The 227,645-nt window shown below is 51.8% G+C and overlaps 7 protein-coding genes, 1 non-coding gene and 1 pseudogene across 14 annotated transcripts in view; 4 read left to right on the plus strand and 5 right to left on the minus strand.

The window, feature by feature from the left end:
- The first annotated feature begins 4,586 nt into the window (after positions 1 to 4,586).
- On the plus strand, positions 4,587 to 20,172 carry POLR3H (RNA polymerase III subunit H). Its single transcript, XM_003905608.4, has 7 exons — positions 4,587 to 4,710; positions 4,985 to 5,115; positions 8,615 to 8,711; positions 16,452 to 16,538; positions 17,041 to 17,104; positions 18,299 to 18,500; positions 19,857 to 20,172. Exons 2-7 carry the CDS (start codon positions 5,005 to 5,007, stop codon positions 19,908 to 19,910), a joined length of 615 nt encoding a protein of 204 aa, XP_003905657.1. The 5' UTR covers positions 4,587 to 4,710; positions 4,985 to 5,004; the 3' UTR covers positions 19,911 to 20,172.
- Positions 20,173 to 21,194: 1,022 nt separating this feature from the next.
- Positions 21,195 to 81,539, minus strand: ACO2 (aconitase 2). Of its 3 annotated transcripts, none has more exons than XM_003905606.4 (18): positions 81,178 to 81,539; positions 51,893 to 52,029; positions 43,177 to 43,435; positions 38,935 to 39,027; positions 35,141 to 35,299; positions 34,759 to 34,909; positions 32,732 to 32,836; positions 31,799 to 31,890; positions 30,121 to 30,226; positions 27,223 to 27,380; positions 26,932 to 27,005; positions 26,266 to 26,377; positions 25,216 to 25,338; positions 24,831 to 24,986; positions 23,731 to 23,922; positions 22,773 to 22,905; positions 22,171 to 22,292; positions 21,195 to 21,714 (listed from the first exon to the last, which is right to left on the minus strand). In XM_003905606.4, the coding sequence occupies exons 1-18, from the start codon at positions 81,211 to 81,213 to the stop codon at positions 21,580 to 21,582; spliced, it is 2,343 nt and encodes a 780-aa protein (XP_003905655.1). In that variant the 5' UTR covers positions 81,214 to 81,539; the 3' UTR covers positions 21,195 to 21,579. The 3 variants fall into 3 exon arrangements, with proteins under 3 accessions (XP_003905655.1, XP_009215649.1, XP_021777293.1); XM_009217385.4 differs by lacking the exon at positions 81,178 to 81,539 and adding an exon at positions 80,852 to 81,095; XM_021921601.1 differs by lacking the exons at positions 21,195 to 21,714; positions 22,171 to 22,292; positions 22,773 to 22,905 and adding an exon at positions 23,003 to 23,098.
- Positions 81,540 to 81,589: 50 nt separating this feature from the next.
- On the plus strand, positions 81,590 to 91,789 carry PHF5A (PHD finger protein 5A). Its single transcript, XM_003905603.5, has 4 exons — positions 81,590 to 81,759; positions 82,210 to 82,233; positions 82,725 to 82,891; positions 91,085 to 91,789. Exons 1-4 carry the CDS (start codon positions 81,708 to 81,710, stop codon positions 91,172 to 91,174), a joined length of 333 nt encoding a protein of 110 aa, XP_003905652.1. The 5' UTR covers positions 81,590 to 81,707; the 3' UTR covers positions 91,175 to 91,789.
- Positions 91,790 to 103,306: 11,517 nt separating this feature from the next.
- Positions 103,307 to 118,387, plus strand: TOB2 (transducer of ERBB2, 2). The gene is made up of 2 exons (XM_003905602.5): positions 103,307 to 105,779; positions 114,538 to 118,387. Exon 2 carries the CDS (start codon positions 114,600 to 114,602, stop codon positions 115,605 to 115,607), a length of 1,008 nt encoding a protein of 335 aa, XP_003905651.1. The 5' UTR covers positions 103,307 to 105,779; positions 114,538 to 114,599; the 3' UTR covers positions 115,608 to 118,387.
- Positions 118,388 to 119,149: 762 nt separating this feature from the next.
- LOC101000875 lies at positions 119,150 to 137,279 on the minus strand (annotated as a pseudogene). Its single transcript, XR_652882.4, has 2 exons — positions 136,589 to 137,279; positions 119,150 to 119,576 (listed from the first exon to the last, which is right to left on the minus strand). The product of XR_652882.4 is annotated as an ATP synthase subunit f, mitochondrial pseudogene (transcript).
- A 15,850-nt stretch (positions 137,280 to 153,129) lies between these two features.
- On the minus strand, positions 153,130 to 183,643 carry TEF (TEF transcription factor, PAR bZIP family member). 2 transcript variants are annotated; one of them, XM_009217383.2, is made up of 4 exons: positions 183,377 to 183,643; positions 164,421 to 164,738; positions 158,127 to 158,347; positions 153,130 to 156,713 (listed from the first exon to the last, which is right to left on the minus strand). In XM_009217383.2, the coding sequence occupies exons 1-4, from the start codon at positions 183,441 to 183,443 to the stop codon at positions 156,498 to 156,500; spliced, it is 822 nt and encodes a 273-aa protein (XP_009215647.1). In that variant the 5' UTR covers positions 183,444 to 183,643; the 3' UTR covers positions 153,130 to 156,497. The 2 variants fall into 2 exon arrangements, with proteins under 2 accessions (XP_009215647.1, XP_003905650.1); XM_003905601.3 differs by lacking the exon at positions 183,377 to 183,643 and adding an exon at positions 168,799 to 169,074.
- LOC103888390 lies at positions 169,384 to 181,880 on the minus strand. The gene is given in 8 exon segments (XM_009217387.2): positions 169,384 to 169,596; positions 169,794 to 169,928; positions 176,935 to 177,144; positions 180,800 to 180,839; positions 180,841 to 180,904; positions 180,907 to 180,937; positions 180,939 to 181,240; positions 181,856 to 181,880. Coding segments are annotated over 8 exon segments (1,020 nt in total).
- On the plus strand, positions 173,976 to 174,082 carry LOC116270940. Its single transcript, XR_004179235.1, has one exon. It is a non-coding gene; the product is annotated as a U6 spliceosomal RNA (small nuclear RNA).
- Positions 183,644 to 191,908: 8,265 nt separating the features above from the next.
- The window catches only part of ZC3H7B (zinc finger CCCH-type containing 7B), a 64,292-nt gene continuing 28,555 nt past the window's right edge, over positions 191,909 to 227,645 (minus strand). For all 3 annotated transcript variants that reach the window (XM_021921598.2, XM_021921599.2, XM_003905600.5), the window contains 18 exons: positions 222,470 to 222,550; positions 220,951 to 221,007; positions 214,065 to 214,107; positions 213,191 to 213,381; positions 212,252 to 212,573; positions 211,219 to 211,277; positions 209,396 to 209,495; positions 208,452 to 208,613; positions 205,818 to 206,023; positions 203,858 to 203,958; positions 202,746 to 202,927; positions 200,391 to 200,476; positions 196,568 to 196,701; positions 196,308 to 196,413; positions 196,108 to 196,216; positions 195,692 to 195,825; positions 195,233 to 195,396; positions 191,909 to 194,863 (listed from right to left, as the gene is read on the minus strand). In XM_021921598.2, coding sequence (XP_021777290.1) covers positions 194,608 to 194,863; positions 195,233 to 195,396; positions 195,692 to 195,825; positions 196,108 to 196,216; positions 196,308 to 196,413; positions 196,568 to 196,701; positions 200,391 to 200,476; positions 202,746 to 202,927; positions 203,858 to 203,958; positions 205,818 to 206,023; positions 208,452 to 208,613; positions 209,396 to 209,495; positions 211,219 to 211,277; positions 212,252 to 212,573; positions 213,191 to 213,381; positions 214,065 to 214,107; positions 220,951 to 221,007; positions 222,470 to 222,550 — 2,493 coding nt within the window. In that variant the 3' untranslated portion in view covers positions 191,909 to 194,607. The remainder of the gene's footprint in view (positions 194,864 to 195,232; positions 195,397 to 195,691; positions 195,826 to 196,107; positions 196,217 to 196,307; positions 196,414 to 196,567; positions 196,702 to 200,390; positions 200,477 to 202,745; positions 202,928 to 203,857; positions 203,959 to 205,817; positions 206,024 to 208,451; positions 208,614 to 209,395; positions 209,496 to 211,218; positions 211,278 to 212,251; positions 212,574 to 213,190; positions 213,382 to 214,064; positions 214,108 to 220,950; positions 221,008 to 222,469; positions 222,551 to 227,645) is intronic.

Consider the following 227,645-nt stretch of genomic DNA (forward strand, 5'->3'; position numbering starts at 1 on the left):
ATAATCATAAGGCCCTCTGATCTGGATGCTGCTTAGGTCTCTAATCTCTTAGTTTACCAGTTCTCATTTCCCATGTAAATCAGCCCAAATATTATTATTTATTTTAGAGACAGAGTCTTGCTGTGTCACCCAGGCTGGAGGGCGGTGGTATGATCAAAGCTCACTGAAGCCTTGAATTCTTGGGCTCAAGCAATCCTCCTATCTCAGCCTCCCAAGTAGCTAGGACTACAGGCAAGTGCCATCACACCCAGCTAATTATTTTATTTTTTTTTAGTACAGACAGTATCCCACTTTGTTGCCCAGGCTGGTCTCAAACTGACCTTAAGCAATCCTCCTGCCTCGGCCTCCCAAAATGTTGGGATTATAGGCATGAGCCACTGTGCCTGGCTCCAAATACTTTTAATTACCTGAGAGTACAAGCGCTCTCTTTCTCTCAATGCCCGCCCCACTGCCCCCCAACTCCAGTACCAAGTGCTCTGAGCTGAAGCTGGGTTTGAGGCCCAGTTTTCTTCTCCATTGCATCTCCAACAACTGGGCACAACGGTATGTTGAATGAATGCATGAATGAATGAGAACAGCATCACATGTGGGTTGTTTTAGGCCGTTCTCACATTGCTATAAAGACATACCTGGGCCAGGCGCGGTGGCTCATGCCTGTAATCCTAGCACTTTGGGAGGTCGAGGCAGGAGGATCAATCTGAGGCTGTGAGTCTGAGACCAGCCTGGCTCAATATGGTGAAACTCCCCTGCTTACTAAACTACAAAAATTCAGCTAGAGCAGTGGCATGTGCCTGCAGTCTCAGAGCTACCTCAGGAGGCTGAGGCAGGAGAATCAGCTGAACTCAGGGGAGGCCGCAGGCTGCAGTGAGCTGAGATGGCACCTCTGCACTCCAACTCAGCATGAGAGAGACTCCGCCTCAAAAAAAAAAAAAAAAAGAAAAGAAAAAGAAATACCTGGCTAACGTGGCTCACTTTGGAATCCCAGCACTTTGGGAGGCCCAGGCGGGTGGATCACTTGATGTCAAGACTTTGAGACTAGCCTGGCCAACATGGCAAAACCTTGTCTCTACTAAAAATACAAAAACTATCCGGGCGTGGTGGCGCACGCTTGTAGTCCCAGCCAGCTACTCTGGAGGCTGAGACAGAAGAATCACTTGAATCGGGGAGGTGGAGGTTGCAGTGAGCCCTGATGGCGCCACTGCATTCCAGCCTGGGCGACAGAGCTGGTTAATTTATAAAGAAAATAGGTTGGCCGGTTGCAGTGGCTCCTGCCTGTAATCCCAGCACGTTGGGAGGCCAAGGCGGGCGGATCACGAGGTCAGGAGATCGAGGCCATCCTGGCTAACACGGTGAAACCCCATCTCTACTAAAAATACAAAAAATTAGCCAGGTGTGGTAGTGGGCGCCTGTAGTCCCAGCTACTTGGGAGGCTGAGGCAGGAGAATGGCGTGAACCCGGGAAGTGGAGTTATTCAGTGAGCCGAGATCGCACCACCGCACTCCAGCCTGGGCGACAGAGCCAGACTCCGTCTCAAAAAAAAAATTAAGAAAATAGGTTTAGTTGGCTCGTGGTTCTACAGGCTTTACAGCAAGCACGGTGCTGGCATAGGCTCAGCTTCCAGGGATGCCTCAGGAAGCTTCCCATCATGGCGGAAATCAAAGGGGGAGCGGGCACGTCACATGGGGAAAAGAGGAGCGAGAGAGAGTGGGGGGAGGGAGGTGCGACACACTTTTTTTTTTTCAAGATGGAGTTTCGCTATTGTTGCCCAGGCTGGAGTGCAATGGCGCGATCTCCGCTCACCGGAACCTCCGCCTCCCAGGTTCAAGCAATTCTCCTGCCTCAGCCTTCCCGAGTAGCTGGGATTACAGGAATGCGCCACCACGCCCGGGTAATTTTGTATTTTTAGTAGAGATGGGGTTTCTCCATGTTGGTCAGGCTGGTCTTGAACTCCGACCTCAGGTGATCCTCTCACCTTGGCCTCCCAAAGTGCTGGGATTACAGGCGTGAGCCACACGCCTGGCCACGACACACTCTTTTTTTTTTTTTTTTTTGAAACGGAGTCTCACTTTGTTGCCAGGCTGGAGTGCAGTGGCGCAATCTCGGCTCACTGCAACCTCTGCCTCCAGGGTTCAAATGATCCTCCTGCCTCAGTCTCCCAAGTAGCTGGGACCACAGGTGTGTGCCACCATGCCCAGCTACTTTTTTTTTTTTTTTTTTCGGTATTTTTAGTAGAGACATGGTTTCACCGTGTTAGCCAGGATAGTCTCAATCTCCTGACCTCGTGATCCGCCTGCCTCGGCCTCCCAAAGTGGCAGGATTACAGGCGTTAGCCACCTCGCCTGGCCCCACCACATACTTTTAAATGACCAGATATTGGCTAGGCACGGTGGCTCATGCCTGTAATCTCAGCACTTTGAGAGGCCGAGGTGGGAGGATCATCTGAGGTCAGGAGTTGGAGACCAGCCTGGCCAACATGGTGAAACCTTACATCTACTAAAAATACCGGGTGTGGTGGTGGGAGCCTGTAATCCCAGCTACTTGGGAGGCTGAGGCAGGAGACTCGTTTGAACCCAGTAAGTGGAGGTTGCATTGAGCTAAGATCACGCCACTGCACTCCAGTCTGGGAGGCAGAGCAAGATTCCATCTCAAAAGAAAAAAAAAAAAGGCCGGGCGCGGTGGCTCAAGCCTGTAATCCCAGCACTTTGGGAGGCCGAGACGGGCGGATCACGAGGTCAGGAGATCGAGACCATCCTGGCTAACACGGTGAAACCCCGTCTCTACTAAAAAATACAAAAAACTAGCCGGGCGAGGTGGCGGGCGCCTGTAGTCCCAGCTACTCGGGAGGCTGAGGCAGGAGAATGGCGTGAACCCGGGAGGCGGAGCTTGCAGTGAGCTGAGGTCGGGCCACTGCACTCCAGCCTGGGCGGCAGAGCGAGACTCCGTCTCAAAAAAAAAAAAAAAAAAAAAAAAAGGCCTGAACCAAAGCAATAGTAGTGGGAGTGGAATAAAGAGGAAGCATTTGAGAGGAAGAATTAATGTTAATCTCCTAAACACCTTTACTCAATGCTTCCTAGGAATGTGTTAGGGGATTGTGGGAATAAAGAGCTGAAGTAGCATTTGCTCCTGTCCTCAAGTACCTCAAATCCTATAGAAGCAGACCTAAAAATAAAAACATACATGCAGGGAAGGCCACATTTAGCATCACTGCAGCCAGTGTCACTGAGAGATCACTATGCTTGTGAAATCAGCAAATTAAGGCACCGTACATTTCCAAGTGCCTCTGTCATTTACCCCAAGGATCTTTTTTAAGTACCTAAATTGTTATTTTGGTTAAAACACACTACAGTATACATGTACACCTCACCAGTTTTTTTTTTTTTTTTTTTTTTTTGAGACGGAGTCTCGCTCTGTCGCCCAGGCTGGAGTGCAGTGGCCGGATCTCAGCTCACTGCAAGCTCCGCCTCCCGGGTTCACGCCATTCTCCTGCCTCAGCCTCCCGAGTAGCTGGGACTACAGGCGCCCGCCACCTCGCCCGGCTAGTTTTTTGTATTTTTTTTAGTAGAGATGGGGTTTCACCGTGTCAGCCAGGATGGTCTCGATCTCCTGACCTCGTGATCCACCCGTCTCGGCCTCCCAAAGTGCTGGGATTACAGGCTTGAGCCACCGCGCCCGGCCCACCTCACCAGTTTTTAAAGGCAGGGTAGTGAGGTTCAGACTGGGCCCATCTCTACCACTTGTCAACACATGATCTTGGGCAAGTTACCAAATTCTTTTAGCCCATGCTAAGTATCACGTGAAGACGAATGAGACTGCAATGTTGGGGAGAGAGAGCATGATGGGGCTATAGGAGGGGGTATGATCAGATCCTGCAAGGCCATGTGAACTACCATAAAGGTTTTGGACTTTTCTTCTTTCTTTCTGCTTTTCTCTTTCTTCTTTCTCTTCTTTTCCTTCTTCTCCTTCTCCTTCTTCTCTTTCGTTTAGAGATGGGGTGTCACTGTCACCATGCCAGAGTGCAGTGGCATGATTGTAGATCACTGGACTACAGGTGTGCACTGCCACCCCTGGCTTGGATTTAGTATTCTAAGTTCAATGGGTTGTAGTTTTTGTTCCAATTTATTATCACTTTTCAATTGGGATATAATGTCTACAAATAAATGCAAAAATCTTGCCCTGAGTTCAATTAGTTTGGACACTTGTATACGTCAATGTTATACCACCGAAAAGAAGATACAGAACATTTCCATCATCCCAGAAAAGTCCCAACTGTTCCTTTCCTGTCAATTCTCCTTGTCTCCGGAACACTTAAGGGTGCTAAGCATATTATGTTTGCGGTGTTTTTTTTTTTTTTTTTTTTTTTTAACTTAGAAGATGTGGTAATATATGTTTGCGTTCCCAAAGGATCACTCTGGCTGCTGTGCGGAGGACAGCAAGGCGGGTAAAGCACAGGCCAGGCGAGGGATAATCAGGCAGTATTGCACGGAGGTCGCCTAGCAACCAGAAAGCGCCGTCGGGAGCTGGGAAAACGCTCTCTCCGGTGAAAGGAGGAGGCCCCGCCCCCTCCCCGCCCCACGCAGTGCGCGGGTACACGCTCTGTCCGCCTCGGACGGACAGAGGCTTCTTATTGGTGGGTTTTCCGGAAGCGATGGATTCGGAATCTCGCCCGCAGCCACGCAAAACCGAGCGGCTGTGTGCGGTGCGTGGTGCGTGGTACGTGCGGCGGCACGTGGCGCGGGTGCGGGGCGTGGCGTGGCGGGGTCGCGCGGCGCGGGCGCGCACCCGGAGCTCTGAACAGAGAGCGCCTCCTTCTGGCCTCGGTTTCCTCCCGTTGTAGTAGCGGAGCATGGCCCGGACCGGGCACCCGAGACCGCCCCGTGCAGCCTCACTGCCAGCCTGGGGGCCTCAGCGACCGCGACGGGACCAAGGGGCTCGGGGATCCTCCCCGCCCCCGGCCCTGGTGCTTGACTGACCCTCCCGTTCCTAGAGCCCCCAGCGCAGACCGGGATGTTTGTCCTGGTGGAGATGGTGGACACGGTGCGGATCCCCCCTTGGCAGTTTGAGAGGAAGCTCAACGACTCCATTGCCGAGGAGCTGAACAAGAAGTTGGCCAACAAGGTACTGGGCCCACGGCTCGCGGGCAGGCCTTGGCGCGGGAGAGCCAGCGCCGCCCACCGGCCGCAGGCCTGGCCTCCCGTGGGCAAGCGGCTTAATGTCTCAGAACTTCTGTTCACCGTGAAACAGGATGTTGAAGGGGATCAAAAGAAAATGGGCTTAAAAAAGGGAGTTGTAACTGGAAGTGTCAGACTCTACAATTCTAAATTACTTTGCAATTGCAGGCAAGTTACCCCCTCTGGGCCTAAGTTTCCATTTGTAAAATGGGGATAAAATGTTGCTGTCCTTCCAGCCATGCATTAGTTTTTTGTTGTTTTTGTTTTGTTTCGTTTCTTTTTTTTTTTTTTTCTTTCCCCGAGACGGAGTCTTGCTCTGTCGCCCAGGCTGGAGTGCAGTGGCGCAATCTCGGCTCACTGCAAACCTCCGCCTCCTGGGTTCAAGCAATTCTCCTGCCTCAGCCTCCCGAGTAGCTAGGACGACTACAGGCACGCGCCTCCATGCCCAGCTAATTTTTGTATTTGTATTTGTATTTAGTTTTATTTTTATTATTTACTTATTTATTTGAGATGGAGTCTCGCTCTGTCGCCCAGGCTGGAGTGCAGTGGCGCGATCTCGGCTCACTACAAGCTCTGCCTCACGGATTCACGCCATTCTCCTGCCTCAGCCTCCCAAGCAGCTGGGACTACAGGGGCCCGCCACCACGTCCGGCTAATTTTTTTTGGATTTTTAGTAGAGACGGGGTTTCACCATGTTAGCCTGGTTGGTCTCGATCTCCTGACCTCGTGATCCGCCGCCTCGGCCTCCCAAAGTGCTGAGATTACAGGCGTGAGCCACCGTGCCCGGCCAATTTTTGTATTTTTAGTAGAGACGGGGTTTCTCCATGTGGCCAGGATGGTTTCGATCTCTTGATCTCCCCACCTTGGCCTCCCAAAGTGCTGGGATTACAAGCGTGAGCCACCGCTCTGGGCCAGTGCATTGTTTTTGTGAAGATGAACAGTTCTGGTAGTACAGAGTTAACTAACTGTCAGGAGGTTCATCCCTTCATTCTAGCAGCCAATATTTGTGCGCCATCTCTGCGCCGTGCCTATGTGCCTTAGTGCCAGCTGAGAGGTCCTCCCACTGCCATTTCTCTGGCAGTCCTCCCTTTCCAGGTATCGCATCACTCTTTCCATCTTAGACTTTTTCCTTTCCCTCTCTTTGAGAGCAGGGACTTATCTGTCTTCTTCCCTGAAGTATCCCCTCACTTAGCCAGAGCCTGGCACCAGTAGGTGTTCCATAATTTTATGTTTTTGTTTTTTGTTTTTGTTTTAAACAGAGTCCCGCTCTTGTCGCCCAGGCTGGGGTGCAGTGGTGCAATCTTGGCTCACTGCAACCTCCACCTCCTTGGTTCAAGCTATTCTTCTGCCTCAGCCTCTTGAGTAGCTGGGATTACAGGTGCCTGCCACCACGCCCAGCTAATTTTTGTACTTTTAGTAGAGACAGGGTTTCGCCATGTTGGCCAGGCTGGTCTCAAACTCCTGACCTCAGGTGATCTGCCTGCCTCAGCCTCCCATAATGCTGAGATTACAGGCGTGAGCCACTGCGCCCAGCCATTTGTCTGTTGAATGAAACAGAGGCAAGGCTCTGAGCTATAGTGTGCTGGGAAAAGCAGATATGAATGAGAGGGGTCCATAGTTGAGGGTGTGGTGACAAATTGAGGTAAATGCTATGAGGGACAGGTGTTCACACACCTGTGGGAACAAAGGACCATCCCCTGGAATGAGGGAACCTGCGGCTTTGGTGAGGAGGTGGGGTTGGAACTGAGATCTGATGGTGAAGTAGAGCCAACCAGAGGATTCCTTTCTGGGGTGGGAGGGGACTGGGTGGAGAGAGGAGCCCTGAAGGCAGGAACTGGCATGTGCACAGGCCCTGTGAAGAAGGAATACAGACAGGGCGCGGTGGCTCACACCTGTAATCCCAGCACTTTGAGAGGTTGAGGCTGGTGGATCACCCGAGGTCAGGAGTTCGAGACCAGCTTGTCCAACATGGTGAAACCCCATCTCTACTAAAAATACAAAAAGTAGCTGTAGCTGGGCATGGTGGAGGGCGCCTGTAATCCCAGCTACTTGAGAGGCAGAGGGAGGAGAATCACTTGAACCCAGGAGGCGGAGGTTGCAGTGAACTGAAATCGTGCCATTGCCCTCCAGCCTGGGTGAAAAGAGTGGAACTTTGCCTCAAAAAAAAAAAAAAAAAAAAAAAAGAAGGGGTACAATACCCACCATGGTGTGGAAGAGGCTGGTGTGGCTTGGGCAGAGGGAAGGGTAGGCTGGAAAGGTGGGTGGGGGCCAGGCCACACAGCCCTGTAGGATGAGGTACTGGTCTTTATCCGTGGAGCATCAGGAGGTGATGGACTGAGAAGGAGCCAGAAAGAGGAAGCTCAGCTTCCTGAGGCAGTCCCTTCAGAAGAGGTGAGGTTGATTTGAAGGTTGTTAGGTGGTGAAGGGAACTCATGGAGTCTTTAAGTGGATGGCTGCTAGTTACTTTGTGAGGTTGAAGGTGAGGGTCTGTTGGGGGATGAGGTACGGACCTTGTGGAGAGAGAAGGGGTAGAAAGTCCAAGAAGGGAATGGAGTCCCTTTGGAGTACAGGTCCTGTTGGGACAAGTCTTATAGTAGTCAATTAGATGAATCATTTGAGAGGAGACCCAAACAGAAATCCATGGTCTGACAAAGGGCATGGATCTTGTGGCCTTATCTTGGTGAGGTTTGGCCACAACTCTGAGTTCTCTGAGCTTCTTGCTAATTCTTGGACAGTTCCTGCAAGGGTTCTAAGTGGGGGTGATGACATGGTGGCAGATAAGCAGACACTGAGTAGCCAGTTGTTTGAACCACCATGGTGTGGGGTGGGGGCATGGGATTTCTGCACATTCTTGGGGCCTAGGTCATGTGTCCCTCTGCCAGCTGCAGTCCCTGTGGCTGCATCTGTGTGTCTAAGATGTTGTGAGCACAATGGTTCTGACGCTTACTAAACTGTGAGCTCTGGCATTGGCTTTGGGATGTCGGAGACTGCACGTTTAGCTAGCATTCCTGTCACTGGTCCTCACTAGTAATAACAAAGATCCTCAATGATGATTGTTTTCAGCATACGAGCCAGGCACTAGGCTAGGGGCTTCACATCTGTTATCTCTCTTTATTTTATAACCCTGCCGCCTGGTATTTCCCATTCTCTGATGGGGAGACTGAGGCTCAGAGAGGTGAAGTGACCCTCTTGGCAGTCACACAGTGGGTGGTAGAGCTGGCCTTGGAACCTGGACCTGTTTTGTCACCCGAGGCCCTGCTCCTTCCAGATCTCTGCATCGTTCTGAGGTTCCTTACCCTGGTTTCCTCCACAAACTCATTTTCACCTTAAGAAGGAAATAATCATGGCTTGCTTGCGGTTGTGAGGGGTTCAGACTGCCTGGGAGCTGGGCCTGTGGTCACTCTGTGTCCATGTGTACTTGTGTGTCTATGTTTGTATGCATGCAGGTCGTGTACAACGTGGGACTCTGCATATGTCTGTTTGATATCACCAAACTGGAGGATGCCTATGTATTCCCTGGGGATGGCGCATCACACACCAAAGGTGGGTATCTTCTGTCCCTGGGGCATTGGGTTTCTTGGGGCTCAGTTTTCTGTAGCAAAAGTTCAAACCAAAGCCAGGTTCAGTGGTATGTGCCTGTAAGGCTGAGGGTGGAAGGATCTCTTGAGCCACAGAGTTCAAGGCCGGTCTGGGCAACATAGTAAGACACTGTCTTTAAATAAATAAATAAATAAATAAAATATTTAAAAATTTTAAAAGGTTAAAGCCAAAGAGATGGCCAGAGGGTGCTGGGAGTCCTGGAGGTTGAGAGACCTGGGGCCTCATCCTGAATTGGCCAGGAATTGACCCGGTGACAGCAGCAGACTTATCTGTTCTGGGCCTCTGTTTCCTCATCTGTGAGGCCTGGGATGTGGACTAGGTGGTTCTCAAGGCCTCTTCAGCTCTGACATCATAGCTCTATGTCTGTGCCCTTTTGGTCTCATTGCTACTGAGCCCTGCACCTTGTCCATTCCTCGGACTGCCCACTGCCTGTGGAGAGCAGACGGAAGGGGGATCAGCAGGCTGGCTGTGGGAGGGGACTTCGATAGTAGGACATAGTAAGTAAGAGTGTGGTCTCGAGATTCAAAGCTGAACTCTGCCTCTTAATAGCTGTGTGTCCTGGCAGAATATGTCATGGCTCTGTGCCTCTGCTTCCTCATCTGTCACGTGCAGTTCAGGATAGATTTTATATTCCAAGACTGTTGTGAGGATTAAGGAGTTAATACATGAACGCTCTTAGGACCGAGCCTTAGCACCTAGCGAGCACTCAGTGACTTATCAGCTTGGATTGTTTCTCCCTATTCTGTGGGTCAGTTGGGTGGTTTTCCTCTGGGCTGGCTGGCCTGGGGCTGGACGATCTAGGATGGTCTCACATTCTGAAGGTTGGCAGATTGGTTGGTTACTGGGAGCCTGGGCTGGGCTGGCCCATCTCTGCCCCACATGGTCTCATCTTTCAGTAGGCCAGGCTGGGCTTGGCGGTTTTAAGGTTCCAAAGTTCAGTGCATAAGTACTTCTCAAGCCTCTGCTTCCATCCCATTGGCTAGGGTGAGGGTATGGAGAAATCGACTTCACCTCTGAGTGGGAGAAAGTGCAGTTACATTGCAAAGGGGTGTGCATCCAAGGATGGGAGGGTGATTACCAGATCCTGGAAAGAGGGAGGAGTAGAGAGAGGACCACGCCGAGAGGAGTGGGGACCAGCAGTCAAGGGAGGTGCTGAGCCCCGGGAGAGGGGCATTCTTCATTCTCATGTCTGGACCAAGCCAGTGTAGAAGACAGTGAGAGGCCCATTGAGAGGGTTCAGGCTCCCAGAGCGCAGGCACCGAGCCTGCCATTCCTTGGACACTCAGAAGCACAGTTCTCAGCCTGCCCCAAGCCTCCTGAGTCAGAATCTTGGGGGTGGGCCCAAATACTTTTTTTCAGAGACGGAGTCTTGCACTGTTGCCCAGGCTGGAGTGCAGTGGTGCGATCTCGGCTCACTGCAAGCTCTGCCTCCTGGGTTCACGCCGTTCTCCCGACTCAGCCTCTTGAGTAGCTGGGATTACAGGCACCCACCACCACGCCTGGCTAAGTTTTTGTAATTTTAGTAGAGACGGGGTTTCACCGTGTTAGCCAGGATGGTCTTGATCTCCTGACCTTGTGATCCACCCACCTTGGCCTCCTTAAGTGCTGGGATTACAGGTGTGAGCCACCGCACCCAGCCAATTTTTTTTTTTTTTTTTTTTTTTAAAGACGGAGTCTCACTCTGTCGCCCAGGCTGGAGTGTGCAGTGGCGCGATCTTGACTTACTGCAACCTCCACCTCCTGGCATCAAGTGATTCTCCTGCCTCAGCCTCCTGAGTAGCTGGGATTGCAGGCATGCACCATCATACCTGGCTAATTTTTGTATTTTTAGTAGAGACGGGGTTTCACAATGTTGATCAGGCTGGTCTCGAACTCCTGACCTCGTGATCCGCCCACCTCGGCCTCCCAGAGTGCTGGGATTATAGGCATGAGCCACTGCCCCCGGCCCCAAAGGCTGTTTTACAACAAGGTGCCAGGTGGTTGTCACATGAGCCTGTGATGGATAAGCCCTGTGGTAGTCCATACTGGTCAGCCTCTCGGCACAGAGATGCCAGAACATTCCAGAGTATGCTGTGAGACTGCCTGGTGTCTGTGTCCAGCCATTCAGCGAATTAATTAGTTCACATAGATGTTACCATGCTACGCTGAGAGGCCGAAGAGACGGGCTGTCTTTGTATGGACTAGGAGCATTTTCATTAGCAGAGAAATAAGACTGTGATGTGAAAACAACCACAAGGGCCTCTGTTTACAGAGAAGGAGGCCGAGCTCAGCCCAGTCTCCGCATTTGGACAGGGGCCTTGGTTGTCCAGGAGACAAGTGGTAATAGGTACTAGAAATTGCAGAAAAACTTGGAGAAAAAAGTCACACTGGGGCCGGGTGTGGCGGCTCATGCCTGTAATCCCAGCACTTCAGGAAGCCAAGGTGGGTGTTTCACCTGAGGTCAGGAATTCAAGACCAGCCTGGCCAACATGGCAAAATCTCGTCTCTACTAAAAATTAAAAAAAAAAAAAGCCGGACATGGTGGCTCACGCCTGTAATCCCAGCATTTTGGGAGGCTGAGGTGGGCGGATCATGAGGTCAGGAGTTCGAGACCAACCTGACCAACATGGTGAAACCCATCTTTACTAAAAATACAAAAATTGGGCCAGGCACGGTGGCTCAGGCCTGTAATCCCAGCACGATGGGAGGCGAGGCGGGCAGATCACGAGGTCAAGAGATCGAGACCATCCTGGCTTAACATGGTAAAATCCCGTCTCTACTAAAAATACAAAAAATTAACCGGGTGTGGCGATAGGTGCCTGTAGTCCCAGCTACTCGGGAGGCTGAGGCAGGAGAATGGCGTGAACCCGGGAGGCAGAGGTTGCAGTGAACCGAGATTGTGCCGCTGCACTCCAGGCTAGGCGACAGGGCAAGACTGTGTCTCAAAAAAAAAACCAAATTAGCCAGGTATGGTGGTGTGCGTGCTGGTAATCTCAGCTCCCTGGGAGGTGGAGGTGGAGGCAGGAGAATCGCTTGAACCCATGAGGCCAAGAACACGCCACTGCACTCCAGTTTGGGTGACAGAGAGAGACTCTGTCTCAAAAAAAAAAAAAAAAATGTTGGAGGAAATTCTGTCTATTCATTTGGAAGATTTCTACTGCTGACTTTTATTAGCCCCCACCCTCATCTCTCCTGGGTCTCTGTTTTCTTGGGAATCAGGTGGGAGGCATGGAGTGATCACAGGGACCTAGATTTGAATTAATTCTGGCTCTGGCCTCCTGGATGGGGACCTTGGGTGGGTACCTCTGCCTCTCTCAGCCTGAGTTTCCTCCTCTGTACAATGGGGTTAACCCTGCAGCTATAAAACTCCCGCTGAGCACCATGCAGGGTGAGCTGTGATTTTTGTTGTGGGAACCAATTGCCATGCTTTGAGGCTGACGCCTGACCCCAGGCCCTGTTCCCACTGCTCCCACTCCTGCAACCCTGCCGCCTCACTCAGGGCTGTCACCAAGCCAGTGCTGGAAGGGCTCAGCACCAGGTCATGCTGTGCCTTCACCTTTGTTCAGAGAAATATTTATTTGCTTGGGCCTTGGGAGCGGTTGCTCTACCTCTCTGAGACTCGGTTTCCCTATCTGTGCACACAGTATAATGACAGTAATAGAACCTTCCTCCCTCATTAAATATCTGTGAGGAGTCAATGAGCAAATCTGATCGAAGCTTTGGTCTAGTGCCGGGCACGTAGGGCGTGCTCACAGATGATGGCCTTTGTGGCATGGGACCCTGACCCCCATTGGCTAAGTCTACCCCTCGTTATTTGGTGCCAGCCCCTGTTCTCCACACCCTCCTGGGACCTGCTGTACCCTGCCCCCACCTGCCCCATTCTGATCGGGGGCCCTGCTCTCAGCTCCAGAGCAGTGCTCCTTTGTGGCCACCTTTAGTTATTTATTTTTTAACTTTTTTTTTTTTTTTTTTTTTTTTTTTTGAGGCCGGGTCTCGCTCTGTCACCCAGGCTGGAGTGCAGTGGCGGATCAAGCTCACTGCAAGCTCCGCCTCCGGGTTCACAGCCATTCTCACCTCAGCCTCCCGAGTAGCTACCAGGACTACAGAAGCCATGCCTCGCCCGGCTAAGTTTTGTATTTTTAATAGAGGCGGGGTTTCACTGTGTAGCCAGAATGGTCTCGATCTCCTGACCTCGTGATCCGCCCGTCTCGGCCTCCCAAAGTGCTGGGATTACAGGCTTGAGCCACCCAGCGCCCGGCCTTTTTTTTTTTGAGGCGAGTCTCACTCTGTCTCCTGGGCTGGAGGCGGTAAAGCCATCTCTGCTCACTGCAAGCTCCGCCTCCCGGGTTCCGCGCCATTCTTCTGCCTCAGCCTCCTAGAAGCTGAGACTATAAGAAGCCACCACCATGCCTGGTTTAATGTTTTGTATTTTCAGTAGAGGCGAGGGTTTCACCGTGTAAGCCAGGATGGTCGATCTCCTGACCTCGTGATCTTGCCTGCCTGCGGCTTCCCAAAATGCTGGGATTACAGGCGTGAACTGGCGCTGGCTATTTTTTAACATTTTAAAATATTTTATTGATTTGCAAATGAGGCAGCTTCCTCAGCCAGAGTCGGTGCAGAGACACCCCCACCTTTTTTTCTTTTTCTTTTTTTGAGACGGAGTCTTCTCTATTGCCCAGGCTGGGTGCGGTGGCCCGCGATCTTGGCTCCACTGCAACCTCTCGCCTCCGGGTTCCGGCCGTCTCCTGCCTCAGCCTCGGTAGCTGAGATTACAGGTTGCCCACCACCACACCTATTAAATTTATTTGTAGTGAAATGAGGTTCATGTTAAATGGGATAGTCAGACTCTGACCTCAGGCAATCAACCTGTAGCCTCCCAAAGTGTTGGGATTAGGTGTGAAACCACCATGCCTGGCCTTTTTTTTTTTTTTTTTTTTTTTTTTTTTTGCCTTTTTTAACGGGTTTATCCCATTTGTTTCATTTTTCTTTTTCCTTTTTTGTTTCATTTTTTCTATTGTAAAATATACACTTATGAAATTACAATTTTTTTTTTTTTTTTTTGAGGCGGGTCTCACTGTGTCTCAGGCTGGGTGCGGTGGTGATCTCGGCTCACTGCAAGCTCCGCCTCCCAGGTTCCGCCATTCTCCGCCTCAGCCTCCCAAATAGCCTGGGACTACAGGCGCCACGCTCCCGTGCCGGCTAATTTTTTCAATATTTTAGTAGAGGCGGGGTTTCTCATGTTAGCCAGGTTGGTCTTGATCTCCTGACCTCGTGATCCACCGCCTCGGCCTCCCAAAGTGCTGGGATTACAGGCTTGAGCCACCGCGCCCGGCCGAAATTTATCAATTTAAACATTTTAAGTGTACAAGTCAGTGGCATTAGGCACATTCATATTCTTGTTTTATTTTTTTTGAGACGGAGTCTTGCTCTGTCGCCCAGGCTAGAGTGCAGTGGTGCCATCTCGGCTCACTGCCAGCTCCGCTACTCCCGGGTTCAGCCATTCTCCTGCCTCAGCCTCCCAAGTAGCTGGGACTACAGGCATGACCTGCAGCCCAGCTAATTATTTTTTGTATTTTTAGTAGAGATGGGGTTTCATTGTGTTAGCCAGGATGGTCTCAATCTCCTGACCTTGTGATCCTCCTGCCTCAGCCTACCAGAGTGCTGGGATTACAGGCGTGAACCACTGCACTCGGCCCACCTCCAGAACTTTTTCATAGGGCAGATGTGGCGGCTCGTGCCTGTAATCCCAGCACTTTGGGAGTCTGATCACTTGAACCCAGGAGTTTGAGACTAGCCTGGGCAATATGGTAAAACCTTGTCTCTAAAAAAATGCAAAAATCAGCTGAGCATGGTGGCGGGCACCTGTAATCGCAGCTACTCAGGAGGCTGAGGCAGAGAATCGCTTGAACCCGGGAGGCGGAGGTTGCAGTGAGCCAGGATCGCGCCATTGCACTCCAGCCTGGAAAAAAAGAGCGCAACTCCATCTCACATAAATAAATAAATAAATAATTACAAAAAATGAGTTGGGCATGATGACATGTTCCTGTAGGCTCAGCTACTTGAGAGGTTGAGACGGGAGGATCACTTGAGCCTGGGAGTTTGAAGCTACAGTGAGCCATGATGGTGCCACTGCACTCCAACCTGGGCGACAGTGAAACTCTGTCTCAACAAAAAAACACAACAACAAAAAAACTTTTTCATCATCCCAGACTGGAGCTCCTTAGCCATTTAACACTAATTCCCCATTGCCCACCCCGCCAGCACCTGGAAACCACTGTGCTACTTTTTAAAATAAATTTTTTGAAGGCAGTGACAGGGTCACTCACTGCAACCTCTGCCTCCTAGGTTCAAATAATTCTGGTACCTCAGCCTTCTGAGTAGCTGGGATTACAGGTGCCTGCCACCATGCCCAGCTTTTTTTTTTTTTTTTGAGATGCAGTCTCGCTTTGTCACCCAAGTGGAGTACAGTGGTTCGATCTCAGCTCACTGCAACCTCGGCCTCCCGGGTTCAAGTGATTCTCCTGCCTCAGCCTCCCCAGTAGCTGGGATTACAGGCATGCACCACCATGCCCAGCTAATTTTGTATTTTTAGTAGAGACGGGGTTTCTCCATGTTGGTCAAGCTGGTGCTGAACTCCTCACCTCAGGTGGTCCGCCTGCCTTGGCCTCCGAAAGTACTGGGATTACAGGCATGAGCCACCATGCCAGGCCTGCCTAGCTAATAATTTTTGGGTTTTTTTTTTTTTTTTTTTGAGATAGAGTCTCGCTCAGTCACCCAGGCTGGAGTTCAGTGGCGCGATCTCGGCTCACTGCAAGCTCCACCTCCCGCGTTCATGCCATTCTCCTGCCTCAGCCTCCCAAGCAGCTGGGACTACAGGCACCTGCTGCCACGCCCGGCTAATTTTTTGCATTTTTAGTAGAGACGAGGTTTCACCGTGTTAGCCAGGATGGTCTCAATCTCCTGACCTCATGATCCGCCCGCCTCGGCCTCCCAAAGTGCTGGGATTACAGGCATGAACCACCACCCCAGCTTCCTTCCTCTTGATGGTTCTTTAGACTCATCCTTTTTTTTTTTTGAGATGGAGTCTCGCTCTGTCGCCTGGGCTGGAGTGCAGTGGCGTGATCTCGGCTCACTGCAAGCTCCACCTGCCAGGTTCACACCATTCTCCTGCCTCAGCCTCCCGAGTAGCGGGGACTCTACAGGCGCGCGCCACCGCGCCCGGCTTATTTTTTTGTATTTTTAGTTCAGATGGGGTTTCACTGTGTTAGCCAGGATGGTCTTGATCTCCTGACCTCGTGATCTGCCCACCTCAGCCTCCCAAAGTGCAGGGATTACAGGCGTGAGCCACTGTGCCCAGCTTCAAACCCTGCTTTCTTTACCAGTTGCTTCTGCCCTTTTTAGGAGCTGAAGGAGAGCCTGAAGGGAGGTTGAAATTGACTTTGGAGCCACTGATGGCTCAGAGTCTGGGCTCAGGTGTGAGTAACCTGGCAGTTTTGGGAGTGCCCAATTCTAGGACAGCTGCTGCTGGCACCTTGTGGGGGCCATGCTGTGAACTTGCAGGAGACAAGGGGAGGGTCTGGGGCCTGCAGGGGGATGTGGCATGGAGCAGCCACACAGGCCCCCGGGTGTGCTGGCACCTGAGGGTGACATGGGAGTGTGCTGGGGCCCCAGTCAGCGTCACTGACGGGCTTTCTTCATTTCCAGTCCATTTTCGCTACGTGGTGTTTCATCCATTCCTAGACGAGATTCTAATTGGGAAGATCAAAGGCTGCAGCCCAGAAGGAGTACACGGTAACAGTGGCCCTGATGCCTCAGACAAGACTTGGGAACACTGTAGGGGCAGAAGGTCTGTGCCCATCCACATGGTGAGGGGAGGGCTCAGGTGTTGAGGCTGAACCTTCCCCGTGGTGTCTGAGAAGCTTGCCCACCCTCCCTCTCATGTGTTGTGTAAGGACCTCCGTCAGCAGTGAGGTTTCACTGTCAGGCCATCACTCTGGGCTTCAGGGTAGGCACTGAAGCTGGTGGAAGTGACTGGGAGTCTTCAGCGCCCACTGGTCACTGTTGTGTGCAGAGGTTTTGGGGACTAGGTGCTCCGGGCTTTGCCCAGGGCTGCTCGGCTGTGTGGGTGGTGTAGGCAGAGGCATTAGGTGGGGAAGGGGCCTAGTGTTCCATAATGACATCCACCTCGTGAGCAGCCCAGGGCAGGGCTTGCCTGTCAAGCATCAGACCCTGCAATGTTTGGTGTCTACTGGGAACCCTCATCTCAGGCCGTCACCTGCTTCCTTCCTTCCAGTCTCTCTAGGCTTCTTCGATGACATTCTCATCCCCCCAGAGTCACTGCAGCAGCCAGCCAAGTTGTATCCTCCCAAGGTTAAAGTGGTTTGTCACAGAGGAGCTCAGGCCTCTCCAAAGGAAGGTCCCCACTCTTTAGGGTGGCCTTTGGGTCCTGTAACCTGATGCCACTGGCCTCCGTGCCTGCCCCCAGCCTGTGCTTTTGCTCCAGAGGCACCAGCCTGTCTGTGCCTCCCATTCAGGGAGTGAAGTGATGCCCACGTGCCTGTCTTTGTCGGGGCTGTCAGGCTTGGCTGTCTGGGTTGTACACTGCACACCATTAGAGCTGTGGTGTCCCGGGGGACACCATTCATTTCTGGTTCACTTTGCTTAGGTTTTCCCTGCAGCAATCATCTTAAAGATCACTTGCCCTGGAGGCTTACGCTGGTCCCTGGGACGTGAGGCCTTGCCTGTGTGCTGGGTCATGGGCTGAGATGTGTTCCTTCTGGGCCTCCGTTGTCCCTGTCCCACCCCTCACCTTGCTGTACTGGGGTTGTCTGTTTCTGTGGGGCTGTCCATGAATCTGAGACTCCTCACTAGGAAGGACTCTGATGTGTCACAGCTGTACTCATGGTGCACAGCACGGGACCTGGCACAGAGGCAGGACCCAACAGTGGGACTGCCACCAGAGAACCCATGGCTCCCCTGTGTGGGCTTTGCTGGGGGCGATGGAGGGCCAAGGGGGGCTGCCCTGGCTGGGTGGCCGCACGGCTCTGGGTCTGTGTGTGACTCCAGGATGTGTTAGAAAACCTGGCGCAGCGCGGCTGGTTCTCTCACCAGCTGTCATCCAACTGGGTAGGTGACCTCCCATCCCACTACATCCTCTTGGAAACGGCAAGTCCTTGGGTGCCCATCAGCCTGTTGCAAGGCTTTGATGAAAAGGGTATGTGGGGCCCCGTGGCAGGAGGCCCAGGTTGCTCTTAAGAGGTGGGACTTGGACCATGTCTCGTCCCCTCCTGCTCTGGTGCTCTGAGATCCATGTGCGTCTGGCCGTGGTGTCTGACTGGGGGCCCTGTGTTCCCCATCCTCGGTCCTGGCATCCAAGAGCGCTTGCTCTTCGCTGTTTGGCCCAGGCCTTGCACATGGGGCTGGGACCTGCTTTTGCTGTGACTTCCCAGCCACAGTGATCTCACCCTGGGATTGGTTTCTCCTGGGGTGGGGGGTGCTGAGGGAAGCCCCTCCCACGATCTGGTTGCTGTCTTGACCCTGGACCCTCTCAGCGACGAAGCGGAGCAGGTGTGGGTGTGGGAGTATGAGACGGAGGAAGGAGCGCACGACCTCTACATGGACACCGGCGAGGAGATCCGCTTCCGGGTGGTGGACGAGAGCTTTGTTGACACGTCCCCCACGGGGCCCAGCTCAGCAGATGCCACCACTTCCAGTGAGGAGCTGCCAAAGAAGGAGGCTCCATACACGCTTGTGGTGAGTGGCCCTGATGGCACTGAAACCACCATGGAGGCGGGAGAGCCGGAGTGCAGGGCTGGAGGCTGTGTCCTTTGGGTTCTGCTCTGGGATCTCCCCCAGCAGGTCAGGGATCCTGTTGGGGGGGCCTTGGCTGGTCACTTCTCCCTGGAGAGCCTGGGTTTCTGTAGGCCAGGGCTGTGAGGCAATAAAGGTACATGGCTGCTGGTGGGGTGGGCAAGTCAGCTTGCAAGGGGGACAGAGCTCATGCTGGACACGACCAATGATAAAGAGGCTTTGAGGCCAGGTGCAGTGGCTCATATCTGTAACCCCAGCACTTTGGGAGGCCAAAGTGGGAGGATTGTTTGAGGCCAGGAGTTTGAGACCAGCCTGGCTGACAAAGTGAGAGCTTGTCTCTACAAAAATCAATTAGCAGGGCATGGTGGTGTGCCCTGTGGTCCCAGCTACTTGGGAGGCTGAGGTGGGAGGATCCCTTGAGCCCAGGAGTTCAAGGTTGTGCCACTGCATTACAGCTTGGGCAACAGAATGAGACGCTGTCTTTAAAAAACTGGGGGTAGGGAGGCGTTTGAGGGAGAAAGAAATCAAGGAAGGGGTTTGGGAGAGATCAAAGCCCTGAGATTAAAGGTAGGACTGCTGAGCGCAGTGGCTCATGCCTGTAATCCCAGCACTTTGGGAGGCCGAGGCTTGCGGATCACAAGGTCAGGAGATCAAGACCATCCTGGCTAACATGGTGAAACCCCATCTCTACTAAAAATACAAAAGATTAGCTGGGTGTGAGTGGCAGGCACCTGTAGTCCCACCTTCTGGGGAGGCTGAGGCAGGAGAATGGCATGAACCCGGGAGGCAGAGGTTGCAGTGAGCCGGGATCGCGCCATTGCACTCCAGCTCAGGTGACAGTGCGAGACTCCGTTTCAAAAAATACAAATAAATAAATAAATAGGTAGGGCTCCCTGTAGGAGCAGCATTAAAACAGTGAAATAAAAGGGAGGGCTCCAGGGAAGAGTGGCCCTCAAGGCTGCTCCCTGTTGGATGTGTCAGGAGCATGGGCCTCATGTTTGCTCAGCCTTCCTGCCAGTTAGAACCTGGGTGGCCCTGGAGGGCAGGCCTGAGGGTGAGGAAGGGTCCCTGACCCTGTCAGGGCCTGGGGTCCCTGGAGAGGGGTCTGCGCCCTGCATGCTGCGTGCCCATCAGGAGCACTACTGTGGCTCCCACGTCTCTCCAGAGCCTCTGGGCTGCCGTGTGCTGATCCTCCACTTTGCCTGTGCTGGGCCTGCTGGGCTCCCCTCACCTCCCGTCCAGGTTGGTTCAAGCCAGCGTGTCAGTGAAATGTGCGTGTTCTTTCTCTATCCCTGGCAGGGATCCATCAGTGAGCCAGGCCTGGGCCTTCTCTCCTGGTGGACCAGCAACTAGCCCTGGGGCTGGACAGTGGACCCTACCAGCCTGCAGGAAGGTGCTACGGCAGTCTGTGAAGACAAGAGCAGCTAAGGCTGATGCTAACAGCAGCTGAGGCTAATGTGTCTCGAGCTGGACAGTGGGGCAGGGCCAGGAGTGCCCACCAGCTTGCCCCCCTCCTCCACGATCTAGGCCCTGCTCCTCCCCCCGGAGCTTCTCAAGTCGCTGCTTTCAGTGACAGCAAAGCCATTTAATAAACAATGGCAGCATCAGAAGGGAAGGGGCCACCCTTGTCTCAATGGCCAGTGTTATGATCTGAGGTCACTCAGTTCCTGTCGCTGGGACAGCATGGCCTCTCTTACCGCAGAGATGGGCTCCCCCAACCCCCACCAGGTGGCAGCACGTGGGGGCTGTGAGCTCTGGGCTGCCCCAGGCTGGCCGAGCCTGGTGGAGCCATAAAGTACATAGGGAGTAAGGCTGGCTTCCCTGGGGTGGCTGCTTTGGGCACTGGAAGCTGCCAGTTGGAATTGAGTGGGCATGAAGGGGAGGCACCTTCCCACCAGCTTGTGGAAAAAGGTGGGGTAGCCCCTGAGCTCTAGGAGACCAGTTCCTGATCAAAACAGTGGAGGCTCTGGGCTTTGCTGGTACCCCCTACCCAAAATTCATGACACAAGACAGCAGCAAACCTGGGACCACCTGTCCCTCGGATCTCAGCTATTGCCATGAGCACCTTGTGGGACTGCTGGTAACACCCCAGCTCTGGGCCCACAGCGTTTCTTCAGCAGCATGGCCTCGCAGGGTTCCTCCTGCCCCTCTGCCGACACCAGGACGCTTGCCTTACAGTAAGTTTTGTCCTCCATGGAACCTGCCTCCTGCCCTGGCCTCTTCGGCTCTCACAGGACCCCCCAAGTGTGGAGGTGCTGGCTGGTGGTGTCAGCTGATGCCACTCCCTTTCCAGATGGCCTCATCTGCTATTGTGCCCACCCTCAGTGTTTAGAGGGCTACATGAGGCCATGCCTGGCATATCAGTGCCCAGGGAAGATGGAGAGTGAAGGCCACTCTCTGGGAGACTCAATTCTGGCCCAGCAGGGAAGCTACAGGAACATGGGGGGCAGGGCTGCTCTGCAGGTGGGGTGGGGTGGGAGGTGACAGGAGAACATTTCTGCCACACCTCAGGTCTCCTTCACCGCAGTGATGGATCCAACTGTGGCTGTGGCTGTCGGGCCTCCACTGATCTTGACTGAAAAGACCCTTCCTGGACCCTGAAGCTGATAACAAACGGCACAGACACCAATCACTCACTCATAGAACAGTCACTGGTTTTGGATTCTTGTTTTCCTTGCAAGAACAAAAGGTTCTCTAGAATCCTTCAGCCAACAAAATGATCAGGCAGGAGAAAAACTTTAGATGGGAGTGTTGTCATCAAAAATAAATACAGTTGCATGGATCTGCTTAAGATCTGAACCAAACTAAAAATAGGAAGACAGGGGCTAAAAAGTTATTTTAAGAACCCCCCCACCACAACCACAGTCACTCCGTGGGCTGAGCAGGGAGCAGGAAGCATGTCTGGTCACACCATCTTGGAATAAGAAGCCATGACTGGATGCATCGGATCCGCTGATGGCGCACGTGGGGCTGAACTTGACGCCAGCGCTGGGGCGGGGCGGGGGGCGGGGAGGCATTGCCCTCACTGCTGCAGCTCCTTCATTCTGTTGAGGGCACTGCCGGCGCGGAACCACTCGATCTGCGTCTCGTTGAAGGTGTGGTTCAGGAGGATGGTCTCCTGGGTCCCGTTGGGGTGCTTGATGATGCACTTCAGGGGCTGTAAGGAGAAGGTGGGTGTGGGTGGAAGTGGTGGGTACTACGTGCCCTTGGTCCTGCAGGGGGGTCAGGGAGGCCGGGCACTGCCTGGGGACCTAGGAGGTCAGCAGGCAAACCAAATCCTAGGCCAGTCTGTGCCTCATGGCCCAGGTTAGACCCAGATGGCACCTACAGGGGATTCCTGGGGCCCAGAGGGTCCTGCAGTGGGTGGGCTGTCCCCTGAGTGTCAAGTCCTGGTGAGTAAAGGGAGGTTGAGGAGGTGGGAGGGCCCTGGGCTGACCCCAACCCCCAACTCTGGGAAGGCGCTTCCCTTTCTCTGTGGGGCCACCTGCAGAACTGGGGGTCTTTCCGGCTGGAATGAAGCCTCCTGGGAGAAGCTACCCTGGGGCCAGTGCAGGAGGGGAAACAAGGTGGCTGCCCCTCACCCCACCCCCTCAGGGGGATCCGGCCTCCTAACCTTGCCAGGGGTGAAGTCCTTTAGGCCTTGAATGGTCAGCTTGTCCACAGGGTGAATCTTGTTGTAGTCGGCTGGGTCCGCGAAGGTCAGGGGCAGCAGGCCCTGTTTCTTCAGGTTGGTCTCTGGAAGGCAGGTGGCATTCGGTCATCAGGGGGCCTGACCAGCCTGGAGAGCTTCATTTTCTGAACCCATCTGGGGCTCTGGGAGTTGCCCCAATCCTGCTGCCTGGGACAATGCCCGGGCATTGACTACAGGGCCCTGGTCTGCTCCCTTTCATTAGGGGCGCCCCAAGCAAGTGTGCGCTGGTGCTGAGGTCTGCGAGGCCTTCCTGCTGCACATTCATGATCAAAAAGAACCCTCTGGCATGTGCCCTGGATCTCAGCGGCTCAGATCTACAAGCCTGGAAGCAGGGCCTGCGGGAAGCCAGGAAGCTGAGCATCAGATGTGCATTGTATGAGCCTAAGAAGGGGCGAGAGGCTGACGGGCCTGTGGGCTGCAGTGGAGATAGCCTAGAATCAGGCCCAACTCAGCCACGGGCAGGGCGAGTGACCTTGGTCACTAGGGATGGGATGAAGATGGCCTGGGTGCAGACTCCAGCTCACCGTGGATCCTGGCAAAGCTCTTGGTGATGATGGCCCGGGCCCCAAGGTGGCGGGGCTCCAGAGCTGCATGCTCCCGGCTCGAGCCCTCGCCGTAGTTCTCGTCTCCGATCACCACCCACCTGATGCCATGTTTCTGTCAGGCAAGCGGGGGTGAGGTTACAAGGCACTCCCCACCTGCCTGGCCTCACCCACCTGGCGCCTGGGCATCTTGAGGCTCCCGGTAAAGGGGCTGGAGGGGCCCTTCCTCACCTGCTGCCTAAGGGCAAGTGAAGCCTGGGTGAATGAGACCCAAACGAGGCCCCGAGGGGACGGAGGCGCCTGGCTGTCTGCAGTGGCACAGAAGACAGAACCCACCCATTGGTGCTTGGCAGGGAGGCAAGTGTGTGGGGAGGGAGGTGGGGGTGAGACAGGGATGGCCTCCGGGGCCCCACCCAAGATGCATCTGTGAAGCTCAAGGTGCCCCCTTCCTGGGAGCACCCTCTGCTCCATCCAGCCACCAGGGGGTGCCAGAGTCCCCTCACCCAGCTGGGCCAGGACTTGTTCCGTCCGTTTCTCAAAGCAGAACAAGTCCAGTCACCTCAGACCCTGGCACTGGCCTCAGACCTCTCTGCCTGCTCACTGGGAGGCCCCATGTAGCCCCCTCTCTGAGCCTGTTGGCCTCTGACTTCCCGAGCCGGCCCCCTTCCTCGTCTTGGTCTAGGGCCAGATATCTCCTGAGCGCTGCTCTCACTAACTCCTCCTGGTGCAGGGACCCGGCTGTACCACCGGACCTGGGCCTCATGCCCTCTCAGCCACAGGGAGGGGCCGCAGGCCTCTCCTTCCTTCCACAGCAGTCCCCTCTGGGCTCAGCCGGCCTCCTTCCTAGTTTCCATTCCCCTAATGTCCTCCCTGCACCTGCCTTCCGGGCCCCTTCAGGAGTGGCGACTGGCACTGCCCACCCCCATCAACTCTGACCCACCTTGTAGTAGCGGGCAGTGTCAGGGACGGGGCCAAACTCCTGAGTGACGGCATTGCGCACGGAGTTGGCCTTGCCATTTTCAATGTTGATGGCACCAATGAGCAGGTTGTTGGAGATGTTGTCCAAGTGCCCACGGAACTTCAGCCAGGGGCCAGCAGCCGAGATGTGGTCAGTGGTACACTTCCCTTTGACCTTGGGTGGTGAGTAGAGAGGACAGAGGTCAAGGCATGGCCCTGGAGGGGTGGATGACAAGCCCTCCAGAGGCAGGCAGCAGGCTCTGGGGCCCAGGACGGGTGACAGAGGAGTGAGAGGCAGGCAAGGTTTTAGATACGTGTTCTGTGGTCCTGGTGCTTCCACCCTCAGGCCACATGGGCTCCGGCCAGCCCATCACTCATCCTCTCAAAGGCCTCTGGCTGCTCAGTCTCCCTTATGGGGCAGGTCACCCAAAGTGGGGACAGGTCAATGTTCGCTCACCCTTCAGGCCTTGGCTGCAAGATCAGCCACCGACCTCATGCCGGACACAGGAGCCTGGGACATGCCTGGGTCCTGGCTGATGACTGATTAGTCTTTTCTGTCATAGGGGTGCCTGGAGACCCCTTAATAAACAGCATAAATTAATATCTGACACAGATTGGAGGCCTCTGGCCACACCAAAAAGGCTTGTTTTTGGTTGGTGCCAAACACAGGCCATCCCATATCCACGGGTGTGCAACTGTGGGGGCAGGAGTCATCCATAGCTTCCAGAGCCTGTGTGGACATGCCAGGTGTGGAGCCTGCTGTGCAATCACACACACCGTCCCAGCCCAGCCTAAGCTGTACTTACCTGTCCACACCCGCTGGAGGTGGCTCTGATCAGCGGCTGCCGGATGGCTGAGGGCCCCAGATGGAGGCTGGTCAGATCTAGCTCTGCCCAGTTCAGGGCCACAGAGAAGGGGAACGCTGGACTGCGACACCCTCTCTGCTCTGCAGCCAAACCTCCCTTTCATCTCCCACCTGCGACTTGACTGCTCACTTCCTCCAGGTTCATGGCCCTTCCTGATGCTCAGGGGACGGGGGGCCCTGGCAGCATGGGGCTGTCATGCCATCCCCGTGCTGCTGACCTTGATGAGGATCTGCAGGTCCTCCAGGTCCTTGCCATCCCACTTGTCAAAAGGCTCCAGGAGCTGCAGGCGCTGGCTGGTGGGGCTCACGTCCACGTGCTGCCCGCTGCTGTCCTTGGGGGGGTGCTGGTAGGTGTCCTGCCCTGGGTCAAACTCCTGCAGCAGGGGATGGGGATGTGTGGGGTGGTGAGTCCTCAGTTCCCACAAGGACGGACTCTCAGAAGGCAAGTTTCCCCGGGCCCCACCTCCCTTCCCAGGGAACAGAGCTGCTCCCTTCTCACTAGCAGCGCCCTCCCTGCCTGCACAGGAGGTGCTGTGAGGTTGAGAAGGAAGTGCTGTGGCCACACAGCAACCAGCAGAGCCCCCAGGGGGCACGGGCGCTCACCGCTTTGGGAAGCTCATCTGCATCCGGAGCCTCCAGCTTGAACTTCTTGCCATCCGTGCCTGTCAGGTAGTCGGTCTCGGGGTTGAACTTGAGGGTTCCCGCAATGGCCAGGGCTGTGACAATCTGAAATGGAGGTGGCCAGTATGTTGGTCAGCAACAGTCGACACTCCTGTCTCCTGCACCCACCAGAAGCCTAGACCAAAACTGAAACAGGAACCCAGGAAATTTCCATGTTCTCCCCAGACCCCTGTGTTCCTCAGAGGCCAGAGCTGCAGGACGATCTTTGGGACCACAGGGCCTTGGGACTGCAGAGGACTCAGGAAGCCAAGGGCAGTGCGGCCTCGCCCATCCCGGCAGGGCCAGGCCGGCAGTGCTGTCCTCTGTCCTCACAGCTGTCCTGGAGGGAGCAGGCGCCTGGCGCAGAAGTGCCGCTGTGATGCAAAGCCCCTCAGTGCGGAGGACGCTAAAAACATGGAAGGGGCCATTCTTCCATCCATTTAGCAAGAAGTATTTGTAGAACACGCAGGTAAACAACCAAGTCAAGAGAGCCTGGCCATGTGCCAGTCACGGCCAGGGCCGAATACCGCCAAGAGCAAGGCTGGTTCTGGCCACGGGAACAATGGCAAGGCCTCGAGTTTGTGGAACTCCCACCTGGAGTCGGAAACTGCATGTGTCCCACACACTTTCCCAGGTAATCCCAAGGATTATGGGGACACAGAGAAGGTAGGTGACTTGGCCAGGCTCATACAGCGAGTTAGAGGCAGGGCTGGGATGTGTCCTAGGCAGTGAGTGAGATTCCAAATTCCATGCTCATAAGCACAAACCACTAAATAAATATCTCATAATCCCACGACCCAGGGAGCCCCAGGCAGGAAGCACCAAGCATGCGCCTGGGGCTGGGAAGACCTGTGGCTCCTGGCTCCACCTGGATGACCCCTGCCCTGCGATGTCAACCCTGGCCCCAGTCCCCATCTCCTCCTGCCTCCTCCTCTGACCCGCCAGGAGCCCCCAGAGGCCGTCCCAGGCTCATGCGCAGCTGGGCGATCTCACCTCTGGGGATGTGACGAAGGCATGGGTCTCGGGGTTCGCGTCATTGCGACCCGTGAAGTTCCTGTTGTAGGAGGTGACGATTGTGTTCTTCTCCCCCTTCTTGATGTCCTTCCTGCCAGGTCAGAGGGAACAGGGTTAGGGATATCTGGCCTTGTCACCTGGCCTGTGCCGAGAACAGGTAAGCTGGGTTCCTGCAGCGCAGCCCAGCCTAGCTCCTACCGAGGGAAAATGGAGATGCCCTGCCAGGGCTGCCTCCTCCCTGGGCCACACGCAGAGCAGAAAGGAACCTCAGGATCGCTGGGCCCAGCCTGCAACCACACGTAAGGCAGAGGCAAGGCTTCGGTCAAGGCCTGAGTTTCCTGACCTGGAGCCACTGCCTCCTCTCAAACGGCTCCATCAGAGTTTCTGCTGTGTCCGTTAGGGTAAGGCCGCGCTGGCTTCCTCCTGCCAGCCCAGGCTTTAGCCAAGTGGCCCCCCAGTGCCTCTGCAAGGCTCTTCCTCACCCAGCCCCACTTTCCAGGCATGTCTGCCACAGGTTTCTAATGGGCTGGAGCTATAGATCTTGGCTGGAATCTCTTCTCTCAATCCCAATAATTCCTCCTCCAACTTCTGGGGCTCCATACCCTGTGCACAAGGGGCTGTCCTGTCAAAAGATGTGCCTCTTACCTGTCCCACTGGCCAATGCAGGGGCCACAAGCATTGGCCAGGACAATGCCGCCCAGATCCCTCAAGATCTGTGCCTGCCAGGGAAAGAGGAAGACAGAATGTCAAGGGCAGGTAAGAGTCTGATGGGAAGGGGTGATTTGGTGGCTGCAGGATGAAGTGCTATACTGGAACCCCAGGGCAGCCACTGGGACCTGCACCAGCCCCGGCCCAACACGCCTGTGGGCTTGTGCCACCTGGAGGCATTACTCAGCATGGAGTCAGGGAGATAGGCAGGGGGATATGGGCACTCACATAGCCGTCCCGCTCAATGGTGGCGCGGATCTGCTCGGAACCTGGAGTGATGGTGAACTGGGACTTGCACTTGAGGCCATGGGCCAGTGCCTGCTTGGCCACAGCTGCTGAGCGCCCCATATCTTCATAGCTTGAATTGGTGCAGCTACCAATTAGACCTGGTGCATTGTGGGTGGTGGGGTTAAGGGTCAGGAGGAGACTGTGAGCAGAGGTCTCCACCTGACCTCAAATTATCCAGATTTGGCCAAAAGAGTTCACCATCTGGGCTGGGCCAGAGACTTTTTAACAGAGACCAGTTGGAAGCAACCGAAATACCCAGCAATAAAGGACAGGCTACTCATTACTTGGCATGATTTGAAGAAAGACACTGCAGTCATTGGCCATGACACTGAACACATTAGTACTATGACCCCTTTTACAGCAATATCATGTACATGTGTAGGCGCGTCAGAGGGCTCATATGAACATATGAACAGCCATCCTTGATGGGCTGGTGCTGATAGGAGATGCTAATTTTCTTCTTTTATACTTTCTAGTATTTTCTGGGTTTTAAAGATTGTTTTATAATTAGGGCGATAAGAGTTCTTTTTAAAGTCTATAAAAACTGAGTAACATCGCATTGTGTGTACAGTTTCTTTCTTTTTTTTTTTTTGGAGACAGGGTCTTGCTCTGTCACCCAGGCTGGAGTGCAAGGGCGCAGTCACGGCTTACTTACTGCAGTCTCTAACTCCTGGGGCTCAAGCAACTCCTCCTGCCTCAATCTCCTGAGTAGCTGGGACCCACAGGTGAGTAACACCACACCTGGCTAATTAAAATATTTTTTTTTGTAGAGACGAAGTCTCAACCATGTTGCCACGGCTCGTCTTGAACTCCTGGGATCAAATGATCCTCCTGCCTCAGCCTCTCAAAATGTTGGGATTGGCCAGGTGCAATGGCTCATGCCTGTAATCCCAGAACTTTGAGAGGCCAAGGCAGGTGGATCACTTCAGGTCAGGAGTTCCAGACTAGCCTGGCCAACATGGTGAAACCCCATCTCTACTAAAAATACAAAAATTAGCCAGGAGTGGTGGCAGGCACCTGTAATCTCAGCTACACGAAAGGCTGAGGCAGGAGGATTGCTTAAACCTGGGAGGCAGAGGCTGCAGTGAGCCGAGATCACACCACCTGTACTCCAGCCTGGGTGACAGAGCAAGACTCTGTCTCAAAAAAAAAAAAAACCACCACCACCAAAAAGTGTTGGGATTACAGGGGAAAGCCAATGCAACCAGCCAGGATAGTTTCTTTTATTAACTCAGTAATTTACTTTCCCTTTTTTTTTTTTTTCCTTGAGACGGGAGTCTCGCTCTGTCGCCCAGGCTGGAGTGCAGTGGCGCGATGTTGGCTCACTGCAAGCTCCACCTCCTGGGTTCACGCCATTCTCCTGCCTCAGCCTCCCCAGCAGCTGGGACTACAGGCACCCGCCAACATGCCCGGCTAATTTTTTGTATTTTTAGTAGAGATGGGGTTTCACCGTGTTAGCCAGGATGGTCTTGATTTCCTGACGTCATGATCCACCTGCCTCGGCCTCCCAAAGTGGTGGGATTACAGGCATGAGCCACCGCGCCCAGCGACAACTGTATTTTTTATTTATTTTTTTCACTGGTGATAGCAGCAATAGGCCCAACACCACCTTCAAGGTGTCAGTACGATCACGACTCCTGTTTTACACATGGGGACCCACACACTGACAGTGAAGAAGTTTGCTCAGGGTCACTCAGCTATTAGGTGGCAGAGCCAGGATTCAAGCCCAGGCCATCTGGCTCCAGGCTCCATGCGCTTCACAGCCACACTGTACCCAGCAGCAGCAGATGCCAGTGACTGGCATGCCAGGGTGTCTGCATGTGTAAAGCATGAAAAGTCACATGAAGCAGCAAGGGTGATGTAAAATGTAAAACAGAGAAATCTATGCACATAATACACAGAAACACAGCACACCTCTCCAAGAGCTCCTAAGAGCTTGCTCCTGGCTGGGGGTTGAGATTAGGAGTTTTAAAAATTCCTCTTGATTGTGAATATTCTCTACAATAAACATATTTTTCTTTTCTGCCAAAAAAAGTAACTTTTCTTTTCTTTTCTTTTTTTTTTGGAGACAGGCTCTGTTGCCTGAGTCTGGAGTTTTGAGTCTGGCTCTATTGCCCAGGCTGGAATGCAGTGGTACCATCTCGGCTCACTACAGCCTGGACCTTCAGTACTCAAGTGATCCTCCCACCTTTGCCTCCTGAGTACCTTGGACTATAGGCATGCGACTCCACACTGGGCCAATTTTCTTTCTTTCTTTCTTTTTTTTTTTTTTATACGGAGTTTCGCTCTGTTGCCCAGGCTGGAATGCAGTGGTACGATCTCGGCTCATTGCAAATTCTGCCTCCCGGGTTCAAGCGATTCTCCTGCTTCAGCCTCCCGAGTGGCTGGGACTACAGGCATGTGCCACCACCCCCAGCTAATTTTTTGCATTTTTAGTAGAGATGGGGTTTCACTGTGTTTTAGCCAGGATGCTCTCAATCTCCTGACCTCTTGCTCCACCCGCCTCGGCCTCCCAAAGTGCTGGGATTACAGGTGTGAGCCACCGTGCCCGGCCAATTTTTGCATTTTCTTTTAAGAGACAGGGTTTTTCCATGTTGCCCAGGCTGGTCTTGAACTCCTAGACTCAAGTAATCCACCTGCCTTGGCCTCCCGAAATGCTGGGATTTCAAGCATGAGCCACTACCCCTGGCTGAAAAAATAATTTCTCAATACTAAACCCATCTCAGAAACTGCCCACCTTAGCAAGTGCCACACAGTAGGCATAGGTGATTGTCTACAGCTCTGGGCAGAGCCACTGGCCCTGAGACCTGCTAAACAGATGGGGTGGAAGGTGCTCACCCACTCGGATGTCCAGAGGCCATCCTTCCTTCTCTGCCACCTTGCCCACTTCTGCCACAGGGTGAGCCAGGTCAGGGGTGAAGGGCCCATTGATGTGTGGCTTCAGCTGAAGAAACAAACATGCAAGGAAAAGAGAGGAGGGAAGAAAGCTTGAAGCAGGGCCAGCCTCTTTCACTGCTTCACCACGTCCCCACAGAGAGGCCAACGACTTTCTCTTGACTGAAACCTCATCACAGGGAAGACCTGAGCAGTTGGGTCTGCACACACTCGTTCCTGGGCTCCCTCCAGCCCTGCAAGGCTGGGCTCAGCTCTGCTCTGCAGATAAAGGACCTGAAGCTCAGAAGTGACATGCTGTGCTCGAGGTCACACAGCTAGGAGACAGCAGAGGAATGGAATGAATCAAGGCTGTCGTCTTCCTAAGTTCATTATCTCCCATTCAATGTTGCTTTTGGAATCTTTTTTTTTTTGAGACGGAGTCTCACTCTGTCGCCCAGGCTGGAGTGCAGTGGCGCGATCTCGGCTCACTGCAGCCTCTACCTCCTGGGTTTACACCATTCTCCTGCCTCAGCGTCCCGAGTAGCTGGGATTACAGGTGCCTCCCAGCACACCTGGCTAATTTTTTTTGTATTTTTTTCAGTAGAGACAGGGTTTCATCGTGTTTGCCAGGAGGGTCTCAATCTCCTGACCTCGTGATCCACACACCTCGGCCTCCCAAAGTGCTGGGATTACAGGCGTGAGTCACCTTGCCTGGCCGCTTTTGAAATCTTATGACAAAAACGGACTTAAGGCCAGATGCTTTACATGTCATAATCATCAGTAAATGCGAGGCACTCAGCTGTGTGCCCAGCATGCAGTAAACCTCCATCAGTGTTAGTTACGTGAATTCATTCAATCCTCACGACTGTTGCAGGTTCCACATGTGATGGGGCAAGGGGCCCACAGAGGCCACATGTGTGACCAAGGCCACGAAACTTAAGTGGCAGAGCCGAGGTGTGAACTCCTGCAGACGGGATCCTCCGGCCTGCCCTTCCTCTGGCTCTGCAAACACGTGCTCTGATCTGTGGGCCTCAGGGTGCCTCTGAACTCAGATAACAAAAACCCTTCAGGGTGAAACCTTGGCTTCTGCTAAAGCTGAGCTGGTGGCCAACTGACATTCGCTTCTGGTTCAGCAGCCAGAACTAGCTCTGCTCTCCCCGTGGCTGTGTCTCCCCCTCCCCACCCCTCACCCCAGCCTGCTTCAGGAAGCAGTTTGGAGGAACACTGGGCACCCAGGGACCCACGAGTCACTGAGGTGACTTGCTTTTTTTTTTTTTTTTGAGACAGTGTCGCTCTGTCACCCAGGCTGGAGTGCAGTGGTGCGATCTCAGCTGACTGCAACCTCTGTGTCCCAGGTTCAAGTGATTCTCCTGCCTCAGCCTCCTGAATAGCTGGGATTACAGGCACATGGCACTACGCCCAGCTAATTTTTGTATTTTTTTTTTTTTTTTAGTAGAGACAGGGTTTCACCATGTTGGACAGGCTGTTCTGGAACTGCTGACCTCAACTGACCCACGTGCCTTGGCCTCCCAAAGTGCTGGGATTACAGGTGTGAACCACCGCCCGGCCCTCAGTATTTAGGCAGGACCCGCCCTGCTCCCCCCTACTCTAAGAAACTTCTTGAACCCAATTGTCTCCTCACCTCACTGAGGTTAACTTCAATTAGTTGGTCATAATGGCAGCCAGGGTCAGGCACCAGGTGATCCTTGAATTCATCAGCTAGATTGGCAATGTCTGAAATCAACAAGGGACGGGGATGGAGCACGTGAAACAGAAACTGTTCTTGAGCGTTCACTCACCACCCACCTGAACACCTGCCACACACCAGGCCCTGGGCGCTGACTAGGCCAATGAAGAAAGCAAGGCTGCTGTCCCTGCCCTTACAGAGCTCACACCCTAGTGCAGGAGCTGTCAGGGACACGGTGACACAGAGGAGGAGCACCAGCGAAGGTTCAGAGCCGGGGAGGGTGTCCTAGAAGTGAAGAGCTGGATTTTGAAGAAGCAGTCACTCATTAAGGAAAGGGAAGGGCCTTCCAAGGATTCCACGTGCTTACGGCTCTCCCCATGGGCCCTGGTCTCTGGCTCCTCGTTCACTCCCCCCACGCACCACCCTTCACAGGTGCCAGTGCCCTCTGAGCTCCAAAGAAGCCAAGCTAGAGCCTCAGGAAGTTGTCAGGGGAGGCTGGGAAGGTGGTTCTCCTTCCAGATGTTCCCGTTAGGTCAGGAATTATCAACAGAAGAGATCCCTGTCATTTCCGGAGCTTCCTGTAGTGGACAGCAGAGACCAGCCCGAGAAGGGCGGGCATTCAGCCACCTTCCAGGGAAAATGAAATTCCCATCCTGAGGTGGGGCTATCTTGAACTCAACTCAGACACCAGGCCCTTTAGAAGCTGGAGAGAGCTCCAGACACTCAGAAACATATTGCACCTCTTCAGGGCTTTCTCAGAGCCTCAGACGCCTGTCTGGAGACACTGGGTTAAGGGCCCCTGCCCTACAGGGAAAGGCATAGCTCTGTCTTGGGGAGGAGCAGGCATATGACTGTCCCACCCACACGGGCCTGCCCCCGCCAGCTCACCTGCCCGGCCAGTCTTGCTCAGGTACTTCTTCATCCGGTGGTTGTAAGGGAACACGGAAGTGGTGGCCCCAATTTCTGCGCCCATGTTACAGATTGTCGCCATGCCTGTGGAGCAAAAGAGCTCTGGGCATTGGCTGGTGGTCAGGCCACGGTCCCATGCACCTGCTACACGGCCACCTGCATCTTCACACCAGGGAGCTGCATCACTTCTCCCCACTGAGAGAGATGTGGTGATAGCGGGCCGACTCATTCCTTGAGGCCCTGGGTAAAAACCTGGGCCAGTGAGGGGAGGCCATGGGGACCAGAGCTCAGGGCCCCAGCTCAGGACGGCTGCTGGGCAGAGTGAAGAGGACTCAGGTGAAGATTCAGCCCCCACACACTGAGCTACAAGTTTGGGGCCTGTCGCTCAAGAGACCAAACAGACACCACGTACTGAAGGCTGACCTGGCCAGACACTGCCCAGTTGCTATTCTTTTTGGCAGGGGAGGAACTGGCTCAGAGAGATTCAAGGTCATGCCATAAAGCACATAAAGGAAGATGCTGGCATTCGGGTCTCGGTCTGTCTGCCTGGTGGCCCGCCCTCCTTCAGCCACACCATGCTGGAGACATTTTTCTGTGTCTCAAGTTTTCCAGTGATGGAGGCCGAGGCGGACGGATCACCTGAGGTCAGGAGTTTGAGACCAGCCTGGCCAACATGGTGAAACCCCGTCTCTTCTAAAAACAAAAAACAAAAAACAACAACAACAACAAAAAAAAACAGGCTGGGCGCGGTGGCTCACATCTGTAATCCCAGCACTTTGGGAGGCCAAGGTGGGCAGATCACGAGGTCAAGAGATCGAGACCATCCTAGCCAACATGGTGAAACCCCGTCTCTACTAAAAATACAAAAATTAGCAGGGTGTGGCGGCATGCACCTGTAGTCCCAGCTACTTCGGAGGCTGAGGCAGGAGAATCGCTTGAACCTGGGAGGCGGAGGTTGCAGTGAGCCGAGATCGCGCCACTGCACTCCAGCCTGGTGACACAGCAAGACTCCGGCTCAAAACAAAACAAAACAATACAAAAAAATTAGCTGAGCATCATGGTACACGCCTGTAATCCCAGCTACTCAGGAGGCTGAGACTAGAGAATCGCTTGAACCCGGGAGGTAGAGATTGCAGTGAGCCGAGATTGTACCACTGCATTCCAGCCTGGGCGACAGAGTGAGACTCCGTCCCAAAAAACAAAAACAAAAACAAAACTGAAATGATACACACTGTCTGGACCACAAAGCGTCACAGAACTGGTGGGGCTCACAGGTACCCCAGCTGCTACCAGGCCCCCTGCCTCAGGAGCCATTAGGACGGAGGTAGGGGCCTGTTACCAACTTCCCGGCTGAGCAGTCCCGTGGCGGGAGCGAGCCCATCACTGCAGGGGAACCAGAGTTCTGCAGGGCTGCCAGGGAGCCCAGGCAGGCAGCTGGGAAGTCTGGACTGTTGCAAGTCTCCCCGGATTTCTGAGGGCCAGGCATCGAGGCCAGGTCACCAGGACTGACAGGCAGGGAGCAGCCGGCTCCCACCTGGACTTGGAGGCTGACAGGCACCAATCTCTAATCCAAGGGAGGTGTGTGAGGCTCAAACTTCAGCCAAGGGAGAATGTGGGCCTGCAGCTGCTTCATGAATGAAGCCCTGGCTCTGCCCATTCCCACCACTGCCTCTGTCCTCTCTGGATTCGTCTAGATCACCCAAGGTGGCCTAGTGCTATGGCCTGGGCCCAGTCGCAGAAGCTGACTTGGTTCCTAACTGTGTGTGGCCACAGGAAGTTACTGGCAGCCTTGACGGGGTCTCAGTCTCTTCATCTGTTTAATGAGGGTGTGGACTAGACAATCTCTAATGCTGTCTCCAATTTTCCTTCTACCTCTGTCTATTCCAAGTCCCCAGACGGAAGAGACAGATTCTCAAGGGAAAGCCATTCATTGCTTCTACTCCCAACTGGGGACCCATGAGGCCCAGCACAGGGTAGGGGCCACGTCGCCTGGCCGCCTTCCTCACCAGTGCAGGAGATGGAGTCTACACCAGGCCCGTGGTATTCCACGATTGCACCTGTGCCACCTTTCACCGTGAGGATGCCTGCCACCTTCAGGATCACATCTTTGGGTGAGGTCCAACCAGAGAGGGAGCCTGTCAGCTTCACGCCAATCACCTGGACAGGAGGGGGTGAGGCGGCTGTCAGAGGCCCTGTGTGCCTGTGCCAGCCACAAAGTCAGGATGGGCCCGATGCCATTCCCATTGCTGCTTACTGGTCTCTGCCTTCCTCCCAGAAGATTCGAGTTTGACTTGTTCCCTTTTTCCTCCTGGGTCCCATCGTCTCCTGTTCATCCCCACCAACCACCGCCCCGAATCCAGCCCAGAATGAGTCCCTCCCCACCCTCACCTTGGGACACTTCAGCTCCCAGGGGATCCCAGCCATGACATCCACAGCATCGGCACCCCCAACTCCAATGCAGATGCCCCCCAGGCCGCCACCATTGGGGGTGTGGGAGTCAGTGCCAATCAGAAGAACCCCAGGGTATGCATAGTTTTCCAGAATAATCTGAAAAATAATCCAAGATGTTAATATTTAGAAGCCCTCAGCCGAGAATGGAGATGGGGCCCAAAAGGGGTCTACAAAACGGCCCCATTGACCCTGGGCCTCCCGACCACGCCCAGCCACTCTCCCAGGATAGACTGGTGGAAGCAGCCCCGTTTAATCCAGATGGTCTCCAGGGTGGCCAAGAAGAGTCAGAGCCTTGGGAGACAGGTGGCCTGGGCTCTTGAGTAGCTCCGATAGTTCCTGCTATATGGCCTGGGCCTTTGAATGCTGCCCCATGCCTCAGTTTCCTCATTTGTAGCATAGTAACCAAACACCCACACCACCATGACCCCAGGATGTGACAAGAACCAGAGAAACTGTTCTGTGATGGGCCCAGGCCCGGCCTCATCCTGGGTGTGGAGAGTCCCCACCTGGCTTCTCATCGGGGTGAGCGATTCTTCCAGGAGCTGACTCCAGCCTCACAAGATCCCTGAGGAAGAAGTCCTGGGGCCCCAGTGGGTGCACAAAGCTATTAATTTTTCCTCAACTGCAAAGAATAGGTGATGCCTCGTCCACTTCAGCATCTGGAGGTGGCTCTGAGAACCTCTGTGACTTGCTCAAGGGACAACGCCACCCTGCCTCACCACCTGTCCCATATCACAGTACTCCCTTCACTGAGGCGCTCCTCCCAGCTGGGGGGAGCACTTCCCCCAAAACATTTGATAAGAAAGGCAGCAGAGGTACAGGGTCAACAAATGAGTGTGGCCCAGGCACCCAGGCACCTCTGAGGCACCAGCCCCCTGAAGCTGCAGGACACTGCCGGGCAAGCCCTGAGCCAGGCATCCTGTGCGGGGGTCTGAGGTCTGGCCCTACCATGTACTAGTTGTTGTGGGACCTTGGACAAGTCACTTCACCTCTCCGAGCTCAGCTTCCCTATCAAAAACTAGCTAACAATCGTGCTCACATCATTGCATCACTAATGACTGGATGAGATCCTGTCCATGAGGCATGGAATAGTGCCTGGGCAAGGCGACATTTTTATTTATTGTTTTGCAGCAAAAGCCTTCACCTGAGGTTCTGCCGCTCATCTGTCAGATGGAGTTAGTGCCCCACCCACGGATGTGGGGAAGAACACGTAAGATGAGAGGTCTGAGAGGCTCTGTGAACTCTCAGGACCCACCAGTGCTCCCAGACATCTTACAGAAACCCCAGGGCCTCTGCCTCAGGCCAAGATCTGCCCAGCAGACTCTAAGGTGCAAAGGGTCTTGTCTCGGCCGGGCGCGGTGGCTCAAGCCTGTAATCCCAGCACTTTGGGAGGCCGAGACGGGTGGATCACGAGGTCAGGAGATCGAGACCATCCTGGCTAACACGGTGAAACGCCGTCTCTACTAAAAATACAAAAAAATAAGCCGGGCGAGGTGGCGGGCGCCTGCAGTCCCAGCTGCTCGGGAGGCTGAGGCAGGAGAATTGCGCGAACCCGGGAGGCGGAGCTTGCAGTGAGCGGAGATCTGGCCACTGCACTCCAGCCTGGGCGACAGAGCGAGACTCCGTCTCAAAAAAAAAAAAAAAAAAAAAAAAAAGGGTCTTGTCTCTTGGGGATGCAGAGGGAAGACCTGGCTGCGAAGAACTGCTGCTGCCATGTACAAAGATTTAAGACTAGTACATCCCTAAAGAGCCTCAAGGTTGTAAAAGCTGGATCCATGAAGGCTGGGCACACAGAATTCAGGGTGTCTACACGGTGTAGACACATGTGGTCCACATCCGAGGAGAGGTCAGGCAGACATGAGGACTGCAGAAAGTGTCACAATGACGCTGGCCGTGACAGTGAGCTCCCCAGTCTGTGGCTGGGAAGAAGGACTAATGCCTAGAACTACACCTGGAAATTCAGCCGTGCATCCACACAACACACATGTACATTAAGGACCTATTCTGTACTGACCTGGTCCCAAACCCAGAGCTAGAGAGGAATAAGTAAGCCACAGTCCCTGTCCCCACAGAGCACAAGATCCAGTGCAGAAAGCACTTGGCACATGCTGGGAACATAACGTGAAGAGATCCCACAGAGGATCCCACTGGAAGCCACTGTGCCAGGCACGGGAAGGGCCGGGGAGGCTCCACAGAGGAACCAGAAAGCTGTGATGTGGAGGAAGGTCTGCGGGCCAAGCAGGGCCAGAGCACTCCTCGGAGGGAAAGGGGTTCAGGTTTGGGTTGGACCTAGTGGACTGAGGCTGCTGATGACGTGACATCAAGGCGGGAAGAAAAGTAAAGCTGCAAAGTACTCCCATGGCCCCTGGGCATTTTCTTTTTAAAGAAACAAACACATGAGGCTGTACACTTAGCCAGCCGGTGGCAGGTGTGAACTGCCATCACTCACGGTTCCAAACTTTGGCCCAGGAGCTGCCATAAAGGTCTGGCATTTGTACTGAGGTAGAAAGGGAGACACCTGCATTGCAGCGCCCTTCCTAACAGAAAGCCAAGGCTGGGTCCGCCTGACTCCCTAACCCTGCTGCAGAGAAGGGCTTTCTAGTCCCCACAGGCCGCTGCGAATGGCCATTCCCAGGTAGCCCCTTCCTGGCAAGAGTGACGGTTGGGTAGGGCAGAGGAGTGATCCCCTGCTGGCTCTGGTTTCAGAGCAGGGCAGTGCTGGGGGCCCATGCGGGGTCAGATTACAGCCTGCTCAGCACACCCTGAGGAGGCCCGGACAGTGAGGTCTGCGATGAGGTGGGGGGAAGGGTCACTTTGCAAAGGTGCGAAGAGGCAGGTTTCATACATACAGGGTGGATGTAAATGAACACAAACCAGGTCAGTGGTCTTTAACAGTGCCCTTGGAAGAAAGGGAAGCACCTACCTCCCCAGGATATACATGTTCACACTTGCACTTCCAGAGATGAAACTGTCCACCAAAAGAAGACCCATCCTTGGGACACCTCAGAAGAGTCCCTGGCTGACATGGCCACATGACCTATGGTACCTCCACTCTACAGAACACCATGAGGGAGCCAAAACGAATCCGAGGAGAGCACCACGTGCAGAAGCAGAAAGGGCTCTGGGGGTGAGGAAGGTGGCAGAGCAGCACGGTGGCACGGGGCACTTGCTCCAGGCCAGCCCTCCTGCCCACAGGTCCTGGCTCCACAGTTGGCCAGCTAGCTGTCCCTCTGTGCCTCAGCTGCCTCCTCTGTAGGGTGTGGATAGTAAAAGCACCTACCTCACAGGGCATGGCGAATATCTTTCTTTCAAGTGCTCAGCCTAGTACCTGACACACAGTATGGGTTCATCAAATGTCAGCGATGCATGCCACAAGGGGTGACACTTGTGAAAAAAAACAAAATAATACCATGTTCTGTATGAGAGTTTACGGGAATAGAAATGCTTGAATACACGCCCAGAAGACAATGTGGAAAGAAACATGTCGCACTTAACATGCTGGTTACCTGGGTGGTTAGGAGGGATTATTTTAACTTCTCACCCAGAAAATGAGAACGTATAATGACATAATGAAAATCAGTTTCAAAACAAAGGAGGAAGACCATAAGAGCTGATGGAGATGTCATCCAGTTCCCCTCAGCCCCGCTGGGCCTCGAGCCCCCTGCCCCCATAGGCCTGGAACATACTCTCTGGCTTGGGCTCTTGGGACGGCAGGCTGAGCCCAGCTTTACCTGGTGAATGATTCCAGATCCAGGCTTCCAGAAGCCCACGCCATATTTGGCACCTGCAGTTGCCAGGAAATTATAAACTTCCTGGTTGATGTCCTATTGAGACAAATCAATAATCAGGTGTTAGCAATATGATTTGTGTCCACGTGACCCTCACCAAGCCCTCCCCACCCCACTAGCCTCCCCCTTCTGACTGAAATGCTGGCACTGGAGACAGGCCCTCTCTTAGAGACCTTCTAAAAATAATTTCAAAGAGCTTGCATGTTGGCCCAGTCTCCACTAGCAGTGCCAGAGAGAAAGACAGGGGAGCAGAGATGGAACCCCAGTTCTGTGACACCTGGCCAGGGTGGTGGGTCTGGAACAAGTCCCTGCCCTAGTCTGGGTCTCAGTTTCCTTATCTGGAGAAGGGACTGGTCTAAATAATTGCCAAGAGTCCCTGTGGCACTCAAGTCCCCAGCCGAGGCCAACAGTGCAGAGGCAGGCCCTGGCCTAGGCGCAGTGGCCGGGCATGGTGGCTCACGCCTGTAATCCCAACACTTTGGGAGGCTGGAGGCAGGTAGATCATTTGAGGTCAGGAGTTCATGACCAGCCTGGGCAACATGGCAAAACCCTCTCTCTACTAAAAATACAAAAATTAGCCAGGCGTGATAGCGCACACCTGTAATTCCAATTACTCGGGAGGCTGAGGCATGAGAATTGGTTGAACCTGGGAGACAAAGGGTGCAGTAAGCCAAGATCGTGCCATTGCATTCCAGCCTAGGAGACAGCGAGACTCTGTCTCAAAAAATAAAAATAAAAATAAAATAAATAAAAATTAGCTGTGCACCTGTGGTCCCAGCTACCTGGGGGCCGAGGCAGGAGGATCATTTGAGCCCAGGAGTTCAAGGCTGCAATGAGCTGAGATTGCACCATTATACTCCCGCCTGAGTGACAGGGCAAAACCTTGTCTCAAAAAAACAAAACAGGCCTGGTGCGGTGGCTCATGCCTGTAATCCCAGCACTCTGGGAGGCCGAGGCGGGCAGATCACGAGGTTAGGAGATCGAGACCATCCTGGCTAACACAGTGAAACCCCGTCTCTACTAAAAAATACAAAAAATTAGCTGGGCGTAGTGGCGGGTGCCTGTAGTCCCAGCTACTCGGGAGGCTGAGGCAGCAGAATAACATCAACCTGGGAGGCGGAGCTTGTAGTGAGCCGGGATCTCGCCACTGCACTCCAGCCTGGGGCGACAGAGTGAGACTCGTCTCACAAACAAAACAAACCAAAACAAACCCCCCCGAGGCTTTTTTTTGAAATAACTTGCTGGAGATCCCAGACTTAGGCAACACCTGAGCGAGCCCCCTGGACTGGGGTCCGGCTGTCAGAAGTGCTGAATTCTTGCTAATGTGTTTGATGGGCCCAAATGGAAGGCTGTCGAATGGACCACTGTTGTGAAAAGGAGGTTTCAGCAAAAGGAAATGATGACACGGGCTGTAGCCATCCCGCCTGTAATCCGAAGGAAGCTTCCTTGGGGGACAGGGAAGGGCCCACTGCACGGTAGATGTGAGGCCAGGATTTATCTGGAAGACATGGGAGGTCCCTGGACAAGTGAGACTGACCCCAGTGACAAAAGGGTGGGACTCTAGTGGACTCTACTGAGCCTCAAAGGGGGAACTAGGAAATGGGACCTGCCAGCCTCTGGCATGGGAGAGCCATGCTTCTGAGAATGGACCCCAGACAGCGCCCTCAGACCCTTGACAAGATACACTCAAACCACACACCCCTTCACTGAAACTCCAGACCAGTGTGCGTCCTCTGAAAGCCCACTGGGCTCCCCCAGATAAGAGAATGGCAAAGAACGTGGGTTTCCAGAGCAGTCTCTTTCCAATTAATAATTAATACACCGGCTTTTTCATTTACAAATCAGTCACTTACGAAACTGGTATCCAGGACAGAAGGCTGTGGTTGTGTCTGGGCACATGTGCCTATACGTCTGTGTTGAGTGTGAGGAAGGGGTGTGGGAGGACCCCAGACTGGTGCCAGAGTCTCGGCCTGGACTCAGCCTGGATCCCTCTCTGATTCTGTTACCTTAAACAGGTCACTGCCTCTCTGAGCCCTAGCCAGAGGAACACTTTACAAATACATGTAAAGATGACCATATTCTAGGCCAGGCGTGGTGGCTCACACCTGTAATCCCAGCACTCTGGGAGGCCGAGGTGGGTGGATCACCTGATGTCAGGAGTTTGAAACCAGCCTGGCCAACATGGTGAAACCCTGTCTCTACTAAAAATATGAAAATTAGCTGGGTATGGTGGTGGGTGCCTGTAATTCCAGCTACTCGGGAAGCTAAGGCATGAGAATCGCTTGAACCCAGGAGGCAGAGGTTATAGTGAGCTGAGACTGCAGTGAGCCGAGATTGCGTCACTGCACTCCAGCCTGGGGGTAGAGCAAGAAGACTCTGTTTCAAAAAAAAGAGACCATACTCTTTCCCTGCTTAAACCGTTCTAGGACTCTGAGGATGGTGACCACAGCCCTTCTCAGAGCCCTCAAGTCCCTGGCTGCCCCTGCCCACCTCACACCACCCGCTCTTCCAAACGCAGAGAGCTCCAGCACTACAGTCCCCCTCTCACTGCCACAAAAGCATCAAGTTCCTTCCTGCCCCAGGGCCTTTGCAAATGCTGTTCTTTCTAGCATGTTCTTGCTCCAGTCAATGCAACTCATATGTTCAGTCCTCAGGTTATCTGTCACATCCTCAAAGAAGCTATCTCTTTCCCCCAACATCTAAATTAGACCTCTTTTTTACACTGACCAAGTCCTGCACTTTCTCTTCCTAACACACACCCAGATCTGCAGTTACCTACCTCGGCCACTGTTTAGCATCCACCCCTCCAAGCAGATCCCTGAAGGCAGGGCCCCTGCCTGACTTGAACACACTGAACCTCAGTACCTAGCCCAGTGCCTGGCACACATGAAGAATGTTCAATTTGTTGAATGCATGAGGGAATGAGCTCTGAATCCTATGACCGTGAATCTCATCTCCAGAAGGTTGACTCTGAGCCCATAAAGCAAGCAGAGGGCCAGCCCCTGAAGGCAGTGGCCCTTCTGTGGGCAGCTGTCCCCAGGGCTGAAGAGGACCCACGTTCCTGGCCATGTGCAGCTCCCGGCACTGTGGGAGCTCCTGTAACATTACCCCCACCAGTGTTGCTGCTAATGTGGAAACCGCCAGCCGGCAGGCAGGACTGTCCTTTCAGCTGAGTGGAAAGAGCCACTGTGGAGCCAGGACACACACCAGGGGGCCAGGGTAGAAGAGAGGGCCTGAGTGAGAGCGCCGCCCTGAGTGTTTCCCATGGGTCTGGGAGGCTCCGAGCCATGCTGACCCCGGGAGCCAGAGCACTTTCAATCGCATGCCCACAGGCCGCAGCTCTGCCAGCATTCAGCTCCTGCCAACGCCCCTCCCCGTGAGGGGGTTCACTCCCACTGCAGGGACTGGAGAGTGCAGAGGCCCAGAGCTGGGAGAGGGTGGCCCGCTGTTGCCAAGAGTAGGCTGCCACAAAGAGTAGACTCCCACAAGCTGAGCCTGGGAGAAGGAGCAGGAACTCGATTTCATAGAAGGGTGGGGAAAAGCTTCGGCGTGGCATACAGCCACCCCCATGTAGTTAAGCGAAACTCACAGAAGAATGGTCCCCAAAGGAGGTTCCTCAGTGAGAGAGCACCAGAGTGGGAGCCAAGATCAGCGCTGAGCCCTAATCGTGCCCTCATGTAGTTACAGAACTCAAGTATGGTGCCCCTGCTGCCTCAAATGTACAAATAGTGACCCTAGCAGGCCTACCTCCCGGACAGGGTCCTCGGAAGGTCAGAGGAGAGCGGGAGTGGGTGCAGATGGGATGCTGGCAAACTGTGCTAAGATGCGCCCCTCACTGCTCAGGCAGACAGGGACGCCTTCCAGAGCCCCTTCCAGGGCTCTGCAGGGCCCCTTCCAGAGCACCTGGCAGGATTCAATCATCTTCCAACAGGACAGAAAAAGGACCTGTAGTGTGGGAAAGTCAAGGATGACTTTTACTTTCTTTGGGCTTCTTCTGTATTTTTTAACACAATGAGCAAGTGGTAGTTTTAGAAAGAGTAAAAAGTAAACTCAAGTTTTAAAAGCAGACCAATCCAAAGAACTGTGAGAATTTGCAGGCAATGCCCTGGTTTGCTCCAGTGTGAGAGTGAGGCCTCTCGCCCAGTCTTGCCCACTTGCCCGCCCCCAAGGCCACCTTCCACTCACCTTGGCCCGGCGCAGGTCTTTCTCGCCCCCAAGCTGGGCCTCAATCAGATGGTCACAGTGGATGGTGGACGGCACGGCCACCTTGGGCAGCCCGCTGCTGATGAACTGCAGCATGGCCATCTGGGCCGTCGCATCCTGCATGGCCACACGGTCCGGCCGCAGCCGCAGGTACGACTTGCCCCGCTCGATTTCCTGGCCGGCAGGGTCATCCAGGTGTCCATACACGATCTTCTCCGAGAGGGTCAGCGGCCGGTTCAACCTGGTGGGAGAAGAGCAAAAGGGTGACCTGGTGCCAGCTGCACGGCCTCCTCCCACCCTGCCTCTCCCTCTCAGTCCACATGGCAACCTCAACAGTGGCCAGGGTCAGGGAGCCTGAACTCAGGACCTCACGTTCCACTTGGGTGGGGACTGCTGGGTCCTGCTCAGTGTGCCACCTCCTCACCTCCCGCAGCACCTGGCACTTGTTAGGTGCTCCACAATTACTTGGTGAGTAAGTGAAGGACATCACAGGAGGGCAGCGCTAGTTCTTTTTAAAGGATCCTGGCTTTCCCAGCATAGTAACTGCTATGATCTACTAAGTCCCCGTAACATGCATATCTCATCACTCGCCATTTAACAAAACCACCAAGAAGAAATAGGCTCAGCAGAGTGACCAAGTTCACAGATAGATTTCGCTACTTCCCTCTGTGCCCTCAGCCCCACTAAGGCACAGGGAATCAGGACCAGCATCCCCTTTACTTGTCCCCCCTGTCCACCATCTCCAGCCCTCCACACCTCAGGCCTGGGATGCCTGGCTACCCAACTATGACACTAAAGCTTTGCCCATTAGCTCTGGACATAGACAGGAGTATCTGTCAGTTTTCAAGAACAGAGACCCGGTCACTGCCACCGGCCTCTCACTGCTCCTCCTCTTCCTAGACCCCATTTCCCCAGAGACTCTACCCCTCCCTTCCTCTTCAGAGCCCAAATGGCAATCCAAACCTGCCCTGGGGTCCAGTCCTGTCAGGACTCAACCGTCTTCTCCCGCCAAGCCTCCCACCCATCTAGACCGAGCTCTGTGCGGGTCCACTCTCCCTACCAGGCTCAACGTTACCGCTGACTCCTGGCTGCACCCACACAACAGCTCGGCCGCCCTGCCTGCCACAACAGCCCCTGTCGGACCTCACCCTCTGCCCCCGAGAATTCTCAAAGCCTAGGCCAAGCTTGAAACTTCCTTCCTAGGGAGGAGCAGAGTTTGACCCACACCCAGCAGTCTCTGTCCTATTGTTTGAGGCCCAGAAAAAAGTTTCAGACTGGGAATCAGAAGCTCTGAGTTAAACCCTGACCTGGGGCCTGGTATGGTGGCTCACGCCTGTAATCTTAGCACTTTGGGAGACCAAAGCAGGAGGATCACTTGAGGCCAGTTCAAGATCAGCCTGGGCAACAGAGTGACACTACGTCTCTATAAAAAATAGAATGAGGCCGGGCGCAGTGGCTCACGCCTGTAATCCCAGCACTTTGGGAGGCCGAGGTGGGTGGATCACGAGGTCAGGAGATCAAGACCATCCTGGCTAACACAGTAAAACCCCGTCTCTACTAAAAATACAAAAAAATAGCCAGGTGGGGTGGCAGGCGCCTGTAGTCCCAGCTACTTGGGAGGCTGAGGCAGGAGAATGGGGTGAACCCGGGAGGCGGAGCTTGCAGTGAGCCAAGATCACGCCACTGCACTCCAGCCTGGGCAACAGAGCGAGACTCCGTCTCAAAAAAAAAGCCAGGCAGGGTGATGCGTGCCTGTAGTCCCAGCTATGCAGGAGGCTGAGCGGGGAGGATCACTTAAGCCCAGGAGATCAAGGCAGCAGTGAGCCATGATCACACCACTGCACTCCAGCTTGAGCAACAGAGCGAGATGCTGTCTCTAATAAAAACAAACAAAAAAGCCCAAACCTGACCTATTACTGAAGCCACTATTTAACAAGATAAGCAACTGCTGTCATCAGTGAGCTCAGCCAGCCCATCTCTAAAGTCCAGGGCTTGCGCTGGGATGAGATAACAGCTTGCACTTCTATAGCGCTCCATTTTTAAACCGCTTGATTGAGGTATAATTGGCATATAATAAACTGCATATTTAAGGTACACAATTTGCTAAGTTTTGACACTGTATACACCTGTAAAAACCAGCACCACAATCAAGATATGGACCATATCCATCTCTCCTTCAAGTTTCCCCAACCCTTGGTAACTCCCTCCCACCCCTTTGCCACCACTGGTGGGCTTTCTGTCACTAGAGACCAGCGTTATCGTAGAATTTACTTTCAGCTCAGCATTATCCTAAGCATTTTCATGTATAAAACTCATTTTATCCTCACAGCACAGATGAGGAAGCTGCAGCACAGACAGACAGAGTAGCTTTGCTCCAGACCGCGAAGTCATCGAGGGGCACAGCTGGACCACGAGGAGGCAGCAGTGTGGCCCTACAGCTGTGCTCCTGACGCTAATCTACACAGTCTCTCCACACCTGGAACCTGGAATGGGGCCGGCACATGGTGAAATGTTCCATTTTCATTATTATTATTATTTTGAGACAGGGTCTTGCTCTGTCACCCAGGCTGGAGTGCAGTGGCACAATTGTAGCTCACTGCAGCCTAACCTTTCAGGCTCAAGTGATTCTCCCACCTCAGCCTCTGAGTAATTGAGATTACAGGCACGTACCACCACACTGGCTAATTTCATTTATTTATTTATTTTGTTTTAGTAGAAATGGGTTCTCATTATATTGACCAGGCTGGTCTTGAACTCCTGGGCTCAAGTGATCTTCCCGAAGAGCTGGAATTACAGGTGTGAGCCACCTCGTCCTTTCTCATTTATCGTTATTGTTATCATCAATATGCATGCTGAGAAGGCAGAGAAACTTCCTTCTGCAAGCTGGGTTCCAGTCCCTCACCCCTAAGTTTACCCAACCTCTTCAAAGTAAGAGTTCCCGGCTGGGTGTGGTGGCTTACGACCAGCATCGTAGCACTTTGGGAGGCCGAGGCGGACGGATCACTTGAGTCCAGGAGTTCGAGACTAGCCTGGGCAACATGGCAAAACTCCACCTCTATAAAAAATATAAAAAGAAGCCAGGCATGGATGGTGGCATGTGCCTATAGTCCCAGATACTTGGAAGGCTGAGGTGGTGAATGGATTGACCCCAGAAGGTCAAGGCTGCAGTGAGCCATATCGAACCACTGTACTGCACTCCAGCCTGGGTAACACAGCAAGACCCTACCTCAAAAAAAAAAACACAAAAATCCCTAAGGTGCTGGATCTGCTGGCAACAGCAGACTGGTGATTCTGAGCATCTCTACGAATAAAAATAGCACTAGCATGAGGTACGGCCTGCGCCGAATGCGGCAGCACTGCCAAAACTGGTGTACGGGCAATGACTCACTGCAGGCAGCACAGCCCCTCCTTCTGGGCCCCGAGGGAGACAACAAATGGGCTTAAAAACCCAAGACCTTGGAAGCAAATGATTGAAGCTATATAAAAAAGCTCAATGATGCTGAAGTTTTAGGATGAGTTCATCACTGAATGTCCCTGAGGATTAACTAAAGATGACAAAATGGGTCTTCATGTCCATCTGTCCCTCTGCTCTCCAGATGACACAGATCCAGTTCTCAAGAACACACTTAGACTCCTTCTGTCAGCGACCCAAGGTGGAAGAAGAGTCCCCCAGCAAGTCCCTTGGCCTTCTAAAAAATTCTTAGAATTTTTTTTTTCTATTTTTATTTTTTGAGCCAGAGTCTCTTCCTCTGTCACCAGAGACACCACTCTGGCTGGAGTGCTGTGGCGTGGTCTCAGCTCACTGCAACATCCACCTCCTGGGTTCAAGCAATTCTCCTGCCTCAGCCTGCCGAGTAGCTGGGATTACAGGTGCTCGCCACCATGCCCGACTAATTTTTTTGTATTTTTAGTAGACACAGGGTTTCACCATGTTGGCAAGGCTGGTCTCAAACTCCTGGCCTCAAATGATCCACCTGCCTCATCTTCCCAAAGTGCTGGGATTACAGGCATGGGCCACCACGCCCAGCTAGAACATAATTCTTTTTAGCATAGCTTCACCTCTGCCCTCTTTCTCTGAGGGTTTCACAGCCAGGGCACCGTGAACCTGTCTGGGCCGGAGGATTCTTTTGTCGTGGGGCTGCCCTGTGCGCTGCAGGATGCTTGGTAGTATTCCTGGTTACCCATTGGGTAACAGTAAGCCCCAACCCCAGCCAAGTTATGACAACCAAAAATATCTCTAGACATCACCAAATGGGCCCTAGGGGACAAAATTGACCACCCCCCACCTTGTTGAGACCTGCTCTGCGGCAACAATGAAAACAGAGAACAGGCCGGGCGTGGTGGCTCACACCTGTCATCCCAGCACTTTGGGAGGCTGAGGCAGGTGGATCACAAGGTCAGGAGATTGAAACCATCCTGGCTAACATGGTGAAACCCCGTTTCTACTAAAAATACAAAAATCAGCTGGACATGGTGGCAGGCGCCTGTAATCCCAGCTACTCGTGAGGCTGAAGCAGGAGAATCACTTGAACCCGGGAGGCAGAAGTTGCACTGAGCCGAGATCGCACCACTGCAGTCCAGCCTGGGCAATACAGCAAGAATCCGTTTCAAACAAACAAAAAAGAGAAAACAGAGAACAATCCTCATCTGTACTAATCTGGAAAATGTTAAAAGTTATTGGACTTAAAAAAAAAAAAGAAAATGAAAATGAAAAAAAAGTTATTGGACTTTTCTGGTTAAGCAAGTTTGGAAAAAAAATAAGCAAAGGAAAAATATTGTTGTCGTTGTCAATTTTAATGATAAAATTAAAACCTAAAAAACTCCCAGTGCCTTAAAGAGTATTTTGTTGTTGTTATTAATTGTTTAATGCAAAAACTAAATGGTGAATAATATTCTTCTGTCAATTATCTCAAAGCGAACCTCTTGCTGGGCACAGTGGCTCAGGCCTGTAATCCCAACACTTTGGGAGGCCAAAGGCAGGAGTATCACTTGCGCCCAGGAGTTCAAGACCAGCTTGGGCAACCCCATCTTTTAAATTTTTTTTTTTTTTAATAAATTAAAAAAACAAAAAAGGGCCAGGCGCGGTGGCTCACGCCTGTAATCCCAGCACTTTGGGCGGCCGAGGTGGACGGATCACGAGGTCAGGAGATCAAGACCATCTTGGCTAACACAGTGAAACCCCATCTCTACTAAATTGGCCAGGCGCGGTGGCTCAAGCCTGTAATCCCAGCACTTTGGGAGGCCGAGACGGGCGGATCACGAGGTCAGAAGATCGAGACCATCCTGGCTGACACGGTGAAACCCCGTCTCTACTAAAAAATACAAAAAACCTTGAGGCTGAGGTGGTGTAGGCCTGTAGTCCCAGCTACTCGGAGGCTGAGGCAGAATGGCGTGAACCGGGGCCGAGGAGCTTGCAGTGAGCCAAGATCCATGCACTGCCTCTAACCTCGGCAGCAGAGGCCGAGACTCTGTCTCAAAAAAATAAATAAATAAATAAATAAATAAATAAATAAATAAAAAATAAAAATACAAAACTTAGCTGGGCATGGGAACGCACACCTGTCAGCCCAGCTACTTAGGAGGCTGAGGCAGGACAATCGCTTGAGTCCAGGAGGTGGAGGCTGCAGTGAGCCGAGATTATGCGACTGCACTCCAGCATGGGTGACAGAGTGACACTCAGTCTAAAACAAAAACAAACAAAAACAACAACTAAGCAAATCTCTATGACAGTTCTCCTTCACACCTGATGAAAGCAAGGTGGAAGTGTTTTACAGACTAAAGAAAAATCTATCACTTTTCCACCGAGCAGCGGTCTGAAAGCTCCAAGAATAAATACAAGGTCCTATATTGACGGGGACCGTGGTTCTTCGTCCTGACTGCACTCTGGGACCTGCTGGGGAACCGGCCAGTATTTCTCACATTTTGACGGGCACACAAGCCCCCTGGTGATCCTGTTAAATGGCTGGTTCTGACTCAGTGGGTCTGAAGTGGGGTCTAAGATGCTGGAATTCTAACAAGCTCCTAGGTGATGCCAATGCTGCTGGCCCACGGACCACATTTTGAATAGCAATGCCTAGACCGCTTGAATCAGAATTGCTGGGAGTCGGGCTCAGGTGTCCATCATTTTTAAAGCTTCCTAGGTGATTCTAACATGAAGCCCAGAAGAAACCCACAAGAACAAGCCCTGGGAGGCACTGGAGTGAGAGAGACACGGGCTTGAGTGTGGGGTCAGTCATTCAATACATGTATGGCCTTAGGGTATTTCCCCAATCTGACCTTCAATTTTGTTACCTGCAAAATGGTAGGGGGCAGAGATGGAGAGTAACAACTCACAGGGGTTGTTGAGAACAGAAATAATGTGTGTCAAGTACCTAGGCCAGACTGGACAACGAAGTGGGTTCTTCTGTCACAGCCGTCCTTGACAAACAATTAATAGGTCTTTTACCATAATTAGATGATGCTGTGTTGGAGGCTATTGGAGATCCAGATTAAGGAAGTCCCTACCCTTAAAACTGAAGTGGGGATACCAGTAGATAGAAAGCAAAGTGGCATGAGAAAGGAAGTATGAGGCAGTGGTTAGAGCACTGGGGGATACAAAGACAAGACACCACCACTCATGCACCGCGTGGCTGTGGGCAGGTTCCTTCTCCAGCTGAGCCTCAGCTGCCCAATGGGTAGACTCAGATTTGTTCTCTCCCAGGATCACCATTGTCAGTATCAAAGAAGCCACCAGGCAGGCAAGGGCACAGCCCTGTCTGCAGTTGTTCAAGTTCCAATCAATCAAAGCAAACCTCTATGACAGCTCTCCTTCATGCCTGATGAAGAGCAAGGTGCAAGTGTGGGAGTGTGGGCTGGTGTGCATTGCCAGCCCCAACTCCTCATCCTTTGTGGTACCTTATTCATCCTTTTGGTGGCAGCATCTAGCCCAGGACCTGGCACACAGGACTGCAGCGCAGAGCTGACTGCCATTTTACCAAGTGAGAAAAATGAGGCCCAGAAAAAAGACATGCTCAAGATCCCACCTTAGGCCAGGCACCGTGGCTCACGCCTGTAATCCCAGCACTTTGGGAGGCCACAGTGAGAGAACAGTTTGAGCCCAGGAATTCGAGATCAGTGGCAATATGGCGATACTCCATCTTGACAAAAAAATAAAAAAACTAGGCGAGCATGGTGGCTCACACCTGTGGTCCCGGGTACTCAGGAGGCCGAGGTGGGAGGATCACTCAAAACCAGGAGGTTGAGGTTGCAGTGAGCTGTGATCATGCCACTACACTCCAGTGTGGGCAAGAGAGTGAGACCCTATCTCAAAAAAAAAAAAAAATAGTCCCAGCTGGGTGCAGTGGCTTACACTTGTAATCCCACCACTTTGGGAAGCTGAGGCAGGTGGATCACCTGAGGTCAGGAGTTTGAGACCAGCCTGGCCAACATGATGAAACCCTATCTCTACAAAAGTACAAAAAATTAGCCAGGCATGGTGGTGCGTCCCTGTAGTCCCAGCTACTCGGGAGGCTGAGGCATGAAAATTGCTGGAACCTGGGAGGCAGAGGTTGCAGTGAGCCAAGATTGCACCACTATACTCTAGCCTGGACCAGAGTGAGACTCTGTCTCAAAAAATAAAATAACATAATATAAAACATAAAATAGGCCGGGCGCGGTGGCTCACGCCTGTAATCCCAGCACTTTGGGAGGCCGAGGCGGGCGGATCACAAGGTCAGGAGATCGAGACCACAGTGAAACCCCGTCTCTACTAAAAATACAAAAAATTAGCCGGGCGCGGTGGTGGGCGCCTGTAGTCCCAGCTACTCAGGAGGCTGAGGCAGGAGAATGGCGTGAACCCGGGAGGCGGAGCTTGCAGTGAGCCGAGATCGCGCCACTGCACTCCAGCCTGGGCAACAGCGCGAGACTCCGTCTCAACAAAAATAAAAAATAAAAAATAAAAAAAATAAAACATAAAATAATAAAATAAAATAAAATACACCAGGTGCAGTGGCTTACGTCTATAATCCCAGGACTTTGGGAGGCCAAGGCAGGCAGATTGCTTGAGCTCAAGAATTTGAGACCAGCCTGGGCAACATGGCAAAACCCTATCTCTACTAAAAATACAAAAATTAGCCGGGCGTGGTGGCATGCCTATAATTGCAGCTACTCAGGAAGCTGAGGCATAAGAATCGTTCCAACCTGGGAGGCAGAGGTTGCAGTGAGCCAAGATCACACCACTGCACTCCAGTCTGGGCAACAGGGAGAGACTCTGCCTCAAAAAAATAAAAAAGGTCCCATCTTAATTTATCTTCTGGGTCCCAGACCTCAGCTCTCCTCTGTGCCTGTGTACTGAAGAGGAAATAGAAGATGATTCTCCAGGCACTGGGCCTGGTGGCTTCCAGAGGGCAGGCTGAGGGTCAGCAGCCTGCCCTGAAAAGGTTGGGAGGTTCAGGTTATAGCACCAAAGTGTCCCTGAGACCTGGCTATGGTTCACATCTAGAGGGTTCTTGATAACACAGATTATCCCTTGGCAGAGAGGGCAGAAATTACAACACTGATCTGGAATGCCTTTCCTCAGCAGAAACCTTTGCACCCTGAATACCTTGACCCTGCCACCATCGCCAACCATCCTTCATGAAACACCTCTTCGCTGCCTGACAGGGGCAGGCAGCAGACACAGTGCGCTTGAGTAGTCACCGCCTCCCATCTGCAGCCTTACCGTTTGCGAACAATGTTAATATTCTTCTCTAGCAGGTCATAGTGGATGTACTCGTTGGGCTCAAAGTGGCTCATCGCCACCTTGGCTCGTTGGCACAGGACTGAGGCCACATGGTACTGCCGCACACCCAGAGCTTTCTGCAAGAATAAACATGACAGCCATTGTCAATGGAGCACTTAGGAGAGTCCATCCCCGAGGGCAGCTCAGTATGGTGAAAAAAATCCAGGAATTAAAGTGTCAAGAGCTGTTCAGTAACTGCAGCCTCAGCTTCCTCATCTGCAGCACAGGGGATGACAAAGCAGCCACAAGGAACACAGCCTGGGGTAGGAACAAAGTGCAAGGGATTTACAGGCAAAAATCGCTGAGATCAAAGTCAACTTCTATCATGTAAGGTATATCAACATAAGAAAAGCCCTCATTGTCTAAAACCCAGAGGAGATAGAAAATAGGGATATACCCAGCTCTGGTGATCACACAGGGGTCTGGGAAGGTTAATTGAGACCGTGAAGTGAAAGTGCTCATTAAGCTGGAAAACACTACCCAAACCGGAGCTATTAGTCTATCTGCACTATAAGCTTCTTGAGAGCTGAGATCAAGCCTTATTTATCTTACTCATCTCTATGTCTGGACTACCTGGCACATACTGGAGATTCAACAAACATCTGTGGGTCAGAGGGAGGAATGAATGAGGAAAATCCCGCACTTGGGCTTTGGATGTTTCCTCATCCTTTCAAAAGGTGGTGCCTAATTCCCCTCCCACCTTTTTTTCTGAGACAGAGTCTCGCTCTGTGGCACAGGTGGGAGTGCAGTGGTGGGGTCTCAGCTCACTGAAACCGCTGCCTCCTGGGTTCAAGCTTCAGCTTCTCCTGCCTCAGCTTCCCAGTAGCTGGGATTACAGGCACGTGCCACCATGCCCAGGGCTAATTTTTGTATTTGTAGTAGAAACAGGGTTTCACCATGTTGGCCAGGCTGGTCTTGAACTCCTGATCTCAAGTGATCCATCCGCCTCGGCCTCCCAAAGTGCTGGGATTACAGGCATGAGCCACCATGCCCAGCCATTACCCTGCCTTTGAATATGTGGCAGACTTAATTCTACTTTATAGAATGTGACAAGTGATACTATGGGACTTTGAGACTAGGTCATAAAAAGAACAGCTTCTGCCTGGCTTGCTCTCTCTCTTGGATTGCTCTAGGGCAAGACAGTCCCCATGTTGTTAAGCAATCTTGGGAGAGGCCCACCAAGACAGCAACAGAGGCCTCTTGCCGATAACCAGCACCACCTTGCCAGATGTCAGTAAGCCACCTTGCAAGCGAATGCTCCAGCCCCGGTTCAACCTGTCAGATGGCTAGCCCCAGCTGACATCTTCACTGCAACTTCTGGAGAGTCCTCAAGCCACCAGAACCACCCAGCCAAGCCACTCCCAAATTCCTGGCCCACAGAAATATGAGATAAATGCTTGTTGTTTTAAGCTTTTAAGTTTGGGGGCAATTTGTTACACAGCAATAAATGAATGATTGTTATGGTGGGATCTGTATTAGTTAATTTTTTTTTTTTTTTAAGAGACAGTGTCTTGTTCAGTTGCCCAGCCTGGAGTGCAGGGGCAAGATCATACTTCCCTGCAGTCTGAAACTCCTGAGCTCAAATGATCCTCCCACCTTAGCTTCCTCGGTAGCTGGGACTACAGGCACACACTACTACACCCAATTATTTAATTAATTTATTTATTTACTTATTTTTGAGACAGAGCCTTGCTCTGTCGCCAGGCTGGAATGCAGTGGTGCAATCTCGGCTCACTGCAACCTCCACCTCCTGGGTTCAAGCACTTCTCCTGTCTCAGCATCCTGAGTAGCTGGGACTACAGGTGTCCACCACCACGCCCAGATAATTTTTGTATTTTTAGTAGAGACAGGGTTTTATCATGTTGGTTAGGATGGTCTCGATCTCTTAAACTCATGATCTGCCCGCCTCGACATCCCAATATGTTTTTCTTTCCTTTTTTTTTTTTTTTTTTTTTTTAAGGGAGTCTTACTCTGTTGCCCAGGTTGAAGTGCAATGGCATGATCTTGGCTCACTGCAACCTCTGCCTACCGGGTTCAAGCAATTCTCCTGTCTCAGCCTCCCAAGTAACTGGGACTACAGGTGCACGCCACCATACTTTGCTAATTTTTGTATTTTTAGTAGAGATAGGGTTTCTACATATTGGTCAGGGTGGTATTGAACTCCTGACCTCATGTGATAAACCTGACTCAGCCTCCCAAAGTGCTAGAATTACAGGCGTGAGACGCCGCACCCACCCTAATTCTTTTAATTTTATTTTTTTGTAGCAACAGGGTCTTACTACATTGCCCAGGTTGATCTCAAACTCCTGGCCTTAAGCGATCCTCCTCCCTCAGCCTCCCAAAGCAGAGATTACAGGCATGAGCCACTGTACCCGACCTGTATTAGTTAATTTTAAACTATGAATAATAACCTTCAAGGGTACCTTGTTACCAGAGAAGAATAAATGAATCCAAAGAAATGATAGCAAGAGGCCGGGTGCAGTGGCTCACACCTGTAATCCCAGCCCTTTGGGAGGCCAAGGTAGGTGGATTGCCTGAGGTCAGGAATTTGAAAGCAGCCTGTCCAACGTGGTGAAACCCCATCTCTACTAAAAACACAAAAATTAGCCGGGCATGGTGGCGGGCACCTATAATCCCAGCTACTTAGGAGGCTGAGGCAGGAGAATCATTTGAACCCGGGGGCAGAGGTTGCAGTGAGCCAAGATCACCCCACTTCACTCCAGCCTAGGTGACAGAGGGAAACTCCGTCTCAAAAAAGAAAAAAAAGAAAAGAAAAGAAAAAAAAGGAAGGAAGGAAGGAAGGAAGGAAGAAAGAAAGAAAGAGAGAGAGAGAAAGAAATGACAGCAAGAAGGAAAGAGCTGCTTGCTTTCTAGGTGGCTGGTGTTCCTCGTCATACCCTGGGTAGGGGAAGAGGCAAAGCTGAAACCACTGCCCCAGGCTCCCTTCTTTACATCACCCGGATATATAATCCAAACGCTGTCAACCTCAGCACCTGAACCCAGTACGTACTCAGAGCAGCCATTCCCTGTTTGAGTCACCCAGCAGTGAGAATAGGCCACATTCTGAAACAGTACCCCCGACCATCACCCATTCTAACCTGTCTGTGGCAGGGGCGACATCCCCAGTCCAGACTTCACATCCATTTGCCCCCAAGCTCAAACCTGACTGATGGCTCCTCACTGCCTGCCTCACTGGGTAGGTGCAAAGAACCCACCAATGACATGACATCAAAGGACCTTCCACAGTGCACGTGCATAGGAAGAAGGTAGTATATTTCTGCTGCAGTGATAAACACTATCCCTGTGACACGGGGAGGAGCCCAGTGCATGGGGTGGATGGAGGAGCAGAGCCCTGGGTTTCAGGATGGCCCCACAACTTACCGATCCTGGACAATTTAACCTCTCCAAGCAATCGTTTCTTCACAGAGCTATTGTGAGGATCTGGAGACATTATATAGAGTACTGAGTACGTTTCCATGATTATTACCCTGTGCATTCCTAAGTGTACACACTACCATGTTCTTCACACAAATGAGAAACCATACAAGTTGTTCTGCAACTCATCTTTTTCTTTTACTTTTTTTTTTGAGATGGGGTTTCGCTCTCATCACCCAGGCTGGAGTGTAGTGGCATGATCTCAGCTCACGGCAACCTCTGCCTCCCAGGTTCAAGCAATTCTCCTGCCTCAGCCTCCCAAGTAGTGGGCACTACAGGCATGCACTACCGTGCCCGGTTAATTTTTGTACTTTTTTGGCGGAAATGGGGTTTCACCACATTGCCCAGGCTGGTCTCAAACTCCTGACCTCAAATGATCCACCCACCTTGGCATCCCAGAGTGCTGGGATTACAGGTGTGAGCCACCACGCCTGGCCTGCAACTCATCTTTTTCATTTACTAACAAATCTCAGACATCTTTCCAATGTGAAATTACCAATCTGTTTCTTTATTTTTACAAATTAATTGCCCTAAGTTTCAGTTTCCTTAGAAATAAAAACAACTGTAACAATACCTATTGCCTGGTGCAGCAGGCAAGACAATGCATTGTAATCTTATCTACGGTACTGGGACAAGGCAAAGCTCCAATTCCCACAGCCAGGGCACAGTTAAGCCACCTACAGACTACATCTCAATACCTACAAATAGGCTTCAGAAATAATGCTGGGCCAGGAGCAGTGGCTGATGCCTGTAATCCTAGCACTTTAGGACACAGGAAGGTTGCTTGAGACCAGGAATTCAAGACCAACCTTGCCAACATAGTAAGAGCTGTCAAGGACAAAATAGGCCAGGCACAGTGGCTCACACCTGTAATCCCAACACTTTGGGAGGCTGAGGCAGGAGGATCAATTGAGCCCAGGAGTTCAAGACCAGCCTGGGCAAGACAGCAAGACCTTGTCTCTACAAAATAAAATAAAACATAGATTAGCTGAGCGTGGTGGCATATACCTATAGTCCCAGCTGCTCAAGAGGCAGGAGATCACTTGAGCCCATGAGTTCCAGACTACAGTGAGCTATGATCTTGCCACTGCACTCCAGCCTGGGCAACAGAGCAAGACCTTGTCTCAAAACAAAACAAAACAAGCTGGGCACGGTGACTCACGCCTATAATTCCAGCACTTTAAGAGGTTGAGGTGGGTGGATCACCTGAGGTCAGGGGTTTGAGACCAGCCTGGCCAACACTGTAAAACCCCATCTCTATTAAAAATACAAAAATTAGCAGGGTGTGGTGGCAGGCACCTGTAATTCCAGCTACTCAGGAGGCTGAGGCAGGAAAATCGCTTGAATCCAGGAGGCAGAGGTTGCAGTGAGCCGAGATCCCGTCATTGCACTCCAGCCTGGGAGACAGAGTGAGACTCCATTTCAAAAAACAAAAAGGACAAAATCATATGTTGATACAGAATATAGCCTGGCACGGTGGCTCACGCCTGTAATCCCAGCACTTTGGGAGGCCGAGACAGGCGGATCACTTGAGGTCAGGAGTTCGAGACCAGCCTGACCAACGTGGTGAAACCCCGTGTCTACTAAAAATATATTAGCTGGACGTGGTGGTGTACAACCGTAATCCCAGCTACTCAGGAGGCTGAGGCAGAAGAATCGCTTGAACCCGGGAGGTGGAGGTTGCGGTGAGCCGAGATTGCGCCATTACACTCCAGCCTAGGCAACAAGAGTGAAACTCTGTCTAAAAAAAAAAAAGATACAAAATACAACTTATGGGTAAAGAAAGACTATGATGTGTCTAATATGAGACAAGCATGGTGTGACGCACCTGGAATATATTACATGGTCTAATCTTCACAGCCACCCAGTGAAGTGGCTCCCATGATTATCCTATTTTCCCAGTCGGGAAACAGAGGCATGGAGGATGAATGACAAGACCACACTGTAGGAAGTGGGATCCAAATGCAGCCTGACTGACCCATGTGCTTGCTGCTGCCCCAGGCAAGTCATTTAACTCCTTAAACCTCGGTGCTTAATGGAGATACACTTCACAGTGTTAAATACAGATGAAATCAGCTACACATTTCACCCTTAATCACCCTGCCGTTCTGCTTTCCAACTATGTTAAAGTGTCTGTTCTCAAATCCAGTGCTGTCCCAGAGGACTTCCTGCCCCGATGAACAAGTTCTAGATCTGTGCTGTCTGGCATGATCTCAGCTCACTGCAACCTGTGTCTCCAGGGTTCAAGCAATTCTCCTGTCTCCACCTCCTGAGTAGCTAATTTTGTATTTTTAGTAGAGACAAGGTTTTGCCATGTTGGTCAGACTGGTCTTGAACTCCTGACCTCATATGATCCGCCTTCCTCGGCCTCCCAAAGTGCTGGGATTACAGGCGTGAGCCACCGCACCTGGCCTTATTTTTTTAGAACATGTTGCCCAGGATGGCCTCAAACTCCTAGACTCAAGTGATCCTCCCACCTCGGCCTCCCAAAGTGCTAGGATTACAGGGATGAGTCGCCGCACCCAGCCATGGAACGGAATTTTTTATGCCACTGAATTTTAACTTGCCAGATTGAACAGCTTAGGTTTATAAATTAATAAGGATGAAACACTCATTCTCACTAGTGTATCTGCTCATCGCAACAAAAAAGTAAAAGACAGCTAGACTTTCAGTCTTTGCCAGTTCACCTATCTTCTCCAGGCCTCAGGGGAAATCTCAGCTTGACTCCTGGCTTCAGAGCAGTGAAAGGCTGCGGTGCATGAAATGTCACATGGAAACTGTTAAAAGGGGGGCCACGTCAACATGCTCACCCTGTATTTTTTTTTTTTTATTTCATTCTCTATACATGGGCAAGAAATATGCTTACCCTGTAGACTGACTTCAAGGGCAAGGCCACCATGTGTTATGGTTTGAATGTGTCCCCCAAAGTTTGTGTTGGCAACTCAATGCCCAATGTCAGTGTTGAGAGATGGGGCCTTTAAGAGGTGATAAGGGGCCGGGTGCAGTGGCTCAAGCCTGTAATCCCAGCACTTTGGGAGGCCGAGACGGGCGGATCACAAGGTCAGGAGATCGAGACCATCCTGGCTAACCCCGTGAAACCCCGTCTCTACTAAAAAATACAAAAAACTAGCCGGGTGAGGTGGCGGGCGCCTGCAGTCCCAGCTACTCGGGAGGCTGAGGCAGGAGAATGGTGTAAACCTGGGAGGCGGAGCTTGCAGTGAGCTGAGATCCGGCCACTGCACTCCAGCCTGGGTGACAGAGCGAGACTCCGTCTCAAAAAAAAAAAAAAAAAAAACGAGGTAATAAGGTCAGAAGGGCGCTACCCTCACAATGAATTAATGCTGTTATTACAGAAGTGGGTTAGTTGTCATGTGAGTCGGTTCCTGATAAAGGGATAAGTCTGGCCCCCTTCCTCCCCTCTCTCTTATCCTTATACCTTCTACCATGTGGTGACACAGCATGATGGCCCTCACCAGATGCAGCCCCTCAATCTTCGACTTCCCATCCTCCAGAACTGTAAGAAATAAATTCGTTTTCTTTCTTTCTTTCTCTTTCTTTCTCCTCCCTCCCTCCCTTTCTTCTTTTTTGACAGAGTTTCATACTTGTTGTCCAGGTTGGAGTAGTGGCGCTATCTCAGCTCACTGCAACCTCCACCTCCCAGGTTCAAGATATTCTTCCACCTCAGCCTCCTGAGTAGCTGGGATTACAGCTGCCTGCCATGATGCCTGGCTAATTTTCTTTTTTCTTTTGAGATGAAGTTTTGCTCTTGTTGCCCAGGCTAGAGTGTAATGGCATAATCTCTGCTCACTGTAACCTCTGCCTCCCAGGTTCAAGCAAGTCTCCTGCCTCAGCCTCCCGAGAGCTGGGATTACAGGCATGTGCCACCACGCCCAGCTAATTTTGTATTTTTAGTAGAGATGGGGTTTCACCACGTTGGTCAGGCTGCTATTTAACTCCCAACCTCAGGTGATCTGCCCGCCTCAGCCTCTCAAAGCGTTGGGATTACAGGTGTAAGCAACTGTGACTGGCCTAATTTTTTGTATTTTTAGTAGAGACGGGGTTTCATCATGTTGCCCAGGCTGGTCTCAAACTCCTGACCTCAGGTGATCCGCCTGCCTCAGCCTCCCAAAGTGCAGGGATTATAAGCATGAGTCACTGTGCCCAGCCTAAATTCCTTTTCTTTATAAATTACTCAGTATGTAGTATTCTGTTATGGCAACACAAAATGGACTAAGACACCACGTATCATTCATTCATGGACCACATATCTCATATGTTAAAAAACAAAACAAAACAAAACAAAACTAGCTTTGGGTCTTTACCCTACTCTTAGAATAAAAATAAAAACAATTACTAATTAAGCATCTGTTCCATGCCAAGCACTTTCTGTGCCTATTCTGAATTCCAGTATAATAGTGCAGATAAGTGTTATTCCCATCTTACAGATGTGGAAACTGGAGATCAGAGAGGTAAGTCAGAATTTACTAGCTGGTATGCAGTGACTCCAGGATGCCAGCTCAGGTCTCTCTCTCTGTGATGGATCACTTCTAGATTCCACTGCCTCTAGAATCTGGGCCAGTCCCTCTCACCTCATATGGCCCATCCTTTCCCAGCGCAGTGTGATAGTTCGGATTGAAGAACTATAGTCAGATTGCCCAACCCAGCTCCACCACTTAACTGCTGTGACCCTGGGGAAGTTATTTAAGTTCCCCATGTCTTAGTTTTGTCATAAAGAAAATGAAGATAAACTTCATAGCATTGATATAAAATGAAATCATTTATATAAAGTGCTTGGCACATGGCCTATTCATAATAAAAGCATTCCACATGTGTTATACTGTATCGTTTCTTTCATAAAGGAGATGAATGTAAAACTAGAAGTGGCGACATTGTGTTCCTCCTCTGGATATTGCCAGAAGCAGCGTGACTCTTCCTATTTTTCTTACTGCAGACAGCTTTAAAGGTCCTTGTGGCTGATTAGCATTTTCCAGAAGCCTTAGCTCATCAGGTCCTTTGGCATTCCTGACCCCCTTCTGATGTATTCCAGCTGCTCTGTACTGTTCCTCCTTGGTTACCTACTCCTTCCAACTTTGGTCAAGTCATTCTAAAACTCTAAACTTATTTATTTAGGTGCCTCTCTTCCTCCTCTCCAGATTATTTGTAATTTGTTAGAATTTGCCTTGGAAAGCCTTCCATCCCTCTCAAACCCCTTCTGCTCATGGGGCCTTGGCAGTGGGATCTCATCTATCTGGTTCTGGGAAATTCAGAACCGGCCTTCCTCAAGGGCACTGAACATGATGAACTTCCTTGGCCAGAACACATTCTAAAGGGACCTGCCAGAGGCCTTTACAGATGTAGTTTTTCTTCTGCTTGGAATGTTTGCTGTCCACCTCCATTCCCAATCTGCCCTTTGCCTAGGGAACATCCAATTGATCCTTCAAACTCCAAATACATTTAACTTTCTCAGGGAATCCTTCCCCGAATCCCCGGCTCTACCAGAGCCTCCTATTATATATGCCCTTTACTTCTTGAGTTCATTCATGAGATGATGTCTGTCTCCAAATATTTCAGTCTGTAAGCTCCACTAGGGAGAGATTGTGTCTGTTCAGAACTAAATTCCCCCGGCCTGAACAGCAAGCCTGATACACAGGAGGTGTTACATAAATACCAATTAGTTAAAAAAAAGGGATGTTGCTTCTACCTTCCCAACCAGCTCTTCCTTACCAAGCAGGGTTAAATACAGAGCAGGCTGAGTTAGTCTTGTGAGAGAAAACAGTTACCAAGGCAAATCAATGCTTTATCAGTCTGAGATGCTTTTAGTTAGACTGTAAAGAGGTTCAACATTTTGAAAGACAATTAGGTAATACATATTACAATGTAAAATGTTTGCCCTCTTTGACTAGCTTTCCCTCTTCCAGGAAACGATCTAATTAAAATACATAAAAGAGCAGAGAGACAGGCAAAGACACTGTCTGCAGCACTATTTTTAAGAGAACAACCCAATTGTCCATACACAGGGCACTGATTGAATACGTTCTGGCTCAGGCACCATGGAATGCCACTCTACAGCTGTTTACAAAGAAGATAATCGTGGTGGTTGCACAACATTATGAATGTAATTAATACTAATGAATTGAACACTGAAAGTGGTTAAAATGTCAAATTTTATGTTAGATTTGACCACAAGTTTTTTTCTTTCTTTTTTTTTTTTTTTGAGACGGAGTCTTGCTCTGTCGCCCAGGCCGGAGTACAGTGGCGCAATCTCAGCTCACTGCAACCTCTGCCTCCCGGGTTTAAGCGATTCTCCTCCCTTAGCCTTCTGAGTAGCTGAGACAACAGGCATGTGCTACCACACCCAGCTAATTTTTGTATTTTTTGTAAAGACAGAGTTTCACCATGTTGGCCAGGCTGGTCTTGAACTCCTCACCTCAGGTGATCCATCCACCTCAGCCTCCCAAAGTGCTAAGATTACAGGCGTGAGGCACCGTGCCCGGCCTGTAACTTTTAAATGTTGCATGATATACACATTTCTTTTGTAATCAGAAAAAGAAAAAATAAACCAGGCAAATAGGTGAAGAAAAGCATACTCCTTAAAGTGCAGAGTAGCATAATTGTTCAGTGGCAATTTGACAAGAATCAAAAGCGTTTTGGTTTTTGGAAATGTGCAAACCCTTTGTTTCAGCAAGTTTACTTACAGGAAGTTATCATTATGAAGGAAAAGGAAAAAAAATGTACCTTTACAATAGCAGAATCTGATTACCACCATTTTAACCCAGAGATCAAACGCGGCACCACCAACAGCAGGACCACCCGACACCAGGGCCTCCTGGTGACCCGGCCTCACCTACGAAGAATTCTTGTCCAGAATGTTTAACCTGCATGTAAGAAAGCTTTGGAAACTTACCTCCAGAGTAAGGGAAATGCAAGGGGACAAAAGAACAATGAAACCCAGAAAGTGGACATTCTACAGGAAAACTGGCCTGGTCTCTTCAAAGAGTCAATGTCCTGGGGAAGAAAGGGCTGGGGCAGGGAGTGGCGGTGCTGCTGTAGATTAAGAGAGACATAAATGGAAAAACCAATGCAATGTATGTTTTTTATCAGATCTTGATTTGGAAAAAGATAGCTATCAAAGACATTTTGGAAGTAATTAAGAATGTGGTCTGGGTATTAGTATTAAGAGCATTACTATTTGGCTAGTGCAGGGCTCGCAAAACCTGTAATCCCAGCACTTTGGGAGGCTGAGGCGGAAGGATGGTTTGACCCCAGGAGTTTGAGACCAGCCTGGACAATATAGTAAGACCCTGTCTCCACAAAGAAGAAACAAAATTAGCCAAGCATGGTGGCACACACCTGTAGTCCCAGTTCCTTGAGATGCTGAGGTGGGAGGACAGCTTTAGCCCAGAAGGTCAAGGATGCAGTGGGCTGTGTTCATGTGTACCACTGCACTCCAGCCTGGACCACAGAGCAAGATCTTATCTCAAAAAAAGGGGGAAGAGGGGGAACTGGATTATTCCAGCTATATCAAAATCACTTGGGAGGTTTTGTAAAAACTCAGCTTCTAGGTCCTATCACTCCCAGAGCTCTGAATCAGATCACCTGCAGTAGGGCCTAAGCATCAGTAAAAGATTACCCGGTTACTCTGAGATAGCCACATCTGGTCATCACTGGACCTGATGTTCTCCAAAGTTCCTTCCAGCCCACAGTCTATAAATATTCCTCCCCAGCAAGCAGGCTCACCAATAAACCCCCTTAATCCCCAAAGGCCTGGGGGAAAGCACAGTAATGTCAGAATGGATTTATCTGAATCAAGAAAGAAACCCCCAGAATCCAGGCCCTTCTGGCTTAGCCACAGCCTTCACCTTCATGTACAAGCAGGGAAGGAAGCAACGAGCTACACATGTGCACATGTGAAATGCAACCCAGTGTTTTGCCCCAGAATGCACATGAGACTCAGAACCGCACTCGATTATGATCAGGCCCCGGGCTGGTCACACAGCTTACTCTTTCTTCTATAAAACAGGGAGAATGGTCGGGCACAGCGGTTCCTGCCTGTAATCTCAGCAGTTTGGGAGGCCAAGGTGGGCCGATCACCTGAGGTCGGGAGTTCGAGACCAGCCTGACACACACGGAGAAACCCCATCTCTACTAAAAATACAAAATTAGCCGGGCTTGGTGGCACATGTCTATAATCCCAGCTACTTGGGAAGGCTGAGGCAGGAGAATCGCTTGAACCTGGGAGGTGGAGGTTGCGGTGAGCCGAGATCACGTCATTGCACTCCAGCCTGGGCAACAAAAGTAAAACCCCATCTCAAAAAAAAAAAAAAAAAAAAAAAAAAAATCAGGGAGAATGATCCCTCTAGTCTACCTCACTTAACAAAGAATTCATTTAACAATGAATACCTTCCTAGGTGCCAAATGCTGTTACCATGAGGCTTCCAAGCTTTTCCAAGTTAAGGCACATGAACAAAATAATACATTTGGACACCGCAGAGCAGTAAGCAGACTAACCTGCTACCAGGAGGCAACCGGCAGGTTCAGCATGTCACCCTGCTAGGGTGGGGTAAGGCCAGGGCTATCTTGGCACACCCATGTCCCATCTGCTATACTGCACCTGAGGGATGCTTAGTTGTACCACACTGGACACTGGGAACACCACCATGGGGTCCCTACCATCAGGATTACCATCTGGTAGAATAAGAAAGACTGTAGTATTATAGTTATAGTTGCTATTGTGCACATTAGGTGCAAGATTCAGTGAGGCCACAGAAATATGAGCAATCAAGCACAAAAGAAGCCAAGATTTTATCAGATCATGAACTCAAACCAGATCATGTTTGAGTTCAAGTTTAAAAAAACTGGCTAGAGATGTCTATATTTTGAAAGTGATAACAGTAGGATTTGCTGAAAAGTTGGCCAAGGGGTGTGAGAGAAGGAGTCAAGAATATCACTTAGGTTTTGGACCTAAGTAACTGGAAGAATGGGTTGCTATAAACGAAATGGGGAAGGCAACCGGAAAAGCCGACATGCAGGGTGACACCAGGAGTTTGGTTCTGGACATTGGACTATCTGATACCCAAGTGGAGAGGCCAAAGAGGCAGGTAGCTTCTCATCCTAGATAAGCAGCCCTCTAGAGCTCTGTTAATTTGATGATTCATCTAGAAGTATAGATTATCACAACCCAAGATGACCCCAGATCACCAGGAATTTTTTCGTTTGACAGATGAGGATATGAAAGCCAAGGTCACATACCTAGTTAACAGTAGTTAGGGGCAGAATTCAAGCCCTCCAATTCTCAAGTCAATGCTTTCCCTCCCATACTACCTCCCCAATTTAAACTAACGTCTTCCTGATTCATTAAGTATTTCTCCAGTCCCAGACTATGTGTTGTGGTGCCTGAATTTTAGATGAGAAAACATGTCAAGTAATCACTTATGGGACTGTGTAAGTGACTGTAAGAGAAGTGCTATGACAGAAAAGTTAAGCTGCTATAACAGCATAAAACTGGACAGCCTAATCTAGAATTGGGGAAGGGTTTCTCCAATAAAGTGATGTTTGATCTGAGGCTAAACAAATAGGCTTTAGGGGAACGAGTCCAGGGAATCTGGCACAGAGAGAATAGCATATGCAAGAAAGCACTTGCAACTGAAAGAAAAGAAAACCAGCCAAGCATGGTGGCTCATGCCTGTAATCTCAGCACTCTGGGAGGCCAAGGTGGGTGAATCACCTGAGGACAGGAGTTCGAGACCAGCCTGGCCAACATGGTGGAACCCTGTGTCTATTAAAAACACAAAAATTAGCCAGATGTAGTGGTGGGAGCATGTAATCCCAGCTACTTGGGAGGCTGAGGCAGGAGAATCGCTGGAACCTGGGAGACGGAGACTGCAGTGAGCTGAGACCGCGCCACTGCACTCCTGCTGAGGCAGGAGGATCGCTTGAGCTCAGGAGTTCAAGATCAGCCTGGGCAACATAGTGAGACCTAGTCGCTATTAAAAAAAAAAAAATTACCGGCCGGGCGCGGTGGCTCACGCCTGTAATCCCAGCACTTTGGGAGGCCAAGGCGGGCAGATCACGAGGTCAAGAGTTCGAGACCAGCCTGGCCGACATGGCAAAACCCTGTCTCTACTAAAAACAAAAATTAGCTGGGTGTGGCGGCAGGTGCCTGTAATCCCAGCTACTCGGGAGGCTGAGGCAAGAGAATCTCTTGAACCCGGGACGTGGAGGTTGCAGTGAGCCGAGATTGCGCCATTGCACTCCAGCCTGGCAACAGAGCGAGACTCTGTCTCAAAAAAAAAAAAAAAAATTACCAGAATTTTTCCTCTGTTATAAAAAGCAAGATATATTTCATGGAGAAAATATAGAAAAGTGATAAAACACACAATTTTACAGACTCCCTGAAGCCCATCCAGGGACATCTACCATCATCACCCTTCCACCAGCCTCCCTGGCCTGGTATCTTGTGGGTCCCTAATACTCAGCGACTCCAAGCAAGGCACCAAACACTAGTCTATGCTGCATCTCTCCCTCCCCACAATCCCTGGCACCAAGGAATCCATTGTACTCACAATGAACAGGTGTCAGGGCTGACATTTCTGAGGAAATACAACCATGATAATACTAATCCTTATTAGTGATATTTGATATTTTTGTTTTTTAATTTTTTTTTGATCAGAGTAACATCTTTATGCATTATTAAAATTTAAAAACTATCATTATAAAGGAAACCAGGACTCAAGTCCCAACCCCCCATTTATCTGCCCCAAAGACAACAAACTTCAACACTTGGTGAACTTATCACAAATTCATCCTCGAACTCTCCATCAGCTACGACACTCAATATTATGAATGCGTCAGGAGATCCACCTGTGATCTCCTGGAGCCTCTGTCTCCTTCCCCATAAGGTCTCATACCTCTCTGGAACTCACATCCATTAGTATCCTTAGAATATCCTGTCCTTCGGGCGGATCACGAGGTCAGGAGATCGAGACCATCCTGGCTAACACGGTGAAACCCCATCTCTACTAAAAATACAAAAAATTAGCCGGGCGAGGTGGCGGCGCCTGTAGTCCCAGCTACTCGGGAGACTGAGGCAGGAGAATGGCGTAAACCCGGGAGGCGGAGCTTGCAGTGAGCCGAGATCGCGCCACTGCACTCCAGCCTGGGCGACAGAGCGAGACTCCGCCTCAAAAAAAACATCCATTAGTATCCTTAGAACATCCTGTCCTTCTCTTGAGTTGGATTCTTGTTTCCTGGATTCAATGGCTTTTTCTTAGATTACTCTTGTTTTGAGAGAACACATCCTCAAGTATCTGCCATCCTTCCACCTCAGCCTCCTAAAGTGCTGGGATTAGAGGCGTAAACCACCACACCCAGCACAGTATTATTTAAGGAAGGATAATTATGATGCCTTGGGCTTTTTTTTTTTTTTTTTTTTTTTTTTTCCTGAGACGAAGTCTCACCTTGTTGCCCAGGCTGGAATGCAGTGGTGCAATCTCCGCTCACTGCAACCTCCGCCTCCCAGGTTCAAGCGATTCTCCTGCCCCAGCCTCCTAAGTAGCTGGGATTACAGGCGCGCACCACAACGCTCAGCTAATTTTTGTATTTTAGTAGAGATGGGGTTTCACTATATTGGTCAGGCTGGTCTCGAACTCTTGACCTCGTGATCCACCCGCCTCGGCCTCCCAAAGTGCTGGGATTACAGGCATGAGCCACCCAGCTGGGCATATATTAAACATTTTTTTTTTTTTTTTTGAGACGGAGTCTCACTCTGTCGCCCCATGCTGGAGTACAGTGGCACAATCTTGGCTCACTGCAACCTCTGCCTCCTGAGTAGCTGGGATTACAGGCATGCACCACCACGCCCAGCTATTTTTTGTATTTTTAGTAGAGACAGGGCTTTGCCATGTTGGCCAAGCTGGTCTCGAACTCTTGACCTCAAGTGATCCGCCCGCCTTGGCCTCCCAAAGTGCTGGGACTACAGGCATAAGTCACTGAACCCAGTCATATTTTTTAAAAATAACTTTACAGAGTTCTGTTTTTATTTCCTGATTCCAAAAGTAAAACATACTCAATGCTCAGTTCAACCTCAGGCCACAGAGATATTCCTGAGATCACCCATAAGGCCATCCAACACAGTTTTCCCAAAACTGGGAAATGGGAAAATTTTTTCCCATACTTAGAGCCTACGTCTCAGGCCTGGTAAATCCCAGGCCCTCATCTAGAAGAAATACTTTCACTGTGCCCTTGCCCTCCACTTTCCCCCACTTTCTGGGGAACAGAGGGGCCGAGGCAGAAAATCTCCCCTCATAACTCCCATAAGCCCCCTGGTTCAACATGACTACGTCAGGAAGCTCACTCTCTTCCAGAAAGCCTATTCTACTGGTCAGTTCTAAGATTTTAAACCAATGCTTCTTAAATCAAATGAAAATGTGCCCCCATTACATGGTTCCAGCTTTGGAGATCTGAGCTTAAATCCCAGCTCTGCCCCTTACAAGCTGTATAACCTTTATCTTATTTAATCCCTCTAAACATCACTTTTTCCCATCTGTAAATGGGGATAATGCCTTCAGAGGCTGCAGTGAGGATGAAAGGAGAGAATCTAGATCAGTGCCTGGCACATGACAGGCCTAACTTCCTAGTCCTACCCTTTGGAACCAGATTAAATGAGGCTAGTCAGTCTTCCACAATCAACCCTTCAAATCACTGAAAACCACAATTGTGTCTTCTCCATCCCAAGCATCCCTATAGCACTTCCTCAGCCACAAAACAACTTCCTAATTTTACACCTAAGTGGGAGTCTCCCATCAGGGTGACCAGTAGCCAGACGCCCACAGATCTGTTTTGGAGTAAATATCACCTCCCGCACATCTCTGTGCCAGTGACTCTTGTGAACCTTGCTGTGCATAGCTCAGCCTCCCTGCCTGAACTTGCAGAGGCTCAGAGATGGGAAGGGTCCTGCCTAAGGTCAAAAAGCTGGCAACTTGCAGAGGTCAAGATTTTCCCCCAACCTCTGCTTCAGGCCCAGCGGCCAGATGGGCTGAGTCCTCCACGTGGGTTGTCGGTACCAACCGCTGACCCTGAGTGCCTCTGTTGGAGTCTAGCTGGAGAAGCCACAAATCTCCAGGGCTTCCAGGGAGTAAGGGAGGCTCTGCTGATCCTGCATCTACCAACACAGGACAGTGGGCAAATGCTGAGGGAAGGGGCATCCCCACAGGAGACCCCACATGGGAGCCAGGCACCACACAGCTAGGCAAAACAAAGGAAGAAAGGACGCTGCGGGCGAGATGACAACGGCTCTCTTACCCTAACAATTGTGCCAAGTGGGACTACTACAGGTCATTCTGTCCCTTGTTCAGATGAGAAGACAGAGACTTGGACCAGATGGGAAAGTAAAGTCCACTAAAATATAAGCTCCATGGGGACAAAAAACGGTCTATTCTGGTCACAATATATTCAGAACCTAGGATAATGTCTAACACATAGAAGTTCAAAAAAGACTTACTGATGAAATGGATGAAGGCAGAGCCGTGGCACGAACACCAGCTTTCTGGATTGTGCCTTCATACTCAAGTTAAGTGCCTCTGGCAGAGGCCGTGGTGAGCAACAGCACCAGTTCAGAGCCGTGGCAGATGGGAAAAGGGCCCACCCCACGGCACATCAATGTACACCCACTCAGAACTCCCTGCAACCCCACTCGGCCAAGATCAGACATGCTGCCCTCTTCCCAAGATCAGACATGCTGCCCTCTTCCCAAAGGATGGAGGTCTTCCCTTGGGACCACTTGTATTCAGAGAATACTACAATCCAAATGGACTGACTTATTCTCTGGCAGGCTTCTGCCCACCTCGTCAAGCATGGTGCACACAGCAGTGCTTGTTGGGGAGCCATGTACCCGTGAGCCCCAGCACACAGAGCAAGCTACAGAGCTGAGGGGGCTGATCCACCCAAACACGCCAGCGTCCAGGAGAGGCCAGGTCTCTTGAGACAGTTGCTTTAACAAGTGACAGGAAGTCACCAAGCACCTGTCAGAGTGCCACCATGGAAACACGCCAAGACAAGTGCCGAGTCACAGAAACAGCATCCACTCTAGGGCTGGAGGGATCTGGCTTGGAATCTCAGCTTCCCTAGCTGTGGGACCTCAGATAAGATTCTTTACCTCTCTGAGCCTTAACTTCCTCTTCTGTAACACGGGGGTAAAAGAGCAGAGATTTTGGCCAAGGGTAATGGCTCATGCCTGTAATCCCAGCACTTTAGGAAGCCGAGACAGGTGGATCACCACCCCTCCTGAGCCCAGGAGTTCAAGACCAGCTTAGGCAACAAAGTGAGACCCCGTCTCTACAAAAAAAATACAAAAGTTAGCCAGGCATGGTGGTGTGTGTCTATAGTCTGAGCTACTCAGGAGGCTGAGGCGGGAGAATTGCTTGAACCCAGAAGTCTGAGGCTGCTGTGAGCCAAGATCGAGCCTCTGTACTGCAGCCTGGGTGACAGAGCAAGACTCCATCTCGGAAGAACAACAACAACAAAAAAAAAGGCAGAGATTTTGTGAGGATTAGAAAGACTTGTAAATACAGAGGAAAAAAGTCTAGAATGATAAACACAAAATTCCCCTGGGGACTGGGACGGGGAGAAGAAAGGTTTTCTGAATATACTGCATCCTGTAACAAAAAAATATACGAAAGGCATAGAGCTTGGTAGCTGGGTTTCTGGCAGCCATTCAATAAACATAAGCTGCTATTACTCAGTTCTCCGGGGAGAATGAGAGGCTGCTACTAAAACGTGGCCTGCCTGCGTACTGGGGAGAGGATTATAGGCAGATGTTTTTCCACTATGCCCCCTTATTCTCCCTCCCAGTCACCAAAGATCAGAGCCCCAGGGCAGGTCCCAAGCACCAGGACAGCACATCTTGGAACTGAAATGGAACTGAAAAGGCCTCATCTATCCACTCTTTCTGCATTTGAATGCCTAACACACTCACCCAACCTAGCCAAGTTGTCTCCAGCAGTGGGGAACTCATACATTATAAGGCAGCCCATTTCACAGAAGGATGACTTCAGGCTCACATCTCTTAGCAACTAACTGCCTAGCCCTTCCTGGCAGAGAAGTCTCAGGTGGACTCTAAGCGGGCAACACAGAAATGCCCATCAGTCCACACCCTCCTAAGAAGCATCTTCCCACACCTCCACTGCAGGGCTTCTAACGATTTTCTCCCCCTCCTGGTAGGCGACGCCTGGCTCCTCTCCTAAGAAACCAAAGCTAAACAATTCCCTCCTGCCAGCAGGCAGTCAGCTAGCTTGGTTGCTATGCAACTGGCAGGCACAAAAGTGATGCAGTCCTTTTCAGAGGCTTGGAAAGGGAGCAAGGCGCCGTGTCTCTCCAAGTCAGAGCCTCTAAATGGGTACCAGAGGCAGCAGGGGGTTCCTTTAAGGAATAGGCTGATGACAGATTAGCTCATGTGACTAATTCTCTTTTGCTGCCCACATCAGTCGTACACTGTGAACTGCATACAAATCCCAAGCCCTGCTCTGGCCCCACAGGCAGCAGCTCTGCACCTACACACTTGAGATGGGCACCCTCTGCAAGCTCAACAGGCAGCCCGTGAGGCTGAGCCGAAGCTCAGTCAAGGAATAAAGCTGCCTCTGTGCAACCCACCCCTCTAGCCTCTCCCCCGCCAGCCTCGCTAGTATTTAGGGCAGGACACAATCACAGTCCCAAAGACATACACCCAAACGGGCACAGAGCCGACTGAACTGTGTCCCCTATATCCAGCCCACTCGACAGAGATCAGTTTCTACTCCCTCTGGGGAATCGGTTTGGCTGACTGATAAAAAGCCTGGGTTCTGCAGTCAAATCTGCATTCATGTGCTAGCTGTGACCTCAGATGAGCTATTTAACCTCTCTGGGACTCAGTTTCATCATTGTGAAACAGGCTACTCATATGTACTTCTTAGTGTTGTTGTGAAGGACAAATGAGGCAATATTTGTAAAACAAGACCTAGTTCTGTGACTGGCGCAGAGGGCCTGATTACTCAGCAGATGGTTGGTAATGCATTTCTCTGCTCCTCCAGGCCTGGATGGGCATCTGCCATTGTCAGTGGGCGGACCAAACACACCACCACTACATCCATCTTCCAGGATGGGTGGCTGAGGCTGTATTTAGCCCCATCCAGCAAATCCCCCCACCTACTCCTTGCTTCAGCGCCATGTATTATAGTTATTTAGATGACTTCTCCCTCACCACCCTAAAAGCTCTTCACAGACAGGGCCCTTGTCTTAGATCAGCTCTGTGAACACACTCATGACACGGTGAGTGCTTATAAATACCACAACCACAGATACCCTGCAGAAGGTGAAGGAGCCCGGCTACAAGGAACTAAAGAAGTGTGGCATACAAAAAAATTAACCGGGTGTGGTGGTGCATGCCTCTGGTCCCAGCTACTTGGGAGGTTGAGGCAGGAGAATCGCTTGAGCCCCAGAGGCGAAGGTTGCAGTGAGCAGAGATCGTGCCACTGCACTCCCACTTGGGCTACAGAGTGAGACTCCTTCTCAAAACAAACAAACAAACAAACAAAAAAACAGAAGTGTGGCAGGGACAGGGTGGGGGTTTTAAAGGAACTCCAGATACCTCTTTGGTAAGTCCCACAAATGCCCACAGAATTAAAGCTCCCAATCAGAAACCATCTCAATCTCTCCAGGGGGAAAGCAGAAATACTCGCCAGGCCTCAATTCACCAAGGGCCTAGACTTGAATATTTCATGATAAAAATAAATACTGCAAATATAACTCTAAAGCTCACTTCCCCAATGTTGTCCTTAGATAATTAAAAAACTAAACCAAAAGATTCATTTCTACCTCTTCCCCTAACTCTTTTAAAACAGTATTGAAAGGGTTTTCTTGGCCAGGCGCAGTGGCTCACGCCTGTAATCTCAATATTTTGGGAGGCTGGGACGGGTGGACCACTTGAGGTCAGGAGTTAGAGACCAGCCTTGTCAACAGGGTGAGACCCCGTCTCTACTAAAATAAAAATGCAAAAATTAGCTGGGCGTGGTGGTGCATGCCTGTGATCCCAGCTAAGTGGGAGACTGGGGCAGGAGAATCGCTTGAACCCAGTAAGTGGAGGTTGCAGTAAGATCGGGCCACTGCATCCAGACTGAGTAACAGAGTGAGACTCTGTCTTGGGGGTAAAAAAAAAAAAAAAAAAAAGGTTTCCTTCAACAACTACCACCTATCTGTTATCTAGGGAGATGATGGGAGGAACAAGCAATTCTCACAACTGGTTTTTTTTTTTTGAGACAGAGTCTCGCTCTGTTGCCCAGGCTGGAGTGCAGCAGCATGATCTCGGCTCACTGCATCCTCTGCTTCCCGAGTTCAAGTGATTCTTCTGCCTCAGCCTCCCAAGTAGCTGGTACTACAAGCGCGTGCCACCTTGCCTGGCTCATTTTTGTATTTTTAGTAGAGACGGGGTTTCACTACATTGGCCAGACTGGTCTCAAACTCCTGACCTCGTGATCCACCCATCTCGGTCTCCCAAAGTGCTGGGACTACAGGCATGAGCCACTGCGCCTGGCCACAAGTGGTCTTTTTTAAACGTATGAGCTGAGGATAAAGGCTGGGGTGATGGATGACATGGGCCATCTGCAGGGGCTGGAGACAGAAACAAATATTCACCAACTGCCTCTATCCTGCACCGGATTTGCCCCAAGTACTTTATCCACACAATCCCATGACTACCCTGTAAGGCAGAAGGCATTGTGCCCATTTTACGGATAAGGAAACTCAAGCTCTGGAATGCTAACTATTTTGCCCAGGGTCACGCAGCAAGGTGGAATTCCAGGCCTGGCTCCAAAGCTAGTACCCTTTCTTCTGGCCCAGGTTCTGCAAAATAAAACTAAGGAAACCATTCTCCCTACCTTTAATTTACTTGGGAGGCTGAGACAGGAGAATCAGGTTCAAGTGATTCTCCTGCCTCAGCCTCCCAAGTAAATGGGATTACAGGCACATGCTACCATGCCCAGCTAATTTTTTGTGTTTTAGTAGAGACAGGGTTTCACCATGTTGGCCAGGCTGGTATTGAACTCCTGACCCCAAGTGATCCACCCACCTCGGCCTCTCAAAGTCCTGGGATTACAGGCATGAGTCACCATGCCCAGCCTGTTCTCCCTACCTTTCAAGACTTCCAAATGAAGATATTCCACAAGGGGAAAATCTGTCCCTACTCTCAATCTTAGAAATGTCCTATTCCTTTTTTTTTTTTTTTTTTTTTTTTTGAGACAGTCTCACTCTGTTGCCCAGGCTTGAGTTCACTGGCACAGTCTCGGCTCACTGCACGCTCTGCCTACCAGGTTCAAGCGATTCTCGTACCTCAGCCTCCTGAGTAGCTGGGTCTACAGGCGACCACCAACACACCTGGCTAATTTTTTTTCTATTTTTAGTAGTGATGGGGTTTCACCATGTTGGCCAGGCTGGTCTCGAACTCCTGACCTCAGGTGATCCGCCTGCCTCAGCCTCCCAAAGTGCTGGGATTACAGGTGTGAGCCACCACGTCTGGCCTTTTTTTTTTTTTTTTTTTTTTAAGACAGAGTTTCAATCTTGTTGCCCATGCTGGAGTGCAACTGCACAATCTTGACTCACTACAACCTCCACCTCCCAGGTTCAAACGATTCTCCTGTCTTAGCCTCCCAAGTAGCTGAGATTACAGGCATGCGCCACCACACCTAATTTTGTATTTTAAGTACAGACGCGGTTTCACCACGTTGGTCAGGCTGGTCTTGAACTCCTGACCTCAAATGATCCACCTGCCTTGGGCTCCCAAAGTGCTGGGATTATAGGCATGAGGCACCACACCCGGCTCACAGTGCTTTATAGCACATCAAACAGAGTCAAAACAACTTTTTAAATATTAGGCCTTCAGAACCTTTCTTAACTGAAGGGTAGTTATTAATTACACCGTTTTGCAGATGTTTAACTAACTGCAGGACCACAGAGTTGAGACTTTGCCCGAAGCTACACAGTAAGCCAGTGGCAGAAGTCTTCCTAAGGCTCCCGATGGTCTATCTGCCGCCTTTTTTTTTTTTGAAACAGAGTTTCACTCCTGTTGCCCAGGCTGGAGTGCAGTGGCGTGATCTCAGCTCACCACAATCTCCGCGTCCTGGGTTCAAGTGGTTCTCCTGCCTCAGCCTCCCCAGTAGCTGGGATCACAGGCATGCACGCCACGCCCAGTTAATTTTTTTTTTGTATTTTTAGTAGATAGAGACGGGGTTTCATCATATTGGCCAGGCTGGTCTCAAACTCCTGACCTTGTGATCCGCCCACCTCAGCCTCCCGAAGTGCTGGGATTACAGGCATGAGCCACCGCACCTGGCCCATTTGTTGCTTTTTAAAGGCTACAAGAAGCCTCTCTGCAATACCTTCCCTCCTTCACGCTGAGAGGCCTAGAACCCACCACTGCCATCCAAACCAGGTGCTGGGAAAACCAGGCCCATCAAAGAAAACTGGAGCCAGGAAAGACTTAACACTGACTTTAAATACTTCCCACTGGCCGGGCGCAGTGGCTCATGCCTATAATTCCAGCACTTTGGGAGCCCAGGAGTTCAAGACCAGCTTGGGTGACATGGCAACATCCCCATCTCTACAAAAAATAAAAAATTAGTTGGGCACGGTGCCACACACCTCTATTCCCAGCTACTGGGGAGGCTGAGGTGGGAGGATTACTTAGGCCCAGGAGGTGGAGGCTGCAGTGAGCTATCATTACACCACTGCACTGCAGCCTGGGTGACAGAATGAGGCCCTATCTCAAAAAAAAAAATTTCTTTTTTTTTTTTTTTTAAATAAAAAAGGTAAGCATTTACAAGATGGCCCTCTTGGATACACACCAGGTTTCCCAATAAAACCAGATAGGACAGAGTCCACATGAAACGCGATGCTCATACTCTACTCAAGTGAGGGCCCCTGGGTAAGACACCTGACGTCATCTGGCTTTCTCACCTGTGAAATAAAGTACTTGAGAATTGATGAAAGAATCAAGAATTTATCAATGAGATTCTGCCCTTAGGTAATTTTTATAAGTACTGAGGAGGCTGGGTGCGGTGGCTCACGCCTGTAATCCCAGCACTTCGGGAGGCCGAGGCAGGCGGATCACGAGATCAGGAGATCGAGACCATCCTGGCTAACACAGTGAAACCCCGTCTATACTGAAAATACAAAAAAATTAGCCAGACGTGGTGGCAGGCACCTGTAGTCCCAGCTACTTGGGAGGCTGAGGCAGGAGAATGGCGTGAACATGGGAGGCGGAGCTTGCAGTGAGCCGAGATCACGCCACTGCACTCCAGCCTGGGCAACAAAGCGAGACTCTGTCTCAAAAAAAAAAAAAAAAAAAAAAAGAAAAGAAAAAGAAAAGAAAAAAGGCCTGGCTGGGCACGGTGGCTCACGCCTGGAATCCCAGCACTTTGGGAGGTCGAGACGGGCGGATCACGAGGTCAGGAGATGGAGACCATCCTGGCTAACACGTGAAATCCTGACTCTACTAAAAATATTAAAAAAATTAGCTGGGTGTGGTGGCGGGCGCCTGTAGTCCCAGCTACTTGGGAGGCTGAGGCAGGAGAATAGCATGAACCCAGGAAGCAGAGCTTGCAGTGAGCCGAGATCGCGCCACTGCACTCCAGCCTGGGCGACAGAGCAAGACTCTGTCTCAAAAAAAAAAAAAAAAAAATTACTGTGCAAACACACGACCACTGAATTCAAGCTCACCCATCCCTCAGTTACTAAGACCCCAAACCAAGGAGTCACCCTTATTCTCTATCCCTCCCATGTGCCAACCCATCTGCCTCTGAATATATCCCAATTTAGAATACATCTCATTATCTCCACCCCCAGACCCTAGTCCCAGACACCTCTGCCATTCCTGGGATGACTCCAACAGTCCCACACTGTTCTCCCTGCCTCCTCCTTTTGACCCTCTATGGTCCATCATGCACGCAGCAGCCCGGATGATCAGATCATGTCACTCCCTGGCTTAAAATCTTTCAGTGGATTTTCACTACACTTGGATTTCCTTACCGAAGCCTGCCTGACCCTAGCCCCAGCCTCTTGGTCAGACCTTTTGCTCCTCAGTACACTGTAGCAACACTAGCCTTAGCTCTTATCCTCAACACACTCAGCTCACACCTAGATGGGTGCTCTGCACACGCTCCTTCTATTTGAAGTCTCCTCCAAAAACGCTGAACAGCTGCATTCGTATCATCTAAGTCTCGGTTCAGATGTCACCTCTTCTACGAGGTCTTCCCCAAATATCCCAGTTAAAAATGTCATGTTCCCACCCCATTCTCTCTACCTTATCTTTCCCACAACACTCAGTAATACAATATTCTTATTTTTCTACTTATTTTCCCCAGGACTACAATTTAAGCCCCACTATTCTTGTTAACTACTGCATCCCCAGTGTCTAGAACACTAGGCAGTGTTAGACATTAAGCTTTTTCTTTTTTCTTCTTGAGACATTAACCTTTTCTTTTTTTTTCTTGAGACAGAGTTTCATTCTTGTTGCCCAGGCTGCAGTGTAATGGCGCGATCTCGGTTCACTGCCACCTCCGCCTCCTGGGTTCAAGTGATTCTTCTGCCTCAGCCTTCTGAGTGGCTGGGATTACAGGTATGTGCCACCACACCCAGCTTATTTTGTGTTTTTATTAGCGATTGGGTTTCACCATGTTGGCCAGGCTGGTCTTGAATTTCTGATCTCAGGTGATGCACCCGCCTCGGCCTCCCAATGTGCTGGGAATACAGGCGTAAGCCACCCAGCCCGGCCAAAGCGTTCAAAGAACATTGTGAAGCAATTGGTTTGAAAGGCAATGATGTGCTCCCTTAATCCTCAGGATGGTGTCCCTGTTCCCTCTGTCCATATCTAAGATGGAAGCTTATTTAACAATTCATTCATTCACTCAATTCTAGTAACAACTGATATCTGGGAAGGTTATCACAGTGACCATACAACCAGAATCATCTATTTCACAATTCAAACCAAGATTTGATTTTAAGACGGCACAGAGAATTTCTGCCAAATATTTTTGTAGGTAACTGCCATCACAAATTTACATGCAAGAGGTTACATGACTTCCCCCAAGGTCACATGAAACCTCAAAACCCCAGTTATCTCAAGGCAAAACCAAACACCTAATAAACATATTTTCAACTGTTCAACCCCTCTTGTGTACTACTCAGTCATATGCACAAAAATAAATGCTAAAAAACAGAGAGTAAATGTGGTTTTTCAAAAATCTCACCTCCCTGGCTGGTTGCAGTTGGCTCACACTTGTAATCTCAGCACTTTGGGAAGCCAAGCCAGGAGGATTGCTTGAGCACAGGAATTTGAGACCAGCCTGGGCAACATAGTGAGACCCCCATTTCTTTAAAAAACAAAACAAAACAAAAACCCACATCCTATTTTCTTGTTTCTAATCTTACTATCTGGTAGCAGGTACTGTCAAACAAGAGTACACATTCAGCTTAGCACTGTTCTGAGGTTATGGTGCATCTGTGGATCCACAGGTTGAGCTCGATGCCAAAGGGAAGCAATATAGTGCCAGTTGCTAAGCCCCTAGGCTTCGGAATCAGACATGTCCAGATTCAAATCATACCTACTAACAACTACTGATAAGGGCCTAGGCCTTATTTTGTTTTGAGACGGAGTCTCGCTCTGTCACCCAGGCTGGAGTGCAGTGGCGTGATTGCAGCTTACTGCAACCTCCGCCTCCTGGGTTCAAGGGATTCTTCTGCCTCAGCCTCCTGAGTAGCTTGGACTACAGGCACGAGCCACCATGCCCGGCTAATTTTTGTATTTTTAGTAGAGATGGAGTTTCACCATATTGGCCAGGCTGGTCTTGAGCTCCTGACCTTGTGATACACCTGCCTCAGTCTCCCAAAGTGCTGGGATTACAGGTGTGAGCCACCGTGCCTGGCCACGTATTTATTTAGCAATTATATAGCCCTTACTAAGTACCAGGAAGGGTTCTAAATACTTTGCAACTATTACATGATTGAAACAGATATATTCTTTTTATTGTATCTAAAGGCAAGGAAACAGGTGCGGAGACGTTGAGTAACTTATCCAAAACCACAGCTATATGAGTATTAGAGTTATTACAGAATTCAAATCTAGGTTGTCTGATGCCAGAGTCCATGCTCTCAACTATAACACTACGTTTGCTCTCTAATTCTGTTTCTTCATCTATAAATCAGGCTAATAAACCTGACTCATCTCACAGAGTCATGTGAAATTAAGTCATACACAGTAAGATAAATGCTAGGTACTCTTAGTGCTGGGAGTAACACCCATCATTCTATTATCTACCTTCACCTTTGGTCCAGCCAAGGAAAGAAAAATACCGTATTTGGCTGAGAAAGATCTCCAAGGCCCTCTGCAGTCAGGTACATTAGAATACAGTGGAAGTTCCACAAGAACAGGGACTGTCTTTGCTTACCACGGTATTCAGAACAAGCAGTGGGCGCTCAGTAAATATATGGTGAATGAAGTAGGAATGAATTGACTACAGCCATAGGGTTCTGCATACATGACTATTAAGGTGGTAACCATCATTTCACAAATGTATCTAAGCACAAAAGAGGTAAATGTACAAGCTTCTCAGAGAAACTGTGTTAGTTGGTTACTTGAGACAGCCTGGTTATTGGGAGGCAGTGTGCAAACCGCATAATATTGTTCATTCATCTTAGCTGAAGGAACAAATAAGGAGACCAGGATTTTAATCCTGACTCTGCTACTGGAAGTCACCCAGGCTCTCAAGGTCTTAAATTTTCCACCTGCAAAAGAGGTTAGTCGACATGATGGTCGTAAACTCATTCTACTTACTCATCACTTTCTAACATCCAGTTGCTGAATATACATTTGTTCAATGAAGATCATCCTCAATTCACAATGGATTCAGGAAGTAACTTACTCAAGGTCACAGGATCAGGAAAGAGTATGAACTACAGCCCAGATCTCCTTTTACACCAGTCTGATACTCATACTTTCCAAGATCCTTTTCAGTTCAACATGGTGTGATATTATTCTTCTCTTCCAAGTTCAAGAACTCTATAATCATTTATCTTACCAAATAATCTTGACTGACTCCCTTAACTCATGAGACAGGAAGAAACAACTGTTTCCACATCATTAACCTAGAGAATCAAAAGACTTGAAGAGGCCAGATGGGGTGGCTCACACCTGTAATCCCAGGACTTTGGGAGGCTGAGGCAGGCCGATTACTTGAGGTCAGTAGTTTGTGACCAGCCTGGTCAACATAGTGAAACCCTGTCTCTACTAAAAATACAAAAATTAGTCAAGCATGGTGGCACACGCCTGTAACCCAGCTACTCGGGAAGCTGAGGCAGGAGAGTCACTTGAACCTGGGAGGCAGAGTTGCAGCCAGCCAAGATTGCACCATTGCACTCCAGCCTGGGTGAGAGAGCAAGACTGTCTCAAAGGAAAAAAAAAAGACGTGAAGAGATAATCAGGTGCAATAGTTTGCCTTTGCCCAGAATTGAGATCAGAAATATTTTCTTTCAGATAAAAGATTTTATTTTAAACCACATGGTTTAAATTTAAGCAATGTGATTAAAAATAACTTCAAGTACCACAATGCTTCCTGAGAGTACAATGCATAACAACTTGTAAAATTCTATTATCAAAGCTGCGCCACTGGATCCAAAAAAAGATTCACAAAGTTAACTGTGAAAGGTTGACAGAGAATGTCTACAGATGCTTGCTTGCTTTATTTTTATTAATGAAAGACACATTTGACATTGAACCTTTGAGTATAACACCTTCCCAGGGCTGTCAAGTTAGAAGTGAAAAAATCATCTGGCAGTCGGTCAGCTTTCTAGACAGCTCCTAACGGGGGAGTCAAGGTCAAACTGGAGTCTCCTTATCCTCCCATATTTGACAAGCAACTTACTGTGAGCTCAAAATATTCGTAGTGCATTCTGACAAACAGAAATAATCGCACCCTGGTTCAGAAAGTTCTGTGAGGGCAGGCTGACATAAACAAGAACTCAGTGGTGGTAGGGCCCATGCTTCTGCCACAGCACTTCGGTGACACTCTAAGAACCAGAACTTCCACCTACTTTCTACCAGTTTTATCACCTATCAAATGAGAAAAATCATCTCATTCCTATGATTACATGAATCAAATAATATTATGAAGAATTAAAAAACAGTCCTCAAATCTTGTGCAAACGTGAGAGACTATTATTATTATTTACTACGTAGGGGCCCAGAAGACCACCTCCCCGCCTCGGGCATTCCATGTTCCGCAGGGTCCTCAAAAGGTAGTACAGGGTCCTAGTTTCTTCTCCAGACTCCAGGCCTGGCAACCGTAGATGCTGTCATGTCTCTGTTGCTAAGAGATGGGAAGTGAGGCCTCAGGAACTGGGCCTAGAAGGCTCAACAACGACCGCGCCCCCTAGTCACCTTGTCCTCACCTTGAGGAACGGAAAGACACCCCACGGGAGCAGGGAATGCTGTCCTCAAAAAGAAGGAAGAGGTGCCTCCGCTCTTCACCCGGCCGCCGCTGCTTGGGCCCACGCTTCTTGCGAGGCGGGGACAGGGCCAGGAAAGCTGACTGTGCCGGGGACGCCTTGACCTAGGGCACCAGAGGAGCGGACACGGGTGCCGGGCCCACAACCGGAACAGGTACACGAGAAGTTGGCCCCAGGTCGGGCCCGCCTCGCCCTGCCTCGCCCATAGCCGCCGGCACAGTAGGAGGCACCCCGCCCCCGTGAACCCAGAAGTCCCTGAGCTCGCTCACCTGCAGCCGAGTCACCAGTAGGCTGTAGGGCGCCATTTTGTGCACTGACAAAGATGAGGTCGCATGCAAGTGACGTCCCAAACGGCGCCTTTTAAAGCCTTTGGGCAGGGGCGTGCCCGGAAGAGTGGGGCGTCACGGTGAAGGCGAGGCCTCCCTAGGGGCACCAGAACCCTGGGAACGCAATGAGCGGAGCTCAAGAGTAATGAACAGACACGCAAGAGGAAATAGAACTGCCTAAAGACACTTGCAGAAGTAGATACCAAGCACAAATATGTTTTATCCAAGAACAAATTTTAGTTATCTCTGCCATCCAAATCTGGGAGTGTTTTTAAGACTTTCATGCACCTGCCAGGACCTGGCCACCCAGCAGCGACAGAAACTCGCGCGAGAGCAAGAGGGGCCTGGTGCAAGGATCGTAAACTGACGGAAGCTTAGAGGACCAATCACAGCGACGTGGAGGCAGGAACAATGGGAAATAAAGGTCGGACGGAAGTTCCCGAAGCTTCCGGTGGCCGGCTTAATTGGGAGCTATGGCTAAACATCATCCTGATTTGATCTTTTGCCGCAAGCAGGCTGGTGTTGGTGAGACTGCGCCCTGCCCCTGTCTGTCTGGGTAGGGGTGGTATTAGGAGCTGGGGGGTCGGGGGTTCCCATCACTTCCTTAGTGGCTTGCCCAGCTGGCGCCACGTTTCCCGCCTTTCGGGCGCGGGGTGTTGTAGGAACGCGCAGGTTTGTGGCCGCTGATGAGAAGAGGGCGGGGGTGCGCGTGCTGGGAGCCCCAGGCAGGTATCGGGGGTGGGGTCTGGGCCAGGTCCACAGAAACTCAGAGCTTGCCCCAGGACGTTGGAGGAGATTCAGAAGGGTGGTTGGGCTGTGGGTTTGGTTCATTTGGAAATTTGTAATGATAAAATGGCTATCCGCAGGTATCACTGCAGTCCGTACTCATGTCCCTACCCCCAGCTCGAGGATGTACTTCCTGTTTGTCAAAACCTTTATTCTAATTGTACTTTTTAACCATCTTTCATCTTGCAGCCATCGGAAGACTGTGTGAAAAATGTGAGTGGAACCTACCGTCCCAACAGCCCACCCTTCCCACTCCCAGTTTCTGTGGAACCAGCAACAGTGCCACAAAGAGGGCTTTGAGTAGATGTGCCTGGAAGTATGTGAACACTGAATGCTGGGCTTCAACCAAAGGCCCCTCTGTCTCCCCACTGCCACTTGCACATTTAACGCTGTATCTCTCTAGTTTTCCACAGGAAAAATCGCCAGAGTAGCATGACCCCTCCCTAACACACAGCACTTTGCCGGCAATTATATAGGCTTATCATCTCTGAGGTGATTTTCTAGGCTCTTTACATATGTTAATTGATAAACCTTTGTATATGTTGAGGGACTTGAGATGGATACTGGGTAAACCAAGTTTCGTGATGCCAAGAGGAGGGTCCTAAAGTCACTGTCAAAAGGAGACTAGTGTATTTCCCCATGGCAGGAGATAGCAGAGGACTGAAGAACTTGTTGTGAGTATGACTCCATTCTCTTCCTTACAGGTGATGGCAAGTGTGTGATTTGTGACTCCTATGTGCGTCCCTGCACTCTGGTGCGCATATGTGATGAGTGTAACTATGGATCTTACCAGGGACGCTGTGTGATCTGTGGAGGCCCTGGGGTCTCTGATGCGTATTATTGTAAGGAGTGCACCATCCAGGAGAAGGATGTAAGTGTACAGCTTTCCATCTGACCTTTCCTGCTTTTGTTTAGTAATACTTTGCCATCCACTGCAATCTTCTATGGTCTATGGAGATTACTGTGTTCATCTAGTCATCTAGGTTATAATTTTTTCAAGTTCTGTGAGTCAAACTGGGTGTAGTTCAATAAAAGGCAGTTATTTTGCATCAAGGGGAAAAATGCAAGGGAAGCAAATCTTTGTCAAGACTAGCAATTTGAAGAGCTCTCTCTCTATTCATGTTTCTCTGTGATTATTTTTATTCAGAAATGACATCCGGCTGGGCGTGGTGGCTCACACCTGTAATCTCAGCACTTTGGGAGTCCAAGTTATGAGGATCACTTTAGTCCAGGAGTTCAAGACCAGCCTGGGTCACAGAGCAAGATCCCATCTCAACAACAACAAAAAAAAACAATTTGTTTTTTTGGTTTTGTTTTGTTTTTTTGGTTTTCTTTTTTTTGAGACAGGGTCTCTTGCTCTGTGGCCCAGGCTGGGGTGCAGTGGCATGATCACGTGCAAGGCTCACTGCAGCCTTGACCCCCCAGGGCTCAAACGATCCTCCCACCTCATCCTCCCAAGTAGCTGGGACTGCAGGCATGCGCCACCACACCTGGCTAATTTTTTTTTGTAGAGACAGGGTCTTGTCTTGTTGCCTAGGTTGGTCTCAAACTCCTGGGCTCAAGTGATCCTCCTGCCTTAGCCTCACCAGGTGCTGGGATTACAGGCATGAGCCATCACTCCTGGCCAGAAAAACATATTTTTCATTAGTCGGGTGTGCTGGTGTGTACCTGGGTCCCAGCTACTTGGGAAACTGAGGCGGGTGGAGGATCACTTGGGCCCAGGAGGTCAAGGCTACAGTGAGCCATTTTCATGCCACTGCACTCCAGCCTGGGTGACAGGGACCCTGTCTGTTTATAAGGCCTGTACAGCCCATGTTGTGTCATAGCCACTCATTAATGTCTCAGATCTATCATTAAGCACTATTCGGGTGTATGTCGTGACAAAGTTGAATTTGGGACGATTCAAGTTGACTTCAGCTTTAAGCAGGTAACAAGTACCTTTGGTTTAATATTGCAGAAGTGATTGTGGCCCTGCATCATGACTTTTTTTTTGTCCCTTGACACTGCATAGTGGCAGTGGTTACTTACTATTCAACTCTCTGAGCCAAATGCCAGGAGAGAGAGCTTATAGACCAGTGCTACAGGCAAGGTTTACCCCATTTCTTTCGTTTAGTATTGGCAGCAGGGTTTTTGTGGGGGAAAACTATGAATCAGCTTGTTTTCTTCAAAAAACAAAACAAAAGGAAGTATGATACAGTCTCACTAGGTTAATGATAGTACCCAGTTATCTAATTTATTTATTTATTTGTTTTTTATTTTTTGAGACGGAGTTCACTCTTGTTGCCCAGGCTGGAGTGCAGTGGCACAATCTCGGCTCACCGCAACCTCCGCCTCCCGGGTTCAAGCAATTCTCCTGCCTCAGCCTCCCGGGTAGCTGGGATTACAGGAATGCGCCACCACGCCCAGCCCATTTTGTATTTTTAGTAGAGATGGGGTTTCTCCATGTTGGTCAGGCTGGCCTCAACTCCCAACCTCAAGTGATCCGCCCACCTTGCGTCTCTCAAAGTGCTGGGATTACAGGCCTAAGCCACTGCGCCTGGCCCAGTTACCTAATTTAATTCTAATTTAGAGTAAGGCAAAAGATACATAATTCTTCATATTTCCATGAGCAAAGAATAGGTCTTTTATAGATGTTATCACACCTTGTTCCTCATAATAAGTTTGAGAAATAGGGATGATTATTATGATGCCCATTTTATAGTTCCTCTGACAAGCCCAGGCTATTCAACGAAACCTTGTAGTGTCCCCATTTCACTATGTTGTACTTTCATTTATATATTTATTTTATTTTATTTTATTTTTTGAGACAGAGTTTCGTTCTTGTTGCCCAGGCTGGAGTGCAGTGGCGCCATCTCGGCTCACCACAACCTCCGCCTCCCGGGTTCAAGTGATTCTCCTGCCTCAGCCTCCCGGGTAGCTGGGATTACAGGCGCCTGCCACCACCCCCGGCTAATTTTTGTATTTTTAGTAGAGACAGGGTTTCATTGTGTTGGCCAGGTTGGACTCAAACTCCTGACCTTGTGATCCGCCCGCCTGGGCCTCCCAAAGTGCTGGGATTACAGGTGTGAGCCACCACGCCTGGCCTTATGTTACCCTTTAATGTGTGCTTTTGGGATGTTTCCATGGTGAAGGCAACAACGCCAGTACCTCATTTCATGCACTTGGATCCTGCCTACCCCCAGTAATTGGGAGAGATTGGGCCAGATAAGACTACACCATTGGGCCAGGCACAGTGGCTCATGCCTGCAATCCTAGCACTTTGGGAGGCCAAGGTAGGTGGATCACCTAAGGTCAGGAGTTTGAGACCAGCCTGGCCAACATGGTGAAACCCCGTCTCTACTAAAAATACAAAAATTGGCCGGGCGTGGTGGCTCACGCCTGTAATCCCAGCACTTTGGGAGGCCAAGGCAGGCGGATCATGAGGTCAGGAGATCGAGACCATCCTCGCTAACACGGTGAAACCCTGTCTCTACTAAAAAAATTAAAAAATTAGCCGGGTGTGATAGCGGGCGCCTGTAGTCCCAGCTACTTGGGAGGCTGAGGCAGGAGAATGGCATGAACCCAGGAGGTGGAGCTTGCAGTGAGCGGAGATCACGCCACTGCACTCCAGCCTGGGCGACAGAGTGAGACTCCGTCTCAAAAAAATAATAATAACAAAAATAAATAAAAAGGGCCGGGCGCGGTGGCTCAAGCCTGTAATCCCAGCACTTTGGGAGGCCGAGACGGGCGGATCACGAGGTCAGGAGATCGAGACCATCCTGGCTAACACGGTGAAACCCCGTCTCTATTAAGAAATACAAAAAACTAGCCGGGCGAGGTGGCGGGTGCCTGTAGTCCCAGCTACTCGGGAGGCTGAGGCCGGAGAATGGCGTGAACCCGGGAGGCGGAGCTTGCAGTGAGCTGAGATCCAGCCACTGCACTCCAGCCTGGGCGACAGAGCGAGACTCCGTCTCAAAAAAATAAATAAATAAATAAATAAATAAAAAGAAAATACAAAAATTAACCGGCGTGGTGGCACACATCTGTGATCCCAGCTACTTGGGAGGCTAAGGCAGGAGAATTGCTTGAACCCAGGAGGCAGAGGTTGCAGTCAGCTGAGCCGAGATCAGAACATTGCACTCCAATCTGGCAACTAAGAGCAAAATTCCTTCTCAAAAAAAAAAAAAAAAACCGTACACCATTGAATCTTCTATTGTTTAGGGAGATGAGAAAGGTCCTGAAGTAACAAAAACATAATTTCCGTTAGTGATTTGGACCTTTCTCTTGTCCGCAACTCCGATTTGCATTTACCTTCAACTATTAAGTCATATCCTGCTGTCCGGAAATCCGAATCTAGTCTACTAGCTAGATTACACTTCATTAGAGGCAGGACTTTGGTTTGTCTATTCGCTTCTCCTTTTCCTTAGGCCGTGGTATGGTGCCTGACATGCGGTGCAAGCATGGTACATGTGTTTTGGTGCTGTCCCTGTAAGTCATCCAGAGGTATCCCCTTTAGGGTGTCTAATACATAGTAGGTGTTTGTTAACTTCTGGTCTATAAGCAGTGAAAGCATAATAAGGTAACAGCAGTGAAGAAAAGTTACAAACAGTTCCTAAACTAGCTACAGGGTAGCTATTTAAGCCATTTAAGACAGCATTTTCTTGAATTTTTGTATGGTTCTAGCTAGAGTTCTTATCTAGCATAAGCTTGCAACCAGAGAATGCTTAATAAATGTTAATTGCTGTCTGACTCCTCTGAATGTGGTGTGTGAACTGATACCTTTGGATCCTCATGCCTCATTCTGTCCCTGAGACTTATTCTAGACGTCACTTCCCCGCCTTCACATTATACACGAATGTTCTGAGGACATTTGAGATGGAATCTAGCTCACATTTTCAGCGCTAGTTTCCAAGGAACACAAAGTCTAGTGACATGATCCAGGCTCTCAGCCTTACAGATCATCACGTAGATTAAGTGGCCAAGGCTCTTTCCTATGCAGAAACCTTCCTACAACCAAGGCAACCCTTGTTATTGTTCTCTTCCTGCAACTTTCATAATTGATAAGGGAATTAGACAGGTAAGCTAAGCCAGGTATTCTCATTTATAATTTTTCAAAGCCACAAGAATAACCAGGAGACAGGGATGATGTCTATGGACATTGCTACTAGAGGACTAATTGGTAGGTTCTTATGGTGCCGCATCGTGTAATCCCCTTAATCTTGATTCCTTTTGCTTACCATTTTCCTCAGTTCTCCCAACCAGAACATAAGAAAAATAGCACTAACATTTATGAAGCTCTTAATATATGCCAGGTGCTTAGCTGAACATTGTTATCCAAAAGTTCCATGTGATACAGATGAGGATGCTAAGGCTTAGAGACGTTAAGCAACCTGGTTAGTCCAAGGTCAAGTGGCTAATGAGTGACAGATCAGGACTAGAACCTAGGAGGTCTGACTCTTTTTTAATTAATTAATTAATTAATTTTTTTTTTTTTTTTTTTTTTTTTTAGTTTTTTGAGATGCAGTTTTGTTCTTGTCGCCCAGGCTGGAGTGCAATGGCATGATCTTGGCTCACTACAACCTCCACCTCCCAGGTTCAAGCGATTCTCCTGCCTCAGCTTCCCAAGTAGCTCGGATTACAGGCACACACCACCATGCCCAGCTCTTTTTTTTTTTGAGACAGTCTCACTATGTCGCCCAAGCTGGAGTGCAGTAGTGTGATCTTGGCTCACTGCAACCTACACCTCCTGGATTCAAGCAGTTCTTCTGTCTCAGCCCCCTGAGTAGCTGGGATTACAGGTGTGCACCATCACGCCCGGCTAATTTGTGTATTTTTAGTAGAGACAGGGTTTCACCATGTTGGTCAGGCAGCCACCGTGCCCAGCCTAATTTTTTTTTTTTTTTTTTGAGACAGAGTCTCTCTCTCTCTCTGTCGCCCAGGCTGGAGTGCAGTGGCCGGATCTCAGCTCACTGGAAGCTCCACCTCCTGGGTTTACGCCATTCTCCTGCCTCTCAGCCTCTCGAGTAGCTGGGACTACAGGCGCCCGCCACCTCGCCCGGCTAAGTTTTTTTTTTTTGTATTTTTTAGTAGAGACGGGGTTTCACCGTGTCAGCCAGGATGGTCTCGATCTCCTGACCTCGTGATCTGCCCGTCTCGGCCTCCCAAAGTGCTGGGATTACAGGCTTGAGCCACCGCGCCCGGCCAACCCAGCCTAATTTTTCTTTCTTTAGTAGAGATGGGGTTTCACCATGTTGGTCAGCCTAGTCTCAAGCTCCTGGCCTCAGGTGATCCACCCACCTCAGCCTTCCAAAGTGCTGGGATTACAGGCATGAGCCACCGCGCCCAGCCTGACTCAGTGTTTCTTAACCTTTTATTTATTCATTCTCATCATTGCACCTCTAAGGAGAAAAGTTAAAAGTTAATGTAAATTAATTAAATTTTCGGGCTAGCTAAGCTGTAAGTAGGCTGGGGGCAGTGGCTCATGCCTGTAATCCCAGCACTTTGGGAGGCCCAGGCAGGCAAATCACGAGGTCAGGAGTTTGAGACCAGCCTGACAAACATGATGAAACCCCATCTCTACTAAAACTACAAAAATTCGCTGGGCGTGGTGGCGGGCGCCTGTAATCCCAGCTACTCAGGAATCTGAGGCAAGAGAATCACTTGAACCCAGGAGGCAGAGGTTGCAGAGCGCCGAGATAGCGCCACTGTACTCCAGCCTGAGCAACAGGGTGAGACTTCGTCTCAAAAAAAAAAAAAAAAGCTAACCTGTAAGTAAAGAACGGAGCTGTACAAATTGGAGGATTGGGTGATACCATCACTTGGTACCTTCCAGGAATATTTAGGTATCTATAAGGATAGTTTGTAAACCTTGACCTGATCTAGTCTTCTTCTTTCACAGCTGAGGAATAATATAAGTCCCAAGAGAAGCAACTTGCCCACATTTGCGTCAGTAAGGCACAGTTTAAGCTGTCATCATACCATGAGTTTCATAGCCTCTCTAAAGGGTTTAGAGTGCTGTTATTATGTTTAATATCAGGCCTTTGTCCAGGAGAGGCAGCTAATGCCTTATTTTTACAAGGACATTAAATATAGATTACATTGCTTACTTGGGTTCACCTAGCAAGCTATTGGTGGGTGGCTTCCTTGGTACACCAGGCTTCAGAGATGGAAGCTGTCAATGTAATGACTTGATACATGTTTTCTAGGAGATCCTAAAATGTTAGTGTTAGCTTTGTGTGTTTTCGGAGATTTTTGTAGTTGTTAACATCTGCCCCCAAAGAAAGATGCTAGTTGAGTTAGAAATGAGTTGGCTGAGGACTTGATTAATTCATACTATTGCCTAGTATCACAGGACTTAAACTCTGACATGGGTGTTTAATAAAATCAACAGACCTGTAGGGCTTTTCCAGTTACAGCTTCCCCGGTTTTTCTTCCATCATCCCTAACATCCCTAATCAACTGGTGGAGTCATCATTTCTGTAGAACACAGCTTCCCAGGGGCTTCACTGAAAGCACTCAAGCTCATCAAATGGCCAGGGCAGCCTGTCATGACAAATCAGTGCATGGTCTGTCAACAGCCACCTATCACCAGCACAGTAGTGCTCTGTACCCCCAAGACCATGTGTTAAATTAAGTGAATTAATGAAGACACATAAAACCCATTATTCTCCTATGGTATTTAAAATGTAAGGGCTGGGCGTGGTGGCTCACGCCTGAAATCCCAGCACTATCAGGAGGCCAAGGCGGGTGGATCAGAAGGTCAAGAGATTGAGACCATCCTGGCCCACATGGTGAAACCCCATCTCTACTAAAAATACAAAAATTAGCTGGGCGTGCTGGCGCGCCTCTGTAGTCCCCACTACTCGGGAGGCTGAGGCAGGAGAATTGCTTGAACCCCGGAGGCGGAGGTTGCAGTGATCCGAGATCACGCCACTTCACTCTAGCCTGGCAACAGAGTGAGACTCCGTCTCAAAAAACATAAAAGTAAGGTATGGCCGGCCACAGTGGCTCACGCCTGTAATCCTAGCACTTTGGGAGGCTGAGGCGGGCAGATTGCCTGAGCTCAGGAGTTCGAGACCAGCCTGAGCAGCATGGTGAAACCCTGTCTCTACTAAAATACAAAAGACATAAGCCGGGCGTGGCGGCATGCACCTGTAGTCCCAGCTACTCAGGAGGCTGAGGCAGGAGAATTGCTTGAACTCATGATGCGGAGGTTGCAGTGAGCCAAGATCGTGCCACTGCATTCCAGCCTGGCGACAGTGAGATTTTTTCTCAAAAAAAAAAAAAAAAAGAGTTTCATAGTCTACCTCAACTGTATCACATTAGCAGCAGATATGGCTAAGATAAATGGCTAAACTGTTAATCCAAAAGTTATAAAATGGTCTTTTTTTTTTTTCTTGAGACGGAATTTCTCTCTTGTTACCCAGGCTGGAGTGGAGTGCTATGGCGTGATCTCGGGTCACTGCTACCTCCGCCTCCTGGGTTCAAACGATTCTCCTGCCTCAGCCTCCTGAGTAGCTGGGACTACGGGCACGCACTACCACATCTGCCTAATTTTTGTATTTTTAGTAGAGACAGGGTTTCACCACGTTGGCCAGGCTGGTCTTGAACTCCTGACCTCAGGTGATCCACCTGCCTTGGCCTCCCAAAGTGCTGAGATTACAGGCATGAGCCACCGTGCCCGGCCTACAAATGATCTTTCGTAAGTGCTAAGAGATAGGGAAGAAACTGATCTTGGCCTCCCAATGAAGGAGATACTGATGTTTGGACACATTTACAAACCCATTTATCGGGTTTTTCAAATACTAAAATGAGAATTTGAACTCTGACCAATTTTTTTTTTTTTCAAGAGATGGGGTTCTCGCTGTGTTGCCTACAGTAGGGTACAGTAGCTGGCTATTCACAGGCATGATCATAGCTCACTACAGCCTCGAACTCCTGGGCTCCAGCAATCCTCCTGCCTTGGCCTTCTGAGGAGTAGCTGGGACTAAAGGCACATGCTACCACACTGGGCTTAAATTTTTTATCTTAAGTCACTCTTGGTTCAGGCTCAAAGACTTAACAACTTCTCTGTTCTGTTTTCCAGAGAGATGGCTGCCCAAAGATTGTCAATCTGGGGAGCTCTAAAACAGACCTCTTCTATGAACGCAAAAAATACGGCTTCAAGAAGAGGTGATTGGTGGGTGGCCCCTTCCTCCCCCCAACATCAAGCTGCTGCAGCTGCGAGAAAACATGCCTACTACTACCAGCAGAAAGGGAGCAGAGACCATAGCATCACCAGGAGTGCCTGCTAGTGTACTGGCAGCTTGCCACCCCCTCCTCTCCCTTCACCCAGACGTGGTAGGGATGGAAAAGGATTCTTCACAGAGCACTCTGGCACACCGTATCAGAGAAAAGTTGATAGATTAGTTAATGATTTTTCTTGAATTCGAGAAGCAGAGATCTGTTCTCCATATTGATATGTTCTTCCTCAACCAAGATCTTCTAAAAAGAAGTAATATTTTAGTCTTCTGCTTGAGGAGTTGGCTGTGAAGCTACAGCCGGTGAAAACCACGTTCTTGCAGCAGCTCTGGTGGCAGCTGTCCTTGAGGAACTTTTGGTGTGTGGTGGGAAGCTATCAGAACAAGAAATGTAGGCATTTACTGTTTTTGGGGGAGAGGGAGGGGTGCTCCACCATCTTGAAAGGCATTTATTCATTTAACACTTGTGCTGTTGTCATGTTATTTTCCTTTTGAGAAATTGGAAACTCTGTTGCTATTATGTTAATAAAGTTGGTGTTTATTTTCTGGTAGTTACCTTCCCCATTTAACTTTAGGAATTTATTTTAGTCATCCAGGAATTTGTGATTCAAAACAAGAGGTAGTTGCCGGGTGTGGTGGCTCACGCCTATAATCCTAGCACTTTGGGAGGCCGAGACGGGCGGATCACGAGGTCAGGAGATCGAGACCATCCTGGCTAACACTGTGAAACCCCATCTCTCCTAAAAAATACAAAAAGTCAGCCATACGTGGTGGTGGGTACCTGTAGTCCCAGCTACTCGGGGGGCTGAGGCAGGAGAATGGTGTGAACCCGGGAGGCAGAGCTTGCAGTGAGCCCAGATCGCACCACTGCACCCCAGCCTGGACGACAGAACGAGACTCCATCTCAAAAAAAAAAAAAAAACCAGAAGTAGTGGGATTGGTTAAGTACTCTGTCCTCTTATTACCACTGGAAGGAATTCAAAACCACCCATACCTTTCATTATAGATAAATCAAAGTCATTTTTAGAAACGTACTATTTTTTCCTTCCTATCCAACTTTAATTTTGAATTGAAGAGATGGCTTCCAGTGATGGTGGAGGCTGGGCACAGTGGCCCATGCCTATAATTCCAGCACTTTGGGAGGCTCAGGCAGGCAGATCTTGAGCTCAGGAGTTCAAGACCAGCCTGGGCAACATGGCAAAAACCCATCTCTATGAAAAATATGAAAACTAGTCAGGTATAGTGGCATGCACCTATAGTTTAGTCCCAGCTACTCAGAAGGCTGAGATGGGAGGATCACTTGAGCCTTGGAGATAGAGGCTGCAGTGAACAGTGATCCTGTCACTGCACACCAGCCTGGGAGACAGAGCAAGACTGTCTCCAAAAAAAAAAAAAAAAAAAACGGGCTGGGCACAGTGGCTCGCACCTGTATTCCTAGCACTTTGGGAGGCCGAGGCAGGCAGATCACTTGAGGCCAGGAGTTCAAGATCAGGGTGGCCAACATGGCGAAACTCTGTTGCTACTAAAAATAGAAAAATTAGCCAGGCATGGTGGCACACACCTGTAGTCCCAGCTACTCGTGAGGCTGAACACAAGAGAATTGCTTGAACCTAGGAGGCAGAGGTTGTGGTGAGCTAAGATGATGCCATTGCACTCCAGCCTGGGCAGCAAGAGCAAAACTCCATCTCAAAAAAAAAAAAGGGTTTCAGTATAACCCAGAGGATGCACAAAGGAAGGATTCTAGGCTTACCTTGGAGGTGCCTCAGGAAGGCAGGGGAAGGCCATAGTCATAGGGCTACAGCACTTTCTGGGCTCTTTGAGCCACCCCTTTGTCTGCACTGCAGCCATAGGCTCCTTTTCAGTTCCACAACTGCTGCTTTTCTTTTTGCTTCTGCTTTGAGTTTATTTTTAACATGTTGTCCCTCCAGAATGCTTGTGCCCCCCTCCCTTTTACTCAGCTAACTCCTACTCCCTTCTGACCTTAGCCAAATATTTCCTCAAAGATGCCTCTCTGGACCCTTAATGTAAGTTCCCCTGGTACTCCCACATAGCATCATACGTCTTTTTTTTTGTTTGGTTGGTTGGTTTTGAGACGGTGTCTCTGTCGCCCAGGCTGGAGTGCTATGGCACGATCTTAACTCACTGCAACCTCTACTTCCCAGACTCAGCACTCCTCCCACCTCAGGCTCTGGAATAGCTGGGACTACAGGCATGCACCACCCTGCCCAGCTAGTTTTTTGTTTTTGAGATGGAATTTTGCACTGTCGCCCAGGCTGGAGTGTAATGGCACGATCTCTGCTCACTGCACTCTCCGCCTCCCAGATTCAAGCGATTCTCCTGCCCCAGCCTCCCTAGTAGCTGGGATTACAGGCACCTGCCACCACGCCCAGCTAATTTTTTGTATTTTTAGTAGAGATGGGGTTACACTATGTTGGTCAGGCTGCTCTTGAACTCCTGGCCTCCCAAAGTACTGGGATTACAGGCATGAGCCACCAAGCCTGGCCTGTTTTTTGTAATTTTTATAGAGACAAGGTCTCGCTGTGTTGCCCAGACTGGTCTCAAACTCCTGGATTCAAGTTACCCTCCTGCCTTGGCCTCCGAAAGTGCTGTGAATACAGGCATGAGCCACCACACCCAACCCTGTGTGTTTTCTTAGCATTTGGTGATCAGTGAAAGTAACCTACGACTGTGTCTACAAGAGCAGGAAGCAAGTTTGTTTTGCCCAGTAGGTAGCAGGTAGGTGTTTAGTATTGAATGACTACTTAAAGTCAAGGAAACTGGGTAATAAACTGGGCTTTGATATGTCAGAACCTACAGGCAAAGGGTGCAGTAGGCAAATAAAGGCATTTGTTGGGGGTGTCAACTTAAGCAAAGACAGTCGTGAACAGGGTGCTATATATTGATTGATTTGGATACGGTCTCACTTTGTCCCCCAACCTGGAGTGCAGTGGCATGAACACGGCTCACTGCAGCCTCAACCCCCAGGGCTCAAACAGTCCTCCCAACTCAGCCTCCTGAGTAGCTAGGAGGTGAGAACCAGCATGCCTGTTTTTTTTTTTTTTTTTTTTTTTTTTGTCTTTTTTATAGAGACAGGGTTTCACCATATTGACCAGACTGGTCTCGAACTCCTAAGGTCAAGCGATCCGCCTGCCTTGGCCTTCCAGTGTGTTAGGATTATAGGCATGAGCCACTACCCCCAGCCTAGGGTGATGTGTTTAGGGAGCTCTGAGCAATTCTAATCAATCAGTGAGGTGATTGCTATGGTTTGAATGTTTGTCCCCTCCAAAACTCATGTTGAAACTTTTGATCCCCAGTGTGGCAGTGTTCAGAAGTGGGACCTTTAGGAAATGATTGGGTCATGAGGGCTCTGCCCGCATGAGGGGATTCATCCTGTCACTGTTTTTGTTTTGTTTTGTTGAGACAGAGTCTGTCACCCACGCTGGAGTGCAGTGGCGTGATCTCGGCTCACTGCAACCTCCACCTCCCAGGTTCAAGCGATTCCCCTGCCTCAGCCTCCTGAGTAGCTGTAGGCACATGCCACCATGCCCAGCTGATTTTTGTATCCACCACCATGCCTGGCTAATTTTTGTAATTTTAGTAGTGACAGGGTTTCACCATATTAGCCAGGCTGGTCTTGAACTCCTGACCTCAAACAATCCACTCACTTCAGTATGTATCCACCATTACAGCATAAGCCAATCTACCTGGCCCATCCTTTCACTGTTAATGGATTAATGGGTTCTCATAGAAATGGAACCAATGGCTTTTATTTACTGATTTATTTTTTGAGACGGACTCTCGCTCCGCCGCCCAGGCTGGAGTGCAGTGGTGCAAACTCGGCTCACTGCAAGCTCCACCTCCCGGGTTCACGCCATTCTCCTGCCTCAGCCTCCCGAGTAGCTGGGACTACAGGCGCCCGCCATCACGCCTGGCTAATTTTTTTGTATTTTTTAGCAGAGACGGGGTTTCACCGTGTTAGCCAGGATGGTTTTGATCTCCTGACCTCATGATCTGCCCACCTCGGCCTCCCAAAGTGCTGGGACTATAGGCGTGAGCCACCGCACCCAGGTGGGACCGATAGCTTTATAAGAGGAGAAACTGAGCCAGCACTCTCAGCCCCTTTGCCATGTGATGCCCTGTGCCACTTTGGGACTCTGCAGAGACGGTCCCAGTGAGAATGCTCTCATTAAATGTACCCCCTCAACCTGGGACTTCCCAGCCTCCAGAACTATATAACTATATAGTTATAGAACCTCTATAACTATATAATTATAAATAAATTTCTCTCTTTATAAATAACATAGTTTCAGGTATTACAAGCAAAAGAAAACTGACTAAGGTGTGGTAGGTCAAAAGAGGTAGAGAGACCAGATCATTTTCAGACTGTAATTAGAATGTGCAAAAAAGCCCTAGTTAAGAATAAAAAATAGGCCAGGCGTGGTGGCTCATGCTTGTAATCCCAGCGCTTTGGGAGGCCGAGGCAGACAGATTACCTGAGGTCGGGGGTTCAAGACGAGCCTGACCAACATGGAGAAACCCCATCTCTACTAAAATTACAAAAATTAGCCGGGCATGGTGGTGCATGCCTGTAATCCCAGTACTTTGGGAGGCCAGGAGTTTATGACTAGTCAAAGCAACATAGTGAGGCCCCCGTCCCCACAAAAAAAAAATCTGGTTTTTTTTTTTTGAGACAGAGTCTCACTGTCACCCAGGCTGGAGTACAGTGGCATGGTCTCAGCTCACTGCAACCTCTGCCTCCTGGGTTCAAGCGGTTCTCCCACCTCAGCCTCCCGAGTAGCTGGGACTACAGGCGTGTGCCACCACACCCAGCTAATTTTTTTTTTTTTTTTTTTTAGACGAAGTCTCACTCTTGTCACCTAGGCTGGAGTGCAATGGTGCGATCTCAACTCGCTGCAACCTCTGCCTCCCAGGTTCAAGCGATTCTCCTTCCTCAGCCTCCCAAGTAGCTGAGATTACAGGCGCCTGCCACCATACCCAGCTAATTTTTGTATTTTTAGTAGAGACGGGCTTTCACCATGTTGGTCAGGCTGGTCTCGAACTCCTGACCTCAGGCAATCCACCTGCCTCGGCCTCCCAAAGTGCTGGGATTACAGGTGTGAGCCACCGTGCCCGGCCTAATTTTTGTATTTTTAGTAGACACGGGGTTTCACTATGTTGGCCAGGCTGGTCTTGAACTCCTGGCCTCGTGATCCACCTGCCTTGGTCTCCCAAAGTGCTGGGATTACAAGCATGAGCCACCGTGCCCAGCCTAAAAAAAATTTTTTTTAATTAGCCAGGTGTGGTGCCATGTGCATATAGCCCTAGCTACTTGGGAAGTTGAGGTGGATCACTTGAGTCCAGGAGATCAAGGTTACAGTGAGCTACGATGGCACCACTACACTCTAGCCTGAGTGACAGAATGAAACCTTGTCTATAACAGGAAAAAAAAAAAATTTAACTTAAAGATTTTTGGTCAGGCACGGTGGCTCACGCCTGTAATCCCAGCACTTTAGGAGGCCGAGGTTGGTGGATCACCTGAGGTCAGGAGACGTTCCAGACCAGCCTGACCAACATGGTGAAACCCCATCTCTACTAAAAATATAAAATTTAGATGGGTGTAGTGGCAAATGCCTGTAATCCCAGCTACTCCGGAGGCTGAGGCAGGCGAATCACTTGAACCCAACCGAGAGGCTGAGGTTGTGGTGAGGCAAGATCATGCCACTGCACTCCAGTCAGGGCAACAGAACAACTCTGTCTCAAAAAAAAAAATTAGCTGTGTGTGGTGGTGAAAGCCTGTAATCCCAGCTATTCTGGAGGCTGAGGCAGGAGAATCACTAGAACATGGGAGTCAGAGGTTGCACTGAGCAGAGATCACGCCACTACACTCCAGCCTGGGCAACAAGAGCGACTCCCTATCAAAAAAAACAATTTAAGTTACTTATTAACCACTTTGGTCCACATGACATCTTGTAACTATAGATGTTTCAAAAACTATTCCTTTGTTTCATCAAAACATCACCTTAACTGCACTCCATCAGCCTCTGTGTGTATAAGATTAATGCCCTGTAGCATCTCAAATAAGCAGTTCAGTCAGTCAAGTGAATTCCACTGAAACCTGCTCCTCTGTCAATTTCATAATCCCATTCTTGGTTTGCTTTTTTTTTTTTTTTTTGGGAGATGAAATATTTCTCCATTGCCCAGGCTGGACTGCAGTGGCGCGATCTCAGCTCACTGCAATTTCTGCCTCCCAGATTCAAGCGATTCTCCTGTCTTGGCCTCCCGAGTAGCTAGAACTACAGGCGTGGGCCACCACGCCCAGCCAATCTTTTGTATTTAGTGGAGACAGGGTTTCACCATGTTGCCCACACTGGTCTCAAACTCCTGAACCACAGCCTCCCAAAGTGCTAGGATTACAGGCTTTTTTGTTTTTGTTTTTTGAGATGGAGTTTTGCTCTGTCGCCCAGGCTGGAGTGCAGTAACAGGATCTTGGCTCACTGTAACCTCCACCTCCTGGATTCAAGCGATTCTTCTGCCTCAACCTACCGAGTAGCTGGAATTACAGGCGTGTGCCACCATGCCCAGCCAATTTTTGTGTTTTTAGTAGAGACAGCACTCGGCCTCCCAAAGTGCTGGGATTGCAGGCGTGAGCCACCTCGCCCAGCCTTTTTTTTTTTTTTTTTTTTTTTTTTTTAATAGAATCTTGCTGTGTCGCCCAGGCTGGAATGCAGTGACTCAATCTCGGCTCACTGCAACCTCCGTCTCTTGAGTTGAAGCAATTCTCCAGCCTCAGCCTCCTGAGTAGCTGGGATTACAGGCATGTGCCACCACACCCAGCTGATTTTTGTATTTTTAGTAGAGACGTGTTTCCCCATGTTGGCAAGGCTAGTCTCAAACCCCTGACCTCAGGTGATTCCCCGGCCTCGGCCTCTCAAAGTGCTGGGATTACAGGCATGAGCCACCACGCCCAGCCTCCTTACTTGACTTCTATCTGTGCTCCTCACTCCATCAGGCAGTCGAAGGGACATCCCTTGAATACTCACTGCCTTTTCCATGGCTGTTTCCTTTGTTTGAAATACCCTTCTACCTTCCCATCTACTGGCCAAATGGATACCTCTTCCTTTCAAGCCCCTGACATCTCATGAAAGGTTCCAGAAGCACCATACCCCACAACAATTTCTGTCATTTGCATTATTTTCATGTCTAGTACCTACATACAACAGCAACAAAAGTTTCATGAAACAATATTACTGTGCGTGCTATAATCTGATACTTTCATTTTCTTCTTTTTTTTTTTTTTTTTTGAGACAGGGTCTCGGTCACCCAGGCTGGAGTGCAGTGGCACGATCTCAGCTCCCTGCAAACTCCACCTCCTGGGTTCAAGCGATTCTCCTGCCTCAGCCTCCTGTGTAGTTGGCACTACAGGCGCCCACCACCACGCTCAGTTAATTTTTGTATTTTTAGTAGAGATGGGGTTTTACCATATTGGCCCAGCTGGTCTTGATCTCCTGACCTTGTGATCCACCTGCCTCGGCTTCCCAAAGTGCTGAAATTATACGCGTGAGCCACTGCACCTGGCCTGATATTTTCATTTTCTTTTATTCTATTCTAAAATTCCTGGCTGAAATCTATTCAACTGGGTTTTGTTTTGTTTTTCTTTTGAGATGGAGTTTCGTTCTTTTGCCCAGGCTGGAGTGCAGTGCCGTGATCTTGGCTCACTGGAACCTCTGCCTTCAGGTTTCAAGTGATTCTCCTGCTTCAGCCTCCCTAGTAGCTGGAATTACAGGTGCCTGCCACCACGCTCAGCTAATTTTTGAGGCCGGGTCTCGGCTCTGTCGCCAGGCTAGAGTGCAGTGGCGGATCTCAGCTCACTGCAAGCTCCGCCTCCCGGGTTTCGCCATTCTCCTGCCTCAGCCTCCCAAGTAGCTGGGTTGGGGTGCCCACCACCTGCGCCCGGCTAGTTTTTGTATTTTTAGTAGAGGCGAGGTTTCACGGGTTAGCCAGGATGGTCTCGATCTCCTGACCTTGATCAGCCCGTCGGCTCAAGATGCTGGGATTACAGGCTTGAACCGCAGCCGGCGCTCAGCTAATTTTTTTTTGAGGCGGAGTCTCACTGTGTCCCAGGCTGGAGTGCAGTGAAGGCAGCCGATCTGGCTCTGCAAGCTCCGCCCGAGGTCCGCCATTCTCCCGCCTCAGCCTCCAAAGTAGCTGGGACTACAGGCCCTTCTGGCCTTGACTAGTTTTTTGTATTTTTTAGTAGAGACGGGGTTTCACCGGGTTAGCCAGGATGGTCTCGATCTCCTGACCTTGTGATCCACCCGCCTCGGCCTCCCAAAGTGCTGGGATTACAGGCTTGAGCCACCGCGCCCGGCCAGCTAATTTTTATATTTTTAGTAGAGATGGTGTTTCACCATGTTGGCCAGGCTGGTCTCCAACTCCTGACCTCGTGATCTGCCCGCCTTGGCCTCCCAAAGTGCTGAGATTACAGGCATGAGCCACCATGCCTGGCCTAAACTGGGTAATTTTATGACCCCCACTAATGGATGACAACCTCAAGTTTTAAAACAATTAACTAGAAGAGGGGCTCGGTGGGGGGGGGGGTGGGGGGGATAAAAATAAAATCAACCAGGCCAGGTGCGGTGGCTTACACCTGTAATCCTAGCAATTTGGGAGGTGGTAGGATTGCTTGAGGCAAGACCAACCTGGCCAATAAACCTAGCAAAACCCTGTCTCTATTAAAAAACAACAGCAACAACTAACTAGATCATGAATAAGATCCTTGAGTTCCCTTTGCCTCTCCTTCCACCCAGGGCATACAATATGCAACCACTCCAACAATTACTTGCTAAATTAAACTGAAAAAGGGGTCACAAACTCAGGAGTCTGGGTGAGTAATATCATTGATTGAAAAGGGAGGGGTAAAAGAATAATAGCCCAAGTGTGATGATAAATGGTATGTGACCCTCAGCCTCTGTGTCTGGGACACAATAGGGGAGTGGTGGGGACCTTAGGCAACCAAAGAACACAAGCCCTGTCTAAAGGAGACAGCTGCTATTCAACTCCAGACAATTGCTGCCAGTTTGAATGCCCAGTATTGCCAGATATTTTGAACTTAGGACAAGTGGCAATTTAAGATATTTTTGTACAACATCCCAAATTTTCAATATTGGCAACTCACTTTTAAAACCGTAATATGTCAGTATATGCCAAGAAAACACATCTGCCAGATGTGGACCTTGGCCTGCCAATTAGCAGCTTCTAAATTAAAATGAACTTCCCAGGGAATCAAACTGAACTGACTAAATTTCAGAGAGACTATGTGTCACTCTATTCTGACCTGTAGCTTTTTTTTTTTTTTGCTTTGAGATGGAGTCTTGCTCTGTCACCAGACTGGAGTGCAGTGATAGGATCTCAGCTCACTGCAACCTCCGCCTCACGGGTTCAAGCAGTTCCCCTGCCTCAGCCTCAGGCGCATACCACCATGCCCGGCTAATTGTTTGTATTTTAGTAGAGAAGGGATTTTTTTTTTTGAGACAGAGTCCCACTTTGTTGCCCAGGCCGGAGTGTAATTGTGCAGTCTCAGCTCACTGCAACCTCTGACTCCCGGGTTCAAGCAATTATCTTGTCTCAGCCTCCTGAGTAGCTGGGATTACAGGCAACCGCCACCACGCTCAGCTATTTTTTTTTGTATTTTTTTTTTTTTTTTTTTTTTTTTGAGGCGGAGTCTCGCTCTGTCACCCAGGCTGGAGTGCAATGGCCGGATCTCAGCTCACTGCAAGCTCCGCCTGCCGGGTTTACGCCATTCTCCTGCCTCAGCCTCCCGAGTAGCTGGGACTACAGGCGCCTGCCACCTCGCCCGGCTAGGTTTTTTTTGTATTTTTTAGTAGAGACGGGGTTTCACCGTGTTAACCAGGATGGTCTCGATCTCCTGACCTCATGATCCGCCCGTCTCGGCCTCCCAAAGTGCTGGGATTACAGGCTTGAGCCACCGCGCCCGGCCTTTTTTGTATTTTTAATAGAGACGGTGTTTCACCATGTTGGCCAGGCTGGTCTCAAACTCGTGACCTCAGGTGATCTGTCTGCCTTGGCCTCCCAAAGTCCTGGGATTACAGGCGTGAGCTACGGTGCCCAGCCTGTAGAGACGGGGTTTCACTACATTGGCCAGGATGTTCTCAATCTCCTGACCTTGTGATCCACCCTCCTTGGCCTCCCAGAGTCCTGGGATTACAGGTGTGAGCCACCAGGCGCCTGTAGCGTTTTTTTGTTTTTTTTTTTGAGACGGAGTTTCGCTCTTGTTGCGCAGGCTGGAATGCAATGGTGTGATCTCAGCTCACTGCAACCTCTGCCTCCCAGGTTCAAGCGATTCTCCTACCTCAGCCTCCCTAGTAGCTGGGATTACAAGCATGTGCCACCATGCCTGGCTAATTTTGTATTTTTAGTAGAGACGGTGTTTCTCCATGTTGGTCAGGCTGGTCTCAAGCTCCCGACCTCAGGTGATCCGCCTGCCTCAGCCTCCCAAAGTACTGGGATTACAGGCGTAAGCCACCGCGCACAGCCAGACCTGTAGCTTTTTTATTGTAGTTTGAAGCAAGGATATAGAAGGAAAAGATTCTTTGCCTTGCCTGGAATTTTCCTGTCTTAAAAGACTGATTATTTCCACCTGTTCCCAGTCACTCAGTTCCTTATCAGCTCTGTCTAGAGGGGCCTGTTGAGACCACCAAAGCTAAAATGTTACTTTCTTTGAACACTGCATTTTAGCATCTTAGCAAGACAGGTTTACTTACCTTGTTTACTAGACTTCACAGTATTGGTGAATACATAAAAAAATCATTTGTCGGCTAGGCATGGTGGCTTATGCCTGTAATCCAAGCACTTCAGGAAGCCAAGGGAGGCAGATCACCTGAGGTTAGAAGTTCGAGACCAGCCTGACCAACATGGTGAAACCCCGACTCTACTAAAAATACAAAAATTAGCCAGGTGTGGTGGTACATGCCTCTAATCCCAGCTACTCAGGAGGCTGAGGCACGACAATCACTTGAAACCAGGAGGTGGAGGTTGCAGTGAGCCAAAATCATGCCACTGCACTCCAGCCTGGGCAACAGAGCAAGACTCTGTCTCAAAATAAATAATAAACAAACAATAAATAAAATTTTTTTAAAAAATCATTTTTCTTAAGTAGGCAACCACACTTCCCCAAAACCAGTTTCTGTCTTTACATCTGCTGAAGAAATCAAATTGAGGAACTATTTTCTTGGATAACTTCAAAGAAACAATACAAAATTCCTTGCCCTGGAGTGTGTATGAAAGGGTGACGCATCTATGCGAGTTAACTGGGGCCAATTATGACCAGCCTGACTTGTCATGGCGCCACATCTTGCTTACTCTCAGACAGGGGATGTGCCCCCACCTTCTCCCTACCTAACTTGCTTGCTCACGGAGCTCACCATTTTGCAAGCACGGTGCATGCCTGTCAACATATGATTATTCAAAATGGGAGGGGAATCTGGAATGCCTGAGTAGGCATTCAGCTCACAGTTAAGCCCTGGCAAGATGTAATCACACACTGGGAAGGAAAAAAAACACTTCTTCCTCACCACATGATAGAGACATCAGCAGTTGAGAAAGGTGGTTACCTTTTTTCCCCTCGATTTTATCTTTTCCTACTTACATGCTAACCTTTTACCCAGAGCTCCCACCAAGGAGTCTGGATTTCTCATTTCATTCTAATGATGCTGCTGCTGCTCAGGGCTGGTATCTTTCCAGCGTTGCAGAAGAGATTCTATTAAACGCACAAACACGTAGAAATTCATGGCCTTCCTTCTAACGGTTCAGTCCGCCCTCCCTCAGCCTGTCCGGAATGGTAGAAGACGTCTACCCTTTAACTGCTTATATATACTCCAGCTGTCCCTCCTAAGATGCCATAGGACAACTCGCTTCAGCTCACCTTCACCTTTACAGTTGTCAGAAGTTCCACATTGGAGAGCGCACACCATACTGAGCACAGGATATGCAGGATATGCAGAGGCAATTTGGCCCAAACACTAAACTTTAAGAATAGCAACGATTTGAGCCAGGCTTTACATACAGCATCATATTTAATCCCCCACACGGGCTCCATTTTATAGATGAGGAAACTGAGGTTTGGTGATGTCAAGCGTTTTGCATTAAATCAAGATCACACAGTAGGTAGCAGAACTGGGGTGTAAACCCACCTAGTTTCATGGCTGCCTTAATGACTACAAATACCAGCATCCCTTGCCTTGCCCGCTGGCGCAAACGCACACTCTCAAGGGCCCAGTCTTAGCGGCTGAATCCTAAACCCAATCAGATACCGCTTCTTCCTTTCCCCCGACCAATGGGAAGACTGTTGCTAACACGCCTGCTATATTTTTAGCTTTCAGTGCTCTGGGAGCGAGTGGGTCGGCTGAGCCTCTCTGCCTGGTGGAAGATCTAGGGGAAAAGAGAGAAGGGGAGGGTAGGAGGAAAGGGAGGGTGCAGCGGGGCTGTGCGGGAGGGGGCGTGTGTGTGACGCTGTCACTCGCTGACGCACAAAGCAAGTAGTCCCTGGAGGTGCCCCCGGGGTTGTGGCGCTCAGAAGTGTGGGGGATGGGGGCGCTCAGGCTCCCTCCCGCCTCCCCGTCCCGGTGGAGTTTGCCCTCCAGCCCGGCTTGTTTCTGTTGCATTCAGGGAAAGCGCATTTAAACCCCCCACGCTACCGGTGCTCTCCGCCCTTGCCAAAAAAAGCGATCAAGAAAAAAAAAAAGCAAACTGGAAACTTTCGGATCTCGCCACCCAACGTGGGGTTGGCGGCTGCTGCTGGGCCAGAACCGTCTGGCGTGACCAAAAAGGTGGGGGCGGGAGGGGAGAACTGGGGAATGGGCGATCTAAGGAGGGACCGGGGAGAAGACCTCACTCATAGTCCCCCGGGGGCTCCAAACTGCATCTTCCGGCACTCCTGTCCGCCTGTGACCGCAGAAGACGACCCTCCCTATCCCTGGTTCTGTGTCCCGCACAGTCACAAAGAGGCAGAGCAGCCCGCGTGGCCAGAGCCGGGGCAGGGGGCCTCAGCGCGCGGGCCTGGCGCGCCCGGTCCCGGGTTCGCGGAGCCTCGCTCCACCGCTCGAGGGGCCGTAGTGGGTGCGAGCCTTGCGCCCGTTGCACGGTCAGGGACCATCCCACGCCGGCGGGACTGACTAGAAGAAATGTGGTTCTCCCGCGTGCCCCACACTGGGGTCGCTGGCCAGAGAGAGCAAACAAGAGTTGGTAGAGGAGCTGCGCCCGCGCGCCCTCGCAGAGCCGGAGCCAGAGTTGGTGAGGGGAAGGTCCATTGTGGCGCTCGGCTCGTTTCACGGCCGTCGGCCTCATCCTCGCCTCCTCTCACTCCCGCACAGCGTGGCCCAGGCCCCAGAGTCCCCCTCGCCTTTCATTCGACGTTGAGTCCCCCAAGGAAGCACAAGGCGCTCGGAAGACTCAGGCCTGCCCGAAACGAGTTCGAAACGTTTCCGGAGCCCGCGTAGTCCCCTCGGCTCCCCCTCCCGCAGAGGCCGTAACTGGGGCGATGGGATCGCCGTGGACACGGCCAGACGCTCGGAGCAGGAGGGAAGGCCCCGGGAAACGGCTCGGGCAAACGTCCGAACCCTGGGCGCCGAGGCAGGTGCAGGGCGGACGACTCAGCAGGGGGTTCCAGAGGGCAAGGCGACGCCCTCCCCTCCCCGCGATACTCGTCCCCCAAACACAACTAAAGGGAGAGTGCACTGTGCTCGGCCCGTGAGCAACGTGGCCCCAGGTCGCCCCCAGCCCTCACGTTGCACCCCTGGAGAACACCTCACACGATGCGCACAAGTTCAGAGAGTGGTATGGGAATGAAGGAAAGGAGTGCGGCGCGGCGCTGTGACGGGGAGGGGACGGAGGGGACCCGCACGCAGGACCTGAGAGCACAGAAGGGCCGGGGAGCTGAGCCGCGCAGCACCAGCGAGCTGAGGCGCGGGGTAGCTGGGAAGTAGTCCCGGCCGGGCCCCGGCCCCTCCTCTGCAGGGCGGAGGGACGCATCACGCAGGGGTGGGGAAGCCGGATCCGTGCGCAGGGTTGCTAAGGGTGAAACTTTTCATTGACTTTGCTCACTTCGGGCCGGGGCGCGGGAAGGTGCGGGTTGTTGGCGGAGGCAAGTCAGTGGCTCGGGCGACGCGGGGCCAGAAGGGCAGGACCGCCCGCCGGCGACAGCCCAGACCGTCTTCCGTTCCGCGACACGAACCACCCTCCGGTCCGCCATCCCCGCGTCGTAGCCGCTGGTCCGCCCGCTCGCCCGCCCTCCGGCCCCCAGCCGCAGAGCCCGACCTCCTAAGAGCTGAAAGAAATTCTTGAGAGTCATAGTCTATAGCCCCCTGCTTCGTCCCCCAACCCTCAACGACGAAAAGGACTTCGGCCCCCCGGCCCGGCGGCGCCCGGGAAGGAAGGGAGAGCGACCTCCGCCCCGTGCTCAGGACCACCCTGGAGGGAGAAGCCGCCCTGCGGCCGGCAGAGCGCCCCGCCGCTGCGGAGACCCGAGTGAGTGAGTTGGGGGGTGTGCGGGCGGGGGGCCCGCCCCGAGACCCAGCCGGCCGAACTGCCTCTCCCACCCCGCCCCACTCCCGCTTTGCTGGATTCTCCACGTTGCTGCCGCTCCCTCCCGCCTGGCCAGCATTTTCTTTCGCCATCCAGCTTCCCTCTAGATCCCACTTTCCCCTGCTCCTCTTCTCACGCCATCTCTGCTCCTGGGGTGCCCAAGAGCTCCCTTTTCTCCCAGTTCCAAGAGTGGCCCTCTCCTGGGTGGGGTGCATTTCCTCCCTTCCCCGCCTCCCCCAGTTCTTTATATCCCAGCTACTCGCTAGATGTTCCTTGTTCTTCAAAGAAACATAACTCCCCCCACCGTTAAATAAATCCGAGGAAGGAAGGGGATCCAGGCCTTGTTTTTCTGCTTCTTTTCCCGTGTGCAGGGAAGGGGGGTGGTAATTGTTAATAGGCTCTATTTCTGGCTCTGTGGAGCCTGAAGGGTGGAGGTTGGACACCCCCTTTGGCGAGGGGACAGGTCAGTGGAGATTGTCCTTGGGCCACTGAGCCAGAGTTCACCATTTCGGCTTGAGCTCTTTATATTCTTCAGTGTTTTAATGGAAAATTGGGCAGAAAAAGTACCCTTAGAGCAGTGCCAGTGAGTGGATTCTGCTTATCTTGGTAGGGTGCCTGCGAGGTGGGGCCCTATCCCCAAACTCCTTCCCCTCCTGTCCAGAGGATGAACTGTGCCCTTGACCACCAGAAATCTGGGAGGGGAAGAAGGGTGCAGAGAGGAGGCATAGCCGGCAGGCCCTCTCCCTCCCCCAGGAGAAACCAGAACCCCGCACAGCAAGCTTCAACTTGGGACCGGTGGAGGCCAGTCTCTGGTGCTACTCCGTATCTAAACGGTCTTTTTCTCCTTCTTACCCACCCTACCCTGGGAATGGGTCCTTCAACTCTGATTTTCCGGCAGAAAAAAATCCTATTTCTTTCTTGGGCTTCTGCCCCCATTCCTCCGTGAAGCATAGGGGAAAGAAGCTTGTGTGGGAGGAAGGATTAAGGAGGTTTAACACCCAGTAGGGGAGCTTGCCGAAGATCTGGTAAGTCTGGTCGTAGAGCAGACCTTGCAATGGGAGGAGACACACAGAATTTTAGTATGAGAAGATGCTCAGGTGTCAGGTGTACAGCTTTTTCTTCTCTGCCTGGGAACCTTTTCCTATTTCCCTCTCCCGGATCTGGTTACTCAGACTTGGATTAGAAATGGGGTGAGGCTTGGGCCCTGCTGGCCTTGGCCTGGCGCCTCCCCACAGCTTGACTGGAAATTTCTTTGGCCGAGAGGACGGGAGACTGGGTTTGATTCCTGCCTTTCCTTTCCTGGCTGTTGGGGCGCTGGAGCCGAGTCCGCTAGGCATTAAGTGAAAAAGACCCGTTTCCCTTTGAACCCACTGTCCATCCAGTAACCCCACACGGACCGCCCAGGCCCTGGAATTCAGATTGAGTGCGGGAAAGGGGGTCGTGACCTTATCTAAGCCAGCCCACCCCTTTCACCCAGAAAAAGCTCATTAGAAGCAGATCCTAGTTTCAACAGTGATGGAAGGCGATGAAGGGAAAGGTGGGAAAGTTAGGCTCTCGTAAAGCCTAGAGGATGTGGTGGGGCCATACAATACGGGGAGTAGGCCTTTGGAGTAGAATCTATATGAAATGTATTAGGCGATGGGAGGGGGGCGCTGGCCCGCCACAGTGCGCATGTGCGTCGGAAACTTTTCCTGGGCTCTTCGACCCTCGGTCGGCTCCCCTTACCGGGCATGCGTATTGCGGCCACTTGGGCCTTCGCAAAGTACTCAGGGAAGTGTAGTGTGCAGAGAAAGTAGGTCACTCGCTACCGCCTGGTCCGGAGGCGTTCGAGGACTACAATTCCCAGAGTGCAGAGCGCGCCCTCACCGCTGGCCTCTCCGCCTACGTTTGGGTTGAGTCGAGTTTTCCTGGCTTCTCAGGAACATGGAGTGCCCTAGAAAGGATCTTCTTAGCCGAAAGGGTCCTTGTAGTCATACCTAGAGTTGACCGGTCTATGTCTGGGGGAGATGATGTGAGACTGGGCGTGGTGGTGGAGTCAGTCGGCACCAGTCCTGGAAGCCTTTCAATCCACACCCGCCCGTCTGGGCCACTGCCTCTGGGACCAGTGAGTTGGGGCGGATCCCGTGTCTCACCAAGGAGAGGAGCTGCCTGCGTTTGGCTCTCACTCCCCGGGCATCCACCCGGTCTGTGACACCTACTGGCCCCTGCACGCTCAGTTGAGTCCTGTAGTCCGTCACTGTAGGACAGTTTGCACGTTTAAGACTTAGAGGTGTCTGAATATTTTTTTAGGTTTGGGGCTCAGTGGATTCCATCACCATTATCCCTCCTTTCCCTCTTTGAAACAGAATTTTCTTTCTAAAAAATCTTCCGGCCGGGTGCGATGGCTCACGCCTGTAATCCCAACACTTTGGGAGGCTGAGGCGGGCAGCGGATCACCTGAGGTCGGGAGTTCGAGACCAGCCTGACCAACATGGAGAAACCCCGTCTCTACTAAAAATACAAAATTAGCTGGGCGTGGTGGCACATTCCTGTAATCCCAGTTACCCAGGAGGCTGAGGCAGGAGAATCGCTTGAACCTGGGAGGCGGAGGTTGCAGTGAGCCGAGATCACGCCACTGCACTCCAGCGTGGGCAACAAGAGTGAAATTCCGTCTCAAAAAAAAAAAAAAAATTCTGGCTAGGCGGTGGCTCACGCCTGTAATCCCAACACTTTGGGAGGCTAAGGCGAGCGTGTCACGAGGTCAGGAGTTCGAGACCAGCCTGGCCAATATGGTGAAGCCCCGTCTCTACTAAAAATACAAAACTTAGCTGGGTGTGGTCCTGAGCGCCTATTATCCCAGCTACTCGGGAGGCTGAGGCAGGAGAGTTGGCTGAACCCGGGAGGCGGAGGTTGCAGTGAGCCAAGATGGCGCCATTGCATTCCAGCTCTGGGCTACAGAGCAAGACTCCGTCTCGGGGGCAGGGAGAGGGGGAAGACAAAAGTCTTCCTTTGCTTCTGACATTAGAGCAGGCAGACACATGCGCGCGCGCGCGCGCGCACACACACACACCTTCCTCACATTTTTGTCAGAAGTTCTCTCTGGAATCACTGAGGCTTCTTTTGAGCTTCACGCCCTACTTTTTCCCTCGTCGTCTTTCTCCTAGGCACCTACTCTTTAAAACACAAGTCAGCACAAGGGATCAGAATCCAGGTTAACTTTGCTGCTGTTAGTAAACAAGTGAGGATAAGATTCTTAGTGAAATTGGACAGAATTTTGCTGTCATATTTGCCCTTTTTAATAGGTTGACAAAAGGGAGATTTTGCTGTTAAACACCTCACCATTTTTATTCTTCTTGCTCCCTTTTTGGCCGTTTGTGCCTACACTGGGGTTGGAAAAGATCTTAGCGTATTCTGCAGCCACTTAAGCGAATCCCTTTACTTGTTCCCTTTATTGACAGGTAGTTATTTCTAAGGTTTCTAATTTCACTATGATAATATAATACGTAAATATTGTGTATTATAAATATTATGTATTTATAATACATAAATATTTTATATATAAGCACTAGAATTTGTTTGTAGCTTTTTTAAAAAATGAACAAACTTCTCTGAATGGCCACTCCAATCTTTAGCTAAAGACAAGCCAGCACCAGTGCTTTAATCCTCTGCTCCATAAGCTTCTTGCAGTCAAAATTAGAGCCTGAGCTGATAGAGCAGAAAATCTCATTCTGGTTGTCCATCATTTTTATAAGGTTCCACCCCACAGCCATCTGGTCCAGCCTGTTCTCTAATTAAAGAGGCAAAGGTGGCATTATATGCTTCCTTATTTGTGCGGCAACATCACTGAGGTATAAATTGGTGTGCAGCTTTAGTTGCTTATGCTGCAGAAAATGGTTAGCTAGGCAGGGCTGATGACAGTGGTTCTATTGTATTTTGGGGTGGGAGGCTTATTTCCCAATGACTTTGGGCTGCATTTAAAATGCTCTCATTTTGAGGCCGAACTGTTCAGGAGTAGTTAACTTGGAAGGCAATTATGCAGCCAGGTTTGAAGAGGCCTAGAAAGGTGTAGAAGCCCTTTGCTCTCAGTCGAATACCAAGACGTGCATTTTAAGAGGCCATGTGGTGCCTTGGGAGAAGTATCATATGTTGACCAGTCTGTTTTAGATTTCAGAAATACTTTGGAAACACTGTCTTTAACATCAGGTTCCATTCTAGGGAACCAGTATCAACTTTCCTCACAACTTTTTTTTTTTTTTTTTTGTGGGGCATAATCTCACTTTGTCGTTCAGACTGGAGTGCAGTGGCATGATCTCGGCTTACCGCAACCTCTGCCTCCCGGGTTCAAGTGATTCTCTTGCCTCAGCCTCCTGAGTAGTGGGATTATAGGCACCCGCCCCCAGGCCCGGCTAATTTTCATGGTTTTTTTTTTTTTTTTGAGACCAATCACTCTGTCGCGCAGGCTGGAGTGCAGTGGTGCGATCTTGGCTCACTGCAACCTCTGCCTCCCGGGTTCAAGCAGTTCTCCTGCCTCAGCCTCCTGAGTAGCTGAGGTTATAGGCGCATGCCACCACACCTGGCTAATTTTTTATTTTTAGTAGAGACAAGGTTTCACCATGTTGGTCAGGCTGGTCTCTAACTCCTGACCTTGTGATCTGCCCACCTCAGCCTCACAAAGTGCTGGGATTACAGGCATGAGCCACCATGCCCGGCTAATACTTGTGTTTTTAGTAGAGACGGGGTTTCGCCATGTTGGCCAGGCTGGTCTTGAATTCCTAACCTCAAGTGATCCACCTGCCTCGGCCTCCTGAAGTGCTGGGATTACAGGTGTGAGCCACCACACCTGGTTCTTCACAAGTTTTTAGTCTGCTCCTTGTTGGACACCTCTATGGACCATGTGGCCCTTCAGACCTCTGTTCCTGAGGAAAGGCTCGTGGTTCTGGTGGGCAGCTTTGTATCTGCTGATGAGCCTGAGCCTTATAAACAGAAAGCCCTTTTTATTCTTTCTACTATTCTTACTTTTTTTTTTTTTTGAGATAGAGTCTTGCTCTGTCACCCAGACTGGAGTGCAATGGCACGATCTCGGCTCACTGCAACCTCCGCCTCCTGGGTTCAAGTGATTCTCCTGCCTCAGCCTCTGGAGTAGCTGGGACTACAGGTGCCCACCACCACGCCTGGCTAATTTTTGTATTTTTATAGAGACGGAGTTTCACCGTGTTAGGCAGAATGGTCTCAATCTTCTGACTCAATGATCCGCCCGCCTCGGCCTCCCAAAGTGCTGGGATTACAGGCATGAGCCACCGCGCCCGGCCTCTAGTATTCTTACTTTTTATACCCAAAAGAACCCTGAATTTGATCTGTATTGATCATTAATAGACATTTGAGACTGAGGCACGTGCATCACTTGAGCCCAGGAGTTCAAGAACAGCCTGGGCAACATGGTGAAACCGCATCTCTACATAAAAATACAAAAAAAAAATGAGGCCATATGCAGTGGCTCATGCCTGTAATCCCACCGGTTTGGGAGGCTGAAGCCAGTGGATCACTTGAGGCCAGGAGTTCAAGAGCAGCCTGACCAATGTGATGAAACCCCGTGTGTACTCAAAATACAAAAATTAGCCAGGTGTGGTGGTGGATGCCTGTAATCCCAGCTACTCAGTAGGCTGAAGGGGGAGAATTGCTTGAACCCAGGAGGCAGAGGTTGCAGTGAGCCGAGATCACGCCACTGCACTCCAGCTTGGGTGACAGAATGAGACTCCATCTCGCAAAAAAAAAAAAAAAAAAGCCGTGTGTGGTGGTGCATGCCTGTAGTCCCAACTACTTGGAGGCTGAAGTGAGAGGATCACCTGAGCCCAGGGAGGTGGAGGCTGCAGTGAGCTGTGATCCTGCCACTGCACCCTAGCCTGGGTGACAGATTGAGACCCTGTCTCAAAAAAAGAAAAAGAAAAACATAGACATATGAAGAAACTTAGAGATGAAGTCTCTAAGGAAAAGGCTGGGAAAAGAGGGAAACCAGGGTATTCTGAGTCCTGAGTGTTCTTGTGGAAGGTTTGGGAGAGGCATAGTTGTGGCACCTCTGCTGAGTCCCATGTGACCGTCTCTGTTCCTCAGACCTGAAATGAGAGTTAACTAGATTTAGCCACTGTCATGCTGCTCCAGATTGACCCAGTGAGTCTTCTCTGATACATTCACCCCAGAAATCTTTTTCTGAGGATTTAGTCCCCAAAATGCCCCTTAAGGCTGTGTGTGTTGGCTCATGCCTGTAATCCCAGCACTTTGGGAGACCAAGGCAGGCGAATCACTTTAGGTTAGGAGTTTGAGACCAGCCTGGCCAATATGGTGAAACCACATCTCCACTAAAAATACAAAAATTAGCCAGACGTGGTGGCAGGTGCCTATAGTCCCAGCCACTCGGGAGGCCGAGGCACGAGAATCACTTGAACCTGGGAGGTGGAGGTTGCAGTAAGCCAAGATCGTGCCACTGCAGTCCAGCCTGGGCAATAGAATGAGACTCAGTCTCAAAATACATACATATATACATACATACATACATACACACACTGCACTCCAGCCTGGGCAATAGAATGAGACCCAGTCTCAAAATATATACATATATACATACATACATACATACAGACTCAGTCTCAAAATATATACATACATACATACATACATAAAGTAAAATTAAATTAAATTAAATGCCCCTTAAGAGCCATGGGCCCAGGCCTGAGAATTACAGGGAAATGTTTTGGGGCAGGTGTTTAGGAAACTCAAAATCCCCAAGCCTGAAATTAGCACCTGGATACTTAAAGCTGGATCCAGAAAGGATTTGAATCAAAATCCAGCTCCGAGTCTTTCACAGGACAGAAGATGCCCTTGACAGTCCATGGAGCAGTCATGTCTCTGTGTTTAGCTCAGCAGCACAGCTTTGCCCAGAGGCCTGGCTTGGAACATGTTCTGGTGCTGCCTCCCCTCAGAGGGCTCTTTCAGTTCAGTTTCTCCCCCAGCATGAGCCCCGGAGCTGCTCTTTTGGAGAAAATGAGATTAGGATCACTGGCTCTCAGGACCTCACAGATCATCTTCCTGAGACATGAGGCTGGCCCAGGCCGAGGGAATAAACCTTTTTGACCTCAGTGGGATCTGGCTGTGAGAGAATCCCAAAATAACAATCTCATGTTTATCTTGGGCTGCCTTCTCTTCAGGGATCTCAAAACACTTGATAAATCTGATCTGCTGCCGAGGACAGGTGGTCAGACAGTCCCTGGGAGACTGAGTGATGATGGGTCCCTGCTGGAGGCTGCAGGGTGATGGAAAATTTCTTTCCTCTGCCACCCTCATCACTTACACTCTCACCAGAAACTTCTCTCTCCTTTTTTCTGCTTTCCTATGGCAGCCCCCAGGTAGCAGTTCCCTTGTTAGTCCACATCTCTGATTGTGACAGGTCTTGCCTTTTTCCTGGGGCTCATGCTCTTGTCTTATTCTTTTTTATTTTTATTTTTTTTTATTTTTTATTTTTGAAACGGAGTTTCGCTCTTGTCGCCCAGGCTGGAGTGCAATGGCGCATCTCGGCTCACCGCAACCTCCGCCTCCCGGGTTCAAGTGATTCTCCTACCTCAGCTTCCCAAGTAGCTGGGATTACAGGCATGCACCACCATGCTTGGCTAATTTTTCGTATTTTTAGTAGAGACAGGATTTCTCCATGTTGGTCAGGCTGGTCTCAAACTCCCGACCTCAGGTGATCCGCCCACCTCGGCCTCCCAAAGTGCTAGGATTACAGGCATGAGCCACTGCACCTGGCCGGAGTTCTTAAATCAGTTCTGCAAACCCAGACTGAGCCAGACAGCATACACACCCATGGGGCCCATGATGACAGATGGATGTGACTGGAGTCCAGGCCCCCAGTGAAAAATTGGCAGTGCTCTTTCCTGTTCAGTGACCTATATCCCTTTTCATTTAAGGAGGACAACCAAAGATTGTAAACTTACATCTTAGTCTGTGACAGTTTGGGGGCACGACTTCACCAAGATATTGCAGAGACAGCAAGAGCCTTCTCTTCTTCACCTGATTTAGGGACTTGATTTTTTTAGTGTCATTCATACAGTGACCTGAATTCTCAAGATGGTGGAAAACACAGCTTCCCTATTTCTTTAGAATTACTTAAAAATAGTAGCTTTTTTTTTTTTTTTTGAGATGGAGTCTCGCTCTGTCGCCAGGCTGGAGTGCAGTGGTGTGATCTCGGCTCACTGCAACCTCTGCCTCCTGGGTTGAAGCGATTCTTCTGTCTCAGCCTCCCGAGTAGCTGGGACTCCAGGCATGCGCCACCATGCCCAGCTAATTTTTGTATTTTTAGTAGAGATGGGGCTTCACTATGTTGGCCAGGATGGTCTCAATCTCTTGACCTTGTGATCTACCTGTCTCGGCCTCCCAAAGTGCTGGGCTTACAGGCGTGAGCCACCATGCCCAGCCAACAGTAGCTAACTTTATCATTTGCCTTTTAATTGCCAGGTACATTGTGAGGCAGTTTATATCCTTGAACTAACAACTTCATGATGGCCTCATGTTACTAATGAGGAGACTAGGGCCCACAGTCAGACATTAGCCACTGGTGGGGCAGAAATGGGCTCCTGGTTCTAGTGTGATCCAAAGTTGATGCTTTTCTGTCTATCCTTAGCTTGGTCACCACCAGCTTTCTGCATATTTTCTCATGATGCCTCTCATTTCCCAGAGCCGTCTGGAGCCCAAGGCTGTACACGTGCCCTGTGCTGATTCTCTGCCTAGGAAAGGACCATGCAGCTAGAGATCAAAGTGGCCCTGAACTTCATCATCTCCTACTTGTACAACAAGCTGCCCCGGCGCCGGGCAGACCTGTTTGGGGAGGAGCTAGAGCGGCTTTTGAAAAATAAATATGAAGGCCACTGGTACCCTGAAAAACCCCTGAAGGGCTCTGGCTTCCGCTGTGTTCACATTGGGGAGATGGTGGACCCCGTGGTGGAGCTGGCCGCCAAGCGGAGTGGCCTGGCGGTGGAAGATGTGCGGGCCAATGTGCCTGAGGAGCTGAGTGTCTGGATTGATCCCTTTGAGGTGTCCTACCAGATTGGTGAGAAGGGAGCTGTGAAAGTGCTGTACCTGGATGATAGTGAGGGCTGTGGTGCCCCAGAGCTGGACAAGGAGATCAAGAGCAGCTTCAACCCTGACGCCCAGGTGTTCGTGCCCATTGGCAGCCAGGACAGCTCCCTGTCTAACTCCCCATCACCATCCTTTGGCCAGTCACCCAGCCCTACCTTCATTCCCCGCTCCGCTCAGCCCATCACCTTCACCACCGCCTCCTTCGCTGCCACCAAATTTGGCTCCACTAAGATGAAGAAGGGTGGCGGGGCAGCAAGTGGTGGGGGTGTAGCCAGCAGTGGGGCAGGTGGCCAGCAGCCACCACAGCAGCCTCGCATGGCCCGTTCACCCACCAACAGCCTGCTGAAGCACAAGAGCCTCTCTCTGTCTATGCATTCACTGAACTTCATCACGGCCAACCCAGCCCCTCAGTCCCAGCTCTCGCCCAATGCCAAGGAGTTCGTGTACAACGGTGGTGGCTCGCCCAGCCTCTTCTTCGATGCGGCCGATGGCCAGGGCAGTGGGGCTGGCACCTGCAACAGCAGCAGCTTTGACATGGCCCAGGTATTTGGAGGTGGTGCCAACAGCCTCTTCCTGGAGAAGACACCCTTTGTGGAAGGCCTCAGCTACAACCTGAACACCATGCAGTATCCCAGCCAGCCGTTCCAGCCCGTGGTGCTGGCCAACTGACCGTCTACCTGCCTGTGGGGCCAGAAGCACCCAAGACCACAGAAAAGAGAAAGAAAAGGCCAAAAAAAAGAGGAAAAGAAAAATGTACAAAAAGATTTTCGATCTTCTCACTCTCACTTCTAGAAAAAAGATCCAGCCCAGGCACGGAATGGGAGGGCCCCGCAAAGCACCCAAGTGTGTTTCACTCACCCCTTACCGCTCACCCACCGGCCTGCGATTTATTTGGTTGGTTTGGGTTTTATATTTCTTTTTCTTTTTTTTTCTTACATGTAGTTTTCTATATAACATCTTTAATGAGTGGCTTCCTGTGCTAAGAATGGTCCAGATGTGAACTGCTGCTCCCTGCTCCTCCCTTCCTCCTTCACACTCCTAGTTTAGGATTGGTGTGTCCAAGCTCACAGGAAGAAAGAGCTGCAGCTGGAGCCTGACCCTCCCTGGAACAGGGAAAGGCTGGCCCGTGTCACTGCCTCTGTCACCCAGCTATCCTCGCACTCAAAGCCATCCAACCTCAGCAGGCCTTCTCGGGCCCTGCCACCTGAATAGGTCTGACCCCATTCCCCACTCCCTTTCAGGCTGGGCCACAGGGAGCTGCTGGCTGGCCACTTGACACCCTCCGCCTAGAGCTGATGTCTGTGACTACAGGGAGATTAGCACTTCGTCTAGTGAAACTCCTTTCATCTCTGTCCTATGGCCCCACCCCACCATTCCCTCCAGGCCCAGACCATCATCATGTGTGTGGCCTTCCTTTCCCTCATGCAGCCCCTTCCCCAGACTGGAGGTTGTGGGAGGGGTGTGTGTGTGTGTGTGTGTGTGTGTGTGTGTGTGTTTGTGTGTTCGGTTTGCTGTCCTTTTTTAAAGGATTCCAAGCCATGTGAAACTTCCCTTCTGGATGTGATTCTGGGTTGCAGCAAATGCTTATTTATATGTGAGGCTGGGGAATGGGCTGGGGGTATTGGCAGTCCTTTTGCAGGGCAGTGTGCGTGGTGGGGTGACACCACTGTGGCTGAGCCCAAGACACTCCCAGAGGAAAACACTGCAGAAGGAACTGGTTTGCAGACTACAGAAGGATCTGCACTTTTGTTTTTGACCAAAAAGATAATAATGTTAGCTCTGAAGGGCAGAGGGAATGCCCAAGCCCCTGATGCCTATGAGAAACCCCCGTACTTCACCCTCCTGTTGTGTGACCTTAGCCCAGCGGGAGCTGCTCACCTGAGCACCCTTGGGGGTGGGCAGGGGTGGGGTTTTAGAGTTAGTGTCTGTGCGGGGGCAGCCCTGAGCCTGGAGTGGAGACTTTGCGTCTCTTAGTTGGAGGTGTTGATTGCATTTGTGCCCCGGCCTGGTTGAGAGCTTCTTGGTACCTCTTGCCACCCCTTCTCACTGCCCTGACCCAACCCCATTGGACTTTGATGCTGCGAAGAGTGGTGTCCTGACAGGGACTCAGTGCTCCCGCCTGATGTATTGGATTATAGGAGAGCGCTTGCTCTCCTGCCTCTGCAGGAGAGGGCTTGTTCCTCCAACCCTAGGAGGCCAGGCAAGCATGAACAGGAGCCAAGGGATCAGGGTCATGAACTTTTTCCTCTTTGCAAAGAGGGGCACTTGGCATCAGGGTCCCATCGCCAGAAAGCACCAAAGCCCCTGGCACCCCACCCACTCCATCCTACCCAGGGACCCCAAGTAGGCAACTGCTATGGCAGTGGGTCCAGCCCAGGCCAGCACTGCCAGCCTCCTCTCCCTGCAGTATGCACCAGCTCTACCTCCCCCGGCAGGCAATGTCCTGGCTTCTCAGCCCAGCACCATCTGTTCCCCTAGACTTCTCAGGGGCCAGCCCAGTCTAGGCCATCCTTCCCCTCATCCTCGGCTCCCACACAGGTGACAGGCCCAACAGATAACTTCTCTCTGGGAAAGGTTGGATGCTGCCTTACGTCCCCTTCTAGCCCTCCTCCCATCGCCACACACAGGCACCCACCCGCACCAGGTCAGCTTGTTTCTCACATGTAGGGAGAGAGGGGAGACCAACCCCTTTGTGTCTTTTGAAATACGAAGAAAAATGTGTGTTCAGGCGCTCTTGGGCCCAGTTCAGTCCGTCTTGTCTCAAATCTAGGCATTTTTGCTTCAATTTTATTTTTTTTAAGAAAACAAAAACAGAAATCTGCACTAATTTACCTGGTTTCGTAGGAAAACTTTTTTTTATTTTTTACATTTTTTGGTGTCCGTTTGTATTGAATAATTTGCTACATTTGTAAAATGTAAGAGGTATATATAATATATGTATATTTCTAACGTAAAAAACATAATTTTTTTCTTTTCAAGATTTTTTCTTAAGATGAGAGAAACATATTTTTTCAGGAAAAACAAACTTTAAAAAAAAGAGGAGAATAAAACCTTTTCTCCCCTTTCCCCATCCTCTATCCCTCTTTCCCAGGAACAAATCAAAAGGTGGATTATCTTGTGAAGAATGGAAACCGTTAGTCCAGAATGATGTCTTTTTCTCAATGCAGTGAGTTATAGATTCTCTAGTTTTCTCCCTAGGGATGGGAAGGGGGCATTGAGGCAAGCCTGGAGAGGAGCCCGGGGAGCAGGGTCATGAACTTTTTTCTTTAGTGAAGGAGGAATACAATCAAGGGTTTTGTATTCAGAATGTTGTGCAATATTTTGGAATGGGACATTGGTGTGTTTAGAGATTTTAGTTTAAAAACAAAACAAAAAGATTGATCAAATCTGTACAGTTTCTATTGTTCCAGATTTTTTAAGTTTGTATTAAAAGCATGATATATAACAGCCTTCTGCCTGCTCCTAGCTTGCTTGGTTTCTGGGGTCCCTTTTCGGATGGAGAGAATGGGAGTGGCCCAGCTCTTACAGACTCCAAGAAATGATTGGTCCTCCTTACAGTGACAGCCTCCGATGGACATAACTGTCCTGGTGCCCCTTCTTGACCACCTATCCATCCCATCAACACAGGATACTTCATTGTGCCTGCTAGATGCTTTTCTACACTGGAAACAGGTTCCACAAAGTTAGGAACCGCTCCAGTTCCCTTAGCTAGTTGGTGGTGGCACCAGGGCTGGGAGCAGAGCCTGGAGAACGGGGTCCTTCTTCATGACTCTTTAGGAATTGCTTATTCCTGTGGGGAGGAGAGAGGGAGCAGCCTCCAGCCTGCTCTAGATCTAGTACTTGATCCTTAGTACTAGATCCTTAGATGTGGGCAAGGATGAGAACAGCTCACCTAAGCCAGATTCCATCCAAAACCCCGGTGCTTGGATTCTCAGCCCTTTTCTGGGGCTGGACAATTCTGGAGCTGCTTTAAGAGTAAGACAGCCCAGCTCAGAGAAGGCCACCCTTCTGGCAGTGGCCGATTTCCTTAGGAGCTCTGCCATCTCCCAGTGCCCCAGGCCATATGTTCCCCTTCCCAGGGCCTGTGCCCATCAATGCTGCCCATCTAGGAGAGAAACAAAATCTCTCTATACCATCTCCCACCAGCGTGTACTTCAAGTCAGAAACTGGCAAGGCCCCTGGGCTGAAGTGACCTCAGAATATTTGTGAAGTTATTATTTTAACAGTCATCTTTTATTTGGAGGTTAATTCCCATCAGGATATGAAAGGATTCAGCAACAATCAAGATTGTGTTCCTCACGGAAGGGCTCGGGCCAAGGTCACGGGGTGGGGGGATGCAGAGCGTGTCCTCTTCAGTAGTATTTGCGTAGCCGCTTGCGCTTAAGATGCTTGTAGGAAAGGCAGTAGCTGAGGAGCACATAGCATACCAGCACCACGGTAACCCCTGAGATGCTCCCTTTCCTCACGTCAATGTACTTGTTGTAGTACCAGTAGTAACCTCTTTGAAACGCTCTGAAAATGCCACTAGGGCTGAAGTCCCGCATCAAGATCCAGCTTGGCAGCTCCCCTAGTTTGACCTCCAGAAGTTTCTTGTCCTTCACTGATACGACTGACGCCATCTTGGAGTCCTGGTGTCCGCTGTGCCGGGCCACGTCGAAGTTAGTTAGTTAGTTATTCCATTTTGTTTTTTAATTGGATGGGGTCTTGAACTCCTGGGCTCAAGCAATCCTCCCACCTCGGCCTCCCTCTCAAAGTGCTGGGATTACGGACGTGAGCCACCATTCCTCATCCTGTTGAATTTTCACAGGGATTGTTCATCCTCACAGGGATTGTCTCCATTTTGCAGTTAAGAAATAGGCTGGGTGCGGTGGTTCACATCTGTAATCCCAGCACTTTGGGGGCCGAGGTAGGTGGATCACTCGAGGTCAGGAGTTTGAGAACAGCCTGGCCAACATGACAAAACCCATCTCTATTTTAAAAATACAAAAATTAGCCGGGTGTGGTGGCGAGCGCCTGTAATCCCAGCTACTTGGGAGGCTGAGGCACTAGAATCTCTTGAAACAGGGAGGCGGAGGTTGCAGTGAGTTGAGATCGCGCCATTGCACTCCAGCCTGGGTGACAGAGCAAGATTCCGTCTCAAAGAAACAAAAAAGAAATAGGCTCCAACTTAGATTACCTTAGATTCACAAAACTAGTAAGTGGTAAAGATTTTGACTTGTGTCTGATTTTTTCATTTGTTGATCCAAGTGCTACTGGGCAGTGTCAGTTTTTGTCCACTGGAGACAGTGTCTGCCCTCCCAGAGTTGATGTCTCACATGCATTTGATACAATTATAACTGCTATAGAAGAGTGATACGGGTTAAGGGTGGCAGGGGATGACCTTGTCACCTCTACTGCCACGCCACCACTGGGCTGGGGTAGGGGGCAAACAGTTCTGGGGTATCAGTGGGGTATGGGGCCTCCTCAGTCCCCTCACTCCCCAAACAGGCAACACTGAACGCTCCCCAACCAAGTTGGTGAACTAGAAGCTCCCAGGACAAACATCCAACCTCTGGACAGGTCGTAGGAGGCCTGACGTCCAGCCCCTCCATGGGCCACTTCCCCTCTGCAGGGCCTATTGAGGGGAGGGAGGTCCCCATCCAGGATAATGAGGCCCTGGCCTGCCAGACACAGGGCCATTTGCAGGGGTTTCACTTTCTTCCATCCTGCCAGGCCAGGGAGAAGCCCACCTTGTCCCTGTATCCCTGTGTATAAGCTGACCACCCAGCCTTGGGCCCCACGGCAGGGGCAGGATGGCCCTCACCTGCTCATTCCTGTTTCATGTAGACACAGGTCCTGACGCGGCAGGTGCCTGCTCCCACCCCTGTCATGCCGTCAGTGGAAGGTCCTGGGGGAGACCCAGCTCAGAAGCCAGACTCACCTTCCTGGCCCGGCCCATCCCTCTGAAGGTATAGATACTACGGATTTGGGGGGGGGAAAAATTCTCCATGGCATAGACAGAAATCACTCATTCAGACATTCATGCCTTTGTATATTCAGCAAACACTCACTGGCTCTGAAGAGGTGGAGGGGGAGACTTGGAGGGGTAAAGGGCTGGGGCAGCAGGGGAAGAAAGAATATTCTAGTAGACTCAGTTCCTCTGAAAAAGGCTAATTTATTCCTTTGACAAACTATCTATGGGCATCCACTCTCTGCCCTGGGAACACAGGTGTGTCACCACACCGGGCTAATTTTTGTACTTTTTTTTTTTTTTTGAGATGATGTCTTGCACTGTTGCCCGGGCTGGAGTGCAGTGATGCAATCTTGGCTCACTGCAACCTCCGCCTCCCGAGTTCAAGCGATTATCTTGCCTCAGCCTCCCCAGTAACTAGGATTACAGGCGCGTGCCATCACGCCCAACTAATGTTTTGTGTTTTTAGTAGAGATGGGTTTTACTGTGTTAGCCAAGATGGTCTTGAACTCCTGACCTCGTGATTCGCCCGCCTCGGCCTCCCAAAGTGCTGGGATTACAAGCATGAGCCACCGCGCCTGGCCAATTTTTGTACTTTTAGTAGAGACAGGGTTTCACCATGTTGGCCAGGCTGGTCTCAAACTCCTGACCTCAGGTGATCCGCCCGCCTCGGCCTCCCAAAGAGCTGGGATTACAAGTGTAAGCCACCATGCCTGGCCAATTCTCTGCATTTTTAATTTGGGGGATTTCACTATCAGGGAGAAGTAGGTTCTAGGTACTTGAAGCTGCCAATTCACTGTGTAACTTTGAACCCTTCTTGACATCTGTCCCATTTGTACAACAAGGGACAGTGGGGCTAGGCCCCTGGCCAGCTAGGCCATTTAGGATGGTCCCTGTGCCTGCACCTCTTCTTGCTCCACTGGCTCCTGAGCCCTAGGGAGGGCCCTAGAAGGACCCTGTATGGTGGCACTTTTCCCAAAGATGTGAGGAAATAATGATGGGTTGAGCCCTGGGCAGAACCATATACCATCAGGTGAGACCCCTCAACCCAAGACACAAGAACCTAGTCAAACTACTGCTGGGCTGTGGCAGGGCTGGGAAATTCAGACAGGAGAAGAGTCTTGGCCCAGAGGCCCAGACATCTGTGTTCTTTTTCTAGCTCTGCCCTGATTCACTATATTCCTTTTTTTTTTTCTTTTTTTTTTTTTTTTTTTGAGACAGGGTCCTCCTCTGTCACTCAGGCTGGAGTGCAGTGACAGGATCATGACTCACTGCAGTCGTGACCTCCCAGGCTCAAGCAATCCTCCTGCCTTTGTCTCCCGAGTAGCTAGGATTACAGGTGTAAGCCATGACACCCAGTTAATTTTTTACTTTTAATTTTTTGTAGAGACAGGGTCTTACTATGTTGCCCAGATTCGTCTCAAATTCCTGGGCTCAAGTGATCCTCATGCCTCCTAAAGTGCTGGGATTACAGGTATGAGCCACCTCGCCCAGCCTGATTCACTACACTATTTTTATTTTTATTTGAGATGGAGTCTTGCTCTGTCACCCAGGCTAGAGTGCAGTGGTGTAATCTTGGCTCATCGCAACCTCCGCCTCCCGAGTAGCTGGGATTATAGGTACATGCGACCATGTCCGGCTAATTTTTGTATTTTCAGTAGGGACAGGGTTTCACCATATTGGCTAGGTTGGTCTAGAACTCCTGACCTCAAGTGATCTGCCTGCCTCAGTCTCCCAAAGTGCTGGGATTACAGTCATGAGCCACCACGCCCGGCCTGATTCATTATATTAAACATTCAATATTCAGCTGAGGCGATGGCTCACGCTTGTAATCCTAGCACTTTGAGAGGTGAAGGCAGAAAGACTGCTTGAGCGCAGGAGTTCGAGACCATCCTGGGGAACATGGTGAGTCTCCCATGTCTCTACAAAAAATAAAAAAATTAGCCAGCCATGGTGGCATATGCCTGCAGTCCCAGCTACTCAGGAGGCTGAGGTGGGAGGATGACTTGAGCCCAAGAGGTCAAGGAAGAAGCGAGATGTGATCATGCCACTGCACTCCAGCCTGGGCAACAGTGTGAAACCCTGTCTCAAAAAACCTCCAAAATTCCACATTCAATATGGGACCCCCATAAACACTGGACACTCTGCTAGGCATGAGGAAATAAGGGGCAACTGCAGACAAAATCCTTGCTCTCCTGAAGCAATGTTCTATTAACTGAAAACAAACAAATAAATGAGAAAATGGCAGACGGTAAGATAATCACGACCGGTGACAGTGGCTAGTGACAAAGTGGACACTTATATTAGGTGGACAAGACAAGGCAGGTCTTCCCGAGGAGGGGGCTCTCAACCCGTGAGCTGAAGCATACGATTCCTTGTCACATGCTTAACAGGGAGAAGAGCAGCAGGACCAGACACTTCCAAGGGCAAGAGGCAGGAACAGGATGGTGGGTTCAGGGAAGAAAAGGCCAGCAGCAACAGGCAAGTGGCGCAGATGAGGTCGAAGGGGGTCCCAGGCCATAGCATGGGCCCTGCCTGAAGCCTGGATGAGAAGCTGGGATTTTCTCTTCAATATGCACTAAGTTTCTTGCCCCGTGGTTGCATTATCTGTAGCTAGGGGCAGAGACAAGAAGACAGCTTTCTTGGCCGGGTGTGGTGGCTCACACCTGTAATCCCAGCACTCTGGGAGGCTCAGGTGGGCGGATCACCTGAGGTCAGGAGTTCGAGACCAGCCTGTCCAACATGATGAAACCTCGTCTCTACTAAAAATACAAAAAATTCGCTGGGTGTGGTGGCACGTCCCTGTAGTCTCAGCTACTTGGGAGGCTGAGGCAGAAGAATCACATGAACCCGGGAGACGGAGGTTGCAGTGAGCTGAGATCACACCATTGCACTCCAGAATGGTGACAGAGACTCCGTCTCAAAAAAAAAAAAAAAAAAAAGAGAAAAAAAGAGAGCACTTTCTCTCACATATTCAACTGCAAACCCTCTTGGAACCCTCCTTTATGGCAGGCCCAGAGCAAGGACCACTGCAGGAGCAGACCCAGGCCCCTCCCTTGGAGGGGCCTTCTACTGGTGGAAGAGCTGGGGGAAGACAAACCCAGGTCTCATGACTTCAACACCACATCAGGTCCACAGCAGGAGGAGGCCCAGAAGCTCTATGCACCCAGAGGAGGCTCCCACGTGGCCCTGGAACGCTTTTCAGAGGGTTGATAGAAGCTAGTAGGTGAAGAATTTGAAGAAAGGGGAACAGCACTTATGCCAAGTGCTTCAGGGTGAGTTGCAGGGTAACATGACCCCTGGACTTGGCATTGAGGGGGCCTTAGGGAGTCCGTGGAGAGGGGAAGGGGAGTGAGACTAAGGGGCACAGGAGTGAAGGGTGAAGCCAAGGGCACAGCAAGTGTAACTGACTCTTTCAACAAACCACAGAGGTTTCCAGAAGGCAGAAACGTAAAACCCCTCACAAAGTGCTGAGATTACAGGCTTGAGCCATCGCACCCCGCCTAAAACCACAATGAACATAACTATTAAAACAGCTAAAATGAAAGAGACTGTCCACAGCAAATGCTGGTGAAGATGTGCAGGAATTAGTAACTTTATATACTGCTCATGGGAATGAAAAATGGTACAACCATTTTGGAAGATAATTTGGAAGGGAAGCTTTTTTTTTTTTTTTTTTAAACACAGAGTGTCGCTCTGTTGCCCAGGTTAGAGTGTAGTGACTTGATATCGGCTCACTGCAACCTCCGCCTCTCGGGTTCAAGCAATTCTCCCTACCTCAGCCTCCCAGGTAGCTGGGATTACAGACACCTGCCACCGGGCCACTTAATTTTTTTCTATTTTTAGTAGAGACGGGGTTTTGCCATGTTGGCTAGGCTGGTCTTAAACTCCTGACCTCAGGTGATCCGCCCACCTCGCCTCCCAAAATGCTGGGGTTACAGGCGTGAGCCACCGCACCTGGCCAGAAGGGAAGTTTCTTTTCTTTTGTTTTTGTTTTCTTTTTGAGACGGAGTCTGGCTCTGTCGCCCAGGCCGGAGTACAGTGGTGCGATCTCAGCTCACTGCAAGCTCTGCCTCCTGGGTTCACACCATTCTCCTGTCTCGGCCTTCCAAGTAGCTGGGACTACAGGCGCCTGCCACCACACCCAGCTAATTTTTTGTATTTTTAGTAGAGACGGGGTTTCACCATGTTAGCCAGGATGGTGTCGATCTCCTGACCTTGTGATCTGCCCACCTCGGCCTCTCAAAGTGCTGGGATTACAGGCATGAGCCACCACACCCGGCCGGGAAGTTTCTTAAAAGTTAAACATACAGCCAGACATGGTGGCTCATGCTGGTAATCCCAGTACTTTGGGAGGTCAAGGCGGGAGGATTGTTTGAGCCCAAGGAGTTCAAGACCAGCCTGTGCAACACAGTGAGGAGACCCTGTCTCTACAAAAAATGGTGAGGTGTGGTGGCTTACACCTGTAATCCTACCTTTGAGAGGCTGAGGTGGGAGGATCACTTAAGCCCAGGAGTTCAAGATCAGCCTGGGCAACATGGCAAGACCCCATCTCTACAAAAACTTAAAACAATAGTGGGCTGGCCGGGCACAGTGGCTCATGCCTGTAATCCCAGCACTTTGGGAGGCCGAGGCGGGCAGATCACGAGGTCAAGAGATCAAGACAATCCTGGCCAACATGGTGAAACCCCGTCTCTACTAAAAATACAAAAAAAAAAAAAAAAATTAGCCAGGCATGGTGGCATGCGCCTGTAATCCCAGCTACTCAGGAGGCTGAGGGAGGAGAATCACTTGAACCCGGGAGGTGGAGGTTGCAGTGAGCCGAGGTCACGCCACTACCCTCCAGCCTGGAGACAGAGCAAGACTCCATCTCAAAAAAAAAAAAAAAAAAAAAAGAGTGGGCTGGGCGTGGTGGCTCACGCTTGTAATCCCAGCACTTTGGGAGGCCAAGGCAGGCAGATCATGAGGTCAGGAGTTTGAGACCAGCCTGGCCAAAATGGTGAAGCCTCGTCTCTACTAAAAATACAAAAATTAGCCGAGCGTGGTGGTGTGTCCCAGCTACTTGGGAGGCTAAGGCAGGAGAATCGCTTGAGCCCGGAAGGAAGTACAGACTAGGCGACAGAACAAGACTCTGTCTCAAAAAAAAAAAAAAACAATAGTGAGGTGTTATGGCTGGCACCTGTGGTCCCAGCTACTCAGGAGGCTGTGAGAGGATTGCTTGAGACTGGGATGTTAAGGCTGCAGTGGGCCACTGCACTCCAGCCTGAGTGACAGAGTAAGACCCGGGCTCAAAAAGCAGTTATACATGTACCATGTGATACAGCCATTCCATTCCTATCTCCTCATAAGAAAAGGAAATAGGCTGGGCACGGTGGCTCAAGCCTGTAATCCCAGCACTTTGGGAGCCCGAAGTGGGTGGATCATGAGGTCAAGAGATCGAGACCATCCTGGCCAACGTGGTGAAACCCTATCTCCACTAAAAATACAAAAATTAGCTGGGTGTGGTAGCACCGCAGCTGTAGTCTCAGCTACTCGGGAGGCTGAGGCAGGAGAATCGCTTGAACCAGGGAGGCGGAGGTTGCAGTGAGCCAATATCAAGCCACTACACTCCAGCCTGGCGACAGAGCGAGACTCCATCTCAAAACAAAACAAAACAAAACAGCCGGACATAGGAGTGCACGCCTGGAGTCCCAGCCACTCAGGAGGCTGAGGCAGGAGAATTGCTTGAACCAAGGAAGTGGAGGTTGCAGTGAGCCGAGAACGTGCCACTGTACTCCAGCCTGAGCGACAGAGCGAGACGCAAAACTCCATCTCAAATTAAAAAAAAAGAAAAAGAAATAAGGCCGAGCGCTGTGGCTCACTCCTGTAATCTCAGCACTTGGGGAGGCCGAGGCGGGCTGATCACCTGAGGTCAGGAGTTCGAGACCAGCTAGCCAACATGGTGAAATCCCGTCTCTACTAAAATACAAAAATTAGCCAGGCGTGGTGGCTGGTGCCTGTAATCCCAGCTACTTGGGAGGCTTAGGCAGAAGAATCACTTGAACCCAGGAGGCAGAGATTGCAGTGAGCCAAGATAGCACCACTACACTCCAGCCTGGGCAACAAAAGAGTGAGACTCCGTCTCAAAAAAAAAAAAAAAAGGGGAAGGAAATAAATGTTATGTCTTTATAAAGACTTGCATGCAAGGCCAGGTGCATGCAAGTCTTTGTGAGGTGCCGTGGCTCATGCCTATAATCCCAAGTATTTGGCAGGCCGAGGTAGGAATATCATTTGGGTCCAGGAGTTTGAGACCAGCCTGGGCAACATAGCAAGACCCTATCTCTACAGAAATTTTTTTTTTTTTTTTTGAGATGGAGTTTCGTTCTGTCGCCTAGGCTGGAGTGCAATGGCGTGATCTCGGCTTACTGCAATCTCTGCCTCCCAGGTTTAAGCGATTCTCCTGCCTCAGCCTCCCGAGTAGCTGGAATTATAGGCACACATCACCAAGCCCAGCTAAACCACAAAAACATTTTAAAAAATTTAGCCAGGTATGGTGCCTACCTGTAGTCCCAGATACTTCAGAGGCTAAGCAGGGAGGATCACTTGAGCCCAGAAGATTAAGGGTGCAGTGAGCCATGATCATACCGCTGCACTCCACCCTGGGGAATCGAGTGAGTCCCTGTCTCAAAGAAAAATAAAATGACTTATATGCAAATGTTCATACCAGTCTTATTTGTTATGGCCCCAAACTGGAAACACCCAAATGTCCTTCAATGGGTGAATGGTTGAACCAATGCTGGCACATCTATACTATGGAATACTACTTGTGGTGAAAAGAAATGAACTACTGACACATACAACATGGCTGGATCTCAAAATAATAATGCTGAGTAAAAGCCACAACTTTAAAAAAATTCTTTTTTGAGATGTAGTCTCACTCTATTACCCAGGCTGGAGTGCAGTGGCATAATCTCAGCTTACTCACTGCAACCTCCACTTCCCAGGTTCAAGTGACTCTCCTGCCTCAGCTTCCTGAGTAGCTGGGACTACAGGCACACGACACCATGCATGGCTAATTTTTGTATTTTTAGTACAGATGGGGTTTCAACACGTTGGCCAGGCTGGTCTCGAACTTGTGACCTCAGGTGAACTGCCTGCCTTGGCCTCCCAAAATGCTGGAATTACAGGCGTGTGTTACCACGTCCTGCCAAAAAAATTTTTTTTTCTTTTTTTTTTGAGATGGAGTCTTGTTCTTGTTGACCAGGCTGGAGTGAAATGGCGTGATCTCAGCTCACTGCAACCTCCGCCTTCCAGGTACAAGTGATTCTCCTGCCTCAACCTCCCAAGTAGCTCAGATTACAGGCATGTGCTACCACGCCCGGCTAATTTTTCTGTATTTAATAGAGACCAGGTTTCACCATGTTAGTCAGGCTGGTCATGAACTCCTGACTTCAGGTGATCCACCTGCCTCATCCCCCCAAAGTGCTGGGATTACAGGTGTGTGCCACCGCACCTGGCCCAAAATTTTTTTTTTTTTTTTTTTTTTTGAGACGAGTCTTTCTGCCTCCCAGGCTGGAGTGCAGGGTCTCGGATCTCAGCTCTGCCACTGTGCAAGCTCCTGGCCCTGGTTCACGCCATTCTCCTGCCTCTCAGCCTCCCGAAAGAAGTTGGGACTACAGGCCGGGCCATCAAGGCCTCGGGCTATTTTTTTTGCTTTTTAAGTAGAGACGGGGTTTCAACTGCAGTTAGCCAGGATGGTCTCGATCTCCTGACCTCGTGATCCACCCGCCTCGCCTCCCAAAGTGCTGGATTACAGGCTTGAGCCACTGCTACCGCCCCAAAAAATTTTTTTTTTTTTTTTTTTTTTTTTTTTTTTTTGAGACGGGTCTCGCTTCTATCACCCAGGCTGGAGTGCAGTGGCCGGATCTCAGCTCACTGCAAGCTCCTCCCGGTTTACGCCATTCTCCTGCCTGGCCTCCCGAGTAGCCACCACAGGCTCGCCACTACCGCTTATTTTTTTTTGTTTTTAGTAGAGACGGGGTTAACGGGTTCGCCATAGGATGGTCTCGATCTCCTGACTTTGGGGATCCGCCTGCCGCCTCCCAAAAAATTTTAAGTAGAGATGAAGTCGGTGTTTCCCAGGCTGGTCTCAAATTCCTGGACTGATGTGATCCTCCCACCACAGCCTCCTAAAGTGTTGGGATCACAGGTGTGAGCTACCACACCTGGCTGAAAGCCACACCTTAAAAGAAAAATAAGTAGGTACTATCTGATTCCATGTATAGAAAATGCAAATTCAATTCCACAGTGAAGGAAAGAGATGAGTAATGCCAGGACACAAGGATGGAGGCGTCAAGCAGGAGGGATTTAAACAGGGGAATGAGAATCCCAGCACCTGTGAAGCCAAAGTGCTCAGGAGTTCAAGACCAGCCTGGGCAAGACAATGAAACACCATCTCTACAAAAATAGAAAATTACTGGGCTGTGAGTAGCACATGCCTGCAGTCCCAGCTACTTGGGGGCTGAGGTGAGAGGATCACCAAGCCTGGAGGTAAAGGCTGCATGATGAGATCGTGCCACTGCACTCCAGCCTGGGCAACAGAGTGAGACCCTGTCTCAAAAAATAATAATAAAAATTTTTTAATGGCAGGGAATAACGAAACTTGGAGGTGAGAGATACAGTCATTACCTTGATTGTAGTGATGGTTTCATGGGTATACAACAGGTCAAAATTTATCAAATTATAGTTTTATTTATTTTATTTTATTTTATTTTTTTTTTGTTTACACGAGTCTCACTGTGTCACCCAGGCTGGAGTGCAGTGGGCCGATCTGGGCTCACTGCAAGCTCCGGCCCCCAGGTTCACGCCCCATTCTTCCTCTGCCTCAGCCTCCCAGGCAGTTGGGACTACAGGCTGCCACCACCTCAAGCTAGTTTTTGTATTTTAGTAGACGGGAGCTTCACTGCAGTTAGCCAGGATGGTCTCGATCTCCTGACCTCGTGATCCACCCGGGCCAAGCTCCCAAAGTGCATCACAGGCTTGAGCCACCGCGCCCGGCATATTTATTTTATTTTTTGAGACTTTCACTCTTATTGTCCAGGCTGAAGTGTAATGGTGCGATCTCGGCTCACTGCAACCTCCGCCTCCCAGGTTCAAGCAATTCTACTGCCTTAACCTCCCAAGTACCTGGGATTACAGGCATGTGCCACCACGTCCGGCTCATTTTGTGTTTTTAGTAGATTTTCAGGGTTTCATCATGTTGGTCAGGCTAGTCTCTAACTCCTGACCTCAGGTGATCCGCCCACCTCAGTCTCCCAAAGTGCTGGCATTACAGCATAAGCCACCGCACCCGGACATTTTACTTAAAAAAAAATATATATGTATATATGTATGTGTATACACACACACACACACGCACATATATATATATATATTTTTTCCAGATGGAGTCTGACATTGTCGCTCAGGCTGGAGTGCAGTGGCACAATCTTGGCTCACTGTAAGCTCCGCCTCCCAGGTTCATGCCATTCTTTCCTGCCTCAGCTGTCCCAAGTCCCTAGCTGGGACTACAGGCGCCCTGCTAATTTTTTGTGTTTTTAGTAGAGATGGGGTTTCACCATGTTAGCCAGGATGGTCTCGATCTCCTGACCTCGTGATTCACCCACCTCAGCCTCCCAAAGTACTGGGATTACAGGTGTGAGCCACTGCGCCCAGCCTATACCTACATATTTTAATTTAAGATAGGGGCCTCGCTCTGTCACCCAGGTTGGAGTGCAGTGGCATAATGATACCTCACTGCAGCCTGGAACTCCTGGGCTCAGGAGATCCTCTCACCTCAGCCTCCCAAGTAACTGGGACTACATACAGGTCAGGTGTGCACCACCACGCCTGGCTCGAATTATAATTTCTTTTTTTTTTTTTTTTTTTTTTTTGCGACAGAGTTTTGCTCCTGTTGCCCAGGCTGGAGTGCAGTGATGCCATCTGGGCTCACCACAACCTCCACCTCCCAGGTTCAAGCGATTCTCCAGCCTTAGCCTCCCGAGTAGCTGGGATTACAGGCATGCGCCACCACGCCTGGCTAATTTTTTTGTATTTTTAGTAGAGATAGGGTTTCATCATGTTGGTCAGGCTGGTCTCCAACTCCTGACCTCAGGTGATCCGCCTACCTCGACCTCCCAAAGTGCTGGGATTACAGGCATGAGCCACTGCACCCAGCCCTGAATGACAGTTTTTGAGTATGTATAGCATACATATATCAATCATTCCTCAATAAAGCTATTAAAAAAGAAAAACAAAGCAGACATGCTGGAATGTATTGACATACTGGAATGACGGAAACGGCCAACCAACATTCATGGTTCACTCAATTAATATTTACTGAGCCCCTACTATGTGCCAGAGTCTGTTCTCAGCACTGGAGTCGCAGCAGAACCAAAAGTCCCTGCCCTTGCCAGCCTTACTAATTCTGGTGGGCAAGATAAACAATAAATATAAGGAAACAAAAAAAATCCATGTGGAGATTTGTCCTCAGGGAAATAAAACAGCTGTCCTCTAAAAGGATGGGGGTCAGGGAGGGTGTCTCTGAGCAGGCAGTAGTTAAACTGAGACCTTTTTTAAAATTTATTATTATTATTTTTTTTTGAGATGGAGTCTCACTCTGTTGCCCAGGCTGGAGTGCAGTGGCGCGATCTCTGCTCACTGCAAGTTCCGCCTCCCGGGTTCACGCCATTCTCCTACCTCAGCCTCCTGAAGAGCTGGGACTATAGGTGCCCGCCACCATGCCCAGCTAATGTTTTGTAGTTTTTAGTAAAGACGGGGTTTCACCGTGTTAGCCAGGATGGTCTTGATCTCCTGACCTCATGATCTTCTGCCTTGACCTCCCAAAGTGCTGGGGTTGCAGGCGTGAGCCACTGTGCCCGGCCTTTTTTTTTTTTTTTTTGAGATGGAGTTTCATTCTTGTTGCCCAGGCTGGAGTGCAATGGCGCGATCTCCGCTCACTGCAACCTCTACCTCCTGGGTTCAAGAGATTCTCCTGCCTCAGCCTCCTGAGTAGCTGGGATTAGAGGCATGCACCACCATGCCCGGCTAATTTTGTATTTTTTAGTAGAGATGTGGTTTCTCCGCATTGGTTAGGCTGGTCTTGAACTCCCGACCTCAGGTGATCCACCTGCCTTGGCCTCCCAAAGTACTGGGATTACAGGTGTGAGCCACTGCGCCTGGCTGAGCCACTCTTTATTTATTTATACAGAGATAGGATCTGGCTCTGTTGCCCAGGCTGGAGTGCAGTGGTGGGATGACCACTCACTGCAGCTTCAACTTCCCAGGCTCAAGTGATCCTTCCACCTCAGCCTTCTGAGTAGCTGGGATTACAGGTATGCACCACCATGCCACCCTAATTTTTGTATTTTTTGTAGAGACAGGGTTTCACCATGTTGCCCAGGCTGGTCTCAAACTCCTGGGTTCAAGGGATCTTGCCACCTTGGTCTCCCAAAGTACTGGGATCACAGGCATGAGCCACCTCCCCTTCCCCTGAGACTGCTCCCCCACCCTTACTTTTCTCCACTCCTCAGCCCCTTCCCGCAGAGTCTCAGCTCATGGCTGTGCAGCTTTGGGTGAATCCCACTCTCTCTATGCAGTTCAGTTTTCTGATCCATAAAGATGGGAGTCAAGTCTGTGTCCAGCTCACCTGGGCACTAGGCTCCCACACAGCTGACTCTCTGTGTAAGGGGGCCTCTCCTCTTGGCTCAGCTGGCATTTTGGGACACGCAGAGCAAACATGCCAAAGGCAGAAAAACAGCATCTCAGCAGCCCAGCTGGCTTGTCCTGAGGAGCATCCTGGGGAGTCTGTCCCCTGGGACTAGGGGTATCTTCTGGAGAGATGGCAGGGCTTGGAGGGGGCACCCCTCCTAACCAGGGCTCAAAGTGAGGCAGGAGGAGCTGAGGCACTGCCCTCAGAGCTGCTTCTATGAGGGCAGCTCTGTCCTGCTCATACCAGGGCTGGGGACAGGCCAAGTTGGCCCGAGGCCCAGAGGGGCAGGGAGGGAGGTCAGCGCCACAGTTGGGGGTGGGCCTGCTTGGCCCTCTCTCTGGACACAATGTCCTGGACTGCTCCACAGCTTGGCTGGCCAACAGGGAACAGTGGCTGGCACAGGGCACGGGCAGCCAGCCGACTGGAGGCAGGCAGCCCAGCCTGAGCAAAGGGCTTGTTCTTACAACCTGTCCTGCCACCTTGGGCAAGGAGAGGGCCAGCTTTCTGGAGGCAGGGAACCTCAGCAGTCACTCGCTTCCTCTTGCCTCAGTTTCCCCAGATCATGAACAACTGCCATCATTTGAGCTAAGTTCTACAAGAATGCCGAATCTTACAAATGCTGCCTTAGCACCTTGCTGGCTGTGTGACCTTGACCAGGGCACCATTCTGAAACCCAGATCTTCACTGGGCGTGAATACATGGGCAGCATTTAGAACAGTAACCCTCACACGGAGAGTGCTTAATGGAGTAAAGTATGCTAGTACTGCCACATTAATAAACAATAACAACATTTATTTATTAAGGGCATCATGTGTGCCCAGAATTTCATCTGTATTGTCCCAAATACTGGCAGCAACTTGGTAGACACGTCTGAACACTCTGACTTTATTTTTATTTATTATTTACTTATTTTGAGACAGGGTCTTGCTCTGTCACCCAGGCTAGAGTGCTCACTGCAGCCTTGGCTTCCTGGTTTCAAGCGATCCTCCTACCTCAGCCTCCCAAGTAGCTGGGACCACAAGACTGCACCACTACGCCCGGCTGATTTTTAAGTTTTTGATAGAGAAGGGGTTTCCCTATGTTGTCCAGGATGGTCTCAAAACTCCTGGGCTCAAGCGATCTGCCTGCCTCGGTCTCCCAAAATGCTGGGATTATAGGCATGAGCCACTGTGCCCGGTCAACACTGTGATTTTTTATTTTTATTATTTATTATTATTTTATTTCATTTTATTCATTTATTTTGAGACAGAGTCTTACTGTGTCACCAGGCTACAGTGCAGTGGCGTGATCTCGGCTCACTGCAACCTCTGCCTCCCAACTTCAAGCAATTCTCTTGCCTCAGCCTCCTGAGTAGCTGGGACTACAGGGAAACACCACCACGCCTGGCTAACTTTTGTATTTTTAGTAGAAATGGAGTTTCACCATGTTGGCCAGGATGGTCTCAATCTCTTGATCTCGTGATCCACCTGCCTCAGCCTTCCAAAGTGCTTGGATTACAGGTGTGAGGTGCCGTGCCCATTTTATTTTTTTGAGATGGAGTCTCACTCTGTCACCCAGGGTGGAGTGCAACGGCGTGATCTCGGCTCACTGCAACCTCCACCTCCCAGGTTCAAGCGATTCTCGTGCCTCAGCCTCCTTGAACTTCCGACCTCAGGTGATCCGCCCACCTCAGCCTCCCAAAGTGCTGGGATTACAGGCATGAGCTACCACGCCCAGCCTAATTTTTGTATTTTTAGTAAAGATGGGGTTTCACCATGTTGGCCAGGCTGGTTTCGAACTCCTGACCTTGGGTGATCCACCCACCTTGACCTCCTAAAGTGCTGGGATTATAGGCATGAGCCACTGCGCCCAACCAACACTGTGATTTTTTTTTTTTTTTTTTGAGTCGGAGTCTCGCTCTGTCACCCAGACTGGAGTGCAGTGGCACGATCTTGGCTCACCACAAGCTCCGCTTCCCGGGTTCACGCCATTCTCCTGCCTCAGCCTCCTGAGTAGCTGGGACTACAGGCGCCCGCCACCACGCCCGGCTAATTTTTCGCATTTTTAGTAGAGACAGGGTTTCACCATGTTAGCTAGGATGGTCTCCATCTCCTGACCTCATGATCTGCCCACCTTGGCCTCCCAAAGTGCTGGGATTACAGGCAGGAGCCCGGCCCCCAACATTGTGATTTTATAGGTGAGGAAACTGAGCTCCAAGAAGAAAAGTGACAAGTCTAAAGCCAAACCACTGAAACTACAGGACTGAGTAGCTCCCCAGGTGGGAACCCAGACTCCCCCATAGGCAGAGGGTAAGAGCATGTTGCGTAGACCCTGGGGGGTTCCTGAAGGCCGAGGCTGAACCAAGCAGGGGCCAAGGGGTTTCTTGGGACTCAGCAGCAGAATCAGCCATCTGGCCTCCCACAGGATGCTGCTGGCATAGTCCAGGCTCAGATCAACGCACATGAGCCAAGGTGCCCAAGGAGGGCTGAGGGGAGTCGTGACAGGGAAGGATTCATTCATTCATTTGCGTTCATTAATTCAGTAAACAAAAAATTGAAGACAATAGTTTGGTGTTGCCACACACAGGCTCTGCAGCCAGACTTGTTTTTGTTTGTTTTTTTGGTTTTTTTGTTTTGTTTTGTTTTTGAGGCGGAGTTTCACTCTTGTTGCCCAGGCTGGAGTGCAATGGCACGATCTCGGCTCACCGCAACCTCCGCTTCCCAGGTTCAAGCGATTCTCCTGCCTCAGCCTCCCTAGTAGCTGGGATTATAGGCATGTGCCACCAGGCCCAGCTAATTTTGTATTTTTAATAGAGACAGGGTTTCTCCATGTTGGTCAGGCTGGTCTCGAACTCCCGACCTCAGGTGATCCACCCACCTTGGCCTCCCAAAGTGCTGGGATTACAGGCGTGAGCCACTGCACCCGGCCTCAGACTTTGAACATGGACACTGTCATTGGCCAGTGGAGATAGGGTAATTCCTAGTTTTCCCACTAAAGCCTGAGTCCCCTCAGTTTCCAGCAAAGCAGGATGACTGGTCACCCTGCCTGGAAGAGCGACTCCACCTCTTGGTTCCCTCAATTGTCAAAGGCGGGGCTGGTGCTATGTGGCCTGGACACTAATTCTCCCTTCATATGTTTGCTCAAAGGTAAAATGAGGCCGGGTGCGGTGCCTCACGCCTATAATCCCAGCACTTTGGGAGGCCGAGGCAGGAGGATCACTTGAGGTCAAGAGTTAAAGACCAGCCTGGCCAACATGGCAAAACCTCACGTCTAATAAAAGTACAAAAATTAGCTGGGCGTGTTGGTGCATACCTATAGTCCCAGCTACTCAAGAGGCTGAGGCAGGAGAATCGCTTGAACCCAGGAGGTGGAGGTTGCACCACTGCACTCCAGCCTGGGCAACGGAACAAGACTCTGTTCTCAAAAAAAAAAAAAAAAAAAGGTAAAATGAGCATAAAGCCAATTTGTGTCCCGGCCAATTTGTGGGAGCAGGGAGAGTGATGTTTCATCTCATGCTGGCAGGGGCCAAGCAGGAGGGAAGGGAAGGAGACATGATATCTATGCCCAAGGAAGAGATGAAGAAACTGAGGTTCCCAGTGTCTGAGGAGCTCAGAGAAGGCCTGGGCAGATACCGTCCTCATCTCACAGCTTGTCCTCCTAGATGCTCAAAACAGGCTCTGGGTGAGCTACCTCAGTAAGACGATGAATGGGACCGCAAGGGACCCTCAGATGCTTCTAGGGTCTTGTAAGGAGGGTGACAGGGAAGCACCCACTCCCCACCACCACCAGGCCACAGAGCACCAGCCCATCTGCAGCTCGTGGGCCACAGGGCAGGCCTACACCGCGTGTTCCCAGGGCAAAGGCCAAGGTCCACAGGGAGCTGACTGGCCCAGCTGGGCACCACCTAACCAGGCCCAGGTCTGGCACTGTGGCAGACCTCTGGCAGGGAGGGTTGGATAAGGAGAGTTCACAGCTACCCGGCTAAGTACTCACCGGATGTCGACATGCTGCTGTTCTTCCCCACCACACTAGAAGGAAGGGGCCATTTTAGACAGGTGGGGACACTGAGGCTCGGAGAGGCGAAATCTGCCCAAGGTCACCCAGAGGAAGGTGGAGAAACCAGCACCTACTGAGCGTCACTGCCCGACTTCATAATTTAAGGCACATGGTGGCCCAGGCACAAATGTTGTGGGTAGAGCGGCCACGGAAGGCTCCAGGGCCCCAGAGTCCAGGCCAGGGAGGAAGAAGGCCGTACACAGGTGGGAGCCGAGTCCCCCAGGCGGACCTGGAGCACCCCCGCAGTCCGGGCTCCCCTAGGGACCCAAGAATCCTAGCGAGGGCGGTCACAGCCACCCCCTGCGGGCACCACCCGCCGTGCTCTGCTGGAGAAGGGCCTCAGTTTCCCTTTGGGCGCAAAGCTGAACGCGGACGAAGCGAGGCAGGCAAGGCGGCGCCGGTGGAGGGCGCCGGGTCCATAAGGAAAGGCGTGAGGGGGGTTACGTAACGGACGGCGCGGGGGCGTCAGCGAGGGTCTGGAAGGGGCAGCGCCGGGGCGCCCGCTCCCCGAATAGCGCGCCTGTTCAGTCCTCGTGACGCCAGCGCGGCCCCCTCCGCGCCCGCCGAGCCAGCCGGGACAGGGGGCGGGGAGGACACCTGCCGGGAGCGAGTCTCGGGCTGACTCCCCATGGCTGCGCGGGGTGTGGAGAGGAGCCTGGGGGGGGGCCTCTCGCCTCCGGCGCCCGCGGGGTGGGCGGCCCCGACCGCTTTGAGGCCTCTTAAGGCCCACACGCCCTTTGCCCTCCCCTGGGGCCTGGCATCTTCACACCTCCCGCCCTGCCCGGGCCGCAGCTTCGAGACCGCTGAACCCTCCTCCTTCTCCTCCTTGTCTTCCTCCTCGGACTTCACCTCCACCAGGGACTTCCGCCCCGGGGCCCGGCCGCAAGCTTTTCCCCATTGAGCGCGTCTTCTGCCCCCGAGGCCCCGCGGCGGTCCCCCCACCCCCCGACCTCAAGGCTGGGTGTTATTTTTATTGTTTTTATTTTTGAGACGGAGTTTCGCTCTTGTTGCCCAGGCTGGAGAGAAATGGCGCGACCTCGGCTCACCGCAACCTCTGCCTCCCGGATTCAAGTGATTCACCTGCCCCAGCCTCCCGAGTAGCTGGGAATTACAGGCATGTGCCACCACGCCGGCTAATTTTGTATTTTTAGTAGAGACAAGGTTTCTCCATGTTGGTCAGGCTGGTCTCGAACTCCTGACTTAAGGTGATCTGCCCACCTCGGCCTCCCAAAGTGCTGGGATTACAGGCGTGAGCCACCGTGCCTGGCCGAGGCTGGGTGTTATTTATGTCCCCCTCTGTGTCTCCGCAGACAGAGCTCGGTGGAGAGATGGCCGCGGGCCAGCTGCACACAGCCGGCGCTCAAGTGCGAGGCCAAGGCAGGAAGACGCCGGCCCAGCCGCCTGCTGCCCAGGACCGAGGAGGCCTGTGGTCCAGGCTGGATTGCCTCACCCTTGGGAAAGCAACAGAGGACAGGAGGTAGCTGCCACCTGAGGTCATGGTCACCCACATCCCACCACACCGCATTTGCTCTCCCTCCTTCCCCAGGTTAGGACATCATCGGGCACTTCCATGTCGCCCCAGGAGGCTCCCCTACAGCAGGGGCATGGCCACGGGGAGGCTGCTGAGCAAAGTTAATTCCGGGGTTCCACACCAGGCCTCTTGGGAATGGGGCCTGGGCCTCTGCATTTGAAATGTGCTCTACCTTCTAAGATTTGAGATGATTTGAGAGCAGGGAGGGTTTTAGGGAAGAGAGCTAGCTGACAGCAGGAGATGGCAGGTGCAGGTGTGGACTGCGGCAGCCTTGATTTGATGGGGCAGGATGGAAAGACAGGGCAGATGAGGATGAACTGGGAGCCTTGGTCAGAGAATGTCCTGATCATGACCCTGGAGCACCACGCCCACCCGTACAGGTATCCTTTACTGCCTGCTAAGGGATATATTGGACCCTGTCCTCCAGCAACCCTGCAAAATGGGCCTTATTGTCCCCATTTTAAAGGCTCAGAGCGTGAGGCCGGGCGCAGTGGCTCACAACTGTAATCCCAGCACTCTGGGAGGTCGAGGCAGGTAGATTGCTTTGAGTCCAGGAGTTTGAGACCAGCCTGGCCAACATAGCAAAACCCCGCCTCTACTAAAAATACAAAAAATTAGCCAGGCATGGTGGCACATGCCTGTAGTCCCAGCTACTCGGGAGGCTGAGGCAGGAGAATCACCTGAACCCGGGTGGTGGAGGCTGCAGTGAGCCAAGATTGCACCACTGCACTCCAGCCTGGGCGACAAGAGTGAGACTCTGCCTCAAAATAACAATAATAAATAAAAATCAAGGCTCAGAGAGGGGATGTGACTTGGACAAAGTCCCTGGTGAGGAGGGTGCAGAAAAATCAGGACTCAGTTTAATTCCTCCATCCAGGCCCTAGCTAAACACTAGACATGAAAAGATGAATAAAATACACTTCCTGCCCTAAAAGAGTTGTTGATACAGGAAGAGGAGCAGGCAGCAAACATACCACAATCACAATCACAATCATGATGGCGGTCTGATGGAGCAGTGAGGGCTCAGAGCTGAATTTTGAAGGATGAAGAGGAGTTACCCCAGAAGATTCGGGAGGGGCATCCCCAGCAGAGGGAACAGCTTGTTCTGCTGCTCAGAGGCCTGAAATAGCAATCGCTGTAGGGATCTGTGAGCTTTTTGGTGAGACTGAGCTTAGAGTATGTTGGTTTGGTGGGAGATGAGGCTTGATGTGCCCAGAGAACCTTGGCTGGGCAAGGAGGCTGGACTTTGTCCACAGTGCAAAAAGAGTGTGAACCCTGTGGAGGAGGGGTGAGGAGTAGGAGGGACCTGAAGGAGGCCAGAAGAGCAGAGGCACAGGGCTCCCTCCCGCCCCGTCCCTGTATCTCCATGGCAACCCCTCTTCCCCCACCCTGACTCTACCTCAGCTGTGGACCTGTTTCTCTATCAGCAGCTAAGCTGGGGACTGTCGGAAGAGACCAGACCCCATTCTAGCTGGGCATGATGTGCTTGCTGTGTGGCCTGGAGCAAGCCACTTTGTCCCCTTGGGTCTTGGTTTTCTTTTCGGTAAAATGGGGGCAGCACTAATCCCTGTCCAGTCCCTCCACGTGGTGAGTGAGGCGCAGAGGCAATGATCAGGTGGGAGGGGCTTGTCTGCTTCACAGCCCCTGTCGGCACCTTGCTAGGCATTGGCTCAATTGGTGCATCCCTCAACCCTCATCCGGTCAAGCCTTCTCCCCAGTGGTCCTCCCGACCATGCCCACCAGACTTCAGGAGAGGCCGGCACTGCTGGCTGGAGTCCTGAAGCTGCCAATTCTCTGAAAGCGGAGGCTCAGGCAAGTCACAGCCTCTCTGGGCCTCAGTTTTCACAGATGCAATGTGGAATGTTCCCAAGTGTCTAGTGGGGAGAGGGCCCTGGCAGCCCCTCTGCTCCAGGACAACCCAGGCCTGGTCTCTCTAAACACAAAGGGGGACAGGCACGGTGGCTCACGCCTGTAATCCCAGCATTTTGGGAGGCCGAGACTTGCAGATCAGTTGAGGCCAGGAGTTTGAGATCAGCCTGGCCAACACAGCGAAACCCCATTTCTACTAAAAATACAAAAATTTAGCCAGGCGTGGTGGTGCGCACCTGTAATCCCAGCTACTCAGAGGCTGAGGCAAGAGAATGGCTTGAACCCAGGAGGCAGAGGTTGCAGTGAGCCTGGACAACAGGGCAAGACTTTGTCACACACACACACACACACACACACACACACACACACACACACACACACTCCCAGAAACAGAACAGGCAGATCAGGACCCTCTCTGCCCTACCCCCTGTTATGTCCCCTCTGCCACTCCCAGCCCCTGCCAGGGACATCCTGTGCTCCAGTGATGTCACCAGGCCTACAGGATTTATTTTTAAACTCCCAGGCCTTGGCCAGCTCCCTACCCGTCACCCATCCTACCCCATCTCACCCTACCTGCCCTGCTTCCCACATCCCAGCTGAGCCCCTGGCTGGTCCTTGAAAGCCTCTCCACACACACTCTGTTGCCCAACCTGCAGCCCTCAGGCTTCTGAGAGGTTGTGGGGAGCCAGGTCACTGGCCAACTGATCTTGGCCATTGGATTTGGACCTGCAGAAGTAAACAGATGGGCCCCTGGAGGTGGACCCCAGCTGCCTTGTGTCCCCAAGGGGGAGTCTGAAGCCCAGGTGGCAGGAGGGCGAGAATCGTCAGATAGGCTGTGCGAACACTTGGAGCCCCTGTCTGGGCCTCGGAGTTGTCACCAAAGTTTGCTTTGAATTCATTTTTTAAAAGCAGCTTTTTGTCTGGAAGCTTCAAGTCTTTCTTGATGATATGCAATACAGACGACTGCAGAGATAGACTGGGTGCTGGGGTAGCTCCCAGCAGTACCCTGGCCCTCACCCACACCCTGGGCAGGGTGTGTGTCCATCACAGATGTTACACACTTACCCTCTAGAGTGACTTTAGACTAATGATCTGTCCCCATCTTCAGCTTAGAAATTTATGCTGATGAAACACCCATTTTATGTGTTTCATATGTGGGCCTTCTGGATAAGATTATGGGTGAAAATGATATTCTACTTCAAAAAACCATTTGAAAATGGCAGCCTTGACTCTTCTATCCTCATAGCTGCCCTGGGAAGCTGGGCAAGGATCAGAGGACCAGAATCCTCTTTTCTTTTTTTTTGAGACGGAGTTGTGCTTTTGTTGCCCAGGCTGGAGTGCAATGGCACGATGGCTCACTGCAACCTCCACTTCCCAGTTCAAGTGATTCTCCTGCCTCAGCCTCCCAAGTAGCTTGGATTAGCCACTATGCCCGGCTAATTTTTGTATTTTTAGTAGATAGAGGGTTTCACCATGTTGGCCAGGCTGGTCTCGAACTCCTGACCTCAGGTGATCTGCCTGACTCGGCTTCCAAAAGTGCTGAGATTACAGGCGTGAGCCACCGCTTCCAGCCCTGAATCCTCTTTTTTTTTTTTTTTTTTTAAATTTCAGACTGTGTCTAACTCTTTATTTCAGACTGTGTCTCACTCTTTATTTCAGACTGTGTCTAACTCTGTTGCCCAGGCTGGAATGCAGTGTCACAATCTCAGCTCACTGCAAGCTCCGCTTCCTGAGTTCATGCCACCATTCTCCTGCCTCAGCCTCCTGAGTAGCTGGGACTACAGGCTCCCACCACCACACCCAGCTTATTTTTTGTATTTTTAGTAGAGACGGGGTTTCACCATGTAGCCAGGATGGTCTCGATCTCCTGACCTCGTGATCTGCCCACCTTGGTCTTCCAAAGTGCTGGGATTACAGGCATGAGCCACGGCGCCTGACCCTGCACTGCACTCCGGATTGGGCGATAGAGTGAGACTCTGTCCCAAAAAACAAAACAAAACAAAAAAATGGGAAACTGAGGCTCAAAGAGGAGAAGTGACCCAGGCAGTGGCAGTGGCTAGAATCCAGGGTGTGTCTATCCTCCAGCCCCATGAGAGGTGAGATTGACTTACGTTGCCCAGCCCAGCCCAGCCAGCCAGAGTTGGCAGTCCTCTTTTATTTTATTTTATTTTTTTTGAGACGGAGTCTCGCTCTGTTGCCCAAGTTGGAGTGCAGTGACACAATCTCAGCTCAGCCCACTGCAACATCCACCTCCCAAGTCCAAGCAATTCTCGTGCCTCAGCCTCCTGAGTAGCTGGGACTACAGGTGCCCGCCACCACACCTGGCTAATTTTTTGTGTTTTAGCAGAGAAGAGATTTCACTATGTTGTCCAGCGTGGTCTCGAACTCCTGAGCTCAGGTGATAATTCGCATGCCTCAGCCTCCCAAAGTGCTAGGATTACGAGCATGAGCCACCGTGCCCGGCTAGAATTTCCATTTCTTGATAATTCAGTGCAGTGCAACACGGAGAACAAAAGCACAGACTCTGGACCCAGATAGATCTCAGTTTGAGTCTGCCTGTAACATTTCTTTCTTTTTTTTTTTTTTTTTTTTTGAGACGGAGTCTCGCTGTGTCGCCCAGGCTGGAGTGCAGTGGCCGGATCTCAGCTCATTGCAAGCTCCGCCTCCCGGGTTTTTACGCCATTCTCCTGCCTCAGCCTCCCAAGTAGCTGGGACTACAGGCGCCGGCCACCTCGCCCGGCTAGTTTTTTTTGTATTTTTTAGTAGAGACAGGGTTTCACCGTGTTAGCCAGGATGGTCTCGAACTCCTAACCTCGTGATCCGCCCGTCTCGGCCTCCCAAAGTGCTGGGATTACAGGCTTGAGCCACCGCGCCCGGCCAACATTTCTTAGCTGTGTCATCTTGGGCTACTCACTTCACCTCTCTGTGCCCCAGTTTTCTCACCTGTAAAATGGGATTTATGATAAGATGTAACTCACAAAGAGTTGTGGGAAAGACTTTGAAAAAAATGCTTGAAAAGCACTTAGCAGACTGGGCGTGGTGGCTCACGCTTGTAATCCCTGTGCTTTGGGAGGCTGAGGCAGGTGGATCACAAGGTCAGGAGTTCAAGACCAGCTTGGCCAATGTGGTGAAACCCTGTCTCTACTAAAAATAAAAAAAAAAAAGTCTGCTACCACCACCATCACTACCACTACTCTTATCTCCCCAGGGAACATAGTGACCCTTGAGTCAAAAGAACAAGAGCCAGGTTTGTTACTCAAGGGCAGGAGCCAAGAAAGAAAGTGCCTAGGCCTGCTTACTATGCCCACACTCCAGCTGTGTCAGCAGAAAGTTCACCAGAGCTGGGTTCAAATCCTGCTTATTGGGTGATCTCAACCAAGTCACTTAATTGCTCTGAACCTCAGTTTTCTTATCTGTAAAATGGGTGTAAAGATACTGTAAAGGGCTGTTGTGAGGATGAAATGAATGTGTATAGAAAGAATCTGCTGTGATGGCCGGGCGCGGTGGCTCCAGCCTGTAATCTCAGCACTTTGGGAGGCCGAGACGGGCGGATCACGAGGTCAGGAGATCGAGACCATCCTAGCTAACACAGTGAAACCCCGTCTCTACTAAAAAATACAAAAAACTAGCCAGGCGACGTGGCAGGTGCCTGTAGTCCCAGCTACTCAGGAGGCTGAGGCAGGAGAATGGTGTAAACCCAGGAGGCAGAGCTTGCAGTGAGCTGAGATCGCACCACTGCACTCCAGCCTGGGCGGCAGAGCAAGACTCTGTGTCAAAAAAAAAAAAAAAAAGCATCTGCTGTCCTGGCACAGTAGCTCATGCCTGTAATCCCAGCACTTTGGGAGGCTGAGGTGGGAGGATTGCTTGAGCCCAGGAGTTTGAGACCAGCCTGGGCAACATAGGGAGACCCTCATCTCAATTGAAAACTATATATCTATATATCTATATCTATATCTATATAGATAGATAGATATAGTGAAACCCTGTCTCTACTAAAAATAAAAAAAAAAAGTCTGCTACCACCACCACCACTACCACTACTCTTATCTCCCCAGGGAACATAGTGACCCTTGAGTCAAAAGAACAAGAGCCAGGTATAGATAGATATAGATAGATATAGATATAGATATAGATATATTTAGCCAGGCGTGGTGGCTCACGCCTGTAAATCCCAGTGCTTTGGGAGGCAGAGGAAGGTGGGTTGCTTTATGTCAGGAGTTCACGACCAGCCTGGCCAACATGATGAAACCCTGTCTCTATTAAAAATACAAAAATTAGCCGGGGGTGATGGCGTGCACCTGTAATCCCAGCTATTGAGGAGGCTGAGAGAAGAGAATCACTTGAACCTGGGAGGCAGAGGTTGCAATGAGCTGAGAGCTGAGATTGTGCCACTGCACTCCAGCCTGGACAACAGAGCAAGACTCTGTCTCAAAAAATAATAACAATAAAAAAAACTGACTCACAGTAAGTGCTCAATAATTACATGACCAGGCGTGGTGGCTCACACCTGTTATCCCAGCACTTTGGGAGGCTGAGGCGGGCAGATCACTTGAGGTCAGGAGTTCGAGACCAGCCTGGCCGACATGGTAAAACCCCATCTCCACTAAAAATACAAAAAGTAGCTGGGTGTGGTGGTGTGCACCTGTAATCCCAGGTACTTGAGAGGCTAAGGCAGGAGAAGCACTTGAACCCAGGAGGCAGAGGTTGCAGGGAGCCAAGATCACACCACTGCACTCCAGCCTGGGTAACAGAATGAAACACTCTCAAAAAATAAATTAATGAATTAATTAATCACATATCTCTAGCAGGAAAAGAAACAGGCTGACTCTGTATGGGGAAGAGGGGAGGCTGGAGATTGGGCCCCTCCAGCTTAATCCCTGGACCCCCTTCCGCTAAGGAAATCCACAGCCTCCTTGACTACTCTGGCAGGAGTGAGAATAATGCTGTACGCTTCAGAGAAGCAGGGATCTAAATCCAAATGTATGTAAATCTCATGCAAATCAGGAAGCACTGGGTCCTTCCAGGGGAGAGATGGAGAGAGAAAATCCAGTTAGCAGGGACTGGGGATGGGGGTAAGGGGACTGGAACAGAAGCAGGTTGCCCCAGAGCCTTCACAGGGCACTGCCTCAGATGCCAACTGAGAAGCTGCCCCAGGCCCTGTGGGCCCCTCCTGGCATGGATATGAAACCTCCTGGTGCCCTGGGATTCCCCGGTCCTCCTCGGTCAAGTTGAGAGGGTCCCTGGTGAGGATACACACAGACCCATTTGTGCACACATACTCTAACCCTGCCAGACACAGTTGGACACACACACATATACCCAGGAACAGTCACAGACACACATAGACACAATTGTACACACACTCAGACACAGGCACTCGGGCAACTCAGGCTCTGGGCCTCAGGGCAGGGGAGGCCCCAGAGATCTTGCCCCACTTGAAAAGGCAGTGCTGAGGCCCCAGGGGCCCCTCGTTTCCTGTCCACCCGCCTTTTCCACAACCCACACACACGGTACCTGGACACCACCCCCACTCGAGGAGGCCCCTGAAAAAGCTCCTTCCTTGGCCTCATCCTGATACGGCAGGCCTGCTCCGTGCACCCCATGGGGTTCCAGTTCTTGCCCACATTTATTCTTTATTTTTATTTACTTTTTTAAAAAATTTAACATTTATTTATTTATTTATTTACCAAGACAGAGTCTCACTCTGTCGCCTAGTATGGAGTGCAGTGGTATAATCTCAGCTCACTGTGAGCTCCACCTCCCGGGTTCATGCCAATCTCCTGCCTCAGCCTCCTGAGTAGCTGGGACTACAGACGCTATTTTTTATTTATTTATTTATTTATTTATTTATTTATTTATTTATTATTTAGTAGAGACGGGGTTTCACCGTGTTCGCCAGGATGGTCTCGATCTCCTGACCTCGTGATCTGCCTGCCTCAGCCTCCCAAAGTGCTGGGATTACAGGCGTGAGCCACCATGCTTGGCCCACTTTTTAAATTTTTATTTTTGAGCCAGAGTCTCACTCTGTTGCCCAGGCTGAAGTGCAGTGGCGCAATTTCGGCTCACTGCAGCCTCTGCCTCCCGGGCTCAGGTGATTCTCCTGCCTCAGCCTCCCAAGTAGCTAGGACTACAGGTGCTTGCCACCACACCTGGCTAATTTTTTTAATTTTTTTTTTCTTTTGTTTTGTTTTGTTTTGTTTTTGAGATGGAGTCTCACTCTGTCGCCCAGGCTGGAGTGCAGTGGTATGATCTTGGCTCACTGAAACCTCTGCCTCCCAGGTTTAAGCAATTCTCTGCCTCCCAAGTAGATGGAATTACAGGTGTGTGCCACCACGCCTGCCTAATTTTTGCATTTTTAGTAGAGATGGGGTTTCACCATCTTGACCAGGCTAGTCTTGAACTCCTAACGTCGTGATCCACCTGCCTCAGCCTCCCAAAGTGCTGGGATTACAGGCATGAACCACCACGCCTGGCCCTAATTTTTTTGCATTTTTAGTAGAGATGGGGTTTCACCATATTGGCCAGGATGGTCTCGAATTCCTGAGCTCAGGTGATCCGCTCACCTTGGCCTCCGAAAGTGCCACTGTGCCCAGTCTATTCTCTCTTTTTGACAGATGGGGAAACTGAGGCTCAGAGCCAGGCTTGTCAAAGGCATATGGAGGACTGGGGGTGGTGGGATACAAATTCAGGCAGCAGATAGACTCCAAGTCCGACGCCTCTGCAGAAGCCCTCATCCCAGATTACTGGCTCTGGCCAAGCTACCGTCCCCACCCAACTCCCTGGACATCACCTCCCTCCCCAGAAAGAGCCTAGAAGCACAGGCTCTGGGCGGCAGCCAGCCCTCCCTTCCTCCCAGGCTTCTGTGCACGCCCTTGGACCACGTACACCAGTGGCCATTGGAGGGCAGGAGGGGCGGTGGCCGAGTCAGCTGGTGCCCACAGCACTGCCTGGCACGGAGGGCCCTGGAGGCTTTGCTGAGAGGACAGATCTGGAGGCTGGACCCGAGGTCACCGCCCAGGGCGTGTCTGCAGCGCCACCTGGTGGTGATACAGCACCCCTGCCACACCCGACTCGTGTTGTCATCCTCTCCACAGCCGGGTCAGCAGATATATTTGGGGACTAGCCACTGCGTGCTGCGCATGGGCAGGCCAGGTACTGAGAACCCAGCGAGGCTGAGGAGATATGGGGGCGTGCACTCCAGGCAGAAGGAACAGCAAGTGCAATGGCTCTGAGACAGGAAGGAGTTAGGGAGACCCAGGAGGAGCAAATGGGTTAAAGAACTAGACTTGAGTGCCAAGGGTAGAGAGGAAGAAAGGCAAGGCTTGGTGGCTCACCTCTGTAATCTCAGCACTTTGGGAGGCCAAGGTAAGAGGATCACTTGAGGCCAAGAGTTTGAGGCCAGCCTGGGCAATATAGTAAGACCCTGTCTCTACAGGAAATAATTTTTTTTTTTTTTTTTTTTGAGATAGAGTTTCACTCTTGTCACTCAGGCTGGAGTGCAATGGCGTGATCTCAGCTCATTGCAACTTCTGCCTCCTGGGATCCAGCGATTCTTCAGTCTCAGCCTCCCCAGTAGCTGGGATTACAGGTGCCCGCCACCACGCCCAGCTAATTTTTGTATTTTTGTAGGGACAGGGTTTCACCATGTTGGCAAGGCTGGTCTTGAACTCCTGACCTCAGATGATCTGCCTGCCTTAGCCTCCCAAAGTGCTGGGATTACAGGCATGAGCCACTGTGCCCAGCCCCATTTTGTGCTGGTGTGACAGAATACTTGAGACTGGACAATTTGTAAGAAAAGAGATTTATTTCTTATAACTCAGGAAGCTGGGAAGCCCAAGATCGAGGGCTGCGTCTGGTGAGGGCTCTCTTGCTGTGTCAGAACGTGGCAGAAGGCATCCCATGGTGAGAGGGAGCGAGAGCTTGAATTTGCAGCTTCAAGCTCTTTTTTTTAAAGATGGAGGTTCAATCTTCTCAGCCAGGCTAAGGTACAATGGCCTGATCTTGGCTCACCACAACCTCTGCCTCAGCCTCCCAAGTAGCTGCCAAGCGATTCTCCTGCCTCAGTCTACCAAGTAGCTGGGGTTACAGACGTGCATCACCATGTCCAGCTAATTTTTATCTTCTTAGTAGAGACGGGCTTTCTCCATGTTGGTCAGGCTGGTCTCGAACTCCCAAACTCAGGTGATCCCCCCCGCCTTAGCCTCCCAAAGTGCTGGGATTACAGGCATGAGCCCCCGCACCTGGCCACCTCAAGCTCTTTTATATCCATTCGTGAGGGTGGAGGCCTTATGACCTAAACACCTTCCATTAAGCCCCACCTCCCAACACTATTGCATTGGGGATTAAGTTTCCAACACATATATTCTGGGGAGACATTCAAACCATAGCGCCGTCCTGCGTGCTGTACGCTGGGAAGACATAAGAACAGTGAGGAATGGTGCACCTGGCCTTGTGCCTTAAGAGGGAGGGCCAGCTGGAGGCAACAGACTGAGGCCCTTGTCCTGTCCCCTCTACCTCTGATCCTTGACCCTTGTGCCATCCCCTCTACCTCCCTGCAGTCTGCACTTCCTGGAGTCAGCCTGGAATCCAGACGTGAGTGGACGCCCACTGCTCTGTTTGGAGAAACCTGCGGGACAGCTAGGCAGTAGCTTACTGTGTGCCCTGATGACAGAGCCTCAGCTTAAATAAAAGCCTCCTGCTCAGCTCTTACTTAATCCTGAGGGGACTGGGCATCAGGACGCATGGTTGGGAGGATTTGCTGAAGTGAGAGGCTGCTGAGAGCTCCCGGAGGGCTGGCTGGGGGGCTGGGGCACCCATCTTAAAGTCTGTTTCTGATTTCCTTTGCTGCTCACCCCTATCTCTGGCTGGCAGCTTGCCCGGATTAGCTGCTGACGTCAGGAGCCACCAGCTGGGCCAGCCTGGCATAGCCACGGGGCAGTGTGTGAAGGGCTGTCTGGGAATAGGGTGCAGTCAAGGAAGGGGCATATGTCCAGCTTTGGAATTTGTCCTCGAGGGAGCTGGGGTGGGGGGAAGGAGAAGGTTTGAGATGTGCTGTCACACACGCACATGTGACCTGTGTAGCGCATCCTCATTGGACAGAGAGAGAAACAGCTCAGGGAAATGGATAAGCTGTCCAAGGCCACAGAGCTGGTCTAACCCTGGCTGCACCCCACACCAGCTGGTAGACATGCCCCGATAGGCAGCAGCTGCTGGGACTGGAGGTGATGGTCTCTGTGTAGGTCTGTACCTTCCTATCGCCATAATGGCAGCTGCCGAGTGGTGAGTGTTCGCCCTGCTCCAGATATCTTCGTGGGACAACTGTCTTATGAAGCTGGTGTTTTTTGTTTTTTTTTTTTTTTGAGACGGAGTTTCGCTCTTGCTGCCCAGGCTGGAGTGCAATGGCACGATCTTGGCTCGCCTCAACCTCTGCCTCCTGAGTTCAAGTAATTCTCCTGCCTCTGCCTCCTGAGTAGCTGGGTCACCATGTGTCACCATGCCTGGCTAATTTTGTATTTTTAGTAGAGACAGGGTTTCTCCATGTTGGTCAGGCTGGTCTCGAACTCCTGACCTCGTGATCCACCTGCCTCGGCCTCCCAAAGTGCTGGGATTGCAGGTGTAAGCCACTGCCCGGCCGCTGGTGTTCCATTCTACAAGTGAGAAACTGGAAGCCCAGAGAAAGGAAGTGACTTGCCTACGATCATACCCCAAATTGGTGATGGAGGCAGGGTTTGATCCTAGGACCGTTGGAGTCTAAAGCCAGTGCTCTGCCATGCATACAGAGATTTCACAGCTTTGACATGTTTCAAGCCCATGCCCCTGTGCCTGCCATGGCTGCACAGATCTCCGCTTTGAGTGAGCGTATTTGCATGCAGAGTAGAAAATACAGAGGAGGCCAGGTGCGGTGGCTCACACCCGTAATCCCAGCACTTTGGGAGGCCGGGGCAGGTGGATCACTTGAGGTCAGAAATTCAAGACCACCCTGGCCAACCTGGTGAAACCCCATCTCCACTGAAAATACAAAACATAGCCAGGCATGGTGGCACACACCTGTAATCCTAGCTACTGGGGAGGCTGAGGGAGGAGAATTGCTTGAACTGGAAAAGTGGAGGTGGCAGTGAGCCAAGATCGTGCCACTGCACTCCAGCCTGGGTAACAGAGCAAGACAGTCTCAAAAAAAAAAAAAAGGCCGGGCGCGGTGGCTCAAACCTGTAATCCCAGCACTTTGGGAGGCCGAGACGGGCGGATCACGAGGTCAGGAGATCGAGACCATCCTGGCTAACACAGTGAAACCCCATCTCTATTAAGAAATACAAAAAACTAGCCGGGCGAGGTGGCGGGTGCCTGTAGTCCCAGCTACTCGGGAGGCTGAGGCCGGAGAATGGCGTGAACCCGGGAGGCGGAGCTTGCAGTGAGCTGAGATCCCGCCACTGCACTCCAGCCTGGGCGGCAGAGCGAGACTCCGTCTCAAAAAAAAAAAAAAGAAAGAAAGAAAGAAAACGCATGGGGTTAGAACAGGTCATCCCTGGAGAGAAACAGAGCTCAGGTTGACCAATCCTAAGAAAGGACATCCTTAGGCCCCATTGGGTCACATGCTCACCCCTAGACCAATCAGCTGTGCCCAGGGCTAGGCTCAGATGGACCACGGGGATGGATATGGGGTGAGCAAGCGCTTGGGTAAAGCCTTTGCCTAAAAATTTGACCTTGGGGCCAAAGGTTTTGCTTTTTCACCTGGCTTCTTGGAGCCCTATTCTCAACCTCAGGGACAAGAGGCCGAGGTGTCAAGAGTTCCATCTTCCTGGATCCTTCCTCCTGGATCCTCTCCAAGCTTTCTCTGTGCCCTCTTTGGCCATCTGGCTGGGCTGTTTCTGCAGTGGGTAGTGAGGTGTGTGATCAGGATCAGAAGCTACCCGCAGGCCTCTTGGCTCTACCCCAACTTGTATGTGAACCTTGGGGACAAGTCACAGCCATTCACTCTCCTGGTCTCCTCTTAAATGCCACCCAGAGAGGCCTTCCCTAACCTCTCCAGTACGGTTAGTCTCTTTCCCAGCTCCCCAGTCTTGTCAGCCACACCCTTTACCTTGGCCCGCCATCCTCCACGTTTTTCCATCTGTTTGTCTTCCCTAGCAGACTGTGAGGGCAGGAGGCAGAGGAGATACAAAATAGACATTTAAGAAATATTTGTACCGCACGGTAGCTCACTGGTAATCCCAAAAGCACCTTTAGGAGGCCGACGGTGGTGGATTGCCGGGAACTCAGAGAGTTCCAGCAGACCAGCCTGGCCAACATGGTGAAACCCTGTCTCTACTGAAAATAAAAAATTAGGCCGCCGTGGCTCAAGCCTGTAATCCCAGCACTTTGGGAGGCTTAGACGGGCGGATCACGAGCAGGTCAGGAGGATCGACCATCCTGGCTAACACGGGAAACCCCGTCTCTATTAAGAAATACAAAAACTAGCCGGGCTGCAGGTGGCAGGCGCCTCAGTCCTAGAAGCAATTCTCGAGGCTGAGGCCGAGAATGGCGTGAACCCGGGAGGCGGAGCTTGCAGTGAGCTGAGATCCGCCACTGCACTCCAGCCTGAGACAGAGCGAGACTCCGCCTCAAAAAAAAGAAAATAAAAAAATTAGCCAGGCATAATGGTACGCCCGCAGTCCCAACTACTTGGAAGGCTGAGGTGGAGAACCGCTTCAACCTGGGAGGCAGAGGTGCAGTGAGCCGAGGTCACGCCACCGCGACTCCAGCCCGGTGACAGAGAGACTGTCTTTAAAGCCGGGCGCTGGTGGGAGCCTGGCCTGAATCCCAGCACTTTGGGAGGCCGAGATCGGGAGATCATGAGTTCAGGAGATCGAGACCATCCTGGCCAACACAAGTGAAACCCGCCCCTACTAAAAATACAAAACTTAGCCGGCGAGGGGAGTGTTTCCTGTAAATCCCAGCCACTGGGAAGCTGAGGCAGAATGCAGAGAACCGAGGCGAGCTGCAGCAGCTGATTCAAGAATGCACTCCAGCCTGGGTGATAAAAGCGAGATCTGCCTCACAAAAAGAATATTTTATAGCCAAAGAACAGGAGAAAAGGAAAACCCTTGGAGTCCCACTAAAAGGATCCAACTCTTCAGTCTTCTTGTTTTTTGTTTTTTTTTTGAGACAGAGTGTCACACTATCGCCCAGGCTGGAGTGCAGTGGCACAATCTCGGCTCATTGCATCCTCCACCTCCCAGGTTCAAGCAATTCTCCAGATTCTGCCTCCCAAGTGGCTGGGATTACAGGCCTGCACCACCATGCCCAGCTAATTTTTGTATTTTTAGTAGAGACAGGGATTCACCATGTTGGCCGCGCTGGACTCAAACTCCTGACCTCAAGTAATCTGCCTTCCTTGGCTTCCCAAAGTGCTTGGATTACCGGCGTGAACTACCGTGCCTGCCTTTCTTTTTTTTTGAGACAGAGTCTCGCTCTGTTGCCCAGGCTGGAGTGCAGTGGCATGGTCTCGGCTCACTGCAACCTCTGCATCCCGGGGTCAAGTGATTCTCCTGCCTCAGCCTCCTGAGTAACTGGGATTACAGGTGTCTGCCACCATGCCTGGCTAATTTTTTTTTGTATTTTTAGTAGAGATGGGGTTTCACCATATTGGCCAGGCTGGTCTTGAACTCTTGACCTTGTGGTTCGCCTGCCTTGGCCTCCCAAAGTGCTGGGATTACAGGCATGAGCCACTGCGCCCGGCCCTTTCTTTTCTTTACAGAGCTGCCATCACGCATTCTCTATTTGAGAACACTTGTCATAAGCAGCTCCCTGTCTGCCTTCTAGTTGTTTAGCACTTTTATCTGTTCCAACTGCTTTTGGTCTGGTATCTGTCCCTCCTCAATATAAGCAGGGCAAGAATCACTTCCATCTGATAGATGAGGAAACTGAGGCAGAGTGGTTGGGGTCAGATGCTAAGAGTGTCTGGACTATGATGAAAGGGGTGTCTGGGGTGGATTCTAATGAGATAGTTTTCCAGCTTGACTCTACAGCTCCTAGGCCAACACTCAAGAGAGGAAATTCGAGATTGGGGGTGCGGGGAAGGACAGAAAAGACAGTCCCAACATTCTCATTTCAAAATATTTAATTTTGTCTGAAAAGGATACATTCCCGGCTTCCCTCCCACCACATCACTCCGGCCCACCAGCAGTGACACACTCGCACGCACACACGCACATAAGGCCAATGGGCTACGGTCTGCTTCTGCCCTCTCTGGCTGGGAAGAAGGGATTTTTCTCTTGCCTCCTTCCCCCAACAAAGGTAAAGAAGAGAGGGGCCCGCTGGAATGCCAGCTCCCAGGGAAGGACACAGAGCCCCACACACTCTATCACATCACATGCACTTAGAAAAATAAAACCAAGTGGTGTTCTGGCATCCCCAACACCGTAAGAGAGCAATATCCACCTGGAAGTCATCTTTGCCATTTTCTAGAAAAATTTATTGCACTTAATTAGCAGATGTTAAAGGAGCTCTGGGGTAGAGCTTTGCCATGAAAACCAGATGCTCCTCGGCCCTTTGCGTTCCAAGGAGCACGGCTCCCGGGGCCCAGGTAGAGGGCTGCCCAGCTTCAGAGGAGTTTTCCCCCACTGGCTTGCATGCCTGCCGCCCTGCCTCAGGCCAGAGGACCGCAGGAGCGGCCTGCACAGCCCCTCTCAGCAGGGTTACATGTACCCAGACTTAAGGTTCACTGCTAAGTGCCCCCTCCAACCTCAGAAGCCAGACAGGCAAACCTCTTCCTTTGACCAAGGGTAAGAGTTACCCAAGTCCTCCACAAAGTTGCCGTAAACCTTGAAAACTCTCCCTCTCTCTAAATGCACATGTTCCTCCATCACATGAGACATTTATAATATGAATATTCCTGCAAAGTTCCAGCTCATTCATGATTTGTCTGTTCTGAGGTTGCGCTGAGGGTGCCACAAAGCTTTAGACAGGATGCTTAGGAATTAGATGGTACTTCCAAGCCCATCGGAACCCACGGAAAGCCAAGGTAAAGTCAGCTTCTCTAGCCTCCAGTGATTTACAGATGTCAAAGATCCAAGCACAGGAGCCTCAGTGTCCAGCGGTCGGCCTCCAAGAAGCAGAAGGCCCAGGAGGGAGCCAAGAGACTCCCATTCCCTCGAGAGAAACTGAGCAGGCACCAACCCTCTCCTGCAAGCACGGATTTTTAGGACAGGAGAGGAGACAGCCTTACCTGAGCACTTCTTTTCCCCCACAGGTCAGCCTCTGTGGACATCCTCCATCTTGTCCCCACCAGGCTCCTGACTCAGAGGGGCATTTCGAAAAGAGTCCAACAGCCGTACTCTTTCCAAGTAAGCACTTTGGGAAAGAACCCGATACCCACTGCCTGGGGGAAAGAAGGGAGGGCACCAAACAGGCAGAGGGCGGGATAAAGAGGAGAGACATCGAGCCACCATCCCAGCCACTGGGCTCGGAACATGGACACCAGAGATTTAGTGTCCATCCTTAAAAAAATAAAACTGCAAAAACACAAACCATATACTTTCCGGCAAAGAAAATGAAGAGCTTTTAAGCTCGAGGCTCTTCCACTAATAACAAAATGAGAACCGCCCTCTTGGTGATCCACCAGGCCAGAGGGAGCGTGCCCGGAAGGGAGAGCTGCCCGGGGCAGGACACTGACATGCTGGATGCGCCTGCCCTGTGTGGTTACAATAGAGTGAAAGTGTGTACATGGTTTTTAGAGAACCACAAAGTAAAAGTCAGGGGCCTGGCGAGAGGAGTGACCTCCCTTGGCCTCAGGGCCCCTTGTCAAGTCCCCCGGAGAGGTGGGTGTGAGGTCCCCGAAGGGCCGTGGCATTCCCCTGGGGTGAGGTCCACGCCTTGGTCTTAACACCTGTTATGAAAAGTCTTTAGAAGTCGGGGCCCGGGACTCTGAACCACCACGGTAAATAAAGCCAGTGTTACGGAGGGCAAAGCATGCCCATCGCCTCTGTCTCCTCTTCACCACAGGCTGCCCACCCTGAGCAAATAAACACACCCATCTCAGGGGTGCCCCAGTGACCCAAATGAGCAGAGGCTTCCATGAATTTCCTCGGTGAATCTTCTGAGCACAGCAAAAGGGCAAGTCCAGCCACACAAGAGAAAGGAGTCGTTGTGAGGCAGGGGAGGCCACAGCTGTGAGAAGCCACAGCATGGCCAGCCTCACGAGTGGCCCCCATCTCCTGGGACCAAGACTGAGGGGACCCTAGGCCTGTGTAAACATCCTAACAGCCTGCTATCCTGTAAAAGTGGCACTGTGACCTTGGTGACTCTAGACTAGATGTCTTGCCCTGCTGACACCCTCCAGGCAGCTCGCATGGGAGGGATCCTGAAGCAAGAATTGCGAGGCCCTCGATGCACCCAGGGAGAGTGCACTCTAGCCCAGGCCACACTGGTGAGCAGAGCAAGAAAAAAAGGGAGCTTCTCAAGAAACACACCACAGTTCTCGTGCCCATGGTGGAAGGGGGCTATGGAGGCATTTTCTAAACACCACTAGGAAGGTGAATCCTGGGGTCCAGGAAGTTAAAGCCTCCTAGATAAGAGGGGTTTTCCTTTTAAATCTATGGTCCAAGACTGGACACTGGGTGGAAAGAAACAGCAGGCCCAGAGGCCTGGTGTAGTGGGACAAACAAGCTTCAGAAGGTGGCCTCTGAGCAGCCTGGAAAGGAAATGAAAAGGCCTCCCTCGGCCCTGGCACTCAGGGCTCAGAGAGCAGTCATCCTGGGAGTCTCTCCTCCACAGCCAATGAAATGCAGAGAGCCAATGGCCTCAGAGCCATAAGGGAAAAGGGGTGCAGGAGCTGAGAAAGGCTGGGTGCACTTCTGCTGCAGGCCCCAGCCTCAAGCCCCATCCCAGGCTGTGCAGAGACCCCACTCCTGCAGCCTGCCACCCATGCAACACTGACGGAGGAGTTGGTGTGTCCTTCTGCCTCCAAGGAAGATGGGAACAGATATTACTCAGACTGTCTGGGGAGGATGAGGTGCGTGACAGACACACCTTGAGTGGAAATGCACCCTGCTACCTGAGAAGACATAGGGTGACAATGATCACAACTCATTCTGCAGAGATAGCCCTCGGCAGCCCAGGCTGGAGACTGAGAGAGAGTCCAGGGACCCTGAGCGCCTGGGAAAGAGAGGTGTGTACTCCAGAGGTCCCCTTCCAATTCAACTGGGACATCCAAGAATAGAAACTAAGGCCGAGTCACCCGTCTATGCATTCTCTTGCGTTCCCCACCAGTGAGGAGACTGGCCCCCCAGGGACGTCGCCACGTGCGCGGGCCGTGGTATAATGAAGCTGAGACGTGGCCGCTCCTGCAGCAGGTGCGCCGCCATGCGCCCACGACGAGTCATAAGTCTCCACGTGTGTGAGGGGTTTCAGGGAGCCCCCAGGCAGAGGTCTGAGGTGCAGGCAGTGCCCTGCCCGGGCGGGGGGCACGGGTTACAAGGGCCCGTATTTGGTCTCATACTTGGACACGATGGTCTTGCACTTGCCCACTTCCTTGCGTAGCTCGGCCACCTCCGTCCGCAGGGCTGTGTTCTCCTTCTCCAGGAAGGCCGCCCGGATGGTGATCTGATTCTCTTTCAGGCGCCGGGCATCCCGCGACCGTTTAGCTGCCACGTTGTTCTTCTTGCGTCTTGTCCAGTACTTTTCATCCTGTGCGGAAGTGCCCTCTGTGAGTCTCTTGTCTTTCCCCACGAAAGAACCCGATTTTTCCACTCCCACCACCTGGATCCCCCTAACTCATCTGGTGTGGCCACAACTAAAGCGGGGATACCAGGGAGGGAGCAGCACAAACCAGGGCACATCGAGGGGACTGCCCTTTCCTCGGGGGCAGGATGAGAAACAAAAGTTATTTGGTAGGTTACATGGTGAAGAGAAGGAGACCCATCTCCTGGAGGCCTGGTACCTGCTGCTCCAGCACAAAGCACTGCACTATCCACACCCTTGCCTCACTTAGGCATTTTGGTTGTGGGTAAGGGCCTAGTTCCCCGAGTTGAGATCTTGGCTCTCCAAGATTACTAGCAGTGAAACTGCAAGTACTTTAACCCCTCAATATCACAGGTCCCTTATCTTTACAATGAGAAATAATAGGCTAGGCGTGGTGGCTCACTCCTGTAATCTCAGCACTTTGGGAGGCCGAGGCAGGTGGATCACTTGAGGTTGGGAGGTCAAGACCAGCCTGGTCAATATGATGAAGCCCCATCTCTACTAAAAATACAAAAATTAGCTGGGCATGGTGGTGCGTGTCTGTAACCTCAGCTACTCAGGAGGGTGAGGCACAAGAATCAGTTGAACCCGGGAGGTGGAAGTTGCAGTGAGCTGAGATCATGCCACTGCACTCCAGCCTGGGTGACAGAGTGAGACTCTGTCTCAAAAACCAAACCAAACCAAACGAAACAAAAATCAGTGCCTGGCCTACAGTGAGTACCATCTAAATATTTACCACGATCATCACATCATTATTAAAGTCTCAGAAACTTCCCCGGGAGGCAGGTTCAGTTGTTCCCATTTTACAGATGAGGAACTTGAGGCACAGCTAGGCCACAGATGGCAACATGGAGTTTGAACCCAGGTCTGCCTGACTCCAAGGATTTGGATGAAAAATCCTTGCTGTAAGTTTTTCATAGGAAAGGATGGAAAACTGCAAAATTCCTTCTTTCCACCAGTTCCTAACAGCACCACCAGCTTGCTCATCCCTGGGGATGGCAACATACAAGCAATCCTTTGTCCTTCAAAGCAAGGACTTTTTCAACCCCAGTTCCTGTGGCCTAGTGAGCTCTTGCCCAGTGGCTGGGCTACAGCCAGGGAGGCAGGAACATCAACACAGCCAATGGCCCGGGGAAGGAGAGAGAAACTACAGGGAGTCACACTGGGGCCAAATGCCACATGACTCCTTTTCTTTCTACCAAACTGCTGCAAGACATGGCTTTAAACACTGAACTTATGTCTTTCCAAATGGTGTCACAAGGAGGGAAGGCTCTCCAGATAAAATCAAATTCGAGAAGCCATAGCCCCTAGGCTCTTGAACCAATGTTGCATCTTTACTTATAAGGAATAACAAGTTACCTTCTGCTCATCAGGGACAAAGACCTTCTTGGCCTTTTTGATCATGGGCTGGGGCTTCAGGTCCTCCTCAGCAAACTTGTGCTTCCGAGGATTGAAGAGCTCCCCGCCTGGCACACTGGAGAGCACCAGGTCAGCGGGGTCTGGATTGAAGTTCACATCCACCTCCACACAGTTGGGGTCAATGGGACTGGGAGTCTCCCTCTCCTTCTCCAGGGAAGATTCTGAAAGACACAGAGACAGGTGCTCGCTCCCGAAGCAGCCCACTGGACAGAGAAGACCCACGCCACACAGCCAGAGACCTGCTTGAACCTCAAGGCTGCATAAGCCACTGCTGCTTGGGGAGAAGAAAACCCCAACAGTACCAACCCCTAAGCCAGACTGGCACATGGTTCAATTCCACAACACAAACATTCAAAGAATTCTTTCCTTCAGGAACAGAACGCTCAAAAGGAAACAGAAGCCCCTGAAAAAAACAGGGTTTTCCAATTGTTTCCACCCCCTCCAGAAATGTTAAGCAAAACGTAAATTTTTTTTCCTTTTTTGAGACTGAGTCTCACTCTGTCGCCCAGGCTGGAGTGCAGTGGTGCGACCTCGGCTCACTGCAAGCTCCGCCTCCCGGGTTCATGCCATTCTCCTGCCTCAGCCTCCCAAGTAGCTGGGACTACAGGCACCTGCCACCACAGGCGCCCACCACCAAGCCTGGCTATCTTTTTTGTATTTTTAGTAGAGACGGCGTTTCAGCGTGTTAGTCAGGATGGTATGGATCTTCTGATCTCCTGATCTGCCCGCCTCAGCCTCCCAAAGTGCTGGGATTATAGGCGTGAGCCACCGCGCCCGGCCTAAAACATTAAATTTTTATATTCCCTTAACTTCTGTGATTTCAAGATCTCCACTAATGAGAAACAGCTGCATCTCTCCAGGGACACAGACTGAAGAACGGAAATGGGTTCCAATTTTTTTTTTTTTTTTTTTTTTTGAGACAGGGTCTCACTCTGTCACCTAGATTGGAGTACCGTGGTGTGAACATGGCTCACTGCAGCCTTGACCTCCTGGGCTGGAGTGATCCTCTTGCCTTAGCCTCCTGATTAGCTGGGACCGCGGGTGCACAACAACATGCCTGGCTAATTTTTTTTTTTATTTTGTAGAGACAGGGTCTCACTATGTTGCCAGGGTTGGTCTCAAACTCCAGGGCTCAAATGATCTTCCTGCCTCTGCCTCTGAAAGTGCTGGGATTACAGGTGTGAGCCACTGCACCTGGCCAGGTTCCACTTTGTTTTTTTTTTGAGACTGAGTCTTGCTCTGTCGCTCAGGATAGAGTGCGGTGATACAATCTTGGCTCACTGCAGCCTCCACTTCCCTGGTTCAAGTGATTCCCCTGACTCAGCCTTGCGAGTAGCAGAGACAACAGGCATGAGCCACCACACTTGCCTAGTTTTTGTATTTTTAGCAGAGACAAGGTTTCGCCATGTTGGCCAGGCTGCTCTTGAACTGCTGAGCTCAAGTGATCCACCCGCCTTGGCCTCCCAAAATGCTGGCACAAGCGTGAGTGACCGCGTAGGCCTGGGTTCCACTTTTGAGTCCCTGAGACATGTCTGTCACTGTGCCATCTAGTCATTTAGTCCTTTTTTTTTTTTTTTAGGAGTCTTACTCTGTCTCCCAGGGTGGAGTGCAGTGGTATGATCTCAGGTAACTGCAACCACAGTCTCCTGGGTTCAAGCTATTCTCCTGCCTCAGCCTCCCAAGTAGATGGGACTACTGGCGCCCACCAGCACGCCTGGCTAATTTTTGTATTTTTAGTAGAGACGGGGTTTCACTATGTTGGCCAGGATGGTCTCGATCTCCTGACCTCAAGATTCACCTGCCTCCACTACTTTGTACACTATTTGGCAGGGTCTACACAAGCTGAACATACGCACATCCAATGACCTAGCCATTCTCCACCACGCCTGGCCGGTCTCAATCTCTTCATTTCATGATGTGCGCCTGCCTCAGCCTCCCAACGTGCTGGGATTACAGGTGTGAGCCACTGTGTCTGGCCCAAAAAAATTTTTTTAAATTAGGTGGTGTGGGCCGGGCTCACGCCTATAATCCCAGGAGTTTGAGAGGCTAAGGTGGGTGAATCACGAGGTCAGGAGATCAAGACCATCCTGGCTAACACAGTGAAACTCCATTTCTAGTAAAAATTCAAAAAATTAGCCGGGCGTGGTGGTGGGCGCCTATAGTCCCAGCTACTCGGGAGGCTGAGGCAGAATGGTGTGAACCCGGGAGGCGGAGCTTGCAGTGAGCCGAAATCCCGCTGCTGCACTCTAGCCTGGGTGACAGAGTGAGATTCTGTCTCAAAAAAAAAAAAAAAAATTAGGTGGTGTGGTGGTGCATGCCTTAGTCTTAGTTACTCAGGAGGCTGAGGTGGGAGGATTGCCTGAGCCCAGGAGTTTGAAATGATAGTGAGCTATGATCACACTACTGCACTGTTGGCCAGTCTGGGCAACAGTGAGACCCTGTCTCTAAATAAAAAATATATTATATATATACTATTGATGTTTTTTTTCTTTTTCTTTTTTTTTTGAGACGGAGTCTTGCTCTGTTGCCCAGGTTGGAGTGCAGTGGTGCGATCTTGGCTCACTGCAAGCTCTGCCTTCCGGGTTCATGCCATTCTCCTGCCTCAGCCTCCCAAATAGCTAGGGATACAGGTCCCTGCCACCACGCCCAGCTAATTTTTTTGTATTTTTAGTAGAGACAGGGTTTCACCGTGTTAGCCAGGACGGTCTTGATCTCGTGACCTTGTGATCCACCTGCCTTGGCCTCCCAAAGTGCTGGGATTACAGGCGTGAGCCACCGCGCGTGGCCTGATGTTTTGTTTCTATAGAGGAATTGAAAAATTAAAAGGAGGAATTCTACTTTCATTTCTTTTTTTTTAAGACAGAGTTTCACTCTGTTGCCCAGGCTGGAACATGGCATGATCTCGGCTCACTGCAACCTCCATCTCCTGGGTTCAAGTGATTCTCCTGCCTCAGCCTCCTAAGTAGCTGGGATTACAGGTGTGTGCCACCACGCCTGGCTAATTTTTTGTATTTGTAGTAGAAACGGGGTTTCACTATATTGGCCAGGCTGGTCTCAAACTCCCGACCTCAGGTGACCTACCCGCCTTGGCCTCCCAAAGTGCTGGGATTACAGGCCTGAGCCACTGTGCCCAGACGTCTCCTTTCATTTCTACCATGTGTACAATTCTTCAATATAAATCTTACTTCATTTGTATTGTGATTTTTGTCTGTCAAGAATATTTCATAAATTTGTTCTATAAAACTATTTTGTCAGTGTAAAGAGATTCTGATGCCTACATAATTTATATTTGTACTATAAAGCTAGCTATAGAAAGTTATAAGTGTAAGTACGTATAAATGTAATTAGCTTATAATAGTTAAAAACAAAAGGGAGGACATATTATGTAACTCTATTTATAGAAAATTCAACTACAGGCCGGGCACAGTGGCTCACACCTGTAATCCCAGCACTTTGGGAGGCCGAAGGGGCAGGTCACTTGAGGTTAGGAGTTCAAGGCCAGCATGGCCAACTTGGTGAAACCTCGTCTCTACTAAAAATACAAAAATTAGCTGGGCATGGTGGTCAGTGTGCAGCTAATTTTCGGGATGCTGAGGCAGGAGAATCACTTGAATCCAGGAGGCGGAGATGGCAGTGAGCTAAGATCGCACCACTGCATTCCAGCCTGGGTGATAGAGCGAGACTCCATTTCCAAAAAAAAAAAAAAAAGGGCGGGGCGCAGTGGCTCATGCCTGTAATCCCAGCACTTTGGGAGGCTGAGGCAGGTGGATTACTTAGATCAGGCGTTGAAGACCAGCCTGGCCAACATGGTGAAACCTCATCTCTACTAAAAAAATACAAAAATTAGCTGGGCATGGTGGTGCGTGCCTGTAATCTCAACTACTCAGGAGGGTAAGGCAGGAGAATTGCTTGAACCTGGGAGGGAGAGGTTGCAGTGAGTTGAGAACACGCCACAGCACTCCAGCCTGGGAGACAGAGCGAGACGCCGTTTCCAAAAAAAAAAAAAAAAAAAATACAGTCAGCAAAAGCCAGCACATGCGAAACTCTACAGGACAAATGATTCGGTTTATTAACAAATTGGGGGAAAAAATAAAAAAAGAAGAGAGCCTATAGATATACTGAAAAGACATATCAACCAAATGCAATGTATAGGCCTTGTCTGGATCCTGACTCAAACAAATAAACTGTAAAATACCATGTTTTTTTGTTTTTGTTTTCTCGAGACGGAGTCTTGCTCTGTCGCCCAGGCTGGAGTACAGTGGCGTGATCTCGGCTTGCTGCAAGCTCCGCCTCCTGGGTTCACACCATTCTCCTGCCTCAGCCTCCCAAATAGCTGGGACTACAAGCACCCGCCACCACTGTTAATTTTTGTATTTTGGCTGGGTTTCACTGCGGTTAGCCAGGATGGTCTCTCGACTCCTGACCCTCTGTGATTCGGCCCATCTTGGCCTCCAAAGAGTTTGACATGGAGCCATCACGCCCAGCCTGTAAAACAAGCGAGACAACTTTGGAAATCTGAATGTTGATGGATTTATTGTCAACTTTAGATGTAGAAATTGAAAATTTTCTTTTGCTTTTTTGTTTTTTTTTTGAGACAGAGTCTTGCCTCTGTTGCCCAGGCTGGAGTGCAGTGGACTTGATCTCAGCTCACTGGGCAGCCCCACCCTGGTTCACGCTTATTCTCCTGCCTCACCTCCCCGAAAGTAGCTGGGAGTACAGGCTCTCACCACCTCGGGCCTGGCTAGGTTTTTTTTTTTTGTATTTTAGTAGAGACGGGTTTCACCGTGGCTAGCCAGGATGGTCTCTCACATCTCCCCTGACCTCGATCTGCCTGCCTCCCAAAGTGCTGTTGGGATTACAGGCTTAAGCTTCGCCACGCCTCGCCAGAACTAGTATTTTTCCCACGCCTTTTAAAAGAACCCTTATATTTTAGATACACATTGAAATACTTATAATTTGATTGCAAATAACTGCTTCTGAGTTGAGAATTGTTGAAGCTGGGTGATGGTTACATAGAGGTTCATTATAGTCATCTCTTTTATATTTTTTTTGAAAAAATTTCCATAATAAAAAGAAAAAAAATACAGTGTGAGAATTTATTGGGTGTGGATTCCTGCGGTGACATACCGGATGGCAGGAGCTATCAGCCTGTATGCCTCGGAGCCTGCAGAAAGCTTTGCAGAGCCCCCAAAACAGGAGTCATGTCTCCTTTGGTACGTTCATGTCCAAGGGGCATGAAAACAAACCCCCAGAGGTAAAATGTAAAAAGGAGGAGGAGTAAGGACAGACTCTGAAGATGATGTTTGTCCTGGCCAGGTGGTAGGAATGCTTTCTTTTTTTTTTTTTTGAGATGGCATCTCACTCTGTTTCCCAGGCTAGTAGGTAATTGTAGGACTTGAATACTGCTTATGCCCTGGCACGAAGAAAGCATTCCCCACTTTGGGAGGCCAAGGTGGTCGATCACCTGAAGTCAAGAGTTTGAGACCAGTCTGACAAATATGGCGAAATCCCGTCTCTACTAAAAATAAAAATCGCTTCAATCCAGGAGGTGGAGGTTGCAGTGAGCCAAGACCAGCCTGACAAATATGGCAAAACCCCATCTCTACTAAAAATACAAAAATTAATGCTAGGCATGATAGCTTATGCCTATAATCCCAGCACTTTGGGAGGCTGAGGCGGGCAGATCACCAGAGGTTAGGAGTTCGAGACCAGACTGGCCAACATGGTGAAACTCCGTCTCTACTAAAAATACAAAAATTAGCCAGGCGTGGTGGCTGGTGCCTATAATCCCAGCTACTTGGGAGGCTGAGGCAGAGAACTGCTTGAACCCAGGAGACGGAGGTGGTAGTGAGCCAAGATTAAGCCACTGCATTCCAGCCTGGGCAACAAAGCGAGACTCCGTCTCAAAAAAAAAAGGGCAGCATTGAGGAAATGCAGAATGAATGGGATTTCTATCCTGTAATGCTTTGGCCTCGAAGGTCCCGTCCTGACTGTTTGCAGCACACCAACCAACAAAAAGGTTCCAACTGCCGAAGACATGACCACTGTTTTTATCTCCAGTCTTAGGGAACCGTGCAGAAGGGTGGGGAGTGAAGAGTTTCTCCACACTGCAGCCCCACCAGGACTTCCCCTCAGAGAAGGGACTCACTGGGTACATGGACACAAGCAGCCCTCAGTGGGAAATGGACTTCCTTGTATGGGACAGGTGGCCCTGCCCGATGGCCTTTCACCAACCTGTGCTGGACACGGTTTCAGAGGGCTGAAAGATGGCAGTGGAAGAGGATGGTGGGGACGCTGTGGAAGAGCTGGCAGACTCCTTCCCTTCTAACTCTGCTACAGGCAGCAGCAGGTTGTGGGCCAGGTGGGTGGGGCTGGCGGGGATGCCATTCTCCAGCAGGAACTCATCCAGGTCCATGTACTCCAGGTGGAAAGATTCGCCGTCATATGGGATGGTCTTGTCCCAGATGGGTGGCATGAGGGAGGCTGAGACGGCCATGGTGCTGGCGGCTGCGGCCTCGTCCTCCTCCAGCTTTTCCTTCCCCTTTTCCTTATCTGCAGAAACAAAATCTGCGATGAAATACCACACAACAGATTAACTCAATCCCAGGAAGCGGGCAGTGAGTCTCACAGACCTGGCCCATCTTTCTCAGAGCCCCGATTCCAATCCATGCATTTCAAGAGCCCACTCTATTCTCCAGTTAAAATCTCGCACTTGAACCAGGCCCGGCTATTTTCCTTTAGACATGGCATCCCATCCTCATCCATGCATGGCCTTCCCAGAAGGCTCACCACATGCTCTGAGACCTTAAGTGGTCATAGGGTTAATTCATTATTTATTTTATTTTATATTTTTTTGAGACAGTGTTTTGCTCGTCACCCAGGCTGGAGTGCAGTGGCCCAATTTCGGCTCACTGCCACCTCCACCTCCCGGTTCAAGCGATTCTCGTGCCTCAGCCTCCCGAGTAGCTGGGATTACAGGCATGTGCCACCATGCCCAGCTATTTTTTGCATTTTAGTAGAGATGGGGTTTCACCATGTTGGCCAGGCTGAGACAGGAGAATCGCTTGAACCCGGGAGGCAGAGGTTGCAGTGAGCCAAGATCACGCCACTGCACCCCCAAGCCTGGGCCACAAAGACCGAAACTCCATCACAAAAAAAACAAAAACAAAAACAGAATAGGCTGTAGGATTAGCATCTGCAGGAGAGAGACTACAAGGAGGGAAATGGAGTCTCTGACCTTTCCGGATACTTTAGCTTACAAAGGGCCGAGATCTTCAGGCCAAGAACTTTTGTGTTCCCCTGTCCTGTTCCCTCCAGTGACGCTTCTCCACAGCAACCCAGCCCAGGGAGGAGTACCAGCTTTGCCACTCGCTGTTTGATGTGTGACCTTAGCCACATTACTTAACCTCTCTGAGTCTTGGTGTCCTCCACTGTACATAAGGATAAAGCTGTTTCTTCGGTGACGATTACAGGTAACTTTTTTTTTTTGAGACAGAGTTTCGTTCTTGTTGTCCAGGCTGGAGCGCAATGGCGCGGTCTCGGCTCACCACAACCTTTGCCGCCCGGGTTCAAGTGATTCTCCTTCCTCAGCCTCCCAAGTAGCTGAGATTACAGGCAAGCGCTACCACGCCTGGCTAATTTTGCTTTAGTAGAGAGATGGGGTTTCTCCATGTTGGTCAGGCTGGTCTCGAACTCCCAACCTCAGGTGATCCGCCCGCCTCGACCTCCCAAACTGCTGGGATTACAGGCGTGAGCCACTGCGCCTAGACAGAGATACCATTGGAATGTGTCTTACAGCCATGCGCGGTGGCTCAAGCTTATAATCCTAGCACTTTGGGAGTTCGATGTGGGCCAACCACCTGAGGTCAGGAGTTTGAGACCAGTGTGAACAACATGGCGAAACCCCGTCTCTACTAAAAATACAAAAAATCAGCCAGGCACAGTAGTGCATGCCTGTAATCCCAGCTACCTGGGAGGCTGAGGCAGGAGAATCGCTTGAACCCGGGAGGCAGAGGTTTGCAGTGAGCCGAAACTGTACCACTACACTCCAGCCTGGACGAGAGCCAAAGTCCACCTCAAAAGACCAAAAAAAAGTGTCTTTACAGTGTTCCTGGCATACTGCAGGCATCATTGTTACTGTGGGCTCATTGAGGGTATGAACTGATTTATTTCTAGATCTCAAGGGTCGGTGGACTATAGAAAAATATATGTAAAATATTGGATTTGCAAACAGATTCAGGTTATTAGAAAGGGCCTGGAGCTGTCTTTTCAGGACCCTTTTCAAAGCAACCATTTCAAGAGACCTTTATCCCTGAATAAGCAGAAAAGACTGAAAGCAGGTTTTCTGGGAGGAAGGAGAGGGGTGGAGCTGAAGAAGAAAGACTGTTCCTATCCAAAGCAAAACTAATCAATTAGTGGGGACTGGATCTGCCTAATTGTCTCAGTCACAAAGTTACATGTATGGATATCCAAGAGGGAGCAATTTTAAAAAGAGAGCAATGTGACAAGGTTGGAAGGAAATCAAAGTGACAGGGAGGCTAATCAGGGAAGTGGGAAATAAAATCATGACAAGCTCATGATGGGTTTTCAAAATTGAGGGAGACAATTTTGAACTCTGGATTTATAAGTGAAAAGGAGAAATCAAATATGATTAAGTTGGAAATAAACCAGTCACGCACAGACTCCCAGACCAAATAGTAGCTTGTTGGTCCAACACAAATGAACACACCCAGTGAGTTAAGAAGGTAGAGGTTTTGACAAACAACTTGGTCATGGCTTTCTAATACAAATTAACCTGAATTCCTGCAACTGCTTTCTATACCAGGCTTTGGTTTAAAGCCAACTGGGAAGTAAGAAAGTCAAGCCTTGGTGGGCTGGGTGGGCCAGATGGCCTTCCTGCTCTCCTCCCCTGAGAGCTGGTCTCCTCACTCTGTTCAGAAATGACTCTGACCCATATCAGGTGGGGTCATTTGGGATCAAAGGAGGCAGGAGAAGGCAGGAGATAGAAAAGCAGCCATACTAAGGACAGGCAACAGTAAGTTCCAGGTTTTGCCTAGCCTAAACAATTAAGGATACTTTAAATCAGTGTTTTTGTAAAGTGGAATTTTAAATTGTAAGAGATAAAAGACTTACTCCATCACTCAGGTCATGCAACAGTGGCTGCCAGCGTGATACAGTAGAAAGAGCACCAAACTGAATGTCAAAGGTCTAGCTGTGTGACCTTGAGGAAGCACCCTCACCTCCCTGAGCCTCAATTTTCTTCATCTGGGAAGTGGGGAGAATACCCTCTAGGACCGTTAATGAAATAAGATGATGTCAGCGTGCTTTGCCAGCAGTCTGTGAATATCGGGCAGAATTCTTGTTATGGATGGTTATTACCTGGTAATCTCAAACAAGAAACTGTCAGATGTGTGCACCTGTCACTGCAGCTTGTCTCAGCCTCAGATTTGGAACAAAGCATGGTCTCAAAAACAAACAAAAGGGTTTGTGCACATGAGGTCCCAAAGCAGGAGGAGAGAGGCTGGCCTCACCTGATGTGCTGAAGCTATTTATAACTCAACAGTGACAGCCACAGGGATGGGAGCCTCAGAACACACCCAGGAAAGGAAGAGAAACGGCATTTTGAAAAGGAAAATCCATTCCCCAGGCCAGATAACTCTCGAAGGCCTATCCCTTTCCCAAATCCTGAATTACTGATGGCTCTTAGAAATGCAAAGGTCTCACACTCAAAGTATACCTCAGTGCACCCACAACCCCACCACAGGCGGCCCTCCTGCTGCTCCCTGTACCCCATCTCCCAGGGTGAAAAACAAGGCCAGACCTGCTTTCCACATATGCCCCAGGGATGTTTGTGGCCTAGGCAAAAAGATGAAGCTCAGTCCTGCCGCCGTGGCCCCAGAGTCTAAGGTCAGCCACAACCAACCAGGCGAAGGGCCTCAGTGGCCTCATTTGACCCTCATCCTTTCCCTGCCTGGCCCAAAACTCCCCTCCCAAGGCGCCCCGCACTCCTCGCCCACACCCCTCCCCCACCCGCTCAGCAGAAGCCCCTCAACAGAATGGCTCCGGCGTGGACCTAGCAGCTGCGGCTACTCACACCCAGGGAGGAAGCCAGGTCCCCCCGGGAGGGGTAAGGTACGATGACAGTCCGCTACCGTAAACCTGCGCTTCCTAAACTTTGGTGTACTTAGAAAATAATAGGGGTGCGGTGGGGTGCTCCTTAAAATGCAAGACCCCTGTCCCGGTGACCGCAGACTGGGTGGGGTGCAGAAACCGGCATTTTAAACAGGCATCCCAAGTGACTCCGATGCAGGTGGCTCCGGGGGAGGGGCCCCGGAGCGTCATTTAAGTGACTGCTCCCGATACCCTTCCGCCTCCTCAAACCGCCCCACCATTCTCTCCCGCCAGACCCACCGTCTCAGCTCGCCCCTGACCCTGTCCCCAGCCCCGTGGCCTCGTCCTCCAAGCTCCTTGTCATCCGGGCCCCATCCCCCTCCGCTGGACCGCTGGACCACTGTTCCCTGACCCCCAGCCTCCCCGGCCCCGCCCTCACGAGGCCCCGCCCCTGTGTAAGCCCCGCCCCCCAGGCCCGCGCGGACCACCCCCCCGCCCTCACCGAGGCGCGCCTCGCGCGGGGGGTTCTCCATCAGCTTCTTCAGGACCAGGGGGAAGGACCCCGACAGGCCCCTTTCCCCAGCTGCGCGCCCCGGCCCCGGACCGGGTCCTGCCTGCGGGTCCACAGGCGGCTTCTTTCCGCCGCCCGCGTCGGACATCGTGCCCGGACTCGGCTCGCGCCCCTCGCCTCCCCCGCCCGCCCCCCGAGATGGGCCGGAGCTGTGCGACCCGCTGCAGCTGCCGACACGGGCAGCTACTGCGCAGGCGCCCAACGGCGCCCCCGCCTCCTTCCATCGCTACCCCGCCTGCGGACCGGCTCTGGCATATTAATTATTCATGAGGCCAGACCAGCTTCCCCGGATCGTGGCTCTGGATTGGCCCAGCCTGCTAGAGGGGCAGGCGCAGTTCCTCGGGTCCTGATTGGTCGGACGGCCGGGATAAGCTAGACACGTGCAGGGCCAGGTGAGGACCCCCGCGGAGGCCCCGCCCCCGCCGCCCCTGTGTCCCCTGATTGGAGCCTGCTAGAGTCTTTGTCGTGGGCCTTCCTCGGCGCGGTCCCTTCCCTCCTACCAGTGTTCCCCGTCTCCTACGAGTGTTCCCCCTTCACCGCCCTCTTCAGAACCCCTGCCCTCCGCAACCACCGCAGCCTCTCCCCCTTGTCCCCGACTTGCAACCTTCCAGACGCGCCACCGAAGAGGGGCGGGGCTCGGAGCAGCCTGGCCGGCCAAGGGGACCTATCCGAGCTACTGCTCGCGCTGCGTGACCGCCCCCCGTGGGTCACGTGGAGCCGCAGCCGAGTCTGGTCGCGTGGGGTGGGGGCAGAGGAGGAAGGCGCGGGAACAGCCAATGGAGGGCGGGGGCGGGGCCCAGGGAGGTGCACGAGGCGCCGCACGTGCGGGGCTGCGGCGGGGCGGGAGGGGAAGGGAGGGACAGGCCTTTCTGTTCTGGGGACTCTGCCCAGGGTCGCGGGGCAGGGACGCAGAGCCCAGCCCGCACTTCGGCTCCCACGCGACCCAGAGGTCGCCTGAGGGCAGGACCGAGGACCGCGACCTGCCGAGCCGTAGGGATGGCCCGAGCAGGGTTGGCCGCCCCAGAGCGGGGTGTCGGGTTGCCCACGCATCCAGATAAACACTAGCGTGGAGGGAGCATCCCTGAGGCTCTGTCCTGAGCCAGAGCCCGGGTACATGCTTCCGCCCTCCCACTTACTAGTTTATGACCTTGGGAAAGTCCGGTTGCTTCACTGGAACTTGTTTCCTCGGCCATAAAATTAAGAGATTGGGCTAGATAATCTCTACAGTCCCAAACAGATGGGAAATTCTTTTCCTTTCTAGGACTCTCCCTTCTTTTACCTAGAAAACAAAAACAACCTTGACACCAGGTACCGATCCCACGTTTTGTGGGAGAACCACCTCCTCTCTTAAAATATAAATCCTCCCCGGGAGTTCTGCAGGAATCTGTAAAAATGTAATATGTCGAGCGGTACATAAATGTAAAGCTGCTCCTAAACAGCGCTCAGAACTTTGTACCCCTTTATAGTACAAATCAGACTCCGCTGCAAACCCAAGCAACATTAGACTCCCCGGTTTACTCCCGGAAGGCAGAGCTTGGCTTGTTTATCCAGCATCCCTGCAGTGGCCCAGCCCATCTAGCAGGAGGGGTTGGGGGGTGGTATAGTGATAGCCCTTGGTTCACGGAGTAGACACATGATCCAAACACCCACAGCCAGCTAAAAGTTGTCAAGCTGATGCAATCAGAATTTTGTTGAGGCTGGGCTTGGTGACTCACGCCTGTAATCCCGGCACTTTGGGAGGCCGAGACGGGCGGATCACCTGAGGTCAGGAGTTCGAGACCAGCCTGGCCCACGGCGAAACCCCGACACTGTTGTAAGTACAGAAATAATTAGACGGGCATGGTGGCTGGCGCCTGTAATCCCAGCTACTGGGGAAGCTGAGGCAGGAGAATCCTGGGAAGTGGGAGGTTGCAGGGAGCCGAGATCGCACCACTGCACTCAAGCCTGGGCGACAGAGGGAGACTTCATCTCAAAAAATAAATAAAATAATTTTGTGGGGGGTTGAGAAGGAAAAAGAAGTTGGGTAGCTGACCAGGCCTGGAAAGCAAGAGATTTGAAGGACTTTCGGTGGTGGTAGGGACAGGATGATGGGTCTGATTCGAAAATTCAAGCTCTCGCTGCCACTCTAACTGAACCTCAGTCATTTTCTGAATCTGATGCCTCGATTGTTTTACCTTTTCAGGCCTCCTTTTCCTTTTATGTCAAATGGAGTTGGGGCGGGCTTTACCTTATGGGGTTGTTTCTTTTTCTTTCTTTCTTTTTTTTTTTTTTGGAGACAGTTTCCTCTTGTTGCCCAGGCTGGAGTGCAGTGGCACGATCTCGGCTCACTGCAACCTCTGCCTCCTGGGTTCAAGCGATTCTCCTGCCTCAGCCTCCTGAGTAGCTGAGATTACAGGCATGCGTCACCACGTCCAGCTAATTTATTTTTTTTCTTTTTTTCTGAGACGGAGTCTCACTCTGTTGCCCAGGCTGGAGTGCAGTGGTGGGATCTCGGCTCACTGCGAGCTCCGCCTCCCGGGTTCCCGCCATTCTCCTGCCTCAGCCTCCCTAGTAGCTGATACTACAGGCGCCTGCCACCGTGCCCGGCTAATTTTTTGTATTTTTAGTAGAGACGGGGGTTTCACCACATTGGCCAGGCTAGTCTCGAACTCCTGACCTCAGGTGATCCACCCGCCTGGGTCTTCCAAAGTGCTGGGATTACAGGCGTGAGCCACAGCGCCTGGCCTACCTTATGGGGTTTCTGTGAGCCAATTTGTGTAGGTGCACAGTTGCAAACCTTCAACAAATGTAGTTTTCATAATTTTACCAAAATTGTTGGCATATCCATTATCCTAGAAGTTAGTAGGTTGCTTGTGTCACTCTCTGTAGTGAAAATAGTTAATCGTGTACAGAAAATTGGTTGCATTGTAGAATTGTTAGTGAGAATTCTGTGTGTGGTTAAACTTAAATATCTTTAGGGGAAGCTAACCTAGACAAAGGGCATTCCAAGGAAATTGATTAAATCAATACAGGGGCCGGGCATGGTGGCTCACCCCTGTAATCCCAGCACTTTGGGAGGCTGAGGCAGGTGGATCACCTGAGGTCAGGAGTTTGAGACCAGCCTGGTCAACATGGTGAAACGCTGTCTCCATTAAGAATACAGAAATAGGCTGGGCACGGTGGCTCACGCCTCTAATCCCAGCACTTTGGGAGGCCGTGGCGGGTGAATCACGAGGTCAGGAGATCGAGACCATGGTGAAACCCCATCTCTACTAAAAATACAAAAAATTAGCTGGGCACGGTGGCGAGCCCCTGTAGTCCCAGCTACTTGGGAGGCTGAGGCAGGAGAATGGCGTGAATCCAGGAGGCGGAGCTTGCAGTGAGCCGAGATCATGCCACTGCCCTCCCTCCAGCCTGGGCAACAAAGGAGAGACTGTCTCAAAAAAAAAAAAAAAAAGGAAATAGGCCAGGTGCGGTGGCTCACGCCTATAATCCCAACACTTTGGGAGGCCAAGGCGGGAGGATCACAAGGTCAGATCAAGACCATCCTGGCTAACATGGTGAAACCCTGTCTCTACTAAAAAATACAAAAAATTAGCTGGGTGTGTGATGGGCACCTGTAGTCCCAGCTACTTGGGAGGTTGAGGCAGGAGAATGGTGTGAACCCGGGAGGTGGAGCTTGCAGTGAGCCAAGATTGTGCCACTGCACTCCAGCCTGGGCAACAGAGTGAGACTCCGTGTTTCAAAAAAAAAAAAAAAATTTAGCTGGGCATGGTGGTGAGCACCTATAATCCCAGCCACTCAGGAGGCGGAGGCGGAGGCAGGAGAATTGCTTGAACCTGGGAGGCGGAGGTTACAGTGAGCCAAGATCTTGCCACTGCACTCTAGTCTGGGCGAGAGAGTGAGACTCTGTCTCAAAAAAAAAAAAAAGAAAGAAAACAATATAGGAAGCTTTTTTAAAAACCTGCTAGTTCAGCCATGAGGAGACTTGATTGACGGCTTAGAGTCATATCCATATAGTCTCATGGCTAATATGACATTATTGCTGGGAAGAAAAACCCATTCTCAAAGTATTAGAGGATGATTAATGATAACAGTGGAAGGTTCTAACACGTGTTTATGAGAAAGATGGGATGTAGTAAGAGGAAGTAAAGATTTAGATTTTCTTTTTTTAGCTGTAGTTATCCAAAATGAATAATGCCTACTCCAGTCATCTCCCAGCCTGGAGCAACTACCCTAACAGGCAAGTGATGCTGGTGAGAAGTGAGACTGGCAGGTTAAGCCTCCAGAACTTGGTGTTCATGTACTGACACTTCCCAAAGAGGGTTTTTTCCCCCTGGATAACCAGAGGATAAATGATGTGTCACAAATGCTGCAGGAGCATTGTAAACACGTTCTCTATCGTGCTTAATTGCAAGCTGTGAGAGGTTAGCTGCACTGCTAGTTTGCAGCATTAAACAGTGCCGTCCTGCAGGTGGGAGCCATTATGTTCTCCTCTTCATTCTCCACCACAGCGGCCTTTCTCTACGTCTGTCTCCTATTACTAAAGTGGGAATAATGGTGTGACCTTGCCCCATCTTAGTGGGGGTATAAATGTTGAGAGAAGTAGTTAGCTAATTTCCATAGTCTGTGAGCCTTACAAAGAAACAAACTCCGGCCGGGCGCGGTGGCTCACGCCTGTAATCCCAGCACTTTGGGAGGCCGAGATGGGCGGATCACTAGGTCAGCAGATTGAGACCATCCTGGCTAACACGGTGAAACCCTGTCTCTACTAAAAATACAAAAAATTAGCCGGGCGTGGTGGCGGGCGCCTGTAGTCCCAGCTACTCAGGAGGCTGAGGCAGGAGAATGGCGTGAACCCGGGAGGAGGAGCTTGCAGTGAGCCGAGATCATGCCACTGCACTCCAGCCTGGGAGACAGAGCGAGACTCTGTCTCAAAAAAAAAAAAAAGAAGAAATAAACCCCTTAAGAAGAACATGTTATTACATGATTAAGACTTTAAAGGCTGAGAGATTAGAGAGGTTTTTCAGGGGGAAAATAGAGAGAAAAAGGTATGATGTGGAACAGCGGCCCAGCCTGGACGACGTAGTGAGACCTCATCTCTACAAACAGTAAACAATTAGCCTGATGTGCTCGCCTCAGCAGCACAAATACTAAAATTGGAACGATACAGAGAAGATTCTCATGGCCCCTGTGCAAGGATGACATGCAAATTCGTGAAGCGTTCCATTTTTTCAAAGAAAAAAATATTAGCTGAGTGTGGTAGTGCACCTGTAGCCCCAGCTATTCAGGAGGCTGAGGTGGGAGGATTGCTGGAGCCCAGGAGATCAAGGCTGCAGTAAGCTGTGATTGTGCCACACTGCGCTCCAGCCTGGGTGACAGAGAGAGACCCTGTCTCCAAATAACAAAAAACAAGAAACAAAACCACACTGGTTTCTTTAGGGAAGCATGGGTCCTGGGACAGCAGTGACTTTGTGGGGAGACCCTCCTCAGTTGCTGACCCCGCCACATGCCCGTGGGCAAGCGACTTCTCCTAAGCCTCAGTTACTTTCCCTTGGAAACAGAGATGGATATGCCCACCTCACAGGGTGGCTGTGAGGATGACCTGTGATGTGTGATGCCAGGTGCCTGCCTGGCACGGTATACAGTGTGGAGTGGGTGGGTACCCACCCTTCCCCTCCAGTTCAAGCTGTGTTGGGTCAGGAGTAGAATTATTCTGGGTATGAGGACAAGGCTGCGGGCCCGAGGGTGGGTTTAGAGTCTAAACCACAGACAAGATTGGATGTGAAATGTCCATTTTCCAGAGCTGGACGACTGGCTGTATATTCTAGTCATTACTGTTCCAGAAACCTGCTAACCAGCCCAAGCTAAAAACTTTGTTCAGGCCTGGCACGGTGGCTTATGCCTGTAACCCCAGCACTTTGGCAGGCTGAGACGGGTGGCTCACTTAAGGCCAGCAGTTCAAGACCAGCCAACATGGCACAACCCCATCTCTACCAAAATTAGCCGGGCATGGTAGCAGGCACCTGTAATCCCAGCTACTCTGGAGGCTGAGACAGGAGAATCACTGTGGAAGTTGCAGTGAGCCGAGATTGCACCACTGCACTTCAGCCTGGCCTACAGAGCGAGACTCCGTCTCAACAAAACAAAACAAAACAAAAACAAAACAAAAACTTTGTCAGTTGAGCATATGTAGAATAAGTGATTTTCATGAAGCCATTTTGCCAGTTTGGATTATTTTTACTGAAACTTGAAGTTTAGAGGAGCTAAAAGTCCAACACAGGAGCCTTTGGCCAGATACCCTATAATGATCTGTTTGGGCATGTATTCAGCGCCTAGTAGAACAGTCCCATTCTGTTTTCTGAGTTACTGAAAATGGGACATGGGCCTGGGATGTGTGAGAGCAGGAGGGTGATAAGGCTTCTTCCATTGAGCTCTAACAAAGCCCGGTTATCTGTGTCTTTTGCCCAAATCAAATGCAGGAGGGCACAGTGCTTTGTTCAGGGTAGTAACTCAGTAAAAATATATTTTTGTTTTTCTTTTTTCTTTTTTCAAAAAATTCCCACCCCATCGGTAAATATTTGTTGGCTTGCGTTGTTCTTGGTGCTAGTAGAACGGTTAACCAAACCTTTCAGAGCTAAGTGATACGCATTTGGAGCATTAATAATGTTAAATAACAGTCACTGTGTTTGATTCACAATTGAACCTGGAACAGCAAACATGAGCCATCCTTCGGCAAGTCTGCCCGCACAAGCCTTGCCAGCAGCTCTCCTTTTTAGCCCACATGCCTGTGGCTGGGCTCTGTGGTTTGTACCTTGGTCTCAGTGTGTTCCAGGGGAGAAGTGGTGGGTGGAGGCTCTTCTCTGATTCTTGCCCTCCTCATCAGTACTCTCAAAAGTGCTAGTTTCCTGTTTGTCTTGCATTCTATCTGCTACCAGGGCTTGGTCTGCAAATGGAGAGCTGCCCGAAGAGTGCCCTTTCCAGAGAGAAGCCCTCACCTCTGCCCTCTGTGATGTCTCAGAAGCCACTACCTGATAGCCATGGTTTCTGCAGTCAAAGCTGTGCTGGGAGGACAGAGGTGGGGCTCTGGAGCCAGACCCCCGGGGGCTGACCTCTGCTTCCACTTTAGTTGGCCCTTGAACAACAGGGGCTTGAACTGCATGAGTCTACTTACATGTGGATTTTTTTCAACAAAAGTTACAATAATTTGCCTGCCTCTCCTGCCTCCCCTTCCACTTCTGCTACCCCTGAAACAACAAGATCAACCCCTCTTCTTCCTCCATCTCCTCCTCTTCTTCAACCTACTCAATATGGAGACAAGGATGAAGACCTTTACAATGATCCACTTCAACTTAGTTAAGAGTAAGTGTATTTTCTGTTATTATTTTCTTTCTTTCTTTCTTTTTTTTGAGACAATTTCGCTCTGTCCCCCAGGCTGGAGTGCAGTGGTGCTGTCTTAGCTCACTGCAGCCTTGAACTGCTGGTCTCAAGCAATCCTCCTGCCCCAGCCTCCAGAGTAGCTCGGATTTCAGGTGTGCACTACCTTGCCTGGTAATTTTTAACTTTTTTGTAGAGACAGGGTCTCACTATGTTGCTCAGGCTGGTCTCAAACTCCTGGGCTCAAGCACTCTACCACTTCAGCCTCCCAAAGTGCTGGGATTACAGGCATGAGCCACTGCTCCCGGCCATGATTTTCTTAATAACATTTTCTTTTCTCTAGCTTACTTTGTTGTAAGGATACAGTATATAGGCCGGGTGTGGTGGCTCATGCCTGCAGTCCAAGCACTTTGGGAGGCTGAGGCAGGCAGATCACGAGGTCAGGAGTTCCAGACCAGCCTGGCCAACATAGTGAAACCCTGTCTGTACTAAAAATACAAAAATTAGCTGGGTGTGGTGGTGCGCACCTGTAGTCTCAGCTACTCAGGAGGCTGAGGCAGGAGAATCGCTCGAACCCCAGAGGCAGAGGTTGCAGTGAGCCGAGACCACGCCATTGCATTCCAGCCTGGGTGACAGAGACTCCGTCTCCCCCCCAAAAAAAAACAAAAAACAAACAAAAAACAGGCTGGGCGTGGTGACTCACGCCTGTAATCCCAGCACTTTGGGAGGCCAAGGCGGGTAGATCACAAGGTCAGGAGTTTGAGACCAGCCTGGCCAAGATGGTGAAACCCCATCTCTACTAAAAATACAAAAATTATCCGGACATGGTGGTGGGTGCCTGTAATCCCAGCTACTCTGGAGGTCGAGGCAGGAGAATCACTTGAACCCAGGAGGCAGAGGTTGCAGTGAGCCTAGATCATGCTACTGCACTCCAACCTGGGCGACAGAGTGAGACTCTGTCAAAAAAAAAAAATACGGGCCGGGCACGGTGGCTCAAGCCTGTAATCCCAGCACTTTGGGAGGCCGAGACGGGCGGATCACGAGGTCAGCAGATCGAGACCATCCTGGCTAACATGGTGAAACCCCGTCTTTACTAAAAAATACAAAAACTAGCCGGGCGAGGTGGCGGGCGCCTGTAGTCCCAGCTACTCCGGAGGCTGAGGCAGGAGAATGACATGAACCCAGGAGGCGGAGCTTGCAGTGAGCTGAGATCGGGCCACTGTACTCCAGCCTGGGCCACAGAGCGAGACTCCGTCTTAAAAAAAAAAAAAAAAAAAAAAAATTACGGTATATAATACATATACAAAATATATGTTCATCGACTGTTGATGTTATCTGTAAGGCTTCCCATCAACAGTAGGCTATTGGTGGTTTAGCTTTTGGGGAGTCAAAAATTATATGCAGATTTTGTACTGCATGCAGTGCAGCATTCCTAATCCCCGTGGTAGTCAAGGGTTAACTGTATTTCTTGGTGATCTTGGGCAAATTATTGAACCTCTCTGTACCTTGGTGTCCAAAGTAAAGGAGTCCATTCAGGCACAGTGCTAGGACACCACCTGGCCTATAGCATGGGCTCAGTTAAGGTTAACTCTACTGTAATTCCTGCGTGGATTGTTCTGGGGATACCTCATTTCTCCCCACCAGCCACTTCCCCAAGAATAGTGAGTGTGGGGGGTCCTTACAGACAGGGAGATGACAGCATGACTCCTCTTTATGACTGTCAAGGCTCTGCAGGCGCTCACCTCGTACTCCTCTTCCCTTTGCTTGCTTTTTGCAGCCATAGTGGCCTTTTATTCCTGAGACCTGTTTTGTCTTTCCCGTCCCAGGAAGGGCCTTTGTGGGTGCTCTTCCCACAGCCTGCAAGTTCCTCGGGTAGCTGGCTCTTCCTCACCCTCTAGGCCTCCAGGCCTCAGTTCAAATGCCTCTGCCTGGGAGAGGCTGGTCCTGACCACCGGCGCCTCCTGCCTAAACACAGCTGATTGTGTCTCCCCTCTAGAATCCAAACACCAGGGGAGCAAGAGTAGAGTTGGTTTCATTCACTCCGGGCTCCCCAAGCATAGCAAATGCTCTGGAAGCACATGATGAGTGGCTGGGCGACCAAGAGCTACCGCCCAAGGCATGCTTTCAGAGCCCAGAGAACCCTATGGGTAGGCACGAGCCTGGTGTCAGGAGGAACTGGGTTTGAATCCTTCAACAACTGTGTGGCCTTCCCTCTCTGAGCGCTGATGTCCTCATTTGCAGAGTGGATGATCATACCTTCCTTACAGAGCCATTGCACAGATAATGACATAGGAGCACGCAATACAGTCCTGGCACATGCTCAGGAGATGGTGGCTGTCAAGTCAGGAGCCCGTCCTGTAGCAGCCTAGCCATCTGGAAGGAGCACGCCTCGACACTGCTGGCAATGCCTGGCACTTGGTGAGAATTTGTTTCTCACATTTCTCTGAAGGGGTGGGGTGGGGGGCAGGTAGAGAAGAAGGCTCTGGGCTCCTAGGGTGGCAAGGAAGAAGAGAGAGACTGGCCCTGAGGGTAGCCAGTGTCTCTGAGTTCATTTTCTCAGAGAAGAACAGGGGAAATATACCATTTAGAAGGAGGTAGTGAGGATTAAACGAGCTAACATGTCCAGCACGTAGAAGGCCCTCTCCCCTATCCTCATCCCTGAAAGCAAACTCCTCGATTTCTCAGTTTTGCTCTGGCTGTGCATGGAGGCAAACACAGGGCCCTTTACTCAGGCCAAGCTCAGGAGAGCCCAGGCTGCACCGAGTCCACCCTCTTGGCTCATTTGTCTCAATCCACCAAGAGGATGACACCAAGGCGCTCTCTTCCTGTACCCCTGCCTCTGCCCCAGCAAGTCCTGCTGAGATCCTGCCTGTTATGAAATGGGGCTGTCCTGTTGCATGCAGGGCAGATGGCACGATGCCTCTAGGAGCCTCAGCACGTGTTTCCAAGGAGACAGCTGTGTGTGTGTGTGTGTGTGTGTGTACGCACCAACTTGTAACATCCAGTTCTTCAAAGGAAGGTGGAAAGAAGGGAATGAGGGTCAGGTTGCAAGTGGGACGTAGGTAGAAGGCGCACGATGCCAGGCCACGCTGCTGTTTGCCTTTCACAGAAAAAATCAGCACGGCACCTCACGGTTTGCAGACACTTTCACATGGGATAGCTCACTTAATCTTGGCAACAAGCTCGTGACACAGATACTCTTTTCTGCTTTTTAAAGTTTGGAGATGGAGAGAGAGGGGGGCAAGTCCCAACCAGTGGGTTATAGAATTAGGATTTGTGTCCTGACTCTGATCATAAGCCCCCTGCTCTCTTCCCAGGGCCATGCTGCCTTGTCCAGAAAGGATTCTAGATCAGGAGTGCCCCTAGATGGGGATGCCACCTGCCCAGCCCAAAGCAAAGGCCTTGTTCAGCCTTCGAGCTGTATGTTCAGGCTCCATAACTCCCTGAAACGGAGGCCTGAGCGACTGGAGATGACAGGAAAACGGGAGGGGTATCTCTAAGCATAGCCAAGGCCCCATGGGAGAGGGAAGGATAGGGTATAAAATGCTAATCATATGATTTAGAGACGTGTGTCTTTCCAGAAGCTGGAAGAGAAAGACGTGAGAGCTGGAGTGAGCAGTCTGGAACAGAATCGACTCTTGGAAAAGGATCCTTGGGAGACAGGGTGGGAGTGAAGACAGGAAGAGTGGTTTTCAGGATTTAGGTCCCAGGGACATAGAGGGGAAACTGAGTCAGGGCTTGGGCTACAGACCCACCCTTTTGCTGGAAATGGATTTCTCTACCAAAAGGGAAATTGTTTGAACTCATGACCTAGAGTGAAGGCTACCAAGCAGCCATTGTCGCTGGAAACCAAGGGAGTCTGGGAGGTGATCAGTTCTGGCGGAGAAAGTCTGTTTATCCAGGGACAGGAAAGAGGGAAGGTCTACATGGACTGGGCTGGGAGGCCCAGGGGCAGCATTAGGGAGAGGGGCTCCAAGTCTGGGTTTCAAGGGGCGTCATCAAACTAGAAAACGAAATGAGGCAGGGTGCAGTGACTCACGCCTGTAATCCCAGCACTTTGGGAGGCCGAGGCAGCTGGATCACTAGAGGTCAGGAGTTTGAGACCAGCCTGGCCAACATGGTGAAACCCGTCTCTACTAAAAATACAAAAATTAGCTGGGCGTGGTGGCAGGTGCCTGTAATCCTAGCTAGTCAGGAGGCTGAGGCAGGAGAATTGCTTGAATATGGGAGGTGGAGGTTGCAGTGAGCTGACATTGCGCCACTGCACTCCAGCCTGGACAACAGAGTGAGACAATGTCTAAAAAAACAAACAACAACAACAAAAAAACAGTGGGCGCGGTGGCTCACGCCTGTAATCCCAGCACTTTGGGAGGCCGAGGCGGGCGGATCACGAGATCAAGAGATCAAGACCATCCTGGCCAACATGGTGAAACCCCGTCTCTACTAAACATACAAAAATTAGCCTGGCATGGTGGCGGCGCCTGTAGTCCCAGGTACTTGGATGGCTGAGGCAGGAGAATTGCTTGAATTCTCTCCACCGGGAGGCGGAGGTTGCAGTGAGCTTAAATTGCACCACTGCATGCACTCCAGCCTGGCGATAGAGCAAGACTCTGTCTCCAAAAAAAAGGAAAGAAAGAAAATAAAAGAAAGTGGAGTGAGAGACTGCATGGAGCAGAGAGCAGAGAGCACACCTGGAGTTTCTCACACTCCGCACGGCTTTCCAGTACACTTCCCTCCCACTGGAGGCGAGATACGCTCTGCACGTGACCTAAATGCGTGCTGAAGCACAGCCATGGGGCAGGGGAAAGAAGAGAAAATGGGGAGTTTGTAAACAGTCCTCCAAAGAGAGAACTGCCCCCTTCCACCGGACGGGAGCAGCAGGAAGTCCACCAAAGCAAGGGCACGCGGACCTGAGGGCATCCCTCTTTTCTGGAGCACCTGGTCTCTGTCGTCTTTCTCCCATTCAAACCCAAAGTCAGAGCAGTGGGAGATGGGAGAGAAGCCGCTTCAACAACAACTTAAGTACGTGGTCCCCAGTGGCAAGTAATTCCGTAATCATTCTGTGTGGCGGATATACCCTCTTTTCAACAAGGTCTATTGCTTTTCAGGTAGACATTTGTGTTTATAAATGGTCTGGAGATTCGGGCGGCTTTGGGAAACTGATCGCAGATTAGGGGGCAAGAATGTGCTGCGGTCGTTGTGACCCCTGTGGCTCTTCAACCCTCTTCCCCCCATTTTATCTAGCAGTTGGCTGCAGGCATCTGTCAGTCCCGTGGGACCTCATGCTTCTCACCCTCAGTGAGACGCCACATGAAGGGACAGGAGGTGACCCAAGACTGGCCCACACCCGTTGGACCTGCCCAGCCACGCTGGACTAATTCTCGGCCACAGCTTGCCAGTGCTCGGCAAAGCTCTGCCTGAAACCTTGGGCGGTCCCCTATGTGCCAGGCCCTGACTTCGCTCATCCACAGTGAGGGAGGGGGACTTTCCGGCTATTGCAGGGCTCTGCAGACCAGCTGGGAGCCAGAGCCTGGCAGCTGCTGCCACACTTCAAAGGCCTTGTTATCCTCATCTGAGGAGCAGTGCCCCGAGTCGCCCCTGAGAATCCTCCCTACCCCACTGGCAGCCTCACCCTTCATGTGCGTGCTGAGGGACATCCTGGGACACCTGAGGGGAGCCAGGAGCGGCTGCACCACCCTTCCTGGGTTCCTGGAACAAGGAGGGGACTGTCCACCTTAGCTTTTGGATAGGTGCTCAGCTCTGCCAACCCTCACAGGCCACTCAGAGATGCCAAAAAAGTCAGCTATGGCTTGTTTGTGGGTGTGGACTCCAAACGGGGGCAGATCCCTCGGGCTGAGTTGCAGAGGGCTTCCCTGAGGAGGTGGCCTTCTCCTGGTGAACAACTGGTGTCCCCAGTGCTAGGAGGCCCGAGGAGCGCCTTCTGTGACACTCATCTTGGAGGGTGGCCTGGAGTGTCCCAGCATTTGGCAGTATGGGGTGTGATTGGAGGGGCCTGAGCCCAGAGCTGCAGGCGAGAGCTCGGGAGCCCCTGCCCTGAGCTCCCAGAACCCCCTTCCCCATTCGGGCAGTGTGTCCTTAGGAACAGAACCTGTTGACCCTCCTTTCCTGGTTTAGCGCAAGCAAACCCACACCCGGTGCCAGAGGGGTGAAGGGAGGCCAGGGGCTGTGGGGTCTGTCTCCTGGCTCTGGTTTGGGAATGGGCTGAGAGCATCCTGTGGAAGGAAGTCCTGCAGGGACCACCAGGGCCACCTGGTGATGCTAGGTAGCAGGTGCTGGCACAGCAGGATGAGAGGGAGGCCTGAGAAAGGTCCCCTGAGAGGACACCCCAGGCACCCAAGTCAGACTCAGGCAGCAGAGGCCAATGGGCCCCTGTAAAGGCAAGGAGGAGTTGGAGCCCTGGGGACCTGGGGGTGACCCCTGAAGTCTGGGAACAGAAGAGATTTGGAGAGAGATTTATCAGGATTCTCTCCCAAACTAATCTGGCCGTGGGGTTCCCAGGCAGGACTCAGGAGACAACTGGTGCTGGCCACCAGGTCTGCCCCGTGGTCCACGCCCTCCTCTCTCCTCCCTCGCGCGTGTTTTGCCTGTGGTATCCTAGGAACGCAGGGCTTCGAGCCTTGTGGTCCTGTTACATAACAGCTTCCATCCCATCCATGAGTTCAGCCCTCCGGCAAGCGGGAGCTGCAGCAGGCGCACCAAGGAAAGCCTCTGCTTCAGACCCAGGCTTCTGCTCCCCAAATCCACAGTCCCTGCCACTCTGCCACCCCCAGCGTACAGCGGGAGGGAGCTTCATAAGCAGTCAGCGTCCAGCCAGATTCTTTCAACGGGACCCCCGTCCTGTCCTGTCTTGTCCTGTCCTGTCCTGGTCCCACATGAGCACAGCACCTGTCAGTGGCCACACACTGGCCATGGCTTCCCAAAATCCGGCAGGCCTAGGAAACAGTCCCCGAGCCGGTGTGACATATGCCTCTTCGAACCCCTCTCCGCACTCTGCACCCTGAGACCAAGGGCACACCACTACCGGGACCCTCCCTGGCTTGGAGATGCCTGTCCTGCCACTGTGCTTGTGGCTGCCCCCTCACACCCTCGAGTACCTGGGCAGCCAGCCATTGCCGGTCACCTGCGCTCCTACCTGTTCTCTTCTCTGGCCAAGGCAGAGAGTGCTCCAGCAGGGACTTGAGGACCTCAGGCATGTCCATGGCAGGGGCCACTGGGAACCGGTCGCAGCTCACACAGCCCAGCAGGAGGTGCTTGCTCCAGGGAGTTCAGAAGCAGCTGGAGAGGCAGGGGCCGGCCAAAGCCGCAGGCTAAGGGGAGGCAGGCGGGGTGGGAGCCTTGAGGCAGCCAATGGCCAGCACCAGTCCCGGCCCGCCCGTCCACCCCCGGCTTGGCCACCTGCCAGCTCCGGCTGCAGCCAGGCCTTCCCTTCCCGCTGCTTGGCAGGGCGGGCCTGGCCCTGCGCCAGCTGCAGCACGTGGAGCTGTCGCGCCAATCCTCTGACAGAGAGCTCAGCCTGTTATCTAACTTTGGAAAGGGAAGTTCTCCCCCAGGCTGGGAGCCATAACTGGGGCTGCCAGGTGAGAATGGTAAGCTCCACGCCCACAGCAAGCATGCATCGGCACGGAGGAGCCCTGGAGGCCCAGGCACGCAGTGGAAACCATCCCGGGCTGGGACCTGAGGCTGCAAGAGAAAAGGAGGATGACAGGCAAGGACAGCACCTCAGGCAGCCCAGCACAAGATACCCTGTGTTGGCAGATGCAGGGACGCGGGTGGGCATCATGCCTTCTCCTATGAGCTCGTGAGCCTCAAGGGCTTGTGGCATGTTTTGATGCTGTGTTTATGCCCTGCACGTTTACCCTACAAGGCACGCCAGTGTATATGTGGCATACATAACTGGGGCTTTATACCCTCTACACAGCCTGAAGCCTGTTCCCCAAAAGGAAGTGACAAAACCTACTGCCTGAGGTTCTTTGGTCTTCAGGGGAGAGGGGAAAAGGGGCAGGTGCCAGGAGACCAGGCACCACTGAAAGGGGGGCAGCTCTGCCAGCCTGCTTCAGGCTTGTCGTGGATAAGGAATCCCTGCTTCCCAGTCATCGTGGGGACTTAAGGTGCCAATTGGCTGTTTGCTGTGGTCCCCTCTCATACCTTCCCAGCAGGACGCTGGCCCCTGTGGTCTTCGGGTTACTTGGATGTGTGGGTGAAGCCAAGGTTCTGGATGTCATCGTCCACCTCAGACCAGCATCAGAGCAAAGCCAGACTTGTCAGGGGATGCCAGGTTCTCGATTCTGCCATACATTGATGTGGGATCTTGAGCAAGCTTAGCAGCAACTCTGGGTCTCAGTTGCCGAACCACCTAATGTAGCGACCTCTAAGGTGCTGTTCAGCTCTAGTTCTATGGCTCTGAAGCTCCAGGTGGGCTGCAGTAAATGTTTGGTTTTCTGCATGGTAGCAGATTTTTTTTTTTTTTTTTTTTTTTTCTGAGATAGGGTCTTTGTTGCTCAGGCTGAAGTGCAGTGGTGGGCTCATGGCTCACTGCGTTATGCTTGCAAGTAGCTGGGACTATAGGTGCATGAGGTGCATGCTGCCCCACTGGACTTTCTTTTCTTATGTAAACACAGGGGCTCACTGTTGCCCAGGCTGGTCTCAAATCCTGGGTTCAAGCCATCCTTCGGTCTTGGCCTCCCAAAGTCCTGGGATTACAGGTGTGAACACTGCCCCTGGCCTGTAGCTGGCTTTTCTTTTTCCTTCCTTTTTTTTTTTTTGAGAGAAGTCTCGCTCTTGTCCCCTAGGTTTGAGTGCAATGACTTTATCTTGGCCCACTGCAACCTCCACCTCCCGGGTCCAAATGATTCTCCTACCTCTGCCTCCCAAGTAGCTGGGATTAAGGCACCTGCCACCACGTCCAGCTAATTTTTGTAGTTTTTAGTAGAGACAGGGTTTCACCATGTTGGCCAGGCTGGTCTCGAACTCCTGATCTCAGATAATCCGCCCGCCTCGGCCTCCCACAGTGCTGGGATTACAGGCTGAGCTACCGCACCCGGTCAGCCTGTAGCTGGTTTCTAAGCAGTCCTTTGTTGTTTCCCAAAATTCCATTTTGTACAGAATCAAAAATACTCCAGGAGCCCCTTCTGGCTTCTTCCTTTCCCCATGATCCCAGCTTATCCGCTAATTACCTTCCCTCCCTCCCTAATGACCCACCCCAAATTATGCTCTTTCCCAAATTAATTAAAAATTAATTTTAACTTTTGAATACAAAAAACAGTACGTGGCTCAAAGCTCAAAACCTCTGATAAGGTTTGTTTATTTGTTTATTTAGAGACACGGTTTCGTTCTGTTGCCCAGGCTGCAGTACAGTAGCAGGATTTCAGCTCACTGCAACCTCTGCCTACCAGGCTCCTGCCTCAGCCTCCCGAGTAGCTGTAATTACAGGCACGCACCATTACGCCTGGCTGATTTTTGTATTATTAGTAGAGGCAGGGTTTCACATCGTTGGCCAGGCTGGTTTCAAACTCCTGACCTCAGGTGATCCACCCTCCTCGGCCTCCCAAAGTGCTGGGATAGGCGTGAGCCACCGTGCCCGGCCTCAGTGAAGTATTCTTTAGAAATGTCCTTTCTATTCCTGTCCCTCGTTCTCATACCCCAATGTTTCTTTATGCAAAAGTAAGCATATATAGCCAGGCGCGGTGGCTGAAGCCTGTAATCCCAGCACTTTGGGAGGCCGAGACGGGCGGATCACCAGGTCAGGAGATCGAGACCATCCTGGCTAACACGGTGAAACCTCGTCTCTACTAAAAAATACAAAAAACTAGCTGGGCAAGGTGGCGGGCGCCTGTAGTCCCAGCTACTCGGGAGGCTGAGGCAGGAGAATGGTGTAAACCCGGGAGGCGGAGCTGGCAGTGAGCTGAGAACCGGCCACCCCCCGCCCGCCCGGGGGAAAAAAGGGGAACCTTTTTTCACAAAAAAAAAAAAAAAAAAAAAAGTAAGCATATATATATGTATATATTTATAACACACACAAAAAACATTTAATTTTGCAGAGTTGTGTGTTTTGACCAGCAGAGAGTTTTGTGACTACAAAGGAGAGACCCCCTTACTGCTCTGTTTCCAGCCAGACCCCTGGCCAGTGCCGCTTGCTCTGCAACCCTGGGAGTGAAGGTAAGGGTGAGAGTGGGCCTGGTGTGCAGGCCCCCAGCTGACCTGTGATTTGCAGGAAGGGGCAGACTCAGGCTGGGCTGCCACATTCAGCATTCCTTGGCCCAGGAATTCTCCTGAGTGCAAGACTGCTTATCACAAAGGTGGAGTGGGCAAGTGTCCATCAGTACGATCTCAAAAGGAATACGAAGCACCCTGTGTTTCTCAAACATACCCACCTGCTGCAAGACGTGTTTCTCTTGGAGATTCATTCCTGTGAGCTCTCTGCAGGCTCCCTTTTTTTTTTTTTTGAGGTGGAGTTTAGCTCTCGTTGCCCAGCCTGGAGTGCAATGGCGTGATCTCGGCTCACCGCAACCTCCGCCTCCCAGGTTCAAGCAATTCTCCTGCCTCAGCCTTCTAAGTAGCTGGGATTACAGGCATGTGCCACTGTGCCTGACTAATTTTGTGTTTTGAGTAGAGACAGGGTTTCTCCATGTTGGTCAGGCTGGTCTGGAACTCCTGACCTCATGTAATCCACCCACTTCAGCCTCCCAAAGTGCTGGGATTACAGGTGTGAGCCATTGCGCTGGCCTCTGCAGGCTCCTTTTAATGTGCAAATGTCCTAAGCCTCTGAGACCATGAATGAGTGCTTATCACATACCTGGCACCAGCCTAAACCCCACGAGGAATTCAAAGTTTAATAACATACCCAGCCAGGCAACTCCCTATCCTTAGAGAACTTTCACACCACTGGGAGTCCATATTGGCAGCCCCCAGTCAGCACTCACAGTGTCCAGCTGGCAGCATCCCCTAGGTCAGACAGGGACCACACCAGTGGGTTGCTGGGCCAGGCAGCCAGGGAGGCAAGAGGTAGTGGGAAGGGAAGGCCATATACATACCTAGAGACCTTTGGATGGGGGCCACATGCTGGGAGTATTGGGATTGTCTGCCCTTCTTGGACTTCCTAGCTCAGGTGTCTGATGTCCACTGCAGATGGTCTGAGGTCTGTTGGTGTCCTTATCAATGCCACTGAGCCCATCCCATGCCCTGTGCTTGAGTTTTCATCAACTGTATTTACCCCTAGTTCACTAGGAGTGTGGTGTTCTTTGTGCCTACAGCTATGTCTCTGCAGGGGAGCTGTAATGCCAGACAGGAGTCCGGAGTCAGAGTCACAGTGGCCCCATAAGAACATCTGGCCGGGCGCGGTGGCTCAAGCCTGTAATCCCAGCACTTTGGGAGGCCGAGACGGGCGGATCACGAGGTCAGGAGATCGAGACCATCCTGGCTAACACGGTGAAACCCCGTCTCTACTAAAAAAAAAAATACAAAAAACTAGCCGGGCGATGTGGCAGGCGCCTGTAGTCCCAGCTACTCGGGAGGCTGAGGCAGGAGAATGGCGTGAACCCGGGAGGCGGAGCTTGCAGTGAGCTGAGATCCGGCCACTGCACTCCAGCCTGGGCGACAGGGCGAGACTCCGTCTCAAAAAAAAAAAAAAAAAAAAAAAAAAAAGAACATCTAACGCCTTGTGCAGCTGAGAGGCCGGGCTGAGGGAGAACTTTATCAAGAATACGTTCTCGGCCGGGTGCGGTGGCTCACGCTTGTAATTCCAGCACTTTGGGAGGCCAAGACGGGCGGATCACGAGGTCAGGAGCTCGAGACCATCCTGGCTAACATGGTGAAACCCTATCTCTACTAAAAATACATTAAAAAAAAAATGAGCCGGGCGTGGTGGCGGGCGCCTGTAGTCCCAGCTACACGGGAGGCTGAGGCAGGAGAATGGTGTGAACCCGGGAAGCAGAGCTTGCAGTGAGTGGAGATCGTGCCACTGCACTCCAGCCTGGGTGACAAAGCAAGACTCCGTCTCAAAAAAAAACAAAAACAAAACCAAAAAAAACCAAGAATACGTTCTCAGCCAGGCACAGTGGCTCACTCCTGTAATCCCAGCACTTTGGGAGGCCGAGGTGCGCAGATCACCTGAGGTCAGGAATTCTTGACCAGCCTGGCCAACATGGAGAAACCCTGTCTCTACCAAAAACACAAAAATTAGCTTAGTGTGGTGGCATGTGCCTGTAATCCCAGCTACTTGGGAGGCTGAGGCAGGAGAATCACTTGAAGCTGGGAGGCAGAGCTTGCAGTGAGCCGAGATCACACCACTGCACTCCAGCGTGGGCGACAAGAGCAAGACTCTGTCTCAAAAAATTAAAAAAAAAAAGAATATGTTCCCTGTGCCTCGTCCCCTCCTTGACCAGCAGCGCATATTCACTTCTAGGTCCAAAACGAAGGTGCCAGAAGAGGCTGGCATAATCTTACTGATCATCAATTGAGCAGGTCCAGTGGCTCTGGCTGCGTTTTCCTGCGGACCGGGGCATATTTCCCAGGGAGGCTGCAAAGGGCTTCCAGGTGTGGGGACAGATGGATGCAGTTCTTTGCAGAACTGTTAAGGGCTTTCTCTGGAAAGGTTCAGAGCTGAGGCAGCTGGTGCACTGTGTTGGTCGTGTTCACTGAGGCCCCTACTCACAGACTTACTGATCATGACTTACTGCAGCCTCAACCTCCTGGGCTCAAGCCAACCTTCCACCTCAGCCTCCCAAGTAGCTAGGACCACAGGTGTGGACCACCATGCCCAGCTAATTTTACATTTTTTTTTTTTTTTGTAGAAGACCAGACATAGGCCTGCGTTCAGTAACTGGGAGGTGCTGAAGCCAGCTCTGACTCATCGATAGGACGAATATCAGCTACTGACCATAAATACCCAGGTGACACGGGTGCATGGAACTGCACATGTGAAGTAAAAATTAAGAGAGAAAGAAAGATGCAGAACAGTAAGTGACATGGATTACAGTGATGAATCTTTTTAAAGCTTCAATTCCAGTTTCACCTCCTCCAGGAAGTCCTCCCTGGCTCCTGAGCCTGGATGAGGTACCTCCCCTGGTACCCTGAGTGTCTCCCCCCTGTCACCCAGATCACATCATTCTACAGTCCTCTGTTAAGTCGGTCCTTTTAGCACTGACTGAATTGAAGGGGAAGCAGTTTCTTAAGTAATCTTGTATTTCCTGGATCTGGGATGGACTGGGTGCTCAGTTGATGTTTACCAATCTGAGTCACATGAGGACCAGAACAGAATTTAAGGGAATTGACAAGAATTTACAAATTTATTCCACTAGGTGTGTTGAAGTCCTGCTTGTCTTTTTTTTTTTTTTTTTTTTTTAAGACAGAGTCTCACTCTGTCACTCAGGCTGGAGTGCAATGGCATGGTCTCAGCTCACTGCAACCTCTGCCTCCTGGGTTCAAGTGGCTCTCCCACGTCAGCCTCTCGAGTAGCTGGAACTACAGGCGTGTGCCACCACACCCAGCTAATTTTTGTATTTTTAGTAGAGACGAGGTTTCACTATGTTGGCCAGGCTGGTCTGGAACTCCTGATCTCGTGATCCACCCACCTCGGCCTCCCAAAGTGCTGGGATTACAAGCGTGAGCCACCGCGCCTGGCCTCTGCTTGTCTTACTCTAATTGTTCCTTTATTTTATTTATTTTTTTGAGACAGGATCTTGCTCTGTCTCCCACGCTGGGAGACAGTGCTGTGATCATGACTTACTGCAGCCTCAACCTCCTGGGCTCAAGCCAGCCTTCCACTTCAGCCTCCCAAGTAGCTAGGACCACAGGTGTGGACCACCATGCCCAGCTCATTTTACATTTTATTTTTTTTGTAGAGATACGGTTTTACTGTTGCTCAGGCTGGTCTCAAGCTCCTGGCCTCAAGTGATCCTTCTGCCTTGATCTCCCAAGGCAGGATTACAGGAGCGAGTCACCCAGGGAAGGTCTTGATGCAGGCACACGATCTCTGCAGCCTAAAGATGAGTCTGTATTTTTCTTCTGGGAACTCTGCTTTGCCACGGCACTTTGGTTTTTCACAGTGTATCCAGAAGTGCTGTGAATTCCAGAATGTCAGGGCTGAAGGGATATTTGCCGATACCCAGTTCCCAGTGGTTCTCGATCTTTTTTCTGCCTCCTTCCTGAGAGTCTTTGGAACCTTCGCTGAAACTCTCTGGGCTATAAACATGGACAGCAAACTTCCAGGGCTGCTGTGAGGGGCGGATGTACTGTCTGCACAGTACCTGCTGCAAACAAGATGCTCAATAAAGCTGGCTGCTTTTGTTCCTCGCGCCATCATTTATCAAACATCTGAGCATCTACTGCATACCTGGCCCAATGTCTTCAGGCAATTCTCTGGTCCTGAACCTCTGTCCGTCCACTCCACACTGCAGTTTAAAGCTGTCTGGGAAGCCGGGCATGGTGGCTCATGCCTGTAATCCCAGCATTTTGGGAGGCCAAGGCGACAGGTGGATCACTTGAGGTCAGGAGTTCAAGACCAGCCTGGCCAACATGATGAAACCCTATCTCTACCAAAAATACAGAAATTAGCTGGGCATGGTAGTGGGCGCCTGTAGTCCCAACTACTCAAGAGGCTAGGTAGGAGAATCACTTTAACCCTGGAGGCGGAGGTTGCAGTGAGCCGAGGTCATGCCACTGCACTCCAGCCTGGGTGACAGAGTGAAACTCTGTCTCAAAAAAAAAAAAAAGGGAAAAAAAAAGCTGTCTGGGGGGAGCTTGCTCTTGGACATGAGCAGTCCCTCCCTACGAGACCCCCGCTATCACCTGCAGCCACGCACGATCCAAAAACTTTGACGAAGTACCTCCCACCCCAGCAGACTGAGTCCCTGAGAACTCCAGATCTAATATATCAGCTCCTTTTATTTATTTATTTTTGAGATGGAGTCTCACTCTGTCACCCAGGCTGGAATGCAGTGGTCCTATCTCAGCTCACTGCAACCTCTGCCTCCCAAATTCAAGCAATTCTCTGGCCTCAACCTCCCAAGTAGCTGGGATTACAGGCATGTGCCACCATGCCTGGCTAATTTTTGTATTTTTTAGTAGAGAGGGGTTTTCACCATGTTGGCCAGACGGGTCTCAAACTCCTGACCTCAGGTGATCTGCTCACTTTGGCCTCCCAAAGTGCTGGGATTACAGGCATAAGTCACGGTGCTGGGCCCCCCGCCAGCTCCTTTTAAAGATGAGGAAACTGGACCCATGTGACTTCCATCTCCTTTGGGTTCACAGGAGCCAGGGTTGTGGTCGGGACCATAGGCATGGCCCCCGCCTTCCTGGAAGAGCCGCCTCCAGAAAGGGCAGAGGCGGGCCCTGGAGCCCAGCTGGGCACACTGCAGCATAAGTGTACGGAAGTGTGGGCACCACTGGCAGCCCCACGTGGAAGGCTGAGAGCAGGCAAGCTGCGGATGAGCCAGGGAAGGGTGGCAAGTGGCAGCATGTCGTTGCCAGTGAGATGCTGCCGGAGCCGGGGTCAGCTGGCCTCCGCGTATACACAGGGACACAGACCTGCCCCTCACCCCGGGAATGCTTAGCATTCCTCAGAGTAGCTAGCACGGGCCAGGTCTGTCCCATGAGGACAGAGCAGCTAAGGCCCCTGGATATAAGTGCCAGGTGGGGAGGAACAGGAGCGACACCTCGGGGACAGAGGTCAAAGTGCACAAGTTTATTTTCTAGAACAAAGGCTAAAAGAAGCAAGTTTCTTTCATTTTATTTTAAGAAGGACAAAAATTGTTATTAAAACGTCTACATTATTATCAAGATACTAGACCTTATGAATATTTAATATTAAAGTGTGGTATTCTTAAATTTTTAATACACAGACATTTTAAAGGACCATTAAATTGATGGCTGCCCAGCTGAGAAATGCAGCATCCCTCCCCACCCACCCCGCCCCCATGCTTGCCATGCCACCTTGTCCCTGCCTGCCGGGGAACACAGGTCCAGACTCAGCCCTCCGAGCCTCCCAGCCAGGGGCCCTAGAAGGCTCACAACAGCAATAGTTACCCTCATCATTAAAAGGGCCTTCTTGTCCCTCCTCCCCATCATACTCTGCCTCCCACCCTCTCTTCCTTACCCTGTGGGGGCTCCAGCTCTGGCCAGGCCAGGGAGCCCCAGATCCCAAGGGTCCCTGGACAGATCACAGGCTGAAGATGGAAACTCTGGACTTGAATCCTGTTCCTTTCAGCGGGGAGACAAATACAAATCACCTTCTTTCCCTGAGCACTCCCACTCTCTCCGCAATCGATGGGGCTGGTCTGGGACGCTAGCAGAGCTGGGCCTGGGGAGGGTGGCTCCTGCCCCTGGCTGCCCGAATCACCTCTGAGCCATGGCTCCAGTCCCTGTCACCTTGCAAATGGCCCGATGGCCCCTGAAACCCTCCTAATCACACAAGGATGGCTGCATTTTCTGGCCAAATTCTTTATCTTTAGCCCTCATAAAAGTGACTCCTTGGATACCACACACATATATAATATTATATAGAGCGATATATTTAATACCTGTGTATATATGCATCACGGGGGCGACATATATACACACTAGAAACAAGGCTGGTGACAACAGACTGCAACACCACGGATCAGGGAAAACAAGTATCATCGACATCACGGCCACACACAGCCACAGCCCCCACCTTGGGTGTGGTCTCCCCTCCTCTACAGCCACACCACCAGCACCCAAACTGTGCAGTGCTGGCCTCCTGGGGGCAGGGGGTGGGGCAGGGAAGAGGAAAGAGTGCATGCCACAATTATTAGGAAAGGCTGGGCAGTGGCGGTGGGAGGAACAGTGGCCCCTTCAGCCCTGGGCAGCCCATCACTGCGTCAGCGCGCGCTGGCGATCCTTGCTTGAGAAGAGTGGGGTGGTCCCTTCTCTCCTTCTCACCCCTCTACAGCCTAATCCGTGGTTCCTTCCGGGGCTGCCCCACTCCTGTGCCAATGGTGTGGGGCATTCTGGAATGTCTGGGGAACCAGGGGAGGGTGGATCTGCCCGTGGAGGGTGGGGTGGAGAGGAGGGGGGTGCACACAGACATGTCAGACGAGAGGGACGAGGGAGGCCTTGGTGAGTGGGGGCAGGGGCTGCGGGTCCGCTGGAGTCCCAGACAGCTGGTAGGGCCAGGGATTAGGGAGGGGCTAGGACAGACGGTTATAAATGTATGTCTGGGTCTAGAGGAGAGGACATACTGGGTCCCCAAGAAAGAGGGGCCGTGTCCCATCCTGGAGTGGCCCATGGTGCCCGGGGTCAAGCCTCCCTTTTCTCCATATTCTCCAGACCCTCACCCTTCCCACCTCCCACACAGATCCTGAGCTCATGGTGTCCTGCCCTCTGCCACCTTTCCCAGAGTGCATGTCGGGAGGCAGCCTCTGCTGCTGCACCCAAAGAGACCATCCTTGGGAGGGGGCAGTCCCTTCATGGGGTGCTCACATGGCCAGCCCTCCTCTGGGCCTCCCTTCCCCAGCCCCCAGGCAGCGCTGCCTGGGACCCCAGCTGCACACCGATTCAGAGACCGTCACATCCCTGCTGAGGGGACTGTGGGCTCGGCCAATAATTGGCCCTGAGTCTTTTGAGCCCTGTTTTCATCCCAGCTCTGCCTTGTGCTGGGACCCTGGGCGGACCACTCCTCCCTTCTAGGCCTCAGTTTTCCTCTCTGCAAAATGGGGTTTGGGCTGGATCATCTCTGAAGGCTCTGAGGACCTACAGTCTATTTTCACTGGCCCACGAGGGAGTAGGGTTCAGGTGGTGGCATCAGAGAAAGGCCGGGAACTCCTTAAGCTCCAAAGATCCTCCAGCCCCGCTCCTCCCAGCCTTCCCGAGGGGAAGCTGAGGCCCCAGAGGGTAAGTGACCAGTACAGTGTTCCCAGCTCCATCCTGGGGCTACATTTTAAAGCTAATGGGGCCTCCGCCCTCTGTTGTGTCCTGATTTGCCCCCAGGGGGAGGGGGTGGGATGAGGACGGGCCAGGGCGAAGGACTCTCCTGCTGCAGATTCAAGTGGGGACCCCAGGCTCCCCAGCCCTGAGCTTTGGGCCCCCATTAGGAGCAGACATAAGTTAAAGCTGGAGGCTGAAGCTGGAGGGGTCAGCCAGGCCCCTCCCTCCTCAACCAGGAGAGCCATGGGGGTGGGGGAAGGGCTGCCCAGGTTTCAGTGGGGCCTCCGGGGGCTGCAGCATGTGCGCCTGGGTACGCACACCGGGGCGGAGGTGGGGAGAAGATGGACGGGGCCTCAGGGGGCTGGGGGCTGCCTGATGAGGGCGGCCCCCCACCCCCGCTGGCCTGCCCTGACCCTTCTATCAGGCCTTCTGGCCCCACCCCACCCCTGACCCCAGGACTTCGCCCATGGCCAACACCTGGCCCTACTCCCCGGTGGTGGTGGCGGCAGCAGCAGCAGCAGGGGCTTCTGGGGTGGCACCGGCAGGGTCCCCATCCTCTTGCAGCAGGAAGTTGTATTTGCCAAAGTCGTCATCCCGTGGGCACAGGAGCATGTCCTTGCGAGCCTTGGCCAGCTTCTGCTTCAGCACCTCGCGCCGATCCAGCCACTCATTGAGCTCCTCCTGTCCATGGGCGCAGCGGCACTTGTCCCCATCTGGGCAGGCTTTGCCCTTCTGGAGCCTGTGGGTGGCAGGAGGCTCACTGCCCGTGCTCTGCGCCCTTCCCACCCCGGGCTGTCAATCTGAGGCCAGCCACTTGACCTCCCCCAAGACAAGCCTCTCCCTGGGCAGCTGGGTCCCAGCTCAGGGAAAACCTGGGTGTCTTGACCCCCCTCTGGGATCTGCCCCACAGCTGCAAATTAGAGGTCTGGATAGGTCTGAGCCCAAACCTCCAATCCACCCTTCCCCACCACCCCCAAGACTGCAGTCACAGCCAAGCCTCACCACCCTCTGCACACCACCTCCAGGCCAAGACGAGCCAGAGCTGGCCACAGACTCCATCTCCTCGGGCCACCCCATGTCCCACCAGGCCCTGCTCTCCCAGGAGCACCTGTCGCAGAGCCGGAACTCGCCCATGGGGAAGCGGAAGGCCCAGCCGCTGGCGTCACTGTCGGACGTGAAGACCTTCTCCTTGTGCTTCTCAGACTGGATGTGCTGCTGCCACTGCTTCTTGCTGTTGCTGTTCTTGCCGCAGAGCCAGCAGTGGTAGCCCATCTGGGGGCACAGCCATCGTGGGTGCCTGCTCCCCCACACCTCTGCCCAGACCACCTCCCTCGAGAGGCTGAGCACTGGCCAGCTGGGCCTTCCAGGCTGCCCCTCCCAGGTGAGGCTCAGACCACAGCCCTGACCACAGCCCCGCACAGCCCCGACCACAGCCCCGCACAGCCCTGACCACAGCCCCGAGCACAGCCCCGAGCACAGTCCTGAGCACAGCCCCGAGCACAGCCCAAACCACAGCCCAAACCACAGCCCCGAGCACAGCCCCGAGCATGCAGGGCAGGGGCATTACCATGATGTCTGCGTAGTCTGTGGGCATCTGGATCTGCTTCTCCCCTTCCCGAGAACTGATGGGGGTCCCTTCCCCAGGCTTCCCTGGGTTGTGTTTTTTCAGCCACATGTCATAGGTCTGCTGCATGTCCAGGACTGGGCAGGGGACAGGGACAGGGCACCTGCTGAGGGGCTTCTCCATCCGTTCTGCCCCATGGTCCCCACTTGATTTGGGAGCCATGGGCATCCCAAGTCCTGCTGACGGGCTGCTTGGCTTCAGGGCCTGGCCTCAGACAGGGCCCGGCCTAGGGTTGGCGGAGAAGGGCCCAGGCAGCAAAAGGGGGTGCAGCAGACGCTCTTGGGCCCGCTGGTGAGTTGAGACTTCCAGCACCGAAGAGACACTGGGGGAGGGCCCGCCCACCCCGTCTGCCCACTCACTCTTGTTCTCCTTCATGAAGGTCCACATGTCCCTCTCCTCCGGGCTGTGTGCGAAGGAGCAGTTCCCCACATATTGGCACTTGCGGCCGTTCTGTGCATGGATGCAGAGCTGCGGGGTGGGCATGGGGAGAGCCTCTGAGTCCCGCTGGAAAGCATCGCTGCCTCCTCGGGGCCCCCCAGCCCCCCGTCCCAGCACTCACATCGTATTGCTGTGGGAAGTTGCGAATGGATGGCAGGGGCCTCACTGACACCCACTTTCTCTTGGCCTTGGACATCACCAGAAGGACCCGCCGCTCCTTGGTCCAGCTGCAGGACAGAGCAGGGTTGGGGAGAGGTCAGGGCACAGCCTGCGTGCTGTGTGACCTCTGTGGAGAGTCCTGGCCTCTCTCAGTTGGCCTCCACACCTGTGGTGGTCGGGTGGCCCCATCCCACCTGAGCCCCCACCTGGCATCCCACTCACCAGTGCCGGGCCTTGGCACTGCAGTACTTGAGGTCCTTGTCAGGCTCCACCACCTGCCCGTTCCTCCAGCACTGGCCACATACAAACTTCATTTGCAGGTCAAAGGTGCTGGGCCCATGTGTCCTCGGGGCACCCTGTCGGGGGATAGGGAGGGGGGTTGGTGAAGTTGCAGGCACCAGGCCTGAGGCCCTGGGTCTTCACACAGGTAGCCTCCTGGAGAGCCGTGGAATAAGCTGGTCTGCTTCAGGGTCTTCCTGGCAGGCAGTGACCTCCCAACGGCAGGCCCAAGGGCTTCTCAGGGGAGCCAGGTCCTCTTTCCACCCTCTGTGGCTGGTCCCTGCCTCGTCCAACTCCCTGGGAGGCCTGCTGGGTGGAAGCTGCATTTCCCAGGGCAAAGCTCCGTTCTGCTACACTCCCTGCCTTTGCACAGGCTGTTCTCGCTGCCCTTCCTCCATTCTTCATCCAGCCTGTTCTAGAAATTCCTTCAAAACTCAGCTCAAGCGCATCTCCTGTGGGAAGCCGGCCCTGGAGCTCTCCTAAGCTGCAGCTGTCCATTCTGTGAGCTCCCACAGTCTCTAAACTGCTCCTGTTGACCGACTCACCCGACTATGAGTGCCGAACCTGTAGAGTGGGGGGTCCGGGAGATGGGAAGCCACCCCGGTGGGGGTGGGGTGGTGGTGGCAGGAGTCAGCCTTGGGCGGTGGGACAGGCATCTGGGTGGCCCTGGTCTCTGGCCCTCCCTCCAGGGCAAGGCCTTGCTGGTCTCTAAGGCCCCACCTTCTCTGCCCTATGTCCCAACCTTTGGCCTGCTCTTCTGCACCCCTGGGACAGGGCTGGGAGCCAGAGGTGGGAAAAGTGCTCGCTCCGCCTTGTCTCCTGCCACCTCGAACCCCCTCAGCTGGCTACACTGGCCAGCCTGCTGCTCTGTGAATGCACCAGCTGTCCCTCCTCCCTCGTGTAACCTCGAGCCTCCCGGTCTTCCCAGGATCCTTGGGTGCAGGGTCACCCCTTGCTCTTCCAGGCTGCTGGGCGTGATCCTCCTGCCACAGGAACTCCCCCGCAGGAGCTGTGGACTACTCCCCTGTGTCCCCAGCACTGCCCTGCCCAGGGCCTGCCCTGGAGCAGGAAGGAGCTGTCCTCATTGCTGACTGACCCCTGGCCTGGCACTGGACAGCTCGCGGGCTGCTCAGCCCCAGGATAACACACGTATGACCCCGGTAATAAGGTGAGGTCAAGCCTTTATGAGCGGGATGGCCTGCACTAGAGCAGGCAAGAAGTGGACCCATGTGGCTACTGATTTCTGGGTGTTCCCCTCGATTCTCACAAGAAGCGTGACAAGAAGGCATTATTACCATTTCCCAGGCGGGATAAAGGGGGCACCGAGGGTATGGTGGCTTAGCCACGGCACTAATGACAGCCACTGCAGTCCTGAGCTCTTCCCTCAAGGCCAGACCCCGTGCCCATGTTCATGACTGCATAGTCTCACCAGCTCTTGCCATAGCAAGTGGCAAGAGGGGTCTCACTATGTTGCCCAGGCTCATCTCAAACTCCCGGCCTCAAGGGATCCTTCTGCCACAGCCTCCTGCGTAGCTGGGCTGCATGTGCACTACCACACCCAGCTAGTGTTCTCTCTTTGAAAGGTGCCATCAGCCCCTCACTGCTTCCCTGCCAGCTCCTGGCCAGAAGGAAAAAGAAACAGACGGGGAGGGGAAAAGAGGACTGCACGGGAGACTGATGGAGGGCAGCAGGGACCAGGAAGAGGGGAGAAAAAGAGAAGAGGACCAGGAACAAAGAGGTCAGGGAGCAAGGGAATGCTCGAGGTGGTGGGCAGCCCTGCCAGCCAGCCAGCCTGGCCCAGGGACCCCCAGGCAGCCTGCCCTGCTCCCTGTCACACCCTGGTCAGCCTCCTGAGTGGTCCAGGGGCCCAGCCTTCCCCCAAGTTAATCAGCGGGTGGCCTCACGTGGATGAAAGGGTCAGTGCTCACGCGTGGATGGCATGGAGGCTTCATCTCACACTTACTGTCTCCTGGGCGCTGGGCCCAGCCCTCTGAGCCCCAGGGCCCTCCACTGTCATCTACGTTACAGCGATCCCACCACCTGGGGACGATGTGAGCACAGGGCAGCTTAGGTTGGCTCCTGTGAGCCTCACACCCACCCCAGGAGATGGGAGGGTCAGGGTTCTGATCCCTATCTGGGGGTGATGGATGAGAATGCTGAAGGTGGAGAGGGAGAAGAGTGAGCCCCGGACAGGATGTCAGAGAACCTGGGAATTGCCCCACTCAGTGTGCCCCTGGGCAAGTCACTAACAATCTCTCAGCCTCAGCTTCTCTATCTGCAAATGCCACAATCCCATGGCTCCCATCTTCAGGACCATGGCGAAGATCAGGAGGGATGGGAGGGGATACCACAATCAGTGGTGTCAGTCTGAGCAGTACTGGGATATTTACAAGGTCTCGGCGTATTTCTCCTAAAGATTTTTTTTTTTTTTTTCAGACAGAATCTCGCTCTCTCACCCAGGTTAGAGTGCAGTGGCGTGATCTCGGCTCACTGCCAGCTCCACCTCCCAGGTTTGTGCCATTCTCTTGCCTCAGCCTCCAGAGTAGCTGGGACTACAGGCACCCGCCACCACGCCCCGCTAATTTTTTGTACTTTTAGTAGAGATGGGGTTTCACCGTGTTAGCCAGGATGGTCTTGATCTCTTGACCTTGTGATCCGCCCGCCTCGGCCTCCCAAAGTGCTGGGATTATAGGTGTGAGCCACCGCGTCTTGCCCTTTTTTTTTCATTTTTTTTTTGAGACAGAGTCTCACTCTGTCGCCCAGGCTGGAGGTCAATGGCACAATTTCAACTCACTGCAACCTCTGCCTCCTTGGTTCAAGCAATTCTCCTGCCTCAGCCTCCCGAGTAGCTGGGATTACAGGCGCGCACCAACACGCCCAGCTAATTTTTTGTATTTTTAGTACAGATGGGATTTCACTACGTTGGACACGCTGGTCTCGAACTCCTGACCTCGTGATCCGCCCGCCTCAGCCTCCCAAAGGCTGGTGGGATTACAGGTGTGAGCCACTGCGCCTGGCCTCCAAAGACATTTATTAATTACAAACTATAGAAATGATCCCTGAAAATATAGTCTTACTTACAAAGAGGAAAGCTCTAATTTTACAATAGAGAAATGTTTACAATGGAGGCACCTTGAATCAAGTTACAAAAGTTTAATTAGATTGTCACCAGTGAAGGGACACACTGAGATGATGCATCCCCTGATGTGTGAGCTGAGAACACGACATCAGCTCTGTGGAATGAGGAAACTCACACGAGCCCAGAGGGATGGACCTTTTACAAAACATCTGGCTCTTCAAAAATGTCAATGCGACACAAGGCAAAGACTAAAGAACTGTTTCTTCATTAAGGGAGACGAAAAAGAGACACAACAACGCTCATGCCTGTAATCGTTGCACTTGGGGAGGCCGAGGTGGGAGGATTGCTTGAGCCCAGGAGTTTCAGATAAGCCTGGGCAAGATGGCAAGCCCCACAGCCCCAGCCCCATGGTCTTAAAAAATAGACAAATCAGCCGGGTGTGGTGGTGCATGCCTGTAATCCCAGCTACTCAGGAGGCTGTGGCAGGAGGATCACCTGAGACCAGAAGGTCGAGGCTGCAGTGAGCCATGATCATATCACTGCACTCCGGGCTGGGTGACAGAGCAAGACCCTGTCTCAAAATAAATATAATAAAATGAGACACCAACAGCTGAATGTGGTACATTACCCTGGATTTGGGGACAATTCACGAAATCTGAATAATGGCATAGTATCAGAAGGCCTTACCATGCTGCTGCTGGCCTTCCCCGCGTGCGCCTCCATCTGCTGCCAGTACTTCTTAGACTCCTGAACGATGTCTTCATGAGTCATGCCTGGGGAGGGTGGGGGCAGACACAGGCATCTTTCAAGGTGCTCAGCAAGGAGGGAGGCAGGGGGTCCACGAGGTGCCAGGGCCCCCCGAGGCTCAGCTGGAGGAGCCCTATTCCCAGTTAGCCCAGTCACAGTAAGACGTGGGGTGCAAAGGAATCACTGTCCATCTGCAAAATGGCAACGAAGACCTTCTCCAAGCCTCACTGGGAGTGAAAGAATTAAATGCAGCCAAGAGTGGGAAAATGCAGTAGAAGGATATTGGCTCTGTACTGTGGTGGGGAGTCCCCTGCTCCCATGCCATGCCAGTGACCCTGTCTCCTGGGCCGGTGACTCAGCACCCTTCCCTGACCCCCATCTCCCTCAGTGGGGCTGCAAGCCTAGTGCCTGCTTGGCAGCCCCTGGCCTCCCTGGCACTTAGGGTTCCATGCCTGCCCAGCCTGGCTCACCAGCTTGCCATGGTACCTTGGCTTTTTACTGCCAGTCCCCAAAGGGCAAATACCCCAGCCTGGTGGCATGGACCCCCCAGTCTGTCTCCCCACCAGCCTCAGACTGTTGCCACTGAGCCCGACCTTGGAGATCCAGCTCCCAGCTCTTCCATGAAGCCTGCCCTCTTTCCAACGCTCTCCATCTTTCTCACGTCTTTCCCACAACGGATGTGGCCTCCCACCTTGACCTATGGCCCCCTGCTCCACGACAGCCAATCATCATCGGTGTTTACTTGGGGCAAGACGCTGCACTTGACATCCAGTTTCTTGCTGATGATCCGCAAGTATGTATCTACAGGCCAGACCTTTCCTGTGAACTTCAGACCCTCACATCCGCTGCCTCCAACATCTCCACATGAAGTCCACCAGGCAGCTCAGACTTCCCACGTCCCACATTGAGCCTGAGCCGCTCCTCTTACAGCCTTCCCCCTCTTAGAACATAGTAGCCCCCTTCTTCTTGTTGCTCTGATCTTGGAGTCGACCTTGACACTCTCCTTTGTCTCATACTTCATATCTGGTCCATCAACAAATCTTGCTGGCTCCACCGTCAAAATACACCTAGAATCGAACTGCTTCTCCCACCTCCCGCATCACCACCCTGGCCTGAACCACCCTCCCCGATCTCCCGGCTTCTGCCCTTGCTCCTCGGTCTCCACCCAGCAGCCAGAGCGACTTTTGCAAAGTACTGATCAGATCATACAACTCCACCCACTTAAAACCCTCCTCCAGACACTGTAAATCATATTTAGAACAACCCCAATTTGTTCCTGTTTAAGGCCTAGAGACTCCTATATGCTCAGGCCTCTCCAACCTCTCAGGCTTCATTCCGCCTCTACTGACTAAGCTGCTCCACCCCCAGGGAAAATCCTTTCTGTGTGGAGCTTGCTCCTGCCTCAGAGCCTCAGTCTGGTCTCTCTTCCTGGAATGCACTCCCCGCGCTTCCCTGGTCAAAAGTCGCCTCCTCCGAGAGGCCTTCCCAGCCACCTTACCTAAAACACTCCCATCCCTGTGTCTATCTCTGTCCCATTGCTCAGCTTTATGTTCCTCATAATGCTGAGGCACACCTGAAATTCTACCACTGCATTTCCTCAACTCTAAGCAGACGCTGAGTACCATATTCTATACCCCCGCCCCACAAAATGCTGCTAATTAAATGATGACAGGCAGTGAGGGTAAATGTGCATCCTAGAACAGATGGAATACAGGGTTTAGTCACTTGTTTCTATATTGTCTGTCTGGCCTCCACTTACAAATGTAGGTTCTCTGAAACTGAGGGCCTCGACTAGACCATGGCTGAATGCCCTGACAAGAGAATGTGCTCAGTGAATCCCGGATGGGTGAGTGGGAGAACACCTTCCAGTCCCAGCAGCAGCTCTGCGAGGTAGAGGTGGGCTCCCCGTTTCCCAGATGAGCACTGGAGGCTCAGTGAGGAGCAGGGACTTGCTAGCGACCCCCCAGGGAGCAAGCAGAGGCGTCGCTGCAGGAGCCCAGGTGACTCCCTCCCCTCTCTGTGCTCCGTGGACGGTGCCTGCGAGGGGAAAAACCCAGATCTCCGAGCCTGGAAGTGTCCTGAGAGCAGAGCTTCTCTCCTCTGTGGTGCCTGGGACTCATCAGCTCCTCCAGAGAGCCCACCCCGCAGCCACCTCCCCTGAACCCTCCCGAAGTCCCCTCCAGCAACCAGGGGGCCCTGGCCTGTCACCCCCAGTCAGTCCTGCGCTCCCTTCACCTGCACTGCCTGCCCCTCACCTGAGTCACCCGCCCTCCACCTGCACCGCCTGCCCCTCACCTGAGTACTGCTGCAGCAGCCAGACCTTGAGCTCAATGAAGCTGTGGGCGAAGTGGCAGCTGTCCTCCCGCAGGCAGCCGTAGCGCACCTCGTGGCGGCACACGTCGAACTGGAAGTGCTCCTGGAACTGGCGGATCTTGGAGTACTTGAGGGAGGTGGAGCGGACGATGTGCACCAGGCACCTAGCGGGCAGGTGAGAGGGGCACGATGCAGTCCGCAGCCCCTCTGACCTTCTCTCCTGGTAGGGCCACCTTCCCAGTGCCAGGCTCTCCCTGGGCACCCCCTGATCTATGTACCAAGTCCAGACCATGGATGACACAGGAGGGCAGAAACGGGGCTCCTATGCTCAGGCATCCCTGGGCCTGGGTCCCAGCGCTGCTTTACTTCTGTCCCTCCCCTCAGGATTCAAAGCTGGAGCTGCCAGCAAGCAGAGGACACCACCCTCAGGTTTCCAACTTGATTCTACAGGGCTGGTCCTGCACCCTGAGGAACACTAACCAAGCATGTCCTCTGGGCCAGGAGTCTTAATTACCCTCACTGCAGCCTCAGGAGCCTAGAGCATCATCAACTTTACAGACGAGGAAACCCGGGCTTGGATGTAAGACAGGACTGGCCTAGGAACTGGACCCAGGTCTGTCTGACTGCAGGGCCTGGGCTCCATATGCACACTGAGGCAGAACCAAGGGGAACAAGAGGAAGAAAGGGGTGGCGCCAGACCTGACCCAGGCCTCCCCTCACTGCCTGATGCTGATGTCATGACATTGGAGGGTGCTGGGCTAGAGTCAGAGACGGGGCCCCCGGCTCGCTGTCTGCTGAGTAAGCTGAGTAAGCTACTTCCAAGCCTCAGCTTTTTCTTCTGTTCAACAGGGCCAGTAATTCCTCCTCATAGGACTGCTAAGATAATTAATACACCCAAGACAATGCTTGGAATATAGTAGATGTTCGATAAATGTGATTCGCATCCTTTCCAGGTGGAGGCTGGATTTGATTCCCAAATTCTGCCCCTTTCCTTGCACCCTAGGTCCACTCTTTCAGTTCAGTCTTTCCTCAGCCATCTGAGCTGACTCTCCAGTAGCCCCCAGGCCCCAGCCTGGGCTGAGCGTCCCACTCACTTGTTGTTGTAGAAGCTGTGCTTGGCAGCCAGGTTGGAGCAGACAGACGGAGAGTCCTTGGTGCCTTTGCTGATGATCCGGGGTTTACTGTCAAAGCAGATCTGCCCAGGGAGGGGAAGGGCTGGGACCTGGCATGGCCACCTGGGAAGGGGGTGAGCTGGGATCCCGCACAGCTACCTGGGGAAGGACAGCTGGGTCCCTGCAAGCCCTGCCCTGGGTCAGAGGAGTGAGGAAGGGAATCCCAGGGGCTGTGGCCTTGTCTCTCTGGTTCCAGCTCACAGGTGACCTGGGCCTTGGCTCCCTTCCTCGCCCTCCTCCCTCCCTCTGATCCCACCACTCCCAATGCCTGGGGCAGGGGGTTACTTCACGTCAAAAAAAAAGATAAAAAGGAATGGCAAGTGCTTTATGAACTATAGGCTGTCACCTGGCTATGAACTATGATTCTGAGGCCAATGCTCCCCGCAGGGGGTTGGCACAAGTCCTGACCTCAAAGAGTTGGGGGAAGGGCTGGTGGTGCCAGGGATGAGGGTTGGACTGAGCTGCAGCAAACCCTGCCAGCAGCCCGGACCTGGAGCCCTTGCTCTGCGGACACAGACGTGCCACTGCCCCTGCCCTCAACATGCTACGACTGGGTGGGGAGGCAAGGGCCAAGTTCACTCCGGAGGCCAAGTGGGGTTTTCAGGGACAGCTTTGGGGAGGGAATTAACAGCAGCTCAGTGGCGCTGCTGGAATCACAGTGCAGCTGAGAGGCTCCAAGCCCAGAAACACAGGACAGTGTCCTGTGGGGAGGGCACAGCCAGCTACAGGCAGGAAGTGCAATGGCCACTGAAGCCAGCAGGGCCGAGGGAAGGCATGTGGGGGAGGCCTGAGATGTGGGGCCGTGGACACGGCACTTGGAATCGCTGAGCAGTGCCAAATACATCATACCCACAACAAGGGATGAAGGGGAAGCCCTGGACAGGCCCTCAACCTGCCTGTGTCCTGGGGGCCTGGCTGTGGGGACCACCAGCGGCAGCTGGTGCTGGGAGGTGGACATGACTCCAGGGGCAGACTGCCCGGGTTTGAAGCTCAGTTCTGCATGGCACTGTCCATGTGGCTGAGGGCAGCTCCTCACTACCCTGAATCTCAGCCTCAACATCTGTAAAATGGGGATATCTGCCTGCCAGCACTGCCGTGACAATGGAAATGACTTCTTTTTTTTTCTTGAATAGGGTCTCACTCTGTCACCCAGGTTGGAGTGCAGTGGCTCGATCTTGGCTCACTGCAGCCTCTACCTCCTGGACTCAAGCAATCCTCCCACCTTAGCCTCCTGAGAAACTGGGACGAGAGGCGCATGCCACCAAGCCCAGATAATTTTCAACTTTTTTTTTGAGATAGAGTCTCAAGTGCAGTTGCGTGATCCTGGCTCACTGCAACCTTTGCCTCCCAGGTTCAAGTGATTCTCCTGCCTCAGCCTCCCAACTAGCTGGGACTACAGGCATGCACCACAACGCCCAGCTAATTTTTGTGTTTTTAGTAGAGACAGGGTTTCACCATGTTGGCCAGGCTGGTCTCAAACTCCTGACCTCAATTGATCTGCCCGCCTCAGCCTCCCAAAGTGCTGGGATGACAGGCGTGTGCCGCTGCACCAGGCTGGGAATGAGGAACAGAAACAACCACATGCCAAGCCCGGCCTGTGACCGGCTGTCAGGAAAGAGCAGGCATTAAGAGTTACGATTTTTCTTTCCAGCCTCAGTTTCTGCCTCTGCAAAATGAGGGGGCTGAATCAGATTTGGCCTCTAGCCAGACAGGATCCTAGGGCCCTGACTTACTGACCCTCCAGGACCTACTGGTTCTAAAGCCAGGCCTCCACAGCCCACTGGTTCCAGGGCTGACCTCCTATGGTGGTCCGTGCCAGGGAGCATCCCCGGCCCTGTCTGTGCCATGGCCTATGGGGTGGCAGTGGGTGGGCGGGCGGTACCTCGCAGAGGAAGGTGAAGATGCCCTGGTGCTCCTTCAGGAGCTTGGCGATGGTGAGGCTGCCACGCTTAACACCCCCCAGCGGGTCGAAGAGCAGGTCGCGGTTGAGGGTGCCCTTCCGCTCCTCGGTCCACACGTCAATCTCCTCCTGATGGTAGGCGAAGGTGCAGTTATCCCCGTACTTACAGTCCTGCTTGTTAATCATGTCTGCAAAGAGGCAACAGGACACACGTTCCGCCAGGCGGGGACAGAAGCCCGCAGCACCCTCGCCACCCTGCTGCGGCCTGCGGGGCTCTGGCCCCATGAGCCAGGCAGGGCTTGGCTCCACCCCAACACAGGTGACGCAGCGGCTGCTGCACCCCCAGCCAGGACTTGGCAGAGCTGGAAAATCCTTTCCAAATACCAGACCCCCTTCTGTACCCCAACACAGGTGACGCAGCGGCTGCTGCACCCCCGGCCAGGACTTGGCAGAGCTGGAAATTCCTTTCCAAACACCAGGCCCCGTTCTGCACTCCACACCTGCAGAGTACAGTAATCACTGCTGCCCCACTCACCCCACAGGACTGCTTTTGAAGAAGTAGACAAGTCTCTAAATAAATATAAGGGATTTTGTTTTTGTTCTTGTTTTTTTGAGATGGAGTTTCGCTCTTGTTGCCCAGGCTGAGTGCAATGGCATGATCTTGGCTCACCGCAACCTCCGCCTCCCGGGTTCAGGTGATTCTCCTGCCTCAGCCTCCGAGTAGCTGGGATTACAGGCACGTACCACCATGCCCGGCTAATTTTGTAATTTTAATAGAGACAGAGTTTCTCCATGTTGGTCAGGCTGGTCTCAAACTCCTGACCTCAGGTGATCTGCCCATCTCAGCCTCCCAAAGTGCTGGGATTACAGGCGTGAGCCACTGTGCCTGGCAAATACAAGGGATTTAAAAACAATTATTCACCAGGAAAATAACATGGCATGGTTAAGAGCATATACTCTGGCGTCAGACAGAATTGGGCTAGGATTCCGCATTACTCCCCAAGCCTCAGCTGTCTTTGCTATGAATGGAGGAGAATGGGTTGTTGGAATCAAGTGAGATAATACGTAAAGCTGGTGGGGGTGCTGGGCACAGTGGCTCATGCCTGTAATCCTAGGACTTTGGGAGGCTGAGACAGGAGAATTGCTTGAGGCAAGGAGTTCAAGACCAGCCTAGGCAACAAATTAAGACCCCATCTCTACAAAAAAAATAAAAATTAAAGAATAAGCTGGGTGTGGTGGCATGTGCCTGCAGTCTCAGCTACTCAGGAGGTTGAGGTGAGAAGAGACTTAAGCCCAGGAGGTTGAAGCTGCAGTGAGGTATAATAGCACCACTCACTTTAGCCGGAGCAACAGAGCAAGACCCTGTCTCATAAAACAAAAACAAAACAAAACAAAATTTCCGGGGGCTGGGCCATCTGGAGAGAGGAAAGGTGGCTCAGAACCTGGAGATCTGCCATTTCCTGGGGGTGGGACCTGTTTTTCTTTCTCCTCCTCCCACTCTAAGTCTGCCTTGTCTCATCCCTCTGCCAGGCTCTTGGCGTACAAGGACAAACAGGCCACAGACCTGGAGGAGTGGGGCAGATCCCTGGGTGGGAGTGGGGGTGATTACACGGGGAAGCACCGCAGAGAAGGGCTTCCCAAGATTCAGGCGGTGCTTGGAGAAGGAGCAGAGGACGACCAGGCTCAAAGGGCGCAGCGTGTGTGACGGAATCAGGGAGGGTCAGTGCCTTTGGGGAATGGTTAGAGCAGAGGGGTGAGGGGGTGGATGCGGGCACGTGTAGGCCTTGTTGCAGAATTTGGACTTCATCCCACTGGCAACGGGCAGTGGCTGATGGAGGCTTCAACCCAAGAGTGACATGTCCTTAGACCAGCCCGGCTGCTGGGAGGACGAGGAGCAAGTTTAGGAGGCCTGGGCAGGCCACAGCTAGGGGCCAGGTCAGGGGAGAGGCAGAGCCGTGGGTGCGCCCTCAAAGCCTCCGTTTCCTCCTCCAGAGCTGTGAGGCTGCAAGCTGACGGAATGAAAGGGCTACACTGGGAAGAGCTTAACGATTCGTGGCTATTCACACATTGCCGTACAGCGGGACCAAGGCGCTTGGCTGGGACCAGAAAGAAGCAAGTCAGGGACATGACGGATGTCCATTAAATACCAACCAGGCTGATGTGAGCCAGAAATGAGGACAGTGACAACAGAAGAGCGACAGAGAGCTCAGGTGGACGGAGCCCTTACCATGCGCCAGTCCTAAATGCTTCCTGTGGCTGCTGGGCATACCGCCCCGCAGCCCCTCAGGGCCCTACAGTGGTAAGAGAAGCCAGCTCCCTGTGAGTCATGTAGGCCCCTGCCACTCCAGAGCACAGGCCAGTGAGGGGCTCGGGGTCTGGCCAAATGTCCCAAATGTGTCCCGCCTGCCTCTGGAAGCTGCTCAGGGCAAGAGACGCTCATTGTGATGCAGAATTCCTCCCGCATGGGTCCCAGGAGCCTAGGCCCCAGCGTTCTCCTCCCATGCGGCTGTGAGGCCCACCCCTGTTCTGTTTACCGGTGATGGGGAGCAGAGAGGCGGCTGGGGGTGGAGGGGCTGAGCCCCAGCTGTGCTGCCGGCCCTGCTGCAGCCCACCCACCTTTGCACAGGTAGTAGGAGCCCACAAAGCTGGTCTTGGTGGGCCGGGGCCGGATCCGCTTCCAGGTCTGGTCCTCTGAGCTCCGGAGCCGGCCGAGCAGGATGTCCCGCTTGCACTTGTGCTCAAGGCCCTCACGGTAGGTGTAGTCGCCAGCCCGGGGGCCTATGGGCAGGGTGGACACACATGGTAATTCCGGAAGCAGAATTGAAGGGTGATGGCTGGCAAGCCCATGCGATCGGTAGGTATTGGCCCCCTCCTTATATACCTACCTCCCCTCTGAGGGCCTCCCACCAGCTCCCAGCACACCCTTCCTGGCTACTTGCTCCCTGGAGACCGGGGGGCCATGCTGGAGTAAAGCCCTCCAAGGAGCCCATTCTTGACACACGCCCCCTTTTTTTTGAGACAGAGTCTCGCTCAGTTACGCAGGCTGGAGTGCAGTAGTGTGATCTCAGCTCACTGCAACCTCCACCTTCCGGGTTTGAGCAATTCTCCTGCCTCAGCCTCCCGAGTAGCTGGGACTATAGGTGAGCACCATCAAGCCTGGCTACTTTTTGTATTCTCAGTAGAGACAGGGTTTCGCCATGGTGGCCAGGCTGATCTCAAACTCCTGACCTCAAGTGATCCGCCTACCTCGGCCTCACAAAGTGCTGGGATTACAGATGTGAGCCACCATGCCTGGCCTACCCATCCCCTTTCTACCACCGCCCTCACTCTCTAGTGAGTCTGACCATGTTAGTGTTTCTCTAGCAAGAACTGTGAAGACGGTGCCTGGCAGGGACAGACCCCAAACTCCTGCCCCTTTCCTTTTTTTGCCCCAGAGGGCCTTCTGTTTTCTGGCACTTATCTCCAACTGAGACACTGGGAATCTTTTGATCTGGGATCCCATGTTCCTGAGATTCCCAGTTCTCTGGGCAGAGGGGTGGAGTCTGCAGGTGAAATGTTACCTGTCTTGGGGTAGCAGAGCTGGCAGGCCTGCTTGAACTCGTGGGTGGCAGCCAAGGGGTTCTTGATGAGCAAGGCAGTGTTGGGCATGCAGGGCTCTGGCTGTGACAGGAGGAAGGAGGCCATTGTGGGCACTGGATGATGGCTGAGGCCACTGGGGCCAGCCTGGGCACCAGAAGGGGGGAGTGCCCTATGACCCCCCCTCCTACCCAAGAGCAAAACCACCACCCAGGACCCCTCCTCTTGCTCCACCCTCCCAGCCAGGGGAGCGCTTTGTAATGTGGTCCAAGAGTCTAGAATATCAGGACCGCCTTGGGAAGCCCCCAGGCTAGTGGGTGACCTGGGTCTTGGCTCTGAGCCTTTCTTTGAAGGCAAGCTGAATGTGAAAGCGTAGAAATGGGAGGGGCCGTGATTGCAGCCTGTGCTCATGCCCTCCGCCAATCCCCCAAGTCATCAGCAGATGGGGAGGAAGGCAAGACTCAGAGAGGTTAGGGAACTTCACCAGGACCACACAGCTAGTGTAGGTCAGAGTGCAGCATCCTCATCAAATGCCCTTTTTTTTTTTGAGATGGAGTTTTGCTCTTGTTGCCCAGGCTGGAGTGCAATGGCATGCTCTCAGCTCACTGCAACCTCCACCTCCCAGGTTCAAGCGATTTTCCTGCCTCAGCCTCCTGAGTAGCTGGGATTACAGGTGTCCGCCACCACACCCAGTTAATTTTTATATTTTTTTTTTTTTTTTTTTTTTTGAGACGGAGTCTCGCTGTGTCGCCCAGCCTGGAGTGCAGTGGCCGGATCTCAGCTCACTGCAAGCTCCACCTCCCGGGTTCGCGCCATTCTCCTGCCTCAGCCTCCTGAGTAGCTGGGACTACAGGCGCCCGCCACTTCGCCCGGCTAAGTTTTTGTATTTTTTAGTAGAGACGGGGTTTCACCGTGTCAGCCAGGATGGTCTTGATCTCCTGACCTCGTGATCCGCCCGTCTCGGCCTCCCAAAGTGCTGGGATTACAGGCTTGAGCCACCGCGCCCGGCCTAATTTTTATATTTTTAATAGAGACGGGGTTTCAAAATATTGGCCAGACTGGTCTCGAACTCCTGACCTCGTGATCCGCCTGCCTCGACCTCCCAAAGTGCTGGGATTATAGGCGTAAGCCACCACGCCCAGCCCTTCATCAGATGCTCTTTTATTTATTTATTTATTTATTTATTTATTTATTTATTTATTTAATTTTTTGAGATGGAGTCTTGCTCTGTCGCCCAGGCTGGAATGCAGTGGTGCAATCTTGGCTCACTGCAAGCTCCGCCTCCTGGGTTCACACCATTCTCCCACCTCAGCCTCCCGAGTAGCTGGGACTACAGGTGCGCACCACCACGCCCAGCTAATTTTTTGTATTTTTAGTAGAGACAGGGTTTCACCGTGTTAGCCAGGATGGTCTCTATCTCCTGACCTTGTGATCTGCCCGTCTCAGCCTCCCAAAGTGCTAGGATTACAGGTGTGGGCCACCACGCCCGGCCAAGATGCTCTTTTAAACTCAGGACCTGGCTGAGTCTGGAGACCAGGGATGCTACTAACCCTGGGGAAGTCACTTCACCCTCTGAGACTTGAGTTCTTCCACCAGACAAGGGCAATGGTGCCCTCTGTGTGCCTGCCCAGCACATGGCTTGGTGAGGAAGGACACGAGGTAACCATCTTTGATCCATCCACTCTGGGGGTGCCCTGCCATGGGGAATGCAGCACCTTACCCCGTGCAGACGGCTCATTCCCCGACTCTAGAACCCACAACCCCCAGCAGGGAATGAGAGGCCTGGATCCCCACTCCAGTCACTCACCGAGGGGGCTGGTTTCTGAGCACCGCTAGGGGGACGGTGGTCCTGTGAGTTGGTCTCCTCTGGGCAGGGAGAAGACATAGGGTCAGTGGCTCTGGCTCTGAGGCGTGAGGGGCCTTCCTAGGGCTTCCCCTTATGTGTTGCTAACTCAGAGAAGCCTCCAGGCCACACGTCCTCTCCCACTCCCGCTGAACCCCTGACTCTATCCTCTCCTGTCCACTACCCTGGGGCAAAGACGCCTCCCAGCCCGTGTGTCCACTCCTTGCTTAAACTTGCCAGGGCTTCCTGCTGCCCCTAGGAGAAAGCCCAAGTTCCTTAGCTTGCTCCCAGGTCCTTGGAGACCAAGGCCCCCACCCCAGCTGCTCTGCTCCTCAGCCAGCCCCGCGCCATGCTGTGCCAGGATAGTGCCCCTGCTTCCTCTGCCTGGCAGGCAGAGAACTTGAACTTTTCCTTCAAGACCCCGCCTTCAAGAGCTTTTCCTTCAAGACCACTTCCTCCAGGAAGCCTCCTTTGGCCCTGAGGCTGAGTGAATCCCCTCCATGCCCCCACTGTCCCGTTAAGTCCTCTCAGTCAAGTGCCCTGGGCTGTGTCCGACTGCCGAAAGCTAGCCCCACCAGGGCCCAGACAACCCGGCTTCCTCCCTGGGTCCCTGGCACCCAGCCCAGAGTGGTGCTGTGGGAGGCCATGACCTTGTGCCCCGCCCCCAGCCTCAGGATCATCCCATGGGATCTCACCAGCCTAGTGACCCAGGGTCCTGGGAGGCTGGGCAGGGAGCACCAGACTGGGAGTCTAGAGGCCTGGACTGTCGTAGCTCTCCTCTGCTTGATCTTGAAGAAGACACCCGCCCCTCAGGCCCAGCCCCACACTGTGCTGAGCACTGCAGAGGCAGCAGCGCAGAGACATGGCCCAGGATTGCTAAGGGGTAATGGGGACAAACAGATCTGTAACTCAACTCAACTCCACTCTCCAGGGACCAGAGACCACAGCACTGTGCAATCTGTCCAGGGAGGTTGAACGTGCCCACCTATGGCCTTACCCATGAAGGAGTCAGGTTTGTCCAGGGAGCCTCGTGTCGACCCAAAGCTGTCAAGCGCATCCAGTCGGGTCTCCGAGTACGGCAGCAGGTCCAGGGGGTCTAGCGTGGGGCCCGGGGGATCGAGGGCATCCAGCACAGAGGCGGCCAGCTTCTTGGAGGGGTCCATGACCAAGCCGAAGGAGGCGGGGGGCAGTGGGCTGGAGACAGGGATGGAGCCACCCACCACAGGTGGTAGCAGTGGGGTCCCGCCAGGGAACACGGGTATCAGCTGGGGCAATTCACTAGGCACGCCGCTGCCAGACAGGCCACCCTGGACCAGAGACTACGAGGCAGGGACAGAGGGAGGGGTCAGAGGAAAACAGGACTGCCCAGGCCTGGGCAGCATCAGGCACTTGGGGAAGCAAGGAGACCTGCACCCTGTCCCCTGGCTTCAGCCTGTCCCACGGGGGAGCAGTGCTCACTATGGTCCCTTCTGGCCAGACATTCTGGAGCTTCATTTTTTTTCTCTTTTTTTTGAGACGGAGTCTTGCTCCATTGCACAGGCTGGAGTGCAGTGGCGTGATCTTGGCTCACTGCAACCTCCGCCTCCCGGGTTCAAGCGATTCTCCGGCCTCAGCCTCCTGAGGAGCTGAGACCAGAGGCATGCGCCACCATGCCCGGCTAATTTTTGTATTTTTAGTGGAGACGGGGTTTCACCATGTTGGCCAGGCTGGTCTCGAATTCCTGACCTGAAGTGATCCGCCTGTCTTGGCCTCCCAAGGTGCTGGGATTACAGGCATGAGCCACCGTGCCCAGTCTGCAGCTTCATTTCTGTCCCTACTGAGGCCTCCTCCTGAGACACATGACATGAGCATGGGGACCTTCCCTCCACCCCTGGGACAATGGAGACACAGTGGGGAGAGGGACTCAGGGGAGCACAAGGAGGGCGGTGTGGCTCACCAGCGAGTCCAGGAGGGTGTCCAGCTCTGGGCCAAAGACGTCCCCATCTGAGAAGTCATCCAGGCTGTCGGTGCTGGGGAGGGTCCTGCTGCTGTCCAGCGGGGCCAGCAGGTCCAGAACATGAGGGAATAGGGGCATCGTGGGCGTGGAGGGGAGGAGGGCCGGGGAGGCTCGAGGGTCCACATAGCAGTCTGCGGTGGGGTGGGCAAGAGATGAAGGGGAGCACTGCTTGGTGGGGGTGGAGGAGGCATCCTGGGCCCCACGACGCTCACCCAATACCTTCCCTTCTTCCTTCAGCTCTTCCCAGGAGCCCTGCCTTCCCCATCGGCTGATCCCACTGGCAAATGCTCAGGGGGTGGTCAAGGAAAGCCACAGCCCCAGAGCTGGGAGGGGCCCTCAGTCCTATGATGTCAACCCTTGGCCCAGGCTCAATGCCTGAATGTCCACTATTGCTGCCTCCTTCCTCTGGGGTAAGCAATGCCCTCTCCAGGGGACACTCTTAAAAAGGCAACCTTTTCTGGAAGCCAATGAGGAAGAGGAGGGGAAAGGGCTTTGGAAGAGGCGGGATGTGCAGGCAGCCTGGAGTGAAGGCCATGGAACTGTTGCACCCAGCTAAGAGGCAGCACCCCCCTCTGCCAGGCTAGAGATGCCCTCCCCTCCCTGAGCAGGTCTGTGGCTCTCAACCCACTGTTTTCTCCCATGCCTCAGGGAGTATCAGGGTGGGGAACCCCTCGAAGGCCCTCTCGTCTACAGGGCTGGGATGGGGAGAGGACTTGACTCCCCTGACCTCTAGGGGACATCAGGGGTGGGGGGCTGAGTGCCCCCCAACCTGGGGCCTCAGTTTCCACTTGTTCCCTCATATCAGGGACATTACCTGTTTCGATGTCATCTATGGACCCCAATCCATTAGAAGTTCCCTGTGGGGAGAGGGCCACAATGGCTCTGTGGCTGGGAAGGCCCCGATCCCGGCACCCAGGACCAGCCCCTCCCCACATGACTATGCTGTTGACCCGGCACCCAGCAGCACTTAGAGTGCCAGGGGAGATTAAAGCCCTCACATGCAGCTGGGCGCGGTGGTTTATGCCTGTAATCCCAGCACTTTGGGAGGCCGAGGTGGGCGGATCACCTGAGGTCAGAAACTTGAGACCAGCGTGGCCAACATGGTGAAACCTTATCTCTACTAAAAATACAAAAATTAGTCGGGCATGGTGGCAGGAGCCTGTAACCCCAGCTACTTGGGAGGCTGAGGCAGGAGAATGGTTTGAACCCAGGAGGCGGAGGTTGCAGTGAGCTGAGATCATGCCACTATACTCCAGCCTGGGCAACTCCGCCTCAAAAAAAAAAAAAAAAAAAAAAAGTCAGGGCGTGGTGGCTCATGTCTGTAATCCCAGCACTTTGGGAGGCCAAGGTGGGCAGATCACCTGAGGTCAGGAGTTCGAGACCAGCCTGACCAATATGGAGAAACCCCGTCTCTCCTAAAAATACAAAATTAGCCGGGCGTGGTGGCACATGCCTGTAATCCCAGCTACTAGGGAGGCTGAGGCAGGAGAATCACTTGAACCCGGGAGGCAGAGGTTGTGGTGAGCCAAGATCGTGCCATTGCACTCCAGCCTGGGCAACAAGAGCGAAACTCCATCTCAAAAAAAAAAAAACAGCCCTCACACGTGCTGGGTCCTCACCCCTGTGGTGCCCAGCAAGGGGCTGGATGGGCCAGGAGGTGGGGGCATGGGATCAGTGAGTACCACAGCTGCCCCTCTGGGGAGGGGTGGTGAAGGGCAGGGAGGGAACCTCTGAGTCTTGGCTTCCACCTGCCACGGGGTGGGGTCCTCACCCTGGTGAAGGCGGCAAGGGTCATACCAAGCCCCCCATGCAGCACCACAGATGGCTTGCAGTTCAAAGACAAAAGTGCCCTCTCCCTGGGTCCCCAGGCTCTCCTCTCCCATGGTAGCCCCAGGTCCCCCAGGAAGCAGAGAAGGAGATGCAGCCCAGGTGGGATCCCACTGCCTTCCTGCTGGAGGGAAGCTGGGCCTGAGCAGGCTGGACAGCCTAGGCAAAGTTCCCCATCCACTCTGGGCCTGCTTCACTCACTGCTGGGGAAGGCTATCAGGATGAAATGACCTGCTATGTGTGAAAAGCTTAGAATAGGGCCTGGCACACAGGAGGTGCTTTGTAAGTGTTTTGTTTGTTTGTTTGTTTTGAGACAGAGTCTCGCTTTGTTGCCCAGGTTGAAGTGCAGTGGCATGATCTTGGCTCACTGCAACCTTCACCCCCCGGGTTTAAGCAATTCTCCTGCCTCAGCCTCCTGAGTAGCTGGAATTACAGGCGCCCGTCACCACACCTGACTAACTAATTTTTTTGTATTTTTATTTTGTATTTTTTATTTATTTATTTATTTTGAGATGGAGTTTTGCTCTTGTTGCCCAGGCTGGAGTGCAATGGTGCGATCTTGGCTCACCGAAACCTCTGCCTCCCAGGTTCAAGTGAATCTCCTGCCTCAGCCTCCCAAGCAGTTGGGATTACAGGCATGTGACACCACGCCTGGCTAATGTTTGTATTTTTAGAGACGGGGTTTCTCCATGTTTGTCAGGCTGGTCTCGAACTCCCAACCTTAGGTGATCCATCTGCCTCAGCCTCCCAAAGTGCTGGGATTACAGGCGTAAGCCACCGCACCCAGCCTTTTGTATTTTTAGTAGAGATGAGGTTTCGCCACGTTGCTCAGGCTGGTTTCAAACTCCTGAGCTCAGGCAATCCGCCTGCCTTCGCCTCCCAAAGTGCTGGGATTACAGGGGTGAGCCACCGCACCCACTTTTTTTTTTTTTTTTTTTTTTGAGATGGAGTCTTGCTCAGTCACCCAGGCTGGAGTGCAATGGTGTGATCTCAGCTCACTACAACCTCCGCCTCCGACATTCAAGTGATTCTCTAGTCTCGGCCTCCCGAGTAGCTGGGATTACAGGCACATGCCACCACGCCCAGCTAATTTTTGAATTTTTTTTTTTTTTGAGACAGAGTTTCGCTCTGTCGCCCAGGCTGGAGTACAGTGGCGTGATCTCGGTTCACTGCAAGCTCCGCCTCCCAGGTTCACGCCATTTTCCTGCCTCAGCCTCCTGAGTAGCTGGGACTACAGGCACCCGCCACCATGCCCGGTTAATTTTTTGTATTTTTTAGTAGAGATGGGGTTTCACTGTATTAGCCAGGATGGTCTGGATCTCCTGACCTCGTGATCCGCCTGCCTCGGCCTCCCAGAGTGCTGGGATTACAGGCGTGAGCCACCGCGCCCAGCCAATTTTTGAATTTTTTAGTAGAGACAGGGTTTCACCATGTTGGCCAGGTTGATCTCAAACTCCTGACTTCAAATGATCCACCCGCCTCGGCCTCCCAATGTGCTGAGATTACAGGCGTGAGCCATCATGCCTGGCCTGTGTTTATTAGATGCACAGCATAAGTTCCTGAGTCCCAGCTATCAGGAAACTGGCCTGGGAGAGCCGGTGTTTTATTCACCAGCTCCCACGCTCCGAAATTCAGGCCGTGGTGCATCCTTCCCTGTCCTGACAACCTCCCCTTTTTCTCTGAGTCCTTCACAGTCCAGTTCAAGTCCTGCTTCCCTGGTGAGGCCCTGGGGGGCCCCGCCCTTTCTGTGTCCCCACAGAGGGCCAGATGGAGGACCAGATTCCACCACTAGCCTTCTTTTCCCAGGACCAGCAGCCACAGGACCAGGAGCTAGATTCATCCAGCATCCTGCCTCATGCCAGCCCAGGCCAGCATCTCACACCCACTGTGGGGTTTAGCCCTCGGTCCAGGCGCCCTGCGAGGTAGCATCCCATGGCATGGAAATGTCAGCCCAGAAAGTTGCCATGCACAGATCAGAGCAGGGCTGTCTGATCCACGAGCCTGCCCTGAGTCTGTCCCCTGGAATTGTACACTCCCCCACCCACACCTGCACCAACACCCTGCACCTCCTTCCCACACCTGAGCCTGCCATGGAGCACATGGCAAATGTGTGCACTTCAGTCTCTGGAGTGTTTGCTCACCACAGATTGGCTGCCAAACCAAGGCCGCCATGCTGGATCACAGAGCTGCTATCCTCATGGTAAGTACATAAAGTTGTTTTTTTTTTTTTTTTTGAGATGGAGTCTCGCTCTGTCACCCAGGCTGGAGTGCAGTGGCACGATCTCGGCTCACAGAACACTCCGCCTCCCGGGTTGGTACCATTCCCCTGCCTCAGCCTCCCGAGCAGCTGGGACTACAGGCGCCCGCCAGCACGCCCGGCTAATTTTTTTTGTATTTTTAGTAGAGACGAGGTTTCATTGTGTTAGCCAGGATGGTCTCGATCTCCTGGCCTTGTGATCCGCCTGCCTCAGCCTCCCAAAGTGCTGGGATTACAGGCGTAAGCCACCGCGCCCGGCACATAAAATCTTTGAGGGAAAAGAGAGGTACCAGATGAACACCTCTAGGGAAAGCGGTGATTCTCCCTGCTAGGTCCTGCCCATGGCTCCCAGGCCATACAGGACAAAGTCACCTTCTCAGCCCTCCTGCCCATGCCATCAACTCAGCCTGCCAGGCTCACTCCTCCTGCCCTTCTGCATGGCACTCCTTCTGGTGACATCCGTTTAGCAGCAAAGGTCTATGGAGCTCTATCTCTCCTGCAGACGCCCTGCTGGGAGCTTTCACACTGACCCATTGTAATTCTACAACCTCCACAAAAATAGCAGGTACTGGACCCCTGTGAAAGAGAAGGAAGCTAAGGCTCTGAGAGGTGGAGTGGCCTGCGTAGATAAGGAGCAGGCTCAGGATCTGAGCCAAAGCACGTCCCACTGCAGAGCCCAGGCTATTCTGAGCCCCATGGGAGGAACTGGTCTTGTGGTCTGGGGTGTCTGTCGCCCTTGCTGCTTAGCCTTTGCGCAGGCTGTGTCCCTGGTCATGAGTGCCGTTTCCCCCCTCTCCAGCTCTCCCTTCCTCTTAGTCTTGCTTCCCTGGCTCGCTGAAGCCCTCTCCCACCAAGGCTGCCTTGGGCTCTCTGTTCCTGGAACTCACAGCCCTCCTTGCATCTTGCTCCCCACGCTGCCAGAGGCAGCTCTTGCACAGACTCTGTCTTGTAGGGCCTCTGCCTGGCTCCTAGGTCATAAGAAGCTCCCTGAGGGCACAGCCTGGACCATCCCCACTTCCAGGTGCACATGTGGAATGACCAGCCGGCTGAACGAATACGGTGCTCATGGTGGAGAACCTACAAGGACCCCTGCAGCCTGCATTTACCTGTGTCTGTGCACAACTGACAGAAGGCCAGGGGCTCTGGCTGGGACACCACCTTGCCCTCATGTGTCCTAGGGCCACTCTGTGTGTGCACGTGCACATGTGTGTACCATGTTGGGCAAACTGAGTTCATGAGGCAGGGTCTCAACTGGTCCTCTCCACTGTGGGCTTCTTAGAGCCCTCCCGAACCATGCCCCACCTGACCTCTATGAACGTGCAGGAGGAGCCCAGAAAGATTGCAGGGATGGGTGAACGGCCTGGCTGGGACCGGGAGTGCCTGGTGCCAGGTATGGCGCCATCTGTGGTCATCTGGCTGCAGACTGAGCAGGGCTTTGAGGCCTGGCCCTGGAGAGCTGGGCATTCAGCCCATATTTGCTGTGGCCCCCTGGCCACAGTCATCAGTCATTCAACAAATATCTTTTGAGCATCTGCTGTGCCTGCCCAGCCCCAGCTCCGCTTGCTGTGATGAGAAGCTACCTCAGTGCTCTATTCCCAGTGTCTGAACTGACACTGGGTACAAAGCAGTACTCAATAAACACCTTCTGAATCAATGAATAGAATGAATGCTGCCTCCCTTCAATGCCTTCCCAATGCTAAGACTGAGCTTCTCACCAGGGCCCAAGCGGTCTGGCTTATATCTCCTGTTCCAGGACCCCCAGGGGGCTGCCTGCCTTGGCGTTGGTTCCTCCCACACTCTGAGCTCCTCCAGGCCTCAGGGTCTTTGTAAACACCTTCCCCCGGTCTGGAATGCTGTTTCACCTGCACACCTACCCCTAACTCTTCAACCTTCTGGTCTCAGCTTAAATGTCACTAAATCCTGTCTAAATCAGGCCTCCCAGTTGCAATGGCTCAGGTCTCCCCACACTCTGCCTTCAGAGTCTTCATCACGGTTTGTAACCAGAAATGATCTGGCTAATGTCCTAATGTCCATCCTGGACTGTGTGAGCTCTTTGAAGGCAGGGAACAGATTTGTTTTGTTCATCACATACCCAACCCCAAGCTCAGTGCTTGGCCCATACTGGGTAAACTTAGACAAATCACTTCTCATTCATTTAGTGTTTCCTCTTTGGAGCACCTGGTATGTGCCAGGCCTAATAATTTCTTTTGTTTTTGAGATGGAGTCTTGTTCTGTCTCTCAGGCTGGAGTGTAATGGCGTGATCTCGGCTTACTGCAAACTGAGCCTCCTGGGTTCAAGTGATTCTCCTGCCTCATCCTCCCAAGTAGCTGGAACTACAGGTGCACGCCACCACGCCCGGCTAATTTTTGTATTTTTAGTTGAGATAGGGTTTCACCATATTGGCCAGGCTGGTCTTTAACTCCCAAAATTAACTGATCACCCACCTCAGCCTCCCAAAGTGCTGGGATTACAGGCATGAGCCACCGTGCCTGGCACACATACCGTGAGTGCTACAAAGGCAGATCATCACCTGCCTCCTTTGCAGGCTGGGAGGCCCCTGAGGGCAAGGACGCAGCTCTCTCAGGCCCAGGGCCAAGAGTGTTTTGTGGGCCTCCTTGTGGAATGAATGAAAGAAAGTGCTGCAAAGCTCTGGAGGAGGGAGGCCTGCTGCTACCTCGCTGTGTGACACTGGCCCTGTCCCCGCCCCACTCTGTGCCTCAGTTTCCCTTAACGTACAAGGTGGCAGGACCTCGGGTTCCATCAGTGCTCTTATAGCCCATCCCTCACTTTCCAGAAAGCCTCGAAGTCTACCTGAGCAGCTCCTGTGTGGTGAGTGGGGGGCAGGGGTCTTAGTCATGTGCCAGGCCCTGCCCCACCTCCCAGGATGAGCCAGGCCTGACGGGGGCGCACAAGTGTCTTGGCCCTTAGGAGGAGTCCCTAGCTCGGGACAGCACAGCAGCTCTCCGCCGTGACTGCCCACTTCATTTCCTGCTGGGTCCCATGTGCCGGGTTATCAAGCACTTTCCTCCCTTGTTTCTGTTGAGGGATGGTTCGCATTTCAGAACGTGGACTCTGAAGGACCTGCCCAAGGCTGCAGGGCCCAGCTGGGCTCTTCCTTGTCAGAATCCTCAGTCTCAGCTGCCCCTCCCCAGCAGAGTCACCAAGTCAGGGAGAGCAGGATGGGTGTCAGCAGGGGCATGCCCTTGAGCTGGGCTTTGAAAAGCAAAGAGCTAGAGAAAGGCAGGGTGGGGAAGAAGAAGACATTCGAGGCCCAGGGGACTGAACCTGCAGAAAGGCTGGTGAGAAAAAAAGCAACACAGCAGGAAATGTGGGGCGGGAGGCAGAAGGAAGGCACGTGGGACCAGGTGCCCAGACTGTGTCCTGGCCAGGGTCCATGAGTAAGGCTGCCCCCAGTGGCTCCCCGGCAATGACCCCTCCCTGCCAACAGCAGCCATGGCCTGTCCCCACACCCTGCCCCCGTGGTCATGGGAGGCACCTCCTGGGGAGGCGGAGGCCCCTGGACCTGCTGCCTGAGGTCATTTATACCCAGAGAGAGTGAATCCAAACCTCTCGTAATGGATAAATCAAGACACGTTGGCTCAGCCCCAATCCTACCTGGTCTGCCACGCCAGCCGCAGTGCCATTACTGAGCAGAGAAAAGGTTTCCAATTCCTGCCAGAGATTGGAGAGAGGTGGGCAGAGGTAAAGATTCTGAAAAGATGCTCAAGGTCCCCTTAGCCGGGGCAGGAAAGAAGCCCTGACACAGGCAGCTGGGGTCTGCAGTGTCCCCTGAGAGTCCCTGTCCCCAGGCCTGCCGGAAATCACCTGCTCTGTCTCTCTGGGTCAGATTCTGGGGTTTTCTTCCTCCAACCTTGACCTGGGCAGAGGACCTCCCTGCACACCTCTGCTGTGTGTCATGCACCATGCTAGACACCGTCTCCAATATTCTATCTTTTTATTTATTTGTTAATTTTTAAAATTGTTTTCTGAGACAGAATCTCACTTTGTCCCATAGGCTGGAGTGCAGGGGTGTGATCTCGGCTCCCTGCAGCCTTGACCTCTGGGGTTCATGTGATCCTCCCACCTCAGTCTCCCAAGTAGCTGAGACTACAGGCGTGCACTACCACACCAGGCTAATTTTTGTACTTTTTGGAGAGATATGGTTTTGCCATGTTGCCCAGGTTGGTCTTGAACTCCTGAGCTCAAGCAAACTGCCTACCTCAGCTTCCCAAAGTACTATGATTATAGGCATGAACCACTGCGCCCGGCCCATTCTCTCTCTTTTTTTTTTGAGACGGAGTTTTACTCTTGTTGCCCAGGCTGGAGTGCAATGGCGCGATCTTAGCTCACTGCAACTTCTGCCTCCCAGGTTCAAGTGATTCTCCTGCCTCAGCCTCCTGGGTAGCTGGGATTACAGGCATGCACCACCACACCTGGTTAATTTTTGTATTTTTAGTAGAGATGGGGTTTCTCCATATTGATCAGGCTGGTCTCGAACTCCTGACCTCAGGTGATCTGCCCGTCTCGACCTCCCAAAGTGCTGGGATTACAGGTGTGAGGCACCGCACCCGGCCCATCCATTCTCTCTTTTTAATCCTCCCATGAGCCCTCTGGGGTGGGCATAAATTATCTCCATCCTCCGGGTGAGGAAACCAAGGTGGAAAGAGATGAACTAACTTGCTCAAGGTCACAGCAGAGACTCGAGTCACGAGTTTTCCCATGTGCAGCCTCCTGGCCCTTGGCAGGTGCCAAATGAATCTGTGTGGATCTGAACCAGCCAAACGGATACCAACACTTCAAATTTGCACCATATGGGGGTTATTTTAGAACATAATGCTGAAGGACGCCAGTGTCAACTCAGGCCACCTCCAGGTGATTAAAGTCAGCCAGCGCAGGGAGGGAGTGGTTTTCAACAGCTGGAGTCTAAGGTGAGCTAGAAGCGGTGGCTGCTATCTCCTTTTCTGAAAGGTTCCGGGGCTTTCAGCCAACAGACAAGGAAGATCACCTGCTGTCGCTCCCCTCTGTCCTAACCTGGCCCTGGCCACCCTCACCCACCTTCTCCACGGTGCCTGGTCCCTCGCTTCAGACCTCCTCACATCCACACCGACCCTCCCAGGGTCCCGAGCCCACCTACCTGGGGCCTCTTATATGCCTTGCGAACTCGCAACCCCAGTTTCTGGGCCAGCTCTTGACCAAGCTGAGTCACGCTTTCATCCTGCAGAGGACAAGACACAGGGTGGTGGGTCAGTCTGCCCGGGCTCACAAAGCCGTGCTCCTGGACACCTGTGCAGCCCTACGGGGGGAGGTCATGGTCACCCCATGTTACAGATGAGAAAGTGAGGCCCCAGGAGGTGACCCTGGCTTGACCAAGTCACACAGCTAATGAGTGGTGGCACCAGAACCACCACCCCATGCTTCTGTTTTTCCTTTTATTTGGGGGTAGAAAATGAATGATTTTGTTTTTATTTTAATATAGTCTTTCTATTTCTAAAATTTAGCAAGTGACAGTGTCACCGTAGAAGGGAAGAATGTTACAGGGAGAGCAAGTGCTCCCTGGGTCTCCCCCTTCTCCCCAGGTCTTTCCAGGAGGGAATCACACTCTGCTGGGCTGATGTGTTTCCTTAGCGCTCTTTTCTAGGAATACATGAATGCAGACCTATAAAGAATGCTGAGTTCTGGCCAGGCTCAGTGGCTCATGCCTGTAATCCCAGCACGTTGGGAGGCCGAGGCAGGGAGGATCGCTTGAGGTCAGGAGTTCGAGACCAGCCTGGCCAACATGGTGAAAACCTGTCTCTACTAAAAATACAAAAAATAGCCGGGTGTGGTGGTGCGCGCCTGTAATCCCAGCTACCCAGGAGGCTGAAGCAGGAGAATTGCTTGGACCAGGGAGGCGGAGGTTGCCGAGATCACACCACTGCACTCCAGCCTGGGCAACAGTGAGACTTCGTCTCCAAAAACAATTTAAAAATAAAATAAGGCCGGGCGCGGTAGCTCAAGCCTGTAATCCCAGCACTTTGGGAGGCCGAGACGGGTGGATCACAAGGTCAGGAGATCGAGACCATCCTGGCAAACACGGTGAAACCCCGTCTCTACTAAAAAATACAAAAAACTAGCCGGGCGAGGTGGCGGGCACCTGTAATCCCAGCTACTACTCGGAGGCTGAGGCAGGAGAATGGTGTAAACCCGGGAGGCGGAGCATGCAGTGAGCTGAGATCTGGCCACTGCACTCCAGCCTGGGCGACAGAGCGAGACTCCGTCTCAAAAAAAATAAATAAATAAATAAATAAAAATAAAAAAAATAAAAAAATAAATAAATAAATAAATAAAATTAAATAAAATTAAATTAAATTAAAAAAAAAAGAATGCTTAGTTCTGGCCGGGCACGGTGGCTCATGCCTGTAATCCCAGCACTTTGGGAGGCTGAGGTGGGCGGATCACCTGAGGTCAGGAGTTCAAGACCAGCCTGGCCAACATGGTGAAACCCCGTCTCTACTAAAAATAGAAAAATTAGCCGGGCATGGTGGCGGGTGCCTGTAATCCCAGCTATTCAGGAGGTTGAGGCAGGAGAATCACTTGAATTCAAGAGGCAGTGGTTGCAGTGAGCTGAGATCATGCCACTGCACTCCAGCCTGGACAACAGAGCAATACCCTATCTAAAAAAAAAAAAAGCTTAGTTTTGTTTTGTGGGGATTTGGGGATTGTCTCTTTCTTTTTTGTTTTGTTTTTTTGAGATGGAGTCTTGCTCTGTCCCCCAGGCTGGAGTGCAATGGCGTGATCTCAGCTCACTACAGCCTTTGCCTCCTGGGTTCAAGAGATTCTCCTGCCTCAGCCTTCCGCGTAGCTGGGATTACAGGCATGTGCCACCATGCCCAGTTAATTTTTTTTTTTTTTTTTGTATTTTAGTAGAGACGGGGTTTCACCATGTTGGCCAGGCTGGTCTTGAACTCCTGACCTCAAGTGATCCACCCGCCTCGGCCTCCCAAAATGTTGGGATTACAAGCGTGAGCCACTGTGCCTGGCTGTCTCTTTCTTTTTTTAAACAGGAATGAGGTCACATTATATAGTTCTACAACTTGTTTCTAAAACCAAACAACGTCCTGCAACCCTCAGCAAGTGAGGATACATAGATGAGGCACAGGGTTGTAAGGCCCAAAGGAGCCAGGGCGTGGAAAGCTTGCAACAGTGCCTGGACCACACTTAGTGACCACTGGACAGCAACCATCCTTCCTTCCCTTCCCAGGCTGTAATACAGAACATGCATTACATGCCAAGCATGAGTGAGGGGCAAAGGATACCCCAGCGAACAGGGCAGATGGGCCCAGGCCTCATGGAGATTCCAATCCAAAGTGGGAGATCAGTCAGTGAACAAAGAAACAGGTGGCTACAAACTGGGGTCCAGGCACAAAGGGGCAAGGAAGGCACTGACATCTGGGCATGTGTCTACCTCCTACCTCACTGACAAGCTCCTGGAGGCCAGGGCCTGGGTTGGAGTCATCTGTGGTCCCCAGTGCCCAGCATGGAGCAGGGGCTCGGTCAGTGTTTGCCCAACAAAGATTGGGAAAAGAGAGAGTTCCCTCAAGCAGAGCCAGGAGCCCTTAGTTACTTTCTCCTGGCCATTTACTAACCCTAACTGGGTCCCGGCTCCTTTCTATCCCCTGTGGTGGGGATGAAAGCTGCTTTGTCCTCCTCATGAGTAAGTACCAGTGAGACCTGGGTGTGGATCTATTGTGGACATTCTAAAATGCTATATGGATCAGGGGACTATGGTCATACAGAAAGGCTGTTTTTTGTTTTTTTTTTTTAATAGACAAGCTCTTGCTTTGTCAAACTCAGGTTGAAGTGCAATGGCGCAATCACAGCTCACTGCAACCTCCACCTCTTGGGCTCAAGCGATCCTCCCACCTCAGCCTCCTGAGTAGCTGAGATCTCAGGTGCATGCCGTCATGCCCAGCTAATTTTTAAAAATTTTTTTGTAGAAACGGGGTCTTGCTATGTTGCTCAGGCTGGTTGCAAACTCCTGAGCTCAAGTGATCCTCCCACCTTGGCCTGCCACAGTGCTGAGATTACAGGCATGAGCCACTGTGTCTGGCCAAGAAAGATTCTTAATTGTGAACTAAACAGAATTAGAGAAACAAGAATAATAAGCAATAAGCATGATAACACAAATGTGTTCTGAACACTTACTGTGTCTGGCCATTGTGCTAACTGCCCTATACGATTTTCATATTCTATCCTTGGCACAGCCCTAGGATGCACGGTCATCACCCCATTTTACAGGGGTGCAAACCAAGGCTTAGAAAAGCTAAGCCATGGCCAAGGTCACATAACTAGTAGGTGACAGACCCAAGATTAGAACCCAAACCCAGGCCAGCTCTCTAGCATCACTGTGCACACTGCCTGTCCTCTGCTCTGCCCACCCAAATCCTTCTTGCCACTTTCTGTCCTACTCAATCCAGGGAGCCTTCCAGGATTCTGGTCACTCTTTTCCTTTCCACCCTTCCTGGGTAGCATTAACCCTTCCCCAACTTCTTTCACATCCATTATTTCAGGGATAAAGTAGGAAGGGGATCGTGTAGATGTGGAACTGATGTGCAGAGATGGGAAGTGCTTCTTCACACTCATGCTGAGAGTCACAGGTGGAGCCAGGTTTAGACCCCAGCTGCTTTCATTTGTCTCCAGTGGGCTGTGGGACCCTGTGGGGCATAGATCTGTGGTCCAGGGCCACCTCACAGGCTCTCTATTCATAATTTCTCATTGTTTCTTCCCCACCTAGTGACAGCTATGACAGCAAGACCTCAGCTTTATTTATTTATTTATTTTATTTATTGAGACAGAGTCTCACTCTGCTGCCCAAGCTGGAGTGTAGTGGCGTGATCTCAGCTCAATGCAACCTCCATCTCCTGTGTTCAAGCAATTCTCCTGCCTCAGCCTCCCAAGTAGCTGGGACCATAGGTGTGCACCACCATGCCTGCATAACTTTTTTTTTTTTTTTTGAGACGGAGTCTTGCTGTGTCGCCCGGGCTGGAGTGCAGTGGCCGGATCTCAGCTCACTGCAAGCTCCGCCTCCCAGGTTTACGCCATTCTCCTGCCTCAGCCTCCCGAGTAGCTGGGACTACAGGCGCCTGCCACCTCGCCCAGCTAGTTTTTTGTATTTTTTAGTAGAGACGGGGTTTCACGGTGTTAGCCAGGATGGTCTCGATCTCCTGACCTTGTGATCCGCCCGTCTCGGCCTCCCAAAGTGCTGGGATTACAGGCTTGAGCCACCGCGCCCGGCCGTAACTTTTTTTCTTTGAGACGGAGTCTCACTCAGTCGCCAGGCTGGAGTGCAGTGTCATGATCACGGCTCACTGCAACCTCCGCCTCCCAGCTTCAAGCGATTCTCCTGCCTCAGCCTCCTGAGTAGCTGGGACTACAGGTACACGCCACGGCGCCTGGCTAACTTTTATATTTTTAGTAGAGACAGGGTTTCACCATGTTGGCCAGGATGGTCTCAATCTCTTGACCTCGTGATCTGCCCACCTCGGCCTCCCGAAGTGCTGGGATTACAGGCATGAGGCACTGCACCTGGCCGAGGTCACCCTTTTACTCCTCATGTCAGTTATGTGCTCCTTCAGTGCAGAGGTTAAAAGCACTGACTCTAGAATCAGACTGCCTGGGTTCAAGTCTTAGCTCTGCCACCTACTGGCTGTTATGATCTTGGGTAAGTCAGTTTTGTCTTTTCTTTTGTTTTGTTTGAGATAGAGTCTTGTTCTGTTGTCCAGGCTGGAGTGCAGTGGCGCAATCTCAGCTCACTACAACCTCTGCCTCCTGGGTTCACACCATTCTCCTGCTTCAGCCTCCCGAGTAGCTGGGATTACAGGTGCCCGCCATCACATCTGGCTACTTTTGTATTTTTAGTAGAGACGGGATTTCACCATGTTAGCCAGGCTGGTCTCAAACTCCTGACCTCGTGATCCACCCGCTTCAGCCTCCCAAAGTGCCGAGATTACAGGTGTGAGCCACCATGCCTGGGCTTTTTTTTTTTTTTTTTTTTTTTGTTTCCTTGAGATGGAGTCTCGCTCTGTTGCTCAGGCTGGAGTGCAGTGGTGCGTCTGTCTCACTGCAACTTCTGCCTCGGGTTCAGCAATTCTCCTGCCTCAGCCTCCCAAGTAGCTGGGATTACAGGTGTGCATCACCACACCCAGCTAATTTTTGTATTTTTAGTAGAGATGGGGTTTCGCCATGTTGGCGAGGCTGGTCTCAAACTCCTGACCTCGGGTGATCCATGCACCTCAGCCCCTCAAAGTGCTGGGATTACAGGCATGAGCACC

Source organism: Papio anubis, chromosome 16 (assembly GCF_008728515.1).
Source record: "Papio anubis isolate 15944 chromosome 16, Panubis1.0, whole genome shotgun sequence".
Classification (NCBI taxonomy): Eukaryota; Metazoa; Chordata; class Mammalia; order Primates; family Cercopithecidae; genus Papio; species Papio anubis.

Coding starts and splice junctions, on each gene's coding strand:
- POLR3H (XM_003905608.4), top strand. CDS start 5,005: ATGTTTGTCCTGGTGGAGATGGTGGACACGGTGCGGATCCCCCCTTGG. Junction 5,116..8,614: donor ACAAGAAGTTGGCCAACAAG/GTACTGGGCCCA, acceptor GTATGCATGCAG/GTCGTGTACAACGTGGGACT. Junction 16,539..17,040: donor CAGCCCAGAAGGAGTACACG/GTAACAGTGGCC, acceptor CCTTCCTTCCAG/TCTCTCTAGGCTTCTTCGAT.
- ACO2 (XM_003905606.4), bottom strand. CDS start 81,213: ATGGCGCCCTACAGCCTACTGGTGACTCGGCTGCAG. Junction 52,030..81,177: donor TACTGGTGACTCGGCTGCAG/GTGAGCGAGCTC, acceptor TTATTCTTGCAG/AAAGCTCTGGGTGTGCGGCA. Junction 23,923..24,830: donor ACCTGCAGATCCTCATCAAG/GTCAGCAGCACG, acceptor TCACCACCCAAG/GTCAAAGGGAAGTGTACCAC.
- PHF5A (XM_003905603.5), top strand. CDS start 81,708: ATGGCTAAACATCATCCTGATTTGATCTTTTGCCGCAAGCAGGCTGGT. Junction 81,760..82,209: donor CCGCAAGCAGGCTGGTGTTG/GTGAGACTGCGC, acceptor TTCATCTTGCAG/CCATCGGAAGACTGTGTGAA. Junction 82,892..91,084: donor GCACCATCCAGGAGAAGGAT/GTAAGTGTACAG, acceptor TCTGTTTTCCAG/AGAGATGGCTGCCCAAAGAT.
- TOB2 (XM_003905602.5), top strand. CDS start 114,600: ATGCAGCTAGAGATCAAAGTGGCCCTGAACTTCATCATCTCCTACTTG.
- TEF (XM_003905601.3), bottom strand. CDS start 168,955: ATGTCCGACGCGGGCGGCGGAAAGAAGCCGCCTGTGGACCCGCAGGCA. Junction 158,348..164,420: donor TGAAACCGTGTCCAGCACAG/GTTGGTGAAAGG, acceptor TGTGTCTTTCAG/AATCTTCCCTGGAGAAGGAG. Junction 156,714..158,126: donor TTGTCCCTGATGAGCAGAAG/GTAACTTGTTAT, acceptor ACTTCCGCACAG/GATGAAAAGTACTGGACAAG.